The following is a 271,658-nucleotide window of genomic DNA, read 5'->3' on the forward strand; positions in this document are numbered from 1 at the left end:
CTTTTAGTAGACCACGCTTCCCCATTTAACCCTTTGGGAGCCAGGCGTGCATTCCAAACCTGCAGCATGCCGACCGGGAAAACGATAGGGGAAGGGAAGCCCACAGGCAGGGCAGGCTGAGAGTCGTGGGAGTTGAGGCAGCAGCCGTGTTACCCAATGGAAGGAGAAAACCTTCCTTTCATGGTTTTTGGCTTCTTGTGCCTTGTCAGACATCTGGGGACTTTGTCCAAGAAAAAAAAAAATGTCGGTGCGGGACGAGTGTGCCGGCTCCGCTCATCCGCCGCTCGCTTATCACTTCTAATGCCAAACATTTTTATTTTAGTTTTTCGTTGCCGTTTAATATGTCCGGCAGTTTTCCTTTTACCGTCACGAACATTTTTTTTGTGACTTTCAAATGGAAACAATGACCTCGTGAGGAGATAAAGATATTCTCAATGAAGTCATCTGTATTCAAGCAGGGATTCCAGATGTGATAAAGCAGGGAGAAAAGCACCAATTAAATCAGAGGAGGAGAAGGAGTCGGAGGAGGGATTTTTTGTATGTGACTTTGTGCCCTATTGCGGGGTATTTGTATAACTGAGTGAGGCATTTAGAAGAATAATGGGGTTTATTTACCCCGTTTAATTTATAAAGCCGTTTCCTGCTGTTTCTATACACATTATCGGGGCTTTTAGGGCTGTAGAACCCTGCGATCCCCTCATACCCAGCAAACATTCTGACCTCCTAGAAAAGAGGGGCATCAGGGGAGGAAAAAGGATGAACCGGTTAGCGCTCCGTTCCCCGCCTGATGCTGTCTACGACCCCCGGTCCGGCGATGTCTCCTAAACCTCCGATCACCCCCCCCCCCATGTCGTCTACTCGCGGGTTGCTTTTTTTTTATTTTGCGGGGCATCTGATGCCTGGAGGAGCATTTTCTGAGCTCTGTCCCCCTGCATATCCCACCTGCTGAAAAGCAGCACTATATGTGTGTGTATATATATATATACCGGTATATGTGATAACCAGAGACAGACGCACAGAGATCCTGGGTCACTAGAGCTTACAATCTAATAGGGAGCCTTTGGCAAGGAATAAGCTACGGCTGCATTTGATCCCCACATACAGGAAGCCTGCGACGTGCCCCTGCAGGATAACAAATGAATGAGGTGAGGCTGACGGGGCATCTGGTGACCCCTGCCGGGGGGGGGGCTCCGGATTTAAACGCATCGTCCTTAAACCAGTTTGTTATTTAAACCACAGGCGGGGAGATCGCACATTAATACAGCAGAATCCTAAATCTTTAAAAATATCTTTAGTGAGGGGGCAGTGGCTAAGCGGACCAGCCTCCCAGCAGAAGTGGTAGAGGGTAATACAGTGTAAACATGCATGGGATAGACATACGGCTCCTGAATCTAAGACGAGACCAACGACTGATTAAGGTTTGAGTCTTTGCAGCAGGAGAAACGGGCGGCTAGACGGGGGCCGGATGGGGCCGATCTGCTGGTACAGTCTCTGTTTACACCTGGTGTTATCTTCTGGCTGCCGCCCCCCGGCTGCCCACTAGATGTCGCTCTCCGACCCCATTTCCTGCTTCCCCACTCATGTTTTTTTTGTGTTTTTTTTTCCTCCAGGATCCAGCATTTATATTTTTGTAGGATCCGTCTCCGTCCCGTTTCCGGCCGTGTGATCGCCGCTTCCTCTGGGCGTCCATCGCTGAAGGCTGGGATCAGAGCTGAGATAAGAGCCACCGATAAGAAGCAGCTGGTACCTCGCTGACCTCTCATCCTGACTCCGATCTGCCCCGTAAAGCCCAGGATCTCTGTTCTTTCCTGCCCCGGGGGGGGGGCAGCATTCTACGGGATTAACCCTGAAGTGTGCGCTCCAGCCTGTGACAGCACGTACCTTCATCATTCTGCAACACCCAAAGCACCTTGCGCCGAGCCGAGGAACAAGTGACGGGGCCCCGGGGCTCCCTCGAGAAATCGGATTACGCTCATCATTATCGCTTACTGGCTTCTAAGCCTTTTTTTTTTTTTTTTCCTCCCCATTACACAGACTACGATCATGCCATTTCCTCCGGGGATCCTGGGAAAATGCTTCACGCAGGAGGAGCTCGTCGAAAGCATTAGGAAGCAGACATCATGACTGTGCCCTAAGGAGACAGCATCCTCTGCCGTCGGAGAATCTCCATGCACAGCGATTAGACTGCCTGCTCCTGACTCGCCTCCCATGCGCGAGAAGCTCACGGTCACGCAGGGCTGTCCGTGAAGGAAATCAGACCGAGTCTCCTCATCGATCCGAGAGCGCCGGAGCGGTCTGACGGCGGGGATCGTCAGCGGGTGACGGCGCACTTTCAGAAGGATCAGCTGTCCTGCCGAGTCAGGGTCAGTCCTGTGTTTCTGGAGGAAAATACCCCCCCTCCCCGACTTCAGATCGAGACATTCTATTGGATGAAGGGCTTCTCATCGAAAGGATATTGTGGACCTGGGCGGTGAGAACTTTTGTCTCGATACTTTGTATCCCGTTATTGTGTCGGGCATGGAGCGCTCTCTCTAGCGGCCCGAGGATGCTGTCTCTTTCCTGCTCGCTCTCTCGGCCATGAGCGGGGCCGCTGACATTCGCTGACATCCTCGGTCCTGGGCGGCGTGCTGTGACAATGTCAGCTTGCAGATTGACCAACCTCAACGGGTTGGTGGAGGACCCGAGGATGGACGCCGGGGACCTGGCCAGGACTCTGCGATGTCTGGAGACCGGCTCCGTCCTGACGCTCTTCTACCAGAAGAAATCTCAGAGGCCGGAGAGAAGGACCTTCCAGGTGAAGATGGACACCAGACAAGTCATATGGTTCAGGACGCCAGAGAAGGTGGAAGGCGACAGTAAGTAACGCGTCGGTCACTGTGCATCAATGTAACAAAATCTGCCGGCGGATCGGCCCCATCCGGCCCCCGTCTAGTCGCCGTTTCTCCTGCTGTAAAGACTCAAACCTTAATCAGTCGTTGGTCTCGTCTTAGATTCAGGAGCCGTATGTCTATCCCATGCATGTTTAATACCTTCGCTGTATTACCCTCTACCACCTCTGCTGGGAGGCTGTCCCACGTATCTCAGTAAAGTAGAATCTAGCACTACGAGATACACAACTCATATCTAGCTTAGTTTAAAGGAGCGATTAGCATTAAGGTTGTTTTGCGGGTGCTGCCCTGTGTTGGGGGTAAGAACGGTTTTATTAATGAATGGATTTGTAAACTTTAGGTAAATGGTGTCGCCGGCCCGGCAGATCGTGTTCTGATCCCCTGTACATTTTGGGGTGTGCAGGGCACAAATGGTTAAGGAGAATTTCCACGGACCTGCCCCCACGGCGGTGATGCAGGGTTTTATATTGAATGGAACCACAGGAAGTGATGTCACTTTTGTGAGGTTTGAGCCGCAGTGACGCAGTAACAGGTGCCGGCAGGGAATGAGACAGCTTTATACGGAGACCGCCGCCGTTTATGGGGAGCGATGGGTTAAGATGTGATACAAACCCCGAAACGCACGGTCCAGCATAGCGATTAAACATACTTGCCAAGTGTCCCTGTTTAGTTTGGCCAGTCCCTCTTCTAAAATCCCCTCTCTCCTCCCCTGATGCCCCTCTTTTCTAGGAGGTCAGAATGTTTTCGGGGTATGAGGGGATCGCCATTTGGCCCCCGTCACCAATTTTTCCTGCTTTAAAAACTCAAACCTTAATCAGTGGTTGTTCTCGTCTTAGATTCAGGAGCCATATGTCTATCCCATGCATGTTTACCTCACTGTATTACCCTCTACCACTTCTGCTGGGAGGCTGTTTCACATATCCACCTCCCTCTCAGTAAGTTAAAACTTCCCTCCATTCCATCTCAGCCTCTGACCCTTTAGTGTTAGATTCTTGTTGTAACTTTTCTCCTTTGAAACAAATTCCCTCCTGTCCTTTATTAAATCCCTTTATGTATTTACATCCCCTCTCCCCCCTCTCTCCTCTCTCTCTCCTCTCTCTCTCTCCCTCCCCCCGCCCAAGCCGGACATATTGAGATCCCGCAGTAAAGATGCTGAGCTGTTCCCTGGGTTTTGGGAAGGTCTCGGGAAATATGAGCAGTGTGTGAATCTTATCTGTAGAGCGTTAAAGGACGTCCAGATTCCTGCTAGAACAAAAAGGGACGATTCTCCGGGGGGGGGGGCTCCTGTGCATGCGCAGCGTCTGTCTCCAGACCAAACAGCTGACCCGATAAACTACCAGCAGACCTGGAGCCGCCGTCGCTGTCAGTCATGTGACATTTTGGGTGACTTTCCCGGCTCAAACACCGCACTGAGCTGACGCTTTATGGCGATGCTAATGAAGTCTGTCCTCCATAGACTTTCGTTAGTCAGTGAGTCTGACCGGGTGATTCAGACTGAGGCATTCTATTGTTCCCCACAGGCAGTATGATAAGGAGTCGGGGGGTTTAGTAGATCAGGGATCAGATAACAGAGCGAGAATCATACAAACGGCTGATATGCAGCTGTAAGAAAACTTTATATTATGGGGCAAAAACTACAACTGGGGTAAAAAAAAGAAAAGCGCAGATTATTTTTCATGTTTAACTCTCTGCAGTCTGGGAGTGTAGCTGCGGAATGCGTCGTCTCCTTCCCGTGTCTGACACACAAAGGACTCTCAGGTTTGCTCCAAATTCCTCAGGCGATCCTCAAGAAAAATGGTAATTTCCTGTCTCTGCCGGTCGGCCGCTGCTAATAACGTCTCTTTATTATATTGTTATGAAGCGGGAGGGACAGGGAGAGCGGGGCGGCCGCGCAGGGTGTGATTAGCAGGACAGATAACTCCGCGTATCGCTGGCCCGGCACCCCGACGGTATAAAAGCTGCAGGAGTAGTAAGTAGTAAGGATGGTCAGGATATATGTGATGTATACGGTCACTTTAACATAAATTAATGGCTGGCTAGCCGGGGTAGCTCAAACAGCCCTGTTATAACCCTGGTAGATGAGTGGAACCGCCTCCCAGCAGAAGTGGTAGAGGGTAATACAGTGAGAGGATTTTGCCATTCTATCCCACTGTCCCACCGAGCTCTCCCTCAGTCCCGCTCTCCGGGGACACCGGGGAATGTACACTGCGCCTTCCAGGCAGCCCAATTGGCTGCGGGTAGAAGTTGCCCCCCTATACACCGGCAAAAGGGCAGAAAGGTGGCATTCTGGGTGGATTTGGGCAGCCGTGATTTGACTGCCCGTCGCGTCGTGAAGGGTTAAGGAGTGCTGCTCTCAGCTCATTTCCTGCTGCGCACGGACAGGAAGAGATGATAAGGAAACAGGAAGTGACCGTTATGCCGGAAGCGCGCAAGCAGAGAGTGAGTCATCGGCTGCCGGGGCTAATTAACAGGATGGCAATAGGCAATGAGTGGCCCCCGAAGGCCCTGAACTCGCTCCATGCGCTCATAAAATCTGCCCCACGGTATAAAAGGTGCCCTTTCTGGTGATATCACTTTAAGGCCAGCAGCCGCCCGATGACTCAGATCCTGCCGCTGGCCACACCCACAGCCCAGTGTGCCGGACCGACGGCCGGCCCGGACCCGCTCATATATAAAAACAGTCTCGATCTATACGTTGCCAAAAAGAACAACCTTTTCATAGAGTATTAAAGCAAATTTGGGACTGTTGGCAGCTATTACTATACTATACTATACTGATGCTTAATCATATATCCAAAGGCCTTTCCTCCCTGGTAGCTGTCCCAATACTTCCCGAGTGCCCCTGTGTAATTTAGCCAGTCCCTCTGACCCCAATGTCCTGCCCGAGGGGGGCATTTAGAAGAATAATGGGGTTTATTTACCCCGTTTAATTTATTAACCTGTTCCCTGCTGTTTCTATACACATTATCGGGGCTTTTAGGGCAGTAGAACCCTGCGATCCCCTCATACCCAGCAAACATTCTGACCTCCTAGAAAAGAGGGGCATCGGGGGGGGCATCAGGGGGAGAGAGAGGGGCATCAGGGGAGGAGAGAGGGGCATCAGGGGAGGGGAGAGAGGGGCATCAGGGGAGGGGAGAGAGGGGCATCAGGGGAGGGGAGAGAGGGGGTATCAGGGGAGGGGAGAGAGGGGCATTAAAAAGAAAAGTGGAGGTACATAGATTTGTGGTTCACGTGGGAGTTATTTTAAGAAATAAGTCCATGCGCGGTCGGCTGCTTTGCTGCCTGTATTAGGAGGGCTTGGGATTATTATCATTGTATCTCTGCCATACCCTACGTTACCATGGAGACCAGACAGTCGGCGACCCTGACCCATAACCTGCGCTCTCTCCGGGCATGCGCCACGTCCCAGGCGCCACTTCTCAGAACGTCAAAGGGATGCCGTACAGAATGCTGTGACCTCACGTATCTGCGCCCTGACCCCGGGGGCCGGGGCATTATCAGGGGCGGGAGATCCAGGGGCAGGAGATCCGGGGGCCGGGGCATTATCAGGGGAGGGAGATCCAGGGGCAGGAGATCCGGGGGCCGGGGCATTATCAGGGGCGGGAGATCCAGGGGCAGGAGATCCGGGGGCCGGGGCATTATCAGGGGAGGGAGATCCAGGGGCAGGAGATCCGGGGGCCGGGGCATTATCAGGGGTGGGAGCTCTTGACCCCGGGGCCACTTTTGTTCAGGGCATTGAGGATCGAGGGGCACATTGAAGGAAAGATGGATACAGGGGAGGGGAAGCGGGGTAATCGGGAAGAACGAGGGGCATCTGGCAGGGATGGAGTAGCTGTTTTTTGGTCTTTGCCCGGAGAGATCACCGCCTCCCTGTTCTCAGGATCTGCGGGGTTATTCCTCCCCGTTAACTTATCTCTCCCCTGTTGTGAAGTTGCTGATTGTGGCTCCTCTTTGTATTGTCGCTCTGTTGTGTGTAGATGTTTGTATTCCTCGCGTCGCTGATTGGCCGCCGGCACCGATTTCTCTTCAATATGTATTCATTATTCATTGGGGGATTTTTTTAACCCCCGCAGGGAATTATCGCTATTTTTTCTAATTCCGTAGCCGCTTTACGGTTCCGATTCTCAGAAGCCACTTTAACCAAACGGAAAAGGGTTTGATTTTCTGGAACCATCCTTAACTGAGCAGGTAGTAGATCAGTGGAACAGCCTCACAGAGGTGGTAGGGGGTAATACAGTGAGGGTATTAAACATGCGCGGGATAGACATCCGGCTCCTGAATCTAAGACGAGACCGACGACTGATTAAGGTTTGAGTCGTTACAGCAGGAGAAACGGGCGACCAGACGGGGGCCGGACGGGGCCGATCTAGTGGAATGGATCCAGTGGATTTAGCGACATGAAATCGTCGTTTTCTTTTTTTTATGCAGTTGATTTAAAAGAAATTAAGGAAATCCGGCCCGGGAAGAACTCGCGGGATTTCGAGAGATACCCCGAAGACGCTCGCAAGCTGGACGCCACGCTCTGCTTCATCATATTGTACGGGACGGACTTCAGGCTGAAGACCCTCAGCGTCGCCGGTCAGTGATCCCAAAGGGTCAGCAAGCAAAGAGTTAAAAAGAATGCGCCCGTAGCCCCCCAGTGACGGTCCGCTGGACAGTATGGTGTTATGGTCTGGCTCACCCACTATATCTCCCCGTTCTCTACATTAAAGCTGCCGTTCCGCTTCGTTCCAACCTTCAAACACATAACAGCAACGCAGAGGCGCTCAACAAGCTATACTAGTTTCTATGGCAACCATCTATCGACGGCTGCCTTCGCGTCACGTGACGATTAAGTGTTCCCGGCAAAAATAAGACAATTATTTCTGCGATGGGTTAATTAATATTCTTTATGAAGCGCCAACGTAGTCTGCGGCGCTGTACAAGTTCAATGCGGAGAGTAACATACATCAAAGGTACATTTACACATACAGATAACAACACGAGATGCGGACTCTGCCCGGGAGCTTGCAATCTAACCCTAGGGCACGTTTACGCCAAGCAAGAATAATAGTGGGCTTATGAGCTTACACTCTAAAGAGTAGTTATAAGGGTCCTACATTCAGCAGAGTAGGTGGAACAGCATCTTTAATCGAGGGACCCCAGGAGGCGTCTCTGCAGGAAACATTGACACTCCCATCACCCTCAGCCGCTCAAAGGGAGCCCAGCAGGTTAATATATAAATAAGTATTTCTTCCCATTTTTTCCCCCCCAGCGTTCAGCGAGGAGGAGGTGACCCTGTGGATCGGCGGCTTGAACTGGGTGGTGGGCGATACGCAGAGGGCCCCCGGGCCCCTCCAGGTGGAGAGGTGAGGAGATGGCTCATTCTGTGCCGTCGCGCATGCAGATTCACAGCTCTGTACACTGAACAGACCCCCAGATGGATAAAGTAATAAGCGGCTCCCCCCGCGCCGGTGTCCACCGTGGGAGCGGCCGCCTCAACTTCCTGTTCTCGGGATCTGCATGATTATTCCTCCCCGTTACCTTCTCTCCCTGCTGTCTAATTATCTCATTTTAATGAATTTACCAAACGTTAATTTAAAAAAAAAAGGACCGTTTGTTGTGCCGTAAAAAGGATACTTTGTGTTTTGTTTGTATTTTATTCTTTTTTGTATTGTTTATATATTTTTTTCTGTATATTCCTATTCTTTTTTCTTCTTCTGCTCATTAACCAATCACGTGGCAAGGATCTGCCCCCCCCACCAGTAACTACAGCTCATTGTCACTTTATAGCAGTGCATCAGATGTCAGTCAGTATCTCTTTAACCCTTTAAGGACCATTTCTTCCACTGTCATTCCCCATTTACTGAACCAACAAAGTATATATACGGTATTATTTTTTTCGTATGGCTTTTTTAGACCATTTTCATACATAAAAGAATTTTATTTATTTTTCATCAATAATATTTTAAAAAAAATCTATATATATATATTATACGCAGGTAAACTATAAAAAAAAATACATTAACTAACCTGACCTGAAACCACCTTAATTACTATAAAATGCTCATTTATTTTAGGTTTTCTAATGTTTTATGTTTTTTTACCCTTATTTAAATATCTGTATATATAATGCCCCTGCGATAATGATGATGGTGGCTGCATGGGGCCATTTCTGACCTCGTACGTCATTGGTCCTCTAGAGACATCTTTTCATGACATATTTTTGTATGTCATTGGCACACCTGGGAACTCTCATGGTTTTTGCCCCAATCTCAAGGTCTTGGGGCAGATTCTCGGGGTCACACAGTCTGACTCCTTCCTATTCCCCCCCCCCGCTGTGATCATATATAAGACTCTCTGTGTTTTTGCTCCCAGTATGTTATGGTTGATATCCCTGCTTGAATACAGGTGGCTCAATTAAGTGTATCTAAATAATGACAAGTCAAGGTTTCCATGGCGACCGGTATTAGAGCCATTTGGGTAACACGTTTGGTGAGTCAATACATGAAATCTTCATGATGGGCTATTAAAGGGTTAATATTTCAAGAGTCTTAGGGGCTGCTCGTTCAGGAAGCTCCCAGGTATGGCTGTTGGCCTCGAAGGGGTTAAAGGGATTTGGCGGATCTGGTGGACGTGTTGCTGAGGTTAATGAGATTTGGAGTGATTCTTGTGTCTGTTTCTTATACAGATGGCTGCGGAAACAGTTTGACTCCATGGACAGAGCGAGGGATGGCAGGTAACTCGGCTTCTTCCCAAAGCAGATTGTCATTGAAATGCACGGAACAGCGATATGGATAGATACATGGAATGGCTTCCCAGCAGAGATGGTAGAGGGTAATACAATGAGGGGATTAAACATGCATGGGATAGACATACGGCTCCTGAATCCAAGACGAGACCAGCGACTGATTACGGTTTGGGTCTTTATAGCAGAAGAAACGGGCGACTAGACGGGGGCCGGATGGGGGCCGATCTAACCCATCTGCGCTGAGAGATACCGCGGCCAGACACACGCCAAGTGCATATAAACAGGAAGTCTGGCGGGAAGTGATAGGAGTCGGCGGCAGGAAGAGGAAGGAATCCCGGCAGGAAGTGATACGAGGAGCTGTAGATTAAAGCAGGCGGGCGGGGGTTATTATGCAGGGGGGGAATTATTATTCACATTGTGAGTGACAATAAACACCAGGGACGGTGGGGAACATTACAGCGTGTGGCCCGACATGGACGCAGTGCATACCTCTTAACTGTCCTGCTTTGCACAGTACAGTCCTGATTTTGCCTCTCTATCCGGCTTTCCGGGACAGACGTAGTGCTCGACCGCAATCCCTCCGATTCAGAGTGTTAACCCCTCTATTACCAGACATTACAAACACAGTCACATACACACACACTCAAACACACATACCTGCTGCTGGCTGCAGCTTACTCTGAGTTGGTGTGAAGGAGGGACTCAGCCTATCAGGAGAGGCTTGTGAACTCTCAGGCAATCGGGAGAGTTGAGAAGTCTCTCCTGATTGGCTGAGACCTCCTTCACTCAGACTTCTCAATCTGGGACATGTGGTCACCCTAGACTCTACAGATACGTAGACTGCAGAATATTTCGGCGATCTTCCTACCCAGTTGGGACAGTTTGTAGCTTTGATTAATTATGTCGTTATTCATACAGTTTGGAGTGATAATAAAGTAAGTGGTTGGCGGGAATGGATATAAGTCGCCCGTTTCTCCTGCTGTAGAGACTCAAACCTTAATCAGTCGTTGGTCTCGTCTTTGATTCAGGAGCCATCTGCCTATCCCATGCATGTTTAATACCCGCACTGTATAACACGCGTGAGACGTGGCTGCCCACTGTTTGTCCCAAGGTATGTATTATTACCCCACCAAGCGGTTAAATACCCTTCTACACACCCCGCCAGCAAATCCAGCCTTACCGCCCCGGGCCGCATTAAGTGTTGGGTATAAATCGGGAATACACCTCCTGGGGAGGAATAAGGGATGTTTCTCTCTGGCGATGATTAGTGTAACGAGGCGGCTGCGTGACGCTCCCTGCGTGTCTTGTGTTTCAGCGTCACGCCGAAGGACCTGAAAGCCCTGCTCCCTCAGATGAATTACCGGGTGCCCAACATGCGCTTCCTGCGCGACAAGCTGCTGGTAAGTGTCACGCGCCACGACCCGCGGGACACACAGCATCCGTCTACCCCACGGCCGTCCCCATATAGACTGTAACCAAAGGGTTAATCCCCTGTATTGGGGGGTCTGTACCCGCAGTGAGGACCCCCGTTCAGCCGGGACCCTCATTTTAATTCACCGACAGACTATAATCCCCACTATCCTCCGCTCAGTAGCGAATGAGGTCGGCGCGTCCCCCATTGTAATGTCGGGCCGTAGTTTAAGCTGCCGTTCCACTTCGGCAAAACATTCGGTAAGTCGTACGAACCCTTCAAATTCCCAAACCCTTCGCAGACAAAAACGACAAAAATCTGCCCCGTTCGTAATTCTTCCAGGAACACTTAATTGTCATGTGACACAAAAGCCGGCACTGGCAACTGTCACCATAGAAACAGAAAAAGACTCTCAAAAGACTAAAATGACCGATCCGGTAAGTTTTATTTGCTGAGAGAGTGTTTAATGACTGTTTAGTCGAAGCGGGACAGCAGCTTTAATGTGTAACACTTATGACATCTTATGACATCATATGTTATATTACAGGAAGTCGAGGCCAGGTCGGAGCTGACTTTCCCACATTTTGTTCTGTTCTACAAGAATCTAATGTTTGAGGCTCAGAAATCAGTGAGTATTGTGTCCCCTACGGGCTTCCCTCCAGACCAGGGTGTTAAAGGGTCCCCCCCCCGAATGAATGCATATAGAATTTGTAACGTTACTTAGGGAGAAGCTGCAGCCCATCGGTGTCAAGAAAAAGCTGCCGTTAAAATCAATGGGAAGGTTTTTTCCGGGGGTTGGGGGGTCAAAGGGGTTGGGGGGGTATCACAAAAATGTAAAGGGACCAAGCAGCTGTCATCTAAATTAAAGTCTATAGGATGGCTGGAGTAGCGGGGGGAGAGGGGGAAATAAAGTGGTTGCTCCACCCACTTGTGACATCATAGCGTGGCACCTTCCGATCGTATATTTAATTTTATTTTTATTAGCGGCCTCATCACTGTCACTTTGTCGCAGACACAAATCGTTTTATTTTCTCCCCAGCCTTGATACTGTGGATTGTGTATTTTCTTGTAATTTTAGCTGACACGGTCCCTTTAAAATATTTTTCATTTACAATATCTCCTTGATGGCCGGGGGAAGCTGTTTTCCTTTGCACTCGCTGATGAGCACTTCCTGTGCAGACCTTTTAGTGTTTTTATTTCATTTTATGTTTCATGTTCTTCCTGTCCATAAAATGATATATTTTACTTTATCTCTTGTGCTCTGATTCCAGATCATAGAGCAGCTGGAGTTATCCTTTCCCCTCCGGTGAGTCTTTGAGCTCAGAATTCTTACTAAATACTAAACACATATTTTAACGTATTTTATTATTATTAATTATTTTATTATTATTTATTCATTTATTTATTAGTTGTTTCTGGGAAGAGTTCTGGAAATTCAGCAGGGCCGGGAATGACGCTTCTAAAGCTGCATTTAGTCTCAAAAGGGTTAAATTCAGTTTTAGGGGGAACTGCACCTTTAAGTAAGGTGCGGGGGGCATTTTCCTTCGTCCGCCATGGTCGGCTTGTATTTGGCAGGCAGGCGAGACTGTTTCAAACACTGCAGGCCTTGTGTACCGGAGGAGAATGGCCGCCCTGCAGAGATGGGATTAATACAGGTCAGCTGTTGGTCACGGGGACACGTTTCATCCACAGCCGGAGGGAACAAAGGGAATATTATTCTTGGACCGCTGGTGACCCACCGTACCCGTGGCGGGCTCTGGGGGACGGTGCGTGAATATTAAGGAGCCGCGCCGGCTGAGGGTACTGTGCAGAGCATTGCGCAGATGTCCGTCAGACGGGGCGCTTGTCTCTCCGAGCACGTCCGCCGGCGCCGTCTGCTTTCCATCGCATTGTAAATCCGGGCCCGGTAACAGCAGCACTCAAAGGGTTAAATATCCCCCAATGCGATAAATGCACCCCGTGGCCTGAAAATTAACAAATGTACAAATCTCTGTGTGCTGCAATGTAGTCTTATTACCATAGCAACCGACAGAATGGACCAGTCAGCAGGACTCGTCCGTTCCATGGGTAAATAAAAGCCATTTGTAAACTTTTTTTATATATATATATATATACATAACCCTAATATAGCCAGTAACCATACGTCCGAAAAAAGGCCTCTGAGGCCTGGATGTCATGTGACGTTACGTGTAACGTGAAACTGAAAAGGTCTCCAAAACCGATAGAGGCCAAGGTGACGTCTCAAAAACCGATAAGAGGCCAAGGTGGCGGTCTCTAAAACCGATAGAGGCCAAGGTGGCGGTCTCTAAAACCGATAAGAGGCCAAGGTGGCGGTCTCTAAAACCGATAGAGGCCAAGGTGGCGGTCTCTAAAACCGATAAGAGGCCAAGGTGGCGGTCTCTAAAACCGATAAGAGGCCAAGGTGGCGGTCTCTAAAACCGATAGAGGCCAAGGTGGCGGTCTCTAAAACCGATAGAGGCCAAGGTGGCGGTCTCCAAGGTGACGGTCTCTAAAACCGATAGAGGCCAAGGTGGCGGTCTCTAAAACCGATAGAGGCCAAGGTGGCGGTCTCCAAGGTGGCGGTCTCTAAAAGTGATAGGGTGCAATTGCGTGTTAGTTTGTGAGAGCGCACGGAGACTTGCGTGCCGGGGCTGCTCCGGGTTGACGGTCAGTCGGTGGCTTTGGCTGTATGTAGCAACCAGAGCAGTCAGGATCTCCTGGTGGAGTCGGGGTCAGCTGCATGGAACCCATGGGAGTCCAGACACGGGTTTCATACAGAATGGCCGATACATACAAATCGCTGTTTGTATGTAACATGTATGTTCTGTGGTATCTGTTCACACATTAACCCTTCCCTTCCTGTCCCAGGAATGTCGACCGGCCGTCCTTATGCCAGATCTCCCTCTATGACTTCCAGAGGTTCCTGCTGTACGACCAGAAGGTAGGTAGGAGCAGAAGGGCCACACAGGGCCTCCAGTTCAAGGCTCCTTGGGTAGCTGGGCGGTGGTACTGTGACATGATGAGCGACCCCTCCACGACCGGAGCCGTCAGTGTACACGGGGTCCCCTGCGCTCCTGCGGCCAATCACATGCATGGATACAGTCAGGTGACAGGCAGTGTTTAAATGTCCTGCCGCTGTCTCTGTTCTCTGCTGGCGTAAAACAGCCCTTAAGGGGTTAAAGCAGAATGAACGGGGGGCAGGGCTAGCTGCACATACAGGTATGCCTGATGGCTGTGAGTGATGGGAGTTGCGGGTCACAGGATGTGCTCTGCAGACAGGGAAGGGTTGGCCGGTATGTCCCTGGAATTCTCCTGAAGCTGGTGAATACGGGTGTAGTTACCCCGTGTGAGGGGGTATATTACCCGGCGGTGCCGTCCATGTACAGGGTAACTGGGATTTGTATAATGGGATTAGCCTGGCTCTCCCTGACCTGCTCCATACATCCGACAGCCAGCACTGGTGGCCGGATACCCCCATATATCCAGAAGCCCCCTCCAGTGAGTCGTATCTCCTCTCTCCCCATCTCCAGGAAGCCTGGGCCAGCGATCTGAGTAAAGTGCGGGAGTATCTGTGCGCGTATCTCAAGGAGTCCGCCGCTGAAACGCCTGAGCCCGTTCTGCAGCTCGACGAGGTGAGTCTTCACTCAAGTGTACTCGCTAATAAATTATTCCTCCCCTACCGGCTGTACTCAGTAGTAAGATACACCCCCCCCCAGTCGGCAGTACTCCTACTAACATTTCTTTGTCATTGATGTGTATGAGGAAGCCGCGCATGCTTTGGGATTAATGCGCATGTTCTCCGATTCCAGTTCCTCGCGTACCTCTTCTCCAAAGAAAATATGGTGATGGACTCAAAGTATTCCCGCGCGGCCCCCGAGGAGATGAATTACCCCCTGTCCCAGTACTGGATTTCATCATCCCACAACACGTGAGACTAACTCTGCCTTATTACATGTACCAGAGCGTCAGCCTGCAGCCTTAACTACCATCAAATGCACACTGTACAGCGCTGCGGAATATGACGGCGATATATAAATAATAACAACACACATTGTACAGCACTGCGGAATATGACGGCGATATATAAATAATAACAACACACATTGTACAGCACTGCGGAATATGACGGCGATATATAAATAATAATAATAACACATTGTACAGCGCTGCGGAGTATGACGGCGATATATAAATAATAATAACACACATTGTACAGCGCTGCGGAGTATGACGGCGATATATAAATAATAACAACACACATTGTACAGCACTGCGGAATATGACGGCGATATATAAATAATAATAACACATTGTACAGCGCTGCGGAGTATGACGGCGATATATAAATAATAATAACACATTGTACAGCGCTGCGGAGTATGACGGCGATATATAAATAATAATAATAACACATTGTACAGCGCTGCGGAGTATGACGGCGATATATAAATAATAATAACACACATTGTACAGCGCTGCGGAGTATGACGGCGATATATAAATAATAATAACACATTGTACAGCGCTGCGGAGTATGACGGCGATATATAAATAATAATAACACATTGTACAGCGCTGCGGAGTATGACGGCGATATATAAATAATAATAACACACATTGTACAGCGCTGCGGAGTATGACGGCGATATATAAATAATAATAACACACATTGTACAGCGCTGCGGAGTATGACGGCGATATATAAATAATAATAACACACATTGTACAGCGCTGCGGAATATGACGGCGATATATAAATAATAATAACACACATTGTACAGCGCTGCGGAGTATGACGGCGATATATAAATAATAACACACATTGTACAGCGCTGCGGAGTATGATGGCGATATATAAATAATAATAAGAACACATTGTACAGCGCTGCGGAGTATGACGGCGATATATAAATAATAATAATAACACACATTGTACAGCGCTGCGGAGTATGACAGCGATATATAAATAATAATAACACACATTGTACATCGCTACGGAGTATGAGGGCGATATATAAATAATAATAACACATTGTACAGCGCTGCGGAGTATGATGGCGCTACATAAATAATAACACATTGTACAGCGCTGCGGAGTATGACGGCGATATATAAATAATAATAACACACATTGTACAGCGCTGCGGAGTATGTTGGCGATATATAAATAATAATAACACACATTGTACAGCGCTGCGGAGTATGATGGCGATATATAAATAATAATAACACACATTGTACAGCGCTGCGGAGTATGATGGCGATATATAAATAATAATAACACACATTGTACAGCGCTGCGGAGTATGACGGCGATATATAAATAATAATAACACACATTGTACAGCGCTGCGGAGTATGACGGCGATATATAAATAATAATAACACACATTGTACAGCGCTGCGGAGTATGACGGCGATATATAAATAATAATAACACATTGTACAGCGCTGCGGAATATGACGGCGATATATAAATAATAATAACACACATTGTACAGCGCTGCGGAGTATGACGGCGATATATAAATAATAACACACATTGTACAGCGCTGCGGAGTATGATGGCGATATATAAATAATAACACACATTGTACAGCGCTGCGGAGTATGACGGCGATATATAAATAATAATAATAACACATTGTACAGCGCTGCGGAGTATGACGGCGATATATAAATAATAATAACACACATTGTACAGCGCTGCGGAGTATGACGGCGATATATAAATAATAATAACACATTGTACAGCGCTGCGGAATATGACGGCGATATATAAATAATAATAACACACATTGTACAGCGCTGCGGAGTATGACGGCGATATATAAATAATAATAACACACATTGTACAGCGCTGCGGAATATGATGGCGATATATAAATAATAACACACATTGTACAGCGCTGCGGAGTATGACGGCGATATATAAATAATAATAATAACACATTGTACAGCGCTGCGGAGTATGACGGCGATATATAAATAATAATAACACACATTGTACAGCGCTGCGGAGTATGATGGCGATATATAAATAATAATAACACACATTGTACAGCGCTGCGGAGTATGATGGCGATATATAAATAATAATAACACACATTGTACAGCGCTGCGGAGTATGACGGCGATATATAAATAATAATAACACACATTGTACAGCGCTGCGGAGTATGACGGCGATATATAAATAATAATAACACACATTGTACAGCGCTGCGGAGTATGACGGCGATATATAAATAATAATAACACACATTGTACAGCGCTGCGGAGTATGACGGCGATATATAAATAATAACACACATTGTACAGCGCTGCGGAGTATGATGGCGATATATAAATAATAATAAGAACACACATTGTACAGCGCTGCGGAGTATGACGGCGATATATAAATAATAATAACACACATTGTACAGCGCTGCGGAGTATGACGGCGATATATAAATAATAACACACATTGTACAGCGCTGCGGAGTATGATGGCGATATATAAATAATAATAAGAACACATTGTACAGCGCTGCGGAGTATGACGGCGATATATAAATAATAATAATAACACATTGTACAGCGCTGCGGAGTATGACAGCGATATATAAATAATAATAACACACATTGTACATCGCTACGGAGTATGACAGCGATATATAAATAATAATAACACACATTGTACATCGCTACGGAGTATGAGGGCGATATATAAATAATAATAACACATTGTACAGCGCTGCGGAGTATGACGGCGATATATAAATAATAATAACACACATTGTACAGCGCTGCGGAGTATGATGGCGATATATAAATAATAATAACACACATTGTACAGCGCTGCGGAGTATGACGGCGATATATAAATAATAATAACACACATTGTACAGCGCTGCGGAGTATGATGGCGATATATAAATAATAATAACACATTGTACAGCGCTGCGGAGTATGACGGCGATATATAAATAATAATAATAACACATTGTACAGCGCTGCGGAGTATGACAGCGATATATAAATAATAACACACATTGTACAGCGCTGCGGAGTATGACGGCGATATATAAATAATAATAATAACACACATTGTACAGCGCTGCGGAGTATGACGGCGATATATAAATAATAATAACACACATTGTACAGCGCTGCGGAGTATGACGGCGATATATAAATAATAATAACACATTGTACAGCACTGCGGAGTATGACGGTGATATATAAATAATAATAACACATTGTACAGCGCTGCGGAGTATGAGAGCGATATATAAATAATAATAATAACACACATTGTACAGCGCTGCGGAGTATGACAGCGATATATAAATAATAATAACACATTGTACAGCGCTGTAGAGTATGACGGCGATATATAAATAATAATAACACACATTGTACAGCGCTGCGGAGTATGATGGCGATATATAAATAATAATAACACACATTGTACAGCGCTGCGGAGTATGATGGCGATATATAAATAATAATAACACACATTGTACAGCGCTGCGGAGTATGACGGCGATATATAAATAATAATAACACACATTGTACAGCGCTGCGGAGTATGACGGCGATATATAAATAATAATAACACACATTGTACAGCGCTGCGGAGTATGACGGCGATATATAAATAATAATAACACACATTGTACAGCGCTGCGGAGTATGATGGCGATATATAAATAATAATAACACACATTGTACAGCGCTGCGGAGTATGATGGCGATATATAAATAATAATAACACACATTGTACAGCGCTGCGGAGTATGACGGCGATATATAAATAATAACAACACACATTGTACAGCGCTGCGGAGTATGACGGCGATATATAAATAATAATAACACATTGTACAGCGCTGCGGAGTATGACGGCGATATATAAATAATAATAACACACATTGTACAGCGCTGCGGAGTATGACGGCGATATATAAATAATAATAATCACACATTGTACAGCGCTGCGGAGTATGACGGCGATATATAAATAATAATAACACATTGTACAGCGCTGCGGAGTATGATGGCGATATATAAATCTTCCACTTTTATCTTCCCCTTGTTATTTTCTATAACGGGTTCTTCCTGCGGGTGTAAAGTATCTCTCCTCGTCTGCAGGTATCTGACGGGTGATCAGTTCTCCAGCGAGTCATCCTTAGAAGCGTACACTCGGTGCCTGCGCATGGGCTGCCGCTGCATTGAGTGTGAGTAAACTGCAAGCAGGTGGGATCAGTGGGGAGGACTGAGGATTAATAGAAACAAAGAACCGTCTAGTCGCCGTTTCTCCTGCTGTAAAGACTCAAACCTTAATCAGTCGTTGGTCTCGTCTTAGATTCAGGAGCCGTATGTCTATCCCATGCATGTTTAATACCCTCACTGTATTACCCTCTACCACCTGTGCTGGGAGGCTGCTCCACTTATCTACCACCCTTTTCAGTGAAAACATTTACATTCTTGGTCCCGCTGAGCTCAGTGTCTTGTGTGTCTTGACAGTGGACTGCTGGGATGGTCCGGACGACCTGCCGATCATCTACCACGGACACACGCTCACCTCGAAGATCAAGTTCCTGGACGTGCTTCACACCATCAAGGAGAACGCGTTCGTCACATCAGAGTGAGTCCACGGGGGCCGGGCCCACGGCGGGTACCGGGTCGCCCCAGAGCGGGAGTCGTCACCGGATCCTGGGGGTTTTATATAAAGTACCCCCCCGGCAGTGAAAATATAATTCATCATTTTACATTCTGTCACAAATTAACAAAAATGCCTCATTTCCTACTGTATTTAATGTATTTTTCGGCACCATGGTGGGCTCCTCCATATTGTAGAGAAGCGTAGGATGGAGCACGGGCTCCTCGGACATGGCGGCGTAGTGCCGATGGGCTGTATACATGGCCCGGGGCCTGAGTCCTCTCTCTGTTCCAGGTACCCCGTCATCCTGTCCATCGAGGATCACTGCAGCGTGGTCCAGCAGAGGAACATGGCGTTTTACTTTAAGAAGGTCTTCGGGGACATGCTGCTCACCAAAGCCGTGGACATCAACGCCGAGGAGCTGCCGTCTCCCAACCAGCTCAGGAGGAAGATCCTCATCAAGGTGAAGCCCAGAGCCGTAAAGCGACGCGTTACTGCGGGCAACAGGAGAGGGGAGGGGCTTACCGCAAACAAAATGGCTTCCTACACGCTGAGAAATCAGCACAATATGTTAGGGGGCAGATGGGGGCAGATGTGGTAGAGGCTAATACAGCGAGGGAATTTAAACATTCATGGGATAGGCATTTACGGCTTTTTCACCTCGCGTTTTGTTGCCCTTTCAGCACAAAAAGCTGGTTGAAGGGAACCTGTACGAGGAGGTGTCCACCGCCAGCTACTCGGAGAATGACATCAGTAACTCCATCAAGAACGGGATTCTGTACCTGGAAGACCCCATCGACCACGTACGCTCTCTCTATGAAACGGGTTGAGTTTTTCGGCCCTCCAGGGGCCGCCCTTTATGGTTTTGTGTAACTTCCCCTCACCGGTGACCCCGCTCTCTGCCCACAGACCTGGAGCCCTCATTACTTTGTTCTAACGAGCAACAAGATCTATTATTCCGAGGAGACGTCTCGCTACAGGACCAACGACGACGAAGAAGAGGTGGAGGCCAAAGAGGTGAGTCCGGGCCGCGTCCGCGGCTGCTGCTACCCGGTGGGGCGGATCGAGAACCTCGGGGGCTTTGACTCCTTTGTAAGGATTTTGGCATCGTGTAGTGGAGACTCCGAGACCCCCGGAGACAATGTGTCTGTACCAGCAGGAGGCACAGAGCGACTGGGGCAATTCATCTCTTTAATGGTCTGAAGAATATCTGGAGGTCGCCATCTTGGGCAGTCATGTGATGTTTGGGTGCCGCCCCCTGCCCACGAACCACACCGTGCTTATTGCTTTACGGCAGGGCAATGCAGCCAAATAAGCAACGATCCACTAAATGCAGCAAAGTAAGGACTTTGCAGGTCCAGCCCCAGTGAGCATCAGCTTGGCCTGTGTAATGCATTGTACGGCGCTGCGGTATATGATGGCGCTCCATTAAACAATAATAATAATAATAATAATAATGGATAAGTCAGATCTCTAGAAAATCTCCTCACTCTGGAACTATACATTATCCGGGGCCAGCTCAGAACCTCCGCTCTCCTGGCGACTCTCCCTTTAGTGAATAAACCCCTTCGAGAGTCTAGTAGACTGGTACAGGTTGGCTGGCATGAGAGGAGAAGGAGGGGCGCGAGCCAGAGCCAACTCCCATTATTCCTCCCCATTGGTATTTTGTCCCTTGTATGCGCAGGTAGACCCCATGAGATATCAGAGCGTTATCACACATAAAGCAGGCAACAGATAACACATGCCTCCCAACTGCCCCACTTTGTGTGGGACAGTCCTGGTTTTGCCACCCTGCATGCTGCTCTTGTTCAGAATTTTGCGCATGCGCAGATGCTCTACCTCCCAACCTCCCCCTACCCCAAGCCCCCCCGGCGGGGTAGAAGTTGGGGGTATGTGTAATAACACATCTGTTTCTTGCAGGAGTTTAATAACAACGATCTGCACTTTAGTGAAAAATGGTTCCACGGGAAGCTGGGGGGCGGCCGCGACGGGCGGCAGATCGCGGAGAAGCTTCTGTACGACTACTGCATCGAGACGGGGGGGAAGGACGGCACGTTCCTGGTGCGCGAGAGCGAGACCTTTGTAGGAGACTACACGCTGTCTTTCTGGTAAGGACACGGGGGTCTCCACGTTAACGTTACCCCTGGAAGACCCGTTCGGACCATCTAGTCTGCTGTAAGGACTCCGCCCTTCTGCTGGGACACTGTTCCACTTATCTACTACTCTCCCTGTAAAGTAAACCTGCACAGGGGATCTGGATACTGATGTCGGGTCACATCTCGGCATCTCTGTGTCCCCGCAGGCGGTCTAACCGGGTCCAGCACTGCCGCATCCACTCCCGGCAGGAGGCCGGCAACACCAAATTCTACCTGACGGATAACCTGGTGTTCGACAGCCTGTACAGCCTGATCTGCCATTACCGGGAGGTGCCGCTGCGCTGCAACGAGTTCGAGATGCGACTGACGGACCCCGTGCCGCAGCCCAACGCGCACGAGAGCAAAGAGTATGTAGATGCCCCGCCGGGGGCCAGAAATGCAACTTATTATACCCCAGTCTCGGGTGAAGGGGCAGATTCTCAGGGTTTTTGCCCCAGTCTCGGGGTGAAGGGGCAGATTCTCGGGGTCACCCAGTCCAAGGCCGACTCCTTCATATTCTCTTCTGATTTAATGATATCTTAGCGTCCCGCTTGGTGCTTTTCTCCCTGCTTTATCACAGCTGGAATCTCTGCTTGAACGCAGGTGACTTAATTCAGAATATCTTTATCCCCTGACAAGTCACAGTTTCCATAGTGACCGTTATTAGAAGTCTGTGTTGACATTTGACAGTGATTTGGCTGAGATCCGGTTGCCATGTTTCTTGCTTGTCCACAGGTGGTACCACGCCAACCTCACCCGTCTGCAGGCCGAGCACATGCTGATGAGGGTTCCCCGCGACGGCGCTTTCCTGGTGCGCAAGAGAAGTGACCCCAATTCCTTCGCCATATCGTTCAGGTGGGGCCCCTGAGCTGCCTCGTGGGGTATTTCCCATGATCCTAACGTGGCCTGCCATTTAGTGGGCGGAGCTAAGTGCTAAGTGACGACATGATGTGATAAACCACGCCCACACTCCGTTATGGGTGCGTCTCCGGGCAGATTGGCTCCTCGGACAGCCTCCAGAGACTGTAGTAGGAGGAGCTGCCTCTGCGCTCTTCTTACTCTGGATGCTGTCCGCAGAGGGCCGGCTGGGGGTGTCGCCCTGGGGCAGGCTTACATTGGGCCCCAAAGATAAACACATCACCGATTGGCAGGGCCAGCCTTGCCCCTAGCAACCTGCCCCTAGTTACTAGTTTCCCGGCTCACATGGTGCATCCAATGGGCCTATTGGGCCCTGTTAACCATTCATGCAGTGGCGTCTGTGGCCCCTTCACACGTCTCTGTGCCATCCTGAGAGTGCTGTATTACACTGAATAAATGCACCTCCTGCGAATACCATATTACACAGAATAGAAACACCATATGTGAATACCGTATTACACTGAAAAAGCAAACCTAGTGTGAATACCGTATAACACAGAATACAAACAGCATGTGTAAATACCATATTACACTGAATAAATACACCTTGTACTGTAAGACACAGAATGCTCACGCCTCATTTGACTACCTTATTACACTAAATAAAAGCACCTCCTGTGAATACCATATAACACAGAATACACACTCTTCAGTCAACTACCTTATTACGCTAAATAACTACATCTTGGGAATACCGTATTACATAGAATACATTAACATCGTCTGGATACCATGTGACGCTGAATACATGCACATTGTGTAAATAGTATTACACGGTATTGTATATCACTCTTGTAAGGTGACCACATCGGCCATGTTTTTCCAGGACACACATAATTGCTGACCAGCCCAGATAAAGTGCTGCCCTGCAGTATGGAGGATGTATAACTGACTGCTTGGTCCCTCCCATGAGTGTATACGTCCCACATACTGCAGGGCAGCGCTTTACCTGTACTGGTCAGCAGTATGGAAAACGTACATGGCTGATGCGGTCAGCCTATCCTCGTGTGGCCCACCGGTGTACAGACACGGCGGCTCGGATGCTGGGCCTCGGTGTCACCCCGCCGCCCCTGCTTTCTGATTCCCCCGCAGAGCCGAGGGGAAGATCAAGCACTGCCGGATCCAGCAGGACGGCCGCCTCTTCATGCTGGGCAGCTCTGCCGAGTTTGAGAGTCTCCTGGATCTGGTGAGTTACTACGAAGCGCACCCGCTCTACCGCAAGATGAAGCTCCGCTACCCCATCAACGAGGAGGCCTTGGAGAGGATGGGCACTGCGGTGAGTACCCAGAGAGGCTCATGGTGAGGGCCATATGGGGGCCACTGACCTACATCTCTCATTGGAGGGGACAGGGCGGTCTGAGGCTGGGGGTGAGATAAATGACACAGGGGCAAAGTGCTAACTGAATGGAGGGGCAAACACACGGAGCTCAAAACTACCCCAGAAATGCATAAGGCTGGCATGAAAACTAAGCATGTATTAGACATATTACACATATATTACATACATTACACATGCATTACATACATGACATATTACACATACATCACACATACAATACACATACATGACACATGCAGCTTGATCCATACCTGCCCCTTTAATAGCCCCCCGGTGTCCCTCGCTGCCCCTCTCTCCGCAGGAGCTGGACTATGGCGCTCTGTACGAGGTCCGGACCCCTCATCTCTACGTAGAGGCCAACAAGATGCCAACATCCAGGGTAAGACTGGCGCGGCGACCCCGCGGGGTATTAAAGGACGGTCCCATTTCCAGGGTAAGACTGGCGCGGTGACCCCGCGGGGTATTAAAGGAGGGTCCCATTTCCCGCCACATGTTTAGGGGGATGTGAGATACTCAGAGTATGGGTACCCAGCCCCCGGCCGGGTTCTTTCGTCGGTATAACGTCTGGGGCAGCAGGAAAGCCCCTTCGCCGTTTGCAGATCTCTGCGGGGCATTAATGCCCTCTGTGCTTATAAGTTACGAGATGTGCAGGGCGCTGGTTACATTCTCACTGAGTATCTGCTCCGTATTATATTGTTCTGAGTATGAGTGAGGGCCAAATCCATGGCAGGTACATGTCTAGCTTACCGCTTTACTGAGGGACTGCCTCGCTAACCTCGAGCCGCTCTGTCCTCAGTGCCTGGTGAAGGCTTTATACGACTACAAGGCCCAGCGTGAGGACGAGCTGTCATTCTGCAAGCAAGCCATCATACACAACGTGGACAAACAGGATGGTGGATGGTGAGAGACGGACGCCGTGATGCCCCTCGCAGCAGATCGGCCCCCTACGGCCCCCGTCTATTCTGCCCGATTCTCTTCTGTAACGACTCAAACCTTAATCAGTCGTTGGTCTCGTCTTAGATTCAGGAGCCGTATGTCTATCCCATGCATGTTTAATACCCTCACTGTATTACCCTCTACCACTTCTGCTGGGAGGCTGTTCCACTTATCCACCCAGTTAGGCGTTAAAATCTTTCAGCCAGTTTGTAACTAAAGATCAGTAACTCTGATAAGGACTCGCTAACTCAGGAAACATTCAACCCCCTAACTTTGGGGCATACCTCCCATTTTCCCCGCTTCAAACAGGACAGTCTTGATTTTGAAGCCAATGCTTTTATAGGGGCCCCAAGAGGCGGGCGCGTTGTGCCGGGATATCCCGAACTTACCCGTGGCAATAAGTTGGAAGCAGATTGTGTAAAATAAGGGGAGGCCTGGAAAGCGGTGCTGCAGAGCACGATTCTGCGTGGAATGAGCTGCTGCGGTGGCAGAGAGTGGGAGGAGCTCTAACCTGTGCCACGTTTTTTATTAGGTGGCGGGGGGACTACGGAGGTAAACGGCAGCTTTGGTTCCCCTCAAATTACGTGGAGGAGATGAGCAGCACTTCGACTCCAGACCAGGACGATGCCGTGAGTCACCAGTGTGGGGTAATTGCTAACGGCTGTGAGTGATGGGAGTCGGAATGAGTGCAGCGGCTCGGTGTATCTGTGGGGTTCTGCCGCTTCCCACTAATCTCTCTCTCTCTCGCTTTTCTCCAGTCGTTATTTTTTGGCCAGTCGGCAGAAAATAGCCCCCTGGGGAACTTTCTGAAGGGGTTTATAGACGTGCCTTCCTGCCACATTGGTGAGTGGGGGCTCTTTGCTGAGAGGGTGGTAGATAAGTGGCGCAGCCTCCTAGCAGAAGTGGTAGGTCGGTGCCAACTCTCCCTCTCTGTCGTGTTCAGTCTTATCGAAGGAAGGAAGAAGCTCCAGGCCGTACGTCTTCACCATCCACTCCCAGCAGATGTCTCACCCCTCTCAGGCGCTGGACGTGGCGGCCGACACTCAGGAGGAGCTCAACGACTGGATCTCTAAAATCCGGGAGGCCACGCAGAACGCAGACGCCCGGGTAGGTCCCGTGGAGGTCTCCCCAACGTCTCTGGGGGTTCCCCAAATCACTGCTAATTTTGGTAGAGGCTAATACTGTGAGAGGATTTAAACATGCATGGGATATATGAATAAATCAGTGGAGCGGCCTCCCAGCAGAAGTGGTAGAGGGTAATACAGTGAGGGTATTAAACATGCATGGGATAGACATACGGCTCCTGAATCTAAGACGAGACCAACGACTGATTAAGGTTTGAGTCGTTACAGCTGGAGAAACGGGCGACTAGACGGGGGCCGGATGGGGCCGACCTGCCGGCGGGTAGTGGGTTTCTATATTACCCCGGGAATCATACATTTCCCTTCTTGCCCCTTGTAAGCTGATATCTGGGGCTACTCCTTTTTGGAATCATCAAAATTGGATTCTCTCAATGAAACAATCACATAACTGTAACAATGTAACTTTTAAGACGCCCTTTCAGTTTCCACGGCAACAACCTATCAGTGCCTGCCTTTGTGTCACAGGACATTAAAGCGTTCCCTGAAAAATAATAAATGAGGCACATTTTCCTAAATAGTTTCAGCAGTCCTACGAATAATATTTCGAATGCTTCGGTTTTTAAAGGTCATTGCTATTTAAACCTTTAATAAAATTATTTTTATTCTTTTTTTATATTTGTTTTATTATTTTTTTAATGTTTTTTTCTTATGTATTATTACTATTATTCTTATTACGGTATCATGTATTTTTTGTTAGATATTTCTTTATTTTTTATTAATTATTTTATTATGTATTTATTATTATTATTACTATTATTATTATGGTACCATAATTAATTATTTTATTACATTATTATTTTTTATTATAAATTTTTTTTTTTTTTTTTTTTGTAATTATTTCTTGAAGGTTCCATAAACAGTTAAGTTTTACAATCTTGGGAATGCGTCTCATACCGCTTTCCTGTTACCGCGGTAACTTCAGAAATTCCCTATTTAGGAGGCTCCATTTCTTTTGTTTCTAAAGCTTCACTTAGTATAAATTATTCCAATTATAATAAATATTTATCATTATTTTCTTATAATATATTAATATTAATCAATAGAATGATATAATAGAATTAATATTAGAATATTATATATATAATAACGGGGGGGGGCTAACCATTTATTCCGCTGGATCATTTTATATTGAGTTATTTTGCTACTTTTTATGGAATTTCCCAGATGCAGGAAGGAAAAATCATGGAACGGAGGAAAAAAATTGCGTTGGAGTTGTCCGAGCTGGTCGTGTACTGCCGGCCGGTGCCTTTCGATGAAGAAAGTAAGAGTTTGTTTATATGAGACATGAAGAATCATGAATAAGTGGAACAGCCTCCCAGCAGAAGTGGTAGAGGGTAATACAGTGAGCCCAAAGACTAAGGTGTGATTTGTTTCGCCCGCTCAGAGATCGGCACGGAGAAGGCCTGTTACAGAGACATGTCTTCGTTCCCCGAGACCAAGGCAGAAAAATACGCCAACCGCAGCAAAGGCAAGAAGTTCCTGCAGTACAACCGGCGCCAGCTGAGCCGCGTCTACCCCAAGGGGCAGCGGCTGGACTCCTCCAACTACGACCCTCTGCCCATGTGGATCTGCGGCAGCCAGCTCGTGGCCTTGAACTTCCAGACGCCAGGTAGTTCTGTAGTTACATGCTGATCCACGCGCTGGGCGATGTGTTTGTGGTATTGTATCAGATATCAGATCAAGTGGAACAGCCTCCCAGCAGAGGTGGTAGACGGTAATACAGTGAGGGAATTAAACATGCGTGGGATAGACATACGGCTCCTGAATCTAAGACGAGACCAACGACTGATTGAGGTTTTTAACAGCAGGAGAAACGGGCGACTAGACGGGGGCCGGATGAGGGCCGATCCGCCATTTCTATGTTTTATCGTCTCTTTTCAGATAAGCCGATGCAGCTGAACCAGGCGCTCTTCATGCTCGGGGGGCAGAGCGGTTACGTGCTGCAGCCGGACATCATGCGGGACGATCTGTTTGACCCATTTGATAAAAACAGCCTTAAAATCATTGAGCCAATCACAGCGCAGATCCAGGTACACTCCGCACCGTTACGGCTCACCATTGGGCAATCAGAAGGATTTAATTCAGGTTTATTAAACTGGGTCATGTGACCATATAAAATGACTATTTACACTATTATTTTTACAGAAATACTTTATTATTATGATTCTTTACTTAATAAGCGCTAACATAGTCTGCGGCGCTGTACACTTTTAATAAATAGTTAAATTATAAAGATAAACTTATAGATACAACAGGAGTCGCAGACCCGGCCTGAGAGGATGTTCCCCCAGAAGAAGCTTTCCGTTTCTGTGATAATCTCTTCTTTCAGATCCTGGGGGCCCGACACCTGCCCAAAAACGGCCGGAGCATCGTCTGCCCGTTCGTGGAAGTGGAGGTCTGCGGCTCGGAATTCGACTGCAGCAAAAACAAGAGCGAGGTTGTAGGTGCGTGTCACCAACGACCCGGCGGGGAGGCCGTCGGGGGCGATCCGGAACAGAAGAACGTCTGTCCCCCTTTCTTCTCTTTCCCTTTCTTCTCTCCTTCACTTTCTTCTCACTCTCCTCTATTGCTTTTCTTCTCTCTTAATCTCTTTCTTCTCTTTTTTTTCTCCCTCTTCTTCTCTTTCCCCTCTCTCCCTACCTTTTGTTGACAGAACAGCAGCTCATTGGGGCCATTGCCGGTTGTGCCGGGCGTAACACGACGGTCCAATCAGACTGCAGCGCCTGCAATTTGATTGGACCTTCACATTAAGTCGTGTGCAGTGTGACCAGAGCATGCTATATCCTATATATATATATATATCGGGTAATGGAGTATATCCTATACTGTATGTAAATCTGTATAATCTATATGATATAATATCGGTGGGATTCTTCTCCTCGTTGCAGCGGATAACGGTTTGAACCCCGTCTGGACCATGAAGCAGTTTGTTTTTGACATCAATAACCCAGAGTTTGCCTTCCTGCGCTTCGTCGTCTACGAGGAGGACATGTTCAGCGACCCCAATTTCCTGGCGCAAGCCACGTTCCCCGTCAAGGGCCTGAAAACAGGTGGGAGCCACCGCACCGCGGCCCCTCTGTGCGCACCAAGGGCTCAGCGTTCACTTCTCCTATACGGATGGTGGACGGCTGAGGGTAATGGGAGTTGTGAGGTGTATCCGTGTCATTAACACAAACCGTCCCCGCGCGCCGGGCTCGTCCGGGGTAATAACGCGTGATATCAGGGGAACTAACAGATGTTTTGCATCCCAAGCGACCGACTCGGCCGGACCGGCTCTGATATTCAGGATCTTCCTGCACTTTTTCCAGGTTACCGCTCTGTGCCTCTGAAGAACAGTTACAGCGAAGACCTCGAGCTCGCCGCCCTGCTGGTGCACATAGAAATCGTTAACGCAAAGGTAACACTGAGCGCCGCCTCTGCTGCTTTAAACCCAGAACCCAACTGCAGATCGGCCCCCGTCTAGTCCCCTGTTTCTCCTGCTGTAGAGACTCAAACCTTAATCAGTCGTTGGTCTCGTCTTAGATTCAGGAGCCGTATGTCTACCCCATGCATGTTTAATACCCTTACTGTATTAACCTCTACCACTTCTGCTGAGAGGCTGTTCCACTTACCTACCACCTTAGAGTCAGAAGCAGTGGTACAAAGCAGGGCCCTTTAATGTCTGCAGTTATTACTGCAGAGACCATCCGCAGTGCGGTGCCCACCCCGGTGTGTGTGTAGGGGGGGTTACTGTAGTACTGATCCCTGTGTTGGCTGCAGGAGGAAGACGATGAGGACCTGTACACATCCATCCAGCAGCTACGAGACCGAGCCAGCGAGCTTTCCAGCCAGGTGTCCAGCTACGAACGCGTCAATAACTGCGACCTGCGCTACCAGCAGCGGCTGGACGAGCTACGGGCTGCGCAGGAGCGACTCCTCGAGCTGACCGAAGTGCGCAATAGGAAGTAAGCAACCTGTCCTCGGACATCGAACAGAATCCCTCCCTGGTTCCTGCCGCTGCGTGGACGGTGACTTCAACACTTTCATTTTGATGTCCCAGATGCATTAAACTTGCTACAGTCTTACCTTAAACTTAATGGACTTTTACATTAAACTTGCTGGACTCATATTAAATCTGCTGCAAACATACTGTAAACTTGCCGAACTCTTACATTAAACTTCTGCCTCTTTACATTAAACTTGCTGGACTCTTATATTAAATATGTTACACACTTACTTTAAACTTGCTGGACTCTTACATTAAACTTAATGGACTTTTACATTAAACTTGCTGGACTCATATAAAATCTGCTGCACACTTACTGTAAACTTGCTGTACTCTTACCTTAAACCTGCTGCCCCTTTACATTAAACTTGCTGCACTCTCGCCTATTATAATTTATTAAACTTGTTTGCCCACAACTTTTTAACTCGACTGCTCACGACTGCTCCCTCTCCAACTTCTTGTCCGCAGGTTAATGGAAAAGAAGAAGAGAGAACGACAGCAAATGGATAAGAGGAACTGACGTGTGCGCCGATCGCTCCCATCCCCCGCTCACCGGTGCCACCGACAGACGGGAGAACGCCGGCAATATACCGGCTGTACCGGCAACGCACACCAAAAAATTACCCCACGGGGTACATGCATATAATACAATATCTGTGGTACAGCTAGTATGTTACATGCATGTTGCAGGTTTGCGTATACACGCGTGTTATAACACATACCTAGAATCCTAGACTTAACACGTGGATGTATGGCCTTAGCGTGGCAAGATGTCAAGGGGTGAGCAGATCGTTGCAGTGCGATACCCTGCGGCACGGCATTGCACATGGCTGCCGCGGGGCTCCAGTGATGCCTTTGGAAGCACCGGCCTTTAGTATGTGGCCACGGACAGCGTCCCCGGCCCGTGGGCCGCTCCGCGTGCCACACACGTGGGGATGTGTCTTAACGGGATATTTTGCTCTGATGTTCTTAAACTATATAAACAAAGTAATAAGTATTACAAAAGATATAAATAAAATCTATATTTAAGTATTATATGCCGTCGCACTGACGCATTTATCTACACTCATCACCCTCAGCCGCCACCTAACTGAATGATTTACTTCCTTTAGATATTTAATGCCAAGTGACAAGGGACTGTGGGCGGGGACAGGTGTGGTGTGGGTGGGGATAGGTGTGGTGTGGGTGGGGACAGGTGTGATGTGGGTGGGGACAGGCGTGCCCCATTGCTGAGGGTCAGGGTGGCTCCGGTGGGACAGGGTGTGTTACCTGGGAAGTGGGTTACGATCCTGAGCCAAAGTAGAAAGGTGTGCAGCTTTATCTGTATTCAACCTGCATTCAAGCAGGGATCCCAGCTGTGATAAAGCAGGGAGAAAAGCACCCATCAGGACACTCAGATATCATTAAATCAGAGAATACGAAGGAGTCGGCTCCAGACTCTGTGACCCTGAGAATCTGCCCCTTCACCCCAGGACTCTGAGACTGGGGTAAAACACCTGAGGATCTGCCCCCATATTGCCCCAAGGGTGTCAGCACTAATGTTCAGGGTCCTGAAGCCAGCGAGGGGGTAAAACAGGAGATGGTCTGTTAAAAGCCCCTTAGCACAGCCCGTGACGCCTCCCCCGGGGGGGCTGGGGGGTGTCAGTTTAGAGACCCTGATAAGGTCACATCGTCGGTTCACAAAATAGACGGAAGAGATTAAGGTATAAACCGATGAATCGAATATATTCATGAAAATGTGTAATTATCGGGGTTTATCCAGTGAGTCACCCCATTAACTACACATTTTACAGGGCTATCTGTAATGCATAACTGCCAAGTGTCCCTGTTTGGTATGGCCAGTCCCTCTGGGCCCCAAACCCCTGATGCCCCTCTCTCCTTCCCCTCTTTTCAAGGAGGTCAGAGTGTTTGCTGGGTATGAGGGTTTCTACAGCCCTAAAAGCCCCGTTAAAGTGCATCAGGTTAACCCATTTATAGTCATTTTTGGGTGAATTCTTTTTTTTTTTTTTTTAAATATGACATCATAACTATAACTTGATTATAGCTGTGTAACTACCCCTCCCCCAGCCATTGCTTCCTTCTATAGACACCATTCCTGCCCCTCCAGGATCCGCAGCTGGAGCGAATGCCCTACAGAGGGGTGATTCCGGGGGCCGTGGGCCTGGTCCGGATACTGCGGTGATATATGCAATAAGGGAGCTGGGTGGATACCCCATCACGGGGTACCTTCTGCCCCTGCAGTATTATCTTATTGCACCGGCCCTCGGCTAATGAGGGGCAAACAGGAGTACGCCGAGCGCCGTATATGGCAGATTTATAGAACCGTCTAAATGAATAACTTGCACCCCGCATCTTGTTGCCCCGCGTCTTGAATATTGCCCCCATCACCGAGCCGTTTGAAATCATTGAAAGCCCCTGGCTTTCCTCTCCTCGGTCGCTGTCAGGAAGGAGCGGCTCGTCTGCTTACTTTGTGTCTTTTATTTCATCTTAAATAAGGAAAATATCCATCGGAAATCCCTGAGAAACGATAAAGCGGGTAACCAATAAACGATAAACGTAGAGAGAGAAAAACCGCCACAGATAATCAATACGGAGAAATCTCACATCCCCGAGAGAAGCCTCGTCAGTCTCCAGACCTCCTGCTACAACCTCATTGGGACAACAGAGACACGAGGCGTCCAATCAGGGTAAAGGAGACCAGGTAACTGAGTCAGAACAATGGACACTGGAGCATCCAATCAGGGTGCACGCCACAAAATATCATCAGAACTATTTAAACAGAAGCAACCAATCAGGGTGAACTAGACAAGATAATCCAGTTAGAACAATGGAAGCTGGAGCATCCAATCAGGGGGCGCGAGACTAGATAATTTAGCGAGATCGATGAAAACTGGGGCATCCAATCAGGGTGAACGAAACAGGAGTGTCCAGGCTGGGTGAACAAGAAAGGGCGTCCGATGAGGATTGGGAGGGGTCTGGGGTTACCCGTACGTTGAAGGGGGGGTATTTTCAGGTATAGAACCATGAAGGGTTAATCAGCTTTTCAGGAAATATTAAAAATATAATTTAAACTTCTCAGCCGATTAAAAAATTAGCAAACTTCACAGACGCCCCTTCATATTATTAGGATAATAAAGCCCACTTTGGTGTGAAGCCTCCTTTGGTTGATTCCGCAAGTATGGCGGCTACATGTAGAGGACGCGCATGTCCATCACCGCCCCATTCCGGGCCAGTAAGTCGTTCCGCCGGACGGAGGGCTCTGTGATGCCGTTGGGCACCCGCGGCGGGTCACTTATACATGGCCATCCGCCTGCTCTGGTACATATACATGTAGGCGTCGCAGAAGAGTCGCTTGGCCACGCCTCTCATATCCCTGGGGTTCTGATTGGAGAGATCCCTCAATGGAGCAGCCAGGTAAGTGGCCACCTCTGGGCACAGACTGACCTCCGGAATATTGTAACCTTCTTCACCACCTGTTAGCAAAAAGGGGAGGAAAAAAAGTTTTCTCTCGTTATTATTGAATAAATCAATAATATTAATAATAATATATAATATATAAATAATAACACATTGTACAGCGCTGCGGAGTATGACGGCGATATATAAATAATAATAACACACATTGTACAGCGCTGCGGAGTATGACGGCGATATATAATATATAAATAATAACACATTGTACAGCGCTGCGGAGTATGACGGCGATATATAAATAATAATAACACACATTGTACAGCGCTGCGGAGTATGACGGCGATATATAAATAATAATAACACATTGTACAGCGCTGCGGAGTATGACGGTGATATATAAATAATAATAACACACATTGTACAGCGCTGCGGAGTATGAAGGCGATATATAAATAATAATAACACACATTGTACAGCGCTGCGGAGTATGACGCCGATATATAAATAATAATAACACACATTGTACAGCGCTGCGGAGTATGACGGCGATATATAAATAATAATAACACATTGTACAGCGCTGCGGAGTATGACGGCGATATATAAATAATAATAACACATTGTACAGCGCTGCGGAGTATGACGGCGATGTATAAATAATAATAACACACATTGTACAGCGCTGCGGAGTATGACGGCGATATATAAATAATAATAACACACATTGTACAGCGCTGCGGAGTATGACGGCGATATATAAATAATAATAATAACACACATTGTACAGCGCTGCGGAGTATGACGGCGATATATAAATAATAATAATAACACACATTGTACAGCGCTGCGGAGTATAACGGCGATATATAAATAATAATAACACACATTGTACAGCGCTGCGGAGTATGACGGCGATATATAAATAATAATAACACATTGTACAGCGCTGCGGAGTATGACGGCGATATATAAATAATAATAACACATTGTACAGCGCTGCGGAGTATGACGACGATATATAAATAATAATAATAACACATTGTACAGCGCTGCGGAGTATGACGGCGATATATAAATAATAATAACACATTGTACAGCGCTGCGGAGTATGACGGCGATATATAAATAATAATAACACACATTGTACAGCGCTGCGGAGTATGACGGCGATATATAAATAATAATAACACATTGTACAGCGCTGCGGAGTATGACGGTGATATATAAATAATAATAACACACATTGTACAGCGCTGCGGAGTATGACGGCGATATATAAATAATAATAACACATTGTACAGCGCTGCGGAGTATGACGGCGATATATAAATAATAATAATAACACACATTGTACAGCGCTGCGGAGTATGACGGCGATATATAAATAATAATAACACATTGTACAGCGCTGCGGAGTATGACGGCGATATATAAATAATAATAACACACATTGTACAGCGCTGCGGAGTATGACGGCGATATATAAATAATAATAACACACATTGTACAACGCTGTGGAGTATGACGGCGATATATAAATAATAATAACACACATTGTACAACGCTGTGGAGTATGATGGCGATATATAAATAATAATAATAACACATTGTACAACGCTGCGGAGTATGACGGCGATATATAATATATAAATAATAACACATTGTACAGCGCTGCGGAGTATGACGGCGATATATAAATAATAATAACACACATTGTACAGCGCTGCGGAGTATGACGGCGATATATAAATAATAATAATAACACATTGTACAGCGCTGCGGAGTATGACGGCGATATATAATATATAAATAATAACACATTGTACAGCGCTGCGGAGTATGACGGCGATATATAAATAATAATAATAACACACATTGTACAGCGCTGCGGAGTATGACGGCGATATATAAATAATAATAATAACACACATTGTACAGCGCTGCGGAGTATGACGGCGATATATAAATAATAATAATAACACACATTGTACAGCGCTGCGGAGTATAACGGCGATATATAAATAATAATAACACACATTGTACAGCGCTGCGGAGTATGACGGCGATATATAAATAATAATAACACATTGTACAGCGCTGCGGAGTATGACGGCGATATATAAATAATAATAACACACATTGTACAGCGCTGCGGAGTATGACGGCGATATATAAATAATAATAACACATTGTACAGCGCTGCGGAGTATGACGGTGATATATAAATAATAATAACACACATTGTACAGCGCTGCGGAGTATGACGGCGATATATAAATAATAATAACACACATTGTACAGCGCTGCGGAGTATGACGGCGATATATAAATAATAATAACACACATTGTACAACGCTGTGGAGTATGATGGCGATATATAAATAATAATAATAACACATTGTACAGCGCTGCGGAGTATGACGGCGATATATAAATAATAATAACACACATTGTACAGCGCTGCGGAGTATGACGGCGATATATAAATAATAATAATAACACACATTGTACAGCGCTGCGGAGTATGACGGCGATATATAAATAATAATAACACACATTGTACAGCGCTGCGGAGTATGACGGCGATATATAAATAATAATAATAACACACATTGTACAGCGCTGCGGAGTATGACGGCGATATATAAATAATAATAACACACATTGTACAGCGCTGCGGAGTATGACGGTGATATATAAATAATAATAATAACACACATTGTACAGCGCTGCAGAGTATGACGGCGATATATAAATAATAATAACACATTGTACAACGCTGTGGAGTATGACGGCGATATATAAATAATAATAACACACATTGTACAGCGCTGCGGAGTATGACAGCGATATATAAATAATAATAACACACATTGTACAGCGCTGCGGAGTATGACGGCGATATATAAATAATAATAATAACACACATTGTACAGCGCTGCGGAGTATGACGGCGATATATAAATAATAATAACACACATTGTACAACGCTGTGGAGTATGATGGCGATATATAAATAATAATAATAACACATTGTACAGCGCTGCGGAGTATGACGGCGATATATAAATAATAATAACACACATTGTACAGCGCTGCGGAGTATGACGGTGATATATAAATAATAATAATAACACATTGTACAGCGCTGCGGAGTATGACGGCGATATATAAATAATAATAATAACACATTGTACAGCGCTGCGGAGTATGACGGCGATATATAAATAATAATAACACACATTGTACAGCGCTGCGGAGTATGACGGTGATATATAAATAATAATAACACACATTGTACAGCGCTGCGGAGTATGACGGCGATATATAAATAATAATAACACACATTGTACAGCGCTGCGGAGTATGACGGCGATATATAAATAATAATAACACACATTGTACAGCGCTGCGGAGTATGACGGCGATATATAAATAATAATAACACACATTGTACAGCGCTGCGGAGTATGACGGCGATATATAAATAATAACACATTGTACAGCGCTGCGGAGTATGATGGCGATATATAAATAATAATAACACACATTGTACAGCGCTGCGGAGTATGATGGCGATATATAAATAATAATAACACACATTGTACAGCGCTGCGGAGTATGACGGTGATATATAAATAATAATAACACACATTGTACAGCGCTGCGGAGTATGACGGTGATATATAAATAATAATAACACACATTGTACAGCGCTGCGGAGTATGACGGCGATATATAAATAATAATAACACACATTGTACAGCGCTGCGGAGTATGACAGCGATATATAAATAATAATAACACATTGTACAGCGCTGCGGAGTATGACGGCGATATATAAATAATAATAACACACATTGTACAGCGCTGCGGAGTATGACGACGATATATAAATAATAATAATAACACACATTGTACAGCGCTGCGGAGTATGACGGCGATATATAAATAATAATAACACATTGTACAGCGCTGCGGAGTATGACGGTGATATATAAATAATAATAACACACATTGTACAGCGCTGCGGAGTATGACGGCGATATATAAATAATAACACATTGTACAGCGCTGCGGAGTATGACGGCGATATATAAATAATAATAACACACATTGTACAGCGCTGCGGAGTATGACGGCGATATATAAATAATAATAACACATTGTACAGCGCTGCGGAGTATGATGGCGATATATAAATAATAATAACACACATTGTACAGCGCTGCGGAGTATGACGGCGATATATAAATAATAATAATAACACACATTGTACAGCGCTGCGGAGTATGACGGCGATATATAAATAATAATAACACACATTGTACAGCGCTGCGGAGTATGACGGCGATATATAAATAATAATAATAACACACATTGTACAGCGCTGCGGAGTATGACGGCGATATATAAATAATAATAACACACATTGTACAGCGCTGCGGAGTATGACGGCGATATATAAATAATAATAACACACATTGTACAGCGCTGCGGAGTATGACGGTGATATATAAATAATAATAACACACATTGTACAACGCTGCGGAGTATGACGGCGATATATAAATAATAATAACACACATTGTACAGCGCTGCGGAGTATGACGGCGATATATAAATAATAATAACACACATTGTACAGCGCTGCGGAGTATGACGGCGATATATAAATAATAATAACACACATTGTACAGCGCTGCGGAGTATGATGGCGATATATAAATAATAATAACACACATTGTACAGCGCTGCGGAGTATGACGGCGATATATAAATAATAATAACACACATTGTACAGCGCTGCGGAGTATGACGGCGATATATGAATCAGTAACGAATCATCTCCGTGCCCCTCCCCCGCGGCGGCGTTCTCACCGTAACGATCCGCCATGCTGTCAAAAAACATCCAGCTTCCCTTCTCGGGTCCGTATTTCACGAACGAGACGTAATGGCTGGTCTCGATGCACAAGACGCCAAACAGCTCGAGCGTCTCTCGTGGGACGTGGCCGGGACCCTCGCTCCGCATCTCCCCAAAGCCGTCGGGGACCCCGAGCTGCGTTAACCTGTGACTCCTGCGCTTCTGATGTGAATGCACCTTAACAGGGGCGGAATAAATAACTGAGCGTCAGACACAGGATGGCCATCTGTCCCCTTTAAAAGGTGTCGGCGCGAGCCTAGAGCATGCTCTCCCCACCACCCACTAAACGGGTACAATGTACAGACCCAGCCTCCCCCGCAGAGCTTACAATCTAATTTAGTGCCCGAAAGAGAAACGTTTCACAAGCTGCTGAAAGGGGAATGGAATGCTTATCGCGACAGCCTGCAGACACGCTACACGCTCTACCCACAGCACACAGCACACGGCTCCTGTCCCCCCAACACGCGATACACGTGACTGACCTGTTTGGCGCACACGTCGCAGTACTGCTTGAGGCCGGAGTCCGAGAGGATGACGTCGGTGAAGCACTCGGCACATTCCCGGGTGGCCAGACGCCCGCACACCACGCACTCTCTGGGGCCTGCCGGGGCAAAACGGGGCAGAAAATGCACAAACGGTTAAATCGCCGCTGATAAATCCTCCCTAACTTTAAAGTCCTTCCTCCTAAGGTGCAAAATACAGCAACGAAAGAGTTAAGCAAGGACCCCTATAATAAGCCCACCCTACAGCTTCCACGGGGGCCGCAGGGCAACCTGTATAAAGAGACAGAGTGATGCCCCACAGAGCGGTCAAAGGGGCAAATGCATATGGGGGGGGTATTAAGCAGAATCCCGCCCATGCGAAGGGGGGGGGCGCCCATGTATTGAAGTGGATATAATGGCCGAGTGTCCGCCCGAGTGTGAGTGCCACTCACTGTCCTGCAGCAGGTCGGTGACGTCGAGCTCCAGCGACGGGATGATTTTACTGAACATCTTGTAATCCTTCCCGAAGCGGGGCGTCTGGATTATGAAGCAGGAGGGGACCTGAAAGACAGACAGAGAAATCCGTTAGCCCCCGGCGGCTCGTCGGCCGAGTCTAGAAACCGCGTTCCCGGGTCGCATTCACCTAGAACGTTCCGCGCCGCCCCCACGCTCTCTGACCCGGCCATGCGCAGCGATACGTTCCCTTTAAAGCAATGGTTTCATGGTGAAGACCCGCCGGTTGTCATGGCAATACGGCGGAGCAGGCGCCGGGCGCTCTCACCTCGGCCAGCTTGAGGTTAGAATGGTGGAAAGAATGTTCCAGAAGCTGCTGGACGCTGGGCACGGTCATCTCCGGCTGCTGCTCCAGGAATATCTGGTAACAGTAACAATCCTGCACCTTCTGGCCCTCAGACCTGCAGAGAAAAGGCGCTTCTTTACACCATGCACCCCAGCCCTCGCCCCGTCTGTACGCTAAGCCCCGTCCGGATCCGTTATTCCTCCCCGGTAAACTCACTGTAGCTTCAGGAGAGGCTCCAAGCCCAGAATCCGGCTCATGATCACATTCAGGAACTCTTCAGGGTCTGGAGAGGGTTAAATAAATCAGGACAGGAACAGATTTACTAAAAACTTAAACTAATCCAAAATATTATAAAATAATAGATCGGTTTTATAAATAAATTATAACAAAGTTCTTATTTTTGTCCCATTTACGCCCTAGCGGGAGGTTGGAGGCCTCCGTCTGTGTCTGGCATGTCTATTAGAGCGATACATCGTTGTCATGGGAACTGAAGAGAAGCCTTTTTCTGCTTCTACGGCAACGACCTATCGCCACCTGTTTTAGTGTCACATGACAATTAAGCATTCTCTTAAATAATTACTTCTAGGGGGGATTTGGGGATCACAGACGGCGCTTCTTCTTGTGCCCCAATAGTTTATTCAGGTGTTGGGGCGCGGGTGGTCTCTTGCCCCCAACGCATTTACCTTTCTCGGAGGTGGTGAAGCTGGGGCACCGACTCTCCTGCTTCAGCTGCTGTCGCAGAACCATCACACTCTCAGCCGACACAAAGCCGGTCCTGCGGGGGGGTCGAAGCACAAGGTCAGGGCGGGATCTGCCAGCTGCACATGATAAAAAGCCCCCCCAAAACCCCTAGGGTAACTCAGCCAATGATTACAGCCCCTCGCCTAAAAATGGCAGCGGGGGGTGAATTCTATACGTTATTATTGCGCCTAAACCATTGGATATTTGTCTAGTGGCACATATCATATGTTGGTGGTACGGGGGCCGACTTGGTGACCCTTCTTCATGAAGCACCGTGGTGGTGGTTCTGTAAAGCTGTGCACCCACCACTAACGGCCCTCGGGGGCCGATCTGCCCCTAGACTGTAATGCCCCCCAAATATTATTTCTCATCCGGTTAGTGAATGAGCGCTCGCACCTGCGCAGGGGGTTCACTATCTTCTCCCGGAGTATCCGCTGGATGTGGCCGTCGGGGACGGACGACGGTTTAAAAAGCAGAGAGTCCAAGACAGAGCTGCACGAGAAGAGACTGGGGGGAGACGGGGGGCATCAACAGAAAAATATAGATATTTACAGATAATTTATAATAAAGTGTTAAATATAAAGATACAGCATTGTGGGGGTTAAAAAATGACCCTGCTTACTTTTGATGCTACTCCTTTTTTTTTTAAATTAAGCTATTTTTGGTTCTGCCAACATATTGCGTTTATTTATGCTGATCCCAAAGGAACAACCAAATAATCAGAAAACAAACCTTATTCAGCAAGAATTCAGCAAAATTATTCTCAAAGCATAAAACCGATTATTTCAAAAATAAATAAATAACTTTAAAAAAAAAAAGAGAATGAAAGCTCTGTTCCTTTCGTAAAATCTGCTGCCGCCGTTTCCAGCTACAATAGTCATTTACAACATTAACCCCGTCTGCGCTGGATTTCTGATCCATTTCATGTTATTTTAATGGAAAAAATTGGCTTTTCTTTCAAAAGCAAAAACAGCAGTGCTGTAATTCCCGCAGGTACCTGAAGAGGGCAGCGTCCATGTAGCAGGAGTTGCAGTGACCCTGGATGCCTTTCATTCTGCCCAGAAGAACATCTACAGCAACGGTGCCCTGCAATGGTGGGACCCCCTCCATGACTTTGTCATCTGTACCTGACAAACAAGAACTAAGACGGTAATCACGCAAATACCCCCGGATTCTGAAACGCATCAGGAGGTGGATTCTGAGCACTGATTTGGGGAAATCCTAAATTCTGCAGAATCCCCCCAATGTATTTGCAAGGAGGGCATGGTAACAATTCAGCGGTATCTCAGCTAACTAAAGCTCTACTGAGACCCTCACACACTCACACTCGCTGCACCTTCAGGAAAAAGACAGAACTCACTGTCACTGCCCTGTTACATTAAACTCACTGTCCTGTTACATTAAACTCCCTGCCCTGTTACATTAAACTCACGGCCCTGTTACATTAAACTCACTGTCCTGTTACATTAAACTCACTGTCCTGTTACATTAAACTCCCTGCCCTGTTACATTAAACTCCCTGCCCTGTTACATTAAACTCACTGTCCTGTTACATTAAACTCACTGTCCTGTTACATTAAACTCCCTGCCCTGTTACATTAAACTCCCTGCCCTGTTACATTAAACTCCCTGCCCTGTTACATTAAACTCCCTGCCCTGTTACATTAAACTCACTGTCCTGACACATTAATGCATAACAGTTGCACTCAATGCTAAGGTAATGAGTATGACACGATTGGAAGAAGCGTAAGAAACGGCAACAATATTTGTTTAGAAACCTTTTGGAAAATAAATGCGGGCTGCCGAAAACTTTACTGCAATGGAAGCAGCGGCTTAAGTTTCTGCAGCGACATCCCAAGCATATCATAACCATACCGGGGGTTAACCGGAGCCTTCCCTTACAGGATGCGGCCAGGACTGCCCACTGACATCAGCGGGCGGTCTCGTGATGTCAGCGGGCGGTCCTGTGACATCAGCGGGAGGTCCCCTGATGTCAGTGGGAGGTCCCGCTGATGTCAGGAACACCCACATTTAAAGGGAAAATGGGCGGGGAGTGGGCGTGTCAAGACCCCACTCCCTGGACCCGGAGGTCTGATTATAAGACATTCTATGAGACATTTAAACTCTCTGGCAAGTAATTTAAGGGCAAGAAGAGTCAAACTCTGTGTTTTATACAATGCTTTGTAAGTCATGTGGCATTAAAACACTATAAATAGTATGATTATCATGAATTGTTTTATATATCGCCATCATATTCCGTAGCGCTGTATAATGGGTGGGACCTCTAGGGGCACATGGCTTCCCCTGACAAGGACATAAATCAGTGACAGATACCCACTCCTCAAACACTCATCCTGCCCTTACCTGGGGAGGACTCACCGCGTGGCGCATGCTCCGGGCTTTTCGCAGGGGGGTCTCTACTGTTCAGGAAACGTTTGTCGGGCCAGCAGGCTCTCAGCTTCACAAAAATGCCTCGTTTGGGTGGGCACACGAAATATTGGCGGTTCTGCCAGCATCCATCCGTGTGCCCTTTGTCTTCCTCCTGTTGGAATTAAGAGGCACGGATCACCGGGCAGCCGCAGTTTAACGTTGAGAAGTGTAAAGCAACGCACTTGGGATGTAATTCTGGGAGAGAGAGATTTAAATACATAAAGGGGTTTAATGAAGGACGGGAGGGGGGTTTATTTCAAACAACAAGAGACCAAAATCTAAACCTAGAGGATCAGAGACTGAGATGGGATGGAAGGATGTTTTCCATTATTGGGGGGGGGTAGATAAGTGCAATGGCCTGCCAGCAGAAGTGGTAGAGGGTAATACAGTAGTAGAATTAAAAAATGTAAGATACGCATAAGCATATGTATAAGAACCAAAAAAGGTTACTTTACACTTCAGAAGGAAAAGCAGGCAGAATAGATGGACTGAACGCCTCTTATCTGCTTAAATCCAATGTAACCCCCACATTGCTAGCAAGGGGGTCTGACTGCTCCCCTCACACGGGGTCTACGCAGGGAGACAACATTTGGACTCACCAGCTCCACGCCAACCATCTCCTCCTCCACATTGGGCAGATAACCCATCCACCGAATAATCCCATAGATCATCTCTCCCGCTTTATACTCAATCTGTACCACGGATGAGAGTTCTAGGGGTCTCTGCGCAAGGTCACTGCCGTTGTGGCCGCTACCGCCGGCGACAGGGCTGATGTTCCAGTCCACGATATCGTTACCTTCCAAACAAACAGGCCGATATTGTCAGCGCTGCGTATGGCCCAGGGGCCACATATAAACCCTATCAGCCCTTCTGTATTAACTCTCTAACACGGCACATTCCGTCTCACATCGTGCCCGTGTAATGCGAGGGAACCCCAAGTATATATATATACATTATATACATATATATACACATATTATATACATAGATTATATATTATATACATATTATACACATATTATATACATAGATGATATGTTATATATATATTGTTTTTTACTACTACAGATGGCCCGGCAGCAAGGAGCCGTTTTAGGCTGCCTACTCCATGTACCGATCCCTGCGATCTGATCTTTTTTGAAACTATTTACAAATAGTAGGAGAAGCTGCTGATCCATCCCGGACGGATCAGCAGCATCATCTGCCCTGCAACCGGGACGATGCATAAAGAGGCAAAGGGGGTAAACATTCTCGGCACTCATCAAAGCTGCCTCATTCCATCAAAAGGACACACTTGACAAAGTCAACTCAGGGGCATGATGGGAATATCTTCAAGCTGTGGGTGATGTGAAGGTTAATACGTACGCAGCGGCCATGCACGTTATTATATCCCGACACACCAACGTACCGGATAAAAGGTATTTGCTCTATACGCGTATCTGTAACGTTACTAGCACTGCGTATAGGTCAAAACGCATCCTAAATAAACATGATTTCAGGATCCGGAAGCAGGCGCCATCTCAGGAACCAAGAAAATTAAACAATTAAACGTCATCGGCCTCTAGAAATTAAGCGTCCGGCGATCGAGTAAATAATGATCTGTTTGTAGACGTTAATTTTGTTAAGAAAGTTTGGTTGAAATAAATTATGTAATAAATAGGATTATGGGTTTTTTTTTAATAAATAAATAAAAATATTAGGTGTCGCGTAGGAGAATCGGCCTCCTTCCTACCTCCAGATACAGCCTCCTCCTTCAGAAGCGAGTCCAGGGGGAGCTTCAGGAGACCTTCCGGAGATCCCTCTTCCTGAAAACCCATATAATAAGATCAAAAAGAGAGCCAAAGGCAGAGTAACACAGCTTCAAACCTCAGGACTTTTTCACTAAAATCAGGCTTTATGAAGTTATGATCGCGTCTCCTACAAGTTTGCTTCTCGGAATGCTCATGAAATGAGGTTCTATCGGCAATAAATTTACTCGAATATATATTCATTTCCTTCCATGAAACTCCATCGGCCCCCATTGGCCCCCCGGCCCGTCCTGATCTTGGTTGATTTTACTCCACGGACCGGGAACTTGGCCAAGAAAAGGGAATTTAGGGAATAAGGAGCCGTGCCAAAAGATACAAGAGATTCCACCGACCGACAGAAGAGGCCGAGAAAGAAGCCCTCACCGGTAGCACCTCCACGAAGCCGTTAGACGCCTCGTCGCTCGTAACTATAATGGTGCCTCGCTTCAAGGAGTCCTCGACGTAGTACACCACTTTCTCCCCGGGATTCACGGAGCTCTGCTGGTCGGCGTGCGAGGGCTGCCTCTCCCCATCGTCCACATGCAGGCTTCCCGAGAAGAGGACCTTGTTGAACGGCAGGAAGAGGCCGCTGTTCTTTTTACACTTGAAGAACGTCACTCCTTTGTAGGTTCCATCATTTTCCCCTCTTCCTTCTCCATCGCCCTACGTGACACGGGGCATTAGAGGGGTGGGTAGAGTAGGGACACGTTAGAACAACAGAACCCAGCCATAAGCCTGTCCCATGCATGTTTAAATCCCCGCTACCACCTCTGCTGGGAGACTTCTCCACTTATCTACCACCCTCTCAGTGCAGAAAAAGCTTTTCGTTCCATAATATTAACACACATGGTGGTGAGCAGCGCGATGTGCCTCTTGTTAAATGGGGGACTACGAAGACCCCCTGGAAATGCAGCTACAATGAAACTTCTACTCACCTCTAATTCGACACCAAAGTAGACGGGGGGGAGTAGGGAGCTGCTGTCCAGAACGCTCCCCACGTGGCGCAGGAGGGCAGGGAAGAGCTGGCGCTCGTGTTCCACCAGGACCCACTGCCCGACCTCTGCCCGCGCGGCCTGCTCCAGGAGACCCCTCTCCAGGAAGCAGCCGAGCCGTTCGGTGGGATCGGCCACCGCCAGCAGGAGAGACGCCATCTTTCTGTGGAGGGGCTGCAGCGCGTTGACGTCCACCTCGCCCGCAGCGTCGTCGCCGATCACGGTGACACTGAGACAGCCGCGCGGCCGGTGCTGGTCCTCGGCCACTTGCTGGAGATAATCCTCCTCGGTCACGCAGCAGAGTCTGCCGGCCTCCGTCACCCGGGACCCCGCCGAGAAGGCGTCCGTCAGGATGAAGTACATGAGGGGGTCGCCCGTCTCTCCGGCCATGTTTCCGGCTACTTACTCAGCGGATAATGCCCCACAGAGTGCTGGAGAAATGAGGCTCGGTTAACGTGACGCCGGCGGTATCTGTGTCAGTAATTCCTCTAATCCTCTCGCTGCACAACAAGCCACCAGTCAATAATCCCTAACCCATTAAACCAGTGCGTCCGGCTGGGCCATTTATCGTAACTGGGAATGAGTCCTGTCTGTGAAACCTAAAACCAGCGGGTCGGGGGCTTCGATGGAATGTAAGGACGTTTTACTTTACAGAGAGGGTGGTACATAAGTGGAACAGCCTCCCAGCAGAGGTGGTAGAGGGTAATACAGTGAGGGTATTAAACATGCGTGGGGTAGACATACGGCTCCTGAATTTAAGACGAGACCAACGACTGGTTAAGGTCTGAACTCTAGTCTAGGCTGACCTAGAATTTAGGATTTTGGGGGGCAGGAACCTAGTGAAAAGAAACTGGAACTTACCCCCAGCTGCCATTCAGCAGCAAATCACATCATCCCCAGCCTTCACAGCGACCGGCAGCAACCAACGTTGTCAGCGTCTCGTTCCCAGGGAAGGATGTTTGTAACTCGCAGGTGGCTCAGACTCCAGCCTGATATCACGGAAACGAGGAGGCCGGCGGCTCCGTGGCTGTCCAACCGCGGCCCCTGTAATAACATTTATGGTAAAGCTACCGCAGTTCGGCCCTCATATGAACCAATCAGAACCCAACATTACTTTTCAGGTTAGGAGGGTATTTAGAGATGAGAGAGGAGATGTAAGTAGGGGAAAGTAAGAGTCAAGATATACAGGGGTAGGGGCAGCACTCACAGTGTATACAGGGGTAGGGGCAGGACTCACAGTGTATACAGGGGTAGGGGCAGGACTCACAGTGTATACAGGGGTAGGGGCAGGACTCACAGTGTATACAGGGGTAGGGGCAGGACTCACAGTGTATACAGGGGTAGGGGCAGCACTCACAGTGTATACAGGGGGTAGGGCAGGACTCACAGAGTATACAGGGGTAGGGGCAGGACTCACAGTGTATACAGGGGGTAGGGGCAGGACTCACAGTGTATACAGGGGGTAGGGCAGGACTCACAGAGTATACAGGGATAGGGGCAGGACTTACAGTGTATACAGGGGTAGGGGCAGGATTCACAGTGTATACAGGGGGTAGGGGCAGGACTCACAGTGTATACAGGGGGTAGGGGCAGGACTCACAGTGTATACAGGGGGTAGGGGCAGGACTCACAGTGTATACAGGTGTAGGGGCAGGACTCACAGTGTATACAGGGGGTAGGGGCAGCACTCACTGTGTATACAGGGGGTAGGGGCAGGACTCACAGTGTATACAGGGGGTAGGGGCAGGACTCACTGTGTATACAGGGGGTAGAGGCAGGACTCACAGTGTATACAGGAGGTAGGGGCAGGACTCACAGAGTATACAGGGGTAGGGGCAGGACTCACAGTGTATACAGGGGGTAGGGGCAGGACTCACAGTGTATACAGGGGTAGGGGCAGGACTCACAGTGTATACAGGGGTAGAAGAAGGACTCACAGTGTATACAGGGGGTAGGGGCAGGACTCACATTGTATACAGGGGGTAGGGGCAGCACTCACAGTGTATACAGGGGGTAGGGGCAGGACTCACATTGTATACAGGGGGTAGGGGCAGGACTCATATTGTATACAGGGGGTAGGGGAAGGACTCACAGAGTATACAGGGGGTAGGGGCAGGACTCACAGTGTATACAGGGGTAGGGGCAGGACTCACAGTGTATACAGGGGTAGAGGAAGGGCTCACATTGTATACAGGGGGTAGGGGCAGGACTCACAGTGTATACAGGGGGTAGGGGCAGGACTCACAGTGTATACAGGGGGTAGGGGAAGGACTCACAGTCTATACAGGGGTTCCCAGGCTGGGGATTTGGCTGCTGAAGCTTCTGACACAGACAGGAAGTCACCGACACCAATGACAGCCGGGAGCTGCTCTCTGGCTCCACCCCCTGGTCGCTGCATGTACTGCACACGGGAGGATGCAGGATGAGGTGATTTCTATTTATTACCAGCTGGTGTTTGATGAGGAGACCTCTGAGCTGCTTGTACCTCGTGTAACCCTCCATTATACTTTAGGGATGTTGGTGACTAAAATGTATCACCTTCAAATAAAGATGGCAGGCTGCAAATTTATCAAATTTGGTAAAGATGATCCCTTTATTGGTGATATGTAATAGATTGCAAGCTTTGGAGACTATCTAGGTCTCTTCTTCGTGTATAGTATGTATGTTAAATTTGGAATCCTAGAATTTTTTGGCAAAAAAACATTTTGGACGTTACAAATTTATACAAGCAGATCGGCCCGTCTAGTCTGCCATTCTTCGTGCTGTAAAGTCTCATATCTTAGTCTTTGGACTAAGATGGGCAGTCCCTGTCGCCCAGCTATAACATTGCGTGCTCACTGATAAAGAAGGGAAGGTAAAGAAGGGAAACCGAGAAAATCTGAAGCCTAATACATAACTATCTTATTATAAACCCTTAGCTAAAGCAGCGACAGGTGTTTCCGGATTTGGGCCGCATCTGGACGGGGCATTGAAAATGGATTGAAATCCTATTTTTTTTTGGAGGGGTTTTGCTGCCCTCTAGAACATTCTTTTTTAATGAATTCAATACAATACATGCTGCCAGAAGCTGTGCGCTGCAACAACACCCTCTCAGAATATATATCATCATTTAACCGCTAATATGTTATAGTAATAGTGTATAAATATCTAGAGAGCGATATCGCTGTGGAATTATATGTACAACAATAATAATAATTACATATATTGTATTGGCTCCGATTATAGGCTGCAGTTTTTTCCCTAATTTAAGTCTTTAAAGTAGGGGTGCGGCCTATAAACGGGGTTTAGCCCGACGCCCAGGACATGCAGTTCCGGGGCGCCGGGGAAGTGGTTTTTTTTTTTATTTAGTACAGGTCCCCGCAGCGCTGCAGGGTAGCCGAACCCTCCTCTCTGGCGGCCAGGAAACGTCTGCGAGACGCACGTAAACAATCTCCGCTACTGCCGCTTCTTCTGCCGGGGCTTTTACGGCGGAGCGCTGGCGTCAAATGACCTTCCGGTGCTACGTCATACAAGCCCTGGGTGAAGTGCCGGGCAGTAGTGGAGGTTGTCTGCACACATCGCATAGATGTCCACCAGCTGCCTTTAATAGACACCAGGGAGTCTGAAGTATGTGGGGCAAGTCTCGGGGTTCAAAGTGGCATATTTTGTTAGGGTGTGGCCTATAATCGGGCCAAAACCGTGTGTACATGCATGCCCCCCCCCCCATTCTAAGCACTGACAGGTGAAGGAAGTAACAGTCATGTAGGTCAAATTTCAAAAGTGAATGATGGTTCTGATAGAAAGGAGTCAGAACACACAGAGCAACGCGGCTTGTGTATGGGGCCGAATAGCCACAGACCAGTCAGGAAGCCCATGCTGACCCCTGTCCACTGCCGTAAGCAGCTACAACAGGACAGTGAAGCATCAGAAGAGGACGACAGAGCAATGGGAGAAGGTCTGATAAACCACATTTTCTTTTACACATGGCCAGCCAGGTGCATCGCTTACAGAGATTAAAGGATCTACCGCTTTAGTTTTTCAAAGAAATCGCTTCCAGAAACCCTGGTAAACATCTGCGTAGAACTTCCCAAACCCATCACAAACATACAAGCCAGGTGAAGAAAGGAAGACATCGTAGAAGTGCAGAATTCTTTAAGACACTTTAATGGACCACAGCAGCCAAACTTTCAAAGACTTAAGGTGATTCATCTGTTTTTAACCAAGCATGCCAGTCTCACAACACACTATCAAAAATTGCCATTGCTGACTATTTTTCAAGTCATCATGGCGGGGTATTGGGAATAGTTTTCAATTAGCAATAATCACGCCTCGGTTAACACCTCATGGGCTATGATACTGCCACTGCGCAAAGCTAACCTTCTGGCTGCTTTGGTAGATAATGCATGCCCAATGAGCGCTCATGAAGGTTTTGGCTAGGCATAGGTGGACATTGAGCCAGAGCAGAGCATTGTGGGAACTGTTATGCTAATTAAACTGGCATTTGACAAAGGTGTCTCTAGAAAAGGCCCAGAAGGAAACATTTTCCCAGAGAAAAGCCCCAGATCTTTAAGGCAAAATGTAAACGAGGTCTCACCTCTACTTTCTGGGACAAAATGCACACTTTCACCTCATGGGGCTGAAAGGCACTCCCAACTGTCAAGGATCATAAAAAATCCACACCTCTCTGATGAAATTGGCCTAGCTGGTCCTTTGTGACGACGACGACGACGACTCGCACCCTCGGCTCGGGATATAACATGGAGATATGGCAGATGGATATGAGGTAGGTCAACACGACGGGCTGCAACGCTAAGGTCCACAGGAGGGCACGTCATCCAATGGCTTCTTACAAGGGGAAGATAGATTCTGGTGGATGACGTGCTGCATACATGGGAGCTTCTTCCTGTACTTTCTTTAAACCAAAAAAGGGAAAGCTTCAGTGAAAAGTCATTAAGGCCTTTCTTCCAGGGTTGGCAGCAAGACGATTCTCCAAAGAATGAGCACTACTTCCTTCTCTTTTGCTCTTACGAGGATATTGCTTGTAGGAGCTCTGGCATGAAAAAACCCCCTGTGTAGAACTTTCCGAACCCGTCGCAAAAACACAAGCCAGGTGAAGAAAGTAACGTGTCGTAGATGTGCAGAGTTCTTTGCCACTCTTTAATGGCCCACAGCAGCCAAGCTTTCAAAGACTTAAGGTGACTCATCTGTTTTTAACCAGGCATGCCAGTCTCACAAGAGACTATCAAAAATTGCCATTGCTGACTATTTTTCAAGTCATCATGGCGGGGTATTGGGAATAGTTTTCAATTAGCAATAATCACGCCTCGGTTAACACCTCATGGGCTATGATACTGCCACTGCGCAAAGCTAACCTTCTGGCTGCTTTGGTAGATAATGCATGCCCAATGAGCGCTCATGAAGGTTTTGGCTAGGCATAGGTGGACATTGAGCCAGAGCAGAGCATTGTGGGAACTGTTATGCTAATTAAACTGGCATTTGACAAAGGTGTCTCTAGAAAAGGCCCAGAAGGAAACATTTTCCCAGAGAAAAGCCCCAGATCTTTAAGGCAAAATGCAAACGAGGTCTCACCTCTACTTTCTGGGACAAAATGCACACTTTCACCTCATGGGGCTGAAAGGCACTCCCAACTGTCAAGGATCATAAAAAATCCACACCTCTCTGATGAAATTGGCCTAGCTGGTCCTTTGTGACGACGACGACGACTCGCACCCTCGGCTCGGGATATAACATGGAGATATGGCAGATGGATATGAGGTAGGTCAACACGACGGGCTGCAACGCTAAGGTCCACAGGAGGGCACGTCATCCAATGGCTTCTTACAAGGGGAAGATAGATTCTGGTGGATGACGTGCTGCATACATGGGAGCTTCTTCCTGTACTTTCTTTAAACCAAAAAAGGGAAAGCTTCAGTGAAAAGTCATTAAGGCCTTTCTTCCAGGGTTGGCAGCAAGACGATTCTCCAAAGAATGAGCACTACTTCCTTCTCTTTTGCTCTTACGAGGATATTGCTTGTAGGAGCTCTGGCATGAAAAAACCCCCTGTGTAGAACTTTCCGAACCCGTCGCAAAAACACAAGCCAGGTGAAGAAAGTAACGTGTCGTAGATGTGCAGAGTTCTTTGCCACTCTTTAATGGCCCACAGCAGCCAAGCTTTCAAAGACTTAAGGTGACTCATCTGTTTTTAACCAGGCATGCCAGTCTCACAAGAGACTATCAAAAATTGCCATTGCTGACTATTTTTCAAGTCATCATGGCGGGGTATTGGGAATAGTTTTCAATTAGCAATAATCACGCCTCAGTTAACACCTCATGGGCTATGATACTGCCACTGCGCAAAGCTAACCTTCTGGCTGCTTTGGTAGATAATGCATGCCCAATGAGCGCTCATGAAGGTTTTGGCTAGGCATAGGTGGACATTGAGCCAGAGCAGAGCATTGTGGGAACTGTTATGCTAATTAAACTGGCATTTGACAAAGGTGTCTCTAGAAAAGGCCCAGAAGGAAACATTTTCCCAGAGAAAAGCCCCAGATCTTTAAGGCAAAATGCAAACGAGGTCTCACCTCTACTTTCTGGGACAAAATGCACACTTTCACCTCATGGGGCTGAAAGGCACTCCCAACTGTCAAGGATCATAAAAAATCCACACCTCTCTGATGAAATTGGCCTAGCTGGTCCTTTGTGACGACGACGACGACTCGCACCCTCGGCTCGGGATATAACATGGAGATATGGCAGATGGATATGAGGTAGGTCAACACGACGGGCTGCAACGCTAAGGTCCACAGGAGGGCACGTCATCCAATGGCTTCTTACAAGGGGAAGATAGATTCTGGTGGATGACGTGCTGCATACATGGGAGCTTCTTCCTGTACTTTCTTTAAACCAAAAAAGGGAAAGCTTCAGTGAAAAGTCATTAAGGCCCTTCTTCCAGGGTTGGCAGCAAGACGATTCTCCAAAGAATGAGCACTACTTCCTTCTCTTTTGCTCTTACGAGGATATTGCTTGTAGGAGCTCTGGCATGAAAAAACCCCCTGTGTAGAACTTTCCGAACCCGTCGCAAAAACACAAGCCAGGTGAAGAAAGTAACGTGTCGTAGATGTGCAGAGTTCTTTGCCACTCTTTAATGGCCCACAGCAGCCAAGCTTTCAAAGACTTAAGGTGACTCATCTGTTTTTAACCAGGCATGCCAGTCTCACAAGAGACTATCAAAAATTGCCATTGCTGACTATTTTTCAAGTCATCATGGCGGGGTATTGGGAATAGTTTTCAATTAGCAATAATCACGCCTCGGTTAACACCTCATGGGCTATGATACTGCCACTGCGCAAAGCTAACCTTCTGGCTGCTTTGGTAGATAATGCATGCCCAATGAGCGCTCATGAAGGTTTTGGCTAGGCATAGGTGGACATTGAGCCAGAGCAGAGCATTGTGGGAACTGTTATGCTAATTAAACTGGCATTTGACAAAGGTGTCTCTAGAAAAGGCCCAGAAGGAAACATTTTCCCAGAGAAAAGCCCCAGATCTTTAAGGCAAAATGCAAACGAGGTCTCACCTCTACTTTCTGGGACAAAATGCACACTTTCACCTCATGGGGCTGAAAGGCACTCCCAACTGTCAAGGATCATAAAAAATCCACACCTCTCTGATGAAATTGGCCTAGCTGGTCCTTTGTGACGACGACGACGACTCGCACCCTCGGCTCGGGATATAACATGGAGATATGGCAGATGGATATGAGGTAGGTCAACACGACGGGCTGCAACGCTAAGGTCCACAGGAGGGCACGTCATCCAATGGCTTCTTACAAGGGGAAGATAGATTCTGGTGGATGACGTGCTGCATACATGGGAGCTTCTTCCTGTACTTTCTTTAAACCAAAAAAGGGAAAGCTTCAGTGAAAAGTCATTAAGGCCTTTCTTCCAGGGTTGGCAGCAAGACGATTCTCCAAAGAATGAGCACTACTTCCTTCTCTTTTGCTCTTACGAGGATATTGCTTGTAGGAGCTCTGGCATGAAAAAACCCCCTGTGTAGAACTTTCAGAACCCGTCGCAAAAACACAAGCCAGGTGAAGAAAGTAACGCGTCGTAGATGTGCAGAGTTCTTTGCCACTCTTTAATGGCCCACAGCAGCCAAGCTTTCAAAGACTTAAGGTGACTCATCTGTTTTTAACCAGGCATGCCAGTCTCACAAGAGACTATCAAAAATTGCCATTGCTGACTATTTTTCAAGTCATCATGGCGGGGTATTGGGAATAGTTTTCAATTAGCAATAATCACGCCTCGGTTAACACCTCATGGGCTATGATACTGCCACTGCGCAAAGCTAACCTTCTGGCTGCTTTGGTAGATAATGCATGCCCAATGAGCGCTCATGAAGGTTTTGGCTAGGCATAGGTGGACATTGAGCCAGAGCAGAGCATTGTGGGAACTGTTATGCTAATTAAACTGGCATTTGACAAAGGTGTCTCTAGAAAAGGCCCAGAAGGAAACATTTTCCCAGAGAAAAGCCCCAGATCTTTAAGGCAAAATGCAAACGAGGTCTCACCTCTACTTTCTGGGACAAAATGCACACTTTCACCTCATGGGGCTGAAAGGCACTCCCAACTGTCAAGGATCATAAAAAATCCACACCTCTCTGATGAAATTGGCCTAGCTGGTCCTTTGTGACGACGACGACGACTCGCACCCTCGGCTCGGGATATAACATGGAGATATGGCAGATGGATATGAGGTAGGTCAACACGACGGGCTGCAACGCTAAGGTCCACAGGAGGGCACGTCATCCAATGGCTTCTTACAAGGGGAAGATAGATTCTGGTGGATGACGTGCTGCATACATGGGAGCTTCTTCCTGTACTTTCTTTAAACCAAAAAAGGGAAAGCTTCAGTGAAAAGTCATTAAGGCCCTTCTTCCAGGGTTGGCAGCAAGACGATTCTCCAAAGAATGAGCACTACTTCCTTCTCTTTTGCTCTTACGAGGATATTGCTTGTAGGAGCTCTGGCATGAAAAAACCCCCTGTGTAGAACTTTCCGAACCCGTCGCAAAAACACAAGCCAGGTGAAGAAAGTAACGTGTCGTAGATGTGCAGAGTTCTTTGCCACTCTTTAATGGCCCACAGCAGCCAAGCTTTCAAAGACTTAAGGTGACTCATCTGTTTTTAACCAGGCATGCCAGTCTCACAAGAGACTATCAAAAATTGCCATTGCTGACTATTTTTCAAGTCATCATGGCGGGGTATTGGGAATAGTTTTCAATTAGCAATAATCACGCCTCAGTTAACACCTCATGGGCTATGATACTGCCACTGCGCAAAGCTAACCTTCTGGCTGCTTTGGTAGATAATGCATGCCCAATGAGCGCTCATGAAGGTTTTGGCTAGGCATAGGTGGACATTGAGCCAGAGCAGAGCATTGTGGGAACTGTTATGCTAATTAAACTGGCATTTGACAAAGGTGTCTCTAGAAAAGGCCCAGAAGGAAACATTTTCCCAGAGAAAAGCCCCAGATCTTTAAGGCAAAATGCAAACGAGGTCTCACCTCTACTTTCTGGGACAAAATGCACACTTTCACCTCATGGGGCTGAAAGGCACTCCCAACTGTCAAGGATCATAAAAAATCCACACCTCTCTGATGAAATTGGCCTAGCTGGTCCTTTGTGACGACGACGACGACTCGCACCCTCGGCTCGGGATATAACATGGAGATATGGCAGATGGATATGAGGTAGGTCAACACGACGGGCTGCAACGCTAAGGTCCACAGGAGGGCACGTCATCCAATGGCTTCTTACAAGGGGAAGATAGATTCTGGTGGATGACGTGCTGCATACATGGGAGCTTCTTCTTGTACTTTCTTTAACCCCTTAAGGACAATGGGCGGTCCCTAAACCCATTGAAAACAATGCATTTTGAGCCCGTACATGTACGGGCTTTGTCATTAAGGGGTTAAACCAAAAAAGGGAAAGCTTCAGTGAAAAGTCATTAAGGCCTTTCTTCCAGGGTTGGCAGCAAGACGATTCTCCAAAGAATGAGCACTACTTCCTTCTCTTTTGCTCTTACGAGGATATTGCTTGTAGGAGCTCTGGCATGAAAAAACCCCGTGTAGAACTTTCCAAACCCGTCGCAAAAACACAAGCCAGGTGAAGAGAGTAACGTGTCGTAGATGTGCAGAGTTCTTTGCCACTCTTTAATGGCCCACAGCAGCCAAGCTTTCAAAGACTTAAGGTGACTCATCTGTTTTTAACCAGGCATGCCAGTCTCACAAGAGACTATCAAAAATTGCCATTGCTGACTATTTTTCAAGTCATCATGGCGGGGTATTGGGAATAGTTTTCAATTAGCAATAATCACGCCTCGGTTAATACCTCATGGGCTATGATACTGCCACTGCGCAAAGCTAACCTTCTGGCTGCTTTGGTAGATAATGCATGCCCAATGAGCGCTCATGAAGGTTTTGGCTAGGCATAGGTGGACATTGAGCCAGAGCAGAGCATTGTGGGAACTGTTATGCTAATTAAACTGGCATTTGACAAAGGTGTCTCTAGAAAAGGCCCAGAAGGAAACATTTTCCCAGAGAAAAGCCCCAGATCTTTAAGGCAAAATGCAAACGAGGTCTCACCTCTACTTTCTGGGACAAAATGCACACTTTCACCTCATGGGGCTGAAAGGCACTCCCAACTGTCAAGGATCATAAAAAATCCACACCTCTCTGATGAAATTGGCCTAGCTGGTCCTTTGTGACGACGACGACGACTCGCACCCTCGGCTCGGGATATAACATGGAGATATGGCAGATGGATATGAGGTAGGTCAACACGACGGGCTGCAACGCTAAGGTCCACAGGAGGGCACGTCATCCAATGGCTTCTTACAAGGGGAAGATAGATTCTGGTGGATGACGTGCTGCATACATGGGAGCTTCTTCCTGTACTTTCTTTAAACCAAAAAAGGGAAAGCTTCAGTGAAAAGTCATTAAGGCCTTTCTTCCAGGGTTGGCAGCAAGACGATTCTCCAAAGAATGAGCACTACTTCCTTCTCTTTTGCTCTTACGAGGATATTGCTTGTAGGAGCTCTGGCATGAAAAAACCCCCTGTAGAACTTTCCGAACCCGTCGCAAAAACACAAGCCAGGTGAAGAGAGTAACGCGTCGTAGATGTGCAGAGTTCTTTGCCACTCTTTAATGGCCCACAGCAGCCAAGCTTTCAAAGACTTAAGGTGACTCATCTGTTTTTAACCAGGCATGCCAGTCTCACAAGAGACTATCAAAAATTGCCATTGCTGACTATTTTTCAAGTCATCATGGCGGGGTATTGGGAATAGTTTTCAATTAGCAATAATCACGCCTCGGTTAACACCTCATGGGCTATGATACTGCCACTGCGCAAAGCTAACCTTCTGGCTGCTTTGGTAGATAATGCATGCCCAATGAGCGCTCATGAAGGTTTTGGCTAGGCATAGGTGGACATTGAGCCAGAGCAGAGCATTGTGGGAACTGTTATGCTAATTAAACTGGCATTTGACAAAGGTGTCTCTAGAAAAGGCCCAGAAGGAAACATTTTCCCAGAGAAAAGCCCCAGATCTTTAAGGCAAAATGCAAACGAGGTCTCACCTCTACTTTCTGGGACAAAATGCACACTTTCACCTCATGGGGCTGAAAGGCACTCCCAACTGTCAAGGATCATAAAAAATCCACACCTCTCTGATGAAATTGGCCTAGCTGGTCCTTTGTGACGACGACGACGACTCGCACCCTCGGCTCGGGATATAACATGGAGATATGGCAGATGGATATGAGGTAGGTCAACACGACGGGCTGCAACGCTAAGGTCCACAGGAGGGCACGTCATCCAATGGCTTCTTACAAGGGGAAGATAGATTCTGGTGGATGACGTGCTGCATACATGGGAGCTTCTTCCTGTACTTTCTTTAAACCAAAAAAGGGAAAGCTTCAGTGAAAAGTCATTAAGGCCTTTCTTCCAGGGTTGGCAGCAAGACGATTCTCCAAAGAATGAGCACTACTTCCTTCTCTTTTGCTCTTACGAGGATATTGCTTGTAGGAGCTCTGGCATGAAAAAACCCCCTGTGTAGAACTTTCCGAACCCGTCGCAAAAACACAAGCCAGGTGAAGAAAGTAACGCGTCGTAGATGTGCAGAGTTCTTTGCCACTCTTTAATGGCCCACAGCAGCCAAGCTTTCAAAGACTTAAGGTGACTCATCTGTTTTTAACCAGGCATGCCAGTCTCACAAGAGACTATCAAAAATTGCCATTGCTGACTATTTTTCAAGTCATCATGGCGGGGTATTGGGAATAGTTTTCAATTAGCAATAATCACGCCTCGGTTAACACCTCATGGGCTATGATACTGCCACTGCGCAAAGCTAACCTTCTGGCTGCTTTGGTAGATAATGCATGCCCAATGAGCGCTCATGAAGGTTTTGGCTAGGCATAGGTGGACATTGAGCCAGAGCAGAGCATTGTGGGAACTGTTATGCTAATTAAACTGGCATTTGACAAAGGTGTCTCTAGAAAAGGCCCAGAAGGAAACATTTTCCCAGAGAAAAGCCCCAGATCTTTAAGGCAAAATGCAAACGAGGTCTCACCTCTACTTTCTGGGACAAAATGCACACTTTCACCTCATGGGGCTGAAAGGCACTCCCAACTGTCAAGGATCATAAAAAATCCACACCTCTCTGATGAAATTGGCCTAGCTGGTCCTTTGTGACGACGACGACGACTCGCACCCTCGGCTCGGGATATAACATGGAGATATGGCAGATGGATATGAGGTAGGTCAACACGACGGGCTGCAACGCTAAGGTCCACAGGAGGGCACGTCATCCAATGGCTTCTTACAAGGGGAAGATAGATTCTGGTGGATGACGTGCTGCATACATGGGAGCTTCTTCCTGTACTTTCTTTAAACCAAAAAAGGGAAAGCTTCAGTGAAAAGTCATTAAGGCCCTTCTTCCAGGGTTGGCAGCAAGACGATTCTCCAAAGAATGAGCACTACTTCCTTCTCTTTTGCTCTTACGAGGATATTGCTTGTAGGAGCTCTGGCATGAAAAAACCCCGTGTAGAACTTTCCGAACCCGTCGCAAAAACACAAGCCAGGTGAAGAGAGTAACGCGTCGTAGATGTGCAGAGTTCTTTGCCACTCTTTAATGGCCCACAGCAGCCAAGCTTTCAAAGACTTAAGGTGACTCATCTGTTTTTAACCAGGCATGCCAGTCTCACAAGAGACTATCAAAAATTGCCATTGCTGACTATTTTTCAAGTCATCATGGCGGGGTATTGGGAATAGTTTTCAATTAGCAATAATCACGCCTCGGTTAACACCTCATGGGCTATGATACTGCCACTGCGCAAAGCTAACCTTCTGGCTGCTTTGGTAGATAATGCATGCCCAATGAGCGCTCATGAAGGTTTTGGCTAGGCATAGGTGGACATTGAGCCAGAGCAGAGCATTGTGGGAACTGTTATGCTAATTAAACTGGCATTTGACAAAGGTGTCTCTAGAAAAGGCCCAGAAGGAAACATTTTCCCAGAGAAAAGCCCCAGATCTTTAAGGCAAAATGCAAACGAGGTCTCACCTCTACTTTCTGGGACAAAATGCACACTTTCACCTCATGGGGCTGAAAGGCACTCCCAACTGTCAAGGATCATAAAAAATCCACACCTCTCTGATGAAATTGGCCTAGCTGGTCCTTTGTGACGACGACGACGACTCGCACCCTCGGCTCGGGATATAACATGGAGATATGGCAGATGGATATGAGGTAGGTCAACACGACGGGCTGCAACGCTAAGGTCCACAGGAGGGCACGTCATCCAATGGCTTCTTACAAGGGGAAGATAGATTCTGGTGGATGACGTGCTGCATACATGGGAGCTTCTTCTTGTACTTTCTTTAACCCCTTAAGGACAATGGGCGGTCCCTAAACCCATTGAAAACAATGCATTTTGAGCCCGTACATGTACGGGCTTTGTCATTAAGGGGTTAAACCAAAAAAGGGAAAGCTTCAGTGAAAAGTCATTAAGGCCTTTCTTCCAGGGTTGGCAGCAAGACGATTCTCCAAAGAATGAGCACTACTTCCTTCTCTTTTGCTCTTACGAGGATATTGCTTGTAGGAGCTCTGGCATGAAAAAACCCCGTGTAGAACTTTCCAAACCCGTCGCAAAAACACAAGCCAGGTGAAGAGAGTAACGTGTCGTAGATGTGCAGAGTTCTTTGCCACTCTTTAATGGCCCACAGCAGCCAAGCTTTCAAAGACTTAAGGTGACTCATCTGTTTTTAACCAGGCATGCCAGTCTCACAAGAGACTATCAAAAATTGCCATTGCTGACTATTTTTCAAGTCATCATGGCGGGGTATTGGGAATAGTTTTCAATTAGCAATAATCACGCCTCGGTTAATACCTCATGGGCTATGATACTGCCACTGCGCAAAGCTAACCTTCTGGCTGCTTTGGTAGATAATGCATGCCCAATGAGCGCTCATGAAGGTTTTGGCTAGGCATAGGTGGACATTGAGCCAGAGCAGAGCATTGTGGGAACTGTTATGCTAATTAAACTGGCATTTGACAAAGGTGTCTCTAGAAAAGGCCCAGAAGGAAACATTTTCCCAGAGAAAAGCCCCAGATCTTTAAGGCAAAATGCAAACGAGGTCTCACCTCTACTTTCTGGGACAAAATGCACACTTTCACCTCATGGGGCTGAAAGGCACTCCCAACTGTCAAGGATCATAAAAAATCCACACCTCTCTGATGAAATTGGCCTAGCTGGTCCTTTGTGACGACGACGACGACTCGCACCCTCGGCTCGGGATATAACATGGAGATATGGCAGATGGATATGAGGTAGGTCAACACGACGGGCTGCAACGCTAAGGTCCACAGGAGGGCACGTCATCCAATGGCTTCTTACAAGGGGAAGATAGATTCTGGTGGATGACGTGCTGCATACATGGGAGCTTCTTCCTGTACTTTCTTTAAACCAAAAAAGGGAAAGCTTCAGTGAAAAGTCATTAAGGCCTTTCTTCCAGGGTTGGCAGCAAGACGATTCTCCAAAGAATGAGCACTACTTCCTTCTCTTTTGCTCTTACGAGGATATTGCTTGTAGGAGCTCTGGCATGAAAAAACCCCCTGTAGAACTTTCCGAACCCGTCGCAAAAACACAAGCCAGGTGAAGAGAGTAACGCGTCGTAGATGTGCAGAGTTCTTTGCCACTCTTTAATGGCCCACAGCAGCCAAGCTTTCAAAGACTTAAGGTGACTCATCTGTTTTTAACCAGGCATGCCAGTCTCACAAGAGACTATCAAAAATTGCCATTGCTGACTATTTTTCAAATCATCATGGCGGGGTATTGGGAATAGTTTTCAATTAGCAATAATCACGCCTCGGTTAACACCTCATGGGCTATGATACTGCCACTGCGCAAAGCTAACCTTCTGGCTGCTTTGGTAGATAATGCATGCCCAATGAGCGCTCATGAAGGTTTTGGCTAGGCATAGGTGGACATTGAGCCAGAGCAGAGCATTGTGGGAACTGTTATGCTAATTAAACTGGCATTTGACAAAGGTGTCTCTAGAAAAGGCCCAGAAGGAAACATTTTCCCAGAGAAAAGCCCCAGATCTTTAAGGCAAAATGCAAACGAGGTCTCACCTCTACTTTCTGGGACAAAATGCACACTTTCACCTCATGGGGCTGAAAGGCACTCCCAACTGTCAAGGATCATAAAAAATCCACACCTCTCTGATGAAATTGGCCTAGCTGGTCCTTTGTGACGACGACGACGACTCGCACCCTCGGCTCGGGATATAACATGGAGATATGGCAGATGGATATGAGGTAGGTCAACACGACGGGCTGCAACGCTAAGGTCCACAGGAGGGCACGTCATCCAATGGCTTCTTACAAGGGGAAGATAGATTCTGGTGGATGACGTGCTGCATACATGGGAGCTTCTTCCTGTACTTTCTTTAAACCAAAAAAGGGAAAGCTTCAGTGAAAAGTCATTAAGGCCTTTCTTCCAGGGTTGGCAGCAAGACGATTCTCCAAAGAATGAGCACTACTTCCTTCTCTTTTGCTCTTACGAGGATATTGCTTGTAGGAGCTCTGGCATGAAAAAACCCCCTGTGTAGAACTTTCCGAACCCGTCGCAAAAACACAAGCCAGGTGAAGAAAGTAACGCGTCGTAGATGTGCAGAGTTCTTTGCCACTCTTTAATGGCCCACAGCAGCCAAGCTTTCAAAGACTTAAGGTGACTCATCTGTTTTTAACCAGGCATGCCAGTCTCACAAGAGACTATCAAAAATTGCCATTGCTGACTATTTTTCAAGTCATCATGGCGGGGTATTGGGAATAGTTTTCAATTAGCAATAATCACGCCTCGGTTAACACCTCATGGGCTATGATACTGCCACTGCGCAAAGCTAACCTTCTGGCTGCTTTGGTAGATAATGCATGCCCAATGAGCGCTCATGAAGGTTTTGGCTAGGCATAGGTGGACATTGAGCCAGAGCAGAGCATTGTGGGAACTGTTATGCTAATTAAACTGGCATTTGACAAAGGTGTCTCTAGAAAAGGCCCAGAAGGAAACATTTTCCCAGAGAAAAGCCCCAGATCTTTAAGGCAAAATGCAAACGAGGTCTCACCTCTACTTTCTGGGACAAAATGCACACTTTCACCTCATGGGGCTGAAAGGCACTCCCAACTGTCAAGGATCATAAAAAATCCACACCTCTCTGATGAAATTGGCCTAGCTGGTCCTTTGTGACGACGACGACGACTCGCACCCTCGGCTCGGGATATAACATGGAGATATGGCAGATGGATATGAGGTAGGTCAACACGACGGGCTGCAACGCTAAGGTCCACAGGAGGGCACGTCATCCAATGGCTTCTTACAAGGGGAAGATAGATTCTGGTGGATGACGTGCTGCATACATGGGAGCTTCTTCCTGTACTTTCTTTAAACCAAAAAAGGGAAAGCTTCAGTGAAAAGTCATTAAGGCCCTTCTTCCAGGGTTGGCAGCAAGACGATTCTCCAAAGAATGAGCACTACTTCCTTCTCTTTTGCTCTTACGAGGATATTGCTTGTAGGAGCTCTGGCATGAAAAAACCCCCTGTGTAGAACTTTCCGAACCCGTCGCAAAAACACAAGCCAGGTGAAGAAAGTAACGCGTCGTAGATGTGCAGAGTTCTTTGCCACTCTTTAATGGCCCACAGCAGCCAAGCTTTCAAAGACTTAAGGTGACTCATCTGTTTTTAACCAGGCATGCCAGTCTCACAAGAGACTATCAAAAATTGCCATTGCTGACTATTTTTCAAGTCATCATGGCGGGGTATTGGGAATAGTTTTCAATTAGCAATAATCACGCCTCGGTTAACACCTCATGGGCTATGATACTGCCACTGCGCAAATCTAACCTTCTGGCTGCTTTGGTAGATAATGCATGCCCAATGAGCGCTCATGAAGGTTTTGGCTAGGCATAGGTGGACATTGAGCCAGAGCAGAGCATTGTGGGAACTGTTATGCTAATTAAACTGGCATTTGACAAAGGTGTCTCTAGAAAAGGCCCAGAAGGAAACATTTTCCCAGAGAAAAGCCCCAGATCTTTAAGGCAAAATGCAAACGAGGTCTCACCTCTACTTTCTGGGACAAAATGCACACTTTCACCTCATGGGGCTGAAAGGCACTCCCAACTGTCAAGGATCATAAAAAATCCACACCTCTCTGATGAAATTGGCCTAGCTGGTCCTTTGTGACGACGACGACGACTCGCACCCTCGGCTCGGGATATAACATGGAGATATGGCAGATTGATATGAGGTAGGTCAACACGACGGGCTGCAACGCTAAGGTCCACAGGAGGGCACGTCATCCAATGGCTTCTTACAAGGGGAAGATAGATTCTGGTGGATGACGTGCTGCATACATGGGAGCTTCTTCCTGTACTTTCTTTCAACCAAAAAAGGGAAAGCTTCAGTGAAAAGTCATTAAGGCCTTTCTTCCAGGGTTGGCAGCAAGACGATTCTCCAAAGAATGAGCACTACTTCCTTCTCTTTTGCTCTTACGAGGATATTGCTTGTAGGAGCTCTGGCATGAAAAAACCCCCTGTGTAGAACTTTCCGAACCCGTCGCAAAAACACAAGCCAGGTGAAGAAAGTAACGTGTCGTAGATGTGCAGAGTTCTTTGCCACTCTTTAATGGCCCACAGCAGCCAAGCTTTCAAAGACTTAAGGTGACTCATCTGTTTTTAACCAGGCATGCCAGTCTCACAAGAGACTATCAAAAATTGCCATTGCTGACTATTTTTCAAGTCATCATGGCGGGGTATTGGGAATAGTTTTCAATTAGCAATAATCACGCCTCGGTTAACACCTCATGGGCTATGATACTGCCACTGCGCAAAGCTAACCTTCTGGCTGCTTTGGTAGATAATGCATGCCCAATGAGCGCTCATGAAGGTTTTGGCTAGGCATAGGTGGACATTGAGCCAGAGCAGAGCATTGTGGGAACTGTTATGCTAATTAAACTGGCATTTGACAAAGGTGTCTCTAGAAAAGGCCCAGAAGGAAACATTTTCCCAGAGAAAAGCCCCAGATCTTTAAGGCAAAATGCAAACGAGGTCTCACCTCTACTTTCTGGGACAAAATGCACACTTTCACCTCATGGGGCTGAAAGGCACTCCCAACTGTCAAGGATCATAAAAAATCCACACCTCTCTGATGAAATTGGCCTAGCTGGTCCTTTGTGACGACGACGACGACTCGCACCCTCGGCTCGGGATATAACATGGAGATATGGCAGATGGATATGAGGTAGGTCAACACGACGGGCTGCAACGCTAAGGTCCACAGGAGGGCACGTCATCCAATGGCTTCTTACAAGGGGAAGATAGATTCTGGTGGATGACGTGCTGCATACATGGGAGCTTCTTCCTGTACTTTCTTTAAACCAAAAAAGGGAAAGCTTCAGTGAAAAGTCATTAAGGCCCTTCTTCCAGGGTTGGCAGCAAGACGATTCTCCAAAGAATGAGCACTACTTCCTTCTCTTTTGCTCTTACGAGGATATTGCTTGTAGGAGCTCTGGCGTGAAAAAACCCCCTGTGTAGAACTTTCCGAACCCGTCGCAAAAACACAAGCCAGGTGAAGAAAGTAACGTGTCGTAGATGTGCAGAGTTCTTTGCCACTCTTTAATGGCCCACAGCAGCCAAGCTTTCAAAGACTTAAGGTGACTCATCTGTTTTTAACCAGGCATGCCAGTCTCACAAGAGACTATCAAAAATTGCCATTGCTGACTATTTTTCAAGTCATCATGGCGGGGTATTGGGAATAGTTTTCAATTAGCAATAATCACGCCTCGGTTAACACCTCATGGGCTATGATACTGCCACTGCGCAAAGCTAACCTTCTGGCTGCTTTGGTAGATAATGCATGCCCAATGAGCGCTCATGAAGGTTTTGGCTAGGCATAGGTGGACATTGAGCCAGAGCAGAGCATTGTGGGAACTGTTATGCTAATTAAACTGGCATTTGACAAAGGTGTCTCTAGAAAAGGCCCAGAAGGAAACATTTTCCCAGAGAAAAGCCCCAGATCTTTAAGGCAAAATGCAAACGAGGTCTCACCTCTACTTTCTGGGACAAAATGCACACTTTCACCTCATGGGGCTGAAAGGCACTCCCAACTGTCAAGGATCATAAAAAATCCACACCTCTCTGATGAAATTGGCCTAGCTGGTCCTTTGTGACGACGACGACGACTCGCACCCTCGGCTCGGGATATAACATGGAGATATGGCAGATGGATATGAGGTAGGTCAACACGACGGGCTGCAACGCTAAGGTCCACAGGAGGGCACGTCATCCAATGGCTTCTTACAAGGGGAAGATAGATTCTGGTGGATGACGTGCTGCATACATGGGAGCTTCTTCCTGTACTTTCTTTAAACCAAAAAAGGGAAAGCTTCAGTGAAAAGTCATTAAGGCCCTTCTTCCAGGGTTGGCAGCAAGACGATTCTCCAAAGAATGAGCACTACTTCCTTCTCTTTTGCTCTTACGAGGATATTGCTTGTAGGAGCTCTGGCATGAAAAAACCCCGTGTAGAACTTTCCGAACCCGTCGCAAAAACACAAGCCAGGTGAAGAGAGTAACGCGTCGTAGATGTGCAGAGTTCTTTGCCACTCTTTAATGGCCCACAGCAGCCAAGCTTTCAAAGACTTAAGGTGACTCATCTGTTTTTAACCAGGCATGCCAGTCTCACAAGAGACTATCAAAAATTGCCATTGCTGACTATTTTTCAAGTCATCATGGCGGGGTATTGGGAATAGTTTTCAATTAGCAATAATCACGCCTCGGTTAACACCTCATGGGCTATGATACTGCCACTGCGCAAAGCTAACCTTCTGGCTGCTTTGGTAGATAATGCATGCCCAATGAGCGCTCATGAAGGTTTTGGCTAGGCATAGGTGGACATTGAGCCAGAGCAGAGCATTGTGGGAACTGTTATGCTAATTAAACTGGCATTTGACAAAGGTGTCTCTAGAAAAGGCCCAGAAGGAAACATTTTCCCAGAGAAAAGCCCCAGATCTTTAAGGCAAAATGCAAACGAGGTCTCACCTCTACTTTCTGGGACAAAATGCACACTTTCACCTCATGGGGCTGAAAGGCACTCCCAACTGTCAAGGATCATAAAAAATCCACACCTCTCTGATGAAATTGGCCTAGCTGGTCCTTTGTGACGACGACGACGACTCGCACCCTCGGCTCGGGATATAACATGGAGATATGGCAGATGGATATGAGGTAGGTCAACACGACGGGCTGCAACGCTAAGGTCCACAGGAGGGCACGTCATCCAATGGCTTCTTACAAGGGGAAGATAGATTCTGGTGGATGACGTGCTGCATACATGGGAGCTTCTTCTTGTACTTTCTTTAACCCCTTAAGGACAATGGGCGGTCCCTAAACCCATTGAAAACAATGCATTTTGAGCCCGTACATGTACGGGCTTTGTCATTAAGGGGTTAAACCAAAAAAGGGAAAGCTTCAGTGAAAAGTCATTAAGGCCTTTCTTCCAGGGTTGGCAGCAAGACGATTCTCCAAAGAATGAGCACTACTTCCTTCTCTTTTGCTCTTACGAGGATATTGCTTGTAGGAGCTCTGGCATGAAAAAACCCCGTGTAGAACTTTCCAAACCCGTCGCAAAAACACAAGCCAGGTGAAGAGAGTAACGTGTCGTAGATGTGCAGAGTTCTTTGCCACTCTTTAATGGCCCACAGCAGCCAAGCTTTCAAAGACTTAAGGTGACTCATCTGTTTTTAACCAGGCATGCCAGTCTCACAAGAGACTATCAAAAATTGCCATTGCTGACTATTTTTCAAGTCATCATGGCGGGGTATTGGGAATAGTTTTCAATTAGCAATAATCACGCCTCGGTTAATACCTCATGGGCTATGATACTGCCACTGCGCAAAGCTAACCTTCTGGCTGCTTTGGTAGATAATGCATGCCCAATGAGCGCTCATGAAGGTTTTGGCTAGGCATAGGTGGACATTGAGCCAGAGCAGAGCATTGTGGGAACTGTTATGCTAATTAAACTGGCATTTGACAAAGGTGTCTCTAGAAAAGGCCCAGAAGGAAACATTTTCCCAGAGAAAAGCCCCAGATCTTTAAGGCAAAATGCAAACGAGGTCTCACCTCTACTTTCTGGGACAAAATGCACACTTTCACCTCATGGGGCTGAAAGGCACTCCCAACTGTCAAGGATCATAAAAAATCCACACCTCTCTGATGAAATTGGCCTAGCTGGTCCTTTGTGACGACGACGACGACTCGCACCCTCGGCTCGGGATATAACATGGAGATATGGCAGATGGATATGAGGTAGGTCAACACGACGGGCTGCAACGCTAAGGTCCACAGGAGGGCACGTCATCCAATGGCTTCTTACAAGGGGAAGATAGATTCTGGTGGATGACGTGCTGCATACATGGGAGCTTCTTCCTGTACTTTCTTTAAACCAAAAAAGGGAAAGCTTCAGTGAAAAGTCATTAAGGCCTTTCTTCCAGGGTTGGCAGCAAGACGATTCTCCAAAGAATGAGCACTACTTCCTTCTCTTTTGCTCTTACGAGGATATTGCTTGTAGGAGCTCTGGCATGAAAAAACCCCCTGTAGAACTTTCCGAACCCGTCGCAAAAACACAAGCCAGGTGAAGAGAGTAACGCGTCGTAGATGTGCAGAGTTCTTTGCCACTCTTTAATGGCCCACAGCAGCCAAGCTTTCAAAGACTTAAGGTGACTCATCTGTTTTTAACCAGGCATGCCAGTCTCACAAGAGACTATCAAAAATTGCCATTGCTGACTATTTTTCAAATCATCATGGCGGGGTATTGGGAATAGTTTTCAATTAGCAATAATCACACCTCGGTTAACACCTCATGGGCTATGATACTGCCACTGCGCAAAGCTAACCTTCTGGCTGCTTTGGTAGATAATGCATGCCCAATGAGCGCTCATGAAGGTTTTGGCTAGGCATAGGTGGACATTGAGCCAGAGCAGAGCATTGTGGGAACTGTTATGCTAATTAAACTGGCATTTGACAAAGGTGTCTCTAGAAAAGGCCCAGAAGGAAACATTTTCCCAGAGAAAAGCCCCAGATCTTTAAGGCAAAATGCAAACGAGGTCTCACCTCTACTTTCTGGGACAAAATGCACACTTTCACCTCATGGGGCTGAAAGGCACTCCCAACTGTCAAGGATCATAAAAAATCCACACCTCTCTGATGAAATTGGCCTAGCTGGTCCTTTGTGACGACGACGACGACTCGCACCCTCGGCTCGGGATATAACATGGAGATATGGCAGATGGATATGAGGTAGGTCAACACGACGGGCTGCAACGCTAAGGTCCACAGGAGGGCACGTCATCCAATGGCTTCTTACAAGGGGAAGATAGATTCTGGTGGATGACGTGCTGCATACATGGGAGCTTCTTCCTGTACTTTCTTTAAACCAAAAAAGGGAAAGCTTCAGTGAAAAGTCATTAAGGCCTTTCTTCCAGGGTTGGCAGCAAGACGATTCTCCAAAGAATGAGCACTACTTCCTTCTCTTTTGCTCTTACGAGGATATTGCTTGTAGGAGCTCTGGCATGAAAAAACCCCCTGTGTAGAACTTTCCGAACCCGTCGCAAAAACACAAGCCAGGTGAAGAAAGTAACGCGTCGTAGATGTGCAGAGTTCTTTGCCACTCTTTAATGGCCCACAGCAGCCAAGCTTTCAAAGACTTAAGGTGACTCATCTGTTTTTAACCAGGCATGCCAGTCTCACAAGAGACTATCAAAAATTGCCATTGCTGACTATTTTTCAAGTCATCATGGCGGGGTATTGGGAATAGTTTTCAATTAGCAATAATCACGCCTCGGTTAACACCTCATGGGCTATGATACTGCCACTGCGCAAAGCTAACCTTCTGGCTGCTTTGGTAGATAATGCATGCCCAATGAGCGCTCATGAAGGTTTTGGCTAGGCATAGGTGGACATTGAGCCAGAGCAGAGCATTGTGGGAACTGTTATGCTAATTAAACTGGCATTTGACAAAGGTGTCTCTAGAAAAGGCCCAGAAGGAAACATTTTCCCAGAGAAAAGCCCCAGATCTTTAAGGCAAAATGCAAACGAGGTCTCACCTCTACTTTCTGGGACAAAATGCACACTTTCACCTCATGGGGCTGAAAGGCACTCCCAACTGTCAAGGATCATAAAAAATCCACACCTCTCTGATGAAATTGGCCTAGCTGGTCCTTTGTGACGACGACGACGACTCGCACCCTCGGCTCGGGATATAACATGGAGATATGGCAGATGGATATGAGGTAGGTCAACACGACGGGCTGCAACGCTAAGGTCCACAGGAGGGCACGTCATCCAATGGCTTCTTACAAGGGGAAGATAGATTCTGGTGGATGACGTGCTGCATACATGGGAGCTTCTTCCTGTACTTTCTTTAAACCAAAAAAGGGAAAGCTTCAGTGAAAAGTCATTAAGGCCCTTCTTCCAGGGTTGGCAGCAAGACGATTCTCCAAAGAATGAGCACTACTTCCTTCTCTTTTGCTCTTACGAGGATATTGCTTGTAGGAGCTCTGGCATGAAAAAACCCCCTGTGTAGAACTTTCCGAACCCGTCGCAAAAACACAAGCCAGGTGAAGAAAGTAACGCGTCGTAGATGTGCAGAGTTCTTTGCCACTCTTTAATGGCCCACAGCAGCCAAGCTTTCAAAGACTTAAGGTGACTCATCTGTTTTTAACCAGGCATGCCAGTCTCACAAGAGACTATCAAAAATTGCCATTGCTGACTATTTTTCAAGTCATCATGGCGGGGTATTGGGAATAGTTTTCAATTAGCAATAATCACGCCTCGGTTAACACCTCATGGGCTATGATACTGCCACTGCGCAAATCTAACCTTCTGGCTGCTTTGGTAGATAATGCATGCCCAATGAGCGCTCATGAAGGTTTTGGCTAGGCATAGGTGGACATTGAGCCAGAGCAGAGCATTGTGGGAACTGTTATGCTAATTAAACTGGCATTTGACAAAGGTGTCTCTAGAAAAGGCCCAGAAGGAAACATTTTCCCAGAGAAAAGCCCCAGATCTTTAAGGCAAAATGCAAACGAGGTCTCACCTCTACTTTCTGGGACAAAATGCACACTTTCACCTCATGGGGCTGAAAGGCACTCCCAACTGTCAAGGATCATAAAAAATCCACACCTCTCTGATGAAATTGGCCTAGCTGGTCCTTTGTGACGACGACGACGACTCGCACCCTCGGCTCGGGATATAACATGGAGATATGGCAGATTGATATGAGGTAGGTCAACACGACGGGCTGCAACGCTAAGGTCCACAGGAGGGCACGTCATCCAATGGCTTCTTACAAGGGGAAGATAGATTCTGGTGGATGACGTGCTGCATACATGGGAGCTTCTTCCTGTACTTTCTTTCAACCAAAAAAGGGAAAGCTTCAGTGAAAAGTCATTAAGGCCTTTCTTCCAGGGTTGGCAGCAAGACGATTCTCCAAAGAATGAGCACTACTTCCTTCTCTTTTGCTCTTACGAGGATATTGCTTGTAGGAGCTCTGGCATGAAAAAACCCCCTGTGTAGAACTTTCCGAACCCGTCGCAAAAACACAAGCCAGGTGAAGAAAGTAACGTGTCGTAGATGTGCAGAGTTCTTTGCCACTCTTTAATGGCCCACAGCAGCCAAGCTTTCAAAGACTTAAGGTGACTCATCTGTTTTTAACCAGGCATGCCAGTCTCACAAGAGACTATCAAAAATTGCCATTGCTGACTATTTTTCAAGTCATCATGGCGGGGTATTGGGAATAGTTTTCAATTAGCAATAATCACGCCTCGGTTAACACCTCATGGGCTATGATACTGCCACTGCGCAAAGCTAACCTTCTGGCTGCTTTGGTAGATAATGCATGCCCAATGAGCGCTCATGAAGGTTTTGGCTAGGCATAGGTGGACATTGAGCCAGAGCAGAGCATTGTGGGAACTGTTATGCTAATTAAACTGGCATTTGACAAAGGTGTCTCTAGAAAAGGCCCAGAAGGAAACATTTTCCCAGAGAAAAGCCCCAGATCTTTAAGGCAAAATGCAAACGAGGTCTCACCTCTACTTTCTGGGACAAAATGCACACTTTCACCTCATGGGGCTGAAAGGCACTCCCAACTGTCAAGGATCATAAAAAATCCACACCTCTCTGATGAAATTGGCCTAGCTGGTCCTTTGTGACGACGACGACGACTCGCACCCTCGGCTCGGGATATAACATGGAGATATGGCAGATGGATATGAGGTAGGTCAACACGACGGGCTGCAACGCTAAGGTCCACAGGAGGGCACGTCATCCAATGGCTTCTTACAAGGGGAAGATAGATTCTGGTGGATGACGTGCTGCATACATGGGAGCTTCTTCCTGTACTTTCTTTAAACCAAAAAAGGGAAAGCTTCAGTGAAAAGTCATTAAGGCCCTTCTTCCAGGGTTGGCAGCAAGACGATTCTCCAAAGAATGAGCACTACTTCCTTCTCTTTTGCTCTTACGAGGATATTGCTTGTAGGAGCTCTGGCGTGAAAAAACCCCCTGTGTAGAACTTTCCGAACCCGTCGCAAAAACACAAGCCAGGTGAAGAAAGTAACGTGTCGTAGATGTGCAGAGTTCTTTGCCACTCTTTAATGGCCCACAGCAGCCAAGCTTTCAAAGACTTAAGGTGACTCATCTGTTTTTAACCAGGCATGCCAGTCTCACAAGAGACTATCAAAAATTGCCATTGCTGACTATTTTTCAAGTCATCATGGCGGGGTATTGGGAATAGTTTTCAATTAGCAATAATCACGCCTCGGTTAACACCTCATGGGCTATGATACTGCCACTGCGCAAAGCTAACCTTCTGGCTGCTTTGGTAGATAATGCATGCCCAATGAGCGCTCATGAAGGTTTTGGCTAGGCATAGGTGGACATTGAGCCAGAGCAGAGCATTGTGGGAACTGTTATGCTAATTAAACTGGCATTTGACAAAGGTGTCTCTAGAAAAGGCCCAGAAGGAAACATTTTCCCAGAGAAAAGCCCCAGATCTTTAAGGCAAAATGCAAACGAGGTCTCACCTCTACTTTCTGGGACAAAATGCACACTTTCACCTCATGGGGTTGAAAGGCACTCCCAACTGTCAAGGATCATAAAAAATCCACACCTCTCTGATGAAATTGGCCTAGCTGGTCCTTTGTGACGACGACGACGACGACGACTCGCACCCTCGGCTCGGGATATAACATGGAGATATGGCAGATGGATATGAGGTAGGTCAACACGACGGGCTGCAACGCTAAGGTCCACAGGAGGGCACGTCATCCAATGGCTTCTTACAAGGGGAAGATAGATTCTGGTGGATGACGTGCTGCATACATGGGAGCTTCTTCCTGTACTTTCTTTAAACCAAAAAAGGGAAAGCTTCAGTGAAAAGTCATTAAGGCCTTTCTTCCAGGGTTGGCAGCAAGACGATTCTCCAAAGAATGAGCACTACTTCCTTCTCTTTTGCTCTTACGAGGATATTGCTTGTAGGAGCTCTGGCATGAAAAAACCCCCTGTGTAGAACTTTCAGAACCCGTCGCAAAAACACAAGCCAGGTGAAGAAAGTAACGTGTCGTAGATGTGCAGAGTTCTTTGCCACTCTTTAATGGCCCACAGCAGCCAAGCTTTCAAAGACTTAAGGTGACTCATCTGTTTTTAACCAGGCATGCCAGTCTCACAAGAGACTATCAAAAATTGCCATTGCTGACTATTTTTCAAGTCATCATGGCGGGGTATTGGGAATAGTTTTCAATTAGCAATAATCACGCCTCGGTTAACACCTCATGGGCTATGATACTGCCACTGCGCAAAGCTAACCTTCTGGCTGCTTTGGTAGATAATGCATGCCCAATGAGCGCTCATGAAGGTTTTGGCTAGGCATAGGTGGACATTGAGCCAGAGCAGAGCATTGTGGGAACTGTTATGCTAATTAAACTGGCATTTGACAAAGGTGTCTCTAGAAAAGGCCCAGAAGGAAACATTTTCCCAGAGAAAAGCCCCAGATCTTTAAGGCAAAATGCAAACGAGGTCTCACCTCTACTTTCTGGGACAAAATGCACACTTTCACCTCATGGGGCTGAAAGGCACTCCCAACTGTCAAGGATCATAAAAAATCCACACCTCTCTGATGAAATTGGCCTAGCTGGTCCTTTGTGACGACGACGACGACTCGCACCCTCGGCTCGGGATATAACATGGAGATATGGCAGATTGATATGAGGTAGGTCAACACGACGGGCTGCAACGCTAAGGTCCACAGGAGGGCACGTCATCCAATGGCTTCTTACAAGGGGAAGATAGATTCTGGTGGATGACGTGCTGCATACATGGGAGCTTCTTCCTGTACTTTCTTTCAACCAAAAAAGGGAAAGCTTCAGTGAAAAGTCATTAAGGCCTTTCTTCCAGGGTTGGCAGCAAGACGATTCTCCAAAGAATGAGCACTACTTCCTTCTCTTTTGCTCTTACGAGGATATTGCTTGTAGGAGCTCTGGCATGAAAAAACCCCCTGTGTAGAACTTTCCGAACCCGTCGCAAAAACACAAGCCAGGTGAAGAAAGTAACGTGTCGTAGATGTGCAGAGTTCTTTGCCACTCTTTAATGGCCCACAGCAGCCAAGCTTTCAAAGACTTAAGGTGACTCATCTGTTTTTAACCAGGCATGCCAGTCTCACAAGAGACTATCAAAAATTGCCATTGCTGACTATTTTTCAAGTCATCATGGCGGGGAATTGGGAATAGTTTTCAATTAGCAATAATCACGCCTCGGTTAACACCTCATGGGCTATGATACTGCCACTGCGCAAAGCTAACCTTCTGGCTGCTTTGGTAGATAATGCATGCCCAATGAGCGCTCATGAAGGTTTTGGCTAGGCATAGGTGGACATTGAGCCAGAGCAGAGCATTGTGGGAACTGTTATGCTAATTAAACTGGCATTTGACAAAGGTGTCTCTAGAAAAGGCCCAGAAGGAAACATTTTCCCAGAGAAAAGCCCCAGATCTTTAAGGCAAAATGCAAACGAGGTCTCACCTCTACTTTCTGGGACAAAATGCACACTTTCACCTCATGGGGCTGAAAGGCACTCCCAACTGTCAAGGATCATAAAAAATCCACACCTCTCTGATGAAATTGGCCTAGCTGGTCCTTTGTGACGACGACGACGACTCGCACGCTCGGCTCGGGATATAACATGGAGATATGGCAGATGGATATGAGGTAGGTCAACACGACGGGCTGCAACGCTAAGGTCCACAGGAGGGCACGTCATCCAATGGCTTCTTACAAGGGGAAGATAGATTCTGGTGGATGACGTGCTGCATACATGGGAGCTTCTTCCTGTACTTTCTTTAAACCAAAAAAGGGAAAGCTTCAGTGAAAAGTCATTAAGGCCCTTCTTCCAGGGTTGGCAGCAAGACGATTCTCCAAAGAATGAGCACTACTTCCTTCTCTTTTGCTCTTACGAGGATATTGCTTGTAGGAGCTCTGGCGTGAAAAAACCCCCTGTGTAGAACTTTCCGAACCCGTCGCAAAAACACAAGCCAGGTGAAGAAAGTAACGTGTCGTAGATGTGCAGAGTTCTTTGCCACTCTTTAATGGCACACAGCAGCCAAGCTTTCAAAGACTTAAGGTGACTCATCTGTTTTTAACCAGGCATGCCAGTCTCACAAGAGACTATCAAAAATTGCCATTGCTGACTATTTTTCAAGTCATCATGGCGGGGTATTGGGAATAGTTTTCAATTAGCAATAATCACGCCTCGGTTAACACCTCATGGGCTATGATACTGCCACTGCGCAAAGCTAACCTTCTGGCTGCTTTGGTAGATAATGCATGCCCAATGAGCGCTCATGAAGGTTTTGGCTAGGCATAGGTGGACATTGAGCCAGAGCAGAGCATTGTGGGAACTGTTATGCTAATTAAACTGGCATTTGACAAAGGTGTCTCTAGAAAAGGCCCAGAAGGAAACATTTTCCCAGAGAAAAGCCCCAGATCTTTAAGGCAAAATGCAAACGAGGTCTCACCTCTACTTTCTGGGACAAAATGCACACTTTCACCTCATGGGGTTGAAAGGCACTCCCAACTGTCAAGGATCATAAAAAATCCACACCTCTCTGATGAAATTGGCCTAGCTGGTCCTTTGTGACGACGACGACGACGACTCGCACCCTCGGCTCGGGATATAACATGGAGATATGGCAGATGGATATGAGGTAGGTCAACACGACGGGCTGCAACGCTAAGGTCCACAGGAGGGCACGTCATCCAATGGCTTCTTACAAGGGGAAGATAGATTCTGGTGGATGACGTGCTGCATACATGGGAGCTTCTTCCTGTACTTTCTTTAAACCAAAAAAGGGAAAGCTTCAGTGAAAAGTCATTAAGGCCTTTCTTCCAGGGTTGGCAGCAAGACGATTCTCCAAAGAATGAGCACTACTTCCTTCTCTTTTGCTCTTACGAGGATATTGCTTGTAGGAGCTCTGGCATGAAAAAACCCCCTGTGTAGAACTTTCAGAACCCGTCGCAAAAACACAAGCCAGGTGAAGAAAGTAACGCGTCGTAGATGTGCAGAGTTCTTTGCCACTCTTTAATGGCCCAGAGCAGCCAAGCTTTCAAAGACTTAAGGTGACTCATCTGTTTTTAACCAGGCATGCCAGTCTCACAAGAGACTATCAAAAATTGCCATTGCTGACTATTTTTCAAGTCATCATGGCGGGGTATTGGGAATAGTTTTCAATTAGCAATAATCACGCCTCGGTTAACACCTCATGGGCTATGATACTGCCACTGCGCAAAGCTAACCTTCTGGCTGCTTTGGTAGATAATGCATGCCCAATGAGCGCTCATGAAGGTTTTGGCTAGGCATAGGTGGACATTGAGCCAGAGCAGAGCATTGTGGGAACTGTTATGCTAATTAAACTGGCATTTGACAAAGGTGTCTCTAGAAAAGGCCCAGAAGGAAACATTTTCCCAGAGAAAAGCCCCAGATCTTTAAGGCAAAATGCAAACGAGGTCTCACCTCTACTTTCTGGGACAAAATGCACACTTTCACCTCATGGGGCTGAAAGGCACTCCCAACTGTCAAGGATCATAAAAAATCCACACCTCTCTGATGAAATTGGCCTAGCTGGTCCTTTGTGACGACGACGACTCGCACCCTCGGCTCGGGATATAACATGGAGATATGGCAGATGGATATGAGGTAGGTCAACACGACGGGCTGCAACGCTAAGGTCCACAGGAGGGCACGTCATCCAATGGCTTCTTACAAGGGGAAGATAGATTCTGGTGGATGACGTGCTGCATACATGGGAGCTTCTTCCTGTACTTTCTTTAAACCAAAAAAGGGAAAGCTTCAGTGAAAAGTCATTAAGGCCCTTCTTCCAGGGTTGGCAGCAAGACGATTCTCCAAAGAATGAGCACTACTTCCTTCTCTTTTGCTCTTACGAGGATATTGCTTGTAGGAGCTCTGGCATGAAAAAACCCCCTGTGTAGAACTTTCCGAACCCGTCGCAAAAACACAAGCCAGGTGAAGAAAGTAACGTGTCGTAGATGTGCAGAGTTCTTTGCCACTCTTTAATGGCCCACAGCAGCCAAGCTTTCAAAGACTTAAGGTGACTCATCTGTTTTTAACCAGGCATGCCAGTCTCACAAGAGACTATCAAAAATTGCCATTGCTGACTATTTTTCAAGTCATCATGGCGGGGTATTGGGAATAGTTTTCAATTAGCAATAATCACGCCTCGGTTAACACCTCATGGGCTATGATACTGCCACTGCGCAAAGCTAACCTTCTGGCTGCTTTGGTAGATAATGCATGCCCAATGAGCGCTCATGAAGGTTTTGGCTAGGCATAGGTGGACATTGAGCCAGAGCAGAGCATTGTGGGAACTGTTATGCTAATTAAACTGGCATTTGACAAAGGTGTCTCTAGAAAAGGCCCAGAAGGAAACATTTTCCCAGAGAAAAGCCCCAGATCTTTAAGGCAAAATGCAAACGAGGTCTCACCTCTACTTTCTGGGACAAAATGCACACTTTCACCTCATGGGGCTGAAAGGCACTCCCAACTGTCAAGGATCATAAAAAATCCACACCTCTCTGATGAAATTGGCCTAGCTGGTCCTTTGTGACGACGACGACGACTCGCACCCTCGGCTCGGGATATAACATGGAGATATGGCAGATGGATATGAGGTAGGTCAACACGACGGGCTGCAACGCTAAGGTCCACAGGAGGGCACGTCATCCAATGGCTTCTTACAAGGGGAAGATAGATTCTGGTGGATGACGTGCTGCATACATGGGAGCTTCTTCCTGTACTTTCTTTAAACCAAAAAAGGGAAAGCTTCAGTGAAAAGTCATTAAGGCCCTTCTTCCAGGGTTGGCAGCAAGACGATTCTCCAAAGAATGAGCACTACTTCCTTCTCTTTTGCTCTTACGAGGATATTGCTTGTAGGAGCTCTGGCATGAAAAAACCCCCTGTGTAGAACTTTCCGAACCCGTCGCAAAAACACAAGCCAGGTGAAGAAAGTAACGTGTCGTAGATGTGCAGAGTTCTTTGCCACTCTTTAATGGCCCACAGCAGCCAAGCTTTCAAAGACTTAAGGTGACTCATCTGTTTTTAACCAGGCATGCCAGTCTCACAAGAGACTATCAAAAATTGCCATTGCTGACTATTTTTCAAGTCATCATGGCGGGGTATTGGGAATAATTTTCAATTAGCAATAATCACGCCTCGGTTAACACCTCATGGGCTATGATACTGCCACTGCGCAAAGCTAACCTTCTGGCTGCTTTGGTAGATAATGCATGCCCAATGAGCGCTCATGAAGGTTTTGGCTAGGCATAGGTGGACATTGAGCCAGAGCAGAGCATTGTGGGAACTGTTATGCTAATTAAACTGGCATTTGACAAAGGTGTCTCTAGAAAAGGCCCAGAAGGAAACATTTTCCCAGAGAAAAGCCCCAGATCTTTAAGGCAAAATGCAAACGAGGTCTCACCTCTACTTTCTGGGACAAAATGCACACTTTCACCTCATGGGGCTGAAAGGCACTCCCAACTGTCAAGGATCATAAAAAATCCACACCTCTCTGATGAAATTGGCCTAGCTGGTCCTTTGTGACGACGACGACGACTCGCACCCTCGGCTCGGGATATAACATGGAGATATGGCAGATGGATATGAGGTAGGTCAACACGACGGGCTGCAACGCTAAGGTCCACAGGAGGGCACGTCATCCAATGGCTTCTTACAAGGGGAAGATAGATTCTGGTGGATGACGTGCTGCATACATGGGAGCTTCTTCCTGTACTTTCTTTAAACCAAAAAAGGGAAAGCTTCAGTGAAAAGTCATTAAGGCCTTTCTTCCAGGGTTGGCAGCAAGACGATTCTCCAAAGAATGAGCACTACTTCCTTCTCTTTTGCTCTTACGAGGATATTGCTTGTAGGAGCTCTGGCATGAAAAAACCCCGTGTAGAACTTTCCGAACCCGTCGCAAAAACACAAGCCAGGTGAAGAGAGTAACGCGTCGTAGATGTGCAGAGTTCTTTGCCACTCTTTAATGGCCCACAGCAGCCAAGCTTTCAAAGACTTAAGGTGACTCATCTGTTTTTAACCAGGCATGCCAGTCTCACAAGAGACTATCAAAAATTGCCATTGCTGACTATTTTTCAAGTCATCATGGCGAGGTATTGGGAATAGTTTTCAATTAGCAATAATCACGCCTCGGTTAACACCTCATGGGCTATGATACTGCCACTGCGCAAAGCTAACCTTCTGGCTGCTTTGGTAGATAATGCATGCCCAATGAGCGCTCATGAAGGTTTTGGCTAGGCATAGGTGGACATTGAGCCAGAGCAGAGCATTGTGGGAACTGTTATGCTAATTAAACTGGCATTTGACAAAGGTGTCTCTAGAAAAGGCCCAGAAGGAAACATTTTCCCAGAGAAAAGCCCCAGATCTTTAAGGCAAAATGCAAACGAGGTCTCACCTCTACTTTCTGGGACAAAATGCACACTTTCACCTCATGGGGCTGAAAGGCACTCCCAACTGTCAAGGATCATAAAAAATCCACACCTCTCTGATGAAATTGGCCTAGCTGGTCCTTTGTGACGACGACGACGACTCGCACCCTCGGCTCGGGATATAACATGGAGATATGGCAGATGGATATGAGGTAGGTCAACACGACGGGCTGCAACGCTAAGGTCCACAGGAGGGCACGTCATCCAATGGCTTCTTACAAGGGGAAGATAGATTCTGGTGGATGACGTGCTGCATACATGGGAGCTTCTTCCTGTACTTTCTTTAAACCAAAAAAGGGAAAGCTTCAGTGAAAAGTCATTAAGGCCTTTCTTCCAGGGTTGGCAGCAAGACGATTCTCCAAAGAATGAGCACTACTTCCTTCTCTTTTGCTCTTACGAGGATATTGCTTGTAGGAGCTCTGGCATGAAAAAACCCCCTGTGTAGAACTTTCCGAACCCGTCGCAAAAACACAAGCCAGGTGAAGAAAGTAACGTGTCGTAGATGTGCAGAGTTCTTTGCCACTCTTTAATGGCCCACAGCAGCCAAGCTTTCAAAGACTTAAGGTGACTCATCTGTTTTTAACCAGGCATGCCAGTCTCACAAGAGACTATCAAAAATTGCCATTGCTGACTATTTTTCAAGTCATCATGGCGGGGTATTGGGAATAGTTTTCAATTAGCAATAATCACGCCTCGGTTAACACCTCATGGGCTATGATACTGCCACTGCGCAAAGCTAACCTTCTGGCTGCTTTGGTAGATAATGCATGCCCAATGAGCGCTCATGAAGGTTTTGGCTAGGCATAGGTGGACATTGAGCCAGAGCAGAGCATTGTGGGAACTGTTATGCTAATTAAACTGGCATTTGACAAAGGTGTCTCTAGAAAAGGCCCAGAAGGAAACATTTTCCCAGAGAAAAGCCCCAGATCTTTAAGGCAAAATGCAAACGAGGTCTCACCTCTACTTTCTGGGACAAAATGCACACTTTCACCTCATGGGGCTGAAAGGCACTCCCAACTGTCAAGGATCATAAAAAATCCACACCTCTCTGATGAAATTGGCCTAGCTGGTCCTTTGTGACGACGACGACGACTCGCACCCTCGGCTCGGGATATAACATGGAGATATGGCAGATGGATATGAGGTAGGTCAACACGACGGGCTGCAACGCTAAGGTCCACAGGAGGGCACGTCATCCAATGGCTTCTTACAAGGGGAAGATAGATTCTGGTGGATGACGTGCTGCATACATGGGAGCTTCTTCCTGTACTTTCTTTAAACCAAAAAAGGGAAAGCTTCAGTGAAAAGTCATTAAGGCCTTTCTTCCAGGGTTGGCAGCAAGACGATTCTCCAAAGAATGAGCACTACTTCCTTCTCTTTTGCTCTTACGAGGATATTGCTTGTAGGAGCTCTGGCATGAAAAAACCCCCTGTGTAGAACTTTCCGAACCCGTCGCAAAAACACAAGCCAGGTGAAGAAAGTAACGCGTCGTAGATGTGCAGAGTTCTTTGCCACTCTTTAATGGCCCACAGCAGCCAAGCTTTCAAAGACTTAAGGTGACTCATCTGTTTTTAACCAGGCATGCCAGCCTCACAAGAGACTATCAAAAATTGCCATTGCTGACTATTTTTCAAGTCATCATGGCGGGGTATTGGGAATAGTTTTCAATTAGCAATAATCACGCCTCGGTTAACACCTCATGGGCTATGATACTGCCACTGCGCAAAGCTAACCTTCTGGCTGCTTTGGTAGATAATGCATGCCCAATGAGCGCTCATGAAGGTTTTGGCTAGGCATAGGTGGACATTGAGCCAGAGCAGAGCATTGTGGGAACTGTTATGCTAATTAAACTGGCATTTGACAAAGGTGTCTCTAGAAAAGGCCCAGAAGGAAACATTTTCCCAGAGAAAAGCCCCAGATCTTTAAGGCAAAATGCAAACGAGGTCTCACCTCTACTTTCTGGGACAAAATGCACACTTTCACCTCATGGGGCTGAAAGGCACTCCCAACTGTCAAGGATCATAAAAAATCCACACCTCTCTGATGAAATTGGCCTAGCTGGTCCTTTGTGACGACGACGACGACTCGCACCCTCGGCTCGGGATATAACATGGAGATATGGCAGATGGATATGAGGTAGGTCAACACGACGGGCTGCAACGCTAAGGTCCACAGGAGGGCACGTCATCCAATGGCTTCTTACAAGGGGAAGATAGATTCTGGTGGATGACGTGCTGCATACATGGGAGCTTCTTCCTGTACTTTCTTTAAACCAAAAAAGGGAAAGCTTCAGTGAAAAGTCATTAAGGCCCTTCTTCCAGGGTTGGCAGCAAGACGATTCTCCAAAGAATGAGCACTACTTCCTTCTCTTTTGCTCTTACGAGGATATTGCTTGTAGGAGCTCTGGCATGAAAAAACCCCCTGTGTAGAACTTTCCGAACCCGTCGCAAAAACACAAGCCAGGTGAAGAAAGTAACGCGTCGTAGATGTGCAGAGTTCTTTGCCACTCTTTAATGGCCCACAGCAGCCAAGCTTTCAAAGACTTAAGGTGACTCATCTGTTTTTAACCAGGCATGCCAGTCTCACAAGAGACTATCAAAAATTGCCATTGCTGACTATTTTTCAAGTCATCATGGCGGGGTATTGGGAATAGTTTTCAATTAGCAATAATCACGCCTCGGTTAACACCTCATGGGCTATGATACTGCCACTGCGCAAAGCTAACCTTCTGGCTGCTTTGGTAGATAATGCATGCCCAATGAGCGCTCATGAAGGTTTTGGCTAGGCATAGGTGGACATTGAGCCAGAGCAGAGCATTGTGGGAACTGTTATGCTAATTAAACTGGCATTTGACAAAGGTGTCTCTAGAAAAGGCCCAGAAGGAAACATTTTCCCAGAGAAAAGCCCCAGATCTTTAAGGCAAAATGCAAACGAGGTCTCACCTCTACTTTCTGGGACAAAATGCACACTTTCACCTCATGGGGCTGAAAGGCACTCCCAACTGTCAAGGATCATAAAAAATCCACACCTCTCTGATGAAATTGGCCTAGCTGGTCCTTTGTGACGACGACGACGACTCGCACCCTCGGCTCGGGATATAACATGGAGATATGGCAGATGGATATGAGGTAGGTCAACACGACGGGCTGCAACGCTAAGGTCCACAGGAGGGCACGTCATCCAATGGCTTCTTACAAGGGGAAGATAGATTCTGGTGGATGACGTGCTGCATACATGGGAGCTTCTTCCTGTACTTTCTTTAAACCAAAAAAGGGAAAGCTTCAGTGAAAAGTCATTAAGGCCTTTCTTCCAGGGTTGGCAGCAAGACGATTCTCCAAAGAATGAGCACTACTTCCTTCTCTTTTGCTCTTACGAGGATATTGCTTGTAGGAGCTCTGGCATGAAAAAACCCCCTGTGTAGAACTTTCCGAACCCGTCGCAAAAACACAAGCCAGGTGAAGAAAGTAACGTGTCGTAGATGTGCAGAGTTCTTTGCCACTCTTTAATGGCCCACAGCAGCCAAGCTTTCAAAGACTTAAGGTGACTCATCTGTTTTTAACCAGGCATGCCAGTCTCACAAGAGACTATCAAAAATTGCCATTGCTGACTATTTTTCAAGTCATCATGGCGGGGTATTGGGAATAGTTTTCAATTAGCAATAATCACGCCTCGGTTAACACCTCATGGGCTATGATACTGCCACTGCGCAAAGCTAACCTTCTGGCTGCTTTGGTAGATAATGCATGCCCAATGAGCGCTCATGAAGGTTTTGGCTAGGCATAGGTGGACATTGAGCCAGAGCAGAGCATTGTGGGAACTGTTATGCTAATTAAACTGGCATTTGACAAAGGTGTCTCTAGAAAAGGCCCAGAAGGAAACATTTTCCCAGAGAAAAGCCCCAGATCTTTAAGGCAAAATGCAAACGAGGTCTCACCTCTACTTTCTGGGACAAAATGCACACTTTCACCTCATGGGGCTGAAAGGCACTCCCAACTGTCAAGGATCATAAAAAATCCACACCTCTCTGATGAAATTGGCCTAGCTGGTCCTTTGTGACGACGACGACGACTCGCACCCTCGGCTCGGGATATAACATGGAGATATGGCAGATGGATATGAGGTAGGTCAACACGACGGGCTGCAACGCTAAGGTCCACAGGAGGGCACGTCATCCAATGGCTTCTTACAAGGGGAAGATAGATTCTGGTGGATGACGTGCTGCATACATGGGAGCTTCTTCCTGTACTTTCTTTAAACCAAAAAAGGGAAAGCTTCAGTGAAAAGTCATTAAGGCCCTTCTTCCAGGGTTGGCAGCAAGACGATTCTCCAAAGAATGAGCACTACTTCCTTCTCTTTTGCTCTTACGAGGATATTGCTTGTAGGAGCTCTGGCATGAAAAAACCCCCTGTGTAGAACTTTCCGAACCCGTCGCAAAAACACAAGCCAGGTGAAGAAAGTAACGTGTCGTAGATGTGCAGAGTTCTTTGCCACTCTTTAATGGCCCACAGCAGCCAAGCTTTCAAAGACTTAAGGTGACTCATCTGTTTTTAACCAGGCATGCCAGTCTCACAAGAGACTATCAAAAATTGCCATTGCTGACTATTTTTCAAGTCATCATGGCGGGGTATTGGGAATAGTTTTCAATTAGCAATAATCACGCCTCGGTTAACACCTCATGGGCTATGATACTGCCACTGCGCAAAGCTAACCTTCTGGCTGCTTTGGTAGATAATGCATGCCCAATGAGCGCTCATGAAGGTTTTGGCTAGGCATAGGTGGACATTGAGCCAGAGCAGAGCATTGTGGGAACTGTTATGCTAATTAAACTGGCATTTGACAAAGGTGTCTCTAGAAAAGGCCCAGAAGGAAACATTTTCCCAGAGAAAAGCCCCAGATCTTTAAGGCAAAATGCAAACGAGGTCTCACCTCTACTTTCTGGGACAAAATGCACACTTTCACCTCATGGGGCTGAAAGGCACTCCCAACTGTCAAGGATCATAAAAAATCCACACCTCTCTGATGAAATTGGCCTAGCTGGTCCTTTGTGACGACGACGACGACTCGCACCCTCGGCTCGGGATATAACATGGAGATATGGCAGATGGATATGAGGTAGGTCAACACGACGGGCTGCAACGCTAAGGTCCACAGGAGGGCACGTCATCCAATGGCTTCTTACAAGGGGAAGATAGATTCTGGTGGATGACGTGCTGCATACATGGGAGCTTCTTCCTGTACTTTCTTTAAACCAAAAAAGGGAAAGCTTCAGTGAAAAGTCATTAAGGCCTTTCTTCCAGGGTTGGCAGCAAGACGATTCTCCAAAGAATGAGCACTACTTCCTTCTCTTTTGCTCTTACGAGGATATTGCTTGTAGGAGCTCTGGCATGAAAAAACCCCCTGTGTAGAACTTTCCGAACCCGTCGCAAAAACACAAGCCAGGTGAAGAAAGTAACGCGTCGTAGATGTGCAGAGTTCTTTGCCACTCTTTAATGGCCCACAGCAGCCAAGCTTTCAAAGACTTAAGGTGACTCATCTGTTTTTAACCAGGCATGCCAGTCTCACAAGAGACTATCAAAAATTGCCATTGCTGACTATTTTTCAAGTCATCATGGCGGGGTATTGGGAATAGTTTTCAATTAGCAATAATCACGCCTCGGTTAACACCTCATGGGCTATGATACTGCCACTGCGCAAAGCTAACCTTCTGGCTGCTTTGGTAGATAATGCATGCCCAATGAGCGCTCATGAAGGTTTTGGCTAGGCATAGGTGGACATTGAGCCAGAGCAGAGCATTGTGGGAACTGTTATGCTAATTAAACTGGCATTTGACAAAGGTGTCTCTAGAAAAGGCCCAGAAGGAAACATTTTCCCAGAGAAAAGCCCCAGATCTTTAAGGCAAAATGCAAACGAGGTCTCACCTCTACTTTCTGGGACAAAATGCACACTTTCACCTCATGGGGCTGAAAGGCACTCCCAACTGTCAAGGATCATAAAAAATCCACACCTCTCTGATGAAATTGGCCTAGCTGGTCCTTTGTGACGACGACGACGACTCGCACCCTCGGCTCGGGATATAACATGGAGATATGGCAGATGGATATGAGGTAGGTCAACACGACGGGCTGCAACGCTAAGGTCCACAGGAGGGCACGTCATCCAATGGCTTCTTACAAGGGGAAGATAGATTCTGGTGGATGACGTGCTGCATACATGGGAGCTTCTTCCTGTACTTTCTTTAAACCAAAAAAGGGAAAGCTTCAGTGAAAAGTCATTAAGGCCCTTCTTCCAGGGTTGGCAGCAAGACGATTCTCCAAAGAATGAGCACTACTTCCTTCTCTTTTGCTCTTACGAGGATATTGCTTGTAGGAGCTCTGGCATGAAAAAACCCCCTGTGTAGAACTTTCCGAACCCGTCGCAAAAACACAAGCCAGGTGAAGAAAGTAACGTGTCGTAGATGTGCAGAGTTCTTTGCCACTCTTTAATGGCCCACAGCAGCCAAGCTTTCAAAGACTTAAGGTGACTCATCTGTTTTTAACCAGGCATGCCAGTCTCACAAGAGACTATCAAAAATTGCCATTGCTGACTATTTTTCAAGTCATCATGGCAGGGTATTGGGAATAGTTTTCAATTAGCAATAATCACGCCTCGGTTAACACCTCATGGGCTATGATACTGCCACTGCGCAAAGCTAACCTTCTGGCTGCTTTGGTAGATAATGCATGCCCAATGAGCGCTCATGAAGGTTTTGGCTAGGCATAGGTGGACATTGAGCCAGAGCAGAGCATTGTGGGAACTGTTATGCTAATTAAACTGGCATTTGACAAAGGTGTCTCTAGAAAAGGCCCAGAAGGAAACATTTTCCCAGAGAAAAGCCCCAGATCTTTAAGGCAAAATGCAAACGAGGTCTCACCTCTACTTTCTGGGACAAAATGCACACTTTCACCTCATGGGGCTGAAAGGCACTCCCAACTGTCAAGGATCATAAAAAATCCACACCTCTCTGATGAAATTGGCCTAGCTGGTCCTTTGTGACGACGACGACGACTCGCACCCTCGGCTCGGGATATAACATGGAGATATGGCAGATGGATATGAGGTAGGTCAACACGACGGGCTGCAACGCTAAGGTCCACAGGAGGGCACGTCATCCAATGGCTTCTTACAAGGGGAAGATAGATTCTGGTGGATGACGTGCTGCATACATGGGAGCTTCTTCCTGTACTTTCTTTAAACCAAAAAAGGGAAAGCTTCAGTGAAAAGTCATTAAGGCCTTTCTTCCAGGGTTGGCAGCAAGACGATTCTCCAAAGAATGAGCACTACTTCCTTCTCTTTTGCTCTTACGAGGATATTGCTTGTAGGAGCTCTGGCATGAAAAAACCCCCTGTGTAGAACTTTCCGAACCCGTCGCAAAAACACAAGCCAGGTGAAGAAAGTAACGCGTCGTAGATGTGCAGAGTTCTTTGCCACTCTTTAATGGCCCACAGCAGCCAAGCTTTCAAAGACTTAAGGTGACTCATCTGTTTTTAACCAGGCATGCCAGTCTCACAAGAGACTATCAAAAATTGCCATTGCTGACTATTTTTCAAGTCATCATGGCGGGGTATTGGGAATAGTTTTCAATTAGCAATAATCACGCCTCGGTTAACACCTCATGGGCTATGATACTGCCACTGCGCAAAGCTAACCTTCTGGCTGCTTTGGTAGATAATGCATGCCCAATGAGCGCTCATGAAGGTTTTGGCTAGGCATAGGTGGACATTGAGCCAGAGCAGAGCATTGTGGGAACTGTTATGCTAATTAAACTGGCATTTGACAAAGGTGTCTCTAGAAAAGGCCCAGAAGGAAACATTTTCCCAGAGAAAAGTCCCAGATCTTTAAGGCAAAATGCAAACGAGGTCTCACCTCTACTTTCTGGGACAAAATGCACACTTTCACCTCATGGGGCTGAAAGGCACTCCCAACTGTCAAGGATCATAAAAAATCCACACCTCTCTGATGAAATTGGCCTAGCTGGTCCTTTGTGACGACGACGACGACTCGCACCCTCGGCTCGGGATATAACATGGAGATATGGCAGATGGATATGAGGTAGGTCAACACGACGGGCTGGAACGCTAAGGTCCACAGGAGGGCACGTCATCCAATGGCTTCTTACAAGGGGAAGATAGATTCTGGTGGATGACGTGCTGCATACATGGGAGCTTCTTCCTGTACTTTCTTTAAACCAAAAAAGGGAAAGCTTCAGTGAAAAGTCATTAAGGCCTTTCTTCCAGGGTTGGCAGCAAGACGATTCTCCAAAGAATGAGCACTACTTCCTTCTCTTTTGCTCTTACGAGGATATTGCTTGTAGGAGCTCTGGCATGAAAAAACCCCCTGTGTAGAACTTTCCGAACCCGTCGCAAAAACACAAGCCAGGTGAAGAAAGTAACGTGTCGTAGATGTGCAGAGTTCTTTGCCACTCTTTAATGGCCCACAGCAGCCAAGCTTTCAAAGACTTAAGGTGACTCATCTGTTTTTAACCAGGCATGCCAGTCTCACAAGAGACTATCAAAAATTGCCATTGCTGACTATTTTTCAAGTCATCATGGCGGGGTATTGGGAATAGTTTTCAATTAGCAATAATCACGCCTCGGTTAACACCTCATGGGCTATGATACTGCCACTGCGCAAAGCTAACCTTCTGGCTGCTTTGGTAGATAATGCATGCCCAATGAGCGCTCATGAAGGTTTTGGCTAGGCATAGGTGGACATTGAGCCAGAGCAGAGCATTGTGGGAACTGTTATGCTAATTAAACTGGCATTTGACAAAGGTGTCTCTAGAAAAGGCCCAGAAGGAAACATTTTCCCAGAGAAAAGCCCCAGATCTTTAAGGCAAAATGCAAACGAGGTCTCACCTCTACTTTCTGGGACAAAATGCACACTTTCACCTCATGGGGCTGAAAGGCACTCCCAACTGTCAAGGATCATAAAAAATCCACACCTCTCTGATGAAATTGGCCTAGCTGGTCCTTTGTGACGACGACGACGACTCGCACCCTCGGCTCGGGATATAACATGGAGATATGGCAGATGGATATGAGGTAGGTCAACACGACGGGCTGCAACGCTAAGGTCCACAGGAGGGCACGTCATCCAATGGCTTCTTACAAGGGGAAGATAGATTCTGGTGGATGACGTGCTGCATACATGGGAGCTTCTTCCTGTACTTTCTTTAAACCAAAAAAGGGAAAGCTTCAGTGAAAAGTCATTAAGGCCTTTCTTCCAGGGTTGGCAGCAAGACGATTCTCCAAAGAATGAGCACTACTTCCTTCTCTTTTGCTCTTACGAGGATATTGCTTGTAGGAGCTCTGGCATGAAAAAACCCCCTGTGTAGAACTTTCCGAACCCGTCGCAAAAACACAAGCCAGGTGAAGAAAGTAACGTGTCGTAGATGTGCAGAGTTCTTTGCCACTCTTTAATGGCCCACAGCAGCCAAGCTTTCAAAGACTTAAGGTGACTCATCTGTTTTTAACCAGGCATGCCAGTCTCACAAGAGACTATCAAAAATTGCCATTGCTGACTATTTTTCAAGTCATCATGGCGGGGTATTGGGAATAGTTTTCAATTAGCAATAATCACGCCTCGGTTAACACCTCATGGGCTATGATACTGCCACTGCGCAAAGCTAACCTTCTGGCTGCTTTGGTAGATAATGCATGCCCAATGAGCGCTCATGAAGGTTTTGGCTAGGCATAGGTGGACATTGAGCCAGAGCAGAGCATTGTGGGAACTGTTATGCTAATTAAACTGGCATTTGACAAAGGTGTCTCTAGAAAAGGCCCAGAAGGAAACATTTTCCCAGAGAAAAGCCCCAGATCTTTAAGGCAAAATGCAAACGAGGTCTCACCTCTACTTTCTGGGACAAAATGCACACTTTCACCTCATGGGGCTGAAAGGCACTCCCAACTGTCAAGGATCATAAAAAATCCACACCTCTCTGATGAAATTGGCCTAGCTGGTCCTTTGTGACGACGACGACGACTCGCACCCTCGGCTCGGGATATAACATGGAGATATGGCAGATGGATATGAGGTAGGTCAACACGACGGGCTGCAACGCTAAGGTCCACAGGAGGGCACGTCATCCAATGGCTTCTTACAAGGGGAAGATAGATTCTGGTGGATGACGTGCTGCATACATGGGAGCTTCTTCCTGTACTTTCTTTAAACCAAAAAAGGGAAAGCTTCAGTGAAAAGTCATTAAGGCCTTTCTTCCAGGGTTGGCAGCAAGACGATTCTCCAAAGAATGAGCACTACTTCCTTCTCTTTTGCTCTTACGAGGATATTGCTTGTAGGAGCTCTGGCATGAAAAAACCCCCTGTGTAGAACTTTCCGAACCCGTCGCAAAAACACAAGCCAGGTGAAGAAAGTAACGTGTCGTAGATGTGCAGAGTTCTTTGCCACTCTTTAATGGCCCACAGCAGCCAAGCTTTCAAAGACTTAAGGTGACTCATCTGTTTTTAACCAGGCATGCCAGTCTCACAAGAGACTATCAAAAATTGCCATTGCTGACTATTTTTCAAGTCATCATGGCGGGGTATTGGGAATAGTTTTCAATTAGCAATAATCACGCCTCGGTTAACACCTCATGGGCTATGATACTGCCACTGCGCAAAGCTAGCCTTCTGGCTGCTTTGGTAGATAATGCATGCCCAATGAGCGCTCATGAAGGTTTTGGCTAGGCATAGGTGGACATTGAGCCAGAGCAGAGCATTGTGGGAACTGTTATGCTAATTAAACTGGCATTTGACAAAGGTGTCTCTAGAAAAGGCCCAGAAGGAAACATTTTCCCAGAGAAAAGCCCCAGATCTTTAAGGCAAAATGCAAACGAGGTCTCACCTCTACTTTCTGGGACAAAATGCACACTTTCACCTCATGGGGCTGAAAGGCACTCCCAACTGTCAAGGATCATAAAAAATCCACACCTCTCTGATGAAATTGGCCTAGCTGGTCCTTTGTGACGACGACGACGACTCGCACCCTCGGCTCGGGATATAACATGGAGATATGGCAGATGGATATGAGGTAGGTCAACACGACGGGCTGCAACGCTAAGGTCCACAGGAGGGCACGTCATCCAATGGCTTCTTACAAGGGGAAGATAGATTCTGGTGGATGACGTGCTGCATACATGGGAGCTTCTTCCTGTACTTTCTTTAAACCAAAAAAGGGAAAGCTTCAGTGAAAAGTCATTAAGGCCTTTCTTCCAGGGTTGGCAGCAAGACGATTCTCCAAAGAATGAGCACTACTTCCTTCTCTTTTGCTCTTACGAGGATATTGCTTGTAGGAGCTCTGGCATGAAAAAACCCCCTGTGTAGAACTTTCCGAACCCGTCGCAAAAACACAAGCCAGGTGAAGAAAGTAACGTGTCGTAGATGTGCAGAGTTCTTTGCCACTCTTTAATGGCCCACAGCAGCCAAGCTTTCAAAGACTTAAGGTGACTCATCTGTTTTTAACCAGGCATGCCAGTCTCACAAGAGACTATCAAAAATTGCCATTGCTGACTATTTTTCAAGTCATCATGGCGGGGTATTGGGAATAGTTTTCAATTAGCAATAATCACGCCTCGGTTAACACCTCATGGGCTATGATACTGCCACTGCGCAAAGCTAACCTTCTGGCTGCTTTGGTAGATAATGCATGCCCAATGAGCGCTCATGAAGGTTTTGGCTAGGCATAGGTGGACATTGAGCCAGAGCAGAGCATTGTGGGAACTGTTATGCTAATTAAACTGGCATTTGACAAAGGTGTCTCTAGAAAAGGCCCAGAAGGAAACATTTTCCCAGAGAAAAGCCCCAGATCTTTAAGGCAAAATGCAAACGAGGTCTCACCTCTACTTTCTGGGACAAAATGCACACTTTCACCTCATGGGGCTGAAAGGCACTCCCAACTGTCAAGGATCATAAAAAATCCACACCTCTCTGATGAAATTGGCCTAGCTGGTCCTTTGTGACGACGACGACGACTCGCACCCTCGGCTCGGGATATAACATGGAGATATGGCAGATGGATATGAGGTAGGTCAACACGACGGGCTGCAACGCTAAGGTCCACAGGAGGGCACGTCATCCAATGGCTTCTTACAAGGGGAAGATAGATTCTGGTGGATGACGTGCTGCATACATGGGAGCTTCTTCCTGTACTTTCTTTAAACCAAAAAAGGGAAAGCTTCAGTGAAAAGTCATTAAGGCCTTTCTTCCAGGGTTGGCAGCAAGACGATTCTCCAAAGAATGAGCACTACTTCCTTCTCTTTTGCTCTTACGAGGATATTGCTTGTAGGAGCTCTGGCATGAAAAAACCCCCTGTGTAGAACTTTCCGAACCCGTCGCAAAAACACAAGCCAGGTGAAGAAAGTAACGTGTCGTAGATGTGCAGAGTTCTTTGCCACTCTTTAATGGCCCACAGCAGCCAAGCTTTCAAAGACTTAAGGTGACTCATCTGTTTTTAACCAGGCATGCCAGTCTCACAAGAGACTATCAAAAATTGCCATTGCTGACTATTTTTCAAGTCATCATGGCGGGGTATTGGGAATAGTTTTCAATTAGCAATAATCACGCCTCGGTTAACACCTCATGGGCTATGATACTGCCACTGCGCAAAGCTAACCTTCTGGCTGCTTTGGTAGATAATGCATGCCCAATGAGCGCTCATGAAGGTTTTGGCTAGGCATAGGTGGACATTGAGCCAGAGCAGAGCATTGTGGGAACTGTTATGCTAATTAAACTGGCATTTGACAAAGGTGTCTCTAGAAAAGGCCCAGAAGGAAACATTTTCCCAGAGAAAAGCCCCAGATCTTTAAGGCAAAATGCAAACGAGGTCTCACCTCTACTTTCTGGGACAAAATGCACACTTTCACCTCATGGGGCTGAAAGGCACTCCCAACTGTCAAGGATCATAAAAAATCCACACCTCTCTGATGAAATTGGCCTAGCTGGTCCTTTGTGACGACGACGACGACTCGCACCCTCGGCTCGGGATATAACATGGAGATATGGCAGATGGATATGAGGTAGGTCAACACGACGGGCTGCAACGCTAAGGTCCACAGGAGGGCACGTCATCCAATGGCTTCTTACAAGGGGAAGATAGATTCTGGTGGATGACGTGCTGCATACATGGGAGCTTCTTCCTGTACTTTCTTTAAACCAAAAAAGGGAAAGCTTCAGTGAAAAGTCATTAAGGCCCTTCTTCCAGGGTTGGCAGCAAGACGATTCTCCAAAGAATGAGCACTACTTCCTTCTCTTTTGCTCTTACGAGGATATTGCTTGTAGGAGCTCTGGCATGAAAAAACCCCCTGTGTAGAACTTTCCGAACCCGTCGCAAAAACACAAGCCAGGTGAAGAAAGTAACGTGTCGTAGATGTGCAGAGTTCTTTGCCACTCTTTAATGGCCCACAGCAGCCAAGCTTTCAAAGACTTAAGGTGACTCATCTGTTTTTAACCAGGCATGCCAGTCTCACAAGAGACTATCAAAAATTGCCATTGCTGACTATTTTTCAAGTCATCATGGCGGGGTATTGGGAATAGTTTTCAATTAGCAATAATCACGCCTCGGTTAACACCTCATGGGCTATGATACTGCCACTGCACAAAGCTAACCTTCTGGCTGCTTTGGTAGATAATGCATGCCCAATGAGCGCTCATGAAGGTTTTGGCTAGGCATAGGTGGACATTGAGCCAGAGCAGAGCATTGTGGGAACTGTTATGCTAATTAAACTGGCATTTGACAAAGGTGTCTCTAGAAAAGGCCCAGAAGGAAACATTTTCCCAGAGAAAAGCCCCAGATCTTTAAGGCAAAATGCAAACGAGGTCTCACCTCTACTTTCTGGGACAAAATGCACACTTTCACCTCATGGGGCTGAAAGGCACTCCCAACTGTCAAGGATCATAAAAAATCCACACCTCTCTGATGAAATTGGCCTAGCTGGTCCTTTGTGACGACGACGACGACGACTCGCACCCTCGGCTCGGGATATAACATGGAGATATGGCAGATGGATATGAGGTAGGTCAACACGACGGGCTGCAACGCTAAGGTCCACAGGAGGGCACGTCATCCAATGGCTTCTTACAAGGGGAAGATAGATTCTGGTGGATGACGTGCTGCATACATGGGAGCTTCTTCCTGTACTTTCTTTAAACCAAAAAAGGGAAAGCTTCAGTGAAAAGTCATTAAGGCCTTTCTTCCAGGGTTGGCAGCAAGACGATTCTCCAAAGAATGAGCACTACTTCCTTCTCTTTTGCTCTTACGAGGATATTGCTTGTAGGAGCTCTGGCATGAAAAAACCCCGTGTAGAACTTTCCGAACCCGTCGCAAAAACACAAGCCAGGTGAAGAAAGTAACGCGTCGTAGATGTGCAGAGTTCTTTGCCACTCTTTAATGGCCCACAGCAGCCAAGCTTTCAAAGACTTAAGGTGACTCATCTGTTTTTAACCAGGCATGCCAGTCTCACAAGAGACTATCAAAAATTGCCATTGCTGACTATTTTTCAAGTCATCATGGCGGGGTATTGGGAATAGTTTTCAATTAGCAATAATCACGCCTCGGTTAACACCTCATGGGCTATGATACTGCCACTGCGCAAAGCTAACCTTCTGGCTGCTTTGGTAGATAATGCATGCCCAATGAGCGCTCATGAAGGTTTTGGCTAGGCATAGGTGGACATTGAGCCAGAGCAGAGCATTGTGGGAACTGTTATGCTAATTAAACTGGCATTTGACAAAGGTGTCTCTAGAAAAGGCCCAGAAGGAAACATTTTCCCAGAGAAAAGCCCCAGATCTTTAAGGCAAAATGCAAACGAGGTCTCACCTCTACTTTCTGGGACAAAATGCACACTTTCACCTCATGGGGCTGAAAGGCACTCCCAACTGTCAAGGATCATAAAAAATCCACACCTCTCTGATGAAATTGGCCTAGCTGGTCCTTTGTGACGACGACGACGACTCGCACCCTCGGCTCGGGATATAACATGGAGATATGGCAGATGGATATGAGGTAGGTCAACACGACGGGCTGCAACGCTAAGGTCCACAGGAGGGCACGTCATCCAATGGCTTCTTACAAGGGGAAGATAGATTCTGGTGGATGACGTGCTGCATACATGGGAGCTTCTTCCTGTACTTTCTTTAAACCAAAAAAGGGAAAGCTTCAGTGAAAAGTCATTAAGGCCTTTCTTCCAGGGTTGGCAGCAAGACGATTCTCCAAAGAATGAGCACTACTTCCTTCTCTTTTGCTCTTACGAGGATATTGCTTGTAGGAGCTCTGGCATGAAAAAACCCCCTGTGTAGAACTTTCCGAACCCGTCGCAAAAACACAAGCCAGGTGAAGAAAGTAACGTGTCGTAGATGTGCAGAGTTCTTTGCCACTCTTTAATGGCCCACAGCAGCCAAGCTTTCAAAGACTTAAGGTGACTCATCTGTTTTTAACCAGGCATGCCAGTCTCACAAGAGACTATCAAAAATTGCCATTGCTGACTATTTTTCAAGTCATCATGGCGGGGTATTGGGAATAGTTTTCAATTAGCAATAATCACGCCTCGGTTAACACCTCATGGGCTATGATACTGCCACTGCGCAAAGCTAACCTTCTGGCTGCTTTGGTAGATAATGCATGCCCAATGAGCGCTCATGAAGGTTTTGGCTAGGCATAGGTGGACATTGAGCCAGAGCAGAGCATTGTGGGAACTGTTATGCTAATTAAACTGGCATTTGACAAAGGTGTCTCTAGAAAAGGCCCAGAAGGAAACATTTTCCCAGAGAAAAGCCCCAGATCTTTAAGGCAAAATGCAAACGAGGTCTCACCTCTACTTTCTGGGACAAAATGCACACTTTCACCTCATGGGGCTGAAAGGCACTCCCAACTGTCAAGGATCATAAAAAATCCACACCTCTCTGATGAAATTGGCCTAGCTGGTCCTTTGTGACGACGACGACGACTCGCACCCTCGGCTCGGGATATAACATGGAGATATGGCAGATGGATATGAGGTAGGTCAACACGACGGGCTGCAACGCTAAGGTCCACAGGAGGGCACGTCATCCAATGGCTTCTTACAAGGGGAAGATAGATTCTGGTGGATGACGTGCTGCATACATGGGAGCTTCTTCCTGTACTTTCTTTAAACCAAAAAAGGGAAAGCTTCAGTGAAAAGTCATTAAGGCCCTTCTTCCAGGGTTGGCAGCAAGACGATTCTCCAAAGAATGAGCACTACTTCCTTCTCTTTTGCTCTTACGAGGATATTGCTTGTAGGAGCTCTGGCATGAAAAAACCCCCTGTGTAGAACTTTCCGAACCCGTCGCAAAAACACAAGCCAGGTGAAGAAAGTAACGCGTCGTAGATGTGCAGAGTTCTTTGCCACTCTTTAATGGCCCACAGCAGCCAAGCTTTCAAAGACTTAAGGTGACTCATCTGTTTTTAACCAGGCATGCCAGTCTCACAAGAGACTATCAAAAATTGCCATTGCTGACTATTTTTCAAGTCATCATGGCGGGGTATTGGGAATAGTTTTCAATTAGCAATAATCACGCCTCGGTTAACACCTCATGGGCTATGATACTGCCACTGCGCAAAGCTAACCTTCTGGCTGCTTTGGTAGATAATGCATGCCCAATGAGCGCTCATGAAGGTTTTGGCTAGGCATAGGTGGACATTGAGCCAGAGCAGAGCATTGTGGGAACTGTTATGCTAATTAAACTGGCATTTGACAAAGGTGTCTCTAGAAAAGGCCCAGAAGGAAACATTTTCCCAGAGAAAAGCCCCAGATCTTTAAGGCAAAATGCAAACGAGGTCTCACCTCTACTTTCTGGGACAAAATGCACACTTTCACCTCATGGGGCTGAAAGGCACTCCCAACTGTCAAGGATCATAAAAAATCCACACCTCTCTGATGAAATTGGCCTAGCTGGTCCTTTGTGACGACGACGACGACTCGCACCCTCGGCTCGGGATATAACATGGAGATATGGCAGATGGATATGAGGTAGGTCAACACGACGGGCTGCAACGCTAAGGTCCACAGGAGGGCACGTCATCCAATGGCTTCTTACAAGGGGAAGATAGATTCTGGTGGATGACGTGCTGCATACATGGGAGCTTCTTCCTGTACTTTCTTTAAACCAAAAAAGGGAAAGCTTCAGTGAAAAGTCATTAAGGCCTTTCTTCCAGGGTTGGCAGCAAGACGATTCTCCAAAGAATGAGCACTACTTCCTTCTCTTTTGCTCTTACGAGGATATTGCTTGTAGGAGCTCTGGCATGAAAAAACCCCCTGTGTAGAACTTTCCGAACCCGTCGCAAAAACACAAGCCAGGTGAAGAAAGTAACGCGTCGTAGATGTGCAGAGTTCTTTGCCACTCTTTAATGGCCCACAGCAGCCAAGCTTTCAAAGACTTAAGGTGACTCATCTGTTTTTAACCAGGCATGCCAGTCTCACAAGAGACTATCAAAAATTGCCATTGCTGACTATTTTTCAAGTCATCATGGCGGGGTATTGGGAATAGTTTTCAATTAGCAATAATCACGCCTCGGTTAACACCTCATGGGCTATGATACTGCCACTGCGCAAAGCTAACCTTCTGGCTGCTTTGGTAGATAATGCATGCCCAATGAGCGCTCATGAAGGTTTTGGCTAGGCATAGGTGGACATTGAGCCAGAGCAGAGCATTGTGGGAACTGTTATGCTAATTAAACTGGCATTTGACAAAGGTGTCTCTAGAAAAGGCCCAGAAGGAAACATTTTCCCAGAGAAAAGTCCCAGATCTTTAAGGCAAAATGCAAACGAGGTCTCACCTCTACTTTCTGGGACAAAATGCACACTTTCACCTCATGGGGCTGAAAGGCACTCCCAACTGTCAAGGATCATAAAAAATCCACACCTCTCTGATGAAATTGGCCTAGCTGGTCCTTTGTGACGACGACGACGACTCGCACCCTCGGCTCGGGATATAACATGGAGATATGGCAGATGGATATGAGGTAGGTCAACACGACGGGCTGCAACGCTAAGGTCCACAGGAGGGCACGTCATCCAATGGCTTCTTACAAGGGGAAGATAGATTCTGGTGGATGACGTGCTGCATACATGGGAGCTTCTTCCTGTACTTTCTTTAAACCAAAAAAGGGAAAGCTTCAGTGAAAAGTCATTAAGGCCTTTCTTCCAGGGTTGGCAGCAAGACGATTCTCCAAAGAATGAGCACTACTTCCTTCTCTTTTGCTCTTACGAGGATATTGCTTGTAGGAGCTCTGGCATGAAAAAACCCCCTGTGTAGAACTTTCCGAACCCGTCGCAAAAACACAAGCCAGGTGAAGAAAGTAACGTGTCGTAGATGTGCAGAGTTCTTTGCCACTCTTTAATGGCCCACAGCAGCCAAGCTTTCAAAGACTTAAGGTGACTCATCTGTTTTTAACCAGGCATGCCAGTCTCACAAGAGACTATCAAAAATTGCCATTGCTGACTATTTTTCAAGTCATCATGGCGGGGTATTGGGAATAGTTTTCAATTAGCAATAATCACGCCTCGGTTAACACCTCATGGGCTATGATACTGCCACTGCGCAAAGCTAGCCTTCTGGCTGCTTTGGTAGATAATGCATGCCCAATGAGCGCTCATGAAGGTTTTGGCTAGGCATAGGTGGACATTGAGCCAGAGCAGAGCATTGTGGGAACTGTTATGCTAATTAAACTGGCATTTGACAAAGGTGTCTCTAGAAAAGGCCCAGAAGGAAACATTTTCCCAGAGAAAAGCCCCAGATCTTTAAGGCAAAATGCAAACGAGGTCTCACCTCTACTTTCTGGGACAAAATGCACACTTTCACCTCATGGGGCTGAAAGGCACTCCCAACTGTCAAGGATCATAAAAAATCCACACCTCTCTGATGAAATTGGCCTAGCTGGTCCTTTGTGACGACGACGACGACTCGCACCCTCGGCTCGGGATATAACATGGAGATATGGCAGATGGATATGAGGTAGGTCAACACGACGGGCTGCAACGCTAAGGTCCACAGGAGGGCACGTCATCCAATGGCTTCTTACAAGGGGAAGATAGATTCTGGTGGATGACGTGCTGCATACATGGGAGCTTCTTCCTGTACTTTCTTTAAACCAAAAAAGGGAAAGCTTCAGTGAAAAGTCATTAAGGCCTTTCTTCCAGGGTTGGCAGCAAGACGATTCTCCAAAGAATGAGCACTACTTCCTTCTCTTTTGCTCTTACGAGGATATTGCTTGTAGGAGCTCTGGCATGAAAAAACCCCCTGTGTAGAACTTTCCGAACCCGTCGCAAAAACACAAGCCAGGTGAAGAAAGTAACGTGTCGTAGATGTGCAGAGTTCTTTGCCACTCTTTAATGGCCCACAGCAGCCAAGCTTTCAAAGACTTAAGGTGACTCATCTGTTTTTAACCAGGCATGCCAGTCTCACAAGAGACTATCAAAAATTGCCATTGCTGACTATTTTTCAAGTCATCATGGCGGGGTATTGGGAATAGTTTTCAATTAGCAATAATCACGCCTCGGTTAACACCTCATGGGCTATGATACTGCCACTGCGCAAAGCTAACCTTCTGGCTGCTTTGGTAGATAATGCATGCCCAATGAGCGCTCATGAAGGTTTTGGCTAGGCATAGGTGGACATTGAGCCAGAGCAGAGCATTGTGGGAACTGTTATGCTAATTAAACTGGCATTTGACAAAGGTGTCTCTAGAAAAGGCCCAGAAGGAAACATTTTCCCAGAGAAAAGCCCCAGATCTTTAAGGCAAAATGCAAACGAGGTCTCACCTCTACTTTCTGGGACAAAATGCACACTTTCACCTCATGGGGCTGAAAGGCACTCCCAACTGTCAAGGATCATAAAAAATCCACACCTCTCTGATGAAATTGGCCTAGCTGGTCCTTTGTGACGACGACGACGACTCGCACCCTCGGCTCGGGATATAACATGGAGATATGGCAGATGGATATGAGGTAGGTCAACACGACGGGCTGCAACGCTAAGGTCCACAGGAGGGCACGTCATCCAATGGCTTCTTACAAGGGGAAGATAGATTCTGGTGGATGACGTGCTACATACATGGGAGCTTCTTCCTGTACTTTCTTTAAACCAAAAAAGGGAAAGCTTCAGTGAAAAGTCATTAAGGCCTTTCTTCCAGGGTTGGCAGCAAGACGATTCTCCAAAGAATGAGCACTACTTCCTTCTCTTTTGCTCTTACGAGGATATTGCTTGTAGGAGCTCTGGCATGAAAAAACCCCCTGTGTAGAACTTTCCGAACCCGTCGCAAAAACACAAGCCAGGTGAAGAAAGTAACGTGTCGTAGATGTGCAGAGTTCTTTGCCACTCTTTAATGGCCCACAGCAGCCAAGCTTTCAAAGACTTAAGGTGACTCATCTGTTTTTAACCAGGCATGCCAGTCTCACAAGAGACTATCAAAAATTGCCATTGCTGACTATTTTTCAAGTCATCATGGCGGGGTATTGGGAATAGTTTTCAATTAGCAATAATCACGCCTCGGTTAACACCTCATGGGCTATGATACTGCCACTGCGCAAAGCTAACCTTCTGGCTGCTTTGGTAGATAATGCATGCCCAATGAGCGCTCATGAAGGTTTTGGCTAGGCATAGGTGGACATTGAGCCAGAGCAGAGCATTGTGGGAACTGTTATGCTAATTAAACTGGCATTTGACAAAGGTGTCTCTAGAAAAGGCCCAGAAGGAAACATTTTCCCAGAGAAAAGCCCCAGATCTTTAAGGCAAAATGCAAACGAGGTCTCACCTCTACTTTCTGGGACAAAATGCACACTTTCACCTCATGGGGCTGAAAGGCACTCCCAACTGTCAAGGATCATAAAAAATCCACACCTCTCTGATGAAATTGGCCTAGCTGGTCCTTTGTGACGACGACGACGACTCGCACCCTCGGCTCGGGATATAACATGGAGATATGGCAGATGGATATGAGGTAGGTCAACACGACGGGCTGCAACGCTAAGGTCCACAGGAGGGCACGTCATCCAATGGCTTCTTACAAGGGGAAGATAGATTCTGGTGGATGACGTGCTGCATACATGGGAGCTTCTTCCTGTACTTTCTTTAAACCAAAAAAGGGAAAGCTTCAGTGAAAAGTCATTAAGGCCCTTCTTCCAGGGTTGGCAGCAAGACGATTCTCCAAAGAATGAGCACTACTTCCTTCTCTTTTGCTCTTACGAGGATATTGCTTGTAGGAGCTCTGGCATGAAAAAACCCCCTGTGTAGAACTTTCCGAACCCGTCGCAAAAACACAAGCCAGGTGAAGAAAGTAACGCGTCGTAGATGTGCAGAGTTCTTTGCCACTCTTTAATGGCCCACAGCAGCCAAGCTTTCAAAGACTTAAGGTGACTCATCTGTTTTTAACCAGGCATGCCAGTCTCACAAGAGACTATCAAAAATTGCCATTGCTGACTATTTTTCAAGTCATCATGGCGGGGTATTGGGAATAGTTTTCAATTAGCAATAATCACGCCTCGGTTAACACCTCATGGGCTATGATACTGCCACTGCGCAAAGCTAACCTTCTGGCTGCTTTGGTAGATAATGCATGCCCAATGAGCGCTCATGAAGGTTTTGGCTAGGCATAGGTGGACATTGAGCCAGAGCAGAGCATTGTGGGAACTGTTATGCTAATTAAACTGGCATTTGACAAAGGTGTCTCTAGAAAAGGCCCAGAAGGAAACATTTTCCCAGAGAAAAGTCCCAGATCTTTAAGGCAAAATGCAAACGAGGTCTCACCTCTACTTTCTGGGACAAAATGCACACTTTCACCTCATGGGGCTGAAAGGCACTCCCAACTGTCAAGGATCATAAAAAATCCACACCTCTCTGATGAAATTGGCCTAGCTGGTCCTTTGTGACGACGACGACGACTCGCACCCTCGGCTCGGGATATAACATGGAGATATGGCAGATGGATATGAGGTAGGTCAACACGACGGGCTGCAACGCTAAGGTCCACAGGAGGGCACGTCATCCAATGGCTTCTTACAAGGGGAAGATAGATTCTGGTGGATGACGTGCTGCATACATGGGAGCTTCTTCCTGTACTTTCTTTAAACCAAAAAAGGGAAAGCTTCAGTGAAAAGTCATTAAGGCCTTTCTTCCAGGGTTGGCAGCAAGACGATTCTCCAAAGAATGAGCACTACTTCCTTCTCTTTTGCTCTTACGAGGATATTGCTTGTAGGAGCTCTGGCATGAAAAAACCCCCTGTGTAGAACTTTCCGAACCCGTCGCAAAAACACAAGCCAGGTGAAGAAAGTAACGTGTCGTAGATGTGCAGAGTTCTTTGCCACTCTTTAATGGCCCACAGCAGCCAAGCTTTCAAAGACTTAAGGTGACTCATCTGTTTTTAACCAGGCATGCCAGTCTCACAAGAGACTATCAAAAATTGCCATTGCTGACTATTTTTCAAGTCATCATGGCGGGGTATTGGGAATAGTTTTCAATTAGCAATAATCACGCCTCGGTTAACACCTCATGGGCTATGATACTGCCACTGCGCAAAGCTAGCCTTCTGGCTGCTTTGGTAGATAATGCATGCCCAATGAGCGCTCATGAAGGTTTTGGCTAGGCATAGGTGGACATTGAGCCAGAGCAGAGCATTGTGGGAACTGTTATGCTAATTAAACTGGCATTTGACAAAGGTGTCTCTAGAAAAGGCCCAGAAGGAAACATTTTCCCAGAGAAAAGCCCCAGATCTTTAAGGCAAAATGCAAACGAGGTCTCACCTCTACTTTCTGGGACAAAATGCACACTTTCACCTCATGGGGCTGAAAGGCACTCCCAACTGTCAAGGATCATAAAAAATCCACACCTCTCTGATGAAATTGGCCTAGCTGGTCCTTTGTGACGACGACGACGACTCGCACCCTCGGCTCGGGATATAACATGGAGATATGGCAGATGGATATGAGGTAGGTCAACACGACGGGCTGCAACGCTAAGGTCCACAGGAGGGCACGTCATCCAATGGCTTCTTACAAGGGGAAGATAGATTCTGGTGGATGACGTGCTGCATACATGGGAGCTTCTTCCTGTACTTTCTTTAAACCAAAAAAGGGAAAGCTTCAGTGAAAAGTCATTAAGGCCTTTCTTCCAGGGTTGGCAGCAAGACGATTCTCCAAAGAATGAGCACTACTTCCTTCTCTTTTGCTCTTACGAGGATATTGCTTGTAGGAGCTCTGGCATGAAAAAACCCCCTGTGTAGAACTTTCCGAACCCGTCGCAAAAACACAAGCCAGGTGAAGAAAGTAACGTGTCGTAGATGTGCAGAGTTCTTTGCCACTCTTTAATGGCCCACAGCAGCCAAGCTTTCAAAGACTTAAGGTGACTCATCTGTTTTTAACCAGGCATGCCAGTCTCACAAGAGACTATCAAAAATTGCCATTGCTGACTATTTTTCAAGTCATCATGGCGGGGTATTGGGAATAGTTTTCAATTAGCAATAATCACGCCTCGGTTAACACCTCATGGGCTATGATACTGCCACTGCGCAAAGCTAACCTTCTGGCTGCTTTGGTAGATAATGCATGCCCAATGAGCGCTCATGAAGGTTTTGGCTAGGCATAGGTGGACATTGAGCCAGAGCAGAGCATTGTGGGAACTGTTATGCTAATTAAACTGGCATTTGACAAAGGTGTCTCTAGAAAAGGCCCAGAAGGAAACATTTTCCCAGAGAAAAGCCCCAGATCTTTAAGGCAAAATGCAAACGAGGTCTCACCTCTACTTTCTGGGACAAAATGCACACTTTCACCTCATGGGGCTGAAAGGCACTCCCAACTGTCAAGGATCATAAAAAATCCACACCTCTCTGATGAAATTGGCCTAGCTGGTCCTTTGTGACGACGACGACGACTCGCACCCTCGGCTCGGGATATAACATGGAGATATGGCAGATGGATATGAGGTAGGTCAACACGACGGGCTGCAACGCTAAGGTCCACAGGAGGGCACGTCATCCAATGGCTTCTTACAAGGGGAAGATAGATTCTGGTGGATGACGTGCTGCATACATGGGAGCTTCTTCCTGTACTTTCTTTAAACCAAAAAAGGGAAAGCTTCAGTGAAAAGTCATTAAGGCCTTTCTTCCAGGGTTGGCAGCAAGACGATTCTCCAAAGAATGAGCACTACTTCCTTCTCTTTTGCTCTTACGAGGATATTGCTTGTAGGAGCTCTGGCATGAAAAAACCCCCTGTGTAGAACTTTCCGAACCCGTCGCAAAAACACAAGCCAGGTGAAGAAAGTAACGTGTCGTAGATGTGCAGAGTTCTTTGCCACTCTTTAATGGCCCACAGCAGCCAAGCTTTCAAAGACTTAAGGTGACTCATCTGTTTTTAACCAGGCATGCCAGTCTCACAAGAGACTATCAAAAATTGCCATTGCTGACTATTTTTCAAGTCATCATGGCGGGGTATTGGGAATAGTTTTCAATTAGCAATAATCACGCCTCGGTTAACACCTCATGGGCTATGATACTGCCACTGCGCAAAGCTAACCTTCTGGCTGCTTTGGTAGATAATGCATGCCCAATGAGCGCTCATGAAGGTTTTGGCTAGGCATAGGTGGACATTGAGCCAGAGCAGAGCATTGTGGGAACTGTTATGCTAATTAAACTGGCATTTGACAAAGGTGTCTCTAGAAAAGGCCCAGAAGGAAACATTTTCCCAGAGAAAAGCCCCAGATCTTTAAGGCAAAATGCAAACGAGGTCTCACCTCTACTTTCTGGGACAAAATGCACACTTTCACCTCATGGGGCTGAAAGGCACTCCCAACTGTCAAGGATCATAAAAAATCCACACCTCTCTGATGAAATTGGCCTAGCTGGTCCTTTGTGACGACGACGACGACTCGCACCCTCGGCTCGGGATATAACATGGAGATATGGCAGATGGATATGAGGTAGGTCAACACGACGGGCTGCAACGCTAAGGTCCACAGGAGGGCACGTCATCCAATGGCTTCTTACAAGGGGAAGATAGATTCTGGTGGATGACGTGCTGCATACATGGGAGCTTCTTCCTGTACTTTCTTTAAACCAAAAAAGGGAAAGCTTCAGTGAAAAGTCATTAAGGCCCTTCTTCCAGGGTTGGCAGCAAGACGATTCTCCAAAGAATGAGCACTACTTCCTTCTCTTTTGCTCTTACGAGGATATTGCTTGTAGGAGCTCTGGCATGAAAAAACCCCCTGTGTAGAACTTTCCGAACCCGTCGCAAAAACACAAGCCAGGTGAAGAAAGTAACGTGTCGTAGATGTGCAGAGTTCTTTGCCACTCTTTAATGGCCCACAGCAGCCAAGCTTTCAAAGACTTAAGGTGACTCATCTGTTTTTAACCAGGCATGCCAGTCTCACAAGAGACTATCAAAAATTGCCATTGCTGACTATTTTTCAAGTCATCATGGCGGGGTATTGGGAATAGTTTTCAATTAGCAATAATCACGCCTCGGTTAACACCTCATGGGCTATGATACTGCCACTGCACAAAGCTAACCTTCTGGCTGCTTTGGTAGATAATGCATGCCCAATGAGCGCTCATGAAGGTTTTGGCTAGGCATAGGTGGACATTGAGCCAGAGCAGAGCATTGTGGGAACTGTTATGCTAATTAAACTGGCATTTGACAAAGGTGTCTCTAGAAAAGGCCCAGAAGGAAACATTTTCCCAGAGAAAAGCCCCAGATCTTTAAGGCAAAATGCAAACGAGGTCTCACCTCTACTTTCTGGGACAAAATGCACACTTTCACCTCATGGGGCTGAAAGGCACTCCCAACTGTCAAGGATCATAAAAAATCCACACCTCTCTGATGAAATTGGCCTAGCTGGTCCTTTGTGACGACGACGACGACTCGCACCCTCGGCTCGGGATATAACATGGAGATATGGCAGATGGATATGAGGTAGGTCAACACGACGGGCTGCAACGCTAAGGTCCACAGGAGGGCACGTCATCCAATGGCTTCTTACAAGGGGAAGATAGATTCTGGTGGATGACGTGCTGCATACATGGGAGCTTCTTCCTGTACTTTCTTTAAACCAAAAAAGGGAAAGCTTCAGTGAAAAGTCATTAAGGCCTTTCTTCCAGGGTTGGCAGCAAGACGATTCTCCAAAGAATGAGCACTACTTCCTTCTCTTTTGCTCTTACGAGGATATTGCTTGTAGGAGCTCTGGCATGAAAAAACCCCGTGTAGAACTTTCCGAACCCGTCGCAAAAACACAAGCCAGGTGAAGAAAGTAACGCGTCGTAGATGTGCAGAGTTCTTTGCCACTCTTTAATGGCCCACAGCAGCCAAGCTTTCAAAGACTTAAGGTGACTCATCTGTTTTTAACCAGGCATGCCAGTCTCACAAGAGACTATCAAAAATTGCCATTGCTGACTATTTTTCAAGTCATCATGGCGGGGTATTGGGAATAGTTTTCAATTAGCAATAATCACGCCTCGGTTAACACCTCATGGGCTATGATACTGCCACTGCGCAAAGCTAACCTTCTGGCTGCTTTGGTAGATAATGCATGCCCAATGAGCGCTCATGAAGGTTTTGGCTAGGCATAGGTGGACATTGAGCCAGAGCAGAGCATTGTGGGAACTGTTATGCTAATTAAACTGGCATTTGACAAAGGTGTCTCTAGAAAAGGCCCAGAAGGAAACATTTTCCCAGAGAAAAGCCCCAGATCTTTAAGGCAAAATGCAAACGAGGTCTCACCTCTACTTTCTGGGACAAAATGCACACTTTCACCTCATGGGGCTGAAAGGCACTCCCAACTGTCAAGGATCATAAAAAATCCACACCTCTCTGATGAAATTGGCCTAGCTGGTCCTTTGTGACGACGACGACGACTCGCACCCTCGGCTCGGGATATAACATGGAGATATGGCAGATGGATATGAGGTAGGTCAACACGACGGGCTGCAACGCTAAGGTCCACAGGAGGGCACGTCATCCAATGGCTTCTTACAAGGGGAAGATAGATTCTGGTGGATGACGTGCTGCATACATGGGAGCTTCTTCCTGTACTTTCTTTAAACCAAAAAAGGGAAAGCTTCAGTGAAAAGTCATTAAGGCCTTTCTTCCAGGGTTGGCAGCAAGACGATTCTCCAAAGAATGAGCACTACTTCCTTCTCTTTTGCTCTTACGAGGATATTGCTTGTAGGAGCTCTGGCATGAAAAAACCCCCTGTGTAGAACTTTCCGAACCCGTCGCAAAAACACAAGCCAGGTGAAGAAAGTAACGTGTCGTAGATGTGCAGAGTTCTTTGCCACTCTTTAATGGCCCACAGCAGCCAAGCTTTCAAAGACTTAAGGTGACTCATCTGTTTTTAACCAGGCATGCCAGTCTCACAAGAGACTATCAAAAATTGCCATTGCTGACTATTTTTCAAGTCATCATGGCGGGGTATTGGGAATAGTTTTCAATTAGCAATAATCACGCCTCGGTTAACACCTCATGGGCTATGATACTACCACTGCGCAAAGCTAACCTTCTGGCTGCTTTGGTAGATAATGCATGCCCAATGAGCGCTCATGAAGGTTTTGGCTAGGCATAGGTGGACATTGAGCCAGAGCAGAGCATTGTGGGAACTGTTATGCTAATTAAACTGGCATTTGACAAAGGTGTCTCTAGAAAAGGCCCAGAAGGAAACATTTTCCCAGAGAAAAGCCCCAGATCTTTAAGGCAAAATGCAAACGAGGTCTCACCTCTACTTTCTGGGACAAAATGCACACTTTCACCTCATGGGGCTGAAAGGCACTCCCAACTGTCAAGGATCATAAAAAATCCACACCTCTCTGATGAAATTGGCCTAGCTGGTCCTTTGTGACGACGACGACGACTCGCACCCTCGGCTCGGGATATAACATGGAGATATGGCAGATGGATATGAGGTAGGTCAACACGACGGGCTGCAACGCTAAGGTCCACAGGAGGGCACGTCATCCAATGGCTTCTTACAAGGGGAAGATAGATTCTGGTGGATGACGTGCTGCATACATGGGAGCTTCTTCCTGTACTTTCTTTAAACCAAAAAAGGGAAAGCTTCAGTGAAAAGTCATTAAGGCCTTTCTTCCAGGGTTGGCAGCAAGACGATTCTCCAAAGAATGAGCACTACTTCCTTCTCTTTTGCTCTTACGAGGATATTGCTTGTAGGAGCTCTGGCATGAAAAAACCCCCTGTGTAGAACTTTCCGAACCCGTCGCAAAAACACAAGCCAGGTGAAGAAAGTAACGTGTCGTAGATGTGCAGAGTTCTTTGCCACTCTTTAATGGCCCACAGCAGCCAAGCTTTCAAAGACTTAAGGTGACTCATCTGTTTTTAACCAGGCATGCCAGTCTCACAAGAGACTATCAAAAATTGCCATTGCTGACTATTTTTCAAGTCATCATGGCGGGGTATTGGGAATAGTTTTCAATTAGCAATAATCACGCCTCGGTTAACACCTCATGGGCTATGATACTGCCACTGCGCAAAGCTAACCTTCTGGCTGCTTTGGTAGATAATGCATGCCCAATGAGCGCTCATGAAGGTTTTGGCTAGGCATAGGTGGACATTGAGCCAGAGCAGAGCATTGTGGGAACTGTTATGCTAATTAAACTGGCATTTGACAAAGGTGTCTCTAGAAAAGGCCCAGAAGGAAACATTTTCCCAGAGAAAAGCCCCAGATCTTTAAGGCAAAATGCAAACGAGGTCTCACCTCTACTTTCTGGGACAAAATGCACACTTTCACCTCATGGGGCTGAAAGGCACTCCCAACTGTCAAGGATCATAAAAAATCCACACCTCTCTGATGAAATTGGCCTAGCTGGTCCTTTGTGACGACGACGACGACTCGCACCCTCGGCTCGGGATATAACATGGAGATATGGCAGATGGATATGAGGTAGGTCAACACGACGGGCTGCAACGCTAAGGTCCACAGGAGGGCACGTCATCCAATGGCTTCTTACAAGGGGAAGATAGATTCTGGTGGATGACGTGCTGCATACATGGGAGCTTCTTCCTGTACTTTCTTTAAACCAAAAAAGGGAAAGCTTCAGTGAAAAGTCATTAAGGCCTTTCTTCCAGGGTTGGCAGCAAGACGATTCTCCAAAGAATGAGCACTACTTCCTTCTCTTTTGCTCTTACGAGGATATTGCTTGTAGGAGCTCTGGCATGAAAAAACCCCCTGTGTAGAACTTTCCGAACCCGTCGCAAAAACACAAGCCAGGTGAAGAAAGTAACGTGTCGTAGATGTGCAGAGTTCTTTGCCACTCTTTAATGGCCCACAGCAGCCAAGCTTTCAAAGACTTAAGTTGACTCATCTGTTTTTAACCAGGCATGCCAGTCTCACAAGAGACTATCAAAAATTGCCATTGCTGACTATTTTTCAAGTCATCATGGCGGGGTATTGGGAATAGTTTTCAATTAGCAATAATCACGCCTCGGTTAACACCTCATGGGCTATGATACTGCCACTGCGCAAAGCTAACCTTCTGGCTGCTTTGGTAGATAATGCATGCCCAATGAGCGCTCATGAAGGTTTTGGCTAGGCATAGGTGGACATTGAGCCAGAGCAGAGCATTGTGGGAACTGTTATGCTAATTAAACTGGCATTTGACAAAGGTGTCTCTAGAAAAGGCCCAGAAGGAAACATTTTCCCAGAGAAAAGCCCCAGATCGTTAAGGCAAAATGCAAACGAGGTCTCACCTCTACTTTCTGGGACAAAATGCACACTTTCACCTCATGGGGCTGAAAGGCACTCCCAACTGTCAAGGATCATAAAAAATCCACACCTCTCTGATGAAATTGGCCTAGCTGGTCCTTTGTGACGACGACGACGACTCGCACCCTCGGCTCGGGATATAACATGGAGATATGGCAGATGGATATGAGGTAGGTCAACACGACGGGCTGCAACGCTAAGGTCCACAGGAGGGCACGTCATCCAATGGCTTCTTACAAGGGGAAGATAGATTCTGGTGGATGACGTGCTGCATACATGGGAGCTTCTTCCTGTACTTTCTTTAAACCAAAAAAGGGAAAGCTTCAGTGAAAAGTCATTAAGGCCCTTCTTCCAGGGTTGGCAGCAAGACGATTCTCCAAAGAATGAGCACTACTTCCTTCTCTTTTGCTCTTACGAGGATATTGCTTGTAGGAGCTCTGGCATGAAAAAACCCCCTGTGTAGAACTTTCCGAACCCGTCGCAAAAACACAAGCCAGGTGAAGAAAGTAACGTGTCGTAGATGTGCAGAGTTCTTTGCCACTCTTTAATGGCCCACAGCAGCCAAGCTTTCAAAGACTTAAGGTGACTCATCTGTTTTTAACCAGGCATGCCAGTCTCACAAGAGACTATCAAAAATTGCCATTGCTGACTATTTTTCAAGTCATCATGGCGGGGTATTGGGAATAGTTTTCAATTAGCAATAATCACGCCTCGGTTAACACCTCATGGGCTATGATACTGCCACTGCGCAAAGCTAACCTTCTGGCTGCTTTGGTAGATAATGCATGCCCAATGAGCGCTCATGAAGGTTTTGGCTAGGCATAGGTGGACATTGAGCCAGAGCAGAGCATTGTGGGAACTGTTATGCTAATTAAACTGGCATTTGACAAAGGTGTCTCTAGAAAAGGCCCAGAAGGAAACATTTTCCCAGAGAAAAGCCCCAGATCTTTAAGGCAAAATGCAAACGAGGTCTCACCTCTACTTTCTGGGACAAAATGCACACTTTCACCTCATGGGGCTGAAAGGCACTCCCAACTGTCAAGGATCATAAAAAATCCACACCTCTCTGATGAAATTGGCCTAGCTGGTCCTTTGTGACGACGACGACGACTCGCACCCTCGGCTCGGGATATAACATGGAGATATGGCAGATGGATATGAGGTAGGTCAACACGACGGGCTGCAACGCTAAGGTCCACAGGAGGGCACGTCATCCAATGGCTTCTTACAAGGGGAAGATAGATTCTGGTGGATGACGTGCTGCATACATGGGAGCTTCTTCCTGTACTTTCTTTAAACCAAAAAAGGGAAAGCTTCAGTAAAAAGTCATTAAGGCCCTTCTTCCAGGATTGGCAGCAAGACGATTCTCCAAAGAATGAGCACTACTTCCTTCTCTTTTGCTCTTACGAGGATATTGCTTGTAGGAGCTCTGGCATGAAAAAACCCCCTGTGTAGAACTTTCCGAACCCGTCGCAAAAACACAAGCCAGGTGAAGAAAGTAACGTGTCGTAGATGTGCAGAGTTCTTTGCCACTCTTTAATGGCCCACAGCAGCCAAGCTTTCAAAGACTTAAGGTGACTCATCTGTTTTTAACCAGGCATGCCAGTCTCACAAGAGACTATCAAAAATTGCCATTGCTGACTATTTTTCAAGTCATCATGGCGGGGTATTGGGAATAGTTTTCAATTAGCAATAATCACGCCTCGGTTAACACCTCATGGGCTATGATACTGCCACTGCGCAAAGCTAACCTTCTGGCTGCTTTGGTAGATAATGCATGCCCAATGAGCGCTCATGAAGGTTTTGGCTAGGCATAGGTGGACATTGAGCCAGAGCAGAGCATTGTGGGAACTGTTATGCTAATTAAACTGGCATTTGACAAAGGTGTCTCTAGAAAAGGCCCAGAAGGAAACATTTTCCCAGAGAAAAGCCCCAGATCTTTAAGGCAAAATGCAAACGAGGTCTCACCTCTACTTTCTGGGACAAAATGCACACTTTCACCTCATGGGGCTGAAAGGCACTCCCAACTGTCAAGGATCATAAAAAATCCACACCTCTCTGATGAAATTGGCCTAGCTGGTCCTTTGTGACGACGACGACGACTCGCACCCTCGGCTCGGGATATAACATGGAGATATGGCAGATGGATATGAGGTAGGTCAACACGACGGGCTGCAACGCTAAGGTCCACAGGAGGGCACGTCATCCAATGGCTTCTTACAAGGGGAAGATAGATTCTGGTGGATGACGTGCTGCATACATGGGAGCTTCTTCCTGTACTTTCTTTAAACCAAAAAAGGGAAAGCTTCAGTGAAAAGTCATTAAGGCCTTTCTTCCAGGGTTGGCAGCAAGACGATTCTCCAAAGAATGAGCACTACTTCCTTCTCTTTTGCTCTTACGAGGATATTGCTTGTAGGAGCTCTGGCATGAAAAAACCCCCTGTGTAGAACTTTCCGAACCCGTCGCAAAAACACAAGCCAGGTGAAGAAAGTAACGCGTCGTAGATGTGCAGAGTTCTTTGCCACTCTTTAATGGCCCACAGCAGCCAAGCTTTCAAAGACTTAAGGTGACTCATCTGTTTTTAACCAGGCATGCCAGTCTCACAAGAGACTATCAAAAATTGCCATTGCTGACTATTTTTCAAGTCATCATGGCGGGGTATTGGGAATAGTTTTCAATTAGCAATAATCACGCCTCGGTTAACACCTCATGGGCTATGATACTGCCACTGCGCAAAGCTAACCTTCTGGCTGCTTTGGTAGATAATGCATGCCCAATGAGCGCTCATGAAGGTTTTGGCTAGGCATAGGTGGACATTGAGCCAGAGCAGAGCATTGTGGGAACTGTTATGCTAATTAAACTGGCATTTGACAAAGGTGTCTCTAGAAAAGGCCCAGAAGGAAACATTTTCCCAGAGAAAAGCCCCAGATCTTTAAGGCAAAATGCAAACGAGGTCTCACCTCTACTTTCTGGGACAAAATGCACACTTTCACCTCATGGGGCTGAAAGGCACTCCCAACTGTCAAGGATCATAAAAAATCCACACCTCTCTGATGAAATTGGCCTAGCTGGTCCTTTGTGACGACGACGACGACTCGCACCCTCGGCTCGGGATATAACATGGAGATATGGCAGATGGATATGAGGTAGGTCAACACGACGGGCTGCAACGCTAAGGTCCACAGGAGGGCACGTCATCCAATGGCTTCTTACAAGGGGAAGATAGATTCTGGTGGATGATGTGCTGCATACATGGGAGCTTCTTCCTGTACTTTCTTTAAACCAAAAAAGGGAAAGCTTCAGTGAAAAGTCATTAAGGCCTTTCTTCCAGGGTTGGCAGCAAGACGATTCTCCAAAGAATGAGCACTACTTCCTTCTCTTTTGCTCTTACGAGGATATTGCTTGTAGGAGCTCTGGCATGAAAAAACCCCCTGTGTAGAACTTTCCGAACCCGTCGCAAAAACACAAGCCAGGTGAAGAAAGTAACGTGTCGTAGATGTGCAGAGTTCTTTGCCACTCTTTAATGGCCCACAGCAGCCAAGCTTTCAAAGACTTAAGGTGACTCATCTGTTTTTAACCAGGCATGCCAGTCTCACAAGAGACTATCAAAAATTGCCATTGCTGACTATTTTTCAAGTCATCATGGCGGGGTATTGGGAATAGTTTTCAATTAGCAATAATCACGCCTCGGTTAACACCTCATGGGCTATGATACTGCCACTGCGCAAAGCTAACCTTCTGGCTGCTTTGGTAGATAATGCATGCCCAATGAGCGCTCATGAAGGTTTTGGCTAGGCATAGGTGGACATTGAGCCAGAGCAGAGCATTGTGGGAACTGTTATGCTAATTAAACTGGCATTTGACAAAGGTGTCTCTAGAAAAGGCCCAGAAGGAAACATTTTCCCAGAGAAAAGCCCCAGATCTTTAAGGCAAAATGCAAACGAGGTCTCACCTCTACTTTCTGGGACAAAATGCACACTTTCACCTCATGGGGCTGAAAGGCACTCCCAACTGTCAAGGATCATAAAAAATCCACACCTCTCTGATGAAATTGGCCTAGCTGGTCCTTTGTGACGACGACGACGACTCGCACCCTCGGCTCGGGATATAACATGGAGATATGGCAGATGGATATGAGGTAGGTCAACACGACGGGCTGCAACGCTAAGGTCCACAGGAGGGCACGTCATCCAATGGCTTCTTACAAGGGGAAGATAGATTCTGGTGGATGACGTGCTGCATACATGGGAGCTTCTTCCTGTACTTTCTTTAAACCAAAAAAGGGAAAGCTTCAGTGAAAAGTCATTAAGGCCTTTCTTCCAGGGTTGGCAGCAAGACGATTCTCCAAAGAATGAGCACTACTTCCTTCTCTTTTGCTCTTACGAGGATATTGCTTGTAGGAGCTCTGGCATGAAAAAACCCCCTGTGTAGAACTTTCCGAACCCGTCGCAAAAACACAAGCCAGGTGAAGAAAGTAACGTGTCGTAGATGTGCAGAGTTCTTTGCCACTCTTTAATGGCCCACAGCAGCCAAGCTTTCAAAGACTTAAGGTGACTCATCTGTTTTTAACCAGGCATGCCAGTCTCACAAGAGACTATCAAAAATTGCCATTGCTGACTATTTTTCAAGTCATCATGGCGGGGTATTGGGAATAGTTTTCAATTAGCAATAATCACGCCTCGGTTAACACCTCATGGGCTATGATACTGCCACTGCGCAAAGCTAACCTTCTGGCTGCTTTGGTAGATAATGCATGCCCAATGAGCGCTCATGAAGGTTTTGGCTAGGCATAGGTGGACATTGAGCCAGAGCAGAGCATTGTGGGAACTGTTATGCTAATTAAACTGGCATTTGACAAAGGTGTCTCTAGAAAAGGCCCAGAAGGAAACATTTTCCCAGAGAAAAGCCCCAGATCTTTAAGGCAAAATGCAAACGAGGTCTCACCTCTACTTTCTGGGACAAAATGCACACTTTCACCTCATGGGGCTGAAAGGCACTCCCAACTGTCAAGGATCATAAAAAATCCACACCTCTCTGATGAAATTGGCCTAGCTGGTCCTTTGTGACGACGACGACGACTCGCACCCTCGGCTCGGGATATAACATGGAGATATGGCAGATGGATATGAGGTAGGTCAACACGACGGGCTGCAACGCTAAGGTCCACAGGAGGGCACGTCATCCAATGGCTTCTTACAAGGGGAAGATAGATTCTGGTGGATGACGTGCTGCATACATGGGAGCTTCTTCCTGTACTTTCTTTAAACCAAAAAAGGGAAAGCTTCAGTGAAAAGTCATTAAGGCCTTTCTTCCAGGGTTGGCAGCAAGACGATTCTCCAAAGAATGAGCACTACTTCCTTCTCTTTTGCTCTTACGAGGATATTGCTTGTAGGAGCTCTGGCATGAAAAAACCCCCTGTGTAGAACTTTCCGAACCCGTCGCAAAAACACAAGCCAGGTGAAGAAAGTAACGCGTCGTAGATGTGCAGAGTTCTTTGCCACTCTTTAATGGCCCACAGCAGCCAAGCTTTCAAAGACTTAAGGTGACTCATCTGTTTTTAACCAGGCATGCCAGTCTCACAAGAGACTATCAAAAATTGCCATTGCTGACTATTTTTCAAGTCATCATGGCGGGGTATTGGGAATAGTTTTCAATTAGCAATAATCACGCCTCGGTTAACACCTCATGGGCTATGATACTGCCACTGCGCAAAGCTAACCTTCTGGCTGCTTTGGTAGATAATGCATGCCCAATGAGCGCTCATGAAGGTTTTGGCTAGGCATAGGTGGACATTGAGCCAGAGCAGAGCATTGTGGGAACTGTTATGCTAATTAAACTGGCATTTGACAAAGGTGTCTCTAGAAAAGGCCCAGAAGGAAACATTTTCCCAGAGAAAAGCCCCAGATCTTTAAGGCAAAATGCAAACGAGGTCTCACCTCTACTTTCTGGGACAAAATGCACACTTTCACCTCATGGGGCTGAAAGGCACTCCCAACTGTCAAGGATCATAAAAAAATCCACACCTCTCTGATGAAATTGGCCTAGCTGGTCCTTTGTGACGACGACGACGACTCGCACCCTCGGCTCGGGATATAACATGGAGATATGGCAGATGGATATGAGGTAGGTCAACACGACGGGCTGCAACGCTAAGGTCCACAGGAGGGCACGTCATCCAATGGCTTCTTACAAGGGGAAGATAGATTCTGGTGGATGACGTGCTGCATACATGGGAGCTTCTTCCTGTACTTTCTTTAAACCAAAAAAGGGAAAGCTTCAGTGAAAAGTCATTAAGGCCTTTCTTCCAGGGTTGGCAGCAAGACGATTCTCCAAAGAATGAGCACTACTTCCTTCTCTTTTGCTCTTACGAGGATATTGCTTGTAGGAGCTCTGGCATGAAAAAACCCCGTGTAGAACTTTCCGAACCCGTCGCAAAAACACAAGCCAGGTGAAGAAAGTAACGCGTCGTAGATGTGCAGAGTTCTTTGCCACTCTTTAATGGCCCACAGCAGCCAAGCTTTCAAAGACTTAAGGTGACTCATCTGTTTTTAACCAGGCATGCCAGTCTCACAAGAGACTATCAAAAATTGCCATTGCTGACTATTTTTCAAGTCATCATGGCGGGGTATTGGGAATAGTTTTCAATTAGCAATAATCACGCCTCGGTTAACACCTCATGGGCTATGATACTGCCACTGCGCAAAGCTAACCTTCTGGCTGCTTTGGTAGATAATGCATGCCCAATGAGCGCTCATGAAGGTTTTGGCTAGGCATAGGTGGACATTGAGCCAGAGCAGAGCATTGTGGGAACTGTTATGCTAATTAAACTGGCATTTGACAAAGGTGTCTCTAGAAAAGGCCCAGAAGGAAACATTTTCCCAGAGAAAAGCCCCAGATCTTTAAGGCAAAATGCAAACGAGGTCTCACCTCTACTTTCTGGGACAAAATGCACACTTTCACCTCATGGGGCTGAAAGGCACTCCCAACTGTCAAGGATCATAAAAAATCCACACCTCTCTGATGAAATTGGCCTAGCTGGTCCTTTGTGACGACGACGACGACGACTCGCACCCTCGGCTCGGGATATAACATGGAGATATGGCAGATGGATATGAGGTAGGTCAACACGACGGGCTGCAACGCTAAGGTCCACAGGAGGGCACGTCATCCAATGGCTTCTTACAAGGGGAAGATAGATTCTGGTGGATGACGTGCTGCATACATGGGAGCTTCTTCCTGTACTTTCTTTAAACCAAAAAAGGGAAAGCTTCAGTGAAAAGTCATTAAGGCCCTTCTTCCAGGGTTGGCAGCAAGACGATTCTCCAAAGAATGAGCACTACTTCCTTCTCTTTTGCTCTTACGAGGATATTGCTTGTAGGAGCTCTGGCATGAAAAAACCCCCTGTGTAGAACTTTCCGAACCCGTCGCAAAAACACAAGCCAGGTGAAGAAAGTAACGTGTCGTAGATGTGCAGAGTTCTTTGCCACTCTTTAATGGCCCACAGCAGCCAAGCTTTCAAAGACTTAAGGTGACTCATCTGTTTTTAACCAGGCATGCCAGTCTCACAAGAGACTATCAAAAATTGCCATTGCTGACTATTTTTCAAGTCATCATGGCGGGGTATTGGGAATAGTTTTCAATTAGCAATAATCACGCCTCAGTTAACACCTCATGGGCTATGATACTGCCACTGCGCAAAGCTAACCTTCTGGCTGCTTTGGTAGATAATGCATGCCCAATGAGCGCTCATGAAGGTTTTGGCTAGGCATAGGTGGACATTGAGCCAGAGCAGAGCATTGTGGGAACTGTTATGCTAATTAAACTGGCATTTGACAAAGGTGTCTCTAGAAAAGGCCCAGAAGGAAACATTTTCCCAGAGAAAAGCCCCAGATCTTTAAGGCAAAATGCAAACGAGGTCTCACCTCTACTTTCTGGGACAAAATGCACACTTTCACCTCATGGGGCTGAAAGGCACTCCCAACTGTCAAGGATCATAAAAAATCCACACCTCTCTGATGAAATTGGCCTAGCTGGTCCTTTGTGACGACGACGACGACTCGCACCCTCGGCTCGGGATATAACATGGAGATATGGCAGATGGATATGAGGTAGGTCAACACGACGGGCTGCAACGCTAAGGTCCACAGGAGGGCACGTCATCCAATGGCTTCTTACAAGGGGAAGATAGATTCTGGTGGATGACGTGCTGCATACATGGGAGCTTCTTCCTGTACTTTCTTTAAACCAAAAAAGGGAAAGCTTCAGTGAAAAGTCATTAAGGCCTTTCTTCCAGGGTTGGCAGCAAGACGATTCTCCAAAGAATGAGCACTACTTCCTTCTCTTTTGCTCTTACGAGGATATTGCTTGTAGGAGCTCTGGCATGAAAAAACCCCCTGTGTAGAACTTTCCGAACCCGTCGCAAAAACACAAGCCAGGTGAAGAAAGTAACGTGTCGTAGATGTGCAGAGTTCTTTGCCACTCTTTAATGGCCCACAGCAGCCAAGCTTTCAAAGACTTAAGGTGACTCATCTGTTTTTAACCAGGCATGCCAGTCTCACAAGAGACTATCAAAAATTGCCATTGCTGACTATTTTTCAAGTCATCATGGCGGGGTATTGGGAATAGTTTTCAATTAGCAATAATCACGCCTCGGTTAACACCTCATGGGCTATGATACTGCCACTGCGCAAAGCTAACCTTCTGGCTGCTTTGGTAGATAATGCATGCCCAATGAGCGCTCATGAAGGTTTTGGCTAGGCATAGGTGGACATTGAGCCAGAGCAGAGCATTGTGGGAACTGTTATGCTAATTAAACTGGCATTTGACAAAGGTGTCTCTAGAAAAGGCCCAGAAGGAAACATTTTCCCAGAGAAAAGCCCCAGATCTTTAAGGCAAAATGCAAACGAGGTCTCACCTCTACTTTCTGGGACAAAATGCACACTTTCACCTCATGGGGCTGAAAGGCACTCCCAACTGTCAAGGATCATAAAAAATCCACACCTCTCTGATGAAATTGGCCTAGCTGGTCCTTTGTGACGACGACGACGACTCGCACCCTCGGCTCGGGATATAACATGGAGATATGGCAGATGGATATGAGGTAGGTCAACACGACGGGCTGCAACGCTAAGGTCCACAGGAGGGCACGTCATCCAATGGCTTCTTACAAGGGGAAGATAGATTCTGGTGGATGACGTGCTGCATACATGGGAGCTTCTTCCTGTACTTTCTTTAAACCAAAAAAGGGAAAGCTTCAGTGAAAAGTCATTAAGGCCTTTCTTCCAGGGTTGGCAGCAAGACGATTCTCCAAAGAATGAGCACTACTTCCTTCTCTTTTGCTCTTACGAGGATATTGCTTGTAGGAGCTCTGGCATGAAAAAACCCCGTGTAGAACTTTCCGAACCCGTCGCAAAAACACAAGCCAGGTGAAGAAAGTAACGCGTCGTAGATGTGCAGAGTTCTTTGCCACTCTTTAATGGCCCACAGCAGCCAAGCTTTCAAAGACTTAAGGTGACTCATCTGTTTTTAACCAGGCATGCCAGTCTCACAAGAGACTATCAAAAATTTCCATTGCTGACTATTTTTCAAGTCATCATGGCGGGGTATTGGGAATAGTTTTCAATTAGCAATAATCACGCCTCGGTTAACACCTCATGGGCTATGATACTGCCACTGCGCAAAGCTAACCTTCTGGCTGCTTTGGTAGATAATGCATGCCCAATGAGCGCTCATGAAGGTTTTGGCTAGGCATAGGTGGACATTGAGCCAGAGCAGAGCATTGTGGGAACTGTTATGCTAATTAAACTGGCATTTGACAAAGGTGTCTCTAGAAAAGGCCCAGAAGGAAACATTTTCCCAGAGAAAAGCCCCAGATCTTTAAGGCAAAATGCAAACGAGGTCTCACCTCTACTTTCTGGGACAAAATGCACACTTTCACCTCATGGGGCTGAAAGGCACTCCCAACTGTCAAGGATCATAAAAAATCCACACCTCTCTGATGAAATTGGCCTAGCTGGTCCTTTGTGACGACGACGACGACTCGCACCCTCGGCTCGGGATATAACATGGAGATATGGCAGATGGATATGAGGTAGGTCAACACGACGGGCTGCAACGCTAAGGTCCACAGGAGGGCACGTCATCCAATGGCTTCTTACAAGGGGAAGATAGATTCTGGTGGATGACGTGCTGCATACATGGGAGCTTCTTCCTGTACTTTCTTTAAACCAAAAAAGGGAAAGCTTCAGTGAAAAGTCATTAAGGCCCTTCTTCCAGGGTTGGCAGCAAGACGATTCTCCAAAGAATGAGCACTACTTCCTTCTCTTTTGCTCTTACGAGGATATTGCTTGTAGGAGCTCTGGCATGAAAAAACCCCCTGTGTAGAACTTTCCGAACCCGTCGCAAAAACACAAGCCAGGTGAAGAAAGTAACGCGTCGTAGATGTGCAGAGTTCTTTGCCACTCTTTAATGGCCCACAGCAGCCAAGCTTTCAAAGACTTAAGGTGACTCATCTGTTTTTAACCAGGCATGCCAGTCTCACAAGAGACTATCAAAAATTTCCATTGCTGACTATTTTTCAAGTCATCATGGCGGGGTATTGGGAATAGTTTTCAATTAGCAATAATCACGCCTCAGTTAACACCTCATGGGCTATGATACTGCCACTGCGCAAAGCTAACCTTCTGGCTGCTTTGGTAGATAATGCATGCCCAATGAGCGCTCATGAAGGTTTTGGCTAGGCATAGGTGGACATTGAGCCAGAGCAGAGCATTGTGGGAACTGTTATGCTAATTAAACTGGCATTTGACAAAGGTGTCTCTAGAAAAGGCCCAGAAGGAAACATTTTCCCAGAGAAAAGCCCCAGATCTTTAAGGCAAAATGCAAACGAGGTCTCACCTCTACTTTCTGGGACAAAATGCACACTTTCACCTCATGGGGCTGAAAGGCACTCCCAACTGTCAAGGATCATAAAAAATCCACACCTCTCTGATGAAATTGGCCTAGCTGGTCCTTTGTGACGACGACGACGACTCGCACCCTCGGCTCGGGATATAACATGGAGATATGGCAGATGGATATGAGGTAGGTCAACACGACGGGCTGCAACGCTAAGGTCCACAGGAGGGCACGTCATCCAATGGCTTCTTACAAGGGGAAGATAGATTCTGGTGGATGACGTGCTGCATACATGGGAGCTTCTTCCTGTACTTTCTTTAAACCAAAAAAGGGAAAGCTTCAGTGAAAAGTCATTAAGGCCCTTCTTCCAGGGTTGGCAGCAAGACGATTCTCCAAAGAATGAGCACTACTTCCTTCTCTTTTGCTCTTACGAGGATATTGCTTGTAGGAGCTCTGGCATGAAAAAACCCCCTGTGTAGAACTTTCCGAACCCGTCGCAAAAACACAAGCCAGGTGAAGAAAGTAACGCGTCGTAGATGTGCAGAGTTCTTTGCCACTCTTTAATGGCCCACAGCAGCCAAGCTTTCAAAGACTTAAGGTGACTCATCTGTTTTTAACCAGGCATGCCAGTCTCACAAGAGACTATCAAAAATTGCTATTGCTGACTATTTTTCAAGTCATCATGGCGGGGTATTGGGAATAGTTTTCAATTAGCAATAATCACGCCTCGGTTAACACCTCATGGGCTATGATACTGCCACTGCGCAAAGCTAACCTTCTGGCTGCTTTGGTAGATAATGCATGCCCAATGAGCGCTCATGAAGGTTTTGGCTAGGCATAGGTGGACATTGAGCCAGAGCAGAGCATTGTGGGAACTGTTATGCTAATTAAACTGGCATTTGACAAAGGTGTCTCTAGAAAAGGCCCAGAAGGAAACATTTTCCCAGAGAAAAGCCCCAGATCTTTAAGGCAAAATGCAAACGAGGTCTCACCTCTACTTTCTGGGACAAAATGCACACTTTCACCTCATGGGGCTGAAAGGCACTCCCAACTGTCAAGGATCATAAAAAATCCACACCTCTCTGATGAAATTGGCCTAGCTGGTCCTTTGTGACGACGACGACGACTCGCACCCTCGGCTCGGGATATAACATGGAGATATGGCAGATGGATATGAGGTAGGTCAACACGACGGGCTGCAACGCTAAGGTCCACAGGAGGGCACGTCATCCAATGGCTTCTTACAAGGGGAAGATAGATTCTGGTGGATGACGTGCTGCATACATGGGAGCTTCTTCCTGTACTTTCTTTAAACCAAAAAAGGGAAAGCTTCAGTGAAAAGTCATTAAGGCCTTTCTTCCAGGGTTGGCAGCAAGACGATTCTCCAAAGAATGAGCACTACTTCCTTCTCTTTTGCTCTTACGAGGATATTGCTTGTAGGAGCTCTGGCATGAAAAAACCCCGTGTAGAACTTTCCGAACCCGTCGCAAAAACACAAGCCAGGTGAAGAAAGTAACGCGTCGTAGATGTGCAGAGTTCTTTGCCACTCTTTAATGGCCCACAGCAGCCAAGCTTTCAAAGACTTAAGGTGACTCATCTGTTTTTAACCAGGCATGCCAGTCTCACAAGAGACTATCAAAAATTGCCATTGCTGACTATTTTTCAAGTCATCATGGCGGGGTATTGGGAATAGTTTTCAATTAGCAATAATCACGCCTCGGTTAACACCTCATGGGCTATGATACTGCCACTGCGCAAAGCTAACCTTCTGGCTGCTTTGGTAGATAATGCATGCCCAATGAGCGCTCATGAAGGTTTTGGCTAGGCATAGGTGGACATTGAGCCAGAGCAGAGCATTGTGGGAACTGTTATGCTAATTAAACTGGCATTTGACAAAGGTGTCTCTAGAAAAGGCCCAGAAGGAAACATTTTCCCAGAGAAAAGCCCCAGATCTTTAAGGCAAAATGCAAACGAGGTCTCACCTCTACTTTCTGGGACAAAATGCACACTTTCACCTCATGGGGCTGAAAGGCACTCCCAACTGTCAAGGATCATAAAAAATCCACACCTCTCTGATGAAATTGGCCTAGCTGGTCCTTTGTGACGACGACGACGACTCGCACCCTCGGCTCGGGATATAACATGGAGATATGGCAGATGGATATGAGGTAGGTCAACACGACGGGCTGCAACGCTAAGGTCCACAGGAGGGCACGTCATCCAATGGCTTCTTACAAGGGGAAGATAGATTCTGGTGGATGACGTGCTGCATACATGGGAGCTTCTTCCTGTACTTTCTTTAAACCAAAAAAGGGAAAGCTTCAGTGAAAAGTCATTAAGGCCTTTCTTCCAGGGTTGGCAGCAAGACGATTCTCCAAAGAATGAGCACTACTTCCTTCTCTTTTGCTCTTACGAGGATATTGCTTGTAGGAGCTCTGGCATGAAAAAACCCCGTGTAGAACTTTCCGAACCCGTCGCAAAAACACAAGCCAGGTGAAGAAAGTAACGCGTCGTAGATGTGCAGAGTTCTTTGCCACTCTTTAATGGCCCACAGCAGCCAAGCTTTCAAAGACTTAAGGTGACTCATCTGTTTTTAACCAGGCATGCCAGCCTCACAAGAGACTATCAAAAATTGCCATTGCTGACTATTTTTCAAGTCATCATGGCAGGGTATTGGGAATAGTTTTCAATTAGCAATAATCACGCCTCGGTTAACACCTCATGGGCTATGATACTGCCACTGCGCAAAGCTAACCTTCTGGCTGCTTTGGTAGATAATGCATGCCCAATGAGCGCTCATGAAGGTTTTGGCTAGGCATAGGTGGACATTGAGCCAGAGCAGAGCATTGTGGGAACTGTTATGCTAATTAAACTGGCATTTGACAAAGGTGTCTCTAGAAAAGGCCCAGAAGGAAACATTTTCCCAGAGAAAAGTCCCAGATCTTTAAGGCAAAATGCAAACGAGGTCTCACCTCTACTTTCTGGGACAAAATGCACACTTTCACCTCATGGGGCTGAAAGGCACTCCCAACTGTCAAGGATCATAAAAAATCCACACCTCTCTGATGAAATTGGCCTAGCTGGTCCTTTGTGACGACGACGACGACTCGCACCCTCGGCTCGGGATATAACATGGAGATATGGCAGATGGATATGAGGTAGGTGAACACGACGGGCTGCAACGCTAAGGTCCACAGGAGGGCACGTCATCCAATGGCTTCTTACAAGGGGAAGATAGATTCTGGTGGATGACGTGCTGCATACATGGGAGCTTCTTCCGGTACTTTCTTTAAACCAAAAAATGGAAAGCTTCAGTGAAAAGTCATTAAGACCTTTCTTCCAGGGTTGGCAGCAAGACGATTCTCCAAAGCATGAGCACTACTTCCTTCTCTTTTGCTCTTACGAGGATATTGCTTGTAGGAGCTCTGGCATGAAAAAAACCCCTGTGTAGAACTTTCCAAACCCGTCGCAAAAACACAAGCCAGGTGAAGAAAGTAACGCGTCGTAGATGTGCAGAGTTCTTTGCCACTCTTTAATGGCCCACAGCAGCCAAGCTTTCAAAGACTTAAGATGATTCATCTGTTTTTAACCAGGCATGCCAGTCTCACAAGAGACTATCAAAAATTGCCATTGCTGACTATTTTTCAAGTCATCATGGCGGGGTATTGGGAATAGTTTTCAATTAGCAATAATCACGCCTCGGTTAACACCTCATGGGCTATGATACTGCCACTGCGCAAAGCTAACCTTCTGGTTGCTTTGGTAGATAATGCATGCCCAATGAGCGCTCATGAAGGTTTTGGCTAGGCATAGGTGGACATTGAGCCAGAGCAGAGCATTGTGGGAACTGTTATGCTAATTAAACTGGCATTTGACAAAGGTGTCTCTAGAAAAGGCCCAGAAGGAAACATTTTCCCAGAGAAAAGCCCCAGATCTTTAAGGCAAAATGCAAACGAGGTCTCACCTCTACTTTCTGGGACAAAATGCACACTTTCACCTCATGGGGCTGAAAGGCACTCCCAACTGTCAAGGATCATAAAAAATCCACACCTCTCTGATGAAATTGGCCTAGCTGGTCCTTTGTGACGACGACGACTCGCACCCTCGGCTCGGGATATAACATGGAGATATGGCAGATGGATATGAGGTAGGTCAACACGACGGGCTGCAACGCTAAGGTCCACAGGAGGGCACGTCATCCAATGGCTTCTTACAAGGGGAAGATAGATTCTGGTGGATGACGTGCTGCATACATGGGAGCTTCTTCCGGTACTTTCTTTAAACCAAAAAAAGGAAAGCTTCAGTGAAAAGTCATTAAGGCCTTTCTTCCAGGGTTGGCAGCAAGACGATTCTCCAAAGAATGAGCACTACTTCCTTCTCTTTTGCTCTTACGAGGATATTGCTTGTAGGAGCTCTGGCATGAAAAAACCCCCTGTGTAGAACTTTCCGAACCCGTCGCAAAAACACAAGCCAGGTGAAGAAAGTAACGTGTCGTAGATGTGCAGAGTTCTTTGCCACTCTTTAATGGCCCACAGCAGCCAAGCTTTCAAAGACTTAAGGTGACTCATCTGTTTTTAACCAGGCATGCCAGTCTCACAAGAGACTATCAAAAATTGCCATTGCTGACTATTTTTCAAGTCATCATGGCGGGGTATTGGGAATAGTTTCCAATTAGCAATAATCACGCCTCGGTTAACACCTCATGGGCTACGATACTGCCACTGCGCAAAGCTAACCTTCTGGCTGCTTTGGTAGATAATGCATGCCCAATGAGCGCTCATGAAGGTTTTGGCTAGGCATAGGTGGACATTGAGCCAGAGCAGAGCATTGTGGGAACTGTTATGCTAATTAAACTGGCATTTGACAAAGGTGTCTCTAGAAAAGGCCCAGAAGGAAACATTTTCCCAGAGAAAAGCCCCAGATCTTTAAGGCAAAATGCAAACGAGGTCTCACCTCTACTTTCTGGGACAAAATGCACACTTTCACCTCATGGGGCTGAAAGGCACTCCCAACTGTCAAGGATCATAAAAAATCCACACCTCTCTGATGAAATTGGCCTAGCTGGTCCTTTGTGACGACGACGACGACTCGCACCCTCGGCTCGGGATATAACATGGAGATATGGCAGATGGATATGAGGTAGGTCAACACGACGGGCTGCAACGCTAAGGTCCACAGGAGGGCACGTCATCCAATGGCTTCTTACAAGGGGAAGATAGATTCTGGTGGATGACGTGCTGCATACATGGGAGCTTCTTCCTGTACTTTCTTTAAACCAAAAAAGGGAAAGCTTCAGTAAAAAGTCATTAAGGCCCTTCTTCCAGGATTGGCAGCAAGACGATTCTCCAAAGAATGAGCACTACTTCCTTCTCTTTTGCTCTTACGAGGATATTGCTTGTAGGAGCTCTGGCATGAAAAAACCCCCTGTGTAGAACTTTCCGAACCCGACGCAAAAACACAAGCCAGGTGAAGAAAGTAACGCGTCGTAGATGTGCAGAGTTCTTTGCCACTCTTTAATGGCCCACAGCAGCCAAGCTTTCAAAGACTTAAGGTGACTCATCTGTTTTTAACCAGGCATGCCAGCCTCACAAGAGACTATCAAAAATTGCCATTGCTGACTATTTTTCAAGTCATCATGGCGGGGTATTGGGAATAGCTTTCAATTAGCAATAATCACGCCTCGGTTAACACCTCATGGGCTATGATACTGCCACTACGCAAAGCTAACCTTCTGGCTGCTTTGGTAGATAATGCATGCCCAATGAGCGCTCATGAAGGTTTTGGCTAGGCATAGGTGGACATTGAGCCAGAGCAGAGCATTGTGGGAACTGTTATGCTAATTAAACTGGCATTTGACAAAGGTGTCTCTAGAAAAGGCCCAGAAGGAAACATTTTCCCAGAGAAAAGCCCCAGATCTTTAAGGCAAAATGCAAACGAGGTCTCACCTCTACTTTCTGGGACAAAATGCACACTTTCACCTCATGGGGCTGAAAGGCACTCCCAACTGTCAAGGATCATAAAAAATCCACACCTCTCTGATGAAATTGGCCTAGCTGGTCCTTTGTGACGACGACGACGACTCGCACCCTCGGCTCGGGATATAACATGGAGATATGGCAGATGGATATGAGGTAGGTCAACACGACGGGCTGCAACGCTAAGGTCCACAGGAGGGCGCGTCATCCAATGGCTTCTTACAAGGAGAAGATAGATTCTGGTGGATGACGTGCTGCATACATGGGAGCTTCTTCCTGTACTTTCTTTAAACCAAAAAAGGGAAAGCTTCAGTGAAAAGTCATTAAGGCCCTTCTTCCAGGGTTGGCAGCAAGACGATTCTCCAAAGAATGAGCACTACTTCCTTCTCTTTTGCTCTTACGAGGATATTGCTTGTAGGAGCTCTGGCATGAAAAAACCCCCTGTGTAGAACTTTCCGAACCCGTCGCAAAAACACAAGCCAGGTGAAGAAAGTAACGTGTCGTAGATGTGCAGAGTTCTTTGCCACTCTTTAATGGCCCACAGCAGCCAAGCTTTCAAAGACTTAAGGTGACTCATCTGTTTTTAACCAGGCATGCCAGTCTCACAAGAGACTATCAAAAATTGCCATTGCTGACTATTTTTCAAGTCATCATGGCGGGGTATTGGGAATAGTTTTCAATTAGCAATAATCACGCCTCGGTTAACACCTCATGGGCTATGATACTGCCACTGCGCAAAGCTAACCTTTTGGCTGCTTTGGTAGATAATGCATGCCCAATGAGCGCTCATGAAGGTTTTGGCTAGGCATAGGTGGACATTGAGCCAGAGCAGAGCATTGTGGGAACTGTTATGCTAATTAAACTGGCATTTGACAAAGGTGTCTCTAGAAAAGGCCCAGAAGGAAACATTTTCCCAGAGAAAAGCCCCAGATCTTTAAGGCAAAATGCAAACGAGGTCTCACCTCTACTTTCTGGGACAAAATGCACACTTTCACCTCATGGGGCTGAAAGGCACTCCCAACTGTCAAGGATCATAAAAAATCCACACCTCTCTGATGAAATTGGCCTAGCTGGTCCTTTGTGACGACGACGACTCGCACCCTCGGCTCGGGATATAACATGGAGATATGGCAGATGGATATGAGGTAGGTGAACACGACGGGCTGCAACGCTAAGGTCCACAGGAGGGCACGTCATCCAATGGCTTCTTACAAGGGGAAGATAGATTCTGGTGGATGACGTGCTGCATACATGGGAGCTTCTTCCGGTACTTTCTTTAAACCAAAAAATGGAAAGCTTCAGTGAAAAGTCATTAAGACCTTTCTTCCAGGGTTGGCAGCAAGACGATTCTCCAAAGAATGAGCACTACTTCCTTCTCTTTTGCTCTTACGAGGATATTGCTTGTAGGAGCTCTGGCATGAAAAAAACCCCTGTGTAGAACTTTCCGAACCCGTCGCAAAAACACAAGCCAGGTGAAGAAAGTAACGCGTTGCAGATGTGCAGAGTTCTTTGCCACTCTTTAATGGCCCACAGCAGCCAAGCTTTCAAAGACTTAAGGCGATTCATCTGTTTTTAACCAGGCATGCCAGTCTCACAAGAGACTATCAAAAATTGCCATTGCTGACTATTTTTCAAGTCATCACGGCAGGGTATTGGGAATAGTTTTCAATTAGCAATAATCACGCCTCGGTTAACACCTCATGGGCTATGATACTGCCACTGCGCAAAGCTAACCTTCTGGCTGCTTTGGTAGATAATGCATGCCCAATGAGCGCTCATGAAGGTTTTGGCTAGGCATAGGTGGACATTGAGCCAGAGCAGAGCATTGTGGGAACTGTTATGCTAATTAAACTGGCATTTGACAAAGGTGTCTCTAGAAAAGGCCCAGAAGGAAACATTTTCCCAGAGAAAAGCCCCAGATCTTTAAGGCAAAATGCAAACGAGGTCTCACCTCTACTTTCTGGGACAAAATGCACACTTTCACCTCATGGGGCTGAAAGGCACTCCCAACTGTCAAGGATCATAAAAAATCCACACCTCTCTGATGAAATTGGCCTAGCTGGTCCTTTGTGACGACGACGACTCGCACCCTCGGCTCGGGATATAACATGGAGATATGGCAGATGGATATGAGGTAGGTCAACACGACGGGCTGCAACGCTAAGGTCCACAGGAGGGCACGTCATCCAATGGCTTCTTGCAAGGGGAAGATAGATTCTGGTGGATGACGTGCTGCATACATGGGAGCTTCTTCCGGTACTTTCTTTAAACCAAAAAAGGGAAAGCTTCAGTGAAAAGTCATTAAGGCCTTTCTTCCAGGGTTGGCAGCAAGACGATTCTCCAAAGAATGAGCACTACTTCCTTCTCTTTTGCTCTTACGAGGATATTGCTTGTAGGAGCTCTGGCATGAAAAAAACCCCTGTGTAGAACTTTCCGAACCCGTTGCAAAAACACAAGCCAGGTGAAGAAAGTAACGCGTCGTAGATGTGCAGAGTTCTTTGCCACTCTTTAATGGCACACAGCAGCCAAGCTTTCAAAGACTTAAGGTGATTCATCTGTTTTTAACCAGGCATGCCAGTCTCACAAGAGACTATCAAAAATTGCCATTGCTGACTATTTTTCAAGTCATCACGGCGGGGTATTGGGAATAGTTTTCAATTAGCAATAATCACGCCTCGGTTAACACCTCATGGGCTATGATACTGCCACTGCGCAAAGCTAACCTTCTGGCTGCTTTGGTAGATAATGCATGCCCAATGAGCGCTCATGAAGGTTTTGGCTAGGCATAGGTGGACATTGAGCCAGAGCAGAGCATTGTGGGAACTGTTATGCTAATTAAACTGGCATTTGACAAAGGTGTCTCTAGAAAAGGCCCAGAAGGAAACATTTTCCCAGAGAAAAGCCCCAGATCTTTAAGGCAAAATGCAAACGAGGTCTCACCTCTACTTTCTGGGACAAAATGCACACTTTCACCTCATGGGGCTGAAAGGCACTCCCAACTGTCAAGGATCATAAAAAATCCACACCTCTCTGATGAAATTGGCCTAGCTGGTCCTTTGTGACGACGACGACTCGCACCCTCGGCTCGGGATATAACATGGAGATATGGCAGATGGATATGAGGTAGGTCAACACGACGGGCTGCAACGCTAAGGTCCACAGGAGGGCACGTCATCCAATGGCTTCTTACAAGGGGAAGATAGATTCTGGTGGATGACGTGCTGCATACATGGGAGCTTCTTCCGGTACTTTCTTTAAACCAAAAAAAGGAAAGCTTCAGTGAAAAGTCATTAAGGCCTTTCTTCCAGGGTTGGCAGCAAGACGATTCTCCAAAGAATGAGCACTACTTCCTTCTCTTTTGCTCTTACGAGGATATTGCTTGTAGGAGCTCTGGCATGAAAAAAACCCCCTGTGTAGAACTTTCCGAACCCGTTGCAAAAACACAAGCCAGGTGAAGAAAGTAACGCGTCGTAGATGTGCAGAGTTCTTTGCCACTCTTTAATGGCCCACAGCAGCCAAGCTTTCAAAGACTTAAGGTGATTCATCTGTTTTTAACCAGGCATGCCAGTCTCACAAGAGACTATCAAAAATTGCCATTGCTGACTATTTTTCAAGTCATCATGGCGGGGTATTGGGAATAGTTTTCAATTAGCAATAATCACGCCTCGGTTAACACCTCATGGGCTATAATACTGCCACTGCGCAAAGCTAACCTTCTGGCTGCTTTGGTAGATAATGCATGCCCAATGAGTGCTCATGAAGGTTTTGGCTAGGCATAGGTGGACATTGAGCCAGAGCAGAGCATTGTGGGAACTGTTATGCTAATTAAACTGGCATTTGACAAAGGTGTCTCTAGAAAAGGCCCAGAAGGAAACATTTTCCCAGAGAAAAGCCCCAGATCTTTAAGGCAAAATGCAAACGAGGTCTCACCTCTACTTTCTGGGACAAAATGCACACTTTCACCTCATGGGGCTGAAAGGCACTCCCAACTGTCAAGGATCATAAAAAATCCACACCTCTCTGATGAAATTGGCCTAGCTGGTCCTTTGTGACGACGACGACGACGACGACTCGCACCCTCGGCTCGGGATATAACATGGAGATATGGCAGATGGATATGAGGTAGGTCAACACGACGGGCTGCAACGCTAAGGTCCACAGGAGGGCACGTCATCCAATGGCTTCTTACAAGGGGAAGATAGATTCTGGTGGATGACGTGCTGCATACATGGGAGCTTCTTCCTGTACTTTCTTTAAACCAAAAAAGGGAAAGCTTCAGTGAAAAGTCATTAAGGCCCTTCTTCCAGGGTTGGCAGCAAGACGATTCTCCAAAGAATGAGCACTACTTCCTTCTCTTTTGCTCTTACGAGGATATTGCTTGTAGGAGCTCTGGCATGAAAAAACCCCCTGTGTAGAACTTTCCGAACCCGTTGCAAAAACACAAGCCAGGTGAAGAAAGTAACGTGTCGTAGATGTGCAGAGTTCTTTGCCACTCTTTAATGGCCCACAGCAGCCAAGCTTTCAAAGACTTAAGGTGACTCATCTGTTTTTAACCAGGCATGCCAGTCTCACAAGAGACTATCAAAAATTGCCATTGCTGACTATTTTTCAAGTCATCATGGCGGGGTATTGGGAATAGTTTTCAATTAGCAATAATCACGCCTCGGTTAACACCTCATGGGCTATGATACTGCCACTGCGCAAAGCTAACCTTCTGGCTGCTTTGGTAGATAATGCATGCCCAATGAGCGCTCATGAAGGTTTTGGCTAGGCATAGGTGGACATTGAGCCAGAGCAGAGCATTGTGGGAACTGTTATGCTAATTAAACTGGCATTTGACAAAGGTGTCTCTAGAAAAGGCCCAGAAGGAAACATTTTCCCAGAGAAAAGCCCCAGATCTTTAAGGCAAAATGCAAACGAGGTCTCACCTCTACTTTCTGGGACAAAATGCACACTTTCACCTCATGGGGCTGAAAGGCACTCCCAACTGTCAAGGATCATAAAAAATCCACACCTCTCTGATGAAATTGGCCTAGCTGGTCCTTTGTGACGACGACGACGACTCGCACCCTCGGCTCGGGATATAACATGGAGATATGGCAGATGGATATGAGGTAGGTCAACACGACGGGCTGCAACGCTAAGGTCCACAGGAGGGCACGTCATCCAATGGCTTCTTACAAGGGGAAGATAGATTCTGGTGGATGACGTGCTGCATACATGGGAGCTTCTTCCTGTACTTTCTTTAAACCAAAAAAGGGAAAGCTTCAGTGAAAAGTCATTAAGGCCCTTCTTCCAGGGTTGGCAGCAAGACGATTCTCCAAAGAATGAGCACTACTTCCTTCTCTTTTGCTCTTACGAGGATATTGCTTGTAGGAGCTCTGGCATGAAAAAACCCCCTGTGTAGAACTTTCCGAACCCGTCGCAAAAACACAAGCCAGGTGAAGAAAGTAACGCGTCGTAGATGTGCAGAGTTCTTTGCCACTCTTTAATGGCCCACAGCAGCCAAGCTTTCAAAGACTTAAGGTGACTCATCCGTTTTTAACCAGGCATGCCAGTCTCACAAGAGACTATCAAAAATTGCCATTGCTGACTATTTTTCAAGTCATCATGGCGGGGTATTGGGAATAGTTTTCAATTAGCAATAATCACGCCTCGGTTAACACCTCATGGGCTATGATACTGCCACTGCGCAAAGCTAACCTTCTGGCTGCTTTGGTAGATAATGCATGCCCAATGAGCGCTCATGAAGGTTTTGGCTAGGCATAGGTGGACATTGAGCCAGAGCAGAGCATTGTGGGAACTGTTATGCTAATTAAACTGGCATTTGACAAAGGTGTCTCTAGAAAAGGCCCAGAAGGAAACATTTTCCCAGAGAAAAGTCCCAGATCTTTAAGGCAAAATGCAAACGAGGTCTCACCTCTACTTTCTGGGACAAAATGCACACTTTCACCTCATGGGGCTGAAAGGCACTCCCAACTGTCAAGGATCATAAAAAATCCACACCTCTCTGATGAAATTGGCCTAGCTGGTCCTTTGTGACGACGACGACGACTCGCACCCTCGGCTCGGGATATAACATGGAGATATGGCAGATGGATATGAGGTAGGTGAACACGACGGGCTGCAACGCTAAGGTCCACAGGAGGGCACGTCATCCAATGGCTTCTTACAAGGGGAAGATAGATTCTGGTGGATGACGTGCTGCATACATGGGAGCTTCTTCCGGTACTTTCTTTAAACCAAAAAATGGAAAGCTTCAGTGAAAAGTCATTAAGACCTTTCTTCCAGGGTTGGCAGCAAGACGATTCTCCAAAGCATGAGCACTACTTCCTTCTCTTTTGCTCTTACGAGGATATTGCTTGTAGGAGCTCTGGCATGAAAAAAACCCCTGTGTAGAACTTTCCAAACCCGTCGCAAAAACACAAGCCAGGTGAAGAAAGTAACGCGTCGTAGATGTGCAGAGTTCTTTGCCACTCTTTAATGGCCCACAGCAGCCAAGCTTTCAAAGACTTAAGATGATTCATCTGTTTTTAACCAGGCATGCCAGTCTCACAAGAGACTATCAAAAATTGCCATTGCTGACTATTTTTCAAGTCATCATGGCGGGGTATTGGGAATAGTTTTCAATTAGCAATAATCACGCCTCGGTTAACACCTCATGGGCTATGATACTGCCACTGCGCAAAGCTAACCTTCTGGTTGCTTTGGTAGATAATGCATGCCCAATGAGCGCTCATGAAGGTTTTGGCTAGGCATAGGTGGACATTGAGCCAGAGCAGAGCATTGTGGGAACTGTTATGCTAATTAAACTGGCATTTGACAAAGGTGTCTCTAGAAAAGGCCCAGAAGGAAACATTTTCCCAGAGAAAAGCCCCAGATCTTTAAGGCAAAATGCAAACGAGGTCTCACCTCTACTTTCTGGGACAAAATGCACACTTTCACCTCATGGGGCTGAAAGGCACTCCCAACTGTCAAGGATCATAAAAAATCCACACCTCTCTGATGAAATTGGCCTAGCTGGTCCTTTGTGACGACGACGACTCGCACCCTCGGCTCGGGATATAACATGGAGATATGGCAGATGGATATGAGGTAGGTGAACACGACGGGCTGCAACGCTAAGGTCCACAGGAGGGCACGTCATCCAATGGCTTCTTACAAGGGGAAGATAGATTCTGGTGGATAACGTGCTGCATACATGGGAGCTTCTACCGGTACTTTCTTTAAACCAAAAAAGGGAAAGCTTCAGTGAAAAGTCATTAAGGCCTTTCTTCCAGGGTTGGCAGCAAGACGATTCTCCAAAGAATGAGCACTACTTCCTTCTCTTTTGCTCTTACGAGGATATTGCTTGTAGGAGCTCTGGCATGAAAAAAACCCCTGTGTAGAACTTTCCGAACCCGTCGCAAAAACACAAGCCAGGTGAAGAAAGTAACGCGTTGTAGATGTGCAGAGTTCTTTGCCACTCTTTAATGGCCCACAGCAGCCAAGCTTTCAAAGACTTAAGGTGATTCATCTGTTTTTAACCAGGCATGCCAGTCTCACAAGAGACTATCAAAAATTGCCATTGCTGACTATTTTTCAAGTCATCACGGCAGGGTATTGGGAATAGTTTTCAATTAGCAATAATCACGCCTCGGTTAACACCTCATGGGCTATGATACTGCCACTGCGCAAAGCTAACCTTCTGGCTGCTTTGGTAGATAATGCATGCCCAATGAGCGCTCATGAAGGTTTTGGCTAGGCATAGGTGGACATTGAGCCAGAGCAGAGCATTGTGGGAACTGTTATGCTAATTAAACTGGCATTTGACAAAGGTGTCTCTAGAAAAGGCCCAGAAGGAAACATTTTCCCAGAGAAAAGCCCCAGATCTTTAAGGCAAAATGCAAACGAGGTCTCACCTCTACTTTCTGGGACAAAATGCACACTTTCACCTCATGGGGCTGAAAGGCACTCCCAACTGTCAAGGATCATAAAAAATCCACACCTCTCTGATGAAATTGGCCTAGCTGGTCCTTTGTGACGACGACGACTCGCACCCTCGGCTCGGGATATAACATGGAGATATGGCAGATGGATATGAGGTAGGTCAACACGACGGGCTGCAACGCTAAGGTCCACAGGAGGGCACGTCATCCAATGGCTTCTTACAAGGGGAAGATAGATTCTGGTGGATGACGTGCTGCATACATGGGAGCTTCTTCCGGTACTTTCTTTAAACCAAAAAAAGGAAAGCTTCAGTGAAAAGTCATTAAGGCCTTTCTTCCAGGGTTGGCAGCAAGACGATTCTCCAAAGAATGAGCACTACTTCCTTCTCTTTTGCTCTTACGAGGATATTGCTTGTAGGAGCTCTGGCATGAAAAAACCCCCTGTGTAGAACTTTCCGAACCCGTCGCAAAAACACAAGCCAGGTGAAGAAAGTAACGTGTCGTAGATGTGCAGAGTTCTTTGCCACTCTTTAATGGCCCACAGCAGCCAAGCTTTCAAAGACTTAAGGTGACTCATCTGTTTTTAACCAGGCATGCCAGTCTCACAAGAGACTATCAAAAATTGCCATTGCTGACTATTTTTCAAGTCATCATGGCGGGGTATTGGGAATAGTTTCCAATTAGCAATAATCACGCCTCGGTTAACACCTCATGGGCTACGATACTGCCACTGCGCAAAGCTAACCTTCTGGCTGCTTTGGTAGATAATGCATGCCCAATGAGCGCTCATGAAGGTTTTGGCTAGGCATAGGTGGACATTGAGCCAGAGCAGAGCATTGTGGGAACTGTTATGCTAATTAAACTGGCATTTGACAAAGGTGTCTCTAGAAAAGGCCCAGAAGGAAACATTTTCCCAGAGAAAAGCCCCAGATCTTTAAGGCAAAATGCAAACGAGGTCTCACCTCTACTTTCTGGGACAAAATGCACACTTTCACCTCATGGGGCTGAAAGGCACTCCCAACTGTCAAGGATCATAAAAAATCCACACCTCTCTGATGAAATTGGCCTAGCTGGTCCTTTGTGACGACGACGACGACTCGCACCCTCGGCTCGGGATATAACATGGAGATATGGCAGATGGATATGAGGTAGGTCAACACGACGGGCTGCAACGCTAAGGTCCACAGGAGGGCACGTCATCCAATGGCTTCTTACAAGGGGAAGATAGATTCTGGTGGATGACGTGCTGCATACATGGGAGCTTCTTCCTGTACTTTCTTTAAACCAAAAAAGGGAAAGCTTCAGTAAAAAGTCATTAAGGCCCTTCTTCCAGGATTGGCAGCAAGACGATTCTCCAAAGAATGAGCACTACTTCCTTCTCTTTTGCTCTTACGAGGATATTGCTTGTAGGAGCTCTGGCATGAAAAAACCCCCTGTGTAGAACTTTCCGAACCCGACGCAAAAACACAAGCCAGGTGAAGAAAGTAACGCGTCGTAGATGTGCAGAGTTCTTTGCCACTCTTTAATGGCCCACAGCAGCCAAGCTTTCAAAGACTTAAGGTGACTCATCTGTTTTTAACCAGGCATGCCAGTCTCACAAGAGACTATCAAAAATTGCCATTGCTGACTATTTTTCAAGTCATCATGGCGGGGTATTGGGAATAGTTTTCAATTAGCAATAATCACGCCTCGGTTAACACCTCATGGGCTATGATACTGCCACTGCGCAAAGCTAACCTTCTGGCTGCTTTGGTAGATAATGCATGCCCAATGAGCGCTCATGAAGGTTTTGGCTAGGCATAGGTGGACATTGAGCCAGAGCAGAGCATTGTGGGAACTGTTATGCTAATTAAACTGGCATTTGACAAAGGTGTCTCTAGAAAAGGCCCAGAAGGAAACATTTTCCCAGAGAAAAGCCCCAGATCTTTAAGGCAAAATGCAAACGAGGTCTCACCTCTACTTTCTGGGACAAAATGCACACTTTCACCTCATGGGGCTGAAAGGCACTCCCAACTGTCAAGGATCATAAAAAATCCACACCTCTCTGATGAAATTGGCCTAGCTGGTCCTTTGTGACGACGACGACTCGCACCCTCGGCTCGGGATATAACATGGAGATATGGCAGATGGATATGAGGTAGGTCAACACGACGGGCTGCAACGCTAAGGTCCACAGGAGGGCACGTCATCCAATGGCTTCTTGCAAGGGGAAGATAGATTCTGGTGGATGACGTGCTGCATACATGGGAGCTTCTTCCGGTACTTTCTTTAAACCAAAAAAGGGAAAGCTTCAGTGAAAAGTCATTAAGGCCTTTCTTCCAGGGTTGGCAGCAAGACGATTCTCCAAAGAATGAGCACTACTTCCTTCTCTTTTGCTCTTACGAGGATATTGCTTGTAGGAGCTCTGGCATGAAAAAAACCCCTGTGTAGAACTTTCCGAACCCGTTGCAAAAACACAAGCCAGGTGAAGAAAGTAACGCGTCGTAGATGTGCAGAGTTCTTTGCCACTCTTTAATGGCACACAGCAGCCAAGCTTTCAAAGACTTAAGGTGATTCATCTGTTTTTAACCAGGCATGCCAGTCTCACAAGAGACTATCAAAAATTGCCATTGCTGACTATTTTTCAAGTCATCACGGCGGGGTATTGGGAATAGTTTTCAATTAGCAATAATCACGCCTCGGTTAACACCTCATGGGCTATGATACTGCCACTGCGCAAAGCTAACCTTCTGGCTGCTTTGGTAGATAATGCATGCCCAATGAGCGCTCATGAAGGTTTTGGCTAGGCATAGGTGGACATTGAGCCAGAGCAGAGCATTGTGGGAACTGTTATGCTAATTAAACTGGCATTTGACAAAGGTGTCTCTAGAAAAGGCCCAGAAGGAAACATTTTCCCAGAGAAAAGCCCCAGATCTTTAAGGCAAAATGCAAACGAGGTCTCACCTCTACTTTCTGGGACAAAATGCACACTTTCACCTCATGGGGCTGAAAGGCACTCCCAACTGTCAAGGATCATAAAAAATCCACACCTCTCTGATGAAATTGGCCTAGCTGGTCCTTTGTGACGACGACGACTCGCACCCTCGGCTCGGGATATAACATGGAGATATGGCAGATGGATATGAGGTAGGTCAACACGACGGGCTGCAACGCTAAGGTCCACAGGAGGGCACGTCATCCAATGGCTTCTTACAAGGGGAAGATAGATTCTGGTGGATGACGTGCTGCATACATGGGAGCTTCTTCCGGTACTTTCTTTAAACCAAAAAAAGGAAAGCTTCAGTGAAAAGTCATTAAGGCCTTTCTTCCAGGGTTGGCAGCAAGACGATTCTCCAAAGAATGAGCACTACTTCCTTCTCTTTTGCTCTTACGAGGATATTGCTTGTAGGAGCTCTGGCATGAAAAAAACCCCCTGTGTAGAACTTTCCGAACCCGTTGCAAAAACACAAGCCAGGTGAAGAAAGTAACGCGTCGTAGATGTGCAGAGTTCTTTGCCACTCTTTAATGGCCCACAGCAGCCAAGCTTTCAAAGACTTAAGGTGATTCATCTGTTTTTAACCAGGCATGCCAGTCTCACAAGAGACTATCAAAAATTGCCATTGCTGACTATTTTTCAAGTCATCATGGCGGGGTATTGGGAATAGTTTTCAATTAGCAATAATCACGCCTCGGTTAACACCTCATGGGCTATAATACTGCCACTGCGCAAAGCTAACCTTCTGGCTGCTTTGGTAGATAATGCATGCCCAATGAGTGCTCATGAAGGTTTTGGCTAGGCATAGGTGGACATTGAGCCAGAGCAGAGCATTGTGGGAACTGTTATGCTAATTAAACTGGCATTTGACAAAGGTGTCTCTAGAAAAGGCCCAGAAGGAAACATTTTCCCAGAGAAAAGCCCCAGATCTTTAAGGCAAAATGCAAACGAGGTCTCACCTCTACTTTCTGGGACAAAATGCACACTTTCACCTCATGGGGCTGAAAGGCACTCCCAACTGTCAAGGATCATAAAAAATCCACACCTCTCTGATGAAATTGGCCTAGCTGGTCCTTTGTGACGACGACGACGACGACTCGCACCCTCGGCTCGGGATATAACATGGAGATATGGCAGATGGATATGAGGTAGGTCAACACGACGGGCTGCAACGCTAAGGTCCACAGGAGGGCACGTCATCCAATGGCTTCTTACAAGGGGAAGATAGATTCTGGTGGATGACGTGCTGCATACATGGGAGCTTCTTCCTGTACTTTCTTTAAACCAAAAAAGGGAAAGCTTCAGTGAAAAGTCATTAAGGCCCTTCTTCCAGGGTTGGCAGCAAGACGATTCTCCAAAGAATGAGCACTACTTCCTTCTCTTTTGCTCTTACGAGGATATTGCTTGTAGGAGCTCTGGCATGAAAAAACCCCCTGTGTAGAACTTTCCGAACCCGTTGCAAAAACACAAGCCAGGTGAAGAAAGTAACGTGTCGTAGATGTGCAGAGTTCTTTGCCACTCTTTAATGGCCCACAGCAGCCAAGCTTTCAAAGACTTAAGGTGACTCATCTGTTTTTAACCAGGCATGCCAGTCTCACAAGAGACTATCAAAAATTGCCATTGCTGACTATTTTTCAAGTCATCATGGCGGGGTATTGGGAATAGTTTTCAATTAGCAATAATCACGCCTCGGTTAACACCTCATGGGCTATGATACTGCCACTGCGCAAAGCTAACCTTCTGGCTGCTTTGGTAGATAATGCATGCCCAATGAGCGCTCATGAAGGTTTTGGCTAGGCATAGGTGGACATTGAGCCAGAGCAGAGCATTGTGGGAACTGTTATGCTAATTAAACTGGCATTTGACAAAGGTGTCTCTAGAAAAGGCCCAGAAGGAAACATTTTCCCAGAGAAAAGCCCCAGATCTTTAAGGCAAAATGCAAACGAGGTCTCACCTCTACTTTCTGGGACAAAATGCACACTTTCACCTCATGGGGCTGAAAGGCACTCCCAACTGTCAAGGATCATAAAAAATCCACACCTCTCTGATGAAATTGGCCTAGCTGGTCCTTTGTGACGACGACGACGACTCGCACCCTCGGCTCGGGATATAACATGGAGATATGGCAGATGGATATGAGGTAGGTCAACACGACGGGCTGCAACGCTAAGGTCCACAGGAGGGCACGTCATCCAATGGCTTCTTACAAGGGGAAGATAGATTCTGGTGGATGACGTGCTGCATACATGGGAGCTTCTTCCTGTACTTTCTTTAAACCAAAAAAGGGAAAGCTTCAGTGAAAAGTCATTAAGGCCTTTCTTCCAGGGTTGGCAGCAAGACGATTCTCCAAAGAATGAGCACTACTTCCTTCTCTTTTGCTCTTACGAGGATATTGCTTGTAGGAGCTCTGGCATGAAAAAAACCCCCTGTGTAGAACTTTCCGAACCCGTCGCAAAAACACAAGCCAGGTGAAGAAAGTAACGCGTCGTAGATGTGCAGAGTTCTTTGCCACTCTTTAATGGCCCACAGCAGCCAAGCTTTCAAAGACTTAAGGTGACTCATCTGTTTTTAACCAGGCATGCCAGTCTCACAAGAGACTATCAAAAATTGCCATTGCTGACTATTTTTCAAGTCATCATGGCGGGGTATTGGGAATAGTTTTCAATTAGCAATAATCACGCCTCGGTTAACACCTCATGGGCTATGATACTGCCACTGCGCAAAGCTAACCTTCTGGCTGCTTTGGTAGATAATGCATGCCCAATGAGCGCTCATGAAGGTTTTGGCTAGGCATAGGTGGACATTGAGCCAGAGCAGAGCATTGTGGGAACTGTTATGCTAATTAAACTGGCATTTGACAAAGGTGTCTCTAGAAAAGGCCCAGAAGGAAACATTTTCCCAGAGAAAAGCCCCAGATCTTTAAGGCAAAATGCAAACGAGGTCTCACCTCTACTTTCTGGGACAAAATGCACACTTTCACCTCATGGGGCTGAAAGGCACTCCCAACTGTCAAGGATCATAAAAAATCCACACCTCTCTGATGAAATTGGCCTAGCTGGTCCTTTGTGACGACGACGACGACTCGCACCCTCGGCTCGGGATATAACATGGAGATATGGCAGATGGATATGAGGTAGGTCAACACGACGGGCTGCAACGCTAAGGTCCACAGGAGGGCACGTCATCCAATGGCTTCTTACAAGGGGAAGATAGATTCTGGTGGATGACGTGCTGCATACATGGGAGCTTCTTCCGGTACTTTCTTTAAACCAAAAAAAGGAAAGCTTCAGTGAAAAGTCATTAAGGCCTTTCTTCCAGGGTTGGCAGCAAGACGATTCTCCAAAGAATGAGCACTACTTCCTTCTCTTTTGCTCTTACGAGGATATTGCTTGTAGGAGCTCTGGCATGAAAAAAACCCCCTGTGTAGAACTTTCCGAACCCGTTGCAAAAACACAAGCCAGGTGAAGAAAGTAACGCGTCGTAGATGTGCAGAGTTCTTTGCCACTCTTTAATGGCCCACAGCAGCCAAGCTTTCAAAGACTTAAAGTGATTCATCTGTTTTTAACCAGGCATGCCAGTCTCACAAGAGACTATCAAAAATTGCCATTGCTGACTATTTTTCAAGTCATCATGGCGGGGTATTGGGAATAGTTTTCAATTAGCAATAATCACGCCTCGGTTAACACCTCATGGGCTATAATACTGCCACTGCGCAAAGCTAACCTTCTGGCTGCTTTGGTAGATAATGCATGCCCAATGAGTGCTCATGAAGGTTTTGGCTAGGCATAGGTGGACATTGAGCCAGAGCAGAGCATTGTGGGAACTGTTATGCTAATTAAACTGGCATTTGACAAAGGTGTCTCTAGAAAAGGCCCAGAAGGAAACATTTTCCCAGAGAAAAGCCCCAGATCTTTAAGGCAAAATGCAAACGAGGTCTCACCTCTACTTTCTGGGACAAAATGCACACTTTCACCTCATGGGGCTGAAAGGCACTCCCAACTGTCAAGGATCATAAAAAATCCACACCTCTCTGATGAAATTGGCCTAGCTGGTCCTTTGTGACGACGACGACGACGACTCGCACCCTCGGCTCGGGATATAACATGGAGATATGGCAGATGGATATGAGGTAGGTCAACACGACGGGCTGCAACGCTAAGGTCCACAGGAGGGCACGTCATCCAATGGCTTCTTACAAGGGGAAGATAGATTCTGGTGGATGACGTGCTGCATACATGGGAGCTTCTTCCTGTACTTTCTTTAAACCAAAAAAGGGAAAGCTTCAGTGAAAAGTCATTAAGGCCCTTCTTCCAGGGTTGGCAGCAAGACGATTCTCCAAAGAATGAGCACTACTTCCTTCTCTTTTGCTCTTACGAGGATATTGCTTGTAGGAGCTCTGGCATGAAAAAACCCCCTGTGTAGAACTTTCCGAACCCGTTGCAAAAACACAAGCCAGGTGAAGAAAGTAACGTGTCGTAGATGTGCAGAGTTCTTTGCCACTCTTTAATGGCCCACAGCAGCCAAGCTTTCAAAGACTTAAGGTGACTCATCTGTTTTTAACCAGGCATGCCAGTCTCACAAGAGACTATCAAAAATTGCCATTGCTGACTATTTTTCAAGTCATCATGGCGGGGTATTGGGAATAGTTTTCAATTAGCAATAATCACGCCTCGGTTAACACCTCATGGGCTATGATACTGCCACTGCGCAAAGCTAACCTTCTGGCTGCTTTGGTAGATAATGCATGCCCAATGAGCGCTCATGAAGGTTTTGGCTAGGCATAGGTGGACATTGAGCCAGAGCAGAGCATTGTGGGAACTGTTATGCTAATTAAACTGGCATTTGACAAAGGTGTCTCTAGAAAAGGCCCAGAAGGAAACATTTTCCCAGAGAAAAGCCCCAGATCTTTAAGGCAAAATGCAAACGAGGTCTCACCTCTACTTTCTGGGACAAAATGCACACTTTCACCTCATGGGGCTGAAAGGCACTCCCAACTGTCAAGGATCATAAAAAATCCACACCTCTCTGATGAAATTGGCCTAGCTGGTCCTTTGTGACGACGACGACGACTCGCACCCTCGGCTCGGGATATAACATGGAGATATGGCAGATGGATATGAGGTAGGTCAACACGACGGGCTGCAACGCTAAGGTCCACAGGAGGGCACGTCATCCAATGGCTTCTTACAAGGGGAAGATAGATTCTGGTGGATGACGTGCTGCATACATGGGAGCTTCTTCCTGTACTTTCTTTAAACCAAAAAAGGGAAAGCTTCAGTGAAAAGTCATTAAGGCCTTTCTTCCAGGGTTGGCAGCAAGACGATTCTCCAAAGAATGAGCACTACTTCCTTCTCTTTTGCTCTTACGAGGATATTGCTTGTAGGAGCTCTGGCATGAAAAAAACCCCCTGTGTAGAACTTTCCGAACCCGTCGCAAAAACACAAGCCAGGTGAAGAAAGTAACGCGTCGTAGATGTGCAGAGTTCTTTGCCACTCTTTAATGGCCCACAGCAGCCAAGCTTTCAAAGACTTAAGGTGACTCATCTGTTTTTAACCAGGCATGCCAGTCTCACAAGAGACTATCAAAAATTGCCATTGCTGACTATTTTTCAAGTCATCATGGCGGGGTATTGGGAATAGTTTTCAATTAGCAATAATCACGCCTCGGTTAACACCTCATGGGCTATGATACTGCCACTGCGCAAAGCTAACCTTCTGGCTGCTTTGGTAGATAATGCATGCCCAATGAGCGCTCATGAAGGTTTTGGCTAGGCATAGGTGGACATTGAGCCAGAGCAGAGCATTGTGGGAACTGTTATGCTAATTAAACTGGCATTTGACAAAGGTGTCTCTAGAAAAGGCCCAGAAGGAAACATTTTCCCAGAGAAAAGCCCCAGATCTTTAAGGCAAAATGCAAACGAGGTCTCACCTCTACTTTCTGGGACAAAATGCACACTTTCACCTCATGGGGCTGAAAGGCACTCCCAACTGTCAAGGATCATAAAAAATCCACACCTCTCTGATGAAATTGGCCTAGCTGGTCCTTTGTGACGACGACGACGACTCGCACCCTCGGCTCGGGATATAACATGGAGATATGGCAGATGGATATGAGGTAGGTCAACACGACGGGCTGCAACGCTAAGGTCCACAGGAGGGCACGTCATCCAATGGCTTCTTACAAGGGGAAGATAGATTCTGGTGGATGACGTGCTGCATACATGGGAGCTTCTTCCTGTACTTTCTTTAAACCAAAAAAGGGAAAGCTTCAGTGAAAAGTCATTAAGGCCTTTCTTCCAGGGTTGGCAGCAAGACGATTCTCCAAAGAATGAGCACTACTTCCTTCTCTTTTGCTCTTACGAGGATATTGCTTGTAGGAGCTCTGGCATGAAAAAACCCCGTGTAGAACTTTCCGAACCCGTCGCAAAAACACAAGCCAGGTGAAGAAAGTAACGCGTCGTAGATGTGCAGAGTTCTTTGCCACTCTTTAATGGCCCACAGCAGCCAAGCTTTAAAAGACTTAAGGTGACTCATCTGTTTTTAACCAGGCATGCCAGTCTCACAAGAGACTATCAAAAATTGCCATTGCTGACTATTTTTCAAGTCATCATGGCGGGGTATTGGGAATAGTTTTCAATTAGCAATAATCACGCCTCGGTTAACACCTCATGGGCTATGATACTGCCACTGCGCAAAGCTAACCTTCTGGCTGCTTTGGTAGATAATGCATGCCCAATGAGCGCTCATGAAGGTTTTGGCTAGGCATAGGTGGACATTGAGCCAGAGCAGAGCATTGTGGGAACTGTTATGCTAATTAAACTGGCATTTGACAAAGGTGTCTCTAGAAAAGGCCCAGAAGGAAACATTTTCCCAGAGAAAAGCCCCAGATCTTTAAGGCAAAATGCAAACGAGGTCTCACCTCTACTTTCTGGGACAAAATGCACACTTTCACCTCATGGGGCTGAAAGGCACTCCCAACTGTCAAGGATCATAAAAAATCCACACCTCTCTGATGAAATTGGCCTAGCTGGTCCTTTGTGACGACGACGACGACTCGCACCCTCGGCTCGGGATATAACATGGAGATATGGCAGATGGATATGAGGTAGGTCAACACGACGGGCTGCAACGCTAAGATCCACAGGAGGGCACGTCATCCAATGGCTTCTTACAAGGGGAAGATAGATTCTGGTGGATGACGTGCTGCATACATGGGAGCTTCTTCCTGTACTTTCTTTAAACCAAAAAAGGGAAAGCTTCAGTGAAAAGTCATTAAGGCCTTTCTTCCAGGGTTGGCAGCAAGACGATTCTCCAAAGAATGAGCACTACTTCCTTCTCTTTTGCTCTTACGAGGATATTGCTTGTAGGAGCTCTGGCATGAAAAAACCCCGTGTAGAACTTTCCGAACCCGTCGCAAAAACACAAGCCAGGTGAAGAAAGTAACGCGTCGTAGATGTGCAGAGTTCTTTGCCACTCTTTAATGGCCCACAGCAGCCAAGCTTTCAAAGACTTAAGGTGACTCATCTGTTTTTAACCAGGCATGCCAGCCTCACAAGAGACTATCAAAAATTGCCATTGCTGACTATTTTTCAAGTCATCATGGCAGGGTATTGGGAATAGTTTTCAATTAGCAATAATCACGCCTCGGTTAACACCTCATGGGCTATGATACTGCCACTGCGCAAAGCTAACCTTCTGGCTGCTTTGGTAGATAATGCATGCCCAATGAGCGCTCATGAAGGTTTTGGCTAGGCATAGGTGGACATTGAGCCAGAGCAGAGCATTGTGGGAACTGTTATGCTAATTAAACTGGCATTTGACAAAGGTGTCTCTAGAAAAGGCCCAGAAGGAAACATTTTCCCAGAGAAAAGCCCCAGATCTTTAAGGCAAAATGCAAACGAGGTCTCACCTCTACTTTCTGGGACAAAATGCACACTTTCACCTCATGGGGCTGAAAGGCACTCCCAACTGTCAAGGATCATAAAAAATCCACACCTCTCTGATGAAATTGGCCTAGCTGGTCCTTTGTGACGACGACGACGACTCGCACCCTCGGCTCGGGATATAACATGGAGATATGGCAGATGGATATGAGGTAGGTCAACACGACGGGCTGCAACGCTAAGGTCCACAGGAGGGCACGTCATCCAATGGCTTCTTACAAGGGGAAGATAGATTCTGGTGGATGACGTGCTGCATACATGGGAGCTTCTTCCTGTACTTTCTTTAAACCAAAAAAGGGAAAGCTTCAGTGAAAAGTCATTAAGGCCCTTCTTCCAGGGTTGGCAGCAAGACGATTCTCCAAAGAATGAGCACTACTTCCTTCTCTTTTGCTCTTACGAGGATATTGCTTGTAGGAGCTCTGGCATGAAAAAACCCCCTGTGTAGAACTTTCCGAACCCGTCGCAAAAACACAAGCCAGGTGAAGAAAGTAACGCGTCGTAGATGTGCAGAGTTCTTTGCCACTCTTTAATGGCCCACAGCAGCCAAGCTTTCAAAGACTTAAGGTGACTCATCTGTTTTTAACCAGGCATGCCAGTCTCACAAGAGACTATCAAAAATTGCCATTGCTGACTATTTTTCAAGTCATCATGGCGGGGTATTGGGAATAGTTTTCAATTAGCAATAATCACGCCTCGGTTAACACCTCATGGGCTATGATACTGCCACTGCGCAAAGCTAACCTTCTGGCTGCTTTGGTAGATAATGCATGCCCAATGAGCGCTCATGAAGGTTTTGGCTAGGCATAGGTGGACATTGAGCCAGAGCAGAGCATTGTGGGAACTGTTATGCTAATTAAACTGGCATTTGACAAAGGTGTCTCTAGAAAAGGCCCAGAAGGAAACATTTTCCCAGAGAAAAGCCCCAGATCTTTAAGGCAAAATGCAAACGAGGTCTCACCTCTACTTTCTGGGACAAAATGCACACTTTCACCTCATGGGGCTGAAAGGCACTCCCAACTGTCAAGGATCATAAAAAATCCACACCTCTCTGATGAAATTGGCCTAGCTGGTCCTTTGTGACGACGACGACGACTCGCACCCTCGGCTCGGGATATAACATGGAGATATGGCAGATGGATATGAGGTAGGTCAACACGACGGGCTGCAACGCTAAGGTCCACAGGAGGGCACGTCATCCAATGGCTTCTTACAAGGGGAAGATAGATTCTGGTGGATGACGTGCTGCATACATGGGAGCTTCTTCCTGTACTTTCTTTAAACCAAAAAAGGGAAAGCTTCAGTAAAAAGTCATTAAGGCCCTTCTTCCAGGATTGGCAGCAAGACGATTCTCCAAAGAATGAGCACTACTTCCTTCTCTTTTGCTCTTACGAGGATATTGCTTGTAGGAGCTCTGGCATGAAAAAACCCCCTGTGTAGAACTTTCCGAACCCGACGCAAAAACACAAGCCAGGTGAAGAAAGTAACGCGTCGTAGATGTGCAGAGTTCTTTGCCACTCTTTAATGGCCCACAGCAGCCAAGCTTTCAAAGACTTAAGGTGACTCATCTGTTTTTAACCAGGCATGCCAGCCTCACAAGAGACTATCAAAAATTGCCATTGCTGACTATTTTTCAAGTCATCATGGCGGGGTATTGGGAATAGCTTTCAATTAGCAATAATCACGCCTCGGTTAACACCTCATGGGCTATGATACTGCCACTACGCAAAGCTAACCTTCTGGCTGCTTTGGTAGATAATGCATGCCCAATGAGCGCTCATGAAGGTTTTGGCTAGGCATAGGTGGACATTGAGCCAGAGCAGAGCATTGTGGGAACTGTTATGCTAATTAAACTGGCATTTGACAAAGGTGTCTCTAGAAAAGGCCCAGAAGGAAACATTTTCCCAGAGAAAAGCCCCAGATCTTTAAGGCAAAATGCAAACGAGGTCTCACCTCTACTTTCTGGGACAAAATGCACACTTTCACCTCATGGGGCTGAAAGGCACTCCCAACTGTCAAGGATCATAAAAAATCCACACCTCTCTGATGAAATTGGCCTAGCTGGTCCTTTGTGACGACGACGACGACTCGCACCCTCGGCTCGGGATATAACATGGAGATATGGCAGATGGATATGAGGTAGGTCAACACGACGGGCTGCAACGCTAAGGTCCACAGGAGGGCGCGTCATCCAATGGCTTCTTACAAGGAGAAGATAGATTCTGGTGGATGACGTGCTGCATACATGGGAGCTTCTTCCTGTACTTTCTTTAAACCAAAAAAGGGAAAGCTTCAGTGAAAAGTCATTAAGGCCCTTCTTCCAGGGTTGGCAGCAAGACGATTCTCCAAAGAATGAGCACTACTTCCTTCTCTTTTGCTCTTACGAGGATATTGCTTGTAGGAGCTCTGGCATGAAAAAACCCCCTGTGTAGAACTTTCCGAACCCGTCGCAAAAACACAAGCCAGGTGAAGAAAGTAACGTGTCGTAGATGTGCAGAGTTCTTTGCCACTCTTTAATGGCCCACAGCAGCCAAGCTTTCAAAGACTTAAGGTGACTCATCTGTTTTTAACCAGGCATGCCAGTCTCACAAGAGACTATCAAAAATTGCCATTGCTGACTATTTTTCAAGTCATCATGGCGGGGTATTGGGAATAGTTTTCAATTAGCAATAATCACGCCTCGGTTAACACCTCATGGGCTATGATACTGCCACTGCGCAAAGCTAACCTTCTGGCTGCTTTGGTAGATAATGCATGCCCAATGAGCGCTCATGAAGGTTTTGGCTAGGCATAGGTGGACATTGAGCCAGAGCAGAGCATTGTGGGAACTGTTATGCTAATTAAACTGGCATTTGACAAAGGTGTCTCTAGAAAAGGCCCAGAAGGAAACATTTTCCCAGAGAAAAGCCCCAGATCTTTAAGGCAAAATGCAAACGAGGTCTCACCTCTACTTTCTGGGACAAAATGCACACTTTCACCTCATGGGGCTGAAAGGCACTCCCAACTGTCAAGGATCATAAAAAATCCACACCTCTCTGATGAAATTGGCCTAGCTGGTCCTTTGTGACGACGACGACTCGCACCCTCGGCTCGGGATATAACATGGAGATATGGCAGATGGATATGAGGTAGGTGAACACGACGGGCTGCAACGCTAAGGTCCACAGGAGGGCACGTCATCCAATGGCTTCTTACAAGGGGAAGATAGATTCTGGTGGATGACGTGCTGCATACATGGGAGCTTCTTCCGGTACTTTCTTTAAACCAAAAAATGGAAAGCTTCAGTGAAAAGTCATTAAGACCTTTCTTCCAGGGTTGGCAGCAAGACGATTCTCCAAAGAATGAGCACTACTTCCTTCTCTTTTGCTCTTACGAGGATATTGCTTGTAGGAGCTCTGGCATGAAAAAAACCCCTGTGTAGAACTTTCCGAACCCGTCGCAAAAACACAAGCCAGGTGAAGAAAGTAACGCGTTGTAGATGTGCAGAGTTCTTTGCCACTCTTTAATGGCCCACAGCAGCCAAGCTTTCAAAGACTTAAGGCGATTCATCTGTTTTTAACCAGGCATGCCAGTCTCACAAGAGACTATCAAAAATTGCCATTGCTGACTATTTTTCAAGTCATCACGGCAGGGTATTGGGAATAGTTTTCAATTAGCAATAATCACGCCTCGGTTAACACCTCATGGGCTATGATACTGCCACTGCGCAAAGCTAACCTTCTGGCTGCTTTGGTAGATAATGCATGCCCAATGAGCGCTCATGAAGGTTTTGGCTAGGCATAGGTGGACATTGAGCCAGAGCAGAGCATTGTGGGAACTGTTATGCTAATTAAACTGGCATTTGACAAAGGTGTCTCTAGAAAAGGCCCAGAAGGAAACATTTTCCCAGAGAAAAGCCCCAGATCTTTAAGGCAAAATGCAAACGAGGTCTCACCTCTACTTTCTGGGACAAAATGCACACTTTCACCTCATGGGGCTGAAAGGCACTCCCAACTGTCAAGGATCATAAAAAATCCACACCTCTCTGATGAAATTGGCCTAGCTGGTCCTTTGTGACGACGACGACTCGCACCCTCGGCTCGGGATATAACATGGAGATATGGCAGATGGATATGAGGTAGGTCAACACGACGGGCTGCAACGCTAAGGTCCACAGGAGGGCACGTCATCCAATGGCTTCTTGCAAGGGGAAGATAGATTCTGGTGGATGACGTGCTGCATACATGGGAGCTTCTTCCGGTACTTTCTTTAAACCAAAAAAGGGAAAGCTTCAGTGAAAAGTCATTAAGGCCTTTCTTCCAGGGTTGGCAGCAAGACGATTCTCCAAAGAATGAGCACTACTTCCTTCTCTTTTGCTCTTACGAGGATATTGCTTGTAGGAGCTCTGGCATGAAAAAAACCCCTGTGTAGAACTTTCCGAACCCGTTGCAAAAACACAAGCCAGGTGAAGAAAGTAACGCGTCGTAGATGTGCAGAGTTCTTTGCCACTCTTTAATGGCACACAGCAGCCAAGCTTTCAAAGACTTAAGGTGATTCATCTGTTTTTAACCAGGCATGCCAGTCTCACAAGAGACTATCAAAAATTGCCATTGCTGACTATTTTTCAAGTCATCACGGCGGGGTATTGGGAATAGTTTTCAATTAGCAATAATCACGCCTCGGTTAACACCTCATGGGCTATGATACTGCCACTGCGCAAAGCTAACCTTCTGGCTGCTTTGGTAGATAATGCATGCCCAATGAGCGCTCATGAAGGTTTTGGCTAGGCATAGGTGGACATTGAGCCAGAGCAGAGCATTGTGGGAACTGTTATGCTAATTAAACTGGCATTTGACAAAGGTGTCTCTAGAAAAGGCCCAGAAGGAAACATTTTCCCAGAGAAAAGCCCCAGATCTTTAAGGCAAAATGCAAACGAGGTCTCACCTCTACTTTCTGGGACAAAATGCACACTTTCACCTCATGGGGCTGAAAGGCACTCCCAACTGTCAAGGATCATAAAAAATCCACACCTCTCTGATGAAATTGGCCTAGCTGGTCCTTTGTGACGACGACGACTCGCACCCTCGGCTCGGGATATAACATGGAGATATGGCAGATGGATATGAGGTAGGTCAACACGACGGGCTGCAACGCTAAGGTCCACAGGAGGGCACGTCATCCAATGGCTTCTTACAAGGGGAAGATAGATTCTGGTGGATGACGTGCTGCATACATGGGAGCTTCTTCCGGTACTTTCTTTAAACCAAAAAAAGGAAAGCTTCAGTGAAAAGTCATTAAGGCCTTTCTTCCAGGGTTGGCAGCAAGACGATTCTCCAAAGAATGAGCACTACTTCCTTCTCTTTTGCTCTTACGAGGATATTGCTTGTAGGAGCTCTGGCATGAAAAAAACCCCCTGTGTAGAACTTTCCGAACCCGTTGCAAAAACACAAGCCAGGTGAAGAAAGTAACGCGTCGTAGATGTGCAGAGTTCTTTGCCACTCTTTAATGGCCCACAGCAGCCAAGCTTTCAAAGACTTAAGGTGATTCATCTGTTTTTAACCAGGCATGCCAGTCTCACAAGAGACTATCAAAAATTGCCATTGCTGACTATTTTTCAAGTCATCATGGCGGGGTATTGGGAATAGTTTTCAATTAGCAATAATCACGCCTCGGTTAACACCTCATGGGCTATAATACTGCCACTGCGCAAAGCTAACCTTCTGGCTGCTTTGGTAGATAATGCATGCCCAATGAGTGCTCATGAAGGTTTTGGCTAGGCATAGGTGGACATTGAGCCAGAGCAGAGCATTGTGGGAACTGTTATGCTAATTAAACTGGCATTTGACAAAGGTGTCTCTAGAAAAGGCCCAGAAGGAAACATTTTCCCAGAGAAAAGCCCCAGATCTTTAAGGCAAAATGCAAACGAGGTCTCACCTCTACTTTCTGGGACAAAATGCACACTTTCACCTCATGGGGCTGAAAGGCACTCCCAACTGTCAAGGATCATAAAAAATCCACACCTCTCTGATGAAATTGGCCTAGCTGGTCCTTTGTGACGACGACGACTCGCACCCTCGGCTCGGGATATAACATGGAGATATGGCAGATGGATATGAGGTAGGTCAACACGACGGGCTGCAACGCTAAGGTCCACAGGAGGGCACGTCATCCAATGGCTTCTTGCAAGGGGAAGATAGATTCTGGTGGATGACGTGCTGCATACATGGGAGCTTCTTCCGGTACTTTCTTTAAACCAAAAAAGGGAAAGCTTCAGTGAAAAGTCATTAAGGCCTTTCTTCCAGGGTTGGCAGCAAGACGATTCTCCAAAGAACGACCACTACTTCCTTCTCTTTTGCTCTTACGAGGATATTGCTTGTAGGAGCTCTGGCATGAAAAAAACCCCTGTGTAGAACTTTCCGAACCCATCGCAAAAATACAAGCCAGGTGAAGAAAGTAACGCGTCGTAGATGTGCAGAGTTCTTTGCCACTCTTTAATGGCCCACAGCAGCCAAGCTTTCAAAGACTTAAGGTGATTCATCTGTTTTTAACCAGGCATGCCAGTCTCACAAGAGACTATCAAAAATTGCCATTGCTGACTATTTTTCAAGTCATCATGGCGGGGTATTGGGAATAGTTTTCAATTAGCAATAATCACGCCTCGGTTAACACCTCATGAGCTATGATACTGCCACTGCGCAAAGCTAACCTTCTGGCTGCTTTGGTAGATAATGCATGCCCAATGAGCGCTCATGAAGGTTTTGGCTAGGCATAGGTGGACATTGAGCCAGAGCAGAGCATTGTGGGAACTGTTATGCTAATTAAACTGGCATTTGACAAAGGTGTCTCTAGAAAAGGCCCAGAAGGAAACATTTTCCCAGAGAAAAGCCCCAGATCTTTAAGGCAAAATGCAAACGAGGTCTCACCTCTACTTTCTGGGACAAAATGCACACTTTCACCTCATGGGGCTGAAAGGCACTCCCAACTGTCAAGGATCATAAAAAATCCACACCTCTCTGATGAAATTGGCCTAGCTGGTCCTTTGTGACGACGACGACGACTCGCACCCTCGGCTCGGGATATAACATGGAGATATGGCAGATGGATATGAGGTAGGTCAACACGACGGGCTGCAACGCTAAGGTCCACAGGAGGGCACGTCATCCAATGGCTTCTTACAAGGGGAAGATAGATTCTGGTGGATGACGTGCTGCATACATGGGAGCTTCTTCCGGTAATTTCTTTAAACCAAAAAAGGGAAAGCTTCAGTGAAAAGTCATTAAGGCCTTTCTTCCAGGGTTGGCAGCAAGACGATTCTCCAAAGAATGAGCACTACTTCCTTCTCTTTTGCTCTTACGAGGAGCTCTGGCATGAAAAAAACCCCTGTGTAGAACTTTCCAAACCCGTCGCAAAAACACAAGCCAGGTGAAGAAAGTAACGCGTCGTAGTTGTGCAGAGTTCTTTGCCACTCTTCAATGGCCCACAGCAGCCAAGCTTTCAAAGACTTAAGGTGATTCATCTGTTTTTAACCAGGCATGCCAGTCTCACAAGAGACTATCAAAAATTGCCATTGCTGACTATTTTTCAAGTCATCACGGCGGGGTATTGGGAATAGTTTTCAATTAGCAATAATCACGCCTCGGTTAACACCTCATAGGCTATGATACTGCCACTGCGCAAAGCTAACCTTCTGGCTGCTTTGGTAGATAATGCATGCCCAATGAGCGCTCATGAAGGTTTTGGCTAGGCATAGGTGGACATTGAGCCAGAGCAGAGCATTGTGGGAACTGTTATGCTAATTAAACTGGCATTTGACAAAGGTGTCTCTAGAAAAGGCCCAGAAGGAAACATTTTCCCAGAGAAAAGCCCCAGATCTTTAAGGCAAAATGCAAACGAGGTCTCACCTCTACTTTCTGGGACAAAATGCACACTTTCACCTCATGGGGCTGAAAGGCACTCCCAACTGTCAAGGATCATAAAAAATCCACACCTCTCTGATGAAATTGGCCTAGCTGGTCCTTTGTGACGACGACGACGACTCGCACCCTCGGCTCGGGATATAACATGGAGATATGGCAGATGGATATGAGGTAGGTCAACACGACGGGCTGCAACGCTAAGGTCCACAGGAGGGCACGTCATCCAATGGCTTCTTACAAGGGGAAGATAGATTCTGGTGGATGACGTGCTGCATACATGGGAGCTTCTTCCGGTACTTTCTTTAAACCAAAAAAAGGAAAGCTTCAGTGAAAAGTCATTAAGGCCTTTCTTCCAGGGTTGGCAGCAAGACGATTCTCCAAAGAATGAGCACTACTTCCTTCTCTTTTGCTCTTACGAGGATATTGCTTGTAGGAGCTCTGGCATGAAAAAAACCCCTGTGTAGAACTTTCCGAACCCGTTGCAAAAACACAAGCCAGGTGAAGAAAGTAACGCGTCGTAGATGTGCAGAGTTCTTTGCCACTCTTTAATGGCCCACAGCAGCCAAGCTTTCAAAGACTTAAGGTGATTCATCTGTTTTTAACCAGGCATGCCAGTCTCACAAGAGACTATCAAAAATTGCCATTGCTGACTATTTTTCAAGTCATCATGGCGGGGTATTGGGAATAGTTTTCAATTAGCAATAATCACGCCTCGGTTAACACCTCATGGGCTATGATACTGCCACTGCGCAAAGCTAACCTTCTGGCTGCTTTGGTAGATAATGCATGCCCAATGAGCGCTCATGAAGGTTTTGGCTAGGCATAGGTGGACATTGAGCCAGAGCAGAGCATTGTGGGAACTGTTATGCTAATTAAACTGGCATTTGACAAAGGTGTCTCTAGAAAAGGCCCAGAAGGAAACATTTTCCCAGAGAAAAGCCCCAGATCTTTAAGGCAAAATGCAAACGAGGTCTCACCTCTACTTTCTGGGACAAAATGCACACTTTCACCTCATGGGGCTGAAAGGCACTCCCAACTGTCAAGGATCATAAAAAATCCACACCTCTCTGATGAAATTGGCCTAGCTGGTCCTTTGTGACGACGACGACGACTCGCACCCTCGGCTCGGGATATAACATGGAGATATGGCAGATGGATATGAGGTAGGTCAACACGACGGGCTGCAACGCTAAGGTCCACAGGAGGGCGCGTCATCCAATGGCTTCTTACAAGGAGAAGATAGATTCTGGTGGATGACGTGCTGCATACATGGGAGCTTCTTCCTGTACTTTCTTTAAACCAAAAAAGGGAAAGCTTCAGTGAAAAGTCATTAAGGCCCTTCTTCCAGGGTTGGCAGCAAGACGATTCTCCAAAGAATGAGCACTACTTCCTTCTCTTTTGCTCTTACGAGGATATTGCTTGTAGGAGCTCTGGCATGAAAAAACCCCCTGTGTAGAACTTTCCGAACCCGTCGCAAAAACACAAGCCAGGTGAAGAAAGTAACGCGTCGTAGATGTGCAGAGTTCTTTGCCACTCTTTAATGGCCCACAGCAGCCAAGCTTTCAAAGACTTAAGGTGATTCATCTGTTTTTAACCAGGCATGCCAGTCTCACAAGAGACTATCAAAAATTGCCATTGCTGACTATTTTTCAAGTCATCATGGCGGGGTATTGGGAATAGTTTTCAATTAGCAATAATCACGCCTCGGTTAACACCTCATGGGCTATGATACTGCCACTGCGCAAAGCTAACCTTCTGGCTGCTTTGGTAGATAATGCATGCCCAATGAGCGCTCATGAAGGTTTTGGCTAGGCATAGGTGGACATTGAGCCAGAGCAGAGCATTGTGGGAACTGTTATGCTAATTAAACTGGCATTTGACAAAGGTGTCTCTAGAAAAGGCCCAGAAGGAAACATTTTCCCAGAGAAAAGCCCCAGATCTTTAAGGCAAAATGCAAACGAGGTCTCACCTCTACTTTCTGGGACAAAATGCACACTTTCACCTCATGGGGCTGAAAGGCACTCCCAACTGTCAAGGATCATAAAAAATCCACACCTCTCTGATGAAATTGGCCTAGCTGGTCCTTTGTGACGACGACGACTCGCACCCTCGGCTCGGGATATAACATGGAGATATGGCAGATGGATATGAGGTAGGTGAACACGACGGGCTGCAACGCTAAGGTCCACAGGAGGGCACGTCATCCAATGGCTTCTTACAAGGGGAAGATAGATTCTGGTGGATGACGTGCTGCATACATGGGAGCTTCTTCCGGTACTTTCTTTAAACCAAAAAATGGAAAGCTTCAGTGAAAAGTCATTAAGACCTTTCTTCCAGGGTTGGCAGCAAGACGATTCTCCAAAGAATGAGCACTACTTCCTTCTCTTTTGCTCTTACGAGGATATTGCTTGTAGGAGCTCTGGCATGAAAAAAACCCCTGTGTAGAACTTTCCGAACCCGTCGCAAAAACACAAGCCAGGTGAAGAAAGTAACGCGTCGTAGATGTGCAGAGTTCTTTGCCACTCTTTAATGGCCCACAGCAGCCAAGCTTTCAAAGACTTAAGGTGATTCATCTGTTTTTAACCAGGCATGCCAGTCTCACAAGAGACTATCAAAAATTGCCATTGCTGACTATTTTTCAAGTCATCATGGCGGGGTATTGGGAATAGTTTTCAATTAGCAATAATCACGCCTCGGTTAACACCTCATGAGCTATGATACTGCCACTGCGCAAAGCTAACCTTCTGGCTGCTTTGGTAGATAATGCATGCCCAATGAGCACTCATGAAGGTTTTGGCTAGGCATAGGTGGACATTGAGCCAGAGCAGAGCATTGTGGGAACTGTTATGCTAATTAAACTGGCATTTGACAAAGGTGTCTCTAGAAAAGGCCCAGAAGGAAACATTTTCCCAGAGAAAAGCCCCAGATCTTTAAGGCAAAATGCAAACGAGGTCTCACCTCTACTTTCTGGGACAAAATGCACACTTTCACCTCATGGGGCTGAAAGGCACTCCCAACTGTCAAGGATCATAAAAAATCCACACCTCTCTGATGAAATTGGCCTAGCTGGTCCTTTGTGACGACGACGACGACTCGCACCCTCGGCTCGGGATATAACATGGAGATATGGCAGATGGATATGAGGTAGGTCAACACGACGGGCTGCAACGCTAAGGTCCACAGGAGGGCACGTCATCCAATGGCTTCTTACAAGGGGAAGATAGATTCTGGTGGATGACGTGCTGCATACATGGGAGCTTCTTCCGGTACTTTCTTTAAACCAAAAAAGGGAAAGCTTCAGTGAAAAGTCATTAAGGCCTTTCTTCCAGGGTTGGCAGCAAGACGATTCTCCAAAGAATGAGCACTACTTCCTTCTCTTTTGCTCTTACGAGGAGCTCTGGCATGAAAAAAACCCCTGTGTAGAACTTTCCAAACCCGTCGCAAAAACACAAGCCAGGTGAAGAAAGTAACGCGTCGTAGTTGTGCAGAGTTCTTTGCCACTCTTCAATGGCCCACAGCAGCCAAGCTTTCAAAGACTTAAGGTGATTCATCTGTTTTTAACCAGGCATGCCAGTCTCACAAGAGACTATCAAAAATTGCCATTGCTGACTATTTTTCAAGTCATCACGGCGGGGTATTGGGAATAGTTTTCAATTAGCAATAATCACGCCTCGGTTAACACCTCATAGGCTATGATACTGCCACTGCGCAAAGCTAACCTTCTGGCTGCTTTGGTAGATAATGCATGCCCAATGAGCGCTCATGAAGGTTTTGGCTAGGCATAGGTGGACATTGAGCCAGAGCAGAGCATTGTGGGAACTGTTATGCTAATTAAACTGGCATTTGACAAAGGTGTCTCTAGAAAAGGCCCAGAAGGAAACATTTTCCCAGAGAAAAGCCCCAGATCTTTAAGGCAAAATGCAAACGAGGTCTCACCTCTACTTTCTGGGACAAAATGCACACTTTCACCTCATGGGGCTGAAAGGCACTCCCAACTGTCAAGGATCATAAAAAATCCACACCTCTCTGATGAAATTGGCCTAGCTGGTCCTTTGTGACGACGACGACTCGCACCCTCGGCTCGGGATATAACATGGAGATATGGCAGATGGATATGAGGTAGGTCAACACGACGGGCTGCAACGCTAAGGTCCACAGGAGGGCACGTCATCCAATGGCTTCTTGCAAGGGGAAGATAGATTCTGGTGGATGACGTGCTGCATACATGGGAGCTTCTTCCGGTACTTTCTTTAAACCAAAAAAGGGAAAGCTTCAGTGAAAAGTCATTAAGGCCTTTCTTCCAGGGTTGGCAGCAAGACGATTCTCCAAAGAATGAGCACTACTTCCTTCTCTTTTGCTCTTACGAGGATATTGCTTGTAGGAGCTCTGGCATGAAAAAAACCCCTGTGTAGAACTTTCCGAACCCGTTGCAAAAACACAAGCCAGGTGAAGAAAGTAACGCGTCGTAGATGTGCAGAGTTCTTTGCCACTCTTTAATGGCACACAGCAGCCAAGCTTTCAAAGACTTAAGGTGATTCATCTGTTTTTAACCAGGCATGCCAGTCTCACAAGAGACTATCAAAAATTGCCATTGCTGACTATTTTTCAAGTCATCACGGCGGGGTATTGGGAATAGTTTTCAATTAGCAATAATCACGCCTCGGTTAACACCTCATGGGCTATGATACTGCCACTGCGCAAAGCTAACCTTCTGGCTGCTTTGGTAGATAATGCATGCCCAATGAGCGCTCATGAAGGTTTTGGCTAGGCATAGGTGGACATTGAGCCAGAGCAGAGCATTGTGGGAACTGTTATGCTAATTAAACTGGCATTTGACAAAGGTGTCTCTAGAAAAGGCCCAGAAGGAAACATTTTCCCAGAGAAAAGCCCCAGATCTTTAAGGCAAAATGCAAACGAGGTCTCACCTCTACTTTCTGGGACAAAATGCACACTTTCACCTCATGGGGCTGAAAGGCACTCCCAACTGTCAAGGATCATAAAAAATCCACACCTCTCTGATGAAATTGGCCTAGCTGGTCCTTTGTGACGACGACGACTCGCACCCTCGGCTCGGGATATAACATGGAGATATGGCAGATGGATATGAGGTAGGTCAACACGACGGGCTGCAACGCTAAGGTCCACAGGAGGGCACGTCATCCAATGGCTTCTTACAAGGGGAAGATAGATTCTGGTGGATGACGTGCTGCATACATGGGAGCTTCTTCCGGTACTTTCTTTAAACCAAAAAAAGGAAAGCTTCAGTGAAAAGTCATTAAGGCCTTTCTTCCAGGGTTGGCAGCAAGACGATTCTCCAAAGAATGAGCACTACTTCCTTCTCTTTTGCTCTTACGAGGATATTGCTTGTAGGAGCTCTGGCATGAAAAAAACCCCCTGTGTAGAACTTTCCGAACCCGTTGCAAAAACACAAGCCAGGTGAAGAAAGTAACGCGTCGTAGATGTGCAGAGTTCTTTGCCACTCTTTAATGGCCCACAGCAGCCAAGCTTTCAAAGACTTAAGGTGATTCATCTGTTTTTAACCAGGCATGCCAGTCTCACAAGAGACTATCAAAAATTGCCATTGCTGACTATTTTTCAAGTCATCATGGCGGGGTATTGGGAATAGTTTTCAATTAGCAATAATCACGCCTCGGTTAACACCTCATGGGCTATGATACTGCCACTGCGCAAAGCTAACCTTCTGGCTGCTTTGGTAGATAATGCATGCCCAATGAGCGCTCATGAAGGTTTTGGCTAGGCATAGGTGGACATTGAGCCAGAGCAGAGCATTGTGGGAACTGTTATGCTAATTAAACTGGCATTTGACAAAGGTGTCTCTAGAAAAGGCCCAGAAGGAAACATTTTCCCAGAGAAAAGCCCCAGATCTTTAAGGCAAAATGCAAACGAGGTCTCACCTCTACTTTCTGGGACAAAATGCACACTTTCACCTCATGGGGCTGAAAGGCACTCCCAACTGTCAAGGATCATAAAAAATCCACACCTCTCTGATGAAATTGGCCTAGCTGGTCCTTTGTGACGACGACGACTCGCACCCTCGGCTCGGGATATAACATGGAGATATGGCAGATGGATATGAGGTAGGTGAACACGACGGGCTGCAACGCTAAGGTCCACAGGAGGGCACGTCATCCAATGGCTTCTTACAAGGGGAAGATAGATTCTGGTGGATGACGTGCTGCATACATGGGAGCTTCTTCCGGTACTTTCTTTAAACCAAAAAATGGAAAGCTTCAGTGAAAAGTCATTAAGACCTTTCTTCCAGGGTTGGCAGCAAGACGATTCTCCAAAGAATGAGCACTACTTCCTTCTCTTTTGCTCTTACGAGGATATTGCTTGTAGGAGCTCTGGCATGAAAAAAACCCCTGTGTAGAACTTTCCGAACCCGTCGCAAAAACACAAGCCAGGTGAAGAAAGTAACGCGTTGTAGATGTGCAGAGTTCTTTGCCACTCTTTAATGGCCCACAGCAGCCAAGCTTTCAAAGACTTAAGGTGATTCATCTGTTTTTAACCAGGCATGCCAGTCTCACAAGAGACTATCAAAAATTGCCATTGCTGACTATTTTTCAAGTCATCACGGCGGGGTATTGGGAATAGTTTTCAATTAGCAATAATCACGCCTCGGTTAACACCTCATGGGCTATGATACTGCCACTGCGCAAAGCTAACCTTCTGGCTGCTTTGGTAGATAATGCATGCCCAATGAGCGCTCATGAAGGTTTTGGCTAGGCATAGGTGGACATTGAGCCAGAGCAGAGCATTGTGGGAACTGTTATGCTAATTAAACTGGCATTTGACAAAGGTGTCTCTAGAAAAGGCCCAGAAGGAAACATTTTCCCAGAGAAAAGCCCCAGATCTTTAAGGCAAAATGCAAACGAGGTCTCACCTCTACTTTCTGGGACAAAATGCACACTTTCACCTCATGGGGCTGAAAGGCACTCCCAACTGTCAAGGATCATAAAAAATCCACACCTCTCTGATGAAATTGGCCTAGCTGGTCCTTTGTGACGACGACGACTCGCACCCTCGGCTCGGGATATAACATGGAGATATGGCAGATGGATATGAGGTAGGTGAACACGACGGGCTGCAACGCTAAGGTCCACAGGAGGGCACGTCATCCAATGGCTTCTTACAAGGGGAAGATAGATTCTGGTGGATGACGTGCTGCATACATGGGAGCTTCTTCCGGTACTTTCTTTAAACCAAAAAATGGAAAGCTTCAGTGAAAAGTCATTAAGACCTTTCTTCCAGGGTTGGCAGCAAGACGATTCTCCAAAGAATGAGCACTACTTCCTTCTCTTTTGCTCTTACGAGGATATTGCTTGTAGGAGCTCTGGCATGAAAAAAACCCCTGTGTAGAACTTTCCGAACCCGTCGCAAAAACACAAGCCAGGTGAAGAAAGTAACGCGTTGTAGATGTGCAGAGTTCTTTGCCACTCTTTAATGGCCCACAGCAGCCAAGCTTTCAAAGACTTAAGGCGATTCATCTGTTTTTAACCAGGCATGCCAGTCTCACAAGAGACTATCAAAAATTGCCATTGCTGACTATTTTTCAAGTCATCACGGCGGGGTATTGGGAATAGTTTTCAATTAGCAATAATCACGCCTCGGTTAACACCTCATGGGCTATGATACTGCCACTGCGCAAAGCTAACCGTCTGGCTGCTTTGGTAGATAATGCATGCCCAATGAGCGCTCATGAAGGTTTTGGCTAGGCATAGGTGGACATTGAGCCAGAGCAGAGCATTGTGGGAACTGTTATGCTAATTAAACTGGCATTTGACAAAGGTGTCTCTAGAAAAGGCCCAGAAGGAAACATTTTCCCAGAGAAAAGCCCCAGATCTTTAAGGCAAAATGCAAACGAGGTCTCACCTCTACTTTCTGGGACAAAATGCACACTTTCACCTCATGGGGCTGAAAGGCACTCCCAACTGTCAAGGATCATAAAAAATCCACACCTCTCTGATGAAATTGGCCTAGCTGGTCCTTTGTGACGACGACGACTCGCACCCTCGGCTCGGGATATAACATGGAGATATGGCAGATGGATATGAGGTAGGTCAACACGACGGGCTGCAACGCTAAGGTCCACAGGAGGGCACGTCATCCAATGGCTTCTTACAAGGGGAAGATAGATTCTGGTGGATGACGTGCTGCATACATGGGAGCTTCTTCCGGTACTTTCTTTAAACCAAAAAAAGGAAAGCTTCAGTGAAAAGTCATTAAGGCCTTTCTTCCAGGGTTGGCAGCAAGACGATTCTCCAAAGAATGAGCACTACTTCCTTCTCTTTTGCTCTTACGAGGATATTGCTTGTAGGAGCTCTGGCATGAAAAAAAACCCTGTGTAGAACTTTCCGAACCCGTTGCAAAAACACAAGCCAGGTGAAGAAAGTAACGCGTCGTAGATGTGCAGAGTTCTTTGCCACTCTTTAATGGCCCACAGCAGCCAAGCTTTCAAAGACTTAAGGTGATTCATCTGTTTTTAACCAGGCATGCCAGTCTCACAAGAGACTATCAAAAATTGCCATTGCTGACTATTTTTCAAGTCATCATGGCGGGGTATTGGGAATAGTTTTCAATTAGCAATAATCACGCCTCGGTTAACACCTCATGGGCTATGATACTGCCACTGCGCAAAGCTAACCTTCTGGCTGCTTTGGTAGATAATGCATGCCCAATGAGCGCTCATGAAGGTTTTGGCTAGGCATAGGTGGACATTGAGCCAGAGCAGAGCATTGTGGGAACTGTTATGCTAATTAAACTGGCATTTGACAAAGGTGTCTCTAGAAAAGGCCCAGAAGGAAACATTTTCCCAGAGAAAAGCCCCAGATCTTTAAGGCAAAATGCAAACGAGGTCTCACCTCTACTTTCTGGGACAAAATGCACACTTTCACCTCATGGGGCTGAAAGGCACTCCCAACTGTCAAGGATCATAAAAAATCCACACCTCTCTGATGAAATTGGCCTAGCTGGTCCTTTGTGACGACGACGACTCGCACCCTCGGCTCGGGATATAACATGGAGATATGGCAGATGGATATGAGGTAGGTCAACACGACGGGCTGCAACGCTAAGGTCCACAGGAGGGCACGTCATCCAATGGCTTCTTGCAAGGGGAAGATAGATTCTGGTGGATGACGTGCTGCATACATGGGAGCTTCTTCCGGTACTTTCTTTAAACCAAAAAAGGGAAAGCTTCAGTGAAAAGTCATTAAGGCCTTTCTTCCAGGGTTGGCAGCAAGACGATTCTCCAAAGAATGAGCACTACTTCCTTCTCTTTTGCTCTTACGAGGATATTGCTTGTAGGAGCTCTGGCATGAAAAAAACCCCTGTGTAAAACTTTCCGAACCCGTCGCAAAAACACAAGCCAGGTGAAGAAAGTAACGCGTCGTAGATGTGCAGAGTTCTTTGCCACTCTTTAATGGCCCACAGCAGCCAAGCTTTCAAAGACTTAAGGTGATTCATCTGTTTTTAACCAGGCATGCCAGTCTCACAAGAGACTATCAAAAATTGCCATTGCTGACTATTTTTCAAGTCATCACGGCGGGGTATTGGGAATAGTTTTCAATTAGCAATAATCACGCCTCGGTTAACACCTCATAGACTATGATACTGCCACTGCGCAAAGCTAACCTTCTGGCTGCTTTGGTAGATAATGCATGCCCAATGAGCGCTCATGAAGGTTTTGGCTAGGCATAGGTGGACATTGAGCCAGAGCAGAGCATTGTGGGAACTGTTATGCTAATTAAACTGGCATTTGACAAAGGTGTCTCTAGAAAAGGCCCAGAAGGAAACATTTTCCCAGAGAAAAGCCCCAGATCTTTAAGGCAAAATGCAAACGAGGTCTCACCTCTACTTTCTGGGACAAAATGCACACTTTCACCTCATGGGGCTGAAAGGCACTCCCAACTGTCAAGGATCATAAAAAATCCACACCTCTCTGATGAAATTGGCCTAGCTGGTCCTTTGTGACGACGACGACTCGCACCCTCGGCTCGGGATATAACATGGAGATATGGCAGATGGATATGAGGTAGGTCAACACGACGGGCTGCAACGCTAAGGTCCACAGGAGGGCACGTCATCCAATGGCTTCTTACAAGGGGAAGATAGATTCTGGTGGATGACGTGCTGCATACATGGGAGCTTCTTCCGGTACTTTCTTTAAACCAAAAAAAGGAAAGCTTCAGTGAAAAGTCATTAAGGCCTTTCTTCCAGGGTTGGCAGCAAGACGATTCTCCAAAGAATGAGCACTACTTCCTTCTCTTTTGCTCTTACGAGGATATTGCTTGTAGGAGCTCTGGCATGAAAAAAACCCCCTGTGTAGAACTTTCCGAACCCGTTGCAAAAACACAAGCCAGGTGAAGAAAGTAACGCGTCGTAGATGTGCAGAGTTCTTTGCCACTCTTTAATGGCCCACAGCAGCCAAGCTTTCAAAGACTTAAGGTGACTCATCTGTTTTTAACCAGGCATGCCAGTCTCACAAGAGACTATCAAAAATTGCCATTGCTGACTATTTTTCAAGTCATCATGGCGGGGTATTGGGAATAGTTTTCAATTAGCAATAATCACGCCTCGGTTAACACCTCATGGGCTATGATACTGCCACTGCGCAAAGCTAACCGTCTGGCTGCTTTGGTAGATAATGCATGCCCAATGAGCGCTCATGAAGGTTTTGGCTAGGCATAGGTGGACATTGAGCCAGAGCAGAGCATTGTGGGAACTGTTATGCTAATTAAACTGGCATTTGACAAAGGTGTCTCTAGAAAAGGCCCAGAAGGAAACATTTTCCCAGAGAAAAGCCCCAGATCTTTAAGGCAAAATGCAAACGAGGTCTCACCTCTACTTTCTGGGACAAAATGCACACTTTCACCTCATGGGGCTGAAAGGCACTCCCAACTGTCAAGGATCATAAAAAATCCACACCTCTCTGATGAAATTGGCCTAGCTGGTCCTTTGTGACGACGACGACTCGCACCCTCGGCTCGGGATATAACATGGAGATATGGCAGATGGGTATGAGGTAGGTCAACACGACGGGCTCCAACGCTAAGGTCCACAGGAGGGCACGTCATCCAATGGCTTCTTACAAGGGGAAGATAGATTCTGGTGGATGACGTGCTGCATACATGGGAGCTTCTTCCGGTACTTTCTTTAAACCAAAAAAAGGAAAGCTTCAGTGAAAAGTCATTAAGGCCTTTCTTCCAGGGTTGGCAGCAAGACGATTCTCCAAAGAATGAGCACTACTTCCTTCTCTTTTGCTCTTACGAGGATATTGCTTGTAGGAGCTCTGGCATGAAAAAAAACCCTGTGTAGAACTTTCCGAACCCGTTGCAAAAACACAAGCCAGGTGAAGAAAGTAACGCGTCGTAGATGTGCAGAGTTCTTTGCCACTCTTTAATGGCCCACAGCAGCCAAGCTTTCAAAGACTTAAGGTGATTCATCTGTTTTTAACCAGGCATGCCAGTCTCACAAGAGACTATCAAAAATTGCCATTGCTGACTATTTTTCAAGTCATCATGGCGGGGTATTGGGAATAGTTTTCAATTAGCAATAATCACGCCTCGGTTAACACCTCATGGGCTATGATACTGCCACTGCGCAAAGCTAACCTTCTGGCTGCTTTGGTAGATAATGCATGCCCAATGAGCGCTCATGAAGGTTTTGGCTAGGCATAGGTGGACATTGAGCCAGAGCAGAGCATTGTGGGAACTGTTATGCTAATTAAACTGGCATTTGACAAAGGTGTCTCTAGAAAAGGCCCAGAAGGAAACATTTTCCCAGAGAAAAGCCCCAGATCTTTAAGGCAAAATGCAAACGAGGTCTCACCTCTACTTTCTGGGACAAAATGCACACTTTCACCTCATGGGGCTGAAAGGCACTCCCAACTGTCAAGGATCATAAAAAATCCACACCTCTCTGATGAAATTGGCCTAGCTGGTCCTTTGTGACGACGACGACTCGCACCCTCGGCTCGGGATATAACATGGAGATATGGCAGATGGATATGAGGTAGGTCAACACGACGGGCTGCAACGCTAAGGTCCACAGGAGGGCACGTCATCCAATGGCTTCTTGCAAGGGGAAGATAGATTCTGGTGGATGACGTGCTGCATACATGGGAGCTTCTTCCGGTACTTTCTTTAAACCAAAAAAGGGAAAGCTTCAGTGAAAAGTCATTAAGGCCTTTCTTCCAGGGTTGGCAGCAAGACGATTCTCCAAAGAATGAGCACTACTTCCTTCTCTTTTGCTCTTACGAGGATATTGCTTGTAGGAGCTCTGGCATGAAAAAAACCCCTGTGTAAAACTTTCCGAACCCGTCGCAAAAACACAAGCCAGGTGAAGAAAGTAACGCGTCGTAGATGTGCAGAGTTCTTTGCCACTCTTTAATGGCCCACAGCAGCCAAGCTTTCAAAGACTTAAGGTGATTCATCTGTTTTTAACCAGGCATGCCAGTCTCACAAGAGACTATCAAAAATTGCCATTGCTGACTATTTTTCAAGTCATCACGGCGGGGTATTGGGAATAGTTTTCAATTAGCAATAATCACGCCTCGGTTAACACCTCATGGGCTATGATACTGCCACTGCGCAAAGCTAACCTTCTGGCTGCTTTGGTAGATAATGCATGCCCAATGAGCGCTCATGAAGGTTTTGGCTAGGCATAGGTGGACATTGAGCCAGAGCAGAGCATTGTGGGAACTGTTATGCTAATTAAACTGGCATTTGACAAAGGTGTCTCTAGAAAAGGCCCAGAAGGAAACATTTTCCCAGAGAAAAGCCCCAGATCTTTAAGGCAAAATGCAAACGAGGTCTCACCTCTACTTTCTGGGACAAAATGCACACTTTCACCTCATGGGGCTGAAAGGCACTCCCAACTGTCAAGGATCATAAAAAATCCACACCTCTCTGATGAAATTGGCCTAGCTGGTCCTTTGTGACGACGACGACGACTCGCACCCTCGGCTCGGGATATAACATGGAGATATGGCAGATGGATATGAGGTAGGTCAACACGACGGGCTGCAACGCTAAGGTCCACAGGAGGGCACGTCATCCAATGGCTTCTTACAAGGGGAAGATAGATTCTGGTGGATGACGTGCTGCATACATGGGAGCTTCTTCCGGTACTTTCTTTAAACCAAAAAAAGGAAAGCTTCAGTGAAAAGTCATTAAGGCCTTTCTTCCAGGGTTGGCAGCAAGACGATTCTCCAAAGAATGAGCACTACTTCCTTCTCTTTTGCTCTTACGAGGATATTGCTTGTAGGAGCTCTGGCATGAAAAAAACCCCTGTGTAGAACTTTCCGAACCCGTTGCAAAAACACAAGCCAGGTGAAGAAAGTAACGCGTCGTAGATGTGCAGAGTTCTTTGCCACTCTTTAATGGCCCACAGCAGCCAAGCTTTCAAAGACTTAAGGTGATTCATCTGTTTTTAACCAGGCATGCCAGTCTCACAAGAGACTATCAAAAATTGCCATTGCTGACTATTTTTCAAGTCATCATGGCGGGGTATCGGGAATAGTTTTCAATTAGCAATAATCACGCCTCGGTTAACACCTCATGGGCTATGATACTGCCACTGCGCAAAGCTAACCTTCTGGCTGCTTTGGTAGATAATGCATGCCCAATGAGCGCTCATGAAGGTTTTGGCTAGGCATAGGTGGACATTGAGCCAGAGCAGAGCATTGTGGGAACTGTTATGCTAATTAAACTGGCATTTGACAAAGGTGTCTCTAGAAAAGGCCCAGAAGGAAACATTTTCCCAGAGAAAAGCCCCAGATCTTTAAGGCAAAATGCAAACGAGGTCTCACCTCTACTTTCTGGGACAAAATGCACACTTTCACCTCATGGGGCTGAAAGGCACTCCCAACTGTCAAGGATCATAAAAAATCCACACCTCTCTGATGAAATTGGCCTAGCTGGTCCTTTGTGACGACGACGACTCGCACCCTCGGCTCGGGATATAACATGGAGATATGGCAGATGGATATGAGGTAGGTCAACACGACGGGCTGCAACGCTAAGGTCCACAGGAGGGCACGTCATCCAATGGCTTCTTACAAGGGGAAGATAGATTCTGGTGGATGACGTGCTGCATACATGGGAGCTTCTTCCTGTACTTTCTTTAAACCAAAAAAGGGAAAGCTTCAGTGAAAAGTCATTAAGGCCTTTCTTCCAGGGTTGGCAGCAAGACGATTCTCCAAAGAACGACCACTACTTCCTTCTCTTTTGCTCTTACGAGGATATTGCTTGTAGGAGCTCTGGCATGAAAAAAACCCCTGTGTAGAACTTTCCGAACCCGTCGCAAAAACACAAGCCAGGTGAAGAAAGTAACGCGTCGTAGATGTGCAGAGTTCTTTGCCACTCTTTAATGGCCCACAGCAGCCAAGCTTTCAAAGACTTAAGGTGATTCATCTGTTTTTAACCAGGCATGCCAGTCTCACAAGAGACTATCAAAAATTGCCATTGCTGACTATTTTTCAAGTCATCATGACAGGGTATTGGGAATAGTTTTCAATTAGCAATAATCACGCCTCGGTTAACACCTCATGGGCTATGATACCGCCACTGCGCAAAGCTAACCTTCTGGCTGCTTTGGTAGATAATGCATGCCCAATGAGCGCTCATGAAGGTTTTGGCTAGGCATAGGTGGACATTGAGCCAGAGCAGAGCATTGTGGGAACTGTTATGCTAATTAAACTGGCATTTGACAAAGGTGTCTCTAGAAAAGGCCCAGAAGGAAACATTTTCCCAGAGAAAAGCCCCAGATCTTTAAGGCAAAATGCAAACGAGGTCTCACCTCTACTTTCTGGGACAAAATGCACACTTTCACCTCATGGGGCTGAAAGGCACTCCCAACTGTCAAGGATCATAAAAAATCCACACCTCTCTGATGAAATTGGCCTAGCTGGTCCTTTGTGACGACGACGACTCGCACCCTCGGCTCGGGATATAACATGGAGATATGGCAGATGGATATGAGGTAGGTGAACACGACGGGCTGCAACGCTAAGGTCCACAGGAGGGCACGTCATCCAATGGCTTCTTACAAGGGGAAGATAGATTCTGGTGGATGACGTGCTGCATACATGGGAGCTTCTTCCGGTACTTTCTTTAAACCAAAAAAGGGAAAGCTTCAGTGAAAAGTCATTAAGGCCTTTCTTCCAGGGTTGGCAGCAAGACGATTCTCCAAAGAACGACCACTACTTCCTTCTCTTTTGCTCTTACGAGGATATTGCTTGTAGGAGCTCTGGCATGAAAAAACCCCCTGTGTAGAACTTTCCGAACCCGTCGCAAAAACACAAGCCAGGTGAAGAAAGTAACGCGTCGTAGTTGTGCAGAGTTCTTTGCCACTCTTTAATGGCCCACAGCAGCCAAGCTTTCAAAGACTTAAGGTGATTCATCTGTTTTTAACCAGGCATGCCAGTCTCACAAGAGACTATCAAAAATTGCCATTGCTGACTATTTTTCAAGTCATCATGGCGGGGTATTGGGAATAGTTTTCAATTAGCAATAATCACGCCTCGGTTAACACCTCATGGGCTATGATACTGCCACTGCGCAAAGCTAACCTTCTGGCTGCTTTGGTAGATAATGCATGCCCAATGAGCGCTCATGAAGGTTTTGGCTAGGCATAGGTGGACATTGAGCCAGAGCAGAGCATTGTGGGAACTGTTATGCTAATTAAACTGGCATTTGACAAAGGTGTCTCTAGAAAAGGCCCAGAAGGAAACATTTTCCCAGAGAAAAGCCCCAGATCTTTAAGGCAAAATGCAAACGAGGTCTCACCTCTACTTTCTGGGACAAAATGCACACTTTCACCTCATGGGGCTGAAAGGCACTCCCAACTGTCAAGGATCATAAAAAATCCACACCTCTCTGATGAAATTGGCCTAGCTGGTCCTTTGTGACGACGACGACTCGCACCCTCGGCTCGGGATATAACATGGAGATATGGCAGATGGATATGAGGTAGGTGAACACGACGGGCTGCAACGCTAAGGTCCACAGGAGGGCACGTCATCCAATGGCTTCTTACAAGGGGAAGATAGATTCTGGTGGATGACGTGCTGCATACATGGGAGCTTCTTCCTGTACTTTCTTTAAACCAAAAAAGGGAAAGCTTCAGTGAAAAGTCATTAAGGCCTTTCTTCCAGGGTTGGCAGCAAGACGATTCTCCAAAGAACGACCACTACTTCCTTCTCTTTTGCTCTTACGAGGATATTGCTTGTAGGAGCTCTGGCATGAAAAAAACCCCTGTGTAGAACTTTCCGAACCCGTCGCAAAAACACAAGCCAGGTGAAGAAAGTAACGCGTCGTAGATGTGCAGAGTTCTTTGCCACTCTTTAATGGCCCACAGCAACCAAGCTTTCAAAGACTTAAGGTGATTCATCTGTTTTTAACCAGGCATGCCAGTCTCACAAGAGACTATCAAAAATTGCCATTGCTGACTATTTTTCAAGTCATCATGACAGGGTATTGGGAATAGTTTTCAATTAGCAATAATCACGCCTCGGTTAACACCTCATGGGCTATGATACTGCCACTGCGCAAAGCTAACCTTCTGGCTGCTTTGGTAGATAATGCATGCCCAATGAGCGCTCATGAAGGTTTTGGCTAGGCATAGGTGGACATTGAGCCAGAGCAGAGCATTGTGGGAACTGTTATGCTAATTAAACTGGCATTTGACAAAGGTGTCTCTAGAAAAGGCCCAGAAGGAAACATTTTCCCAGAGAAAAGCCCCAGATCTTTAAGGCAAAATGCAAACGAGGTCTCACCTCTACTTTCTGGGACAAAATGCACACTTTCACCTCATGGGGCTGAAAGGCACTCCCAACTGTCAAGGATCATAAAAAATCCACACCTCTCTGATGAAATTGGCCTAACTGGTCCTTTGTGACGACGACGACTCGCACCCTCGGCTCGGGATATAACATGGAGATATGGCAGATGGATATGAGGTAGGTCAACACGACGGGCTGCAACGCTAAGGTCCACAGGAGGGCACGTCATCCAATGGCTTCTTACAAGGGGAAGATAGATTCTGGTGGATGACGTGCTGCATACATGGGAGCTTCTTCCTGTACTTTCTTTAAACCAAAAAAGGGAAAGCTTCAGTGAAAAGTCATTAAGGCCCTTCTTCCAGGGTTGGCAGCAAGACGATTCTCCAAAGAATGAGCACTACTTCCTTCTCTTTTGCTCTTACGAGGATATTGCTTGTAGGAGCTCTGGCATGAAAAAACCCCCTGTGTAGAACTTTCCGAACCCGTTGCAAAAACACAAGCCAGGTGAAGAAAGTAACGTGTCGTAGACGTGCAGAGTTCTTTGCCACTCTTTAATGGCCCACAGCAGCCAAGCTTTCAAAGACTTAAGGTGACTCATCTGTTTTTAACCAGGCATGCCAGTCTCACAAGAGACTATCAAAAATTGCCATTGCTGACTATTTTTCAAGTCATCATGGCGGGGTATTGGGAATAGTTTTCAATTAGCAATAATCACGCCTCGGTTAACACCTCATGGGCTATGATACTGCCACTGCGCAAAGCTAACCTTCTGGCTGCTTTGGTAGATAATGCATGCCCAATGAGCGCTCATGAAGGTTTTGGCTAGGCATAGGTGGACATTGAGCCAGAGCAGAGCATTGTGGGAACTGTTATGCTAATTAAACTGGCATTTGACAAAGGTGTCTCTAGAAAAGGCCCAGAAGGAAACATTTTCCCAGAGAAAAGCCCCAGATCTTTAAGGCAAAATGCAAACGAGGTCTCACCTCTACTTTCTGGGACAAAATGCACACTTTCACCTCATGGGGCTGAAAGGCACTCCCAACTGTCAAGGATCATAAAAAATCCACACCTCTCTGATGAAATTGGCCTAGCTGGTCCTTTGTGACGACGACGACGACTCGCACCCTCGGCTCGGGATATAACATGGAGATATGGCAGATGGATATGAGGTAGGTCAACACGACGGGCTGCAACGCTAAGGTCCACAGGAGGGCACGTCATCCAATGGCTTCTTACAAGGGGAAGATAGATTCTGGTGGATGACGTGCTGCATACATGGGAGCTTCTTCCTGTACTTTCTTTAAACCAAAAAAGGGAAAGCTTCAGTGAAAAGTCATTAAGGCCTTTCTTCCAGGGTTGGCAGCAAGACGATTCTCCAAAGAATGAGCACTACTTCCTTCTCTTTTGCTCTTACGAGGATATTGCTTGTAGGAGCTCTGGCATGAAAAAAACCCCCTGTGTAGAACTTTCCGAACCCGTCGCAAAAACACAAGCCAGGTGAAGAAAGTAACGCGTCGTAGATGTGCAGAGTTCTTTGCCACTCTTTAATGGCCCACAGCAGCCAAGCTTTCAAAGACTTAAGGTGACTCATCTGTTTTTAACCAGGCATGCCAGTCTCACAAGAGACTATCAAAAATTGCCATTGCTGACTATTTTTCAAGTCATCATGGCGGGGTATTGGGAATAGTTTTCAATTAGCAATAATCACGCCTCGGTTAACACCTCATGGGCTATGATACTGCCACTGCGCAAAGCTAACCTTCTGGCTGCTTTGGTAGATAATGCATGCCCAATGAGCGCTCATGAAGGTTTTGGCTAGGCATAGGTGGACATTGAGCCAGAGCAGAGCATTGTGGGAACTGTTATGCTAATTAAACTGGCATTTGACAAAGGTGTCTCTAGAAAAGGCCCAGAAGGAAACATTTTCCCAGAGAAAAGCCCCAGATCTTTAAGGCAAAATGCAAACGAGGTCTCACCTCTACTTTCTGGGACAAAATGCACACTTTCACCTCATGGGGCTGAAAGGCACTCCCAACTGTCAAGGATCATAAAAAATCCACACCTCTCTGATGAAATTGGCCTAGCTGGTCCTTTGTGACGACGACGACGACTCGCACCCTCGGCTCGGGATATAACATGGAGATATGGCAGATGGATATGAGGTAGGTCAACACGACGGGCTGCAACGCTAAGGTCCACAGGAGGGCACGTCATCCAATGGCTTCTTACAAGGGGAAGATAGATTCTGGTGGATGACGTGCTGCATACATGGGAGCTTCTTCCTGTACTTTCTTTAAACCAAAAAAGGGAAAGCTTCAGTGAAAAGTCATTAAGGCCTTTCTTCCAGGGTTGGCAGCAAGACGATTCTCCAAAGAATGAGCACTACTTCCTTCTCTTTTGCTCTTACGAGGATATTGCTTGTAGGAGCTCTGGCATGAAAAAACCCCGTGTAGAACTTTCCGAACCCGTCGCAAAAACACAAGCCAGGTGAAGAAAGTAACGCGTCGTAGATGTGCAGAGTTCTTTGCCACTCTTTAATGGCCCACAGCAGCCAAGCTTTAAAAGACTTAAGGTGACTCATCTGTTTTTAACCAGGCATGCCAGTCTCACAAGAGACTATCAAAAATTGCCATTGCTGACTATTTTTCAAGTCATCATGGCGGGGTATTGGGAATAGTTTTCAATTAGCAATAATCACGCCTCGGTTAACACCTCATGGGCTATGATACTGCCACTGCGCAAAGCTAACCTTCTGGCTGCTTTGGTAGATAATGCATGCCCAATGAGCGCTCATGAAGGTTTTGGCTAGGCATAGGTGGACATTGAGCCAGAGCAGAGCATTGTGGGAACTGTTATGCTAATTAAACTGGCATTTGACAAAGGTGTCTCTAGAAAAGGCCCAGAAGGAAACATTTTCCCAGAGAAAAGCCCCAGATCTTTAAGGCAAAATGCAAACGAGGTCTCACCTCTACTTTCTGGGACAAAATGCACACTTTCACCTCATGGGGCTGAAAGGCACTCCCAACTGTCAAGGATCATAAAAAATCCACACCTCTCTGATGAAATTGGCCTAGCTGGTCCTTTGTGACGACGACGACGACTCGCACCCTCGGCTCGGGATATAACATGGAGATATGGCAGATGGATATGAGGTAGGTCAACACGACGGGCTGCAACGCTAAGATCCACAGGAGGGCACGTCATCCAATGGCTTCTTACAAGGGGAAGATAGATTCTGGTGGATGACGTGCTGCATACATGGGAGCTTCTTCCTGTACTTTCTTTAAACCAAAAAAGGGAAAGCTTCAGTGAAAAGTCATTAAGGCCTTTCTTCCAGGGTTGGCAGCAAGACGATTCTCCAAAGAATGAGCACTACTTCCTTCTCTTTTGCTCTTACGAGGATATTGCTTGTAGGAGCTCTGGCATGAAAAAACCCCGTGTAGAACTTTCCGAACCCGTCGCAAAAACACAAGCCAGGTGAAGAAAGTAACGCGTCGTAGATGTGCAGAGTTCTTTGCCACTCTTTAATGGCCCACAGCAGCCAAGCTTTCAAAGACTTAAGGTGACTCATCTGTTTTTAACCAGGCATGCCAGCCTCACAAGAGACTATCAAAAATTGCCATTGCTGACTATTTTTCAAGTCATCATGGCAGGGTATTGGGAATAGTTTTCAATTAGCAATAATCACGCCTCGGTTAACACCTCATGGGCTATGATACTGCCACTGCGCAAAGCTAACCTTCTGGCTGCTTTGGTAGATAATGCATGCCCAATGAGCGCTCATGAAGGTTTTGGCTAGGCATAGGTGGACATTGAGCCAGAGCAGAGCATTGTGGGAACTGTTATGCTAATTAAACTGGCATTTGACAAAGGTGTCTCTAGAAAAGGCCCAGAAGGAAACATTTTCCCAGAGAAAAGCCCCAGATCTTTAAGGCAAAATGCAAACGAGGTCTCACCTCTACTTTCTGGGACAAAATGCACACTTTCACCTCATGGGGCTGAAAGGCACTCCCAACTGTCAAGGATCATAAAAAATCCACACCTCTCTGATGAAATTGGCCTAGCTGGTCCTTTGTGACGACGACGACGACTCGCACCCTCGGCTCGGGATATAACATGGAGATATGGCAGATGGATATGAGGTAGGTCAACACGACGGGCTGCAACGCTAAGGTCCACAGGAGGGCACGTCATCCAATGGCTTCTTACAAGGGGAAGATAGATTCTGGTGGATGACGTGCTGCATACATGGGAGCTTCTTCCTGTACTTTCTTTAAACCAAAAAAGGGAAAGCTTCAGTGAAAAGTCATTAAGGCCCTTCTTCCAGGGTTGGCAGCAAGACGATTCTCCAAAGAATGAGCACTACTTCCTTCTCTTTTGCTCTTACGAGGATATTGCTTGTAGGAGCTCTGGCATGAAAAAACCCCCTGTGTAGAACTTTCCGAACCCGTCGCAAAAACACAAGCCAGGTGAAGAAAGTAACGCGTCGTAGATGTGCAGAGTTCTTTGCCACTCTTTAATGGCCCACAGCAGCCAAGCTTTCAAAGACTTAAGGTGACTCATCTGTTTTTAACCAGGCATGCCAGTCTCACAAGAGACTATCAAAAATTGCCATTGCTGACTATTTTTCAAGTCATCATGGCGGGGTATTGGGAATAGTTTTCAATTAGCAATAATCACGCCTCGGTTAACACCTCATGGGCTATGATACTGCCACTGCGCAAAGCTAACCTTCTGGCTGCTTTGGTAGATAATGCATGCCCAATGAGCGCTCATGAAGGTTTTGGCTAGGCATAGGTGGACATTGAGCCAGAGCAGAGCATTGTGGGAACTGTTATGCTAATTAAACTGGCATTTGACAAAGGTGTCTCTAGAAAAGGCCCAGAAGGAAACATTTTCCCAGAGAAAAGTCCCAGATCTTTAAGGCAAAATGCAAACGAGGTCTCACCTCTACTTTCTGGGACAAAATGCACACTTTCACCTCATGGGGCTGAAAGGCACTCCCAACTGTCAAGGATCATAAAAAATCCACACCTCTCTGATGAAATTGGCCTAGCTGGTCCTTTGTGACGACGACGACGACTCGCACCCTCGGCTCGGGATATAACATGGAGATATGGCAGATGGATATGAGGTAGGTGAACACGACGGGCTGCAACGCTAAGGTCCACAGGAGGGCACGTCATCCAATGGCTTCTTACAAGGGGAAGATAGATTCTGGTGGATGACGTGCTGCATACATGGGAGCTTCTTCCGGTACTTTCTTTAAACCAAAAAATGGAAAGCTTCAGTGAAAAGTCATTAAGACCTTTCTTCCAGGGTTGGCAGCAAGACGATTCTCCAAAGCATGAGCACTACTTCCTTCTCTTTTGCTCTTACGAGGATATTGCTTGTAGGAGCTCTGGCATGAAAAAAACCCCTGTGTAGAACTTTCCAAACCCGTCGCAAAAACACAAGCCAGGTGAAGAAAGTAACGCGTCGTAGATGTGCAGAGTTCTTTGCCACTCTTTAATGGCCCACAGCAGCCAAGCTTTCAAAGACTTAAGATGATTCATCTGTTTTTAACCAGGCATGCCAGTCTCACAAGAGACTATCAAAAATTGCCATTGCTGACTATTTTTCAAGTCATCATGGCGGGGTATTGGGAATAGTTTTCAATTAGCAATAATCACGCCTCGGTTAACACCTCATGGGCTATGATACTGCCACTGCGCAAAGCTAACCTTCTGGTTGCTTTGGTAGATAATGCATGCCCAATGAGCGCTCATGAAGGTTTTGGCTAGGCATAGGTGGACATTGAGCCAGAGCAGAGCATTGTGGGAACTGTTATGCTAATTAAACTGGCATTTGACAAAGGTGTCTCTAGAAAAGGCCCAGAAGGAAACATTTTCCCAGAGAAAAGCCCCAGATCTTTAAGGCAAAATGCAAACGAGGTCTCACCTCTACTTTCTGGGACAAAATGCACACTTTCACCTCATGGGGCTGAAAGGCACTCCCAACTGTCAAGGATCATAAAAAATCCACACCTCTCTGATGAAATTGGCCTAGCTGGTCCTTTGTGACGACGACGACTCGCACCCTCGGCTCGGGATATAACATGGAGATATGGCAGATGGATATGAGGTAGGTGAACACGACGGGCTGCAACGCTAAGGTCCACAGGAGGGCACGTCATCCAATGGCTTCTTACAAGGGGAAGATAGATTCTGGTGGATAACGTGCTGCATACATGGGAGCTTCTACCGGTACTTTCTTTAAACCAAAAAAGGGAAAGCTTCAGTGAAAAGTCATTAAGGCCTTTCTTCCAGGGTTGGCAGCAAGACGATTCTCCAAAGAATGAGCACTACTTCCTTCTCTTTTGCTCTTACGAGGATATTGCTTGTAGGAGCTCTGGCATGAAAAAAACCCCTGTGTAGAACTTTCCGAACCCGTCGCAAAAACACAAGCCAGGTGAAGAAAGTAACGCGTTGTAGATGTGCAGAGTTCTTTGCCACTCTTTAATGGCCCACAGCAGCCAAGCTTTCAAAGACTTAAGGTGATTCATCTGTTTTTAACCAGGCATGCCAGTCTCACAAGAGACTATCAAAAATTGCCATTGCTGACTATTTTTCAAGTCATCACGGCAGGGTATTGGGAATAGTTTTCAATTAGCAATAATCACGCCTCGGTTAACACCTCATGGGCTATGATACTGCCACTGCGCAAAGCTAACCTTCTGGCTGCTTTGGTAGATAATGCATGCCCAATGAGCGCTCATGAAGGTTTTGGCTAGGCATAGGTGGACATTGAGCCAGAGCAGAGCATTGTGGGAACTGTTATGCTAATTAAACTGGCATTTGACAAAGGTGTCTCTAGAAAAGGCCCAGAAGGAAACATTTTCCCAGAGAAAAGCCCCAGATCTTTAAGGCAAAATGCAAACGAGGTCTCACCTCTACTTTCTGGGACAAAATGCACACTTTCACCTCATGGGGCTGAAAGGCACTCCCAACTGTCAAGGATCATAAAAAATCCACACCTCTCTGATGAAATTGGCCTAGCTGGTCCTTTGTGACGACGACGACTCGCACCCTCGGCTCGGGATATAACATGGAGATATGGCAGATGGATATGAGGTAGGTCAACACGACGGGCTGCAACGCTAAGGTCCACAGGAGGGCACGTCATCCAATGGCTTCTTACAAGGGGAAGATAGATTCTGGTGGATGACGTGCTGCATACATGGGAGCTTCTTCCGGTACTTTCTTTAAACCAAAAAAAGGAAAGCTTCAGTGAAAAGTCATTAAGGCCTTTCTTCCAGGGTTGGCAGCAAGACGATTCTCCAAAGAATGAGCACTACTTCCTTCTCTTTTGCTCTTACGAGGATATTGCTTGTAGGAGCTCTGGCATGAAAAAACCCCCTGTGTAGAACTTTCCGAACCCGTCGCAAAAACACAAGCCAGGTGAAGAAAGTAACGTGTCGTAGATGTGCAGAGTTCTTTGCCACTCTTTAATGGCCCACAGCAGCCAAGCTTTCAAAGACTTAAGGTGACTCATCTGTTTTTAACCAGGCATGCCAGTCTCACAAGAGACTATCAAAAATTGCCATTGCTGACTATTTTTCAAGTCATCATGGCGGGGTATTGGGAATAGTTTCCAATTAGCAATAATCACGCCTCGGTTAACACCTCATGGGCTACGATACTGCCACTGCGCAAAGCTAACCTTCTGGCTGCTTTGGTAGATAATGCATGCCCAATGAGCGCTCATGAAGGTTTTGGCTAGGCATAGGTGGACATTGAGCCAGAGCAGAGCATTGTGGGAACTGTTATGCTAATTAAACTGGCATTTGACAAAGGTGTCTCTAGAAAAGGCCCAGAAGGAAACATTTTCCCAGAGAAAAGCCCCAGATCTTTAAGGCAAAATGCAAACGAGGTCTCACCTCTACTTTCTGGGACAAAATGCACACTTTCACCTCATGGGGCTGAAAGGCACTCCCAACTGTCAAGGATCATAAAAAATCCACACCTCTCTGATGAAATTGGCCTAGCTGGTCCTTTGTGACGACGACGACTCGCACCCTCGGCTCGGGATATAACATGGAGATATGGCAGATGGATATGAGGTAGGTCAACACGACGGGCTGCAACGCTAAGGTCCACAGGAGGGCACGTCATCCAATGGCTTCTTACAAGGGGAAGATAGATTCTGGTGGATGACGTGCTGCATACATGGGAGCTTCTTCCGGTACTTTCTTTAAACCAAAAAAAGGAAAGCTTCAGTGAAAAGTCATTAAGGCCTTTCTTCCAGGGTTGGCAGCAAGACGATTCTCCAAAGAATGAGCACTACTTCCTTCTCTTTTGCTCTTACGAGGATATTGCTTGTAGGAGCTCTGGCATGAAAAAACCCCCTGTGTAGAACTTTCCGAACCCGTCGCAAAAACACAAGCCAGGTGAAGAAAGTAACGTGTCGTAGATGTGCAGAGTTCTTTGCCACTCTTTAATGGCCCACAGCAGCCAAGCTTTCAAAGACTTAAGGTGACTCATCTGTTTTTAACCAGGCATGCCAGTCTCACAAGAGACTATCAAAAATTGCCATTGCTGACTATTTTTCAAGTCATCATGGCGGGGTATTGGGAATAGTTTCCAATTAGCAATAATCACGCCTCGGTTAACACCTCATGGGCTACGATACTGCCACTGCGCAAAGCTAACCTTCTGGCTGCTTTGGTAGATAATGCATGCCCAATGAGCGCTCATGAAGGTTTTGGCTAGGCATAGGTGGACATTGAGCCAGAGCAGAGCATTGTGGGAACTGTTATGCTAATTAAACTGGCATTTGACAAAGGTGTCTCTAGAAAAGGCCCAGAAGGAAACATTTTCCCAGAGAAAAGCCCCAGATCTTTAAGGCAAAATGCAAACGAGGTCTCACCTCTACTTTCTGGGACAAAATGCACACTTTCACCTCATGGGGCTGAAAGGCACTCCCAACTGTCAAGGATCATAAAAAATCCACACCTCTCTGATGAAATTGGCCTAGCTGGTCCTTTGTGACGACGACGACGACTCGCACCCTCGGCTCGGGATATAACATGGAGATATGGCAGATGGATATGAGGTAGGTCAACACGACGGGCTGCAACGCTAAGGTCCACAGGAGGGCACGTCATCCAATGGCTTCTTACAAGGGGAAGATAGATTCTGGTGGATGACGTGCTGCATACATGGGAGCTTCTTCCTGTACTTTCTTTAAACCAAAAAAGGGAAAGCTTCAGTAAAAAGTCATTAAGGCCCTTCTTCCAGGATTGGCAGCAAGACGATTCTCCAAAGAATGAGCACTACTTCCTTCTCTTTTGCTCTTACGAGGATATTGCTTGTAGGAGCTCTGGCATGAAAAAACCCCCTGTGTAGAACTTTCCGAACCCGACGCAAAAACACAAGCCAGGTGAAGAAAGTAACGCGTCGTAGATGTGCAGAGTTCTTTGCCACTCTTTAATGGCCCACAGCAGCCAAGCTTTCAAAGACTTAAGGTGACTCATCTGTTTTTAACCAGGCATGCCAGCCTCACAAGAGACTATCAAAAATTGCCATTGCTGACTATTTTTCAAGTCATCATGGCGGGGTATTGGGAATAGCTTTCAATTAGCAATAATCACGCCTCGGTTAACACCTCATGGGCTATGATACTGCCACTACGCAAAGCTAACCTTCTGGCTGCTTTGGTAGATAATGCATGCCCAATGAGCGCTCATGAAGGTTTTGGCTAGGCATAGGTGGACATTGAGCCAGAGCAGAGCATTGTGGGAACTGTTATGCTAATTAAACTGGCATTTGACAAAGGTGTCTCTAGAAAAGGCCCAGAAGGAAACATTTTCCCAGAGAAAAGCCCCAGATCTTTAAGGCAAAATGCAAACGAGGTCTCACCTCTACTTTCTGGGACAAAATGCACACTTTCACCTCATGGGGCTGAAAGGCACTCCCAACTGTCAAGGATCATAAAAAATCCACACCTCTCTGATGAAATTGGCCTAGCTGGTCCTTTGTGACGACGACGACGACTCGCACCCTCGGCTCGGGATATAACATGGAGATATGGCAGATGGATATGAGGTAGGTCAACACGACGGGCTGCAACGCTAAGGTCCACAGGAGGGCGCGTCATCCAATGGCTTCTTACAAGGAGAAGATAGATTCTGGTGGATGACGTGCTGCATACATGGGAGCTTCTTCCTGTACTTTCTTTAAACCAAAAAAGGGAAAGCTTCAGTGAAAAGTCATTAAGGCCCTTCTTCCAGGGTTGGCAGCAAGACGATTCTCCAAAGAATGAGCACTACTTCCTTCTCTTTTGCTCTTACGAGGATATTGCTTGTAGGAGCTCTGGCATGAAAAAACCCCCTGTGTAGAACTTTCCGAACCCGTCGCAAAAACACAAGCCAGGTGAAGAAAGTAACGTGTCGTAGATGTGCAGAGTTCTTTGCCACTCTTTAATGGCCCACAGCAGCCAAGCTTTCAAAGACTTAAGGTGACTCATCTGTTTTTAACCAGGCATGCCAGTCTCACAAGAGACTATCAAAAATTGCCATTGCTGACTATTTTTCAAGTCATCATGGCGGGGTATTGGGAATAGTTTTCAATTAGCAATAATCACGCCTCGGTTAACACCTCATGGGCTATGATACTGCCACTGCGCAAAGCTAACCTTCTGGCTGCTTTGGTAGATAATGCATGCCCAATGAGCGCTCATGAAGGTTTTGGCTAGGCATAGGTGGACATTGAGCCAGAGCAGAGCATTGTGGGAACTGTTATGCTAATTAAACTGGCATTTGACAAAGGTGTCTCTAGAAAAGGCCCAGAAGGAAACATTTTCCCAGAGAAAAGCCCCAGATCTTTAAGGCAAAATGCAAACGAGGTCTCACCTCTACTTTCTGGGACAAAATGCACACTTTCACCTCATGGGGCTGAAAGGCACTCCCAACTGTCAAGGATCATAAAAAATCCACACCTCTCTGATGAAATTGGCCTAGCTGGTCCTTTGTGACGACGACGACTCGCACCCTCGGCTCGGGATATAACATGGAGATATGGCAGATGGATATGAGGTAGGTCAACACGACGGGCTGCAACGCTAAGGTCCACAGGAGGGCACGTCATCCAATGGCTTCTTGCAAGGGGAAGATAGATTCTGGTGGATGACGTGCTGCATACATGGGAGCTTCTTCCGGTACTTTCTTTAAACCAAAAAAGGGAAAGCTTCAGTGAAAAGTCATTAAGGCCTTTCTTCCAGGGTTGGCAGCAAGACGATTCTCCAAAGAATGAGCACTACTTCCTTCTCTTTTGCTCTTACGAGGATATTGCTTGTAGGAGCTCTGGCATGAAAAAAACCCCTGTGTAGAACTTTCCGAACCCGTTGCAAAAACACAAGCCAGGTGAAGAAAGTAACGCGTCGTAGATGTGCAGAGTTCTTTGCCACTCTTTAATGGCACACAGCAGCCAAGCTTTCAAAGACTTAAGGTGATTCATCTGTTTTTAACCAGGCATGCCAGTCTCACAAGAGACTATCAAAAATTGCCATTGCTGACTATTTTTCAAGTCATCACGGCGGGGTATTGGGAATAGTTTTCAATTAGCAATAATCACGCCTCGGTTAACACCTCATGGGCTATGATACTGCCACTGCGCAAAGCTAACCTTCTGGCTGCTTTGGTAGATAATGCATGCCCAATGAGCGCTCATGAAGGTTTTGGCTAGGCATAGGTGGACATTGAGCCAGAGCAGAGCATTGTGGGAACTGTTATGCTAATTAAACTGGCATTTGACAAAGGTGTCTCTAGAAAAGGCCCAGAAGGAAACATTTTCCCAGAGAAAAGCCCCAGATCTTTAAGGCAAAATGCAAACGAGGTCTCACCTCTACTTTCTGGGACAAAATGCACACTTTCACCTCATGGGGCTGAAAGGCACTCCCAACTGTCAAGGATCATAAAAAATCCACACCTCTCTGATGAAATTGGCCTAGCTGGTCCTTTGTGACGACGACGACTCGCACCCTCGGCTCGGGATATAACATGGAGATATGGCAGATGGATATGAGGTAGGTCAACACGACGGGCTGCAACGCTAAGGTCCACAGGAGGGCACGTCATCCAATGGCTTCTTGCAAGGGGAAGATAGATTCTGGTGGATGACGTGCTGCATACATGGGAGCTTCTTCCGGTACTTTCTTTAAACCAAAAAAGGGAAAGCTTCAGTGAAAAGTCATTAAGGCCTTTCTTCCAGGGTTGGCAGCAAGACGATTCTCCAAAGAACGACCACTACTTCCTTCTCTTTTGCTCTTACGAGGATATTGCTTGTAGGAGCTCTGGCATGAAAAAAACCCCTGTGTAGAACTTTCCGAACCCATCGCAAAAATACAAGCCAGGTGAAGAAAGTAACGCGTCGTAGATGTGCAGAGTTCTTTGCCACTCTTTAATGGCCCACAGCAGCCAAGCTTTCAAAGACTTAAGGTGATTCATCTGTTTTTAACCAGGCATGCCAGTCTCACAAGAGACTATCAAAAATTGCCATTGCTGACTATTTTTCAAGTCATCATGGCGGGGTATTGGGAATAGTTTTCAATTAGCAATAATCACGCCTCGGTTAACACCTCATGAGCTATGATACTGCCACTGCGCAAAGCTAACCTTCTGGCTGCTTTGGTAGATAATGCATGCCCAATGAGCGCTCATGAAGGTTTTGGCTAGGCATAGGTGGACATTGAGCCAGAGCAGAGCATTGTGGGAACTGTTATGCTAATTAAACTGGCATTTGACAAAGGTGTCTCTAGAAAAGGCCCAGAAGGAAACATTTTCCCAGAGAAAAGCCCCAGATCTTTAAGGCAAAATGCAAACGAGGTCTCACCTCTACTTTCTGGGACAAAATGCACACTTTCACCTCATGGGGCTGAAAGGCACTCCCAACTGTCAAGGATCATAAAAAATCCACACCTCTCTGATGAAATTGGCCTAGCTGGTCCTTTGTGACGACGACGACGACTCGCACCCTCGGCTCGGGATATAACATGGAGATATGGCAGATGGATATGAGGTAGGTCAACACGACGGGCTGCAACGCTAAGGTCCACAGGAGGGCACGTCATCCAATGGCTTCTTACAAGGGGAAGATAGATTCTGGTGGATGACGTGCTGCATACATGGGAGCTTCTTCCGGTAATTTCTTTAAACCAAAAAAGGGAAAGCTTCAGTGAAAAGTCATTAAGGCCTTTCTTCCAGGGTTGGCAGCAAGACGATTCTCCAAAGAATGAGCACTACTTCCTTCTCTTTTGCTCTTACGAGGAGCTCTGGCATGAAAAAAACCCCTGTGTAGAACTTTCCAAACCCGTCGCAAAAACACAAGCCAGGTGAAGAAAGTAACGCGTCGTAGTTGTGCAGAGTTCTTTGCCACTCTTCAATGGCCCACAGCAGCCAAGCTTTCAAAGACTTAAGGTGATTCATCTGTTTTTAACCAGGCATGCCAGTCTCACAAGAGACTATCAAAAATTGCCATTGCTGACTATTTTTCAAGTCATCACGGCGGGGTATTGGGAATAGTTTTCAATTAGCAATAATGACGCCTCGGTTAACACCTCATAGGCTATGATACTGCCACTGTGCAAAGCTAACCTTCTGGCTGCTTTGGTAGATAATGCATGCCCAATGAGCGCTCATGAAGGTTTTGGCTAGGCATAGGTGGACATTGAGCCAGAGCAGAGCATTGTGGGAACTGTTATGCTAATTAAACTGGCATTTGACAAAGGTGTCTCTAGAAAAGGCCCAGAAGGAAACATTTTCCCAGAGAAAAGCCCCAGATCTTTAAGGCAAAATGCAAACGAGGTCTCACCTCTACTTTCTGGGACAAAATGCACACTTTCACCTCATGGGGCTGAAAGGCACTCCCAACTGTCAAGGATCATAAAAAATCCACACCTCTCTGATGAAATTGGCCTAGCTGGTCCTTTGTGACGACGACGACGACTCGCACCCTCGGCTCGGGATATAACATGGAGATATGGCAGATGGATATGAGGTAGGTCAACACGACGGGCTGCAACGCTAAGGTCCACAGGAGGGCACGTCATCCAATGGCTTCTTACAAGGGGAAGATAGATTCTGGTGGATGACGTGCTGCATACATGGGAGCTTCTTCCGGTACTTTCTTTAAACCAAAAAAAGGAAAGCTTCAGTGAAAAGTCATTAAGGCCTTTCTTCCAGGGTTGGCAGCAAGACGATTCTCCAAAGAATGAGCACTACTTCCTTCTCTTTTGCTCTTACGAGGATATTGCTTGTAGGAGCTCTGGCATGAAAAAAACCCCTGTGTAGAACTTTCCGAACCCGTTGCAAAAACACAAGCCAGGTGAAGAAAGTAACGCGTCGTAGATGTGCAGAGTTCTTTGCCACTCTTTAATGGCCCACAGCAGCCAAGCTTTCAAAGACTTAAGGTGATTCATCTGTTTTTAACCAGGCATGCCAGTCTCACAAGAGACTATCAAAAATTGCCATTGCTGACTATTTTTCAAGTCATCATGGCGGGGTATTGGGAATAGTTTTCAATTAGCAATAATCACGCCTCGGTTAACACCTCATGGGCTATGATACTGCCACTGCGCAAAGCTAACCTTCTGGCTGCTTTGGTAGATAATGCATGCCCAATGAGCGCTCATGAAGGTTTTGGCTAGGCATAGGTGGACATTGAGCCAGAGCAGAGCATTGTGGGAACTGTTATGCTAATTAAACTGGCATTTGACAAAGGTGTCTCTAGAAAAGGCCCAGAAGGAAACATTTTCCCAGAGAAAAGCCCCAGATCTTTAAGGCAAAATGCAAACGAGGTCTCACCTCTACTTTCTGGGACAAAATGCACACTTTCACCTCATGGGGCTGAAAGGCACTCCCAACTGTCAAGGATCATAAAAAATCCACACCTCTCTGATGAAATTGGCCTAGCTGGTCCTTTGTGACGACGACGACGACTCGCACCCTCGGCTCGGGATATAACATGGAGATATGGCAGATGGATATGAGGTAGGTCAACACGACGGGCTGCAACGCTAAGGTCCACAGGAGGGCGCGTCATCCAATGGCTTCTTACAAGGAGAAGATAGATTCTGGTGGATGACGTGCTGCATACATGGGAGCTTCTTCCTGTACTTTCTTTAAACCAAAAAAGGGAAAGCTTCAGTGAAAAGTCATTAAGGCCCTTCTTCCAGGGTTGGCAGCAAGACGATTCTCCAAAGAATGAGCACTACTTCCTTCTCTTTTGCTCTTACGAGGATATTGCTTGTAGGAGCTCTGGCATGAAAAAACCCCCTGTGTAGAACTTTCCGAACCCGTCGCAAAAACACAAGCCAGGTGAAGAAAGTAACGCGTCGTAGATGTGCAGAGTTCTTTGCCACTCTTTAATGGCCCACAGCAGCCAAGCTTTCAAAGACTTAAGGTGATTCATCTGTTTTTAACCAGGCATGCCAGTCTCACAAGAGACTATCAAAAATTGCCATTGCTGACTATTTTTCAAGTCATCATGGCGGGGTATTGGGAATAGTTTTCAATTAGCAATAATCACGCCTCGGTTAACACCTCATGGGCTATGATACTGCCACTGCGCAAAGCTAACCTTCTGGCTGCTTTGGTAGATAATGCATGCCCAATGAGCGCTCATGAAGGTTTTGGCTAGGCATAGGTGGACATTGAGCCAGAGCAGAGCATTGTGGGAACTGTTATGCTAATTAAACTGGCATTTGACAAAGGTGTCTCTAGAAAAGGCCCAGAAGGAAACATTTTCCCAGAGAAAAGCCCCAGATCTTTAAGGCAAAATGCAAACGAGGTCTCACCTCTACTTTCTGGGACAAAATGCACACTTTCACCTCATGGGGCTGAAAGGCACTCCCAACTGTCAAGGATCATAAAAAATCCACACCTCTCTGATGAAATTGGCCTAGCTGGTCCTTTGTGACGACGACGACTCGCACCCTCGGCTCGGGATATAACATGGAGATATGGCAGATGGATATGAGGTAGGTGAACACGACGGGCTGCAACGCTAAGGTCCACAGGAGGGCACGTCATCCAATGGCTTCTTACAAGGGGAAGATAGATTCTGGTGGATGACGTGCTGCATACATGGGAGCTTCTTCCGGTACTTTCTTTAAACCAAAAAATGGAAAGCTTCAGTGAAAAGTCATTAAGACCTTTCTTCCAGGGTTGGCAGCAAGACGATTCTCCAAAGAATGAGCACTACTTCCTTCTCTTTTGCTCTTACGAGGATATTGCTTGTAGGAGCTCTGGCATGAAAAAAACCCCTGTGTAGAACTTTCCGAACCCGTCGCAAAAACACAAGCCAGGTGAAGAAAGTAACGCGTCGTAGATGTGCAGAGTTCTTTGCCACTCTTTAATGGCCCACAGCAGCCAAGCTTTCAAAGACTTAAGGTGATTCATCTGTTTTTAACCAGGCATGCCAGTCTCACAAGAGACTATCAAAAATTGCCATTGCTGACTATTTTTCAAGTCATCATGGCGGGGTATTGGGAATAGTTTTCAATTAGCAATAATCACGCCTCGGTTAACACCTCATGAGCTATGATACTGCCACTGCGCAAAGCTAACCTTCTGGCTGCTTTGGTAGATAATGCATGCCCAATGAGCACTCATGAAGGTTTTGGCTAGGCATAGGTGGACATTGAGCCAGAGCAGAGCATTGTGGGAACTGTTATGCTAATTAAACTGGCATTTGACAAAGGTGTCTCTAGAAAAGGCCCAGAAGGAAACATTTTCCCAGAGAAAAGCCCCAGATCTTTAAGGCAAAATGCAAACGAGGTCTCACCTCTACTTTCTGGGACAAAATGCACACTTTCACCTCATGGGGCTGAAAGGCACTCCCAACTGTCAAGGATCATAAAAAATCCACACCTCTCTGATGAAATTGGCCTAGCTGGTCCTTTGTGACGACGACGACGACTCGCACCCTCGGCTCGGGATATAACATGGAGATATGGCAGATGGATATGAGGTAGGTCAACACGACGGGCTGCAACGCTAAGGTCCACAGGAGGGCACGTCATCCAATGGCTTCTTACAAGGGGAAGATAGATTCTGGTGGATGACGTGCTGCATACATGGGAGCTTCTTCCGGTACTTTCTTTAAACCAAAAAAGGGAAAGCTTCAGTGAAAAGTCATTAAGGCCTTTCTTCCAGGGTTGGCAGCAAGACGATTCTCCAAAGAATGAGCACTACTTCCTTCTCTTTTGCTCTTACGAGGAGCTCTGGCATGAAAAAAACCCCTGTGTAGAACTTTCCAAACCCGTCGCAAAAACACAAGCCAGGTGAAGAAAGTAACGCGTCGTAGTTGTGCAGAGTTCTTTGCCACTCTTCAATGGCCCACAGCAGCCAAGCTTTCAAAGACTTAAGGTGATTCATCTGTTTTTAACCAGGCATGCCAGTCTCACAAGAGACTATCAAAAATTGCCATTGCTGACTATTTTTCAAGTCATCACGGCGGGGTATTGGGAATAGTTTTCAATTAGCAATAATCACGCCTCGGTTAACACCTCATAGGCTATGATACTGCCACTGCGCAAAGCTAACCTTCTGGCTGCTTTGGTAGATAATGCATGCCCAATGAGCGCTCATGAAGGTTTTGGCTAGGCATAGGTGGACATTGAGCCAGAGCAGAGCATTGTGGGAACTGTTATGCTAATTAAACTGGCATTTGACAAAGGTGTCTCTAGAAAAGGCCCAGAAGGAAACATTTTCCCAGAGAAAAGCCCCAGATCTTTAAGGCAAAATGCAAACGAGGTCTCACCTCTACTTTCTGGGACAAAATGCACACTTTCACCTCATGGGGCTGAAAGGCACTCCCAACTGTCAAGGATCATAAAAAATCCACACCTCTCTGATGAAATTGGCCTAGCTGGTCCTTTGTGACGACGACGACTCGCACCCTCGGCTCGGGATATAACATGGAGATATGGCAGATGGATATGAGGTAGGTCAACACGACGGGCTGCAACGCTAAGGTCCACAGGAGGGCACGTCATCCAATGGCTTCTTGCAAGGGGAAGATAGATTCTGGTGGATGACGTGCTGCATACATGGGAGCTTCTTCCGGTACTTTCTTTAAACCAAAAAAGGGAAAGCTTCAGTGAAAAGTCATTAAGGCCTTTCTTCCAGGGTTGGCAGCAAGACGATTCTCCAAAGAATGAGCACTACTTCCTTCTCTTTTGCTCTTACGAGGATATTGCTTGTAGGAGCTCTGGCATGAAAAAAACCCCTGTGTAGAACTTTCCGAACCCGTTGCAAAAACACAAGCCAGGTGAAGAAAGTAACGCGTCGTAGATGTGCAGAGTTCTTTGCCACTCTTTAATGGCACACAGCAGCCAAGCTTTCAAAGACTTAAGGTGATTCATCTGTTTTTAACCAGGCATGCCAGTCTCACAAGAGACTATCAAAAATTGCCATTGCTGACTATTTTTCAAGTCATCACGGCGGGGTATTGGGAATAGTTTTCAATTAGCAATAATCACGCCTCGGTTAACACCTCATGGGCTATGATACTGCCACTGCGCAAAGCTAACCTTCTGGCTGCTTTGGTAGATAATGCATGCCCAATGAGCGCTCATGAAGGTTTTGGCTAGGCATAGGTGGACATTGAGCCAGAGCAGAGCATTGTGGGAACTGTTATGCTAATTAAACTGGCATTTGACAAAGGTGTCTCTAGAAAAGGCCCAGAAGGAAACATTTTCCCAGAGAAAAGCCCCAGATCTTTAAGGCAAAATGCAAACGAGGTCTCACCTCTACTTTCTGGGACAAAATGCACACTTTCACCTCATGGGGCTGAAAGGCACTCCCAACTGTCAAGGATCATAAAAAATCCACACCTCTCTGATGAAATTGGCCTAGCTGGTCCTTTGTGACGACGACGACTCGCACCCTCGGCTCGGGATATAACATGGAGATATGGCAGATGGATATGAGGTAGGTCAACACGACGGGCTGCAACGCTAAGGTCCACAGGAGGGCACGTCATCCAATGGCTTCTTACAAGGGGAAGATAGATTCTGGTGGATGACGTGCTGCATACATGGGAGCTTCTTCCGGTACTTTCTTTAAACCAAAAAAAGGAAAGCTTCAGTGAAAAGTCATTAAGGCCTTTCTTCCAGGGTTGGCAGCAAGACGATTCTCCAAAGAATGAGCACTACTTCCTTCTCTTTTGCTCTTACGAGGATATTGCTTGTAGGAGCTCTGGCATGAAAAAAACCCCCTGTGTAGAACTTTCCGAACCCGTTGCAAAAACACAAGCCAGGTGAAGAAAGTAACGCGTCGTAGATGTGCAGAGTTCTTTGCCACTCTTTAATGGCCCACAGCAGCCAAGCTTTCAAAGACTTAAGGTGATTCATCTGTTTTTAACCAGGCATGCCAGTCTCACAAGAGACTATCAAAAATTGCCATTGCTGACTATTTTTCAAGTCATCATGGCAGGGTATTGGGAATAGTTTTCAATTAGCAATAATCACGCCTCGGTTAACACCTCATGGGCTATGATACTGCCACTGCGCAAAGCTAACCTTCTGGCTGCTTTGGTAGATAATGCATGCCCAATGAGCGCTCATGAAGGTTTTGGCTAGGCATAGGTGGACATTGAGCCAGAGCAGAGCATTGTGGGAACTGTTATGCTAATTAAACTGGCATTTGACAAAGGTGTCTCTAGAAAAGGCCCAGAAGGAAACATTTTCCCAGAGAAAAGCCCCAGATCTTTAAGGCAAAATGCAAACGAGGTCTCACCTCTACTTTCTGGGACAAAATGCACACTTTCACCTCATGGGGCTGAAAGGCACTCCCAACTGTCAAGGATCATAAAAAATCCACACCTCTCTGATGAAATTGGCCTAGCTGGTCCTTTGTGACGACGACGACTCGCACCCTCGGCTCGGGATATAACATGGAGATATGGCAGATGGATATGAGGTAGGTGAACACGACGGGCTGCAACGCTAAGGTCCACAGGAGGGCACGTCATCCAATGGCTTCTTACAAGGGGAAGATAGATTCTGGTGGATGACGTGCTGCATACATGGGAGCTTCTTCCGGTACTTTCTTTAAACCAAAAAATGGAAAGCTTCAGTGAAAAGTCATTAAGACCTTTCTTCCAGGGTTGGCAGCAAGACGATTCTCCAAAGAATGAGCACTACTTCCTTCTCTTTTGCTCTTACGAGGATATTGCTTGTAGGAGCTCTGGCATGAAAAAAACCCCTGTGTAGAACTTTCCGAACCCGTCGCAAAAACACAAGCCAGGTGAAGAAAGTAACGCGTTGTAGATGTGCAGAGTTCTTTGCCACTCTTTAATGGCCCACAGCAGCCAAGCTTTCAAAGACTTAAGGCGATTCATCTGTTTTTAACCAGGCATGCCAGTCTCACAAGAGACTATCAAAAATTGCCATTGCTGACTATTTTTCAAGTCATCACGGCGGGGTATTGGGAATAGTTTTCAATTAGCAATAATCACGCCTCGGTTAACACCTCATGGGCTATGATACTGCCACTGCGCAAAGCTAACCGTCTGGCTGCTTTGGTAGATAATGCATGCCCAATGAGCGCTCATGAAGGTTTTGGCTAGGCATAGGTGGACATTGAGCCAGAGCAGAGCATTGTGGGAACTGTTATGCTAATTAAACTGGCATTTGACAAAGGTGTCTCTAGAAAAGGCCCAGAAGGAAACATTTTCCCAGAGAAAAGCCCCAGATCTTTAAGGCAAAATGCAAACGAGGTCTCACCTCTACTTTCTGGGACAAAATGCACACTTTCACCTCATGGGGCTGAAAGGCACTCCCAACTGTCAAGGATCATAAAAAATCCACACCTCTCTGATGAAATTGGCCTAGCTGGTCCTTTGTGACGACGACGACTCGCACCCTCGGCTCGGGATATAACATGGAGATATGGCAGATGGATATGAGGTAGGTCAACACGACGGGCTGCAACGCTAAGGTCCACAGGAGGGCACGTCATCCAATGGCTTCTTACAAGGGGAAGATAGATTCTGGTGGATGACGTGCTGCATACATGGGAGCTTCTTCCGGTACTTTCTTTAAACCAAAAAAAGGAAAGCTTCAGTGAAAAGTCATTAAGGCCTTTCTTCCAGGGTTGGCAGCAAGACGATTCTCCAAAGAATGAGCACTACTTCCTTCTCTTTTGCTCTTACGAGGATATTGCTTGTAGGAGCTCTGGCATGAAAAAAAACCCTGTGTAGAACTTTCCGAACCCGTTGCAAAAACACAAGCCAGGTGAAGAAAGTAACGCGTCGTAGATGTGCAGAGTTCTTTGCCACTCTTTAATGGCCCACAGCAGCCAAGCTTTCAAAGACTTAAGGTGATTCATCTGTTTTTAACCAGGCATGCCAGTCTCACAAGAGACTATCAAAAATTGCCATTGCTGACTATTTTTCAAGTCATCATGGCGGGGTATTGGGAATAGTTTTCAATTAGCAATAATCACGCCTCGGTTAACACCTCATGGGCTATGATACTGCCACTGCGCAAAGCTAACCTTCTGGCTGCTTTGGTAGATAATGCATGCCCAATGAGCGCTCATGAAGGTTTTGGCTAGGCATAGGTGGACATTGAGCCAGAGCAGAGCATTGTGGGAACTGTTATGCTAATTAAACTGGCATTTGACAAAGGTGTCTCTAGAAAAGGCCCAGAAGGAAACATTTTCCCAGAGAAAAGCCCCAGATCTTTAAGGCAAAATGCAAACGAGGTCTCACCTCTACTTTCTGGGACAAAATGCACACTTTCACCTCATGGGGCTGAAAGGCACTCCCAACTGTCAAGGATCATAAAAAATCCACACCTCTCTGATGAAATTGGCCTAGCTGGTCCTTTGTGACGACGACGACTCGCACCCTCGGCTCGGGATATAACATGGAGATATGGCAGATGGATATGAGGTAGGTCAACACGACGGGCTGCAACGCTAAGGTCCACAGGAGGGCACGTCATCCAATGGCTTCTTGCAAGGGGAAGATAGATTCTGGTGGATGACGTGCTGCATACATGGGAGCTTCTTCCGGTACTTTCTTTAAACCAAAAAAGGGAAAGCTTCAGTGAAAAGTCATTAAGGCCTTTCTTCCAGGGTTGGCAGCAAGACGATTCTCCAAAGAATGAGCACTACTTCCTTCTCTTTTGCTCTTACGAGGATATTGCTTGTAGGAGCTCTGGCATGAAAAAAACCCCTGTGTAAAACTTTCCGAACCCGTCGCAAAAACACAAGCCAGGTGAAGAAAGTAACGCGTCGTAGATGTGCAGAGTTCTTTGCCACTCTTTAATGGCCCACAGCAGCCAAGCTTTCAAAGACTTAAGGTGATTCATCTGTTTTTAACCAGGCATGCCAGTCTCACAAGAGACTATCAAAAATTGCCATTGCTGACTATTTTTCAAGTCATCACGGCGGGGTATTGGGAATAGTTTTCAATTAGCAATAATCACGCCTCGGTTAACACCTCATAGACTATGATACTGCCACTGCGCAAAGCTAACCTTCTGGCTGCTTTGGTAGATAATGCATGCCCAATGAGCGCTCATGAAGGTTTTGGCTAGGCATAGGTGGACATTGAGCCAGAGCAGAGCATTGTGGGAACTGTTATGCTAATTAAACTGGCATTTGACAAAGGTGTCTCTAGAAAAGGCCCAGAAGGAAACATTTTCCCAGAGAAAAGCCCCAGATCTTTAAGGCAAAATGCAAACGAGGTCTCACCTCTACTTTCTGGGACAAAATGCACACTTTCACCTCATGGGGCTGAAAGGCACTCCCAACTGTCAAGGATCATAAAAAATCCACACCTCTCTGATGAAATTGGCCTAGCTGGTCCTTTGTGACGACGACGACTCGCACCCTCGGCTCGGGATATAACATGGAGATATGGCAGATGGATATGAGGTAGGTCAACACGACGGGCTGCAACGCTAAGGTCCACAGGAGGGCACGTCATCCAATGGCTTCTTACAAGGGGAAGATAGATTCTGGTGGATGACGTGCTGCATACATGGGAGCTTCTTCCGGTACTTTCTTTAAACCAAAAAAAGGAAAGCTTCAGTGAAAAGTCATTAAGGCCTTTCTTCCAGGGTTGGCAGCAAGACGATTCTCCAAAGAATGAGCACTACTTCCTTCTCTTTTGCTCTTACGAGGATATTGCTTGTAGGAGCTCTGGCATGAAAAAAACCCCCTGTGTAGAACTTTCCGAACCCGTTGCAAAAACACAAGCCAGGTGAAGAAAGTAACGCGTCGTAGATGTGCAGAGTTCTTTGCCACTCTTTAATGGCCCACAGCAGCCAAGCTTTCAAAGACTTAAGGTGACTCATCTGTTTTTAACCAGGCATGCCAGTCTCACAAGAGACTATCAAAAATTGCCATTGCTGACTATTTTTCAAGTCATCATGGCGGGGTATTGGGAATAGTTTTCAATTAGCAATAATCACGCCTCGGTTAACACCTCATGGGCTATGATACTGCCACTGCGCAAAGCTAACCGTCTGGCTGCTTTGGTAGATAATGCATGCCCAATGAGCGCTCATGAAGGTTTTGGCTAGGCATAGGTGGACATTGAGCCAGAGCAGAGCATTGTGGGAACTGTTATGCTAATTAAACTGGCATTTGACAAAGGTGTCTCTAGAAAAGGCCCAGAAGGAAACATTTTCCCAGAGAAAAGCCCCAGATCTTTAAGGCAAAATGCAAACGAGGTCTCACCTCTACTTTCTGGGACAAAATGCACACTTTCACCTCATGGGGCTGAAAGGCACTCCCAACTGTCAAGGATCATAAAAAATCCACACCTCTCTGATGAAATTGGCCTAGCTGGTCCTTTGTGACGACGACGACTCGCACCCTCGGCTCGGGATATAACATGGAGATATGGCAGATGGGTATGAGGTAGGTCAACACGACGGGCTCCAACGCTAAGGTCCACAGGAGGGCACGTCATCCAATGGCTTCTTACAAGGGGAAGATAGATTCTGGTGGATGACGTGCTGCATACATGGGAGCTTCTTCCGGTACTTTCTTTAAACCAAAAAAAGGAAAGCTTCAGTGAAAAGTCATTAAGGCCTTTCTTCCAGGGTTGGCAGCAAGACGATTCTCCAAAGAATGAGCACTACTTCCTTCTCTTTTGCTCTTACGAGGATATTGCTTGTAGGAGCTCTGGCATGAAAAAAAACCCTGTGTAGAACTTTCCGAACCCGTTGCAAAAACACAAGCCAGGTGAAGAAAGTAACGCGTCGTAGATGTGCAGAGTTCTTTGCCACTCTTTAATGGCCCACAGCAGCCAAGCTTTCAAAGACTTAAGGTGATTCATCTGTTTTTAACCAGGCATGCCAGTCTCACAAGAGACTATCAAAAATTGCCATTGCTGACTATTTTTCAAGTCATCATGGCGGGGTATTGGGAATAGTTTTCAATTAGCAATAATCACGCCTCGGTTAACACCTCATGGGCTATGATACTGCCACTGCGCAAAGCTAACCTTCTGGCTGCTTTGGTAGATAATGCATGCCCAATGAGCGCTCATGAAGGTTTTGGCTAGGCATAGGTGGACATTGAGCCAGAGCAGAGCATTGTGGGAACTGTTATGCTAATTAAACTGGCATTTGACAAAGGTGTCTCTAGAAAAGGCCCAGAAGGAAACATTTTCCCAGAGAAAAGCCCCAGATCTTTAAGGCAAAATGCAAACGAGGTCTCACCTCTACTTTCTGGGACAAAATGCACACTTTCACCTCATGGGGCTGAAAGGCACTCCCAACTGTCAAGGATCATAAAAAATCCACACCTCTCTGATGAAATTGGCCTAGCTGGTCCTTTGTGACGACGACGACTCGCACCCTCGGCTCGGGATATAACATGGAGATATGGCAGATGGATATGAGGTAGGTCAACACGACGGGCTGCAACGCTAAGGTCCACAGGAGGGCACGTCATCCAATGGCTTCTTGCAAGGGGAAGATAGATTCTGGTGGATGACGTGCTGCATACATGGGAGCTTCTTCCGGTACTTTCTTTAAACCAAAAAAGGGAAAGCTTCAGTGAAAAGTCATTAAGGCCTTTCTTCCAGGGTTGGCAGCAAGACGATTCTCCAAAGAATGAGCACTACTTCCTTCTCTTTTGCTCTTACGAGGATATTGCTTGTAGGAGCTCTGGCATGAAAAAAACCCCTGTGTAAAACTTTCCGAACCCGTCGCAAAAACACAAGCCAGGTGAAGAAAGTAACGCGTCGTAGATGTGCAGAGTTCTTTGCCACTCTTTAATGGCCCACAGCAGCCAAGCTTTCAAAGACTTAAGGTGATTCATCTGTTTTTAACCAGGCATGCCAGTCTCACAAGAGACTATCAAAAATTGCCATTGCTGACTATTTTTCAAGTCATCACGGCGGGGTATTGGGAATAGTTTTCAATTAGCAATAATCACGCCTCGGTTAACACCTCATGGGCTATGATACTGCCACTGCGCAAAGCTAACCTTCTGGCTGCTTTGGTAGATAATGCATGCCCAATGAGCGCTCATGAAGGTTTTGGCTAGGCATAGGTGGACATTGAGCCAGAGCAGAGCATTGTGGGAACTGTTATGCTAATTAAACTGGCATTTGACAAAGGTGTCTCTAGAAAAGGCCCAGAAGGAAACATTTTCCCAGAGAAAAGCCCCAGATCTTTAAGGCAAAATGCAAACGAGGTCTCACCTCTACTTTCTGGGACAAAATGCACACTTTCACCTCATGGGGCTGAAAGGCACTCCCAACTGTCAAGGATCATAAAAAATCCACACCTCTCTGATGAAATTGGCCTAGCTGGTCCTTTGTGACGACGACGACGACTCGCACCCTCGGCTCGGGATATAACATGGAGATATGGCAGATGGATATGAGGTAGGTCAACACGACGGGCTGCAACGCTAAGGTCCACAGGAGGGCACGTCATCCAATGGCTTCTTACAAGGGGAAGATAGATTCTGGTGGATGACGTGCTGCATACATGGGAGCTTCTTCCGGTACTTTCTTTAAACCAAAAAAAGGAAAGCTTCAGTGAAAAGTCATTAAGGCCTTTCTTCCAGGGTTGGCAGCAAGACGATTCTCCAAAGAATGAGCACTACTTCCTTCTCTTTTGCTCTTACGAGGATATTGCTTGTAGGAGCTCTGGCATGAAAAAAACCCCTGTGTAGAACTTTCCGAACCCGTTGCAAAAACACAAGCCAGGTGAAGAAAGTAACGCGTCGTAGATGTGCAGAGTTCTTTGCCACTCTTTAATGGCCCACAGCAGCCAAGCTTTCAAAGACTTAAGGTGATTCATCTGTTTTTAACCAGGCATGCCAGTCTCACAAGAGACTATCAAAAATTGCCATTGCTGACTATTTTTCAAGTCATCATGGCGGGGTATCGGGAATAGTTTTCAATTAGCAATAATCACGCCTCGGTTAACACCTCATGGGCTATGATACTGCCACTGCGCAAAGCTAACCTTCTGGCTGCTTTGGTAGATAATGCATGCCCAATGAGCGCTCATGAAGGTTTTGGCTAGGCATAGGTGGACATTGAGCCAGAGCAGAGCATTGTGGGAACTGTTATGCTAATTAAACTGGCATTTGACAAAGGTGTCTCTAGAAAAGGCCCAGAAGGAAACATTTTCCCAGAGAAAAGCCCCAGATCTTTAAGGCAAAATGCAAACGAGGTCTCACCTCTACTTTCTGGGACAAAATGCACACTTTCACCTCATGGGGCTGAAAGGCACTCCCAACTGTCAAGGATCATAAAAAATCCACACCTCTCTGATGAAATTGGCCTAGCTGGTCCTTTGTGACGACGACGACTCGCACCCTCGGCTCGGGATATAACATGGAGATATGGCAGATGGATATGAGGTAGGTCAACACGACGGGCTGCAACGCTAAGGTCCACAGGAGGGCACGTCATCCAATGGCTTCTTACAAGGGGAAGATAGATTCTGGTGGATGACGTGCTGCATACATGGGAGCTTCTTCCTGTACTTTCTTTAAACCAAAAAAGGGAAAGCTTCAGTGAAAAGTCATTAAGGCCTTTCTTCCAGGGTTGGCAGCAAGACGATTCTCCAAAGAACGAGCACTACTTCCTTCTCTTTTGCTCTTACGAGGATATTGCTTGTAGGAGCTCTGGCATGAAAAAAACCCCTGTGTAGAACTTTCCGAACCCGTCGCAAAAACACAAGCCAGGTGAAGAAAGTAACGCGTCGTAGATGTGCAGAGTTCTTTGCCACTCTTTAATGGCCCACAGCAGCCAAGCTTTCAAAGACTTAAGGTGATTCATCTGTTTTTAACCAGGCATGCCAGTCTCACAAGAGACTATCAAAAATTGCCATTGCTGACTATTTTTCAAGTCATCATGACAGGGTATTGGGAATAGTTTTCAATTAGCAATAATCACGCCTCGGTTAACACCTCATGGGCTATGATACTGCCACTGCGCAAAGCTAACCTTCTGGCTGCTTTGGTAGATAATGCATGCCCAATGAGCGCTCATGAAGGTTTTGGCTAGGCATAGGTGGACATTGAGCCAGAGCAGAGCATTGTGGGAACTGTTATGCTAATTAAACTGGCATTTGACAAAGGTGTCTCTAGAAAAGGCCCAGAAGGAAACATTTTCCCAGAGAAAAGCCCCAGATCTTTAAGGCAAAATGCAAACGAGGTCTCACCTCTACTTTCTGGGACAAAATGCACACTTTCACCTCATGGGGCTGAAAGGCACTCCCAACTGTCAAGGATCATAAAAAATCCACACCTCTCTGATGAAATTGGCCTAACTGGTCCTTTGTGACGACGACGACTCGCACCCTCGGCTCGGGATATAACATGGAGATATGGCAGATGGATATGAGGTAGGTGAACACGACGGGCTGCAACGCTAAGGTCCACAGGAGGGCACGTCATCCAATGGCTTCTTACAAGGGGAAGATAGATTCTGGTGGATGACGTGCTGCATACATGGGAGCTTCTTCCGGTACTTTCTTTAAACCAAAAAAGGGAAAGCTTCAGTGAAAAGTCATTAAGGCCTTTCTTCCAGGGTTGGCAGCAAGACGATTCTCCAAAGAACGACCACTACTTCCTTCTCTTTTGCTCTTACGAGGATATTGCTTGTAGGAGCTCTGGCATGAAAAAACCCCCTGTGTAGAACTTTCCGAACCCGTCGCAAAAACACAAGCCAGGTGAAGAAAGTAACGCGTCGTAGTTGTGCAGAGTTCTTTGCCACTCTTTAATGGCCCACAGCAGCCAAGCTTTCAAAGACTTAAGGTGATTCATCTGTTTTTAACCAGGCATGCCAGTCTCACAAGAGACTATCAAAAATTGCCATTGCTGACTATTTTTCAAGTCATCATGGCGGGGTATTGGGAATAGTTTTCAATTAGCAATAATCACGCCTCGGTTAACACCTCATGGGCTATGATACTGCCACTGTGCAAAGCTAACCTTCTGGCTGCTTTGGTAGATAATGCATGCCCAATGAGCGCTCATGAAGGTTTTGGCTAGGCATAGGTGGACATTGAGCCAGAGCAGAGCATTGTGGGAACTGTTATGCTAATTAAACTGGCATTTGACAAAGGTGTCTCTAGAAAAGGCCCAGAAGGAAACATTTTCCCAGAGAAAAGCCCCAGATCTTTAAGGCAAAATGCAAACGAGGTCTCACCTCTACTTTCTGGGACAAAATGCACACTTTCACCTCATGGGGCTGAAAGGCACTCCCAACTGTCAAGGATCATAAAAAATCCACACCTCTCTGATGAAATTGGCCTAGCTGGTCCTTTGTGACGACGACGACGACGACTCGCACCCTCGGCTCGGGATATAACATGGAGATATGGCAGATGGATATGAGGTAGGTCAACACGACGGGCTGCAACGCTAAGGTCCACAGGAGGGCACGTCATCCAATGGCTTCTTACAAGGGGAAGATAGATTCTGGTGGATGACGTGCTGCATACATGGGAGCTTCTTCCTGTACTTTCTTTAAACCAAAAAAGGGAAAGCTTCAGTGAAAAGTCATTAAGGCCTTTCTTCCAGGGTTGGCAGCAAGACGATTCTCCAAAGAATGAGCACTACTTCCTTCTCTTTTGCTCTTACGAGGATATTGCTTGTAGGAGCTCTGGCATGAAAAAAACCCCTGTGTAGAACTTTCCGAACCCGTCGCAAAAATACAAGCCAGGTGAAGAAAGTAACGCGTCGTAGATGTGCAGAGTTCTTTGCCACTCTTTAATGGCCCACAGCAGCCAAGCTTTCAAAGACTTAAGGTGACTCATCTGTTTTTAACCAGGCATGCCAGTCTCACAAGAGACTATCAAAAATTGCCATTGCTGACTATTTTTCAAGTCATCATGGCGGGGTATTGGGAATAGTTTTCAATTAGCAATAATCACGCCTCGGTTAACACCTCATGGGCTATGATACTGCCACTGCGCAAAGCTAACCTTCTGGCTGCTTTGGTAGATAATGCATGCCCAATGAGCGCTCATGAAGGTTTTGGCTAGGCATAGGTGGACATTGAGCCAGAGCAGAGCATTGTGGGAACTGTTATGCTAATTAAACTGGCATTTGACAAAGGTGTCTCTAGAAAAGGCCCAGAAGGAAACATTTTCCCAGAGAAAAGCCCCAGATCTTTAAGGCAAAATGCAAACGAGGTCTCACCTCTACTTTCTGGGACAAAATGCACACTTTCACCTCATGGGGCTGAAAGGCACTCCCAACTGTCAAGGATCATAAAAAATCCACACCTCTCTGATGAAATTGGCCTAGCTGGTCCTTTGTGACGACGACGACTCGCACCCTCGGCTCGGGATATAACATGGAGATATGGCAGATGGATATGAGGTAGGTGAACACGACGGGCTGCAACGCTAAGGTCCACAGGAGGGCACGTCATCCAATGGCTTCTTACAAGGGGAAGATAGATTCTGGTGGATGACGTGCTGCATACATGGGAGCTTCTTCCGGTACTTTCTTTAAACCAAAAAAGGGAAAGCTTCAGTGAAAAGTCATTAAGGCCTTTCTTCCAGGGTTGGCAGCAAGATGATTCTCCAAAGAATGAGCACTACTTCCTTCTCTTTTGCTCTTACGAGGATATTGCTTGTAGGAGCTCTGGCATGAAAAAACCCCCTGTGTAGAACTTTCCGAACCCGTCGCAAAAACACAAGCCAGGTGAAGAAAGTAACGCGTCGTAGTTGTGCAGAGTTCTTTGCCACTCTTTAATGGCCCAGAGCAGCCAAGCTTTCAAAGACTTAAGGTGATTCATCTGTTTTTAACCAGGCATGCCAGTCTCACAAGAGACTATCAAAAATTGCCATTGCTGACTATTTTTCAAGTCATCATGGCGGGGTATTGGGAATAGTTTTCAATTAGCAATAATCACGCCTCGGTTAACACCTCATGGGCTATGATACTGCCACTGCGCAAAGCTAACCTTCTGGTTGCTTTGGTAGATAATGCATGCCCAATGAGCGCTCATGAAGGTTTTGGCTAGGCATAGGTGGACATTGAGCCAGAGCAGAGCATTGTGGGAACTGTTATGCTAATTAAACTGGCATTTGACAAAGGTGTCTCTAGAAAAGGCCCAGAAGGAAACATTTTCCCAGAGAAAAGCCCCAGATCTTTAAGGCAAAATGCAAACGAGGTCTCACCTCTACTTTCTGGGACAAAATGCACACTTTCACCTCATGGGGCTGAAAGGCACTCCCAACTGTCAAGGATCATAAAAAATCCACACCTCTCTGATGAAATTGGCCTAGCTGGTCCTTTGTGACGACGACGACGACTCGCACCCTCGGCTCGGGATATAACATGGAGATATGGCAAATGGATATGAGGTAGGTCAACACGACGGGCTGCAACGCTAAGGTCCACAGGAGGGCACGTCATCCAATGGCTTCTTACAAGGGGAAGATAGATTCTGGTGGATGACGTGCTGCATACATGGGAGCTTCTTCCTGTACTTTCTTTAAACCAAAAAAGGGAAAGTTTCAGTGAAAAGTCATTAAGGCCTTTCTTCCAGGGTTGGCAGCAAGACGATTCTCCAAAGAATGAGCACTACTTCCTTCTCTTTTGCTCTTACGAGGATATTGCTTGTAGGAGCTCTGGCATGAAAAAAACCCCTGTGTAGAACTTTCCGAACCCGTCGCAAAAACACAAGCCAGGTGAAGAAAGTAACGTGTCGTAGATGTGCAGAGTTCTTTGCCACTCTTTAATGGCCCACAGCAGCCAAGCTTTCAAAGACTTAAGGTGATTCATCTGTTTTTAACCAGGCATGCCAGTCTCACAAGAGACTATCAAAAATTGCCATTGCTGACTATTATTTCAAGTCATCATGGCAGGGTATTGGGAATAGTTTTCAATTAGCAATAATCACGCCTCGGTTTTTTTTTTGTATTTAAGTTTATTATACAAAACTGGTTATGATAAAACAGACATCACCCTGTTTTAGCAGGAATACAAAGGTCCGTAATATGGGTACAGATAGACGATAAGCAGTACTGCGACGCAGCGCAGGGCAATACACGTTACAGTACGACTTCAGTTTACGGAAAGCTCAGTAGAAGCAGTGTACAATTACATTCCCAGACGTGGCACATATGGTTAGCACTTAGTGGAACATAACCTGGGGAAATGGGGGGGAGAGGGGGCCGAGGAGAATGGGGCTAGTCTTCAGCCTCTAGACTGTCCTTGAGAGAGTAGTCTCTCAGCAGGCTGTGGATAAGCCTGCGGCAGTCACGGACTGTGACCTGCTCCCTCCTCAGCACCAGGCGGTTCCTGGCAAACCATAAAGCGTCCTTTATGCAGCACATGAGCGCTCTCCGTGTGTGTCCCTGGGAAAAGTCCGTAAAGTACGGAATGGTAGGACAGGTACTTTCTCTCGATAGAGTCCTTGAGATCCAGCTCCAGGGCTCTGAACAAGGCCTGTGCAAACGGGCACTGCCAGAACAAGTGGAGGGAAGTCTCCTCCTCCACAATGCACTGTGGGCAGTGTCTATATCTGCACAGCCCCCTGGCATGCATAAATGTCCTTAGGGGGAGGCCTCCCTGAATGGCCATCCATGCAATGTCTTTGTGCCTGTTGGTTAGCCTGCTCGACGACACGTTAGCCCAGACGGTCTTGGCTGTGGCGTCGGGGAGCCCTGGGATGTTCTCGATAGTGTCCTTGGCTCTGATGAGCTTGTGGATCACACGGGGTAACCACAAGTCTGGTTTAACTCCCTCCAGTTGGTGCTCCCTTACAAATTTGCCCACGTCCGAGTAGAACCAGGGCATGGTCCAATTGTAAGGGACGGAGCTGTCCCACTTTTCCCACTTGAGCTGCCTCCACAGGGGCAGCAGGAAGAAGCGAGACATGGAGTTTCCAGCAGAGCCTTTCACTACGTCTCTGAGAGTCCTACGCACGCAGTTGCACACAAAGAAGGTCCTCAGCATGGTAGGGATGTCAGGCACTCCTTTGCCTCCCTTGCCGGGTTCCTTGTACATCACCGCGCGCTTTACTCTGTCCATTTTGGAGCCCCAGATGAAGTGGAAAACTGCTCGGTTGATGGCTCGGTGAATGGTGACCAGCAAGGGCCACGCCTGAGCCACGTACTGCAGCACGGGAAGAATCTCGTTGCGCAGCACCAGCACTTTCCCTTCGATGGTAAGGTCTCTGAGGCTCCACAGCCCAAATTTCTGCTTTACCTTGTTGAGTCTCTCCTCCCAGCTTTTCAGGGCCGCGCCGTCTCTGCCGAACCAGACTCCCAGGATCTTTAGGAAGTCGGTTTTGACGGGAAACGGGATCGGCTCAGAAGTCAGGTCCCACTGCCCGAACAGCATGGTCTCCGACTTCCCGCAGTTGACCTTTGCGCCTGAAGCTCGGCTGAAGTCCTCGCACGTCTGGACGAGCGCTCTCACCGACCGGCGATCCGCGCAGAAGATGGTCACGTCGTCCATGTAGAGCGAGCACTTTATCTCTTTCTTGTCTCTGCCCGGCGCGGTGATCCCTCTGATCTCTGGATTTCGTCTGATGCACTCGGCGAAGAGCTCTATACAACAGACAAAAAGAAGAGGTGAAAGAGGGCAGCCTTGTCTGACCCCAGAGAGGACCGGGAAGGGGTCAGTCTTCCAGCCGTTCACCAGCACCGAGCTGCGGATATCAAGGTACATCAGGTTAGCATAAGAACAGAACATCTCCCCCAGCCCAAACCTCCGCAGTACCTGACCCATAAAACCATGAGACAGCCGATCAAATGCCTTCTCTTGGTCTAGGGTGACCAGAGCGGCACGGACGTTGCGGTCCTTGATGTAGTAGATCGTGTCCCTGATGAGGGCCAGGCTGTCCGCGATCCGGCGCCCTGGGATGCCGCAGGTCTGGTCGGGGTGGACGATCTGCCCGATGACTTTCTTCAACCTGGTGGCTAGTACCTTGGCGAGGATCTTGTAGTCCACGTTCAGGAGAGAGATGGGACGCCAATTTTTCAGGTCGCATCTCTCCCCCTTCCGCTTATACAGGATCGTGATCATTCCCTCTCTCAGCGTGGGGGGCATCCTGCCCTCCACCACCATCTCCTCGTACAGGTCGAGGAGGTCCGGGCCGATGAGGTCCCACAGCGTTGTGTACAACTCGGCCGGGAGACCGTCACTGCCCAGTGTCCTGCCCTTCCTGAAGGATTTGGCGGTAGAGTGCAGCTCCTCCAGCGTCAAGGGGGCGTCCATGACTGCATGACCTGCGGGATCAATGGTGTTAGTGATACCTGACAGGAACCGTTCAGCAGCCTCCGGGTCTGTGTCTTTGGGGGAGTAGAGATCTCGGTAGTAGTCGACGACCACTTTCTGGACCTCCTCCTTCCCCTGTCGTACCACACCTTCGCTGTCTCTCATTTCCGTCAGGGGCGTGTGGGCGGAGTGGAGCTTCCTGAAAAAGAAAGAGTTACATTTCTCACCCTTCTCCAGGTTCTCCACCTTGGAACTTAAGACGATTTGCTTGGATTCCTCCTCAAAGTGCCTTTTCAGGCCCTCCTTGGTCTCCTCCAGCTCCTTGTCCACGTCCCATCCGCACTGTTGGAGGTCCAACAGGGACTGCAGCTTGCGTTGCAGGCGTCTGAATTTCCTCTTCCTCTCACACGCCTGGAGTCTTCCTTTAGCCTGAAAGAAAGAGCGCAGCTTTACTTTAGTAAACTCCCACCACTGGGCTACAGTGGGGAACAGATACTTGGTACTGACACAATCAGAATATACCGTATTTGCTCGATTATAAGACGAGGTTTTTTTCAGAGCAAATGCTCTGAAAAATACCCCTCGTCTTCTAATCGGGGTCGTCTTCTAATCAGACCTCAAATAGAGGTCTGATTAGGAGACTAAGATCCAGATCCCCCGCACCGCTGCAGGGGACCTGGATCCTCCTGTCTCACCCGACCCCCCCCCGGCCGTCGCATAGACCTTCCCCGACTGTCAGAGATCAGAGTCAGAGTCGGGGAACTATGATCTCTGACAGCCGGGGAAAGTATACGCGACGGACGCATACAAACCCCCGCTGCTAGCCACACCTCCTTTCGGCTGCAGCAGAAGGCGACGTCAACCCGCTGCCCCGGCTGGAAGCACCGGTAAGAGAGGGGGGAGAGCGGGGGAAGGGGGGTGAGAGGGGGGAGAGCGGGGGAAGGGGGGTGAGAGGGGGGAGAGAGAGAGAGAGAGAGAGTGTGTGTGTGTGTGTGTGTGTGTTAGTTAGTTAAATGGGGGTATAGGGTGTGTGTGTGTGTGTGTGTTAAATGGGGGCATAGGGCATTTCTGGAGTGGCGTTAAGGGGGCATTTAATAGAGCACTCTGAAATGCCTTATACCTCCCTATATGCCACTCTGCCCCATAATATTCCTTTTAACCCCCTAAATGGCAGAGTGGCATATAGGGATATAAGGCATTTCTGGAGGCAGAGTGCTCTATACAATGCCTTTTAACTCCCTTAATGCCACTCTGCCTCCTGAAATGCCTTATACCTCCCTATATGCCACTCTGCCCCATAATATGCATTTTAACCCCCTAAATGCCAGAATGGGATATAGGGGTAAAAGGCATTTCTGGAGGCAGAGTGGCACATAGGGGGTCAAAAGGCATACCATGGGGCACAGTGGCATATAGAGGGTTAAAAGGCATATCATGGGCCACAGTGCCATATTGGAGTGGCAAGCCTGGGGGCAGATGTGCGTAACTGGGGGACAGGTTGGAAAATACAAGAAATAAAAACTAAAAAAAATCTTTTTCTCAATCATAGCTTTTATGAAAAAAAAGAGTTTACATGAATTAACATTTACTGGTAAAACTTTTTTCCTTTGGGGTCATCTTATATTCAGGCTTTTTCTTTTTTTCCTAAGTTAATATTCAGATTTGGGGGGGTCGTCTTATAATCAGGGTCGTCTTATAATCGAGTAAATACGGTACATTACGCAGCTCCTCCACGATTTCCTGCCTCTCTAACAGGGCACAGTTCAGTTTCCAGGAGCCTGGACCGGGAGGAAACCCTTTGCCCAGGGCACACTGGAGCCGAACAGCCCTGTGGTCTGAGAAGTAGCAGGGCACCATGGAGCACTGCTGATGCTCTACCGCTTGAGAGGTGAGCACAAAGTCTATCCGGGAACGCACAGAGCCATCCGGCCGGCTCCAAGAATAGTTCACGGAGCCGGTCCCGATGGAGCCCATAGCGTCCTTTAAGGATGCCTCTGTGACAATCTCTCTGAGCAGTTTCGAAGTCACGTCCAGGTTTGTTGCGTGGGTGGAAGTGCGCCCTCCTTCCTCGATGGGGCAGTTGAAGTCCCCGCCCATCACTATGGCCCTGGTGGTGGTCAGCTGGGTCCGCAGGTTCTGGAGTAGCTCCAGGCGTTGCTTCTTCTCCGGGGAGGCGTACACGGTGATGAGCCTGACAGGCTCCCCCGCCCAGGATCCGTCCACGACCAGAAGTCTGCCGCAGACCATCTCCTGGACAGCGTCGACTTGCAGCCGTTCCCGCCGGACCAAAAGGACGGGCCGTGAGACCGTTCCCTGCATAGATGGCGATAAGAACGAGAGAAGGGTAAAGCACATTCCTGCAACATATATACATCACACTGCTGGGAAGAAAGGAAGGTTAGTAAACCGCGCCTCCGGAACTGGTCCTTCATGCTCCTCACATTAATGGAGAAAATAGAAATTGACGCCATTAGTTGGGAGTAAAAAGAAGGTTAGCTCAAACAGAGGCACTAGTTACCGCCTCCTCCCCCTGGTGGGGGAGGATCTTCCCCGCCGTGGTCGATGGGGTTCACGGGGGTCCAGACGGCCTCGTCTAACAGCTGTTCCAGGAGGGAGACCTGGTTGTCGATGTCCAGCTGGTTGAGGATCAGAGCCTCGGCCTCTGTGGCTGGCTCCTCCGACGGGGTCAGGTCCTGGACCATCTTTTCGAGCGTGTCGTCGTTGTCATTAGCGGGCTCGGGAGGAGAGGGAGAGGGAACGGTGGGGGCTGGTGGTGGCGCCCTCTTCTGGACAGAGATCCAGGGGGCTGGTGGGGCTCGTCTCAGTCTCGCTGTCCTCGTCCTCCTCCTCCTTCTTGCCGCTATGTTTGCGTTTTCTGGCTCCGGCTCCTTTTGGCGGCATCTCCAGGTGGTTGTCTGCAGCGGAAACAAGAGGGGGGAAAGGGTCGGGGTCTGCAGCAGCTAGGGACGGGGTTAGAGCTGCTGCAGAGAGGGGGAGGAGTGGGGGGAGGGAGAAGGGGGTGAAGCAGGGAGGGTCGGAGGCAGCGCAGGGGAGGGATGGCGCTGCCTCTGGGGGAGGAGGGGGAGCCTTGACAGCGGGCAGGGCCACGACAGTCTCGGCAGGGGGGGGAGCTGCTTTCTTACCTTTCCTGGGTTTCGCTTTCGGGGTTGCCGGAGAGGGTGTCTGCGGTGCCGGCGCCTTGGCTGGAGCCTTGGTCGGGGCCGACGAGGGGACCTTGGCCGGGGCCTTGGCTGCTGCTACCGCTGCGTATGACCTTGATCTTTTGGGGCAATCCTTGTAGATGTGGTCAGGATCGCCGCACAGGTTACAGGTCTTCTTTCGTGGACAGTCTTTGGTCTCGTGCCCCACCACCCTGCAGTGCCTGCAGGATTTCTGTTGGCATTCCTCCGCCTTGTGACCCAGTTGGCTGCATCGTCTGCAGGTTGTGGGCTGACCAGGGTAGAAAAGCATGCCTGTAGAATTCCCCAGGGCGAAGCTCTGCGGGAGGTGTTGGAGCCCGTCCGGCGAGGTGGAGTCCGCCTTCAGACGGATCACGAGGGACCATCTTCCTGTCCAGAAGCCGTACTGGTTGAGGATCTTGGTCGGTTCTTTCACGATGTGGCAGTATCTTCCCAGAAAAGTTGCCACGTCTTTTCCTGGGGTGTGGGGGTTCCGCATCGAGACCGTCACGGGTCTCTCCTCCCTGTGGATGGGGCTGTTTCCGTAGAAACGGGAGAGGACCTGATCCGGTTTCGCCGACCTGAAGGCTTCCCAGAACCTTTTGCAGACCGCCGCTGAAATGAACGTTACGTAGAACATTCCCTTCAAAAAGACTGGACGCTCAGGGTCTCTGCTGGGCTGAAGCCTGCTCCCTCGTGCACTACCTTCTTGCTGAAGGTGTCCACATCCATGTCAGGGGTGCGGCCCTCCACTTCCTTTAACTTTAGGACCACCGTCTGCCTCATCCAGGTCTCCAGGGGAGGTGGGCTCCCTGGGGTCGCTGCAGGCTGGACTCGGCTTCCGGTGGCCTGGCTGGGTCGTTGGGTTTCAGAGGTCTGGGTTGCCATGTTCACTCCTCGTCGGGTCTGGCTGGGAAAGCGTAGAGAACTGGAAAAGAGAAGAGGGAGAGATTAAAAGCACAGGGGGGAAGGCACTAAAAAAGGCCAAAAAAGAGGGGCAGGGGAAGGCACTAAAAAAGGCCAAAAAGAGGGGCAGGGGAAGGCACTAAAAAAGGCCAAAAAGAGGGAAAAGGCACTAAAAAAGGCCAAAAGTAGGGGAGAAGACCGCCTCAGGAAGAGGGGGAGTCTTTCCCAGCACCCAAAGGTAGACCTTGCGCTCAAGCCTCACGAGTGTTAGGATTTCTCCAGCATGCATCCACTCGGTGTTGGGGAGTCCACAACGGGTTTCCTAGGGTCTGCAGGCCCGGAGGCCGAGTAGCGAGCGAACGCAACCGTGACCGAATCTCGTTTCGTTCAGAAAGGCATCAGTTAGAACCCCAATAGCAGCATGTCTACATAAGTAGAAAGGCCGAGGTCCAACAACAACCAATCGTCACGAACCTCAGGCAAGACACGAACCTCGGCCCAAAAAGCCGAGAAGCATTCTGTCCGATGATTTTGGTTTTTTTGTTTTTTTTGGAAGCCCGAGGTGCGTGCTCCTTTGGTGCCGCATTCTGTGCACAAGGCAGCAGAAGCCAGACTACGATACCGAGTTCCCTCACGGAGAACTCGGACAAATTCCAACCCCCCCCATGGGAGGGTCGGATCTTGAGTCTCACCCCAAAGAGTGAGACTCCTTGCTGGCCTTCTTGAAGAGAGGAAAGGGCCGGAAGGCTCCAATCCTCCTCCAGCAAAGTCCAGACTTCACTGCCTCTTAAAAAGAAAACAGTGTCCAAAAACGAAGTGACAAAATCGTGTGCCATAGAATTGTGGGGGCCAAGCCGTGAATTTCAAAACCGTGAATCAAAAGGGAAGTAAATTAATTGGCACTCGTACAAAACGAAGTGAATTATATAAATAAAGAAAATAATTTAGGGACAAGCCATTTCTGGCCTGCCGGATTCAAAAATAATTCTCAACCCCAAGACCTGATGGTACATGGGGCCGAGTAGTGCTGGAAGGAAACGCCAGTGGAAACGCGCACTCACCGTGTGCAGTGGCGTGCAATACCACACACGGTGACTCCGGCATTTCTGCCAGGGCAATTTCACCTCGGGTTCCATTGCTTTCCCGAACCCTAAGGCCAGAGGATCAGTGTCATCTCCCCCCACCACAAGAGAGACTACACTTGATCTTAGCCAACATTCTGTCCGATGATATATTAGCCATATGTGGCAGTGTGCTCATTTTCATTTATTAATTATTTAAATAAAAAATATTCCCATGATCCGCTGGTCTCCCCGCCGCACTCGCGGACATTAATTCTGTCCAACTTGCAAACTCTTTTTTTCTATTTATTTTGGGGGGGGGGTTTGTATTAAACCATTACACTAAAGGATCATGGGAATATATTTTATTTGAATAAATGCAAATGAGCACACTAGCATATATGGCTAATATATGTTCAGACAGAATGCTGCCCTCTGTTGGTGAGATACATTGAGTAGCAGAATAACTTTGGATTTCAAGCATATGGAACAATGCTACTCAATGTATAACCAACAGAGGGCAGCATTCTGTCCGAAACAATATTATTATTCTTCAACTCAGTTTTATGCCGGGCGAACTTAATTGCTTTCTATGAAGTGGTGAGTAAAACCCAGAACAGAGAGTTTCAGTGGATGTGATTTATTCAGATTGTGTGAAAGCAGGTGATCCGGATCCACATTCAAGGTTATCGAGCGAATGGAAGGAGGTCGGCTTAGGGAGCGCTGCTGGGATAGAAAACTCTCCAAATGATAGCAGTCCGAGAGTTCATGGAGAATTATCCAACTGGAGAAAGGGGGTAAATCAAGTGAAATGAAGAGTTCATGGAGAATTATCCAACTGGAGAAATGGGGTAAATCAAGTGAAATGAAGAGTTCATGGAGAATGATCCAACCGGAGAAACGGGGTGAATGAAGTGAAATGAAGAGTTGGCATGTGGGCCGGGCATCATTAAAACGAGATTCTGGCTTCCTTGATGATTAGGAAACCATAGTCAGGTTTAGAGTCCGTTTGCTTCGCCCTCCATGACTTTCATGTCCTAAATTTTCCAAACTGAAATCGCTTTTTCTTGAGTTTTGGTATTTTCAGTTTCTTGGATTTCAGTTTTTTGGAGATGTTCTATTTAGGTTTCTTCATTTTCTTCATTTCCTTCAGTTTCGTTTTTGCCTTTGACTTCAATTTCCGCTGTTCGCGTTGAAGTTTGGCTTTGGCTTTCTTAGATTCTGCTTTCACCTTCTGTTGCATCTTTTTGATCTCTTTGATGCTTTTTTCTTTAAGCTCTTTTTTCCTTTTCTTCCTTCGCTCCTTTCTCTCCTTTTTCTCCTTTTCCTTCTTCTCCTCCTTTTTCTCCCTTCTCTCCTTTTTCTCCTTTTCCTTCCTTTCCTTCTTTTTATCTTTTCTCTCCCTTTTCTCCTTTTCTTTCCTGTCCTTCTTCTCCTCCTTTTTCTCCCTTATCTCCTTTTTCTCCTTTTCCTTCCTTTCCTCCTTTTTATCCTTTCTCTCCCATTTCTGCTTTTCCTTCTTTTCCTCCCTTTTCTCCTTTCTCTCTCTTTTCTCCCTTTTCTTCCTCTCCTTTTTTGTCTCCATTCCCTCCCATTCCTCCTTTTCTTTATAGTCCTTCTTTCTCTTCATTCTCGCCCGTTCCTCCTTTTCCTCATAGTCCTCCTCTTCACTCTCCTCTCCACCCTCCTCTTCATCATAAATCTTCTTTTTCCTTCTGTCAGTCCGGTCTCTTCCTGACGATGCCATCAAATTGCGAAAGAAACTGCTGGATGTTTTAGGTTTCCTTTCAATGCTTTCTTCACTCTCCTGTTCTTGGAGACTGGAAATTGATGGATTTACTAAAACAAATAAAAAATAAAAGAAAGCAAATCGGTTAATATGTTACGGATCGTCCCTCGACAACGTGTACATAAAAAACGTAAAAACCCTCTGATTCCCAAGTTTCAAAGAAATCTTTCCTATAATGTGACTTCCAACCTTATTTTCTATTTTTTTTTACAGTAGCAAATAATTGATATTCTATTTATATTGTGAAATCATTTCTTAGTAAGACGGGTGAGTTAAGTTCCAGCAATGAATTTTAAAAGTCCAAGTTTGATGACATCATACGGTCACAATAAGCGTATACTCTTTCTATTATTCATTATTGTTAATATATGTTACCCAAGGAAGTTAAGCCGCGGAGGGACTCTTCATCCGGCGGTCTGTTTTTTCGTTGTCTACAGCGGCGAAGCCTAAAATAAGAATAATAAACCCCGTTAAGGAAGAAATGGATTCCAGCAGCATCGGGGGGTTTCTCCCCGTGTATAGTATACATGCTGTTTGGTCATTTTTTATATAGTGCGTTGCGTTGGATGTCTCTCCGCAGCATTTGAATTTCCAACAATTTGTATAACTTACTTTACGTAGAAATAGACCACCAGTCCGGCGACCACCGCGCATGTAACACAGAAGAATGCGTTCTGCACGATCCTCAACACCGGTCGTGAATAAACTGTAGAGAGAGCAAAAATATTTCTTAGCACAAGAAGAATGTGGAGATAAATACATATTTATATAACACACAGACAGATTTCTATATTAAAGCTTAAAGAAAAATAGGATCTGCTACTAAACGAGATCGGAGAAAATGGTCATTTCTGTCCTCTTCTGAAAGTAGGACACATTGTCGCTTCCAGACCTTCCTCTCCCCGAAGGCATTAATAGAACGTCTTTTATCTCTAACGCTGCGCTTCTATCTTAGTGTAGAGGAGTTAGAAATGACGCGTTTCTTTTTCCGGCTCCAGTTTCTCTACTATGAGAGCATTTGCTATTATTGTGTAGTTTGCTATTCCATACGGTTATCATTAATGTTAAAAGAAAACACATAGCGTACCTGATTGCGCCATTCGTGTAATCAGTGAACGGAATCCTCCGATCGCCAGAGATCCTTTGTGACAAAAACAGGAAAAAGGAGCGTTAGCTGCATGTTCTCTATACAATATCTTTCTATTATCCCCGAGTTACAGATAAAGCCAGCCCCACATGACAGTTACATGAGGAGCGGATACTGTAACCTCTCTTATCTAATATTCCACATTTCATCTTTCTCACGGGTAATGAAATCACGCGTGTGCATCGCACACATACACACATAACACGGATCACACGCTTCTGAAGCACGGATGCCTATCTGAGAGACGTCTGTATCTTACCATTAGATGTTGGCTTGGATTCTCGTGGCTGGAAATTCCCGTCGGTCCCTGCAAAAAAAAAACAACACCGGGGTCATCAACGGCCAACGAACTTCTTCATTCATAGGAACCTCGGGAAGAGACGCGCAATTCCTCTGTGTCCCAAAAACATTTCTAAATATCATATGCTGTCCGCTGTAAGGTGGAGAGCCCGGTTTTCATTGGATTTCTAACGGATTTAACTGATATTTTTTCTACCAAACCGCCTCGAGTGCAGCTGCAGGGCAGCGATTCCGGCAGCTACTGATACAAAGAGAATTATACCGCTGTTTGTACTCAACAATATAACCGCTAGCAAGAAATAGTTCATGGAAACATTTGCCGCTGATCTGCTGCGGTCACCGGGAGCGATTCCAATCTAACCCAGAAAGCCGATATTCCCCAGTTTTATCCGGATCTCGAGTTATTCGGATTCTTTACCTTTCGGGAGCGGAACAGGAAAAGTCTCAGAAGTCAAACAGCAAATAGCAAATAGCAAAGCTACTACGATCCGCATCTTCTCTGTTAGGAGTCTACAGTAGAAGTGTCCTTCTGCTCTGTGATGTGCTGTATCTGTGTACTGCACCTGTGATGTCACAATGAAGACATGACATCATCGTGTTCCGTGATCTCAAGGTAATGAAACAATTTTGTACGTTTGCAATGTTACAAAAACACTTTTGATACAAAATAAAAATCTAGTAAAGATAGAAGAAACCTTTAAGGTGTTTTCCGGCCGGATCGGAGTCTATTGCTGGGCGCTGTGAGCAGTATATATTCATTATAATAACACCAAGCTGAGAATGAAGGGAAGGATGTGTGATATTACTGATTGATATATACTGATTGATATAGCGCCATCATATGCAGCAGGGCTGTACAATGTGTTCTTTTTCATGTAAATAGCGCCATTATATGCTGCAGCGCAGTACAATGTGTGATGTAACTGATTTATATAGCACCATCATATACTATAGCCCTGTATAATTTGTGATATTACAGATTGATATATACTGATTGATATAGCGCTGCTATATGCTGTGGCGCAGTACAATGTGTGATATTACTGATTGATATATACTGATTGATATAGCGCCATCATATACTGCAGCGCTGTACAATGCGTGATATTACTGATTTATATAGCACCATCATATGCTACAGCGCTGTACAATGTGTTGCTTTTCATTTAAATAGCGCCATCATATACTGCAGCGCTGTACAAGGTGTGATGTTACTGATTTATATAGCGCCATCATATACTGCAGCGCTGTACAAGGTGTGATGTTACTGATTTATATAGCGCCATCATATACTGCAGTGCAGTACAATGTGTGATATTACTGATTTATATAGCGCCATCATATGCTGCAGCGCTGTACAATGTGTGATGTTACTGATTTATATAGTGCCATCATATGCTGCAGCGCTGTACAATGTGTGATATTACTGATTTATATAGCGCCATCATATGCTGCAGCGCTGTACAATGTGTGATGTTACTGATTTATATATTACCATAATATGCTGCAGCGCTGTACAATGTGTGATATTACTGAGTGATATATATATATAGCGCCATCATATACTGCAGCGCTGTACAATGTGCTCTTTTTCATGTAAATAGCGCCATCATATACTACAGCGCAGTACAATGTGTGATATTGCTGATTGATATATACTGATTGATATAGCGCCATCATATGCTGCAGGGCTGGACAATGTGATCTTATTAATTTAAATAGCGCCATCATATGGTGCAGCGCTGTACAATATGTGATATTACTGAGTGATATATATATATAGCGCCATCATATGCTGCAGCGCAGTACAATGTGTGATATTACTGAGTGATATATATATATAGCGCCATCATATGCTGCAGCGCTGTACAATGTGCGATGTTACTGATTTATATAGCGCCATCATATACTGCGGCATCATGCAGACAAACAGCAGCCTGGAACGTGTTTGTAGACAGAGCGACAAATCCTGTATTTGCAGGCATACAATAATAATGTATAGAAACAGAGCATCGCAGGTAAAGAGCAACAGAATAACACGCAAACCCAGCAATGCAGGTATAGATCACCCCCTCTCTCTATCTACCCCCTCCCTCCCTTCTCACTTTCTACACCCTCTCCCCCACTTCTATCTATTTACCCCACTATATACCCCTCTCCCTCCCTTCTCACTATCTACACCCTCTCCCCCACTTCTCACTATCTACCCCACTATATACCCCTCTCCCTCCCTTCTCACTATCTACACCCTCTCCCCCACTTCTATCTATTTACCCCACTATATACCCCTCTCCCTCCCTTCTCACTATCTACACCCTCTCCCCCACTTCTCACTATCTACCCCACTATATACCCCTCTCCCTCCCTTCTCACTATCTACACCCTCTCCCCCACTTCTCACTAGCTACCCCACTATCTACCCCTCTCCCTCCCCTTTCACTATCTACACCCTCTCCCCCACTTCTCACTATCTACCCCCGCTCCCCCAGTTCTTGAAAATTGAAGTAGCCGCCTGCAAAGATGTCCCAAATAGGACATGGGGACAGGATGGCCACATTTGGAAAATAGACTTTTGAAATAGCAATGTGCTATTGCTAAAAAAAACAAAAAGAAAACATTAGATATTTCTAAACTAAGGACAGACATTAGAATCTATAAGTGGTGGTCAGTACAGAGGGGGTGTAGGTGAGCTGCTGAGACTTGGAAATCTTGCCCCAGCAGAGAAGGCCGGGACGAATGGTAGGGTGAGTTGAACACACAGTATGCTTGGTCTATTGTGTTTAGTGATCCAAGTAACATTATTGATTGGAGAATCTACAAGAAAAGATTATAAGACAAGGTTTTGTCAGAGCAAATGCACTAAAAAATAACCATCGTCTTATATTCGAGGTGGTCTTTTAATCAGACCTCACACAGAGGTCTGACTACAAGACTAAGATCCAGATCCCCCACAGTGCTGCAGGAGAACCGGATCCATCTCTCCGGCAGCCGGTGGAGGTCTGTGCGATGACACCAAAGAATCTGAAGCACGGGGGACAAGTCGAGGGATGCACTGGTAAGGTGGGGGAGGGTAAGCGTGGCATATGGGGGGTATAGGGGCTTGCTGGAGGCAGAGTGGCATATAGGGGTTAAAAGGAATAACAGGGACACAGAGTGGCATATAGGGGGTTTAAAAGGCATACCTGGGTGGCAGAGTGGCAAATAGGGGGTCAAGAGGCATGTATTTAATATATTTACCCATCGCATCCATATATTGATTGAATATTGCAGAAGCTGTACATTGACTGACACGCGATAGAAGACTGAAGATAAGGACCCTGGATACATTATAGTCTCTGCTTGATTACCTTTGTTACTTTTTACAAGAAAGAAAACCCACCCGGTATCCATTAACCTTTCAGTTGCTGGAAGCGTTTAAGTTATTCATATTATTGGTTCAGCTGTATTGTTAACGGAGTACAGGGCATGTACTATTGATATTGATTTTGCGCACGGAGCTTTAGATATATATAGGGAGATATAAGGCATATCTGGGGGCAGTGGCGTCGCTACAGGGGGGCAAGGGGGGGCAATTGCCCCCCCTAGGTTAATCCTTGCCCACCCTGTTGCCCCCCTGCCGAAATTGGAATAAAGTCGCAATGCGACTTTAAATCCCGTCTTTTTTTTATTATTTATTTTTTTAATGTGGAGGAGAGAGAGGGTGCGGCCCGCGTAAGATCGGCAGCCAGGGCAACCGATCTTACTTGGGCCGCACCTCGAGCCCTGCTACTTACCTGTGGGAGGGTCTTCTGTACTGCATAGAGGAAGCGGAAGCCAGCAGAGAACGCAGAGGGAGGCCGCGCCCCCTGCTGAAGTCTGTGAGCGGCATCGAGGAGCTGCAGTGCAGGTAAGGGGGTGGGGAGGGTGTTTGAATGAGTATGGGTGATTGAGGGAATGAATCTGTGAATGAATGAGTATATGAATGAATGTGTGTGTGTGTGTGTGATAGCATGGATGTGTAAGTGCTGGAACCTAGGCATGATGGGACTGTGATTGCTGTTAGCCACCAGCATGTACTGGCTGACTTGGCATGATAGGAGTGTGATTGCTAACAGCAATCACAGTCCCATCATGCCTAGGTTCCAGCATTTACTGGTTGGATGTGTAAGTGCTGGAACCTAGGCATGATGGGACTTTGATTGCTGTTAGCAAGCACACTCCTATCATGCCAAGTCAGCCAGTACATGCTGAAACCTAGCTAGCTGCCCCCTTTGTGCATTGATGCTGCCAGCAGTATGGGGTCTGCACATCACATACAGCCACCCTGTACCAGCCTGTAGTGGCTGACTTGGCATGATAGGAGTGTGATTGCTAACAGCAATCACAGTCCCATCATGCCTAGGTTCCAGCATTTACTGGTTGGATGTGTAAGTACTGAAACCTGGGCATAATGGGACTTTGATTGCTGTTAGCAATCATACTCCTATCATGCCAAGTCAGCCAGTACATGCTGAAACCTAGCTAGCTGCCCCCTTGTGTATTGATGCTGCCAGCAGTATGGGGTCTGCACATCACTTACAGCCACCCTGTACCCGCATGTAGTGGCTGACTTGGCACTATAGGAGTGTGATTGCTAAGAGCAATCACAGTCCCATCATGCCTAGGTTCCAGCATTTACTGGTTGGATGTGTAAGTGCTGGAACCTAGGCATAATGGGACTTTGATTGCTGTTAGCAATCACACTCCTATCATGCCAAGTCAGCCAGTACATGCTGAAACCTAGCTAGCTGCCCCCTTGTGTATTGATGCTGCCAGCAGTATGGGGTCTACACATCACTTACAGCCACCCTGTACCATCATGTACTGGCTGACCTGACATGATAGGAGTGTGATTGCTAAGAGCAATCACAGCAAGCACAGTCCCATCTTGCCTAGGTACCAGCATTTACTGGTTGCCTGGGTATGATAGGAGTGTGATTGCTGTGTGGGCAGTGTGGACGCAACCTGTGATCTATGCCTGTAATTTAGGGGGTTTTAAATATACCTTTTAATGACGTGTTTTTATGTGAATTCCAGTTGATCTATACCTGCAAAGCTGGGTTTTTGCGTTATTCTGTAGAGCCATATCTATATATTTCCATACATTACTTATGTATACCTGCAAATACAGTGTTTGTATGTCTTATTCAGTTGATTACCGTATTGGCCCGAATATAGGCCGCACTTTTTCCCCCACTTTAAGTCTTTAAAGTGGGGGTGCGGCCTATATTCGGGGTCTAGCGCCCGACGCCCCGGGACATGCAGTCCCGGGCGCCGGGCAGGCAGCGGGGTCAGGATACAGATCCCCCGCAGCGGTGCAGGGGACCTGTATCCTACTGTCTGATACGCTCAGACAGCCTCCGCTGCCAGCACTTTCCACGGGGGGAGTGCCGGCACGGGAGGTTGTCTAAGTGCATCGCGTGGACGTTCACCGGCAGCGGCGATGCGCCGCTGCCGGTGAACGTCCGCATGATGCATTTTACATCCCCCCCCCCTCCGACTTACCAGAGCAGACTCCCGGGTGTCTTGCAGGGCCGGCTGAAGACATCTATGCACATCGCGTATACAACTTCCGGTGCCGGCACTTCCGCTGAGTGCTGGCACCGGGAGTTGTATACACGATGTGCATAGATGTCCCCCTCCGGCCCCGCAAGACACCCGGGAGTCTGCTCTGGTAAGTCGGGGGGGGGGAGGACAGAGTGGCAGCATAGGTTGGGGGGGGCAGAGTGGCAGCATATCTCGGGGGGGGACAGAGTGGCAGCATATCTCGGGGGGGGACAGAGTGGCAGCATATCTCGGGGGGGAGAGGACAGAGTGGCAGGATGTTTTTTTGGTGCTTTTTTAAAGAAAAAAACTTTTTCTTTAAAAAAGCACCAAACTTTTAGGGTGCGGCCTATATACGGGGGCGGCCTATATCCGAGCCAATACGGTAATACCTGCAATGCTGTTTCCATGTATTTATTTGATCCATACCTGCAATGCTACGTTTCATATACTATTGTATACCTGCAAATACAGGATTTGTATGTCTGATTCTGTTTATTTGATATATACCTTCAGTGCTGAGATCACAAGTGAATATCAGTTGATCTATACATGTAAAGCTTGGTTTGTGTGTTAATGTGTTGATCTATACCTGCTATCGGCAACTGGGGCTAATATTAATATATATATGGGCAGCAGGGGCATCAATACACAAGGGGCAAAAACACTAAGGGGGGTATAAACGACAATGCAGTGTGAAAAATCCATCCTGATGTAGACGTCTGTGACGTAGATTGTGTCCTGCTCTTTGTGTGTTTTTGGTTATCAGTGTAGCAGAGCCTGTTCTCGGGTGTGTGTGTATAGGTGTTGGTGTGACAGAGCCTGTCCTGGTGTGTGTGTTCAGTTGTCAGTGTGGCAGAGCCTGTCCTAGGGTGTGTGTTTGGGTGTCAGTGTGTCAGAGCCTGTCCTGGTGTGTGTGTGTGTTTGGTTGTCGGTGTGGCAGAGCCTGTCCTGATGTGTGTGCCTGGGTGTTGGTGTGACAGAGCCTGTCCTGATGTGTGTGCCTGGGTGTTGGTGTGACAGAGCCTGTGTTGGTGTGTGTGTCTGGGTGTTGGTTTGACAGAGCCTGTGTTGGTGTGTGTGTCTGGGTGTTGGTGTGGCAGAGCCTGTATTGGTGTGTGTGTCTGGGTGTTGGTGTGACAGAGCCTGTGTTGGTGTGTGTGTTTGGTCATCTGTTTCCTGGCACTTAACTTACAGTAGGAATTATTTAATTTATATTTATCCAGAGATAAAATGCCCTCCTGAAGTTGTAGGGACTTCAGGGGACAAAACGTTCAAGGCCCTGAAATCATTTGGTGGAAAAGTTATTTATTGTGTTATAATATTTATTTCAAGGATTAGTCGCACTCAATTGTGGCTTCAGGCTTCCCATGTTGAATGATCAAGTATTATTTTAGCCCAATAACAAAAGTATAATTCCATAGCACATTACTTTTGGAAATTATGAATGCCCCCCCAGTTTGACTGTGGTATCTTGTGTGCCCCCCCTATATATTGTTTCTAGAGTCGCCACTGTCTGGGGGGCAGGTTGGCAAATAAAAGGAACAAAAAAAACACGTTCGGTCTCTTTGGTCACTCGCAGGAATGGAAAAGATTGAGATGCATTAAACTAATAAATCACACAACTTAACCTCATTTGTTGACGGCAGCCGGAGGGACGATCGCCAGATGGGAGTCAGCGGTGCATGAAACACTTTCTGTTGTTCAGTTTCCCCAAGATTTGCTGACGTAACCAAATGACCTCATTGCTGACAACAAAATACAGAGAAATTTATAGCTGGAAACCTATAGATGATCTCATGCTAAGCAACTGCAAAACACCGCCATATTCACTTCCGGTTCTCAGGAACTGCAGGGTTATTCCTCCCCATTAAATTATCTCTCCTGTACTGTTAAGGTACTGATTGGTGCTGATTGGTGCAGGCAGGCTTTGTAAGGGTGGGGGAGGAGAAGGGAGAGGACTTTACATAGTAACATAGTAACATAGTTCATAAGGTTGAAAAAAGACCAAAGTCCATCAAGTTCAACCTACATACATATTGTGTCCCTACTGTGTTGATCCAGAGGAAGGCAAAAAACCCTTATGAAGCAGATGCCAATTGCCCCATACCAGGGGGGAAATTCCTTCCCGACTCCAAATATGGCAATCAGAATAAATCCCTGGATCAGCGTTCTGTCCCTATTAATCTAATATCCATAACTTGTAATATTATTGCTTTCAAGAAACACGTCCAGGCTCCTTTTAAACTCTTTTATTGAGTTTACCATTACCACCTCCTCTGGCAGAGAGTTCCATAGTCTCACCGCTCTTACTGTAAAGAACCCCCGTCTGTGCTGGTGCAGAAACCTTCTTTCCTCCAGCCGTAGAGGATGTCCCCTTGTTATAGATACAGTCCTGGGTATAAATAGGTCCTGGGAGTGATCTCTGTACTGCCCCCTTATATATTTATACATAGTTATTAAGTCCCCCCTAAGCCGTCTTTTTTCCAAACTAAATAACCCTAATTCTGATAATCTTTCTGGGTACTGTAGTCCTTCCATTCCCCTTATTACTCTGGTTGCCCGTCTTTGAATCCTCTCCAGCTCCACTATATCTTTCTTGTACACTGGTGCCCAGTACTGTATACAATATTCCATGTGTGGTCTGACTAGTGACTTGTACAGTGGTAGAATTATTTCCTTGTCGTGGGCATCTATGCCCCTTTTGATGCACCCCATGATTTTATTTGCCTTAGCAGCAGCTGCCTGACACTGGTCGCTACAGGTAAATTCACTGTTAACCAAGACTCCTAAGTCCTTTTCCATGTCAGTCGTCCCCAGTGTTTTCCCATTTAATACATATTCCCAGCCTGGATTTTTCTTCCCCATGTGCATAACCTTACATTTATCTGTGTTGAACCTCATCTGCCACATCCCAGCCCAAGCCTCCAACCTATGCAGATCCATTTGTAATCGTGCCCTGTCCTCTATTGTGTTAACCACGTTACAGAGCTTAGTATCGTCTGCAAAGATTGATACTTTACTATACAATCCCTCTACAAGGTCATTAATAAATATATTAAAAAGAATAGGACCCAAAACTGACCCCTGTGGTACCCCACTAGTAACAGTCACCCACTCAGAGTATGTACCATTAATAACCACCCTCTGTTTCCTATCACTGAGCCAGTTACTTACCCACATACACACATTTTTTTCCGGGCAAACTTTTTGGGGTGTGCTAGATCAGGACTAGCCTCCCTGGCGCTTTTCCCCCTACCCGCCTTCTAACTGTAACCCAGCTAGCTGCCTGACTGTCCTGTACCTCCATCCCGCTATCCTCCCCCACCTCTACCCGCGAGAGAGCTTGCTCAGTGAGCAGCAGACTCCTCTCCAAGTTGTCAATAGATCTCAGTGTTGCCAGTTGCTCCTCTAGACTCAGGATTTGTGCTTCCAAATGAGCAACCTGCACACATCTCGCACAGCAATATGCACCCTCGAAGCGCTGATCAAGGATTGCATACATTGAGCAAGATGTACACCTGACCGCATTGTCAAACATGGAGGACATCTTTACTCTGAATACCACAAACAAACAAAACACAGCGCTCCCCTTGCAATAGATATAAATATACTCTCCTTCTTTGCTTGTAACTCCTCACTTAGGAGATTCGCTTGTGTGTCCAAGCTAAATGCAACTGCAAAATGCATTTTAGGACATGATATGCTGGCTCCGGCACATACAGTATATGGACGTTGTCTTCGGCCTAAACTCACGTCCCTTATCGTTAAAGTGAGTAGGATCCCCGGTAAAGAATTGCAGTTTAATAAGAAGCGGGGAGTACGGCCACTCCAGAGCGGAGAGGAGAAGAGCAGAAGTAAATGGGAGATAAACAATACGTATAAATCTCTTGTCACTGGAAAAAAGTGAGGGGAGCGGCGACCAATCAGGATGCAGAAAGGGCAACCGTTTTATTATAATGAATGTCTATAATTTAATGAAATCAGATCAATACGTAACGCGCTCAACAAAGCAAAGAGCAGAACCTGAATATCCATCCAGTGCTTTGTAAGATATCTGCAACCAAATATCTGAACCTCCATACTGTGCAACCTTATTTCCTTGGGACAGAATCGGGAACGTGATATTCTGTGTCTGTTTCCTTGGAAACAGAATCACTTTTATAATATACAGAAACTCAAATGGATTCGCAGAATCATTTCTAAACTGCAAAAATATCAAGAAAAACTCAAAAAGGGGAATTTTATCGGCTAAAGTGTAAATCATAGCAAGCGGCTCAACTACATTAATGGCAACAATTTAGATAAACGAAGGAGGTTGTTGGTGATCCGGTTCGTGAAGATCAGGGGAAGGCAGACATTCTAAATATTTTTTCTTGGTATTTACCAATAATTCACTCACGGCTGCAGGTTTGCTAATTCATTCTACAGAAAAGCTGGCAGCAAACATATGATTGGCTGAAAGAGGACAAAGTGCCAGATCTGCTAAATAAATAAAGTAGAACAGATAATGCCCCGGGGCCGGATGGTATATACCCTCTGGTACTTAACCACTTGGCGTAAAGCAGAAGCGTTAACAATACAGACCAAAATCTCAGCCAGGGGGTTATAGACCCAGCAGTAGCGGGGACATTTTGGAAGCCGGTTAAGGGATAATATTCAAAAAAAAAAACTATTTATTATTATTTAACTCAGGTTTATGAAGCAGAGATCGTGCCGGACGAAATTAATTGCTTTCTATGAAGTGTTGAGTAAAACCCAGAACAGAGAGTTTCAGTGGATGTGATTTATTCAGATTGTGTGAAAGCAGGCGATCCGGATCCACATACAAGATTATCGAGCGAATGGAAGGAGGTCGGCTTAGGGAGCGCTGCTGGGATAGAAAACTCTCCAAATGATAGCAGTCCGAGAGTTCATGGAGAATTATCCATCTGGAGAAAGGGGGTAAATCAAGTGAAATGGAGAGTTCATGGAGAATTATCCAACCGGAGAAATGGGGTAAATCAAGTGAAATGGAGAGTTCATGGAGAATGATCCAACTGGAGAAAGGGGGTAAATGAAGTGAAATGAAGAGTTGGCATGTGGGCCGGGCATCATTAAAACGAGATTCTGGCTTCCTTGATGATTAGGAAACCATAGTCAAGTTTAGAGTCTGTTTGCTTCGCCCTCCATGACTTTCATTTCCTAAATTTTTTCAGTTTTTTTGCGATGTTCAATTTAGGTTTCTTCATTTTCTTCATTTTCTTCATTTTCATTTTTGCCTTTGACTTCAATTTCCGCTTTTCGCGTTGAAGTTTGGCTTTGGCTTTCTTAGATTCTGCTTTCACCTTCTTTCGCATCTTTTTCATCTCTTTGATGCTTTTTTCTTTCAGCTCTTTTTTCCTTTTCTCCATTCGCTCCTTTCTCTCCTTTTTCTCCCTTTTTTTCTTTTCCTTCATTGTATGTTTTTTCTCCCTTTTCTCTTTTTCCTTCACTACCTTCTTTTTCTCCATTTGCTCCTTTCTCTCCTTTTTCTCCTTTTCCTTCTTTTCCTTAATTTTCTTCTTTTTCTCCCTTCTCTCTTTTTCCTTCATTTCCTTCTTTTTGTCCTTCCCCTCCCTTTTCTCCTTTTTTTCCTTTTCCTTCTTCTCCTCCTTTTTATCCCTTCTCTCCTTTTTCTCCTTTTCCTTCTTTTCCTCCTTCTTATCCTTTCTCTCCCATTTCTCCTTTTCCTTCTTTTCCTCCTTTTCATCTTTTCTCTCCCTTTCCTCCCTTTTCCTCCCGTACTTCTTTTCCTCCTTTTCATCTTTTCTCTTCCATTTTTCCCTTTCCTTCCTGTCCTCCTTTTCCTCTTTTCTCTCCCTTTTCTCCCTTTTCTTCCTCTCCTTTTCTGTCTCCATTCTCTCACATTCCTCCTTTTCTTTATAGTCCTCCTTTTCCTTATAGTACTTCTTTCTCTTCATTCTCTCCCATTCCTCCTCTTCACTCTCCTCTCCACCCTTCTCTTCATCATAAATCTTCTTTTTCCTTCTGTCAGTGTGCTCTTTTCCTGACAATGCCATCAAGTTCTGAAAGAAACTGCTGGATGTTTTCGGTTTCCTTTCAATGCTTTCTTCACTCTCCTGTTCTTGGAGACTGGAAATTGATGGACTTACTAAAAAAAATAAAAATAAAAGAAAGCAAATCGGTTAATATGTTACGGATCGTCCCTCGACAACGTGTACATAAAAAACGTAAAAACCCTATGATTCCCAAGTTTCAAAGAAATGTTTCCTATAATGTGACTTCCAACCTTATTTTTCATTTTTTTTACAGTAGCAAATAATTGATATTCTATTTATATTGTGAAATCATTTCTTTTTAAGTTCCAGCAATGAATTTTAAAAGTCCAAGTTTGATGACATCATACGGTCACAATAAGCGTATACTCTTTCTATTATTCATTATTGTTGATATATGTTACCCAAGGAAGTTAAGCCGCGGAGGGACTCTTCATCCGGCGGTCTGTTTTTTCGTTGTCTACAGCGGCGAAACCTAAAATAAGAATAATGAACCCGTTAAGGAAGAAATGGATTCCAGCAGCATCGGGGTGTTTCTCCCCGTGTATAGTATACATGCTGTTTGGTCATTTTTTATATAGTGCGTTGCGTTGGATGTCTCTCCGCAGCATTTGAATTTCCAACAATTTGTATAACTTACTGTACGTAGAAATAGACCACCAGTCCGGCGACCACCGCGCATGTAACACAGAAGAATGCGTTCTGCACGATCCTCAACACCGGTCGTGAATAAACTGGAGAGAGAGCAAAAATATTTCTTAGCACAAGAAGAATGTGGAGATAAATACATATTTATATAACACACAGACAGATTTCTATATTAAAGCTTAAAGAAAAATAGGATCTGCTACAAAACGAGATCCGAGAAAATGGTCATTTCTGTCCTCTTCTGAAAGTAGGACACATTGTCGCTTCCAGACCTTCCTCTCCCCGAAGGCATTAATAGAACGTCTTTTATCTCTAACGCTGCGCTTCTATCTTAGTGTAGAGGAGTTAGAAATGACGCGTTTCTTTTTCCGGGTCCAGTTACTCCACTATGAGAGCATTTGCTATTATTGTGTAGTTTGCTATTCCATACGGTTATCATTAATGTTAAAAGAAAACACATAGCGTACCTGATTGCGCCATTCGTGTAATCAGTGAACGGAATCCTCCGATCGCCAGAGATCCTTTGTGACATAAACAGGAAAAAGGAGCGTTAGCTGCATGTTCTCTATACAATATCTTTCTATTATCCCCGAGTTACAGATAAAGCCAGCCCCAAATGACAGTTACATGAGGAGCGGATACTGTAACCTCTCTTATCTAATATTCCACATTTCATCTTTCTTACGGGTAATGAAATCACGCGTGTGCATCGTACACATACACACATAACACGGATCACACGCTTCTGAAGCACGGATGCCCATCTGAGAGACGTCTGTATCTTACCATTAGATGTTGGGTTGGATTCTCGTGGCTGGAAATTCCCGTCGGTCCCTGCAAAAAAAAAAAACAACACCGGGGTCATCAACGGCCAACGAACTTCTTCATTCATAGGAACCTCGGGAAGAGACGCGCAATTCCTCTGTGTCCCAAAAACATTTCTAAATATCATATGCTGTCCGCTGTAAGGGGGAGAGCCCGGTTTTCATTGGATTTGTAACGGATTTAACTGATATTTTTTCTACCAAACCGCCTCGAGTGCAGCTGCAGGGCAGCGATTCCGGCAGCTACTGATACAAAGAGAATTATACCGCTGTTTGCACTCAACAATATAACCGCTAGCAAGAAATAGTTCATGGAAACATTTGCCGCTGATCTGCTGCGGTCACCGGGAACCCAGAACCCAGAAAGCCGATATTCCCCAGTTTTATCCGGATCTCGAGTTATTCGGATTCTTTACCTTTCGGGAGCGGAACAGGAAAAGTCTCAGAAGTCAAACAGCAAATAGCAAATAGCAAAGCTACTACGATCCGCATCTTCTCTGTTAGGAGTCTACAGTAGAAGTGTCCTTCTGCTCTGTGATGTGCTGTATCTGTGTACTGCACCTGTGATGTCACAATGAAGACATGACATCATCGTGTTCCGTGATCTCAAGGTAATGAAACAATTTTGTACGTTTGCAATGTTACAAAAACACTTTTGATACAAAATAAAAATCTAGTAAAGATAGAAGAAACCTTTAAGGTGTTTTCCAGCCGGATCGGAGTCTATTGCTGGGCGCTGTGAGCAGTATATATTCATTATAATAACACCAAACTGAGAATGAAGGGAAGGATGTGTGATATTATTGATTGATATATACTGATTGATATAGCGCCATCATATGCTGCAGCGCTGTACAATGTGTTCCTATTAATTTAAATAGCGCCATCATATGCTGCAGCGCTGTACAATGTGTTCGTATTAATTTAAATAGCGCCATTATATGCTGCAGCGCTGTACAATGTCTGATGTAACTGATTTATATAGCACCATCATATACTATAGCGCTGTACAATTTGTGATATTACAGATTGATATATACTGATTGATATAGCGCTGCTATATGCTCTGGCGCAGTACAATGTGTGATATTACTGATTGATATATACTGATTGATATAGCGCCATCATATACTGCAGCGCTGTACAATGCGTGATATTACTGATTTATAGAGCGCCATCATATGCTACAGCGCTGTACAATGTGTTGCTTTTCATTTAAATAGCGCCATCATATACTGCAGCGCTGTACAAGGTGTGATGTTACTGATTTATATAGAACCATCATATGCTGCAGCGCTGTACAATGTGTGATGTTACTGATTTATATAGCGCCATCATATGCTGCAGCGCTGTACAATGTGTGATATTACTGAGTGATATATATATATATATATATATATATATAGCGCCATCATATACTGCAGCGCAGTACAATGTGTGATATTACTGATTGATATATACTGATTGATATAGCGCCATCATACGCAGCAGGGCTGTACAATGTGTTCTTTTTCATGTAAATAGCGCCATCATATGCTGCAGCGCTGTAAAATGTCTGATGTTACTGATTGATATAGCGCCGTTATATGGTGCAGTGCTGTACAACGTGTGATATTACTGAGTGATATATATATATATAGCGCCATCATATGCTGCAGCGCAGTACAATGTGTGATATTACTGATTGATATATACTGATTGATATAGTGCCATCATATACTGCAGGGCTGGACAATGTGTGCTGTTACTGATTTATATAACGCCATCATATACTGCAGCGCAGTACAATGTGATCTTATTAATTTAAATAGCGCCATCAAATGCTGCAGCGCTGTACAATGTTTGATATTACTGATTTATATAGCGCCATCATATACTGCGGCGCAGTACAATGTGTGATATTACTGAGTGATATATATATATATATATAGCGCCATCATATGCTGCAGCGCTGTACAATGTGTGATATTACTGAGTGATATATATATATATAGCGCCATCATATGCTGCAGCGCTGTACAATGTGCGATGTTACTGATTTATATAGCGCCATCATATACTGCGGCATCATGCAGACAAACAGCAGCCTGGAACGTGTTTGTAGACAGAGCGACAAATCCTGTATTTGCAGGCATACAATAATAATGTATAGAAACAGAGCATCGCAGGTAAAGAGCAACAGAATAACACGCAAACCCAGCAATGCAGGTATAGATCACCCCCTCTCTCTAGCTACCCCCCTCCCTCCCTTCTCACTTTCTACACCCTCTCCCCCACTTCTATCTATTTACCCCACTATATACCCCTCTCCCTCCCTTCTCACTATCTACACCCTCTCCCCCACTTCTCACTATCAACCGTAAACCATTAACAGTACTCCGACGCTAACTGTAACTGGGCCTCTTCAAAGCCATGAGCTTAACCCGCCCCTAACCCGCCCCTAACCCAAGCTCTATCACCAAACCTTTCCATGCTTAAACGTTTCTAACCGCTAACTTTGGAAAGGTGGTTTAATTAGAAAGATCGGATTTGTGGAAAAGATATATTTGCTTTCCAAGGAAACAGCATCAGGCAACTTGGTATTTGTGAAGCCGATGGGTTCAGCACGCCACGATTGGAAAAAAGAGTAGTAATCAGATTCCATCCCGAAGCCTTACCCCTAACCTTGTAACACAGCCCAAAGAATGTGTGCCAGGAACTTCTGGTGGCTGCAGCAGAAGGGGAAGTTGCGGACCCCCATAGGTAAGCGGTGGGGGAGTTACAATCTTCAGCTTTTCTTAACGCAAACAACATTGTTTCAAAGAAGCAACCTCGCGCCCCAGTCACTAAGACTGCTGGAAGGTTTGTTTGAGCTGCCGCCTCGTTTGAATACCCATGATGCACCGAGGAACGCCCCATCCGTATTGTTAGTTTAATAAGACTTTAAAACAGCCCAATATTAAATAGTTCCAATCCCTTTGCAATTGTGTTTTGCATGTGTTAAAGGTTCCAATGATCAGGCAAGAGCTGGGTGGGATTAATTAAACACACCTTAACCTCGAGGAGCACTGCCTGTGGCCGGGCCGTTGCCCTGCGGCATGCTTGGGTATACTCTGGTTTCTCTTCAGACTGAATAAATCTTTCGCCTTTTACTAAAGGTTTACGTGGGGAGGAACGACCATGAGTCTTAATCAATTTTTTGATGCCTGGCGTTTGCTCGGCTTCTTTGCTGTTGTTAACGATAGATTGAAAATATTGCTTGCTTTAGTCGCAAGCTTCGTCCTGGCTAAGGGGTGCGTCGCATCCAGAGGCGCAAAATATCCTGCCTGTGTCATGCTATGTACTGTTTGGGGTTGTAGAAATACTTTAACGAGGCAGAGGTAGACCACGTCCTCCAGACTGTATGCAAATAAGGTCTGTTTCCCAAAGTATAGTGTAATATGGATTTCTCATAGACAGTGTTAGGATACTGTTATACAAACTGGAGATCAGATGCGGAGGGGGGGGTGAATTCAGTATCCTCACATAAGTGTTCGAACGGGGTTAAATTTGTTGGAAGTTGCTCATTAGCACATAACGAATGTATATAATGCATGATTACATGATGTGGGAACTGCACGAAGAACGATGACTGATTCCCATTGATGAAGAGATTAATTGACTTAATCTTTCCATCATGGACCAAATGACGTAATATTAAGGCAGGTGCATCGTCAGGTAAGTAATTTGTCAATGTTCCTGCGTTTTCTTATTGTGAGTAAGTGGTGGCAGTGGAGAGGGAGTGTGCTTGGTCTATTGTGTTTGGTGGTCCAAGTTACGTTATTGATTGGTGAATCTACAAGAAAGTGTTCTGGAATAACCCAGGCTTTGTGTTGTCTAGCTGTAGAGCAATCAACTATTTTGCTCATTGGAATCACACGCTCCCGTCGATCTCAGTCGTGGTCTCTTAGATTCCCTGATTATAAGAACGCTTTGTAAAGATTTGAAGTAGGCTTGTGGAAAGTATATTGGAATTGTTTGCATCTCATTAAGGATTCTGAGCAAGATATTCATCTCGATTACAACAATCCTGCCCGTTCTTGTTATACGAAGAAATGTCCATCTGGTTAAATCTACCCTGATTTGGTTATGGATACTTAAATGATTAGGGTCGTAGGAGGAGGAGAAAAAGATGATGCCGGTAGATACCTCAATGTTTGAGGGCGTTCGTGGACCATTTACACGGGGAACTAGAAGCGGTACTAGAGGCTGATGACTGGGGTATGTTAATATTAAGGAAGGGACGCTCTCGGTTGCGGGATAACGGATAGGAGTTCATCTGCATATGAAACAAGCTTTTTGTAAGTAGGGTCGATGATGATCCCATGAATGTCTGGGTTAGTACGTGTTATACCAAGTCCTAAAGGACCCTCCAATGTGGAGTGGGGTCAGATGGGGATTTCCACCGATAACAGCACCTTTTCCTCAGTGGGTTGATCCCCTGAGTACTCCACAGCTGCCAGGACTTTGCTGCACCCACACCGAGCACTTCACCAAAACCACTAGTGTGATAGAAGCTCCACCAACTGACCACGCAGGAGTAAACGGGTACAACATGGAGAAATCAGGACTGAACTACAGGAGCCAGGCCAGACTGAAGAAGGCAGACAGCTGTCAAGCAGGCTCAAAAACACCAAGAAAACACCAAAACAAAGATAATGCTCATTAGCTCAATGACTGGGTGCTGTGGGGCAATAGCCAGGGGTTTAAAATTTTCCTGGAAATAAATTTGAAGTGCTTCTATTGTGGTGGCTGAGTAGGTCGGTCTATTAGTTGTTGTTCATTTAGTCTCCATGTCCAATGGCATTTAAGAGTGTGAGGAATATTAAATGAGAGCGTATCTGACGATATCACACCGTTGGTTTTATTTGTGTTTTATTTCTGTTACGCGTTGAATGAGATTTGAGGAAATGTTTGTATCGAGGGAAGGATCTTTGAATATACCTTCCATCCATTTATTCACTAGGTGCACGTTCACCATTATTTTTCACTTTTGAAGGAAAATATATGGTTTGGTGTTTCTTCTTTGCAGGAGGAGTTAGACAGAGTTGGGGGCTCGGCGTGCAGGTGGCAGATGAGGTTCAACATAGAGAAATGCAAAGTTACGCATTATGGTAAAATAATAACAATGCGACCTATTCTTTAATTGGAATATCCTTGGGGGAAACGACCAATGAGAATGATTTAGGAATAACGGTTGACAACAGACTTGGTAACAGTGCCCAATGTCAGGGGGCAGCTGCGAGGGCCAATAAGGTTTTGGCATGTATATAACGGGGTATTGATTCACGGGAGGAGGATATTATCCGCCTCTTTACAGGTCATTGGTAAGACCTCACCTTGAATACGCGATACAATTCTGGGCACCGGCAGGGCCGGCCCTACAATGGAGCCGACAGGGGCAATTGCCCCAGGCGGCACTTTGCACTTTGGCACTTTTTTTTTTCTTTTTGAAGCGGAGGAGAGAGAGGGGCATCGAGTGGTTTTCGCTTACCCACTCGGCGCCCCTCTCTCTCTCTCTCCTCTGCGGCGAGTCTCCCTGTTCGTTCTCGGTGCCGGCTTTTAATGCAGAGCGCCGGAAGTGACGTCAATTTCCGGCGCTCAGCATTACAAGCCGGCACCGAGACCGAACAGGGAGACTCGCCGCAGGACTGTTTAAAGGTAAGTACGGGGGGAGGGTAGATTATGGCATCGGGGAAGTTTAAAATGCCGCCCCCCGACCGGCGTCGGCGGGGGGGGCTGCATTTTAAACTTCGCCCCAGGCGGCGTTAAGTCTTCGGCCGGCCCTGGGCACCGGTCCTTAAAAAGGACATTATGGAATTAGAAAAAGTGCAAAGGAAGGGAATAAAATGAATAAGGGGATTGGGAGATACTCGTTATGGAGAGAGACTAAAAAAGTTACAATTATATACGCTAGAAAAACGCGTTTGCAGAGGAGGTATGATAACATATAAATATATACGGGGCCGATATACAATATATAAATATATACGGGGCCGATATACATTATATAAATATATACGGGGCCGATATACATTATATAAATATACGCAGGGCCGATATACATTATATAAATATACGCAGGGCTGATATACATTATATAAATATACGCGGGGCCGATATACATTATATAAATATATGCGGGTGATATACATTATATAAATATATGCGGGTGATATACATTATATAAATATATGCAGGGCCGATATACATTATATAAATATACGCAAGGACGATATACAATATATAAATATACGCGGGGCCTATATACATTATATAAATATACGCAAGGGCGATATACATTATATAAATATACGCAGGGCCGATATACATTATATAAATATACGCAGGGCCGATATACATTATATAAATATACGCGGGGCTGATATACATTATATAAATATACGCGGGGCCGATATACAATATATAAATATACGCGGGGCCGATATACATTATATAAATATATGCATCGCCAATATACATTATATAAATATATGCGGGCCGATATACATTATATAAATATATGCGGGCCGATATACATTATATAAATATATGCAGGGTCGATATACATTATATAAATATATGCGGAGCCGATATACATTATATAAATATACACAGGGTCGATATACATTATATAAATATACGCGGGGCCGTTATACATTATATAAATATACGCAGGGCCGATATACATTATATAAATAAATGCGGAGCCGATATACATTATCTAAATAGATGCGGGTCCGATATACATTATATAAATATACACGGGGCCGATATACAATATATAAATATACGCAGGGCCGATATACAATATATAAATATACGCGGGGCCGATATACATTATATAAATATACACGGGGCCGATATACAATATATAAATATACGCGGGGCCGATATATATTATATAAATATATGCGGGGCCGATATACATTATGTAAATATATGTGGGGCCGATATACAATATATAAATATATGCAGGGCCGATATACATTATATAAATATACACGTGGCTGATATACAATATATAAATATATGCAGGGCCGATATACATTATATAAATATACGCAGGGACGATATACAATATATAAATAAATGCGGGGCCGATATACATTATATAAATACATACATGGCCAATATACATTATATAAATATATGCGGGCCGATATACATTATATAAATCTACGCGGGGCTGATATACAATGTATAAATATACGCGGGGCCGATATACAATGTATAATTATACGCGGGGCCGATATACATTATATAAATATACGCGGGGCCGATATACATTATATAAATATACGCGGGGCCGATATACATTATATAAATATATGCATCGCCAATATACATTATATAAATATATACGGGGCCGATATACATTATATAAATATATAAGGTATTCATTTACATTATATAAATATACGCGGGGCCGATGTACATTATATAAATATATACGGGGCCGATATACATTATATAAATATATAAGGTATTCATATATATTATATAAATATACGCAGGGCCGATATACAATATATAAATATACGCAGGGCCGATATACAATATATAAATATACGCGGGGCCGATATACATTATATAAATATACACGGGGCCGATATACATTATGTAAATATACGTGGGGCCGATATACATTAAATAAATATATGCGGGGCCGATATACATTATATAAATATATGCGGGGCCGATATACATTATATAAATATATCCGGGGCTGATATACATTATATAAATATACGCGGGGCCGATATACATTATATAAATATATGCGGGCCCGATATACATTATATAAATATATGCGGGCCGATATACATTATATAAATATATGCGGGGAGGATATACATTATATAAATTTATGCGGGGCCTATATACATTATATAAATATATGCGGGGAGGATATACATTATATAAATATATGCGGGGCCGATATACATTATATAAATATACGCAGGGGCCGATATACATTATATAAATATATGCGGGGCTGATATACATTATATAAATATACGCAGGGCCGATATACATTATATAAATATATGCGGGGAGGATATACATTATATAAATATATGCGGGGCCGATATACATTATATAAATATATAAGGTATTCATTTACATTATATAAATATACGCGGGGCTGATATACATTATATAAATATATGCGGGGCCGATATACATTATATAAATATATGCGGGGCCGATATACAATATATAAATATATGCGGGGCCGATATAAAGAGCTCTTACATCAACAGAAATGTACAAAGAACGAGAGGTCGCCCTCTGAGACTGGAAGAGCGGAGATTTTATAGACGACAAAGAAAGGGATTCTTTACGGTGAGGGCAGTAAAGGTATGGAATGCACAGCCAAGAGAGGTGGTTATCAATTACATTTGATGCCTTCAAAAGGGTCTGGATATTTTTTTAGAAAGGCACGACTTACGGGGCTATAAATTAATAAATTAATATTTTAGAGCTTCTTGATCCAAGGAGAAATCCAATTGCCTTTTGGAGTGAAAACGGATTTTTTTCCCCTGATGACAGAATTCGAGGTAGCTTAATTAGGGGTATTTTCGCCTTCTTTGGATCAAGAATAGGAAGGTTAGGTAGAAGGGTTGAACTTGATGGACGTAGGTCTTTTTTCAACCTTATGTACTATGTAACTATGTAATTTGAATTGGCCAGCTTTGAAGATGTCCCAAATATGACATGAGTGCGGGATGCGACAGATGTAAAAATTCTGAGTTGAAAAACTAAATTGTGCATGTCCCAAAATTGGCCTTTTAGTCCCCAAACAACCCGACAAACGCATGCTTGGCTATTAGCACTGTACATGGGAGATGTTGCTGAACATATTTTAGGTGTTGTTTGGAAGCGACATATACCAGGAGCTGCAAATTCATATTGAAAGTAAAGTGTGTGCTTTAGCTGCTGGGGGCGCTGCCATATTATTTATAAGGCATATAGCCTTTTAATATGGTCAATACATTCCAAGAGTGGTCTAAGGAGCCCCTAAATTTTTTGGTGTGTTGCTGAATGCATCAGTGTTGAGGCATTGCAGCAACACCAGCTGAGCAAAGAAAGCAATTATTGGTTGCTCTCTATGCTCGTTTAACCCCATGACGTACCAGGCACGTCAATTGTCATTAAGGGGATGCATTTCCGTGACGTGCCTGGCATCTCCATTGTTGTTAGGTTAAAAGCCCCACCTTAGTACACATATAATGTATATCTAAACCCCAAAAACATGACTTTCCACATTGTTTCTCCATATATGTCAAATCAAAAGCAAAAAAAAAATCTTACATCCCCTTATTACACATATCTCATATATTTAGAGGTACATAAAGCCAAAAGAAACAAAATATAGGTAGAAAATAAACATTTCTACAAGTGTGCTTATTTGAAATGTTGTGCATCCAATTTACAAAGATTTAGGCTGAGGATAATAGGAGTGGAAAACAAAACTAATCGGCCCATCTTAAAAGTTAAAAGTAAAAGTAAAGCCGACAACTTTTATGCATGGTGTCCCCTTGAAATGTCAAATAGATTCATGTATTTGCCCCATAACTTTTTGTGGGGTTGTGTGAGCTCTAAGGGCACAAACGACTGCATGTGATCGGAAAATACCGGCACACAATTTGCATTCTTACGCGCGAAAGCTGCGCATGGGACGCTCCTGGACTTTCCAACATGACAATGGCCCTGAGCACAAGGACAAGTGGCAATACACAGTGTCAAGAACTAACGCTATGCAGACCTTTGAACAGGGGGGGTATTTCCGTTATAACTTCCAGCCGAATGTGAATCCCATAAAAATAAAAGAAATGTATTGTTTTGCTCACTCATGTTTTCTTTAAATATAGTACATATATTACCAATTATCCACAAACTTTGATCCCAACTGCAAACCTCTTCTCATTGTTAAAAGTGCAAGAGGGGAGCGGCGACCAATCAGGATGCAGAAAGGGCAACCGTTTTATTATAATGAATGTCTATAATTTAATGAAATCAGATCAATACGTAACGCGCTCAACAAAGCAAAGAGCAGAACCTGAATATCCATCCAGTGCTTTGTAAGATATCTGCAACCAAATATCTGAACCTCCATACTGTGCAACCTTATTTCCTTGGGACAGAATCAGGAACTTGATATTCTGTGTCTGTTTCCTTGGAAACAGAATCACTTTTATAATATACAGAAAATCAAATGGATTCGCAGAATCATTTCTAAACTGCAAAAATATCAAGAAAAACTCAAAAAGGGGAATTTTATCGGCTAAAGTGTAAATCATAGCAAGCGGCTCAACTACATTAATGGCAACAATTTAGATAAACGAAGGAGGTTGTTGGTGATCCGGTTCGTGAAGATCAGGGGAAGGCAGACATTCTAAATATTTTTTCTTGGTATTTACCAATAATTCACTCACGGCTGCAGGTTTGCTAATTCTTTCTACAGAAAAGCTGGCAGCAAACATATGATTGGCTGAAAGAGGACAGAGTGCCAGATCTGCTAAATAAATAAAGTAGAAGAGATAATGCCCCGGGGCCGGATGGTATATACCCTCTGCTACTTAACCACTTGGCGTAAAGCAGAAGCGTTAACAATACAGACCAAAATCTCAGCCAGGGGGTTATAGACCCAGCAGTAGCGGGGACATTTTGGAAGCCGGTTAAGGGATAATATTCAAAAAAAACAACTATTTATTATTATTTAACTCAGGTTTATGAAGCAGAGATCGTGCCGGACGAAATTAATTGCTTTCTATGAAGTGTTGAGTAAAACCCAGAACAGAGAGTTTCAGTGGATGTGATTTATTCAGATTGTGTGAAAGCAGGTGATCCGGATCCACATACAAGATTATCGAGCGAATGGAAGGAGGTCGGCTTAGGGAGCGCTGCTGGGATAGAAAACTCTCCAAATGATAGCAGTCCGAGAGTTCATGGAGAATTATCCAACCGGAGAAATGGGGTAAATCAAGTGAAATGAAGAGTTCATGGAGAATGATCCAACTGGAGAAATGGGGTAAATCAACTGAAATGAAGAGTTCATGGAGAATTATCCAACCGGAGAAAGGGGGTGAATCAAGTGAAATGAAGAGTTCATGGAGAATGATCCAACTGGAGAAATGGGGTAAATGAAGTGAAATGAAGAGTTGGCATGTGGGCCGGGCATCATTAAAACGAGATTCTGGCTTCCTTGATGATTAGGAAACCATAGTCAAGTTTAGAGTCTGTTTGCTTCGCCCTCCATGACTTTCATTTCCTAAATTTTTTCAGTTTTTTTGCGATGTTCAATTTAGGTTTCTTCATTTTCTTCATTTTCTTCATTTTCATTTTTGCCTTTGACTTCAATTTCCGCTTTTCGCGTTGAAGTTTGGCTTTGGCTTTCTTAGATTCTGCTTTCACCTTCTTTCGCATCTTTTTCATCTCTTTGATGCTTTTTTCTTTCAGCTCTTTTTTCCTTTTCTCCATTCGCTCCTTTCTCTCCTTTTTCTCCCTTTTTTTCTTTTCCTTCATTGTATGTTTTTTCTCCCTTTTCTCTTTTTCCTTTACTACCTTCTTTTTCTCCATTTGCTCCTTTCTCTCCTTTTTCTCCTTTTCCTTCTTTTCCTTCATTTTCTTCTTTTTCTCCCTTCTCTCTTTTTCCTTCATTTCCTTCTTTTTGTCCTTCCCCTCCCTTTTCTCCTTTTTTTCCTTTTCCTTCTTCTCCTCCTTTTTATCCCTTCTCTCCTTTTTCTCATTTTCCTTCTTTTCCTCCTTCTTATCCTTTCTCTCCCATTTCTCCTTTTCCTTCTTTTCCTCCTTTTCATCTTTTCTCTCCCTTTCCTCCCTTTTCCTCCCGTACTTCTTTTCCTCCTTTTCATCTTTTCTCTTCCATTTTTCCCTTTCCTTCCTGTCCTCCTTTTCCTCTTTTCTCTCCCTTTTCTCCCTTTTCTTCCTCTCCTTTTCTGTCTCCATTCTCTCACATTCCTCCTTTTCTTTATAGTCCTCCTTTTCCTTATAGTACTTCTTTCTCTTCATTCTCTCCCATTCCTCCTCTTCACTCTCCTCTCCACCCTTCTCTTCATCATAAATCTTCTTTTTCCTTCTGTCAGTGTGCTCTCTTCCTGACAATGCCATCAAGTTCTGAAAGAAACTGCTGGATGTTTTCGGTTTCCTTTCAATGCTTTCTTCACTCTCCTGTTCTTGGAGACTGGAAATTGATGGACTTACTAAAAAAAAAAAAATAAAAGAAAGCAAATCGGTTAATATGTTATAGATAGTCCCATGACAACGTGTACATAAAAAAACGTAAAAACCCTATGATTCCCAAGTTTCAAAGAAATCTTTCCTATAATGTGACTTTCAACCTTATTTTTCATTTTTTTTAACAGTAGCAAATAATTGATATTCTATTTATATTGTGAAATCATTTCTTTTTAAGACGGGTGAGTTAAGTTCCAGCAATGAATTTTAAAAGTCCAAGTTTGATGACATCATACGGTCAAAATAAACTTATCCTCTTTCTATTATTCATTATTGTTGATATATGTTACCCAAGGAAGTTAAGCCGCGGAGGGACTCTTCATCCGGTGGTCTGTTTTTTTGTTGTCTACAGCGGCGAAACCTAAAATAAGAATAATAAACCCCGTTAAGGAAGAAATGGATTCCAGCAGCATCGGGGTGTTTCTCCCCGTGTATAGTATACATGCTGTTTGGTCATTTTTTATATAGTGCGTTGCGTTGGATGTCTCTCCGCAGCATTTGAATTTCCAACAATTTGTATAACTTACTTTACGTAGAAATAGACCACCAGTCCGGCGACCGTCGCGCATGTAACACAGAAGAATGCGTTCTGCACGATCCTCAACACCGGTCGTGAATAAACTGTAGAGAGAGCAAAAATATTTCTTAGCACAAGAAGAATGTGGAGATAAATACATATTTATATAACACACAGACAGATTTCTATATTAAAGCTTAAAGAAAAATAGGATCTGCTACTAAACGAGATCGGAGAAAATGGTCATCTCTGTCCTCTTCTGAAAGTAGGACACATTGTCGCTTCCAGACCTTCCTCTCCCCGAAGGCATTAATAGAACGTCTTTTATCTCTAACGCTGCGCTTCTATCTTAGTGTAGAGGAGTTAGAAATGACGCGTTTCTTTTTCCGGCTCCAGTTACGCCACTATGAGAGCATTTGCTATTATTGTGTAGTTTGCTATTCCATACGGTTATCATTAATGTTAAAAGAAAACACATAGCGTACCTGATTGCGCCATTCGTGTAATCAGTGAACGGAATCCTCCGATCGCCAGAGATCCTTTGTGACAAAAACAGGAAAAAGGAGCGTTAGCTGCATGTTCTCCATACAATATCTTTCTATTATCCCCGAGTTACAGATAAAGCCAGCCCCAAATGACAGTTACATGAGGAGCGGATACTGTAACCTCTCTTATCTAATATTCCACATTTCGTCTTTCTTACGGGTAATTAAATCACGCGTGTGCATCGTACACATACACACATAACACGGATCACACGCTTCTGAAGCATGGATGCCCATCTGAGAGACGTCTGTATCTTACCATTAGATGTTGGGTTGGATTCTCGTGGCTGGAAATTCCCGTCGGTCCCTGCAAAAAAAAAACAACACCGGGGTCATCAACGGCCAACGAACTTCTTCATTCATAGGAACCTCGGGAAGAGACGCGCAATTCCTCTGTGTCCCAAAAACATTTCTAAATATCATATGCTGTCCGCTGTAAGGTGCAGAGCCCGGTTTTCATTGGATTTCTAACGGATTTAACTGATATTTTTTCTACCAAACCGCCTCGAGTGCAGCTGCAGGGCAGCGATTCCGGCAGCTACTGATACAAAGAGAATTATACCGCTGTTTGTACTCAACAATATAACCGCTAGCAAGAAATAGTTCATGGAAACATTTGCCGCTGATCTGCTGCGGTCACCGGGAGCGATTCCAATCTAACCCAGAAAGCCGATATTCCCCAGTTTTATCCGGATCTCGAGTTATTCGGATTCTTTACCTTTCGGGAGCGGAACAGGAAAAGTCTCAGAAGTCAAACAGCAAATAGCAAATAGCAAAGCTACTACGATCCGCATCTTCTCTGTTAGGAGTCTACAGTAGAAGTGTCCTTCTGCTCTGTGATGTGCTGTATCTGTGTACTGCACCTGTGATGTCACAATGAAGACATGACATCATCGTGTTCCGTGATCTCAAGGTAATGAAACAATTTTGTACGTTTGCAATGTTACAAAAACACTTTTGATACAAAATAAAAATCTAGTAAAGATGGAAGAAACCTTTAAGGTGTTTTCCGGCCGGATCGGAGTCTATTGCTGGGCGCTGTGAGCAGTATATATTCATTATAATAACACCAAACTGAGAATGAAGGGAAGGATGTGTGATATTATTGATTGATATATACTGATTGATATAGCGCCATCATATGCTGCAGCGCAGTACAATGTGTTCCTATTAATTTAAATAGCGCCATCATATGCTGCAGCGCTGTACAATTTGTGATATTACAGATTGATATATACTGATTGATATAGCGCTGCTATATGCTGTGGCGCAGTACAATGTGTGATATTACTGATTGATATATACTGATTGATATAGCGCCATCATATACTGCAGCGCTGTACAATGTGTAATATTACTGATTTATAGAGCGCCATCATATGCTACAGCGCTGTACAATGTGTTGCTTTTCATTTAAAAAGCGCCATCATATGCTGCAGGGCTGTACAAGGTGTGATGTTACTGATTTATATAGAACCATCATATGCTGCAGCGCTGTACAATGTGTGATATTACTGAGTGATATATATATATATATATATAGCGCCATCATATACTGCAGCGCTGTACAATGTGTTCTTTTTCATGTAAATAGCGCCATCATATGCTGCAGCGCTGTAAAATGTCTGATGTTACTGATTGATATAGCGCCGTTATATGGTGCAGTGCTGTACAACGTGTGATATTACTGAGTGATATATATATATAGCGCCATCATATGCTGCAGCGCAGTACAATGTGTGATATTACTGATTGATATATACTGATTGATATAGCGCCATCAAATGCTGCAGCGCTGTACAATGTTTGATATTACTGATTTATATAGCGCCATCATATACTGCGGCGCAGTACAATGTGTGATATTACTGAGTGATATATATATATATAGCGCCATCATATGCTGCAGCGCTGTACAATGTGTGATGTTACTGATTTATATAGCGCCATCATATACTGCGGCATCATGCAGACAAACAGCAGCCTGGAACGTGTTTGTAGATAGAGCGACAAATCCTGTATTTGCAGGCATACAATAATAATGTATAGAAACAGAGCATCGCAGGTAAAGAGCAACAGAATAACACGCAAACCCAGCAATGCAGGTATAGATCACCCCCTCTCTCTAGCTACCCCCCTCCCTCCCTTCTCACTTTCTACACCCTCTCCCCCACTTCTATCTATTTACCCCACTATATACCCCTCTCCCTCCCTTCTCACTATCTATACCCTCTCCCCCACTTCTCACTATCTACCCCACTATATACCCCTCTCCCTCCCTTCTCACTATCTACACCCTCTCCCCCACTTCTCACTATCAACCGTAAACCATTAACAGTACTCCGACGCTAACTGTAACTGGGCCTCTTCAAAGCCATGAGCTTAACCCGCCCCTAACCCAAGCTCTATCACCAAACCTTTCCATGCTTAAACGTTTCTAACCGCTAACTTTGGAAAGGTGGTTTAATTAGAAAGATTGGATTTGTGGAAAAGATATATTTGCTTTCAAAGGAAACAGCATCAGGCAACTTGGTATTTGTGAAGCCGATGGGTTCAGCACGCCACGATTGGAAAAAAGAGTAGTAATCAGATTCCATCCCGAAGCCTTACCCCTAACCTTGTAACACAGCCCAAAGAATGTGTGCCAGGAACTTCTGGTAGCTGCAGCAGAAGGGGAAGTTGCGGACCCCCGTAGGTAAGCGGTGGGGGAGTTACAATCTTCAGCTTTTCTTAACGCAAACAACATTGTTTCAAAGAAGCAACCTCGCGCCCCAGTCACTAAGACTGCTGGAAGGTTTGTTTGAGCTGCCGCCTCGTTTGAATACCCATGATGCACCGAGAAACGCCCCGCCTTATTGTTAGTTTAATAAGACTTTAAAACAGCCCGATATTAAATAGTTCCAATCCCTTTGCAATTGTGTTTTGCATGTGTTAAAGGTTCCAATGATCAGGCAAGAGCTGGGTGGGATTAATTAAACACACCTTAACCTCGAGGAGCACTGCCTGTGGCCGGGCCATTGCCCTGCGGCATGCTTGGGTATACTCTGGTTTCTCTTCAGACCGAATAAACTTTGCGGCTTGTTTGGTTTGTGGAGGAGCTAAACTGAGACCTGTAGGTCTCTGCTTCAGGCGGATTTCGGCCCTCGGCCTTCTTTCGTTGTCATCCTAGGGTGTCTTAAGCAAGATGCTGCTATAGGGGGTCCCGATAGAGTCTGTTGTAGAGACTGGGTTTTAGTACCAAGGCAAGGTAGAATGCCAGCGACCATCAAGTTTCCTTCCGTGAAGGAAGGAAGACTTCGCAATTCGTTTCGTATCGAGGTTCCTGATGCAGACCGGGAGGAGAAGAATTTGAAGTTCGTCGTGGAGGTCGTGTTGAAGGCGGTTCTTGGAGTCCAGTATGCAGACATCTTTTGCTTGCAAGATCCGGTGAAGGGGATTTTTACAGTCACGCTGGGCTCTATTGGAAAATGTCATCAGTTTTTCAAGACCTTGAAAGATCACATCAGCGATCCACGATTAGACGGCCTCGTTTTTATTATGTTATACGGAGGTGAGGAAATTCCTATTACGGTCCATATGTTTAATCCGTTTGTTCCGGAAGAAGCTGTGACTATGTGGCTTATGCGGTTTTGCACCTCTGTTACTGGAGCAAAGAGAGTCACTAATGACTTTGGAATCTGGACTGGCAAACGTAGATTTTTGGTCAAATTTAAAGAACACCCAGAGGGAATTGGAGGGATTATGCATCCTCCTTCCAGTTTTTCCATAGGAAGCCATCGGGGTTATTGTTTTTATCCAGGGATGCCCTTTGTATGTAGGAGATGTGGAGGTTACGGCCACACCCAGGCGAAATGTACAGCCGACCCCCGCCCTTTGTGTAGGAATTGTGGTCAGAGGGGTCACTTAACACCAGACTGTGATAAACCTACAATGTGCAACGGGTGTGGCCAGGCTGGTCACATGTACCGTGACTGCCCCACAAAGCCTCGGCAGTCGTGGGCTGCCTTGGTTGCAGGCGGGCCTGGGGCAAGAGTGCCTGCTGAAGCTCCTGTGGTTATCCCACCTACTTTGACTCGTGCTATGCGGCCCTCAGAAGACCCACTGGCTAAAAAAAGTGGGGGTCTGGAACAGCGAGGGGCTAAAAGACGGAAGGTTGCTGCTTTGGGTCCAACGGATCCCTCCCTGGCAGAGGGACCCGGGGATCCTAATGTTTCTTTAAGTCCCGCTTTAGGTCCGTTTCTAGAGACTGCTGTTCCTGAAAGCGTGGAGTCTGAGTCTCGGGAAGTCCGATCCTCCTCTCCAGCAGAGATTGTTCCATCGTCCATGGCGGCTGCTGATCCGGTTCCAGAAAAGACAGACTCTGCTCAGGATGAGAAAGATGTGGTCGGAGAGGTCCTGCCGGTAGGGGAATCTGCCGAGGTATCTGTATCCGACCTTTTCCGTGTGGCCCGGGGGGATGGCACAAAGGGGAGACCCGGAGTGCAGTCTGAACCAGGCCACGACGGTGGATTTCTTGCATCTGCGGAATTAATGTCTGAGCGGAGGATGGAATTTGATCCAGCTCCTGGAGGGGCTGTGGAAGATACCTGGTCTGTGGCTGCTGAGCCTGGGAATTTGCCTATTCTTGGGTCCCAGCTGATTATGGACGTCTCAAGTTCAGAGGAGGAATTATCCTTTTTACCATCTATATCGGATACCACGGACTCAGACGGTGGAGGGCTGCATAGGAAGAGTTGTTGATTGCTTTTTCTATGGCAAATATTTCCGTTGCCTCACTAAATGTGAGGAGTTTAAAAAACCCAGCAAGAAGAGTCGCGTTATTTACGTATTTATTGACTTTGAACATCGATGTGTTTCTTTTACAAGAATGTGGACTATCCCATGGACTATCTTATGGCCATATTAAGAGGGACTGGACCGCGGGTCCCTCTTATTGGTCTGGGTCCAACGAGAACAAGAATGCTGGAGTTGGGATCCTTTTTAAGACTCACGATGTTCTTTTAAATTCTATTACTGAAGTGGCTCCTGGCAGAGCACTTTTAACGGATGTGGATTTTAAAGGTTTTAACATACGTTTTATAAATGTTTATGCTCCGCCAGATAAAAATGAACGCAGTGCCCTTTTTGATACGGTCTCTCTCTTTGCTACAGGTGCGTCCCCGCTGATTATGGGAGGTGATTTTAATTGCATTCTGTTGGGAGAAGCTAGGCGTGGTGGGGATGCTAATAGGAAGCACGACAAAACCTCTTATCAGCTGAACCATTTTATTACTGATTTCAATTTACGCGACGCTTGGAGGAAAATACACGCTACTGAGCCTGGTTTTACGTGGTCGAGTTCCCAAGTGAGCTCGCGCATTGATTTTATCTTCTCTTCTCCCTGTTTTAATTTGCAAAATGCTGTTTTAGAGGCTAATGTATTTTCTGATCACTGCATGTTGCAAGTTTTTATGAGGGCTCCGGTTGAAGCTAGATCACGCAGGACCTTTTGGAAATTGAACACGCTTTTATTAGAAGACGAGGCCATAAGATTGCAATTTATAAATTGTTATAATCTTTGGCGCGTGCAAAAGGATCCTGCTCAGCCCTTTTTAACATGGTGGGAAGGTATTAAAGGTAAAATTAAGTCCTTTTTTATCAGAGCTGGTAAGAGGAAGCAAAGAGAGAGACAGAGGGTTTTTAAGTGTTTTAATACGCAGTTGCAAACCTTTTATAAGCTACAGGAAGCTGGGGTGGCTGATATTGAGCCATTAATTGTTGCATTAAGGACGGATATCAAGAAGTTTTTAATGGCCAAAGGTAAAAGTATTATTTTTAATTCTCGTGTCCGGCATGTGGAGGAAGGAGAGAAGTGCACTCGGTACTTCTTCCGTCAGCTGGCACGAAAGAAAGAGCTCGTTCCGTCTGTGGACGGGAAGGTAGATATGCACGAGATTTTATCAGTCACCCACGATTTTTATCAGAAGCTTTTTAATGATAAACATATAGATCGCTCCGTTTTACCTGTTGTCTTGGGGAATTTGTCTTCTGCATTGGAAGAGGTGGACAAGGCTGGTCTGAGTATGGAAGTCACCCTCATGGAGGTAGATCAGGCTGCTAAGAGTCTTTCCAGAGGCAAATCTCCAGGTGCTGATGGTCTCCCTATTGAGTTTTATAATTGTTTTTGGAGTATTTTACAGGGCGATCTTTTTAATGTTTTTACTGAAGCTTTGCAGGTTTCTGAGCTCCCTCCTTCGTGGAGGGGAGGTGTGATTTCTTTGCTTTTTAAGAAGGGTGAGAAGGACAATTTGGAGAATTGGAGGCCAATCACCCTCCTTAATGTAGATTATAAAATTTTAGCAAAGATTTTAGCAAATAGAATGAAAAGCGTTATTGATAAAATAGTGCATCCTGATCAGGTCTGCGGTGTTCCCGGGAGGGCAATCTGGGAGCACCTGGGAGTTATTAGAGATCTGATCTGGTACCAGCAGGAGAGGAAGCAGAGCTTGGCAATTCTATCACTGGATTTTATGAAAGCTTTTGACAGAGTGTCCCATGACTTCCTTTTTACTGTTTTAAAGGTGATGGGGTTCCCAGATACTTTTATTCGAAACATACAGGTTTTATATCATGGCTCTTTTAGTCAGGTTTCAATCAATGGTTTTTTAACTAAAAAGGTGGAACTGTGTTCAGGAGTTAAGCAGGGATGTCCTTTGTCCCCACTCCTTTTTATTTGTGCCATTGAGCCTCTTTTAGCCTCCCTACGAGCAGATAAATTTTTACGGGGTGTCCCTATCCCAGGCGGAGCGGGAGCTCAAGTTAAGGCTCTGGGGTATATGGACGACGTGAGTGTGTATTGTGCAACCCCGGAGTCCGTTAGGAGAGCTATGAAAGTCACAGCAGATTTTTGCCGTGTGTCCGGTTTTAAACTTAATTTGCGGAAATGTGACTATTTTATCTTGGGTGATTGGGACTGCAGCCAAATAACTGCGGTCCCGACACAAAGGGACAGTGTTAAGATTTTAGGAATCATTTTTGATAAAAAGAATGACGGACACAAATCATGGGAGCTCGTCATAAATAAACTGAATCAAAAAGTGGCACTGTGGGCATCCCGGCAACTTACAATGGAGGGTAAGATTTTAATTATTAAAGCAATTTTATTACCCATTATGTTATATGTGGCTTTGATTTACCCCCCTACGGAATTTTATGTTAAAAAACTAATACGGATATGTTTTATGTTTTTATGGAATTCCCGCATGGAAAGGTTAAAAAGGGATGTCGTTTGTAAGTTGCCTTGTAATGGCGGAAAAGGGATGCCGGATCTTAAACTGTTCTTATATATCAAGTATTTTGTATTATGTTTTAAGCACTTTAATGATTCCACAACGTTTGCCTGTGTTTTAAGGTACGCAGCAGGATATGTTTTTAGGAAGCACGCTTTTTATTTCTTACCCTTGACTAGGCCTGTCCTTTTATTCCCCCCATGGCAGTATGAGTTTTTAGATAAGATTATTCAGTTATTTCGTCTTCACACCCTCCCTTCCGTGATTTTAAACGACGCAAAGAAAGTAACGACTGCCATTTTACAGGGTGAAGTTATAGAGCGTGTGAGTAATTTGAGTAGCGAGAAGTCACGGACGGTATGGGGTAATGTGTCGGCGCCGTACCTTACGGCTTTACAAAGGGATTTGGCGTGGCAGGTGGTTACTGAATGCCTGCCGACCCGGTACTTTCAAAACAGACGTGGCCTGGTTCCGAGCTCCCTCTGTCCCAGAGCTGGCTGTAGGGGTGTAGAGTCGGTGCAGCATATTTTTTGGACCTGCGCCTTTGCCAGAGGCGTTTGGGACAAAGCTCGGCCTATCTTATGTTGGATTTGTGGCCTTAAAGATCTGACACTTGAGGGCATTTTTTATGGCCTTTTTTCCTGCCCAAGTGGGGAAAAATCCCGGATTTTGTGGCAGAAAATCAACTGTATTAAGGAAGCGCTGTGGAAAGCGAGAAATATTTTACTTTACAGACAAAGTGAGATTTTGATTGTGGACTGTCTTAAACTTGCCATCAGTTTTATGCACATTTATTTTTTATGTGATTGTAAACGAATAGGAATTTAAAAATGTGGAATTGTATGCTGTCTTATTAACATTTTATGCATTTTAACTGGTTCTGTAGCTAGTTTTAAATGCTTTTATGTTATGTATTTATTTTAGGCTTTTTGTCCATTGTGTTTGTTTTATGCGTGTTCTTTTAATGTAACCCACTGTGTTTAATTGTAAAGTTGCATTATGATAATAAAAGAGCCTTTTACTAAAGATTTCCGTGGGGAGGAACGACCATGAGTCTTAATCAATTTTTTGATGCTTGGCATTTGCTCGGCTTCTTTGCTGTTGTTAACGATAGATTGAAAAGATTGCTTGCTTTAGTCGCAAGCTTTGTCCTGGCTAAGGGCTGCGTCGCATCCAGAGGCGCAAAATATCCTGCCTGTGTCATGCTATGTACTGTTTGGGGTTGTAGAAATGCTTTAATGAGGCAGAGTTAGACCACGCCCTCCGGACTGTATGCAAATAAGGTCTGTTTCCCAAAGTATAGTGTGATATGGATTTCTCATAGACAGTGTTAGGATACTGTTATACAAACTGGAGATCAGATGCGGAGGGGGGGTGAATTCAGTATCCTCACATAAGTGTTCGAACGGGGTTAAATTTGTTGGAAGTTGCTCATTAGCACATAACGAATGTATATAATGCATGATTACATGATGTGGGAACTGCACGAAGAACGATGACTGATTCCCATTGATGAAGAGATTAATTGACTTAATCTTTCCATCATGGACCAAATGACGTAATATTAAGGCAGGTGCATCGTCAGGTAAGTAATTTGTCAATGTTCCTGCGTTTTCTTATTGTGAGTAAGTGGTGGCAGTGGAGAGGGAGTGTGCTTGGTCTATTGTGTTTGGTGGTCCAAGTTACGTTATTGATTGGTGAATCTACAAGAAAGTGTTCTGGAATAACCCAGGCTTTGTGTTGTCTAGCTGTAGAGCAATCAACTATTTTGCTCATTAGAATCACACGCTCCCGTCGATCTCAGTCGTGGTCTCTTAGATTCCCTGATTATAAGAATGCTTTGTAAAGATTTGAAGTAGGCTTGTGGAAAGTATATTGGAATTGTTTGCATCTCATTAAGGATTCTGAGCAAGATATTCATCTCGATTACAATAATCCTGCCCGTTCTTGTTATACGAAGAAATGTCCATCTGGTTAAATCTACCCTGATTTGGTTATGGATACTTAAATGATTAGGGTCGTAGGAGGAGGAGAAAAAGATGATGCCGCTAGATACCTCAATGTTTGAGGGCGTTCGTGGACCATTTACACCGGGAACTAGAAGCGGTACTAGAGGCTGATGACTGGGGTATGTTAATATTAAGGAAGGGACGCTCTCGGTTGCGGGATAACGGATAGGAGTTCATCTGCATATGAAACAAGCTTTTTGTAAGTAGGGTCGATGATGATCCCATGAATGTCTGGGTTAGTACGTGTTATACCAAGTCCTAAAGGACCCTCCAATGTGGAGTGGGGTCAGTGCCCAGATGGGGATTTCCACCGATAACAGCACCTTTTCCTCAGTGGGTTGATCCCCAGAGTACTCCACAGCTGCCAGGACTTTGCTGCACCCACACCGAGCACTTCACCAAAACCACTAGTGTGATAGAAGCTCCACCAACTGACCACACAGGAGTAAACGGGTACAACATGGAGAAATCAGGACTGAACTACAGGAGCCAGGCCAGACTGAAGAAGGCAGACAGCTGTCAAGCAGCCTCAAAAACACCAAGAAAACACAAAACAAAGATAATGCTCATTAGCTCAATGACTGGGTGCTGTGGGGCAATAGCCAGGGGTTTAAAATTTTCCTGGAAATAAATTTGAAGTGCTTCTATTGTGGTGGCTGAGTAGGTCGGTCTATTAGTTGTTGTTCATTTAGTCTCCATGTCCAATGGCATTTAAGAGTGTGAGGAATATTAAATGAGAGCGTATCTGACGATATCACACCGTTGGTTTTATTTGTGTTTTATTTCTGTTACGCGTTGAATGAGATTTGAGGAAATGTTTGTATCAAGGGAAGGATCTTTGAATATACCTTCCATCCATCTATTCACTAGGTGCGCGTTCACCATTATTTTTCACTTTTGAAGGAAAATATATGGTTTGGTGTTTCTTCTTTGCAGGAGGAGTTAGACAGAGTTGGGGGCTCGGCGTGCAGGTGGCAGATGAGGTTCAACATAGAGAAATGCAAAGTTACGCATTATGGTAAAATAATAACAATGAGACCTATTCTTTAATTGGAATATCCTTGGGGGAAACGACCAATGAGAATGATTTAGGAATAACGGTTGACAACAGACTTGGTAACAGTACCCAATGCCAGGGGGCAGCTGCGAGGGCCAATAAGGTTTTGGCATGTATATAACGGGGTATTGATTCACGGGAGGAGGATATTATCCGCCTCTTTACAGGTCATTGGTAAGACCTCACCTTGAATACGCGATACAATTCTGGGCACCGGCAGGGCCGGCCCTACAATGGAGCCGACTGGGGCAATTGCCCCAGGCGGCACTTTGCACTTTGGCACTTTTTTTTTTTCTTTTTGAAGCGGAGGAGAGAGAGAGGGGCACCGAGTGGTTTTCGCTTACCCGCTCGGCGCCCCTCTTTCTCTCTCCTCTGCGGCGAGTCTCCCTGTTCGGTCTCGGTGCCGGCTTGTAATGCAGAGCGCCGGAAGTGACGTCAATTTCCGGCGCTCAGCATTACAAGCCGGCACCGTGGCAGAGCAGGGAGACTCGCCGCAGGACTGTTTAAAGGTAAGTACGGGGGGAGGGTAGATTATGGCGTCGGGGAAGTTTAAAATGCCGCATTTTAAACTTCGCCCCAGGCGGCGTTAAGTCTTCGGCCGGCCCTGGGCACCGGTCCTTAAAAAGGACATTATGGAATTAGAAAAAGTGCAAAGGAAGGGAATAAAATTAATAAGGGGATTGGGAGATACTCGTTATGAAGAGAGACTAAAAAAGTTAAAATTATATACACTAGAAAAACGCGTTTCAGAGGAGGTATGATAACATATAAATATATACGGGGCCGATATACATTATATAAATATACGCAGGGCCGATATACATTATATAAATATACGCAGGGCTGATATACATTATATAAATATACGCGGGGCCGATATACATTATATAAATATGTGCAGGGTCGATATACATTATATAAATATACGCAAGGACGATATACAATATATAAATATACGCGGGGCCGATATACATATAAATATATGCATCGCCAATATATACATATATATCGGCGGGGCCGATATACATATAAATATATGCATCGCCAATATACATTATATAAATATATGCGGGCCGATATACATTATATAAATATATGCGGGGCCGATATACATTATATAAATATATGCGGAGCCGATATACATTATATAAATATACACAGGGTCGATATACATTATATAAATATACGCGGGGCCGTTATACATTATATAAATATACGCAGGGCCGATATACATTATATAAATAAATGCGGAGCCGATATACATTATCTAAATAGATGCGGGTCCGATATACAATATATAAATATACGCAGGGCCGATATACAATATATAAATATACGCAGGGCCGATATACAATATATAAATATACGCGGGGCCGATATACATTATATAAATATACGCGGGCCGATATACATTATATAAATATACACGGGGCCGATATACATTATATAAATATACGCAGGGCCGATATACAATATATAAATATACGCGGGGCCGATATACATTATATAAATATACGCAGGGCCGATATACAATATATAAATATACGCAGGGCCGATATACAATATATAAATATACGCGGGGCCGATATACATTATATAAATATACGCAGGGCCGATATACAATATATAAATATACGCAGGGCCGATATACAATATATAAATATATGCGGGGTGGATATACATTATATAAATATACGCGGGCCGATATACATTATATAAATATACGCGGGGCTGATACACATTATATAAATATACGCGGGGCCGATATACAATATATAAATATACGCGGGGCCGATATACATTATATAAATATATGCGGGGCCGATATACATTATATAAATATACGCAGGGCCGATATACATTATATAAATATACGCAGGGCCGATATACATTATATAAATATACGCGGGACGATATACAATATATAAATATATGCTGGGCTGATATACATTATATAAATACATGCATGGTCAATATACATTATATAAATAAATGCGGGCCGATATACATTATATAAATCTACGCGGGGCTGATATACAATGTATAAATATACGCGGGGCCGATATACAATGTATAATTATACGCGGGGCCGATATACATTATATAAATATACGCGGGGCCGATATACATTATATAAATATACGCGGGGCCGATATACATTATATATATATATATACGCGGGGCCGATATACATTATATAAATATATGCATCGCCAATATACATTATATAAATATATACGGGGCCGATATACATTATATAAATATATAAGGTATTCATATACATTATATAAATATACGCGGGGCCGATATACATTATATATATATATACGCGGGGCCGATATACATTATATAAATATATGCATCGCCAATATACATTATATAAATATATACGGGGCCGATATACATTATATAAATATATAAGGTATTCATTTACATTATATAAATATACGCGGGGCCGATGTACATTATATAAATATATGTGGGGCCGATATACATTATATAAATATACGCGGGGCCGATATACATTATATAAATATACGCGGGGCCGATATACATTATATAAATATACGTGGGGCCGATATACATTATATAAATATATGCGGGGCCGATATACATTATATAAATATACGCGGGGCCGATATACATTATATAAATATATGCGGGGAGGATATACATTATATAAATATATGCGGGGCCGATATACATTATATAAATATATGCGGGGAGGATATACATTATATAAATATATGCGGGGCCGATATACATTCTATAAATATATGCGGGGAGGATATACATTATATAAATATATGCGGGGCTGATATACATTATATAAATATACGCGGGGCCGATATACATTATATAAATACATGAGGGGAGGATATACATTATATAAATATACGCGGGGCCGATATACATTATATAAACATACGCAGGGCGATATACATTATATAAATATATGCGGGGAGGATATACATTATATAAATATATGCGGGGCCGATATACATTATATAAATATACGCGGGGCCGATATACATTATATAAATATATGCGGGGCCGATATACATTATATAAATATATGCGGGGCCGATATAAAGAGCTCTTACATTAACAGAAATGTACAAAGAACGAGAGGTCGCCCTCTGAGACTGGAAGAGCGGAGATTTTATAGACGACAAAGAAAGGGATTCTTTACAGTGAGGACAATAAAGGTATGGAATGCACAGCCAAGAGAGGTGGTTATCAATTACATTTGATGCCTTCAAAAGGCTCTGGATATTTTTTTAGAAAGGCACGACTTACAGGGCTATAAATTAATAAATTAATATTTTAGAGCTTCTTGATCCAAGGAGAAATCCGATTGCCTTTTGGAGTGAAAACGGATTTTTTTCCCCTGATGACAGAATTCGAGGTAGCTTAATTAGGGGTATTTTCGCCTTCTTTGGATCAAGAATAGGAAGGTTAGGTAGAAGGGTTGAACTTGATGGACGTAGGTCTTTTTTCAACCTTATGTACTATGTAACTATGTAATTTGAATTGGCCAGCTTTGAAGATGTCCCAAATATGACATGAGTGCGGGATGCGACAGATGTAAAAATTCTGAGTTGAAAAACTAAATTGTGCATGTCCCAAAATTGGCCTTTTAGTCCCCAAACAACCCGACAAACGCATGCTTGGCTATTAGCACTGTGCATGGGAGATGTTGCTGAACACATTTTAGGTGTTGTTTGGAAGCGACATATACCAGGAGCTGCAAATTCATATTGAAAGTAAAGTGTGTGCTTTAGCTGCTGGGGGCGCTGCCATATTATTTATAAGGCAAATAGCCTTTTAATATGGTCAATACATTCCAAGAGTGGTCTAAGGAGCCCCTAAATTTTTTGGTGTGTTGCTGAATGCATCAGTGTCGAGGCATTGCAGCAACACCAGCTGAGCAAAGAAAGCAATTATTGGTTGCTCGCTATGCTCGTTTAACCCCATGACGTACCAGGCACGTCAATTGTCATTAAGGGGATGCATTTCCGTGACGTGCCTGGCATCTCCATTGTTGTTAGGTTAAAAGCCCCACCTTAGTAAATATATAATGTATATCTAAACCCCAAAAACATGACTTTCCACACTGTTTCTCCATATATGTCAAATCAAAAGCAAAAAAAAACATCTTACATCCCCTTTTTACACATATCTCTTATATTTAGTGGTACATAAAGCCAAAAGAAACAAAATATAGGTAGAAAATAAACATTTCTACAAGTGTGCTTATTTGAAATGTTGTGCATCCAATTTACAAAGATTTAGGCTGAGGATAATAGGAGTGGAAAACAAAACTAATCGGCCCATCTTAAAAGTTAAAGTAAAAGTAAAGCCGACCACTTTTATGCATGGTGTCCCCTTGAAATGTCAAATAGATTCATGTATTTGCCCCATAACTTTTTGTGGGGTTGTGTGAGCTCTAAGGGCACAAACGACTGCATGTGATCGGAAAATACCGGCACACAATTTGCATTCTTACGCGCGAAACCTGCGCATGGGACGCTCCTGGACTTTCCAACATGACAATGGCCCGGAGCACAAGGACAAGTGGCAATACACAGTGTCAAGAACTAACGCTATGCAGACCTTTGAACAGGGGGGGTATTTCCGTTATAACTTCCAGCCGAATATGAATCCCATAAAAATAAAAGAAATGTATTGTTTTGCTCACTCATGTTTTCTTTAAATATAGTACATATATTACCAATTATCCACAAACTTTGATCCCAACTGCAAACCTCTTCTCATTGTTAAAAGTAAAAGAGGGGAGCGGCGACCAATCAGGATGCAGAAAGGGCAACCGTTTTATTCTAATGAATGTCTATAATTTAATGAAATCAGATCAATACGTAACGCGCTCAACAAAGCAAAGAGCAGAACCTGAATATCCATCCAGTGCTTTGTAAGATATCTGCAACCAAATATCTGAACCTCCATACTGTGCAACCTTATTTCCTTGGGACAGAATCAGGAACTTGGTATTCTGTGTCTGTTTCCTTGGAAACAGAATCACTTTTATAATATACAGAAAATCAAATGGATTCGCAGAATCATTTCTAAACTGCAAAAATATCAAGAAAAACTCAAAAAGGGGAATTTTATCGGCTAAAGTGTAAATCATAGCAAGCGGCTCAACTACATTAATGGCAACAATTTAGATAAACGAAGGAGGTTGTTGGTGATCCGGTTCGTGAAGATCAGGGGAAGGCAGACATTCTAAATATTTTTTCTTGGTATTTACCAATAATTCACTCACGGCTGCAGGTTTGCTAATTCATTCTACAGAAAAGCTGGCAGCAAACATATGATTGGCTGAAAGAGGACAAAGTGCCAGATCTGCTAAATAAATAAAGTAGAACAGATAATGCCCCGGGGCCGGATGGTTTATACCCTCTGGTACTTAACCACTTGGCGTAAAGCAGAAGCGTTAACAATACAGACCAAAATCTCAGCCAGGGGGTTATAGACCCAGCAGTAGCGGGGACATTTTGGAAGCCGGTTAAGGGATAATATTCAAAAAAAACAACTATTTATTATTATTTAACTCAGGTTTATGAAGCAGAGATCGTGCCGGACGAAATTAATTGCTTTCTATGAAGTGGTGAGTAAAACCCAGAACAGAGAGTTTCAGTGGATGTGATTTATTCAGATTGTGTGAAAGCAGGTGATCCGGATCCACATACAAGATTATCGAGCGAATGGAAGGAGGTCGGCTTAGGGAGCGCTGCTGGGATAGAAAACTCTCCAAATGATAGCAGTCCGAGAGTTCATGGAGAATTATCCAACTGGAGAAATGGGGTAAATCAAGTGAAATGGAGAGTTCATGGAGAATTATCCAACTGGAGAAATGGGGTGAATTAAGTGAAATGAAGAGTTCATGGAGAATTATCCAACCGGAGAAATGGGGTAAATGAAGTGAAATGAAGAGTTGGCATGTGGGCCGGGCATCATTAAAACGAGATTCTGGCTTCCTTGATGATTAGGAAACCATAGTCAGGTTTAGAGTCTGTTTGCTTTGCCCTCCATGACTTTCATTTCCTAAATTTTTTCAGTTTTTTTGCGATGTTCAATTTAGGTTTCTTCATTTTCTTCATTTTCTTCATTTTCATTTTTGCCTTTGACTTCAATTTCCGCTGTTCGCGTTGAAGTTTGGCTTTGGCTTTCTTAGATTCTGCTTTCACCTTCTTTCGCATCTTTTTCATCTCTTTGATGCTTTTTTCTTTAAGCTCTTTTTTCCTTTTCTCCATTCGCTCCTTTCTCTCCTTTTTCTCCCTTTTTTTCTTTTCCTTCATTGTATGTTTTTTCTCCCTTTTCTCTTTTTCCTTCACTACCTTCTTTTTCTCCATTTGCTCCTTTCTCTCCTTTTTCTCCTTTTCCTTCTTTTCCTTCATTTTCTTCTTTTTCTCCCTTCTCTCTTTTTCCTTCATTTCCTTCTTTTTGTCCTTTCCCTCCCTTTTCTCCTTTTTTTCCTTTTCCTTCTTCTCCTCCTTTTTATCCCTTCTCTCCTTTTTCTCCTTTTCCTTCTTTTCATCCTTCTTATCCTTTCTCTCCCATTTCTCCTTTTCCTTCTTTTCCTCCTTTTCATCTTTTCTCTCCCTTTCCTCCCTTTTCCTCCCGTACTTCTTTTCCTCCTTTTCATCTTTTCTCTTCCATTTTTCCCTTTCCTTCCTGTCCTCCTTTTCCTCTTTTCTCTCTCTTTTCTCCCTTTTCTTCCTCTCCTTTTCTGTCTCCATTCTCTCACATTCCTCCTTTTCTTTATAGTCCTCCTTTTCCTTATAGTACTTCTTTCTCTTCATTCTCTCCCATTCCTCCTCTTCACTCTCCTCTCCACCCTTCTCTTCATCATAAATCTTCTTTTTCCTTCTGTCAGTCCGGTCTTTTCCTGACAATGCCATCAAGTTCTGAAAGAAACTGCTGGATGTTTTAGGTTTCCTTTCAATGCTTTCTTCACTCTCCTGTTCTTGGAGACTGGAAATTGATGGACTTACTAAAAAAAAACAAAAAATAAAAGAAAGCAAATCGGTTAATATGTTATAGATAGTCCCATGACAACGTGTACATAAAAAACGTAAAAACCCTATGATTCCCAAGCTTCAAAGAAATCTTTCCTATAATGTGACTTCCAACCTTATTTTTCATTTTTTTTAAAGGTAGCAAATAATTGATATTCTATTTATATTGTGAAATCATTTCTTTTTAAGACGGGTGAGTTAAGTTCCAGCAATGAATTTTAAAAGTCCAAGTTTGATGACATCATACGGTCACAATAAGCGTATACTCTTTCTATTATTCATTATTGTTAATATATGTTACCCAAGGAAGTTAAGCCGCGGAGGGACTCTTCATCCGGTGGTCTGTTTTTTCGTTGTCTACAGCGGCGAAACCTAAAATAAGAATAATGAACCCCGTTAAGGAAGAAATGGATTCCAGCAGCATCGGGTGGTTTCTCCCCGTGTATAGTATACATGCTGTTTGGTCATTTTTTATATAGTGCGTTGCGTTGGATGTCTCTCCGCAGCATTTGAATTTCCAACAATTTGTATAACTTACTTTACGTAGAAATAGACCACCAGTCCGGCGACCACCGCGCATGTAACACAGAAGAATGCGTTCTGCACGATCCTCAACACCGGTCGTGAATAAACTGGAGAGAGAGCAAAAATATTTCTTAGCACGAGAAGAATGTGGAGATAAATACATATTTATATAACACACAGACGGATTTCTATATTAAAGCTTAAAGAAAAATAGGATCTGCTACTAAACGAGATCGGAGAAAATGGTCATTTCTGTCCTCTTCTGAAAGTAGGACACATTGTCGCTTCCAGACCTTCCTCTCCCCGAAGGCATTAATAGAACGTCTTTTATCTCTAACGCTGCGCTTCTATCTTAGTGTAGAGGAGTTAGAAATGACGCGTTTCTTTTTCCGGGTCCAGTTACTCCACTATGAGAGCATTTGCTATTATTGTGTAGTTTGCTATTCCATACGGTTATCATTAATGTTAAAAGAAAACACATAGCGTACCTGATTGCGCCATTCGTGTAATCAGTGAACGGAATCCTCCGATCGCCAGAGATCCTTTGTGACATAAACAGGAAAAAGGAGCGTTAGCTGCATGTTCTCTATACAATATCTTTCTATTATCCCCGAGTTACAGATAAAGCCAGCCCCAAATGACAGTTACATGAGGAGCGGATACTGTAACCTCTCTTATCTAATATTCCACATTTCATCTTTCTCACGGGTAATTAAATCACGCGTGTGCATCGTACACATACACACATAACACGGATCACACGCTTCTGAAGCACGGATGCCCATCTGAGAGGCGTCTGTATCTTACCATTAGATGTTGGCTTGGATTCTCGTGGCTGGAAATTCCCGTCGGTCCCTGCAAAAAAAAAACAACACCGGAGTCATCAACGGCCAACGAACTTCTTCATTCATAGGAACCTCGGGAAGAGACGCGCAATTCCTCTGTGTCCCAAAAACATTTCTAAATATCATATGCTGTCCGCTGTAAGGTGGAGAGCCCGGTTTTCATTGGATTTCTAACGGATTTAACTGATATTTTTCTACCAAACCGCCTCGAGTGCAGCTGCAGGGCAGCGATTCCGGCAGCTACTGATACAAAGAGAATTATACCGCTGTTTGTACTCAACAATATAACCGCTAGCAAGAAATAGTTCATGGAAACATTTGCCGCTGATCTGCTGCGGTCACCGGGAACCCAGAACCCAGAAAGCCGATATTCCCCAGATTTATCCGGATCTCGAGTTATTCGGATTCTTTACCTTTCGGGAGCGGAACAGGAAAAGTCTCAGAAGTCAAACAGCAAATAGCAAATAGCAAAGCTACTACGATCCGCATCTTCTCTGTTAGGAGTCTACAGTAGAAGTGTCCTTCTGCTCTGTGATGTGCTCTATCTGTGTACTGCACCTGTGATGTCACAATGAAGACATGACATCATTGTGTTCCGTGATCTCAAGGTAATGAAACAATTTTGTACGTTTGCAATGTTACAAAAACACTTTTGATACAAAATAAAAATCCAGTAAAGATAGAAGAAACCTTTAAGGTGTTTTCCGGCCGGATCGGAGTCTATTGCTGGGCGCTGTGAGCAGTATATATTCATTATAATAACACCAAACCGAGAATGAAGGGAAGGATGTGTTATTATTATTGATTGATATATACTGATTGATATAGCGCCATCATATACTGCAGCGCTGTACAAGGTGTGATGTTACTGATTTAAATAGCTCCATCATATGCTGCAGCGCTGTACAATGTGTGATATTACTGAGTGATATATATATATATATATATATAGCACCATCATATACTGCAGCGCTGTACAATGTGTGATATTACTGAGTGATATATATATATATATATATATATATAGCGCCATCATATACTGCAGCGCTGTACAATGTGTTCTTTTTCATGTAAATAACGCCATCATATACTGCAGCGCTGTACAAGGTGTGATGTTACTGATTTAAATAGCTCCATCATATGCTGCAGCGCTGTACAATGTGTGATATTACTGAGTGATATATATATATATATATATATAGCACCATCATATACTGCAGCGCTGTACAATGTGTGATATTACTGAGTGATATATATATATATATATATAGCGCCATCATATACTGCAGCGCTGTACAATGTGTGATATTACTGAGTGATATATATATATATATATATATAGTGCCATCATATACTGCAGCGTTGTACAATGTGTTCTTTTTCATGTAAATAGCGCCATCATATGCTGCAGCGCAGTACAATGTGTGATATTACTGAGTGATATATATATATAGCGCCATCATATACTGCAGCGCTGTACAATGTGTTCTTTTTCATGTAAATAGCGCCATCATATGCTGCAGCGCTGTAAAATGTCTGATGTTACTGATTGATATAGCGCCGTTATATGGTGCAGCGCTGTACAACGTGTGATATTACAGAGTGATATATATATATATATAGCGCCATAATATGCTGCAGCGCTGTACAAGGTGTGATATTACTGATTTATATATACTGATTGATATAGCGCCATCATATACTGCAGCGCTGTGCAATGTGCAATGTTACTGATTTATATAGCGCCATCATATACTACAGTGCAGTACAATGTGTTCTTATTAATTTAAATAACTACATCATATACTACAGCGCAGTACAATGTGTGATATTACTGATTGATATATACTGATTTATATAGCACCATCATATGCTATAGCCCTGTATAATTTGTGATATTACAGATTGATATATACTGATTGATATAGCGCTGCTATATGCTGTGGCGCAGTACAATGTGTGATATTACTGATTGATATATACTGATTGATATAGCGCCATCATATACTGCAGCGCTGTACAATGCGTGATATTACTGATTTATATAGCACCATCATATGCTACAGCGCTGTACAATGTGTTGCTATTCATTTAAATAGCGCCATCATATACTGCAGCGCTGTACAAGGTGTGATGTTACTGATTTAAATAGCTCCATCATATGCTGCAGCGCTGTACAAGGTGTGATGTTACTGATTTAAATAGCTCCATCATATGCTGCAGCGCTGTACAATGTGTGATATTACTGAGTGATATATATATATAGCGCCATCATATACTGCAGCGCTGTACAATGTGTTCTTTTTCATGTAAATAGCGCCATCATATACGACAGCGCAGTACAATGTGTGATATTACTGATTTATATAGTGCCATCATATGCTGCAGCGCTGGACAATGTGTTCCTATTAATTTAAATAGCGCCATCAAATACTGCAGCGCAGTACAATGTGTGATGTAACTGATTTATATAGCGCCATCAAATGCTGCAGCGCTGTACAATTTGTGATATTACAGATTGATATATACTGATTGATATAGCACCATCATATGCTACAGCGCTGTACAAGGTGTTGCTTTTCATTTAAATAGCGCCATCAAATGCTGCAGCGCTGTACAAGGTGTGATGTTACTGATTTATATAGCGCCATAATATGCTGCAGCGCTGTACAATGTGTGATATTACTGAGTGATATATATATATATAGCGCCATCATATACTGCAGCGCTGTACAATGTGTGATATTACTGAGTGATATATATATATATATATATATATATATATAGCGCCATCATATACTGCAGCGCTGTACAATGTGTTCTTTTTCATGTAAATAGCGCCATCATATACTGCAGCGCTGTACAATGTGTGATATTACTGAGTGATATATATATATATATATAGCGCCATCATATGCTGCAGCGCTGTAAAATGTCTGATGTTACTGATTGATATAGCGCCGTTATATGGTGCAGCGCTGTACAACGTATGATATTACAGAGTGATATATATATATAGCGCCATCATATGCTGCAGCGCTGTACAATGTGTGATATTACTGAGTGATATATATATATATATAGCGCCATCATATGCTGCAGCGCTGTACAATGTGTGATATTACTGATTGATATATACTGATTGATATAGCGCCATCATATGCTGCAGGGCTGGACAATGTGTGCTGTTACTGATTTATATAGCGCCATCATATACTGCAGCGCAGTACATTGTGATCTTATTAATTTAAATAGCACCATCATATGGTGCAGCGCTGTACAATATGTGATATTACTGAGTGATATATATATATATATATAGCGCCATCATATGCTGCAGCGCTGTACAATGTGTGATATTACTGATTTATATAGCGCCATCATATACTGCGGCGCAGTACAATGTGTGATATTACTGAGTGATATATATATATAGCGCCATCATATGCTGCAGCGCTGTACAATGTGTGATATTACTGATTTATATAGCGCCATCATATACTGCGGCGCAGTACAATGTGTGATATTACTGAGTGATATATATATATATAGCGCCATCATATGCTGCAGCGCTGTACAATGTGCGATGTTACTGATTTATATAGCGCCATCATATACTGCGGCATCATGCAGACAAACAGCAGCCTGGAACGTGTTTGTAGATAGAGCGACAAATCCTGTATTTGCAGGCATACAATAATAATGTATAGAAACAGAGCATCGCAGGTAAAGAGCAACAGAATAACACGCAAACCCAGCAATGCAGGTATAGATCACCCCCTCTCTCTAGCTACCCCCTCCCTCCCTTCTCACTTTCTACACCCTCTCCCCCACTTCTCACTATCTACCCCACTATATACCCCTCTCCCTCCCTTCTCACTATCTACACCCTCTCCCCCACTTCTCACTAGCTACCCCACTATCTACCCCTCTCCCTCCCCTTTCACTATCTACACCCTCTCCCCCACTTCTCACTATCTACCCCCGCTCCCCCAGTTCTTGAAAATTGAAGTAGCCGCCTGCAAAGATGTCCCAAATAGGACATGGGGACAGGATGGCCACATTTGGAAAATAGACTTTTGAAATAGCAATGTGCTATTGCTAAAAAAACAAAAAGAAAACATTAGATATTTCTAAACTAAGGACAGACATTAGAATCTATAAGTGGTGGTCAGTACAGAGGGAGTGTAGGTGAGCTGCTGAGACTTGGAAATCTTGCCCCAGCAGAGAAATCCGGGACGAATGGTAGGGTGAGTTGAACACACAGTATGCTTGGTCTATTGTGTTTAGTGATCCAAGTAACATTATTGATTGGAGAATCTACAAGAAAAAATTATAAGACAAGGTTTTGTCAGAGCAAATGCACTAAAAAATAACCATCGTCTTATATTCGAGGTGGTCTTTTAATCAGACCTCACACAGAGGTCTGACTACAAGACTAAGATCCAGATCCCCCACAGTGCTGCAGGAGAACCGGATCCATCTCTCCGGCAGCCGGTGGAGGTCTGTGCGATGACACCAAAGAATCTGAAGCACGGGGGACAAGTCGAGGGATGCACTGATAAGGTGGGGGAGGGTAAGCGTGGCATATGGGGGGTATAGGGGCTTGCTGGAGGCAGAGTGGCATATAGGGGTTAAAAGGAATAACAGGGACACAGAGTGGCATATAGGGGGTTTAAAAGGCATACCTGGGTGGCAGAGTGGCAAATAGGGGGTCAAGAGGCATATATTTAATATATTTACCCATCGCATCCATATATTGATTGAATATTGCAGAAGCTGTACATTGACTGACACGCAATAGAAGACTGAAGATAAGGACCCTGGATACATTATAGTCCAGAAACCTAGCTAGCTGCCCCCTTGTGTATTGATGCTGCCAGCAGTATGGGGTCTACACATCACTTACAGCCACCCTGTACCATCATGTACTGGCTGACCTGACATGATAGGAGTGTGATTGCTAAGAGCAATCACAGCAAGCACAGTCCCATCTTGCCTAGGTACCAGCATTTACTGGTTGCCTGGGTATGATAGGAGTGTGATTGCTGTATGGGCAGTGTGGACGCAACCTGTGATCTATCCCTGTAATTTAGGGGGTTTTAAATATACCTTTTAATGACGTGTTTTTATGTGAATTCCAGTTGATCTATACCTGCAAAGCTGGGTTTTTGCGTTATTCTGTAGAGCCATATCTATATATTTCCATACATTACTTATGTATACCTGCAAATACAGTGTTTGTATGTCTTATTCAGTTGATTACCGTATTGGCTCGAATATAGGCCGCACTTTTTTCCCCCACTTTAAGTCTTTAAAGTGGGGGTGCGGCCTATATTCGGGGTCTAGCGCCCGACGCCCGGGACATGCAGTCCCGGGCGCCGGGCAGGCAGCGGGGTCAGGATACAGATCCCCCGCAGCGGTGCAGGGGACCTGCATCCTACTGTCTGATACGCTCAGACAGCCTCCGCTGCCAGCACTTTCCACGGGGGGAGTGCCGGCACGGGAGGTTGTCTAAGTGCATCGCGTGGACGTTCACCGGCAGCGGCTGCCGGTGAACGTCCGCATGATGCATTTTACATCCCCCCCCCCCGACTTACCAGAGCAGACTCCCGGGTGTCTTGCATGGCCGGCTGAAGACATCTATGCACATCGCGTATACAACTTCCGGTGCCGGCACTTCCGCTGAGTGCTGGCACCGGGAGTTGTATACACGATGTGCATAGATGTCCCCCTCCGGCCCCGCAAGACACCCGGGAGTCTGCTCTGGTAAGTCGGGGGGGGGGGACAGAGTGGCAGCATAGGTTGGGGGGGGACAGAGTGGCAGCATATCTCGGGGGGGGAGAGGACAGAGTGGCAGGATGTTTTTTTGGTGCTTTTTTAAAGAAAAAAACTTTTTCTTTAAAAAAGCACCAAACTTTTAGGGTGCGGCCTATATACGGGGGCGGCCTATATCCGAGCCAATACGGTAATACCTGCAATGCTGTTGCCATGTATTTATTTGATCAATACCTGCAATGCTACGTTTCATATACTATTGTATACCTGCAAATACAGGATTTGTATGTCTGATTCTGTTTATTTGATATATACCTTCAGTGCTGAGATCACAAGTGAATATCAGTTGATCTATACATGTAAAGCTTGGTTTGTGTTTTAATGTGTTGATCTATACCTGCTATCGGCAACTGGGGCTAATATTAATATATATATGGGCAGCAGGGGCATCAATACACAAGGGGCAAAAACACTAAGGGGGGTATAAACGACAATGCAGTGTGAAAAATCCATCCTGATGTAGACGTCTGTGACGTAGATTGTGTCCTGCTCTTTGTGTGTTTTTGGTTATCAGTGTAGCAGAGCCTGTCCTCGGGTGTGTGTGTATAGGTGTTGGTGTGACAGAGCCTGTCCTGGTGTGTGTTTGGGTGTTGGTGTGGCAGAGCCTGTCCTGGTGTGTGTGTTCAGTTGTCAGTGTGGCAGAGCCTGTCCTAGGGTGTGTGTTTGGGTGTCAGTGTGTCAGAGCCTGTCCTGGTGTGTGTGTGTTTGGATGTGGGTGTGGCAGAGCCTGTCCTGGTGTGTGTGTGTTTGGATGTGGGTGTGGCAGAGCCTGTCCTGATGTGTGTGGGTGTCTGTGTGGCAGAGCCTGTCCTGGTGTGTGTGTGTGTTTGGTTGTCGGTGTGGCAGAGCCTGTCCTGATGTGTGTGCCTGGGTGTTGGTGTGGCAGAGCCTGTCCTGATGTGTGTGCCTGGGTGTTGGTGTGACAGAGCCTGTGTTGGTGTGTGTGTCTGGGTGTTGGTGTGACAGAGCCTGTGTTGGTGTGTGTCTGAGTGTCGGTGTCGCAGAGCCTGTTTTGGTGTGTGTGTCTGGGTGTTGGTGTGACAGAGCCTGTGTTGGTGTGTGTGTTTGGTCATCTGTTTCCTGGCACTTGACTTACAGTAGGAATTATTTAATTTATATTTATCCAGAGATAAAATGCCCTCCTGAAGCTGTAGGGACTTCAGGGGACAAAACGATCAAGGCCCTGAAATCATTTAGGGGAAAAGTTATTTATTGTGTTATAATATTTATTTCAAGGATTAGTCGCACTCAATTGAGGCTTCAGGCTTCCCATGTTGAATGATCAAGTATTATTTTAGCCCAATAACAAAAGTATAATTCCATAGCACATTACTTTTGGAAATTATGAATGCCCCCCCAGTTTGACTGTGGTATCTTGTGTGCCCCCCCTATATATTGTTTCTAGAGTCGCCACTGTCTGGGGGGCAGGTTGGCAAATAAAAGGAACAAAAAAAACACGTTCGGTCTCTTTGGTCACTCGCAGGAATGGAAAAGATTGAGATGCATTAAACTAATAAATCACACAACTTAACCTCATTTGTTGACGGCAGCCGGAGGGACGATCGCCAGATGGGAGTCAGCGGCGCACGAAACACTTTCTGTTGTTCAGTTTCCCCAAGATTTGCTGACGTAACCAAATGACCTCATTGCTGACAACAAAATACAGAGAAATGTATAGCTGGAAACCTATAGATGATCTCATGCTAAGCAACTGCAAAACACCGCCATATTCACTTCCGGTTCTCAGGAACTGCAGGGTTATTCCTCCCCATTAAATTATCTCTCCTGTACTGTTAAGGTACTGATTGGTGCTGATTGGTGCAGGCAGGCTTTGTAAGGGTGGGGGAGGAGAAGGGAGAGGACTTTACATAGTAACATAGTAACATAGTTCATAAGGTTGAAAAAAGACCAAAGTCCATCAAGTTCAACCTATATACATATTGTGTCCCTACTGTGTTGATCCAGAGGAAGGCAAAAAACCCCTTATGAAGCAGATGCCAATTGCCCCATACCAGGGGGAAAATTCCTTCCCGACTCCAAATATGGCAATCAGAATAAATCCCTGGATCAACGTTCTGTCCCTATTAATCTAATATCCATAACTTGTGATATTACTGCTTTCAAGAAACACGTCCAGGCTCCTTTTAAACTCTTTTATTGAGTTTACCATTACCACCTCCTCTGGCAGAGAGTTCCATAGTCTCACCGCTCTTACTGTAAAGAACCCCCGTCTGTGCTGGTGTAGAAACCTTCTTTCCTCCAGCCGTAGAGGATGTCCCCTTGTTATAGATACAGTCCTGGGTATAAATAGGTCCTGGGAGTGATCTCTGTACTGCCCCCTTATATATTTATACATAGTTATTAAGTCCCCCCTAAGCCGTCTTTTTTCCAAACTAAATACCCCTAATTCTGATAATCTTTCTGGGTACTGTAGTCCTTCCATTCCCCTTATTACTCTGGTTGCCCGTCTTTGAACCCTCTCCAGCTCCACTATATCTTTCTTGTACACTGGTGCCCAGTACTGTATACAATATTCCATGTGTGGTCTGACTAGTGACTTGTACAGTGGTAGAATTATTTCCTTGTCGTGGGCATCCATGCCCCTTTTGATGCACCCCATGATTTTATTTGCCTTAGCAGCAGCTGCCTGACACTGGTCGCTACAGGTAAATTTACTGTTAACCAAGACTCCTAAGTCCTTTTCCATGTCAGTCGTCCCCAGTGTTTTCCCATTTAATACATATTCCCAGCCTGGATTTTTCTTCCCCATGTGCATAACCTTACATTTATCTGTGTTGAACCTCATCTGCCACATCCCAGCCCAAGCCTCCAACCTATGCAGATCCATTTGTAATCGTGCCCTGTCCTCTATTGTGTTAACCACGCTACAGAGCTTAGTATCGTCTGCAAAGATTGATACTTTACTATACAATCCCTCTACAAGGTCATTAATAAATATATTAAAAAGAATAGGACCCAAAACTGACCCCTGTGGTACCCCACTAGTAACAGTGACCCACTCAGAGTATGTACCATTAATAACCACCCTCTGTTTCCTATCACTGAGCCAGTTACTTACCCCCATACACACATTCTCCCCCAGTCCAAGCATTCTCATTTTGTGTACCAGCCTTTTATGTGGCACCGTATCAAATGCTTTGGAAAAATCAAGATATACGACATCCAGCGATTCTCCCCGATCCAGTCCTGAGCTCACCTCCTCATAAAAGCTGATCAGGTTAGTTTGACCGGACCGGCCCCTTGTAAACCCAATGCTGATATGGAGTCATACATTTATTTTCATTGAGATTCTCCAAAATAGCATCTCTTAGGAAAGACTCAAACAGTTTACATACAACAGAAGTTAAACTAACAGGCCTATAATTCCCCGGGTCACTTTTTGTCCCCTTTTTTAATATTGGCACAACATTTGCTATGCGCCAGTCCTGGGGAACAGACCCGGTCACTATAGAGTCCTTGAATATTAGAAATAGGGGTCTGTCTATTACATTACTTAACTCCCTTAGAACGCGGGGTGAATGCCATCTAGTGATTTGTCTATTTTGATATTTTTTAGGCGGCGCTGCACTTCTTCCTGGGTTAGACAGGCGACATGTACTGGGGCATTTATCTCATCCTGCTGTATATTACCTGGCATTTCATTTTCCTCTGTGAATACAGCAGAGAAGAATATATTTAATGGATTACCTTTTTCCTGATCCCCGTCTATAACGTCTCCCTCATTACTTTTTAAGGGGCCAACGCTTTCATTTTTAACCTTTTTACTATTTATATAGTTAAAGAACATTTTGGGGTTTGTTTTACTCTCTTTGGCAATGAGTCTTTCTGTCTCCATTTTTGCTGCTTTTATCTGATTTTTACATATTTTACTTTTTTCCCGATAGCTTCTTAGTGCTTCCTCACTGCCTTCCTGTTTTAGTAGCTTAAATGCCTTTTTGCCATTTATTGCCACCTTTACATTTCTATTTATCCACATTGGTTTTCTCTTGTTCCTGACTCTTTTATTCCCATACGGTATGTACTTTTCACAGTGAGAATTTAAGATATTTTGAAAAATCTCCCATTTAGTATCTGTGCTTTTGTTTTTGAGGACATTTTCCCAATTTACAGTGTTAAGGGCTTCTCTTAGTTGATCAAACTTTGCCTTCCTAAAGTTCATAGTTCTTGTGGCTCCTCTAAGAGTTCCCTTATTGAACGACATGTTATAATGTATTATATTGTGATCACTATTTCCTAGGTGCCCTCTGACCTGCACATTAGTTACTCTGTCAGGTCTGTTGGTTAATATTAAGTCCAGTAGAGCGCCCCCTCTGGTTGGGTCCTGTACCGTTTGGGACAGATAATTATCTTTACTTATAGTCAGAAAGCGGTTTCCTTTATGAGATTCACAGGTCTCGGTTTCCCAGTTTATGTCGGGATAGTTAAAGTCCCCCATAATAACCACCTCATTGTGATTTGCTGCCTTGTTTATTTGCTTTAATAATTGATCTTCTGCTGCTTCAATTATATTTGGTGGCTTATAGCAAACCCCGATCAGTATTTTATTATTTTTCTTTCCATATATTTCTACCCATAATGACTCCACATCATCATTTCCCTCACATATATTCTCCCGCAGTGTGGCCTTTAGGCTGGACTTTACATAAAGGCAAACTCCTCCCCCTTTTCGTTTTTTTCGATCCTTCCTGAATAGACTATAACCCTGTATGTTAACCGCCCAGTCATAGCTATCATCCAACCATGTCTCTGTTATACCCACTATGTCATAATTTTCTGCAGACATTATTAACTCCAGTTCGCCAGTTTTATTGGTCAGACTTCTGGCATTAGTAAGCATACAATTTAGAGGTGTATGGTTTTTTCTCCTATCAAGCCTATCCCTATTAACTATTCTAACCCCTCCCTCCGCTCCACCCCCAGGTACATTTATATGCCCCAGCTCTCTATCTATACTATCTTCCCCTTCTATATTGTAGTTTCCCTCCCCCCTTTCCCTAGTTTAAACACTCCTCCACCCTTCTGGCCATCTTCTCCCCGAGTACAGCTGCACCCTCCCCATTGAGGTGCAGCCCGTCCCTACCGTAGAGCCTGTATCCGACAGAGAAGTCGGCCCAGTTCTCCATGAACCCAAACCCCTCCTTCCTACACCAGCTTCTGAGCCACTTGTTTAGCTCCCTAATCTCCCGCTGCCTCTCTGGTGTGGCACGTGGTACAGGTAATATTTCAGAAAATACTACCTTGGAGGTCCTTGCCTTGAGCTTGCTACCTAAGTCCCTGAAATCATTTTTAAGGACACTCCGCCTACCTCTTACTTTGTCATTGGTGCCAATGTGCACCATGACAGCTGGGTCTTCTCCAGCCCCTCCCAGTAATCTGTCAACCCGATCCGCGATGTGCCGGACTCGAGCGCCAGGCAGACAACACACTGTTCCGCGATCCCGGTCTTTGTGACAGATCGCCCTGTCTGTCCCCCTAATAATAGAGTCCCCCACTACCAGCACCTGTCTGGCCTGCCCTGTGCTCGTCCTTCCCTCCTTACTGGAGCAGACACCGCTCTGGCAGTCAGACAGTGACTTGCTGCAGTACTGCTAACTCTGAACTAACATCCCCCTCATCTGCCATCCGGGCAAACTTGTTGGGGTGTGCTAGATCAGGACTAGCCTCCCTGGCGCTTTTCCCCCTACCCCGCCTTCTAACTGTAACCCAGCTAGCTGCCTGACTGTCCTGTACCTCCATCCCGCTATCCTCCCCCACCTCTACCCGCGAGAGAGCTTGCTCAGTGAGCAGCAGACTCCTCTCCAAGTTGTCAATAGATCTCAGTGTTGCCAGTTGCTCCTCTAGACTCAGGATTTGTGCTTCCAAATGAGCAACCTGCACACATCTCACACAGCAATATGCACCCTCGAAGCGCTGATCAAGGATTGCATACATTGAGCAAGATGTACACCTGACCGCATTGTCAAACATGGAGGACATCTTTACTCTGAATACCACAAACAAACAAAACACAGCGCTCCCCTTGCAATAGATATAAATATACTCTCCTTCTTTGCTTGTAACTCCTCACTTAGGAGATTCGCCCCAGCTCAGGATTCGCTTGTGTGTCCAAGCTAAATGCAACTGCAAAATGCATTTTAGGACATGATATGCTGGCTCCGGCACATATAGTATATGGACGTTGTCTTCGGCCTAAACTCACGTCCCTTATCGTTAAAGTGAGTAGGATCCCCGGTAAAGAATTGCAGTTTAATAAGAAGCGGGGAGTACGGCCACTCCAGAGCGGAGAGGAGAAGAGCAGAAGTAAATGGGAGATAAACAATACGTATAAATCTCTTGTCACTGGAAAAAAGTGAGGGGAGCAGCGACCAATCAGGATGCAGAAAGGGCAACCGTTTTATTATAATGAATGTCTATAATTTAATGAAATCAGATCAATACGTAACGCGCTCAACAAAGCAAAGAGCAGAACCTGAATATCCATCCAGTGCTTTGTAAGATATCTGCAGCCAAATATCTGAACCTCCATACTGTGCAACCTTATTTCCTTGGGACAGAATCAGGAACGTGATATTCTGTGTCTGTTTCCTTGGAAACAGAATCACTTTTATAATATACAGAAAATCAAATGGATTCGCAGAATCATTTCTAAACTGCAAAAATATCAAGAAAAACTCAAAAAGGGGAATTTTATCGGCTAAAGTGTAAATCATAGCAAGCGGCTCAACGACATTAATGGCAACAATTTAGATAAACGAAGGAGGTTGTTGGTGATCCGGTTCGTGAAGATCAGGGGAAGGCAGACATTCTAAATATTTTTTCTTGGTATTTACCAATAATTCACTCACGGCTGCAGGTTTGCTAATTCATTCTACAGAAAAGCTGGCAGCAAACATATGATTGGCTGAAAGAGGACAAAGTGCCAGATCTGCTAAATAAATAAAGTAGAAGAGATAATGCCCCGGGGCCGGATGGTATATACCCTCTGGTACTTAACCACTTGGCGTAAAGCAGAAGCGTTAACAATACAGACCAAAATCTCAGCCAGGGGGTTATAGACCCAGCAGTAGCGGGGACATTTTGGAAGCCGGTTAAGGGATAATATTCAAAAAAAAAAACTATTTATTATAATTTAACTCAGGTTTATGAAGCAGAGATCGTGCCGGACGAAATTAATTGCTTTCTATGAAGTGTTGAGTAAAACCCAGAACAGAGAGTTTCAGTGGATGTGATTTATTCAGATTGTGTGAAAGCAGGTGATCCGGATCCACATACAAGGTTATCGAGCGAATGGAAGGAGGTCGGCTTAGGGAGCGCTGCTGGGATAGAAAACTCTCCAAATGATAGCAGTCCGAGAGTTCATGGAGAATGATCCAACTGGAGAAATGGGGTAAATCAAGTGAAATGGAGAGTTCATGGAGAATTATCCAACTGGAGAAATGGGGTGAATTAAGTGAAATGAAGAGTTCATGGAGAATTATCCAACCGGAGAAAGGGGGTGAATCAAGTGAAATGAAGAGTTCATGGAGAATGATCCAACCGGAGAAATGGGGTAAATCAAGTGAAATGAAGAGTTCATGGAGAATTATCCAACTGGAGAAATGGGGTGAATGAAGTGAAATGAAGAGTTCATGGAGAATGATCCAACTGGAGAAAGGGGGTGATTCAAGTGAAATGAAGAGTTCATGGAGAATGATCCAACCGGAGAAATGGGGTAAATCAAGTGAAATGAAGAGTTCATGGAGAATGATCCAACTGGAGAAATGGGGTGAATGAAGTGAAATGAAGAGTTCATGGAGAATGATCCAACTGGAGAAAGGGGGTGATTCAAGTGAAATGAAGAGTTCATGGAGAATTATCCACCTGGAGAAAGGGGGTGATTCAAGTGAAATGAAGAGTTCATGGAGAATTATCCAACTGGAGAAAGGGGGTGAATGAAGTGAAATGAAGAGTTGGCATGTGGGCCGGGCATCATTAAAACGAGATTCTGGCTTCCTTGATGATTAGGAAACCATAGTCAAGTTTAGAGTCTGTTTGCTTCGCCCTCCATGACTTTCATTTCCTAAATTTTTTCAGTTTTTTTGCGATGTTCAATTTAGGTTTCTTCATTTTCTTCATTTTCTTCATTTTCATTTTTGCCTTTGACTTCAATTTCCGCTGTTCGCGTTGAAGTTTGGCTTTGGCTTTCTTAGATTCTGCTTTCGCCTTCTTTCGCATCTTTTTCATCTCTTTGATGCTTTTTTCTTTCAGCTCTTTTTTCCTTTTCTCCATTCGCTCCTTTCTCTCCTTTTTCTCCCTTTTTTTCTTTTCCTTCATTGTATGTTTTTTCTCCCTTTTCTCTTTTTCCTTCACTACCTTCTTTTTCTCCATTTGCTCCTTTCTCTCCTTTTTCTCCTTTTCCTTCTTTTCCTTCATTTTCTTCTTTTTCTCCCTTCTCTCTTTTTCCTTCATTTCCTTCTTTTTGTCCTTCCCCTCCCTTTTCTCCTTTTTTTCCTTTTCCTTCTTCTCCTCCTTTTTATCCCTTCTCTCCTTTTTCTCGTTTTCCTTCTTTTCCTCCTTCTTATCCTTTCTCTCCCATTTCTCCTTTTCCTTCTTTTCCTCCTTTTCATCTTTTCTCTCCCTTTCCTCCCTTTTCCTCCCGTACTTCTTTTCCTCCTTTTCATCTTTTCTCTTCCATTTTTCCCTTTCCTTCCTGTCCTCCTTTTCATCTTTTCTCTCCCTTTTCTCCCTTTTCTTCCTCTCCTTTTCTGTCTCCATTCTCTCACATTCCTCCTTTTCTTTATAGTCCTCCTTTTCCTTATAGTACTTCTTTCTCTTCATTCTCTCCCATTCCTCCTCTTCACTCTCCTCTCCACCCTTCTCTTCATCATAAATCTTCTTTTTCCTTCTGTCAGTGTGCTCTTTTCCTGACAATGCCATCAAGTTCTGAAAGAAACTGCTGGATGTTTTCGGTTTCCTTTCAATGCTTTCTTCACTCTCCTGTTCTTGGAGACTGGAAATTGATGGACTTACTAAAAAAAAACAAAAAATAAAAGAAAGCAAATCGGTTAATAT

General features: G+C 45.7%; 2 protein-coding genes, 153 non-coding genes and 1 pseudogene across 156 annotated transcripts; 2 read left to right on the forward strand and 154 right to left on the reverse strand.

The window, feature by feature from the left end:
- The first annotated feature begins 2,377 nt into the window (after window positions 1–2,377).
- LOC128496415 (1-phosphatidylinositol 4,5-bisphosphate phosphodiesterase gamma-1-like) lies at window positions 2,378–31,169 on the forward strand. Of its 2 annotated transcripts, none has more exons than XM_053466030.1 (32): window positions 2,378–2,855; window positions 7,317–7,466; window positions 8,143–8,236; window positions 9,559–9,606; window positions 10,934–11,018; window positions 11,577–11,657; window positions 12,301–12,335; window positions 13,898–13,970; window positions 14,560–14,661; window positions 14,839–14,957; window positions 19,169–19,254; window positions 19,544–19,664; window positions 19,974–20,142; window positions 20,363–20,482; window positions 20,589–20,696; window positions 21,600–21,787; window positions 21,982–22,182; window positions 22,550–22,669; window positions 23,825–24,008; window positions 24,373–24,450; window positions 24,868–24,971; window positions 25,540–25,654; window positions 25,766–25,850; window positions 25,951–26,114; window positions 27,314–27,410; window positions 27,534–27,758; window positions 28,031–28,179; window positions 28,479–28,593; window positions 29,038–29,199; window positions 29,458–29,546; window positions 29,909–30,093; window positions 30,603–31,169. In XM_053466030.1, exons 1-32 carry the CDS (start codon window positions 2,636–2,638, stop codon window positions 30,652–30,654), a joined length of 3,924 nt encoding a protein of 1,307 aa, XP_053322005.1. In that variant the 5' UTR covers window positions 2,378–2,635; the 3' UTR covers window positions 30,655–31,169. The 2 variants fall into 2 exon arrangements, with proteins under 2 accessions (XP_053322005.1, XP_053322006.1); XM_053466031.1 differs by having other exon boundaries at window positions 2,379–2,855; window positions 25,540–25,636.
- Window positions 31,170–32,597: 1,428 nt separating this feature from the next.
- On the reverse strand, window positions 32,598–46,638 carry LOC128496417 (ubiquitin carboxyl-terminal hydrolase CYLD-like). Its single transcript, XM_053466033.1, has 15 exons — window positions 46,565–46,638; window positions 45,647–46,134; window positions 45,096–45,374; window positions 44,657–44,729; window positions 43,524–43,720; window positions 42,870–43,036; window positions 41,492–41,635; window positions 40,891–41,001; window positions 40,437–40,528; window positions 39,970–40,036; window positions 39,736–39,868; window positions 39,407–39,515; window positions 38,955–39,073; window positions 38,430–38,649; window positions 32,598–33,607 (listed from the first exon to the last, which is right to left on the reverse strand). Exons 2-15 carry the CDS (start codon window positions 46,091–46,093, stop codon window positions 33,423–33,425), a joined length of 2,343 nt encoding a protein of 780 aa, XP_053322008.1. The 5' UTR covers window positions 46,094–46,134; window positions 46,565–46,638; the 3' UTR covers window positions 32,598–33,422.
- A 3,254-nt stretch (window positions 46,639–49,892) lies between these two features.
- LOC128498510 (uncharacterized) lies at window positions 49,893–50,056 on the reverse strand (annotated as a pseudogene).
- An 853-nt stretch (window positions 50,057–50,909) lies between these two features.
- On the reverse strand, window positions 50,910–51,051 carry LOC128498240 (U4 spliceosomal RNA). The gene has a single exon (XR_008354482.1). It is a non-coding gene; the product is annotated as a U4 spliceosomal RNA (small nuclear RNA).
- Window positions 51,052–51,901: 850 nt separating this feature from the next.
- LOC128498413 (U4 spliceosomal RNA) lies at window positions 51,902–52,043 on the reverse strand. Its single transcript, XR_008354641.1, has one exon. It is a non-coding gene; the product is annotated as a U4 spliceosomal RNA (small nuclear RNA).
- An 850-nt stretch (window positions 52,044–52,893) lies between these two features.
- Window positions 52,894–53,035, reverse strand: LOC128498241 (U4 spliceosomal RNA). Its single transcript, XR_008354483.1, has one exon. It is a non-coding gene; the product is annotated as a U4 spliceosomal RNA (small nuclear RNA).
- An 850-nt stretch (window positions 53,036–53,885) lies between these two features.
- Window positions 53,886–54,027, reverse strand: LOC128498243 (U4 spliceosomal RNA). The gene has a single exon (XR_008354484.1). It is a non-coding gene; the product is annotated as a U4 spliceosomal RNA (small nuclear RNA).
- An 850-nt stretch (window positions 54,028–54,877) lies between these two features.
- On the reverse strand, window positions 54,878–55,019 carry LOC128498414 (U4 spliceosomal RNA). The gene has a single exon (XR_008354642.1). It is a non-coding gene; the product is annotated as a U4 spliceosomal RNA (small nuclear RNA).
- A 938-nt stretch (window positions 55,020–55,957) lies between these two features.
- Window positions 55,958–56,099, reverse strand: LOC128498229 (U4 spliceosomal RNA). Its single transcript, XR_008354473.1, has one exon. It is a non-coding gene; the product is annotated as a U4 spliceosomal RNA (small nuclear RNA).
- Window positions 56,100–56,947: 848 nt separating this feature from the next.
- Window positions 56,948–57,089, reverse strand: LOC128498244 (U4 spliceosomal RNA). The gene has a single exon (XR_008354485.1). It is a non-coding gene; the product is annotated as a U4 spliceosomal RNA (small nuclear RNA).
- Window positions 57,090–57,939: 850 nt separating this feature from the next.
- Window positions 57,940–58,081, reverse strand: LOC128498245 (U4 spliceosomal RNA). Its single transcript, XR_008354487.1, has one exon. It is a non-coding gene; the product is annotated as a U4 spliceosomal RNA (small nuclear RNA).
- Window positions 58,082–58,929: 848 nt separating this feature from the next.
- LOC128498246 (U4 spliceosomal RNA) lies at window positions 58,930–59,071 on the reverse strand. The gene has a single exon (XR_008354488.1). It is a non-coding gene; the product is annotated as a U4 spliceosomal RNA (small nuclear RNA).
- Window positions 59,072–60,009: 938 nt separating this feature from the next.
- On the reverse strand, window positions 60,010–60,151 carry LOC128498231 (U4 spliceosomal RNA). The gene has a single exon (XR_008354474.1). It is a non-coding gene; the product is annotated as a U4 spliceosomal RNA (small nuclear RNA).
- Window positions 60,152–60,999: 848 nt separating this feature from the next.
- On the reverse strand, window positions 61,000–61,141 carry LOC128498387 (U4 spliceosomal RNA). Its single transcript, XR_008354616.1, has one exon. It is a non-coding gene; the product is annotated as a U4 spliceosomal RNA (small nuclear RNA).
- Window positions 61,142–61,991: 850 nt separating this feature from the next.
- On the reverse strand, window positions 61,992–62,133 carry LOC128498247 (U4 spliceosomal RNA). The gene has a single exon (XR_008354489.1). It is a non-coding gene; the product is annotated as a U4 spliceosomal RNA (small nuclear RNA).
- Window positions 62,134–62,983: 850 nt separating this feature from the next.
- On the reverse strand, window positions 62,984–63,125 carry LOC128498417 (U4 spliceosomal RNA). Its single transcript, XR_008354645.1, has one exon. It is a non-coding gene; the product is annotated as a U4 spliceosomal RNA (small nuclear RNA).
- An 850-nt stretch (window positions 63,126–63,975) lies between these two features.
- Window positions 63,976–64,117, reverse strand: LOC128498248 (U4 spliceosomal RNA). Its single transcript, XR_008354490.1, has one exon. It is a non-coding gene; the product is annotated as a U4 spliceosomal RNA (small nuclear RNA).
- An 850-nt stretch (window positions 64,118–64,967) lies between these two features.
- Window positions 64,968–65,109, reverse strand: LOC128498249 (U4 spliceosomal RNA). The gene has a single exon (XR_008354491.1). It is a non-coding gene; the product is annotated as a U4 spliceosomal RNA (small nuclear RNA).
- An 848-nt stretch (window positions 65,110–65,957) lies between these two features.
- Window positions 65,958–66,099, reverse strand: LOC128498251 (U4 spliceosomal RNA). Its single transcript, XR_008354492.1, has one exon. It is a non-coding gene; the product is annotated as a U4 spliceosomal RNA (small nuclear RNA).
- A 938-nt stretch (window positions 66,100–67,037) lies between these two features.
- On the reverse strand, window positions 67,038–67,179 carry LOC128498232 (U4 spliceosomal RNA). Its single transcript, XR_008354475.1, has one exon. It is a non-coding gene; the product is annotated as a U4 spliceosomal RNA (small nuclear RNA).
- Window positions 67,180–68,027: 848 nt separating this feature from the next.
- On the reverse strand, window positions 68,028–68,169 carry LOC128498461 (U4 spliceosomal RNA). The gene has a single exon (XR_008354687.1). It is a non-coding gene; the product is annotated as a U4 spliceosomal RNA (small nuclear RNA).
- Window positions 68,170–69,019: 850 nt separating this feature from the next.
- On the reverse strand, window positions 69,020–69,161 carry LOC128498252 (U4 spliceosomal RNA). Its single transcript, XR_008354493.1, has one exon. It is a non-coding gene; the product is annotated as a U4 spliceosomal RNA (small nuclear RNA).
- Window positions 69,162–70,011: 850 nt separating this feature from the next.
- Window positions 70,012–70,153, reverse strand: LOC128498418 (U4 spliceosomal RNA). Its single transcript, XR_008354646.1, has one exon. It is a non-coding gene; the product is annotated as a U4 spliceosomal RNA (small nuclear RNA).
- An 850-nt stretch (window positions 70,154–71,003) lies between these two features.
- Window positions 71,004–71,145, reverse strand: LOC128498253 (U4 spliceosomal RNA). Its single transcript, XR_008354494.1, has one exon. It is a non-coding gene; the product is annotated as a U4 spliceosomal RNA (small nuclear RNA).
- An 850-nt stretch (window positions 71,146–71,995) lies between these two features.
- On the reverse strand, window positions 71,996–72,137 carry LOC128498255 (U4 spliceosomal RNA). The gene has a single exon (XR_008354495.1). It is a non-coding gene; the product is annotated as a U4 spliceosomal RNA (small nuclear RNA).
- An 856-nt stretch (window positions 72,138–72,993) lies between these two features.
- LOC128498256 (U4 spliceosomal RNA) lies at window positions 72,994–73,135 on the reverse strand. Its single transcript, XR_008354496.1, has one exon. It is a non-coding gene; the product is annotated as a U4 spliceosomal RNA (small nuclear RNA).
- An 850-nt stretch (window positions 73,136–73,985) lies between these two features.
- Window positions 73,986–74,127, reverse strand: LOC128498352 (U4 spliceosomal RNA). Its single transcript, XR_008354583.1, has one exon. It is a non-coding gene; the product is annotated as a U4 spliceosomal RNA (small nuclear RNA).
- An 850-nt stretch (window positions 74,128–74,977) lies between these two features.
- LOC128498257 (U4 spliceosomal RNA) lies at window positions 74,978–75,119 on the reverse strand. The gene has a single exon (XR_008354497.1). It is a non-coding gene; the product is annotated as a U4 spliceosomal RNA (small nuclear RNA).
- Window positions 75,120–75,972: 853 nt separating this feature from the next.
- LOC128498258 (U4 spliceosomal RNA) lies at window positions 75,973–76,114 on the reverse strand. The gene has a single exon (XR_008354498.1). It is a non-coding gene; the product is annotated as a U4 spliceosomal RNA (small nuclear RNA).
- An 847-nt stretch (window positions 76,115–76,961) lies between these two features.
- LOC128498259 (U4 spliceosomal RNA) lies at window positions 76,962–77,103 on the reverse strand. Its single transcript, XR_008354499.1, has one exon. It is a non-coding gene; the product is annotated as a U4 spliceosomal RNA (small nuclear RNA).
- An 850-nt stretch (window positions 77,104–77,953) lies between these two features.
- LOC128498355 (U4 spliceosomal RNA) lies at window positions 77,954–78,095 on the reverse strand. The gene has a single exon (XR_008354586.1). It is a non-coding gene; the product is annotated as a U4 spliceosomal RNA (small nuclear RNA).
- An 848-nt stretch (window positions 78,096–78,943) lies between these two features.
- LOC128498349 (U4 spliceosomal RNA) lies at window positions 78,944–79,085 on the reverse strand. Its single transcript, XR_008354580.1, has one exon. It is a non-coding gene; the product is annotated as a U4 spliceosomal RNA (small nuclear RNA).
- An 850-nt stretch (window positions 79,086–79,935) lies between these two features.
- Window positions 79,936–80,077, reverse strand: LOC128498261 (U4 spliceosomal RNA). Its single transcript, XR_008354501.1, has one exon. It is a non-coding gene; the product is annotated as a U4 spliceosomal RNA (small nuclear RNA).
- Window positions 80,078–80,927: 850 nt separating this feature from the next.
- LOC128498358 (U4 spliceosomal RNA) lies at window positions 80,928–81,069 on the reverse strand. The gene has a single exon (XR_008354589.1). It is a non-coding gene; the product is annotated as a U4 spliceosomal RNA (small nuclear RNA).
- Window positions 81,070–81,919: 850 nt separating this feature from the next.
- LOC128498262 (U4 spliceosomal RNA) lies at window positions 81,920–82,061 on the reverse strand. The gene has a single exon (XR_008354502.1). It is a non-coding gene; the product is annotated as a U4 spliceosomal RNA (small nuclear RNA).
- Window positions 82,062–82,911: 850 nt separating this feature from the next.
- LOC128498263 (U4 spliceosomal RNA) lies at window positions 82,912–83,053 on the reverse strand. Its single transcript, XR_008354503.1, has one exon. It is a non-coding gene; the product is annotated as a U4 spliceosomal RNA (small nuclear RNA).
- An 850-nt stretch (window positions 83,054–83,903) lies between these two features.
- On the reverse strand, window positions 83,904–84,045 carry LOC128498264 (U4 spliceosomal RNA). Its single transcript, XR_008354504.1, has one exon. It is a non-coding gene; the product is annotated as a U4 spliceosomal RNA (small nuclear RNA).
- Window positions 84,046–84,895: 850 nt separating this feature from the next.
- On the reverse strand, window positions 84,896–85,037 carry LOC128498265 (U4 spliceosomal RNA). Its single transcript, XR_008354505.1, has one exon. It is a non-coding gene; the product is annotated as a U4 spliceosomal RNA (small nuclear RNA).
- Window positions 85,038–85,887: 850 nt separating this feature from the next.
- LOC128498388 (U4 spliceosomal RNA) lies at window positions 85,888–86,029 on the reverse strand. The gene has a single exon (XR_008354617.1). It is a non-coding gene; the product is annotated as a U4 spliceosomal RNA (small nuclear RNA).
- An 850-nt stretch (window positions 86,030–86,879) lies between these two features.
- Window positions 86,880–87,021, reverse strand: LOC128498268 (U4 spliceosomal RNA). Its single transcript, XR_008354506.1, has one exon. It is a non-coding gene; the product is annotated as a U4 spliceosomal RNA (small nuclear RNA).
- Window positions 87,022–87,871: 850 nt separating this feature from the next.
- On the reverse strand, window positions 87,872–88,013 carry LOC128498269 (U4 spliceosomal RNA). The gene has a single exon (XR_008354507.1). It is a non-coding gene; the product is annotated as a U4 spliceosomal RNA (small nuclear RNA).
- An 850-nt stretch (window positions 88,014–88,863) lies between these two features.
- LOC128498270 (U4 spliceosomal RNA) lies at window positions 88,864–89,005 on the reverse strand. The gene has a single exon (XR_008354508.1). It is a non-coding gene; the product is annotated as a U4 spliceosomal RNA (small nuclear RNA).
- Window positions 89,006–89,855: 850 nt separating this feature from the next.
- On the reverse strand, window positions 89,856–89,997 carry LOC128498271 (U4 spliceosomal RNA). Its single transcript, XR_008354509.1, has one exon. It is a non-coding gene; the product is annotated as a U4 spliceosomal RNA (small nuclear RNA).
- Window positions 89,998–90,847: 850 nt separating this feature from the next.
- On the reverse strand, window positions 90,848–90,989 carry LOC128498272 (U4 spliceosomal RNA). The gene has a single exon (XR_008354510.1). It is a non-coding gene; the product is annotated as a U4 spliceosomal RNA (small nuclear RNA).
- Window positions 90,990–91,839: 850 nt separating this feature from the next.
- LOC128498273 (U4 spliceosomal RNA) lies at window positions 91,840–91,981 on the reverse strand. Its single transcript, XR_008354511.1, has one exon. It is a non-coding gene; the product is annotated as a U4 spliceosomal RNA (small nuclear RNA).
- An 850-nt stretch (window positions 91,982–92,831) lies between these two features.
- LOC128498227 (U4 spliceosomal RNA) lies at window positions 92,832–92,973 on the reverse strand. Its single transcript, XR_008354471.1, has one exon. It is a non-coding gene; the product is annotated as a U4 spliceosomal RNA (small nuclear RNA).
- Window positions 92,974–93,824: 851 nt separating this feature from the next.
- On the reverse strand, window positions 93,825–93,966 carry LOC128498274 (U4 spliceosomal RNA). Its single transcript, XR_008354512.1, has one exon. It is a non-coding gene; the product is annotated as a U4 spliceosomal RNA (small nuclear RNA).
- An 850-nt stretch (window positions 93,967–94,816) lies between these two features.
- LOC128498275 (U4 spliceosomal RNA) lies at window positions 94,817–94,958 on the reverse strand. Its single transcript, XR_008354513.1, has one exon. It is a non-coding gene; the product is annotated as a U4 spliceosomal RNA (small nuclear RNA).
- An 850-nt stretch (window positions 94,959–95,808) lies between these two features.
- On the reverse strand, window positions 95,809–95,950 carry LOC128498276 (U4 spliceosomal RNA). Its single transcript, XR_008354514.1, has one exon. It is a non-coding gene; the product is annotated as a U4 spliceosomal RNA (small nuclear RNA).
- Window positions 95,951–96,800: 850 nt separating this feature from the next.
- On the reverse strand, window positions 96,801–96,942 carry LOC128498277 (U4 spliceosomal RNA). Its single transcript, XR_008354515.1, has one exon. It is a non-coding gene; the product is annotated as a U4 spliceosomal RNA (small nuclear RNA).
- Window positions 96,943–97,792: 850 nt separating this feature from the next.
- On the reverse strand, window positions 97,793–97,934 carry LOC128498279 (U4 spliceosomal RNA). The gene has a single exon (XR_008354516.1). It is a non-coding gene; the product is annotated as a U4 spliceosomal RNA (small nuclear RNA).
- An 850-nt stretch (window positions 97,935–98,784) lies between these two features.
- Window positions 98,785–98,926, reverse strand: LOC128498280 (U4 spliceosomal RNA). Its single transcript, XR_008354517.1, has one exon. It is a non-coding gene; the product is annotated as a U4 spliceosomal RNA (small nuclear RNA).
- An 850-nt stretch (window positions 98,927–99,776) lies between these two features.
- LOC128498281 (U4 spliceosomal RNA) lies at window positions 99,777–99,918 on the reverse strand. The gene has a single exon (XR_008354518.1). It is a non-coding gene; the product is annotated as a U4 spliceosomal RNA (small nuclear RNA).
- Window positions 99,919–100,768: 850 nt separating this feature from the next.
- Window positions 100,769–100,910, reverse strand: LOC128498283 (U4 spliceosomal RNA). Its single transcript, XR_008354519.1, has one exon. It is a non-coding gene; the product is annotated as a U4 spliceosomal RNA (small nuclear RNA).
- An 850-nt stretch (window positions 100,911–101,760) lies between these two features.
- LOC128498284 (U4 spliceosomal RNA) lies at window positions 101,761–101,902 on the reverse strand. The gene has a single exon (XR_008354520.1). It is a non-coding gene; the product is annotated as a U4 spliceosomal RNA (small nuclear RNA).
- Window positions 101,903–102,752: 850 nt separating this feature from the next.
- On the reverse strand, window positions 102,753–102,894 carry LOC128498285 (U4 spliceosomal RNA). The gene has a single exon (XR_008354521.1). It is a non-coding gene; the product is annotated as a U4 spliceosomal RNA (small nuclear RNA).
- Window positions 102,895–103,744: 850 nt separating this feature from the next.
- On the reverse strand, window positions 103,745–103,886 carry LOC128498286 (U4 spliceosomal RNA). The gene has a single exon (XR_008354522.1). It is a non-coding gene; the product is annotated as a U4 spliceosomal RNA (small nuclear RNA).
- Window positions 103,887–104,736: 850 nt separating this feature from the next.
- Window positions 104,737–104,878, reverse strand: LOC128498228 (U4 spliceosomal RNA). Its single transcript, XR_008354472.1, has one exon. It is a non-coding gene; the product is annotated as a U4 spliceosomal RNA (small nuclear RNA).
- Window positions 104,879–105,726: 848 nt separating this feature from the next.
- On the reverse strand, window positions 105,727–105,868 carry LOC128498287 (U4 spliceosomal RNA). The gene has a single exon (XR_008354523.1). It is a non-coding gene; the product is annotated as a U4 spliceosomal RNA (small nuclear RNA).
- Window positions 105,869–106,718: 850 nt separating this feature from the next.
- On the reverse strand, window positions 106,719–106,860 carry LOC128498353 (U4 spliceosomal RNA). The gene has a single exon (XR_008354584.1). It is a non-coding gene; the product is annotated as a U4 spliceosomal RNA (small nuclear RNA).
- Window positions 106,861–107,710: 850 nt separating this feature from the next.
- On the reverse strand, window positions 107,711–107,852 carry LOC128498288 (U4 spliceosomal RNA). The gene has a single exon (XR_008354524.1). It is a non-coding gene; the product is annotated as a U4 spliceosomal RNA (small nuclear RNA).
- An 850-nt stretch (window positions 107,853–108,702) lies between these two features.
- On the reverse strand, window positions 108,703–108,844 carry LOC128498289 (U4 spliceosomal RNA). The gene has a single exon (XR_008354525.1). It is a non-coding gene; the product is annotated as a U4 spliceosomal RNA (small nuclear RNA).
- An 850-nt stretch (window positions 108,845–109,694) lies between these two features.
- On the reverse strand, window positions 109,695–109,836 carry LOC128498291 (U4 spliceosomal RNA). Its single transcript, XR_008354526.1, has one exon. It is a non-coding gene; the product is annotated as a U4 spliceosomal RNA (small nuclear RNA).
- Window positions 109,837–110,686: 850 nt separating this feature from the next.
- Window positions 110,687–110,828, reverse strand: LOC128498292 (U4 spliceosomal RNA). The gene has a single exon (XR_008354527.1). It is a non-coding gene; the product is annotated as a U4 spliceosomal RNA (small nuclear RNA).
- Window positions 110,829–111,678: 850 nt separating this feature from the next.
- On the reverse strand, window positions 111,679–111,820 carry LOC128498293 (U4 spliceosomal RNA). The gene has a single exon (XR_008354528.1). It is a non-coding gene; the product is annotated as a U4 spliceosomal RNA (small nuclear RNA).
- An 850-nt stretch (window positions 111,821–112,670) lies between these two features.
- LOC128498294 (U4 spliceosomal RNA) lies at window positions 112,671–112,812 on the reverse strand. Its single transcript, XR_008354529.1, has one exon. It is a non-coding gene; the product is annotated as a U4 spliceosomal RNA (small nuclear RNA).
- Window positions 112,813–113,662: 850 nt separating this feature from the next.
- LOC128498295 (U4 spliceosomal RNA) lies at window positions 113,663–113,804 on the reverse strand. Its single transcript, XR_008354530.1, has one exon. It is a non-coding gene; the product is annotated as a U4 spliceosomal RNA (small nuclear RNA).
- An 850-nt stretch (window positions 113,805–114,654) lies between these two features.
- On the reverse strand, window positions 114,655–114,796 carry LOC128498296 (U4 spliceosomal RNA). Its single transcript, XR_008354531.1, has one exon. It is a non-coding gene; the product is annotated as a U4 spliceosomal RNA (small nuclear RNA).
- An 849-nt stretch (window positions 114,797–115,645) lies between these two features.
- Window positions 115,646–115,787, reverse strand: LOC128498297 (U4 spliceosomal RNA). Its single transcript, XR_008354532.1, has one exon. It is a non-coding gene; the product is annotated as a U4 spliceosomal RNA (small nuclear RNA).
- An 853-nt stretch (window positions 115,788–116,640) lies between these two features.
- On the reverse strand, window positions 116,641–116,782 carry LOC128498415 (U4 spliceosomal RNA). Its single transcript, XR_008354643.1, has one exon. It is a non-coding gene; the product is annotated as a U4 spliceosomal RNA (small nuclear RNA).
- Window positions 116,783–117,632: 850 nt separating this feature from the next.
- On the reverse strand, window positions 117,633–117,774 carry LOC128498299 (U4 spliceosomal RNA). Its single transcript, XR_008354533.1, has one exon. It is a non-coding gene; the product is annotated as a U4 spliceosomal RNA (small nuclear RNA).
- Window positions 117,775–118,622: 848 nt separating this feature from the next.
- On the reverse strand, window positions 118,623–118,764 carry LOC128498458 (U4 spliceosomal RNA). The gene has a single exon (XR_008354684.1). It is a non-coding gene; the product is annotated as a U4 spliceosomal RNA (small nuclear RNA).
- An 850-nt stretch (window positions 118,765–119,614) lies between these two features.
- Window positions 119,615–119,756, reverse strand: LOC128498507 (U4 spliceosomal RNA). The gene has a single exon (XR_008354731.1). It is a non-coding gene; the product is annotated as a U4 spliceosomal RNA (small nuclear RNA).
- An 850-nt stretch (window positions 119,757–120,606) lies between these two features.
- On the reverse strand, window positions 120,607–120,748 carry LOC128498457 (U4 spliceosomal RNA). The gene has a single exon (XR_008354683.1). It is a non-coding gene; the product is annotated as a U4 spliceosomal RNA (small nuclear RNA).
- An 848-nt stretch (window positions 120,749–121,596) lies between these two features.
- LOC128498300 (U4 spliceosomal RNA) lies at window positions 121,597–121,738 on the reverse strand. The gene has a single exon (XR_008354534.1). It is a non-coding gene; the product is annotated as a U4 spliceosomal RNA (small nuclear RNA).
- Window positions 121,739–122,586: 848 nt separating this feature from the next.
- Window positions 122,587–122,728, reverse strand: LOC128498428 (U4 spliceosomal RNA). The gene has a single exon (XR_008354656.1). It is a non-coding gene; the product is annotated as a U4 spliceosomal RNA (small nuclear RNA).
- Window positions 122,729–123,578: 850 nt separating this feature from the next.
- On the reverse strand, window positions 123,579–123,720 carry LOC128498301 (U4 spliceosomal RNA). Its single transcript, XR_008354535.1, has one exon. It is a non-coding gene; the product is annotated as a U4 spliceosomal RNA (small nuclear RNA).
- An 847-nt stretch (window positions 123,721–124,567) lies between these two features.
- Window positions 124,568–124,709, reverse strand: LOC128498440 (U4 spliceosomal RNA). The gene has a single exon (XR_008354667.1). It is a non-coding gene; the product is annotated as a U4 spliceosomal RNA (small nuclear RNA).
- Window positions 124,710–125,559: 850 nt separating this feature from the next.
- Window positions 125,560–125,701, reverse strand: LOC128498504 (U4 spliceosomal RNA). The gene has a single exon (XR_008354728.1). It is a non-coding gene; the product is annotated as a U4 spliceosomal RNA (small nuclear RNA).
- An 850-nt stretch (window positions 125,702–126,551) lies between these two features.
- LOC128498303 (U4 spliceosomal RNA) lies at window positions 126,552–126,693 on the reverse strand. The gene has a single exon (XR_008354536.1). It is a non-coding gene; the product is annotated as a U4 spliceosomal RNA (small nuclear RNA).
- An 847-nt stretch (window positions 126,694–127,540) lies between these two features.
- On the reverse strand, window positions 127,541–127,682 carry LOC128498404 (U4 spliceosomal RNA). The gene has a single exon (XR_008354633.1). It is a non-coding gene; the product is annotated as a U4 spliceosomal RNA (small nuclear RNA).
- An 847-nt stretch (window positions 127,683–128,529) lies between these two features.
- On the reverse strand, window positions 128,530–128,671 carry LOC128498337 (U4 spliceosomal RNA). Its single transcript, XR_008354569.1, has one exon. It is a non-coding gene; the product is annotated as a U4 spliceosomal RNA (small nuclear RNA).
- Window positions 128,672–129,519: 848 nt separating this feature from the next.
- On the reverse strand, window positions 129,520–129,661 carry LOC128498390 (U4 spliceosomal RNA). The gene has a single exon (XR_008354619.1). It is a non-coding gene; the product is annotated as a U4 spliceosomal RNA (small nuclear RNA).
- Window positions 129,662–130,517: 856 nt separating this feature from the next.
- On the reverse strand, window positions 130,518–130,659 carry LOC128498304 (U4 spliceosomal RNA). The gene has a single exon (XR_008354537.1). It is a non-coding gene; the product is annotated as a U4 spliceosomal RNA (small nuclear RNA).
- Window positions 130,660–131,509: 850 nt separating this feature from the next.
- Window positions 131,510–131,651, reverse strand: LOC128498305 (U4 spliceosomal RNA). Its single transcript, XR_008354538.1, has one exon. It is a non-coding gene; the product is annotated as a U4 spliceosomal RNA (small nuclear RNA).
- Window positions 131,652–132,501: 850 nt separating this feature from the next.
- On the reverse strand, window positions 132,502–132,643 carry LOC128498306 (U4 spliceosomal RNA). Its single transcript, XR_008354539.1, has one exon. It is a non-coding gene; the product is annotated as a U4 spliceosomal RNA (small nuclear RNA).
- An 847-nt stretch (window positions 132,644–133,490) lies between these two features.
- LOC128498406 (U4 spliceosomal RNA) lies at window positions 133,491–133,632 on the reverse strand. The gene has a single exon (XR_008354634.1). It is a non-coding gene; the product is annotated as a U4 spliceosomal RNA (small nuclear RNA).
- Window positions 133,633–134,479: 847 nt separating this feature from the next.
- Window positions 134,480–134,621, reverse strand: LOC128498441 (U4 spliceosomal RNA). The gene has a single exon (XR_008354668.1). It is a non-coding gene; the product is annotated as a U4 spliceosomal RNA (small nuclear RNA).
- An 850-nt stretch (window positions 134,622–135,471) lies between these two features.
- LOC128498307 (U4 spliceosomal RNA) lies at window positions 135,472–135,613 on the reverse strand. The gene has a single exon (XR_008354540.1). It is a non-coding gene; the product is annotated as a U4 spliceosomal RNA (small nuclear RNA).
- Window positions 135,614–136,460: 847 nt separating this feature from the next.
- Window positions 136,461–136,602, reverse strand: LOC128498338 (U4 spliceosomal RNA). Its single transcript, XR_008354570.1, has one exon. It is a non-coding gene; the product is annotated as a U4 spliceosomal RNA (small nuclear RNA).
- An 848-nt stretch (window positions 136,603–137,450) lies between these two features.
- LOC128498391 (U4 spliceosomal RNA) lies at window positions 137,451–137,592 on the reverse strand. The gene has a single exon (XR_008354620.1). It is a non-coding gene; the product is annotated as a U4 spliceosomal RNA (small nuclear RNA).
- Window positions 137,593–138,445: 853 nt separating this feature from the next.
- On the reverse strand, window positions 138,446–138,587 carry LOC128498308 (U4 spliceosomal RNA). Its single transcript, XR_008354541.1, has one exon. It is a non-coding gene; the product is annotated as a U4 spliceosomal RNA (small nuclear RNA).
- Window positions 138,588–139,438: 851 nt separating this feature from the next.
- On the reverse strand, window positions 139,439–139,580 carry LOC128498309 (U4 spliceosomal RNA). Its single transcript, XR_008354542.1, has one exon. It is a non-coding gene; the product is annotated as a U4 spliceosomal RNA (small nuclear RNA).
- An 851-nt stretch (window positions 139,581–140,431) lies between these two features.
- Window positions 140,432–140,573, reverse strand: LOC128498392 (U4 spliceosomal RNA). The gene has a single exon (XR_008354621.1). It is a non-coding gene; the product is annotated as a U4 spliceosomal RNA (small nuclear RNA).
- Window positions 140,574–141,426: 853 nt separating this feature from the next.
- On the reverse strand, window positions 141,427–141,568 carry LOC128498310 (U4 spliceosomal RNA). Its single transcript, XR_008354543.1, has one exon. It is a non-coding gene; the product is annotated as a U4 spliceosomal RNA (small nuclear RNA).
- Window positions 141,569–142,419: 851 nt separating this feature from the next.
- Window positions 142,420–142,561, reverse strand: LOC128498311 (U4 spliceosomal RNA). The gene has a single exon (XR_008354544.1). It is a non-coding gene; the product is annotated as a U4 spliceosomal RNA (small nuclear RNA).
- An 848-nt stretch (window positions 142,562–143,409) lies between these two features.
- On the reverse strand, window positions 143,410–143,551 carry LOC128498312 (U4 spliceosomal RNA). Its single transcript, XR_008354545.1, has one exon. It is a non-coding gene; the product is annotated as a U4 spliceosomal RNA (small nuclear RNA).
- An 848-nt stretch (window positions 143,552–144,399) lies between these two features.
- On the reverse strand, window positions 144,400–144,541 carry LOC128498429 (U4 spliceosomal RNA). Its single transcript, XR_008354657.1, has one exon. It is a non-coding gene; the product is annotated as a U4 spliceosomal RNA (small nuclear RNA).
- An 850-nt stretch (window positions 144,542–145,391) lies between these two features.
- LOC128498313 (U4 spliceosomal RNA) lies at window positions 145,392–145,533 on the reverse strand. The gene has a single exon (XR_008354546.1). It is a non-coding gene; the product is annotated as a U4 spliceosomal RNA (small nuclear RNA).
- An 850-nt stretch (window positions 145,534–146,383) lies between these two features.
- On the reverse strand, window positions 146,384–146,525 carry LOC128498505 (U4 spliceosomal RNA). Its single transcript, XR_008354729.1, has one exon. It is a non-coding gene; the product is annotated as a U4 spliceosomal RNA (small nuclear RNA).
- Window positions 146,526–147,375: 850 nt separating this feature from the next.
- On the reverse strand, window positions 147,376–147,517 carry LOC128498315 (U4 spliceosomal RNA). Its single transcript, XR_008354547.1, has one exon. It is a non-coding gene; the product is annotated as a U4 spliceosomal RNA (small nuclear RNA).
- Window positions 147,518–148,364: 847 nt separating this feature from the next.
- LOC128498407 (U4 spliceosomal RNA) lies at window positions 148,365–148,506 on the reverse strand. The gene has a single exon (XR_008354635.1). It is a non-coding gene; the product is annotated as a U4 spliceosomal RNA (small nuclear RNA).
- An 847-nt stretch (window positions 148,507–149,353) lies between these two features.
- On the reverse strand, window positions 149,354–149,495 carry LOC128498339 (U4 spliceosomal RNA). The gene has a single exon (XR_008354571.1). It is a non-coding gene; the product is annotated as a U4 spliceosomal RNA (small nuclear RNA).
- An 848-nt stretch (window positions 149,496–150,343) lies between these two features.
- Window positions 150,344–150,485, reverse strand: LOC128498393 (U4 spliceosomal RNA). Its single transcript, XR_008354622.1, has one exon. It is a non-coding gene; the product is annotated as a U4 spliceosomal RNA (small nuclear RNA).
- Window positions 150,486–151,332: 847 nt separating this feature from the next.
- Window positions 151,333–151,474, reverse strand: LOC128498409 (U4 spliceosomal RNA). The gene has a single exon (XR_008354637.1). It is a non-coding gene; the product is annotated as a U4 spliceosomal RNA (small nuclear RNA).
- Window positions 151,475–152,310: 836 nt separating this feature from the next.
- Window positions 152,311–152,452, reverse strand: LOC128498236 (U4 spliceosomal RNA). The gene has a single exon (XR_008354479.1). It is a non-coding gene; the product is annotated as a U4 spliceosomal RNA (small nuclear RNA).
- Window positions 152,453–153,302: 850 nt separating this feature from the next.
- On the reverse strand, window positions 153,303–153,444 carry LOC128498316 (U4 spliceosomal RNA). Its single transcript, XR_008354548.1, has one exon. It is a non-coding gene; the product is annotated as a U4 spliceosomal RNA (small nuclear RNA).
- Window positions 153,445–154,294: 850 nt separating this feature from the next.
- Window positions 154,295–154,436, reverse strand: LOC128498317 (U4 spliceosomal RNA). Its single transcript, XR_008354549.1, has one exon. It is a non-coding gene; the product is annotated as a U4 spliceosomal RNA (small nuclear RNA).
- Window positions 154,437–155,283: 847 nt separating this feature from the next.
- LOC128498410 (U4 spliceosomal RNA) lies at window positions 155,284–155,425 on the reverse strand. The gene has a single exon (XR_008354638.1). It is a non-coding gene; the product is annotated as a U4 spliceosomal RNA (small nuclear RNA).
- An 836-nt stretch (window positions 155,426–156,261) lies between these two features.
- On the reverse strand, window positions 156,262–156,403 carry LOC128498237 (U4 spliceosomal RNA). The gene has a single exon (XR_008354480.1). It is a non-coding gene; the product is annotated as a U4 spliceosomal RNA (small nuclear RNA).
- Window positions 156,404–157,250: 847 nt separating this feature from the next.
- On the reverse strand, window positions 157,251–157,392 carry LOC128498340 (U4 spliceosomal RNA). The gene has a single exon (XR_008354572.1). It is a non-coding gene; the product is annotated as a U4 spliceosomal RNA (small nuclear RNA).
- An 848-nt stretch (window positions 157,393–158,240) lies between these two features.
- Window positions 158,241–158,382, reverse strand: LOC128498318 (U4 spliceosomal RNA). The gene has a single exon (XR_008354550.1). It is a non-coding gene; the product is annotated as a U4 spliceosomal RNA (small nuclear RNA).
- Window positions 158,383–159,229: 847 nt separating this feature from the next.
- Window positions 159,230–159,371, reverse strand: LOC128498342 (U4 spliceosomal RNA). The gene has a single exon (XR_008354573.1). It is a non-coding gene; the product is annotated as a U4 spliceosomal RNA (small nuclear RNA).
- Window positions 159,372–160,218: 847 nt separating this feature from the next.
- On the reverse strand, window positions 160,219–160,360 carry LOC128498343 (U4 spliceosomal RNA). The gene has a single exon (XR_008354574.1). It is a non-coding gene; the product is annotated as a U4 spliceosomal RNA (small nuclear RNA).
- Window positions 160,361–161,207: 847 nt separating this feature from the next.
- Window positions 161,208–161,349, reverse strand: LOC128498319 (U4 spliceosomal RNA). Its single transcript, XR_008354551.1, has one exon. It is a non-coding gene; the product is annotated as a U4 spliceosomal RNA (small nuclear RNA).
- An 847-nt stretch (window positions 161,350–162,196) lies between these two features.
- LOC128498385 (U4 spliceosomal RNA) lies at window positions 162,197–162,338 on the reverse strand. The gene has a single exon (XR_008354614.1). It is a non-coding gene; the product is annotated as a U4 spliceosomal RNA (small nuclear RNA).
- An 848-nt stretch (window positions 162,339–163,186) lies between these two features.
- LOC128498320 (U4 spliceosomal RNA) lies at window positions 163,187–163,328 on the reverse strand. The gene has a single exon (XR_008354552.1). It is a non-coding gene; the product is annotated as a U4 spliceosomal RNA (small nuclear RNA).
- An 847-nt stretch (window positions 163,329–164,175) lies between these two features.
- On the reverse strand, window positions 164,176–164,317 carry LOC128498321 (U4 spliceosomal RNA). The gene has a single exon (XR_008354553.1). It is a non-coding gene; the product is annotated as a U4 spliceosomal RNA (small nuclear RNA).
- Window positions 164,318–165,164: 847 nt separating this feature from the next.
- Window positions 165,165–165,306, reverse strand: LOC128498344 (U4 spliceosomal RNA). The gene has a single exon (XR_008354575.1). It is a non-coding gene; the product is annotated as a U4 spliceosomal RNA (small nuclear RNA).
- An 850-nt stretch (window positions 165,307–166,156) lies between these two features.
- LOC128498350 (U4 spliceosomal RNA) lies at window positions 166,157–166,298 on the reverse strand. Its single transcript, XR_008354581.1, has one exon. It is a non-coding gene; the product is annotated as a U4 spliceosomal RNA (small nuclear RNA).
- An 847-nt stretch (window positions 166,299–167,145) lies between these two features.
- On the reverse strand, window positions 167,146–167,287 carry LOC128498494 (U4 spliceosomal RNA). The gene has a single exon (XR_008354719.1). It is a non-coding gene; the product is annotated as a U4 spliceosomal RNA (small nuclear RNA).
- An 847-nt stretch (window positions 167,288–168,134) lies between these two features.
- Window positions 168,135–168,276, reverse strand: LOC128498322 (U4 spliceosomal RNA). The gene has a single exon (XR_008354554.1). It is a non-coding gene; the product is annotated as a U4 spliceosomal RNA (small nuclear RNA).
- Window positions 168,277–169,123: 847 nt separating this feature from the next.
- Window positions 169,124–169,265, reverse strand: LOC128498459 (U4 spliceosomal RNA). Its single transcript, XR_008354685.1, has one exon. It is a non-coding gene; the product is annotated as a U4 spliceosomal RNA (small nuclear RNA).
- An 847-nt stretch (window positions 169,266–170,112) lies between these two features.
- LOC128498323 (U4 spliceosomal RNA) lies at window positions 170,113–170,254 on the reverse strand. The gene has a single exon (XR_008354555.1). It is a non-coding gene; the product is annotated as a U4 spliceosomal RNA (small nuclear RNA).
- An 851-nt stretch (window positions 170,255–171,105) lies between these two features.
- On the reverse strand, window positions 171,106–171,247 carry LOC128498324 (U4 spliceosomal RNA). Its single transcript, XR_008354556.1, has one exon. It is a non-coding gene; the product is annotated as a U4 spliceosomal RNA (small nuclear RNA).
- Window positions 171,248–172,095: 848 nt separating this feature from the next.
- On the reverse strand, window positions 172,096–172,237 carry LOC128498325 (U4 spliceosomal RNA). The gene has a single exon (XR_008354557.1). It is a non-coding gene; the product is annotated as a U4 spliceosomal RNA (small nuclear RNA).
- An 848-nt stretch (window positions 172,238–173,085) lies between these two features.
- Window positions 173,086–173,227, reverse strand: LOC128498430 (U4 spliceosomal RNA). Its single transcript, XR_008354658.1, has one exon. It is a non-coding gene; the product is annotated as a U4 spliceosomal RNA (small nuclear RNA).
- An 850-nt stretch (window positions 173,228–174,077) lies between these two features.
- LOC128498326 (U4 spliceosomal RNA) lies at window positions 174,078–174,219 on the reverse strand. Its single transcript, XR_008354558.1, has one exon. It is a non-coding gene; the product is annotated as a U4 spliceosomal RNA (small nuclear RNA).
- An 850-nt stretch (window positions 174,220–175,069) lies between these two features.
- Window positions 175,070–175,211, reverse strand: LOC128498327 (U4 spliceosomal RNA). The gene has a single exon (XR_008354559.1). It is a non-coding gene; the product is annotated as a U4 spliceosomal RNA (small nuclear RNA).
- Window positions 175,212–176,058: 847 nt separating this feature from the next.
- LOC128498408 (U4 spliceosomal RNA) lies at window positions 176,059–176,200 on the reverse strand. Its single transcript, XR_008354636.1, has one exon. It is a non-coding gene; the product is annotated as a U4 spliceosomal RNA (small nuclear RNA).
- Window positions 176,201–177,047: 847 nt separating this feature from the next.
- Window positions 177,048–177,189, reverse strand: LOC128498442 (U4 spliceosomal RNA). Its single transcript, XR_008354669.1, has one exon. It is a non-coding gene; the product is annotated as a U4 spliceosomal RNA (small nuclear RNA).
- Window positions 177,190–178,036: 847 nt separating this feature from the next.
- Window positions 178,037–178,178, reverse strand: LOC128498443 (U4 spliceosomal RNA). Its single transcript, XR_008354670.1, has one exon. It is a non-coding gene; the product is annotated as a U4 spliceosomal RNA (small nuclear RNA).
- Window positions 178,179–179,028: 850 nt separating this feature from the next.
- On the reverse strand, window positions 179,029–179,170 carry LOC128498506 (U4 spliceosomal RNA). Its single transcript, XR_008354730.1, has one exon. It is a non-coding gene; the product is annotated as a U4 spliceosomal RNA (small nuclear RNA).
- An 850-nt stretch (window positions 179,171–180,020) lies between these two features.
- Window positions 180,021–180,162, reverse strand: LOC128498328 (U4 spliceosomal RNA). Its single transcript, XR_008354560.1, has one exon. It is a non-coding gene; the product is annotated as a U4 spliceosomal RNA (small nuclear RNA).
- An 847-nt stretch (window positions 180,163–181,009) lies between these two features.
- Window positions 181,010–181,151, reverse strand: LOC128498345 (U4 spliceosomal RNA). The gene has a single exon (XR_008354576.1). It is a non-coding gene; the product is annotated as a U4 spliceosomal RNA (small nuclear RNA).
- An 847-nt stretch (window positions 181,152–181,998) lies between these two features.
- LOC128498411 (U4 spliceosomal RNA) lies at window positions 181,999–182,140 on the reverse strand. The gene has a single exon (XR_008354639.1). It is a non-coding gene; the product is annotated as a U4 spliceosomal RNA (small nuclear RNA).
- Window positions 182,141–182,976: 836 nt separating this feature from the next.
- On the reverse strand, window positions 182,977–183,118 carry LOC128498509 (U4 spliceosomal RNA). The gene has a single exon (XR_008354733.1). It is a non-coding gene; the product is annotated as a U4 spliceosomal RNA (small nuclear RNA).
- Window positions 183,119–183,968: 850 nt separating this feature from the next.
- On the reverse strand, window positions 183,969–184,110 carry LOC128498329 (U4 spliceosomal RNA). Its single transcript, XR_008354561.1, has one exon. It is a non-coding gene; the product is annotated as a U4 spliceosomal RNA (small nuclear RNA).
- Window positions 184,111–184,960: 850 nt separating this feature from the next.
- LOC128498331 (U4 spliceosomal RNA) lies at window positions 184,961–185,102 on the reverse strand. Its single transcript, XR_008354562.1, has one exon. It is a non-coding gene; the product is annotated as a U4 spliceosomal RNA (small nuclear RNA).
- An 847-nt stretch (window positions 185,103–185,949) lies between these two features.
- LOC128498412 (U4 spliceosomal RNA) lies at window positions 185,950–186,091 on the reverse strand. Its single transcript, XR_008354640.1, has one exon. It is a non-coding gene; the product is annotated as a U4 spliceosomal RNA (small nuclear RNA).
- An 836-nt stretch (window positions 186,092–186,927) lies between these two features.
- On the reverse strand, window positions 186,928–187,069 carry LOC128498238 (U4 spliceosomal RNA). Its single transcript, XR_008354481.1, has one exon. It is a non-coding gene; the product is annotated as a U4 spliceosomal RNA (small nuclear RNA).
- Window positions 187,070–187,916: 847 nt separating this feature from the next.
- On the reverse strand, window positions 187,917–188,058 carry LOC128498346 (U4 spliceosomal RNA). The gene has a single exon (XR_008354577.1). It is a non-coding gene; the product is annotated as a U4 spliceosomal RNA (small nuclear RNA).
- An 848-nt stretch (window positions 188,059–188,906) lies between these two features.
- On the reverse strand, window positions 188,907–189,048 carry LOC128498389 (U4 spliceosomal RNA). The gene has a single exon (XR_008354618.1). It is a non-coding gene; the product is annotated as a U4 spliceosomal RNA (small nuclear RNA).
- Window positions 189,049–189,895: 847 nt separating this feature from the next.
- Window positions 189,896–190,037, reverse strand: LOC128498347 (U4 spliceosomal RNA). The gene has a single exon (XR_008354578.1). It is a non-coding gene; the product is annotated as a U4 spliceosomal RNA (small nuclear RNA).
- An 847-nt stretch (window positions 190,038–190,884) lies between these two features.
- Window positions 190,885–191,026, reverse strand: LOC128498332 (U4 spliceosomal RNA). Its single transcript, XR_008354563.1, has one exon. It is a non-coding gene; the product is annotated as a U4 spliceosomal RNA (small nuclear RNA).
- An 847-nt stretch (window positions 191,027–191,873) lies between these two features.
- Window positions 191,874–192,015, reverse strand: LOC128498386 (U4 spliceosomal RNA). Its single transcript, XR_008354615.1, has one exon. It is a non-coding gene; the product is annotated as a U4 spliceosomal RNA (small nuclear RNA).
- Window positions 192,016–192,863: 848 nt separating this feature from the next.
- On the reverse strand, window positions 192,864–193,005 carry LOC128498333 (U4 spliceosomal RNA). Its single transcript, XR_008354564.1, has one exon. It is a non-coding gene; the product is annotated as a U4 spliceosomal RNA (small nuclear RNA).
- An 847-nt stretch (window positions 193,006–193,852) lies between these two features.
- LOC128498334 (U4 spliceosomal RNA) lies at window positions 193,853–193,994 on the reverse strand. The gene has a single exon (XR_008354565.1). It is a non-coding gene; the product is annotated as a U4 spliceosomal RNA (small nuclear RNA).
- Window positions 193,995–194,841: 847 nt separating this feature from the next.
- LOC128498348 (U4 spliceosomal RNA) lies at window positions 194,842–194,983 on the reverse strand. The gene has a single exon (XR_008354579.1). It is a non-coding gene; the product is annotated as a U4 spliceosomal RNA (small nuclear RNA).
- Window positions 194,984–195,833: 850 nt separating this feature from the next.
- Window positions 195,834–195,975, reverse strand: LOC128498351 (U4 spliceosomal RNA). Its single transcript, XR_008354582.1, has one exon. It is a non-coding gene; the product is annotated as a U4 spliceosomal RNA (small nuclear RNA).
- An 847-nt stretch (window positions 195,976–196,822) lies between these two features.
- Window positions 196,823–196,964, reverse strand: LOC128498460 (U4 spliceosomal RNA). Its single transcript, XR_008354686.1, has one exon. It is a non-coding gene; the product is annotated as a U4 spliceosomal RNA (small nuclear RNA).
- An 847-nt stretch (window positions 196,965–197,811) lies between these two features.
- On the reverse strand, window positions 197,812–197,953 carry LOC128498426 (U4 spliceosomal RNA). Its single transcript, XR_008354654.1, has one exon. It is a non-coding gene; the product is annotated as a U4 spliceosomal RNA (small nuclear RNA).
- An 853-nt stretch (window positions 197,954–198,806) lies between these two features.
- LOC128498335 (U4 spliceosomal RNA) lies at window positions 198,807–198,948 on the reverse strand. Its single transcript, XR_008354566.1, has one exon. It is a non-coding gene; the product is annotated as a U4 spliceosomal RNA (small nuclear RNA).
- An 847-nt stretch (window positions 198,949–199,795) lies between these two features.
- On the reverse strand, window positions 199,796–199,937 carry LOC128498336 (U4 spliceosomal RNA). The gene has a single exon (XR_008354568.1). It is a non-coding gene; the product is annotated as a U4 spliceosomal RNA (small nuclear RNA).
- An 850-nt stretch (window positions 199,938–200,787) lies between these two features.
- LOC128498533 (U4 spliceosomal RNA) lies at window positions 200,788–200,933 on the reverse strand. The gene has a single exon (XR_008354752.1). It is a non-coding gene; the product is annotated as a U4 spliceosomal RNA (small nuclear RNA).
- A 26,814-nt stretch (window positions 200,934–227,747) lies between these two features.
- Window positions 227,748–227,862, forward strand: LOC128498535 (U5 spliceosomal RNA). Its single transcript, XR_008354754.1, has one exon. It is a non-coding gene; the product is annotated as a U5 spliceosomal RNA (small nuclear RNA).
- Window positions 227,863–271,658: the final 43,796 nt, after the last annotated feature.

This window comes from Spea bombifrons, chromosome 5 (assembly GCF_027358695.1).
Source record: "Spea bombifrons isolate aSpeBom1 chromosome 5, aSpeBom1.2.pri, whole genome shotgun sequence".
Lineage (NCBI taxonomy): Eukaryota > Metazoa > Chordata > Amphibia > Anura > Pelobatidae > Spea > Spea bombifrons.

Bases quoted from the DNA above. Each gene is read 5' to 3' on its own strand.
- LOC128496415 (XM_053466030.1), top strand. From the start codon at position 2,636: ATGTCAGCTTGCAGATTGACCAACCTCAACGGGTTGGTGGAGGACCCG. The intron at 9,607-10,933 runs GTAACTCGGCTT...CTTGTGTTTCAG, and splicing joins GACAGAGCGAGGGATGGCAG to CGTCACGCCGAAGGACCTGA. The intron at 22,670-23,824 runs GTGGGGCCCCTG...ATTCCCCCGCAG, and splicing joins TCCTTCGCCATATCGTTCAG to AGCCGAGGGGAAGATCAAGC.
- LOC128496417 (XM_053466033.1), bottom strand. From the start codon at position 46,093: ATGGCCGGAGAGACGGGCGACCCCCTCATGTACTTCATCCTGACGGAC. The intron at 44,730-45,095 runs GTGAGGGCTTCT...ATGGGTTTTCAG, and splicing joins GCTTCGTGGAGGTGCTACCG to GAAGAGGGATCTCCGGAAGG. The intron at 43,721-44,656 runs GTAGGAAGGAGG...TTTGTTTGGAAG, and splicing joins GGAGGAGGCTGTATCTGGAG to GTAACGATATCGTGGACTGG.